At 45.2% G+C, this 288,358-nt stretch overlaps 1 protein-coding gene and 2 pseudogenes across 1 annotated transcript in view; 1 reads left to right on the forward strand and 2 right to left on the reverse strand.

Annotated features, from left to right (window-relative positions):
- Positions 1 to 40,559: 40,559 nt before the first annotated feature.
- On the reverse strand, positions 40,560 to 191,077 carry LOC141175769 (fatty acyl-CoA hydrolase precursor, medium chain-like; annotated as a pseudogene).
- An 18,164-nt stretch (positions 191,078 to 209,241) lies between these two features.
- LOC141175766 (fatty acyl-CoA hydrolase precursor, medium chain-like) lies at positions 209,242 to 279,301 on the reverse strand (annotated as a pseudogene).
- Positions 279,302 to 287,934: 8,633 nt separating this feature from the next.
- The window catches only part of LOC141175699 (microtubule-associated serine/threonine-protein kinase 1-like), an 11,777-nt gene continuing 11,353 nt past the window's right edge, over positions 287,935 to 288,358 (forward strand). The window contains exon 1 of the mRNA XM_073659623.1: positions 287,935 to 287,982. Coding sequence (XP_073515724.1) covers positions 287,935 to 287,982 — 48 coding nt within the window. The remainder of the gene's footprint in view (positions 287,983 to 288,358) is intronic.

A 288,358-nucleotide genomic window follows, 5' to 3' on the forward strand; every position in this document is an offset into this window, starting at 1 on the left:
AAATTATATTCAGTTTGCAACCTGATGGAGGTCAGTATAGATGGACTAATAGAACAAGTCCCACACACAGCTAGAAGCCCAAATATTTTTTCAGAGGTAGATGCAGATAAAAATTATTTTTAATTTGCAACCTGATGGAGGTCAGTATAGATGGACTAATAGAGAAAGTCCCACACACTACTAGAAGGCCAAATATTTTTTCAGAGCTAGATGCAGAAAAAAATTATATTCAGTTTGCAACCTGATGGAGGTCAGTATAGATGGACTAATAGAACAAGTCCCACACACAGCTAGAAGCCCAAATATTTTTTCAGAGGTAGATGCAGATAAAAATTATTTTTAATTTGCAACCTGATGGAGGTCAGTATAGATGGACTAATAGAGAAAGTCCCACACACTGCTAGAAGGCCAAATATTTTTTCAGAGCTAGATGCAGATAAAAATTATTTTTAATTTGCAACCTGATGGAGGTCAGTATAGATGGACTAATAGAGAAAGTCCCACACACTGCTAGAAGGCCAACTATTTTTTCAGAGCTAGATGCAGAAAAAAATTATATTCAGTTTGCAACCTGATGGAGGTCTGTATAGATGGATTAATAGAACAAGTCCCACACACAGCTAGAAGCCCAATATTTTTTCAGAGGTAGATGCAGAAAAAAAATATATTCAGTTTGCAACCTGATGGAGATCTGTATAGATGGATTAATAGAACAAGTCCCACACACAGCTAGAAGCCCAATATTTTTTCAGAGGTAGATGCAGAAAAAAAATATATTCAGTTTGCAACCTGATGGAGGTCAGTATAGATGGACTAATAGAGAAAGTCCCACACACTGCTAGAAGGCCAAATATTTTTTCAGAGCTAGATGCAGATAAAAATTATTTTTAATTTGCAACCTGATGGAGGTCAGTATAGATGGACTAATAGAGAAAGTCCCACACACTGCTAGAAGGCCAAATATTTTTTCAGAGCTAGATGCAGATAAAAATTATTTTTAATTTGCAACCTGATGGAGGTCAGTATAGATGGACTAATAGAGAAAGTCCCACACACTGCTAGAAGGCCAAATATTTTTTCAGAGCTAGATGCAGAAAAAAATTATATTCAGTTTGCAACCTGATGGAGGTCAGTATAGATTGGCTAATAGAACAAGTCCCACACACAGCTAGAAGCCCAAATATTTTTTCAGAGGTAGATGCAGATAAAAATTATTTTTAATTTGCAACCTGATGGAGGTCAGTATAGATGGACTAATAGAGAAAGTCCCACACACTGCTAGAAGGCCAAATATTTTTTCAGAGCTAGATACAGATAAAAATTATTTTTAATTTGCAACCTGATGGAGGTCAGTATAGATGGACTAATAGAGAAAGTCCCACACACTGCTAGAAGGCCAACTATTTTTTCAGAGCTAGATGCAGAAAAAAATTATATTCAGTTTGCAACCTGATGGAGGTCAGTATAGATGGACAAATAGAACAAGTCCCACACACTGCTAGAAGGCCACACATTTTTTCAGAGGTAGATGCAGAAAAAAAATATATTCAGTTTGCAACCTGATGGAGGTCTGTATAGATGGATTAATAGAACAAGTCCCACACACAGCTAGAAGCCCAATATTTTTTCAGAGGTAGATGCAGAAAAAAAATATATTCAGTTTGCAACCTGATGGAGGTCTGTATAGATGGATTAATAGAACAAGTCCCACACACAGCTAGAAGCCCAATATTTTTTCAGAGGTAGATGCAGAAAAAATATATATTCAGTTTGCAACCTGATGGAGGTCAGTATAGATGGACTAATAGAGAAAGTCCCACACACTGCTAGAAGGCCAAATATCTTTTCAGAGCTAGATGCAGAAAAAAATTATATTCAGTTTGCAACCTGATGGAGGTCAGTATAGATGGACTAATAGAACAAGTCCCACACACAGCTAGAAGCCCAAATATTTTTTCAGAGGTAGATGCAGATAGAAATTATTTTTAATTTGCAACCTGATGGAGGTCAGTATAGATGGACTAATAGAGAAAGTCCCACACACTGCTAGAAGGCCAAATATTTTTTCAGATCTAGATGTAGATAAAAATTATTTTTAATTTGCAACCTGATGGAGGTCAGTATAGATGGATTAATAGAACAAGTCCCACACACAGCTAGAAGCCCAATATTTTTTCAGAGGTAGATGCAGAAAAAAAATATATTCAGTTTGCAACCTGATGGAGGTCTGTATAGATGGATTAATAGAACAAGTCCCACACACAGCTAGAAGCCCAATATTTTTTCAGAGGTAGATGCAGAAAAAATATATATTCAGTTTGCAACCTGATGGAGGTCAGTATAGATGGACTAATAGAGAAAGTCCCACACACTGCTAGAAGGCCAAATATCTTTTCAGAGCTAGATGCAGAAAAAAATTATATTCAGTTTGCAACCTGATGGAGGTCAGTATAGATGGACTAATAGAACAAGTCCCACACACAGCTAGAAGCCCAAATATTTTTTCAGAGGTAGATGCAGATAGAAATTATTTTTAATTGGCAACCTGATGGAGGTCAGTATAGATGGACTAATAGAGAAAGTACCACACACTGCTAGAAGGCCAAATATTTTTTCAGAGCTAGATGCAGAAAAAAATTATATTCAGTTTGCAACCTGATGGAGGTCTGTATAGATGGATTAATAGAACAAGTCCCACACACAGCTAGAAGCCCAATATTTTTTCAGAGGTAGATGCAGAAAAAAAATATATTCAGTTTGCAACCTGATGGAGGTCTGTATAGATGGATTAATAGAACAAGTCCCACACACAGCTAGAAGCCCAATATTTTTTCAGAGGTAGATGCAGAAAAAAAATATATTCAGTTTGCAACCTGATGGAAGTCAGTATAGATGGACTAATAGAGAAAGTCCCACACACTGCTAGAAGGCCAAATATTTTTTCAGAGCTAGATGCAGATAAAAATTATTTTTAATTTGCAACCTGATGGAGGTCAGTATAGATGGACTAATAGAGAAAGTCCCACACACTGCTAGAAGGCCAAATATTTTTTCAGAGCTAGATGCAGATAAAAATTATTTTTAATTTGCAACCTGATGGAGGTCAGTATAGATGTACTAATAGAGAAAGTCCCACACACTGCTAGAAGGCCAAATATTTTTTCAGAGCTAGATGCAGAAAAAAATTATATTCAGTTTGCAACCTGATGGAGGTCAGTATAGATGGACTAATAGAACAAGTCCCACACACAGCTAGAAGCCCAAATATTTTTTCAGAGGTAGATGCAGATAAAAATTATTTTTAATTTGCAACCTGATGGAGGTCAGTATAGATGGACTAATAGAGAAAGTCCCACACACTGCTAGAAGGCCAAATATTTTTTCAGAGCTAGATACAGATAAAAATTATTTTTAATTTGCAACCTGATGGAGGTCAGTATAGATGGACTAATAGAGAAAGTCCCACACACTGCTAGAAGGCCAACTATTTTTTCAGAGCTAGATGCAGAAAAAAATTATATTCAGTTTCCAACCTGATGGAGGTCAGTATAGATGGACTAATAGAACAAGTCCCACACACTGCTAGAAGGCCACACATTTTTTCAGAGGTAGATGCAGAAAAAAAATATATTCAGTTTGCAACCTGATGGAGGTCTGTATAGATGGATTAATAGAACAAGTCCCACACACAGCTAGAAGCCCAATATTTTTTCAGAGGTAGATGCAGAAAAAATATATATTCAGTTTGCAACCTGATGGAGGTCAGTATAGATGGACTAATAGAGAAAGTCCCACACACTGCTAGAAGGCCAAATATCTTTTCAGAGCTAGATGCAGAAAAAAATTATATTCAGTTTGCAACCTGATGGAGGTCAGTATAGATGGACTAATAGAACAAGTCCCACACACAGCTAGAAACCCAAATATTTTTTCAGAGGTAGATGCAGATAGAAATTATTTTTAATTTGCAACCTGATGGAGGTCAGTATAGATGGACTAATAGAGAAAGTCCCACACACTGCTAGAAGGCCAAATATTTTTTCAGATCTAGATGTAGATAAAAATTATTTTTAATTTGCAACCTGATGGAGGTCAGTATAGATGGATTAATAGAACAAGTCCCACACACAGCTAGAAGCCCAATATTTTTTCAGAGGTAGATGCAGAAAAAAATTATATTCAATTTGCAACCTGATGGAGGTCAGTATAGATGGACTAATAGAATGATGCTATGCCCAAAAGATTTTACTTCACTAGGTGCAGTAAAAAAATTGGTATTCTATACACAGGTGGTATATCTTGCAACACAGATAGGCTACTCCACTGACTAACACACTCTGCAATAGGCCAAAAAGGATTAGCTTTGCTAGATTCAGCCAAATGCTGTGAAAAAAACTTGCACAGCACTGGCACAGACCTGCCTGGCAAAAACTGATAGGAACTCATGTAACCTAGTCCTGAAAAGGACTCCAATTACAATTAGTCTTTACTCCCACAATCTATCTATTTAAGAGCACAGACCTGCCTGATAAAAGTCGTAGGAAATGCTGTAACCTAGTCCTTAAAAGGACTGCAATCACAACTATTCCCTACTCCCAAGCTATCTGTAGATTTGTGCGAAAATTGGCTTGAAATTAACAAAGTATAGCGCACACAGCAACAGCGGTGCCGTCTAACACGCAGCTGCAGCAGTGAGAAAATGGTGGCGACGGGGAAAATGGCTTGGTCTTATAGGGCAAGGACATGTGACATACACTGCCAATGACACATGCCCTTGCTTGTGTGAAAAACAGCAGTTCGCTCCGTGTGTGCGCTGCTGATAGGCTGACAGATTGCACCTCCCCACTGCAAATGCGGGAAAGAGAAAAAAAAATGGAGATCTTCATTATTCCTGCAGAGATCCATCCCCTGCCCCTCCTCCCGCCCCGCTGTACACTCAAACTGCGTATTAACATTAATTTTCATCATTACTGAGAAAAAATCCAGTTATGATTTTGGTGCACGAACAGTTATCGAACATAACCTCGAACAGCCGAATTTTTCTCAAATCGTTCGTGTTCGCCGAACGGCTCGAACACCGCCCAAAACAGCTCGAATTTGAGATTGGCGAACAGTTCGAGTAGAACAATGCTCAACTCTACTCTCTGGCTGACCAACTACTGAACTCAGCTGCCTGGCTCCACCCCCCATATATATATCCCTAACAGGGCTGCCTCTGGTAGTATGAGGTAGAAGGGTGGAGGTGTCTGTTTGTAGTGAGGGCCTCTTGTGGAGAAGTCCGTCCATGCACCCTTTTGGGTCCTGTGGTACCTGTAGTATAGCAGGATGCCACATAAGGAGCTGCTGCGGAGGCACGGGGAGGGGTAAGTATTGTGCTGGCTGCCGGGACCCTGACCAAGTGGGGGGTAGCGGTTGCTGACACCGCTCTCCTCCGCTCATGGGTCCCATAGCGCGCAGGGTGCCCGACGGTGAGGGCCCCCCCGCCTGCTCAAGGCCCCGGCATTTGCCCGAGTGCTGACGCCGGCTCTGGCTGTGCGATGTGCATCTCTGCTTCTAGGGGGGGGCAGCTGCCCCCCCCTGCCCCACGGTGGGTACGCCCATGCTCATTTGCATATCAATATAAACTCTAATTTCTCAGTAATAGAGGAATAGAGAGCTACATTCACATGTAAATAGCTTGGGGGTAAGATCCTGTTGACAGATTCCTTTTATAAGTGATTGTTTATTGCCCCATTATCCACAATGTAAGAGCAATAAATGATGGCTGCACGGCCACTGCGTCACCTGTTCGCAAAAAATGTAATTACTTACTATTTGTGTTACCTTTTTAAAAGATAAGGACACTTCCAGGGTTATTTTTCCCTTAATCCATAAGTGAGCTCCGTATGCCGAGAGAGTTTATAACTTTTATCTTCGTTTTTATAAGGTGCTTTTGACTCGCCCCCTGGGCCTAGCGTGGACGTGTGTGGGATACCCGGAGCCGGGTCTCTGGGCGTTGTAGAATCTGTGGCGGTGACCCGGTCCCGTGGCTCAGGGTGGTCTGGCCGATGGCGGTATTTTGTGGGGGTTTTAGGTTAATTGTCCGACTACGCCACCCGTAGATTGCGGTCAGCGCGGACTGCCGCTGCAGGGCAGACCGCTGGGGCTGATGGTGTGTGCAGCTGAGGTAGTGTGACTCCCCACGGGAAGAGTGGAGCCCCAGGGCAGTGTAGTTGATGGTGAGGGTGATAGTGCACGGCAGTCCCAGCACTAGTAGTGCTGGTGCGGCGATGAAGCAGGAACGACTCAGAGTCTTTGCAGTGCAGTTCAGGGTCTTTACTGGTGATGTCAAGGCAGACCCTCCCGGGAGTACTGGCTAACATAAGGGGCCTGGTCAGTCTGCGAGTAAACAGGAGTTCCCCTGGCCAGGTGGAGTTGTAGGTCTCCCCGTCTATCTTCACTCTTTCTGGCTACCTTGCTGTAAGCGGGTAGAAGTAGCCCACGTCCCTGAGTATACCGTGTGGTGCTCAACCGTATGGCTGGTGACTTGGAGCCTTCTGTTAGCCTCCGCTCCTGGATGGTGGTGCTGGTCCCTTCCTTGTGACTGAGCCTCCGGGCTTCTATGGCCAGAGGACCTGTAATCCCCTGCCGGCTGTTTTCTGCTGCTGGGTGGATATCAGTCCCCACAGCCTCGGACTCCTGTGTCCGGTTCCTAGATTCTTCTGCCAGGGCGAGCTCTATCTCTGCTTAGCTTCCAGTCCCTGGTCTTCTGCTACTACTCCTACAGAGCTCCTTGCTGACACTTTCCCTGTGTCTGGAACTGTCTCCAGGCTCTGACTCAACTAATCCCGCCCCAGACCCAGTTTATAAGGGCAGATTCCTCCCCTCCCAGGTCTGGGCGGGAAGGTGTTGCATGCTTAAGGGCTCCTGACCAGAGAAACCTCCCACTTGCTCTCAGACGTAATATTTCTATTACTGTGGCAACCAGACCCCTGGGGTGCCACATTCCCCCCTAGTAAATTTTAGTACTCTGGGACTAAACACATTTTCAAGAAAACACAAATACAGGGTATAAACAATAATACAATAACATGTATACAAGAAGCTTTAGTCTTTAGAAGTCACGGCGTGTCCGAAACCGGGTGTCCATGTCACCCAACAAGGTGAAGTCTTGGCACAGAGAAGGGGACCTGTCCAAAGCAAACCCCAAGCGTTGGCCCTGGGCGTGGCTGTAAGGCTGAGACTAGCTACTTTGGGCCACAAGGAGGCCATGCCAGACAGGTTTTCTCTTCTGCGGCCATCTTCGCAAGAGGCACCAAGGTGCAACTATCTACAATGTAGTTCCGGTTACTCAGCGTCCATAACCTGTCAGTCCAAATAAACCTGCAGGGTAACTAGAGAAACATAATCAATACACAGGCAACAAAAACATAAACCTTTTTCAACATTGGTAATTTACAATCAAATTCACATTACATGTTAGATTCTCCAGCGAGCGGGCATTTGTCCTCTAGTGCTCCTGGTGGACCTACGTAACCCACTATCTGGTTCTGCACTACAGGGTGTAGAAGGTGTTGCGGGTAGGTCTGGCAGCTTCCTGCGTACTCTTTGGCTTACTATGGGCACGGCAGGCTCACTACTAGCAGAGGGTTGATTCTCCTGGGCTGCTGGTATGGGTTCTTCTGCCTCCTGGGCCGGCTGCTCTTCTGACACTCCCTGTTCTTCTGTAGGTCCTTGAGGGGCTGGCTGGAGAAAGGTGAGGACGGGTACCACGACTGCGTTGTTGATCTGAGTCCAGGACCGGGGAAAGTCTCCGAGTACGGTACTGATCATTTCTTCCCTTTCCTCTGCGGGTTGAGGGTTTTCATGATCTTCTTCAGGGCTTTGCAGCTGCTCGGGACACTTCTTCAGGTGGTCTCTGGAGACAATGGCTGTGGTCTCTCCTCCATCCTTACTGATGACACAGACTTTTGGGTTCTCATGGCTTGAGGGCAGTATGGTGTACAGGTCCTTCTCCCACTGGTCGTCCAACTTGTGGAGCCGCCTCTTTCTCTTCAAGACTTTCTCTCCAGGTACCAGGGGAACAGCGGGAGCATACTGGTTATAAGCCTTCTCTTGCCTTTCTCTTGCTTGAGACAGACTCCGCTCGACGCTCTCCTGTACTTTCGGATACTGCTGCTGCCGTTCTGTATCCCAGTCTGCCTCTGGCGAGGTGTCCTCAGGTGTCAGGACTCCCATATCCAGGTCAATAGGCAGCTTACCAGGTCTTGCTCTCATTAGGTAAGCCGGGGTACAGTTGGTGGAACCTACAGGGATGTGATTACATAAGTCCACCAGGTAAGGCAGTTTTTCAGGCCACAGACTGCGTTCTTCCAGGGGCAATGTTTTTAGCAAGTCTATCACCACCTGGTTAATTTTCTCACATAGTCCGTTGGTTTGCGGGTGATAGGGCGTTGTTCTTATCTTTCTGCAGCCATACAGATTGCAGAACTCCTGGAAGACTTCCGCTTCGAAGGCTGGTCCTTGGTCCGTCAGCACTTGCTCCGGATACCCGTGTGGACGGCAGAAGTGCTGCTGGAAGGCTCTAGCTGCTGTTTGAGCCGTTAAGTCCTTGACAGGGACCACCAACAGGAACCGGGAGTAGTGATCTACGATTGTAAGGGCGTAGACATACCCAGATTTGCTTGGAGCCAGTTTCACATGGTCCATGGCTACCAGTTCCAGTGGCTGCCTGGGGATGATGGGCTGCAGGGGAGTCTTCTGGCTGGCACAGTCCTTTCTTCTTAGGTTGCACGGGCCACAGTCTCTGCACCACCTCTCGATGGCTCCTCTCATGCCTACCCAGTAGAACCGTTCACGCAACAAGAACTCCAGCTTCTTCCATCCGAAGTGTCCTGCTCCGTTGTGGTATGCCTCCAGAACCATAGCCGCGTCACGTCTTGGGACCACTACCTGCCAGGTCAGCTCATGTGTTCAAGAGTTGACCATTCTCCGGCACAGCTTCTCCCTGTAGAGAAACAACTTACTTTTCTCCTTCCACAGTTGCTTGGTCACCTCCGGAGCGTCTGGGTCAAGACCGGCACCAGCCTGTGTCAGCATTTCCTTCACCAGACGGACTGCGGGATCACTGTCTTGTGTCTCCGCCCAGCTGTAGTGGGGTAAGGGATTGAACGCAGCAGAGCGCCTGTCCTTCACACGGTGGGAATACAGGGTAATCCCATGACGGTGGAACGCAGGGAGTTTGACTTCTTCCAGATCTTCTGGATCTTCCCCTACGTCCGGTAAGTTTGGCATTCTGCACAGGGCATCTGCGTTGGCATTTGAGCGTCCCGCCCGGTATTTGATGGTGAATTCATAGTTGGACAGGCGGGCCATCCATCTCTGCTCCAGGGCACCAAGCCTTGCAGTGTCCAGGTGTGTCAACGGGTTGTTATCCGTGTACACGGTGAACTTGGAAGAGGCAAGGTAATGCTTGAAACGTTCGGTCACTGCCCACACCACCGCCAGGAACTCTAGCTTGAATGAGCTATAATTCTCAGGGTTTCTCTCTGTGGGCCGTAGTTTTCAGCTGGCGTAAGCGATTACCCGTTCCTTCCCCTGCTGGATCTGGGACAGTACGGCTCCTAGCCCGATGTTGCTTGCGTCTGTGTGGAGGATAAAGGGCTGGCTGTAGTCAGGGTACGCAAGGATTTCATCCCCCGTGAGGGCCATCTTCAGCTGGCAGAAGGACTCCTCTTCCAGCTTTTCCCACCTGAAGCGCGGCTTCTGTTTTTTGGCCTTCCTGGATTGACCTAACAGGAGGTCCTGCATAGGGGCGGCCAGTTTGGTGAAACCGGGAATGAATCTTCGGTAGTAGCCTACCAACCCAAGGAACTGCCGCACTTCTTTTATGCTGGAGGGTCTTGGCCAGTCTTTAATCACGGTGATCTTATCGGGGTCGGGAGCCACTCCGTCAGCACTCACCACGTGTCCCAGGTACTGCACCTTTGGTTTCAGCAGGTGACACTTGGATGGTTTCACCTTTAGGCCATAGCTTGCCAGGGCGTCAAACACTTCTGCCAGGTGTTTCAGATGGTCCTCGTAGGTTTTGGAATAAACGATGACATCGTCCAGGTATAACAGGACCGTCTCGAAGTTCCGGTGTCCCAGACAGCATTCCATCAACCGCTGGAAGGTTCTTGGTGCGTTGCAGAGCCCGAACGGCATACAATTGAATTCGCTGAGACCCATCGGGGTGGTGAATGCGGTCTTCTCCCGTTCTGCCTCTGCTACAGGAACCTGCCAGCACCCGCTAGTAAGATCCAAAGTGGAGAAGAAGTTAGCAGATTTTAATGCAGCTAAAGATTCTTCTATTCTAGGTAATGGGTACGCATCTTTGTGTGTGATACGGTTGACCTTTCTGTAGTCTACACGCATTCTCATTGTGTTGTCCTTCTTTTTCACTAGAACTAGTGGAGCTGCCCAGGGGCTACAGCTGTCCCTGATTACCCCAGCCTCCTTCATGTCCGGCAACATCCCCTTTGCATGCTGATAGTGTGCAGGGGGTACAGGTCGGTATCTTTCCTTTATGGGTGGATGGTCTCCTGTGGGGATGTGATGTTCTACCCCCTTTTCTCGCCCGAAGTCTAGCGGGTGTTTACTAAAGACTCTTTCGTACTCCTGAACCACCCGGTAGACTCCCTGTTTTTGGTGTGAGGGAGTGGAGTAAGTACCCAAATGCAGTTGCTGACACCAGTCCTCCATTGGTTTCTTAGAGCTGTTACCTTCCTCTGGTTGAGATGGAGGCAAGGGTTCCACGGCCTTTACAGAATTTTGGTTTATGGTGAACAATTTGGCTAGCGTGGCATACCGGGGCAGGTATACTTCTCTCTCCCCGATATTTATGATGCGGACGGGCACCCTCCCATGACGTACATAGACCACCCCCCGTGCTGTCAAAATGGTGGGCCTACTGTCTGAGTAGACGGGTTCTACCATTGCAGCTTTCGGCGTCCACGCCCCTCTTCTTCCCGCGCGGCGTCCCGAAGATGGCGTCCGATGGTGGGAAAACAACTGCGGATGGTGGGAAACTTTTGAAGATGGCGGGAAACTTTTGAAGATGGTGGGAAACGGCTCCGGATGGCGGGGACCTTCACCACGGCAGGTATGACAGTCTTTTGAAGGCACGCAGTACCCGGTGGTTGCGGGCACGAAATCCTGCCGACTACGCCAAAGCTGACTCGCCCCCTGGGCCTAGCGTGGACGTGTGTGGGATACCCGGAGCCGGGTCTCTGGGGGTTGTAGAATCCGTGGCGGTGACCCGGTCCCGTGGCTCAGGGTGGTCTGGCCGATGGCGGTATTTTGTGGGGGTTTTAGGTTAATTGTCCGACTACGCCACCCGTGGATTGCGGTCAGCGCGGACCGCCGCTGCAGGGCAGACCGCTGGGGCTGATGGTGTGTGCAGCTGAGGTAGTGTGACTCCCCACGGGAAGAGTGGAGCCCCAGGGCAGTGTAGTTGATGGTGAGGGTGATAGTGCACGGCAGTCCCAGCACTAGTAGTGCTGGTGCGACGATGAAGCAGGAACGACTCAGAGTCTTTGCAGTGCAGTTCAGGGTCTTTACTGGTGATGTTAAGGCAGACCCTCCCGGGAGTATTGACTAACATAAGGGGCCTGGTCAGTCTGCGAGCAAACAGGAGTTTCCCTGGCCAGGTGGAGTTGTAGGCCTTCCTGTCTATCTTCACTCTTTCTGGCTACCTTGCTGTAAGCAGGTAGAAGTAGCCCACATCCCTGAGTATACCGTGTGGTGCTCACCCGTATGGCTGGTGACTTGGGGCCTTCTGTTAGCCTCCGCTCCTGGATGGCGGTGCTGGTCCCTTCCTTGTGACTGAGCCTCCGGGCTTCTATGGCCAGAGGACCTGTAATCCCCTGCCGGCTGGTTTCTGCTGCTGGGTGGATATCAGTCCCCACAGCCTCGGACTCCTGTGTCCGGTTCCTAGATTCTTCTGCCAGGGCGAGCTCTATCTCTGCTTAGCTTCCAGCCCCTGGTCTTCTGCTACTACTCCTACAGAGCTCCTTGCTGACACTTTCCCTGTGTCTGGAACTGTCTCCAGGCTCTGACTGTCTAATCCCACCCCAGACCCAGTTTATAAGGGCAGATTCCTCCCCTCCCAGGTCTGGGCAGGAAGGTGTTGCATGCTTAAGGGCTCCTGACCAGAGAAACCTCCCACTTGCTCTCAGATGTAATATTTCTATTACTGTGGCAACCAGACCCCTGGGGTGCCACACTTTCAGAATGAACTCACTGATGAATTCTCAGTTAACTGGGATGTAACATGTAACATGCATGTAAATAATAAAAAACGACCCTATAAGTCTCCATATAATTTGATAACAAATAGGGGTGCACTAAATAAGCAGTATCGACGGCCGTGCTGGCTGAGGACACCCACAGATACCTCCCGTTTTGCTCAGTGCCTCGAAACCTTCACGTTGCCCAGGAGATGACTGTTCCCAATCTCATACAGGAACATCACCAGCAGCGCGTGGATGAGCATTATCTTTAGTAACATCACAGATTGTACAATATCATGAAGCGGACACACGACTCTTGGTCTTTCTCTATAGATATGGGGCTCCCTGTGTATTTCTATGAGTTCCAGCACCCGCCAAGCTTACTACAACGCGTGAGAGCAGACTTTGTGAAGGCCGATCATGGCGACGAGCTGTTTTTTGTGTCTGGAGGAGCCTTCCTGAGAGATGGAGTCTTCTTCTCTGGTGAGTCAATGAAAATAAGTACATTGCATTTCTGCCCTAAATACAGTGTATATGTTACTGTAAAAGTCAGAAGGCCGGTAAAACCTAGGATTTACCGGTCAATCTGGACATTTACCGAGGCTGTCGGTAAAAGCTCAAAATGAAAAGTAAAATTGGACTTTTACCGGTGAAGTCTTGGTAAATCTTAACATTTCTCAACAGCGTTGGTAAAAGTCAGATGTATTCCATATAAACGAACGATTTTGGACTTTTACCTGGGCGAATTGGTAAATCTTTACATTTACCAGCATGTGTTGGTAAAAGTAACTTTGAGTCACAGAATTCTGACTCTTACCAGCAGATGATGGTGGTAAAAGTTAACTAAACGCAATTTCCGACTCTGATGAAGGCCTTAATCGTTAGAAATATTTTTATTCTTCAAAATGCAAATGAACAAATAGAAATAGGAAAATGCAAATAGAAAACATTTATGTAGGAAAATACTTCTCAAAAATGACAAATTACAGGAAAAATACAAGAATAACGCAACTTCAAAACTATGTATTTCTGTAATTGTGACTAGGGATAAGCAGATAGATCCGTCCAGACCCATTATCCGAGCGGATAACGGGCTGTACGGATACGGATAATCCCGATATCTGTCGGATATATCCATGCCTTCCGATAATGCATGTTTCATACATCATCGGAAGGCATGGATGGTGCGAGTGTGCAGGGCACACAGGTATAAAGCTAAATTGCTATTTACCGGAGGTTTCCCAGGTCTCGTCGTCCGCGTTCTCCTTCCGGGTCACATGACTGCATACGTCACCACGCAAGTGACGCATGCATAAGTCATGTGACACAACTCGTGTCACATGACTTATGCACCTGTCACTTTCGTGGTGACGTATGCAGTCATGTGACCCGGAAGAAGGAGGATGCGGCCGGCCGACGAGACCTGGGAAGCCTCTGGTAGCCTCCAGTAAGTAGTGATCTTTAAGTCAAGTCATCTTCTTTTTTTATAATAATCGCAATGATCGACTTAGGGTCCATTTTTGAACAGTCGAAGTCTGGAATTCTGATTCTGATGTTCTGTCCAATGTTAGTGTAGCGCCCCGAGGGTTCGGCCGCTACAGGGGTATTGCACCTCTGCCAGAGGTGTGATATTACACTCCCGGGTAAGGATGGAGTATGGGCCAGGGCTCAGTTAGCTGCATACAGCACACACACCCCATTTCCGGGGGACAGCTCAACGGTACTCCCATTTATTCAGTAATGCAGGCACGATAGACCATGTCCCTGGCTGGAGTGGGGAGGGGGGAGGAAAACCCAGTGATGTAGGAGCAGAAGGGGACGGTTTCTGAGCGTAGGTAGGAGCCCATTGGGTGCTGGTCACCTGAGCTCACACACTAGAGGAGGAGGTATAAAAGGTGGGCACCATCTTAGTTCAGTGTTCAGTCAGAGAGAAGCCTGTGGAGAGGTGACAGGGAGCAGAGGCTCTGTAGGAGCCCTGCTCAGAAGGCAGGCCTAGGGTGAAGGCCGGAGCCTGAGAGGAGAAGGAGAAGTGGGCCTGGAGAAGAGGCCGAGGGAAGGAGGAGAAGAAGGAACAGGAGAGGAGGAGAAGTGACAGAGAAACAGAAGGGCTCAGGAACAAGAAGGCAGAAGGGACCCTAAGGACCACCGTGAAATTGGGTGACGGGTCAGGCAAGAAAAGGGTACCGGATCCCAAATTGGTGGAGGTAAATTATCCCTCAGCCAAGAACCGGAGGTCGTGATCATCACTTGGTGCGACCCCCCCTGCTAAACCTTGCTAGGAAGGCACCATATAGGATAGCGGGAAACGGGGCCCACGTTTACCCGCATAGATCCGCGGCAGCTGGACAAAAGCTTGGTCACTGGTGGGGCACGAGCCGGAGGAAGGATAGAGGGGAGTCCTGTGTCATGCTCCTGAATTGCCTGGGGGTTGGCCGAACCCCTCACCTGGTGGACGCAGCACGGCTCGGGCGGTCATTCCCTGCAGAAGTGACTGGGAATATACGAACTGTGAGTAAAAGACCCTGGACTGCAACACGTTGTCTTTTGCATTTCTTGCTGCGCCAGCACTACTGGTGCTGGGACGCCCTGCACTACAATCCCCACCATCTCCCCTCACTGCCCTGAGGTTACACTCTTCCTGTGGGGAGTTGCACTATCTCAGCTGCACACACACCATCAGCCTCAGTGGACTGCCTTGCAGCGGCGGTCTTCCCTGACCGCAATCCACGGGTGGCGTAGTCGGACATTACTTAAAACAAATAAAAGACTGCAACTGGTCTGACCACCCTGAGCCACGGGACTGGGTCGCCACTACTACTCCCAGCATCGCCCTGAAGCCCGGTTCCGAGTGCCCCACGGCCCAGGGGGTGAGTCATTAGGTTCGGGTAATTTTTGACTGGAACATTTCAACATTTTCTTGGCCTGTGTTTCAAGTCCTTCTCTTGCAGCTTTTCGAACTCTTCTGACCGCACCAATTCTTCTATTGATTATATGCGAAATCAAAACGTCAGGTTGCTGATCATCATAAAGTTCTCCATCTTTCTTAGAAGGCTTTGACTCGACACTTTTTTCTTTTAGGTCTTCATTATTCTTGGATGGCAAAATTGGTGGAGTTTCATATGCTGTTAAGGTGTGCGGACAGTTGGATAAGTCCAAAGCTTCTCCTTCCGTTGTGAACAGCTGATGACAGTTGGATTCATCCGAAGCTTCTGTTGCTGTCGGTGCTGACGTGTGATGAAAGTTAGATTCATCTGACTCTTCGGCTTCTGTTGGTGATGCCGGATCACTAGGTTCCTCTTGCAAACCAACAAACATTTTTTCAAGATCTTCTTCTGAAGAGAGATTTCTGATCCCATCACTAGGAATTTTGGAGGTAGCTAGACCCATCTGCATTGGTACTCCGAACATAGCTTCATAGGGCGAGCATTTTATTCCCTCATGGTATGCTCTATTTTTCATTGCTTGGGCAGCAATCTAAGAAGAGAACCCCAGGAAACTAGGACTTGAGGCAGGAGCTATTTTAGGGAGAGTGAGAGGACTGGTGCTGTGCTGACTAGACTGAGCCCAGACAGGGCTGTTGCGCTGTTTCCTTCCAGCCTTTTCTCGGAATGCGCTGTCTTCCGATTCCCCTGATCAGAGACTACGGTGCTCGGGTGGAAGAGACCGTTCATGGCACCCAGCAACTCCGGCTCAGAGCTTATCTGCATATCTTCTGGTTCTATCACATTGGCGCGGCAACGGTAAATCGTGTGAGCGGTGTTAGCGTCCACCTTGCAAGGGGCCCTTGGAAAGACTTTGGACTCTGCGCTCTACAGGAAGCTAAGTACAGGACAATTTATACACTACTACACCGGCAGCGTGTGTACTTCTTGTAACTTTTTGTGAGAGGGTGCTGCGGAACACTGATACCCTAAGATTCATAGGACGTTCTCTTTTGCATATTTTAGTGTGGGGTTAGTAGTTGTATGTTAGCGGGAAGTGGGCACTTTTTGCATGATCGGAACAATAATCATAGGATAGTCAGGATTGACATCTGTATATATAGAACGTACATACGTTAAGGATAGTCAGGATTGACATCTGTATATATAGAACGTACATACGTTAAGGATAGTCAGGATTGACATCTGTATATATAGAACGTACATACGTTACAGGGTAGCAGATACCTTACAGGATAGCAGATTTTGTTCATTGTTATTACCATATTTTCCCCATTTACTCTTATTACATTTATAAAAACTTTGTCCTCCATTTCCTCGCCGTATCTGCCTAATCAGACACCTTTCCCGCGGTGGCTTACACTTTTTATTACACCCTTCTCAGCTACATTTTAATGTGCACATTTACCAACTGCGCTTGGTTAAAGTCAGATGTTCCATCTTCACACCTGATATTTCTGACTTTTACCACGCTCGACGGTAAATGTTAAGATTTACCAAGACTTCACAGGTAAAAGTCCAATTTTACTTTTCATTTTGAGCTTTTACCGACGGCCTCGGTAAATGTCCAGATTGACCGGTAAATCCTAGGTTTTACCGGCCTTCTGACTTTTACAGTAACATATACACAGGGAAAAGTGCCCAAAGTGCATGATTGTTTCCATAAGCCCCCAATAACCAGATGTTTGTCTGCATACAGTTTATTCTGACGCGCTCCCTGGGCCGTGGGGGTCCTCGGCAGCCGGGCCTATGGATGCCAGTGGGGGATACCACGGTGGCTGGCCCGGTCCGTGACCCAGGGCGGTCAATTAAAAAAGGGGGTTTTCTATTTATAAGGGATTTATAAAGTTAGTGACACCACCTGTGGAATGCGGCTAAAGGGAGCCGCCGCTGCGGAGCAGTCCTCTGGAGCTGATGTTACGGCAGCAGGGATGGTGTGGCTCTCCACAGGAAGAGCTAGCTCCAGGGCAGTGTAGATATTGTTGGTTGTGCTGGGCGTTGTAGTGCAGGGGGAAAGATGGCGCAGCTGAAATAATGGACGGAGGCAGTGCGGTGCAGTCATCCGAGTCTTTACTCACAGTTCTCATGTACGTTCCACTGATACACTGCGCGGGTGCCAGCCTCCCACGTCGCGCTGCGTTCACTAGACCGGGGGTTCAGCTCTTCCTCAGGTAGGTTAGGAGCACCTGACGGAACCCCGCTTTCTTATGTTCCTCTCTAGACCGAATTCACGCTGGGTCTTCTCCCTCCTGCCCTGCGCTTACCCACTCACGGTCCCGCTCGGGTGCTCTGAAGTCCCTCCTGTCAAACTGGAGTTCCCGGACCTGCTTGACCCTCACGGTGATTAGAATGAGGCTTTGGCAACTGAACTATAAAAGCCAGAAGCCTCCGTTTTTTCCAGCCGAGAACTGAAGTGACACGGCTGGTCCAGGGGCCGGTCCCCTTCTTGCGACCTGATCCCTCTGTCTTCTGACAGATTCGGGGCGTACGGGTGCCGTCCTGCACTCGCCGTACCCCCTGGGATCCCTTCAATAGAACGGAGCCTACTCCTCTGCTCCCCACCTGGGCCTCCAGCAATAGGCCCTACTTGTGGAGCAGAGCTCCTGAAGAGACTCTGCTCCCTGACTGACTAACACTCTCTTCTCCTCTGAACTGACCTGCCACCCTAAGATGGCTTCCCTTATTATACCTCCTACAATGGTGCTCCCCTGAACTCCTTCCTCCACCCACACCCACTACTGGTTCCCACTACCTTTGTGTTCCCCCCACTCCAGCCAGGAACAGTGCTCAGCACTGTGCACATGCATCTTGCCCTTCCAGCCGGCCTGGAGCAGTGTAGTGTTGGATACAGGTGTTGGGGTTCCGGGCAGCACTCCCTCCTTACCTGAGAGAAGGAGACACCACACCTATGGGTGAGGTGCAGTACCTCTGTGGCGACTGAACCCTCAGGGGCGCCACAATTCCACTTGATAAGGAATCACAGCAGCTTTACTAGACAGAGACCTCTGCAAAAATGGTATGGCCCTATGGTGGACCAATGCCACAGCGTCCATCAAGTCAACTCCACTATCAGATGTATCCCTGTTGGACCCACTATCATCTTTTCAGGGCCAGTGTGTGAATGAAGCCTTTATAACTTCATGGACCCGGCCTCACTCACTGATGCTGTTTTCTTTCTCAGGACCTTCGACCGAGGAAGAGAAAGTCCTGGCCAGAACAACAATGAAATATTATTATTTATTATTATAGCGCCATTCATTCCATGGCGCTTTACATGTGATACCGGGCAAACTTCGCCCGTAGTGGGTAAGACCATGCACTATACAAGAATGGCCGCACATTCGCTGCGCTGGCATCACCTTATTATCCTGCCCAATAATAATGATGTCACTTTGTGTGCTGCAGAAACCCCAACAGTCCCAGTCTGACAACGTGGCCGGAGTACGGCACAGACGAGCGCTACCTAGAGATAGCAGAAATCGTCTTCAAAGCTGAAAGAGAAAAGATTCAAATTCTGGACCGAGATCCTTCCAAAGAAAATCCACTCCAAGATCATTGATGGTGGCGATCGCACCAAGCTGTAGAATCTAACAAAGAAGTTTCTACACGTGAGAGAAGAAAACACCCAACGTGAGGATCCTGAGGTGCGGTATACCTGGGAATCAGAACCATGCAGTTGTTTTTTTTCCACTTTTGAATATGACGCGCCCAGGGGATGGGGACGACTCAGCGCTCGGGCCTTGCTGTAAGTTTTGGGGGATGCCGCGATGGCCGGCTCCCGAGGCCGTACCCTGGGGTCACTCTTTAAAAGGAAGAAGGAATTGGGGAAAGGTGTCTGGGATAGGGAAAGTTCATGACGCCACCTGTGGTGTCTGGTGAGGATCACCAGCGCTGCTACAGTCCTCTGAGGCCGGTGGTCGGGCAGCTTAGTTGGTTCTGCTCCCCACAGGTGGAGAGGGGCCTCAGGGCAGCGTAGGAGAAGGGATGCAGGACAGAGGGGACCCAGCCGGGTCGGAGGAAGAATAGGCACACACACGACAGTTCACTTCAGTACCTTTACTGGTGGTGTTTCAGGCATGATCCAGGGCACTGTAGGGTGAAGGGTGCATTTCAGGACTCTCCCCAGTGAGCAGGTGTGGGGCCTCCTGCTTCTTGCCTTTTCCTGTTAAGTTTATGAGCTGCCTGGTGCTAGGTCTAACTTGGTCTCTGTCTAGCACTGGCTGACCTGGTGGTAGGACCTTCTGTTGGAGATCACACTCCCTGGTCTCTTGGGCCTCGGTGACTCCTGACCCTGGTATAACAGTCAGCTTTAGGTATTCCTGGGACATGTAGTTTGCCAGGGGTTCCGGTTGTTTTCTGCTGGTCCTAGAGATCCTTGCAGACATGAACCCGGTGTCCGGTATATGGTGTTGGGGTGAGCTGGCTAAGCTCCTCTGCCCCCTATGTCGGGCGCTTACTCCACTTGCCTTCGGCCGCGCTCAGGGCCCTCACTAGGCTTCACACTGGCAGTAGGCCTCGCTACTCTTCACCGCTCTTATGGCGTCGGCACGCCTTGGGCTCACTAACCTGAGCTCCTTGAGTCTGGGCTGGTCTGCCAACCTCTCTGGCTGCAGCAGACTTTAGACTTAGACTGAAGATTCCAGACTTAGACTGTAAATGGACTCCTTACAGACTTCAGACTTACTCCAGACTGAACTGCCTAGCTCCACCTTCCCTTTTTCATATCCCTATCCGGGCTCCCTCTGGTGGTCTGAGGTGGAAGGTGGAGGTGTGTGTATGCTATGAGGGCCTCTTGTGGAGGAATCAGTCCATGCACCCCTCTAGGATCTGTGGCACCAATGCACAGCAGGGGCGCCACAAATACATTTTAATTTCTTCAAACTACAGTATAAAGCTTTTCTTTTGCATATTTAGCCTCTGTCCTCTAGATTGTAATTGTTTGAGTCGACAGATTACTAACCTTCTACAGGAATCCCCTAAAATACTAGTGGACTTCCACAATATCAGCAAACCTTTCTGCTAAAATAGAAAAAGACAAACAGCTCACCACATCTGCAGTCAATTCATCCAGAGCTTGGCAATTTGAGCAGGGCCACTCAACACAGATCCTCCAACACTGACGCGTTTCGGAAATAAGATTCTCTATTCATAGCAGCTTGTGAGATTATTATTTATAGTCCTTCAGCTCAACCTCGAGACTTGTTGGATGAACGCTCTGCAGGAAGATAGATCTTGTGCAAGCCTAGATACAGTTATATGAAAAAGTTTGGGCACCCTTATTAATCTTAAGCTTAATGTTTTATAAAAATTGGTGTTTTTGCAACAGCTATTTCAGTTTGATCTATGTAATAACTGTTGGACACAGTAATGTTTCTGCCTTGAAATGAGGTTTATTGTACTAACAGAAAATGTGCAATCTGCATTCAAACAAAATTTGACAGGTGCATAAGTATGGGCACCTCACCAGAAAAGTGACATTAATATTTAGTAGATCCTCCTCAGTTTAGCAGTCACCTCCTTGCCTTGTTTTCACCACGGTAATGATCGACGACCTCCATATTTGGTGAACACATAGATAATCTGATTCTTATAGGCCCCATTTGGTGATGTCCATGTTGTAGAGTCTGTGATTTTGGAAGAAGGTGTTCACGATGGACAGTTGATTTGTCGTACAAAAGTCAATGAATCTTCCTCCAGCCTTGTTTTGTTCACGAAGTGCAAAGTTTTCAACAATGGTTCTATGTTTGCCGTGGCCCACTTTGACATTTACTTTGGCATTTTCCTATACCCACATGTTAATAGGAGACAAAAATCAAGATACAATTTTTTATATATATTTTCCTTTCATCCATGACACCATCCAGAGAAATCCATGCCCACAGCTGGACAGGAAGCCTAGAGCAAAAGTGCCTCCTGCCTCATGGCTCGGCCTACTGCCCTATGGCTCAGCCTCCTGTCTCATGGCTAGGCCTACTGCCTCATGGCTCATCCTCCTGCCCTATGGCTCATCCTCCTGCCCTATGGCTCAGCCTCCTGTCTCATGGCTCGGCCTACTGTCTCATGGCTCGGCCTACTGTCTCATGGCTCGGCCTACTGCCTCATGGCTCAGCCTCCTGCCTCACGGCTCATCCTCCTGCCCTACGGCTCATCCTCCTGCAATATGGCTCATCCTCTGCCCTACGGCTCATCCTCCTGCCCTATGGCTCAGCCTCTTGTCTCATGGCTCAGCCTCCTGTCTCATGGCTCGGCCTACTGCCTCATGGCTCGGCCTACTGCCTCATGGCTCAGCCTACTGCCCTATGGCTCATCCTCCTGCCCTACGGCTCATCCTCCTGCCCTATGGCTCATCCTCTGCCCTACGGCTCATCCTCCTGCCCTATGGCTCAGCCTCTTGTCTCATGGCTCAGCCTCCTGTCTCATGGCTCAGCCTCATGGCTCGGCCCACTGACTCCTGCATGAAAGTTTCCGCTCACCAGGATGATATCTCCACTACCACATATGTAGAAACACCGAAGCCCATCAGAAAAAAAGGGGTAACTGGTAACTTCATTAAATGCTTACTTTATTGAAAATCCATTAAAAAATTACCATAGCAGAATAGTAATAAATGTTGACGCGTTTCGACTAAACGGCCTTAATCGTAACATGTTTCTATATGTCATCAGATTACTTGAAAAAAACCCAAATACTTCCCCCGTGACATCATGCAATTGATTGATTTAACATATAAATCACATGTGATAATCATTCAAAAGGACCAAAACATAGTATAACTGGACTATGGGCATAAAATCTTAGCCAATATACATGATGTCATTGTGGAAGTAGGAATACCAAATTAGGGTACTCACATTTTTCATTGCATTTCTAGTGTATTTTTTATATGCATTTTCATCCGTTTTTTTTTCATTGCTATAACCTCTTTGGGTCAGTCTGTTCTTAATCGCTATACACTGTTCTGAACAAATCCTTCTAGCCTTAGCCATTTCCCCATGCGGAATAGAACATGTTTTGGATGACATTCACCCTCAGAATAGTATTACCAGTTACCAGAACATGGTTTCCTGTGAATGGTGGGGTGTACATGATGTTTTTCACTATCGGGCACCAAAAATAGATTCAGAAAATAAATTGTATTATAAATGTTGGAATTAGTCAATTTTAAATTACACTCATTATCATTCATGCATCGCATGAACTCTGGCTCAGCCGTTCACTCTCCAAACCAAATCATTAGCATGTCATCGATGAAACGACCATACCAGAGCAGGAGATCCAAGAATGGATTACTTGTTGAAAAAATACAAAACTCTTCCCACTAAGCAACATAAAGGATCACTATTGAAGGGGGAAATTTGGACCCCATCAGGGCACCCAAAACTTGCAAATAATATTTATGGTTAAACATAAATTGTGCTTTTAAAATAAAAATAGTTTGGTTTCTAATGAAAAATCAGTATTTGTTGTTAAATAATGAAATAGCAGTAATAGCCAAATGATGCGGCATGCTAGAATATAAGTAAACCACATCACATGAGAGAATTGACGTGCTATTGGTCCATTCAATTTATCAAAATATCTCAAAACTTCAGAAATATTCTTAAGATAACCCAGGTAGATCTTAACCAGGGGCTGTAAAAAAAGAGTCCACACGAACACTGAGTCTTTCATTCAGGGAACAGATTTCAGAAATGATGGGTCTTAGTTGGGGTGGATAAATACCTTTATGGATTTTTGGTAAACCATGGAAAATGGCCATAACAGGATGTTCCACAGTTGAATGTTCAAATTCCCATTTTGTCAAAACCATGTTTAGGACGTTTGGCTAGATTGGTTGTAAAAATTTTGGAACCTCCCTTTATCAGATGACCGAACAATGATATTCTAATTTATCTGCAAGTCCTCAATGGCATCTGATTCCAATTTATTACGATTCCCTTTGAATATGTGTATATTACTCCCTCAATTCCTTTTCTATTAATGTTTGAAATTGGCCCCTTCTGGATTCGGTAGTAAGTTGGATTGGAAATTTTAAAATTACTCCATTTAGAGTTGTTATTTTCATTGCCCAAATTCTGCCTCTGCGACTCACATAAAGAAGGGCATCGAGGTTAGTACTGTTGCTTTGCAGTTGGGGGTCCCAAATCCCACCAAGGACAGCATCTGCAAGGAGTTTGTATGTTCTCTCTGTGTTCGCGAGGGTTTTCTCCACTTTCCTCCCATACTGATGGGGTATCAATTTTTGGGCACATTCAATTCCTTTCTTTGTGCTCCATTTTTGACTCTGTGTGATAATCATGCCGGGAATCTTCACCTGAAGACAAAGAAAATTCCTATAAGTCCCCTTTGCTTGTAGATATTGAATTTGATATGGAGCCAGACATATCCGAATCTGTAGATGTTAAATCAGAATTAACATGGGACAGTCTCGGTGATTGTTTCCATTGCCATTTTGATTTTTTTAAGAATCAATTTAGGGAAACGGTTAAGGTCTTTTTTCCATGTATAGACTCGGTTATCTCTATAATCAATAACAGCCGTGTTATATTTCTTTTTTTTTTTTCATTTGTGTCCATCTCTAATTGATTCAAATTTTCCTTCATTTTTCGGTGCAAGCTCTTCTGCTCCACTGTATCCGCAAAGGTGGTTAACGATATTTCCGCATCATTAATTTTCTCCTTCATTTCCGCAAGTTTCTCCTCTTAATGGGAGATAATAAAGTTGGTCAATTTCAACGAACATTTGGATAAAATTAAATTTTTCTATAAACGTGTCAGAAAATGGAGTAGTGGGTAATTTTTTTTTTATTCTTAATCCACGAAGGACCATTTTCTTTTCTACATAGTTTTTGAGAGAATGATGAGGCCACCAGATTTTAGTGTCTTGAATTAGTAAGTTTTCTAATTTAAAAATTAAATCTTTAAAACACTGAAAGTTTCCTAAACTCCAGTAAAGCAATCATAGTAAAACACTTCCCTTCTCCATTATACCCTCTACACTGTCCTTCTCCATTATATCCCCCTACACTGTCCTTCTCCATTATACCCCCTACACTGTCCTTCTCCATTATACACCCTACACTGTCCTTCTCCATTATACACCCTACACTGTCCTTCTGCATTATATCCCCCCACACTGTCCTTCTCCATTATATCCCCCCCAGACTGTCCTTCTCCATTATATCCCCCCACACTGTCCTTCTCCATTATACCCTCTACACTGTCCTTCTCCATTATATCCCCCTACACTGTCCTTCTCCATTATATCCCCCCACACTGTCCTTCTCCATTATACCCCCTACACTGTCCTTCTCCATTATATCCCCCCACACTGTCCTTTTCCATTATACCCCCTACACTGTCCTTCTCCATTATATCCCCCCACACTGTCCTTCTCCATTATACCCCCTACACTGTCCTTCTCCATTATATCCCCCCACACTGTCCTTCTCCATTATATCCCCCCACACTGTCCTTCTCCATTATATCCCCCCACACTGTCCTTCTCCATTATATCCCCCCACACTGTCCTTCTCCATTATATCCCCCTACACTGTCCTTCTCCATTATACCCCCTACACTGTCCTTCTCCATTATACACCCTACACTGTCCTTCTCCATTATATCCCCCCACACTGTCCTTCTCCATTATACCCCCTACACTGCCCTTCTCCAGTATATCCCCCCACACTGTCCTTCTCCATTATATCCCCCCACACTGTCCTTCTCCATTATACCCTCTACACTGTCCTTCTCCATTATATCCCCCTACACTGTCCTTCTCCATTATATCCCCCCACACTGTCCTTCTCCATTATACCCCCTACACTGTCCTTCTCCATTATACCCCCACACTGTCCTTCTCCATTATACCCCCTACACTGTCCTTCTCCATTATATCCCCCCACACTGTCCTTCTCCATTATACCCCCTACACTGTCCTTCTCCATTATATCCCCCCACACTGTCCTTCTCCATTATATCCCCCCACACTGTCCTTCTCCATTATACCCTCTACACTGTCCTTCTCCATTTTATCCCCCTACACTGTCCTTCTCCATTATATCCCCCCACACTGTCCTTCTCCATTATACCCCCTATACTGTCCTTCTCCATTATATCCCCCCACACTGTCCTTCTCCATTATACCCCCTACACTGTCCTTCTCCATTATATCCCCCCACACTGTCCTTCTCCATTATACCCCCTACACTGTCCTTCTCCATTATATCCCCCCACACTGTCCTTCTCCATTATATCCCCCCACACTGTCCTTCTCCATTATATCCCCCCACACTGCCCTTCTCCATTATATCCCCCCACACTGTCCTTCTCCATTATATCCCTCTACACTGTCCTTCTCCATTATATCCCCCCACACTGTCCTTCTCCATTATACCCCCTACACTGTCCTTCTCCATTATATCCCCCCACACTGTCCTTCTCCATTATATCCCCCTACACTGTCCTTCTCCATTATATCCCCCCACACTGTTCTTCTCCATAATACCCCCACTGCCGCTCTCCATAATGTCCCTCACACTGTCATTCTCCATAATATCCCCCCAACACTGCCCTTCTGCATAATGTTCCACCTCACTGTCTCTTTCAAAATATCCCCTTCACACTGCCGCTCTTCATTATGTTCCCCCCACATTGTCTCTCTCCATAATGTCCACACACTGCCCTTCTCCATAATATTTCCCCGATGATGCACTTCATCATAATGTCCCCCAACTGCCATTCTATAATAATGACTCTCCACGGTGCCTTTCTCCATAATGTCTCCCAACACTGTCCCTCTCCATAATATCACCCCACACTGCCCCTCTCCATAATATCCCTCACACTGCCCCTCTCCATAATATCCCTCACACTGCCCCTCTCCATAATAACCCTCACACTGCCCCTCTCCATAATATCCCCCACACTGCCCCTCTCCATAATGTCCCTCACACTGCCCCTCTCCATAATATCCCTCACACTGCCCCTCTCCATAATATCCCTCACACTGCCCCTCTCCATAATATCCCTCACACTGCCCCTCTCCATTATATCCCTCACACTGCCCCTCTCCATAATATCCCCCACACTGCCCCTCTCCATAATATCCCCCACACTGCCCCTCTCCATAATATCCCTCACACTGCCCCTCTCCATAATATCCCTCACACTGCCCCTCTCCATAATATCCCCCACACTGCCCCTCTCCATAATATCCCTCACACTGCCCCTCTCCATAATATCCCTCACACTGCCCCTCTCCATAATATCCCTCACACTGCCCCTCTCCATAATATCCCTCACACTGCCCCTCTCCATAATATCCCCCACACTGCCCCTCTCCATAATATCCCCCACACTGCCCCTCTCCATAATATCCCCCACACTGCCCCTCTCCATAATATCCCTCACACTGCCCCTCTCCATAATATCCCTCACACTGCCCCTCTCCATAATATCCCTCACACTGCCCCTCTCCATAATATCTGCCTCACTGTCACGGGTGTGTCAGAAGTGACAGACAGTCGCCCTGCAGTTGGTTGCAGGAGATCTCTACGTTTGGCATTACAGACATCTTCTTAGAAGCTGTCTCTAGGACCTAGCGGCTACCTCCCTCTGGCTAATTAGCACTTTTAGTAACATAAAAAAGGTCAGTCGCAGCCTATAACCGCCAGACAAGAAGAGAGTCTGACACTATATATAAAATAAGACAATTTTATTCGATAGGAAATTTTAAAACAATATATTAAAATTAGGCAAGGGAAAACCTCCAAAAATCCGTGGAATGGAAACACAATGCTGGTCCACTGCATTCATATAATATGACTGATGGTACTTGTAGGATAATGTACCTCAATATAATCAAGGGTAGCACCCAAAACAGATGATAAGTATACTAATCAGAGGAATACTGTACTCCAGTATAGCGCCAGTGCGACAAAGAGCATATTCTCCGTATAAACACAATCAAAGTAACCCAAAATATCAAAGGCCAAAGCAGCTGTAAAGGCTATGGATCAAATCCCTGATACAGTGTGCGCTAATGTCGGCAAGACCTATGGGATGGGAACCCTACTACCTGGTATTAGAGGTGGATCCTGAAGCGCAGGAGACCAGAGGCGTCCTCCCCACACCCGACGGACCAATACCAATACCCGCAATCCATTGTACATACCCCTCCCCACACCCGATGAACGCCGTTTCGCTCTTAGTGCCTATGAGAACGCAGTGGTTGTTCCCATACAGTACAGGCTGGGGATCCTGGGGTTCTACAGGTAAAGATATTCATCATCCGCCACAATTTATATCCTCCTTTATTCATCATTTACCATCAGTACAGGATCAGTAATGTAATGTATGCACACAGTGACTGCACCAGCAGAATAGTGAGTGCAGCTCTGGAGTATAATACAGGATGTAACTCAGGATCAGTAATGTAATGTATGTGCACAGTGACTGCACCAGCAGAATAGTGAGTGCAGCTCTGGAGTATAATACAGGATGTAACTCATGATCAGTAATGTAATGTATGCACACAGTGACTGCACCAGCAGAATAGTGAGTGCAGCTCTGGAGTATAATACAGGATGTAACTCAGGATCAGTAATGTAATGTGTGTACACAGTGACTGCACCAGCAGAATAGTGAGTGCAGCTCTGGGGTATAATACAGGATGTAACTCAGGATCAGTAATGTAATGTATGTGCACAGTGACTGCACCAGCAGAATAGTGAGTGCAGCTCTGGAGTATAATACAGGATGTAACTCAGGATCAGTAATGTAATGTATGTACACAGTGACTGCACCAGCAGAATAGTGAGTGCAGCTCTGGAGTATAATACAGGATGTAACTCAGGATCAGTAATGTAATGTGTGTACACAGTGACTGCACCAGCAGAATAGTGAGTGCAGCTCTGGAGTATAATACAGGATGTAACTCAGGATCAGTAATGTAATGTATATACACAGTGACTGCACCAGCAGAATAGTGAGTGCAGCTCTAGGGTATAATACAGGATGTAACTCAGGATCAGTAATGTAATGTATGTGCACAGTCACTGCACCAGCAGAATAGTGAGTGCAGCTCTGGAGTATAATACAGGATGTAACTCAGGATCAGTAATGTAATGTATGTGCACAGTGACTGCACCAGCAGAATAGTGAGTGCAGCTCTGGAGTATAATACAGGATGTAACTCAGGATCAGTAATGTAATGTATGTACACAGTGACTGCACCAGCAGAATAGTGAGTGCAGCTCTGGAGTATAATACAGGATGTAACTCAGGATCAGTAATGTAATGTGTGTACACAGTGACTGCACCAGCAGAATAGTGAGTGCAGCTCTGGAGTATAATACAGGATGTAACTCAGGATCAGTAATGTAATGTATATACACAGTGACTGCACCAGCAGAATAGTGAGTGCAGCTCTGGGGTATAATATAGGATGTAACTCAGGATCAGTAATGTAATGTATGTGCACAGTCACTGCACCAGCAGAATAGTGAATGCAGCTCTGGAGTATAATACAGGATGTAACTCAGGATCAGTAATGTAATGTATGTACACAGTGACTGCACCAGCAGAATAGTGAGTGCAGCTCTGGAGTATAATACAGGAGGTAACTCAGGATCAGTAATGTAATGTATGTACACAGTGACTGCACCAGCAGAATAGTGAGTGCAGCTCTGGGGTATAATACAGGATGTAACTCAGGATCAGTAATGTAATGTATGTGCACAGTGACTGCACCAGCAGAATAGTGAGTGCAGCTCTGGAGTATAATACAGGATGTAACTCAGGATCAGTAATGTAATGTATGTACACAGTGACTGCACCAGCAGAATAGTGAGTGCAGCTCTGGAGTATAATACAGGATGTAACTCAGGATCAGTAATGAAATGTATGTACACAGTGACTGCACCAGCAGAATAGTGAGTGCAGCTCTGGAGTATAATACAGGATGTAACTCAGGATCAGTAATGTAATGTATGTACACAGTGACTGCACCAGCAGAATAGTGAGTGCAGCTCTGGAGTATAATACAGGATGTAACTCAGAATCAGTAATGAAATGTATGTACACAGTGACTGCACCAGCAGAATAGTGAGTGCAGCTCTGGAGTATAATACAGGATGTAACTCAGAATCAGTAATGAAATGTATGTACACAGTGACTGCACCAGCAGAATAGTGAGTGCAGCTCTGGAGTATAATACAGGATGTAACTCAGAATCAGTAATGTAATGCATGTACACAGTGACTACACCAGCAGAATAGTGAGTGCAGCTCTGGAGGATAATACAGGAGGTAACTCAGGATCAGTAATGTAATGTATGTACACAGTGACTGCACCAGCAGAATAGTGAGTGCAGCTCTGGAGTATAATACAGGATGTAACTCAGGATCAGTAATGTAATGTATGTACACAGTGACTGCACCAGCAGAATAGTGAGTGCAGCTCTGGAGTATAATACAGGATTTAACTCAGGATCAGTAATGTAATGTATGTACACAGTGACTGCACCAGCAGAACAGTGAGTGCAGCTCTGGGGTATAATACAGGAGGTAACTCAGGATCAGTAATGTAATGTATGTACACAGTGACTGCACCAGCAGAATAGTGAGTGCAGCTCTGGAGTATAATACAGGATGTAACTCAGGATCAGTAATGTAATGTATGTACACAGTGACTGCACCAGCAGAATAGTGAGTGCAGCTCTGGAGTATAATAAAGGAGGTAACTCAGGATCAGTAATGTAATGTATGTACACAGTGACTGCACCAGCAGAATAGTGAGTGCAGCTCTGGAGTATAATACAGGATGTAACTCAGGATCAGAAATGTAATGTATGTACACAGTGACTGCACCAGCAGAATAGTGAGTGCAGCTCTGGAGTATAATACAGGAGGTAACTCAGGATCAGTAATGTAATGTATGTACACAGTGACTGCACCAGCAGAATAGTGAGTGCAGCTCTGGAGTATAATACAGGATGTAACTCAGGGTCAGTAATGTAATGTATGTACACAGTGACTGCACCAGCAGAATAGTGAGTGCAGCTCTGGAGTATAATACAGGATGTAACTCAGGATCAGTAATGTAATGTATGTGCACAGTGACTGCACCTGCAGAATAGTGAGTGCAGCTCTGGAGTATAATACAGGATGTAACTCAGGATCAGTAATGTAATGTATGTACACAGTGACTGCACCAGCAGAATAGTGAGTGCAGCTCTGGAGTATAATACAGGATGTAACTCAGGATCAGTAATGTAACGTATGTACACAGTGACTCCACCAGCAGAATAGCGAGTGCAGCTCTGGAGTATAATACAGGATGTAACTCAGGATCAGTAATGTAATTTATGTACACAGTGACTCCACCAGCAGAATAGTGAGTGCAACTCTGGAGTATAATACAGGATGTAACTCAGGATCAGTAATGTAATTTATGTACACAGTGACTGCACCAGCAGAATAGTGAGTGCAGCTCTGGAGTATAATACAGGATGTAACTCAGGATCAGTAATGTAATGTATGTACACAGTGACTGCACCAGCAAAATAGTGAGTGCAGCTCTGGAGTATAATACAGGAGGTAACTCAGGATCAGTAATGTAATGTATGTACATAGTGACTGCACCAGCAGAATAGTGAGTGCAGCTCTGGAGTATAATACAGGATCAGTACAGGATCAGTAATGTAATGTATGTACACAGTGAGTGCACCAGCAGAATAGTGAGTACAGCTCTGGAGTATAATACAAGATGTAACTCAGGATCAGTAATGTAATGTATGTACACAGTGACTGCACCAGCAGAATAGTGAGTGCAGCTCTGGAGTATAATACAGGAGGTAACTCAGGATCAGTAATGTAATGTATGTACACAGTGACTGCACCAGCAGAATAGTGAGTGCAGCTCTGGAGTATAATACAAGATGTAACTCAGGATCAGTAATGTAATGTATGTACACAGTGACTGCACCAGCAGAATAGTGAGTGCAGCTCTGGAGTATAATACAGGAGGTAACTCAGGATCAGTAATGTAATGTATGTACACAGTGACTGCACCAGCAGAACAGTGAGCGCAGCTCTGGAGTATAATACAAGATGTAACTCAGGATCAGTAATGTAATGTATGTACACAGTGACTGCACCAGCAGAACAGTGAGTGCAGCTCTGGAGTATAATACAAGATGTAACTCAGGATCAGTAATGTAATGTATGTACACAGTGACTGCACCAGCAAAATAGTGAGCGCAGCTCTGGAGTATAATACAGGAGGTAACTCAGGATCAGTAATGTAATGTATGTACACAGTGACTGCACCAGCAGAATAGTGAGTGCAGCTCTGGAGTATAATACAGGATGTAACTCAGGATCAGTAATGTAATGTATGTACACAGTGACTGCACCAGCAGAATAGTGAGTGCAGCTCTGGGGTATAATACAGGAGGTAACTCAGGATCAGTAATGTAATGTATGTACACAGTGACTGCACCAGCAGAACAGTGAGCGCAGCTCTGGAGTATAATACAGGATGTAACTCAGGATCAGTAATGTAATGTATGTACACAGTGACTGCACCAGCAGAATAGTGAGTGCAGCTCTGGAGTATAATACAGGATGTAACTCAGGATCAGGTTGTAATGTATGTACACAGCGACTGCACCAGCAGAATAGTGAGTGCAGCTCTGGAGTATAATACAGGATGTAACTCAGGATCAGTAATGTAATGTATGTGCACAGCGACTGCACCAGCAGAATAGTGAGTATAGCTCTGGAGTATAATACAGGAGGTAACTCAGGATCAGTAATGTAATGTATGTACACAGTGACTGCACCAGCAGAATAGTGAGTGCAGCTCTGGAGTATAATACAGGAGGTAACTCAGGATCAGTAATGTAATTTATGTACACAGTGACTGCACCAGCAGAATAGTGAGTGCATCTCTGCAGTATAATACAGGATGTAACTCAGGATCAGTAATGTAATGTATGTACACAGTGACTGCACCAGCAGAATAGTGAGTGCAGCTCTGGAGTATAATACAGGATGTAACTCAGGATCAGTAATGTAATCAGTAAAGCATCTTGTTATACCACTCTGACCTCCAGTCTCTTCTGAGGGGCATTAAAAGCATCTTGTTAAGCTACTGGGACCTCCACGAGTCTTTGAACGGGCACTGCATTTCCTCCTAATTTTTTGAAGCTTGGAAGCAAATACTATGGGAGACCCACTCGCCAATAATGGGACTTATGTTTGTAATATGCTGTACTGTATGGCTCTTGTAAGGGGCATTGCAAGTTCCTCATAATTTTTGGAAAGCCTTCCATTCACTGCTTAGGCCAACAGTGTACAGGAGACCCAGTTGGTATAAATGGAAAAAACGGTTTAGTTAACGCCCTCTGACCTCCATGTCACTTCCAAGGGGCATTGGAGTGCCTCAAAATTTTTGGTAGGCATTGCACTCACTGTATGCCCTATAACTGTGTAGCCGAATCCCTCCTTTTGTTACAGAAACATATCCTACAAGACATGTGTGGTTGACTGGCCTGGTATTGATGTGAATGGTCCCTGTTCCTCCTGCTCTTTCTCCTTTGCCACCACCTCATCCATCATTCATCACCTGAAGCTTTGTTTTAGCGGGAGTCATAGAACTGGGATAGAAGCAGGAAAACATCCAGCAATCCTCGGAGGAGGTAGAATATGCGCCAAAACGCTGACCACATCAGGCCTAGCCGCTACTACATACAGTACAGACCAAAAGTTTGGACACACCTTCTCATTTAAAGATTTTTCTGTATTTTCATGACTATGAAAATTGTACATTCACACTGAAGGCATCAAAACTATGAATTACGACATGTGGAATTATATACTTAACAAAAAAGTGTTTAACAACTGAAAATATGTCTTATATTCTAGGGTCTTCACAGTAGCCACCTTTTGCTTTGCTGCTTTGCACACTCTTGGCATTCTCTTGATGAGCTTCAAGAGGTAGTCACTGGAAATGGTCTTCACTTCACAGGTGTGCCCTGTCAGGCTTAATAAGTGGGGTTTCTTGCCTTACAAATGGGGTTGGGACCATCAGTTGTGTTGTGCAGAAGTCTGGTGAATACACAGCTAATAGTCCTACTGAATAGACTGTTAGAATTTGTATTATGGCAAGTAAAAGGCAGCTAAGTAAAGAAAAACGAGTGGCCATAATTACTTTAAGAAATGAAGGTCAGTCAGTCCGAAAAATTGGGAAACTTTAAAAGTGTCCCCAAGTGCAGTAGCAAAAACCATCAAGCGCTACAAAGAAACTGGCTCACATGAGGACCGCCCCAGGAAAGGAAGACCAAGAGTCACCTCTGCTTCTGAGGATAAGTTTATCCGAGTCACCAGCCTCAGAAATCGCAGGTTAACAGCAGCTCAGATTAGAGACCAGGTCAATGCCACACAGAGTTCTAGCAGCAGACACATCTCTACAGCAACTGTTAAGAGGAGACTTTGTGCAGCAGGCCTTCATGGTAAAATAGCTGCTAGGAAACCACTGCTAAGGACAGGCAACAAGCAGAAGAGACTTGTTTGGGCTAAAGAACACAAGGAATGGACATTAGACCAGTGGAAATCTGTGCTTGGGTCTGATGAGTCCAAATTTGAGATCTTTGGTTCCAACCACCGTGTCTTTGTGAGACTAAGAAAAGGTGAACGGATGGACTCTACATGCCTGGTTTCCACCGTGAAGCATGGAGGAGGAGGTGTGATGGTGTGGGGGTGCTTTGCTGGTGACTCTGTTGGGGATTTATTCAAAATTGAAGGCATACTGAACCAGCATGGCTACCACAGCATCTTGCAGCGGCATGCTATTCCATCCGGTTTGCGTTTAGTTGGACCATCATTTATTTTTCAACAGGACAATGACCCCAAACACATCTCCAGGCTGTGTAAGGGCTATTTGACCAAGAAAGAGAGTGATGGGGTGCTACGCCAGATGACCTGGCCTCCACAGTCACTAGACCTGAACCATAACGAGATGGTTTGGGGTGAGCTGGACCGCAGAGTGAAGGCAAAGGGGGCAACAAGTGCTAAGCATCTCTGGGAACTCCTTCAAGATTGTTGGAAGACCATTTCCGGTGACTACCTCTTGAAGCTCATCAAGAGAATGCCAAGAGTGTGCAAAGCAGTCATCAATGCAAAAGGTGGCTACTTTGAAGAACCTAGAATATAAGACATATTTTCAGTTGTTTCACACTTTTTTGTTAAGTATATAATGCCACATGTGTTAATTCATAGTTTTGATGCCTTCAGTGTGAATGTACAATTTTCATAGTCATGAAAATACAGAAAAATCTTTAAATGAGAAGGTGTGTCTAAACTTTTGGTCTGTACTGTACATGCGCTGGCATTCCAAGAAAACAAAGCAGATGCTAACTTGTATCATCATCATCATCATCATGGTCCTCACCTTGGCACTCTCAACTCCCCTGATGGAGAAGCCAGGGCCCACCAGAGGAGTCTGGTTCTCTGGTGGTCTCATCCAATGCTGCCCTAAAGCAGGCCGAGCTAAGAAAAGTGTGTGGGGGGAAGTTCACAGGAGAAATAGGGGTGGCTGGGGTTCGTTTATGGACACCCGGCTGCCCCCAGGCGGCTGGGGATCGTGTGTGGACACCCGGCCGCCGGGGACTGAGTATGGATTCCAGGCCGCCAACGCAGCCATGACGTGGTGGCCAGATTCCGCCTCCACATGCCTAAAAGGCCCAATTTCAAGTGCAAGCAAGCAAGCAAGCAGTATGGTATTGCAGCCTGGGAGTGGGTGGGTGGCAGGCTGCATACTTGCGCTTGCATTGCAAGGAATGGGAGAGGTACAATTGAACACTGCCCTGGGACAAGGACTTGAATGGGGATAGTTGCAAGTCTGCAATGACAGGTGCAGGGTGGGAGGCATCTTCGCATGTACCATGAACAGGGGTTTGGCATGCACACACTACAGCGGAATAGGCTCTCCTTCCCACTAAATGCACTGGGGAGGGCACAGGTAATGTTTTGGTATACGCGCGTAATCTTATGTATAAGGCACACCGGGACAAACAGGGGCGGCTGGGGACTGAGTATGGATACCTCGCTGCCGAAGCAGCCATGAGGTAGTGGCCAGCTTCGGCCTCCGTCCAAACTAAAAGGCCCCATTTTAAGTGCAAGCTAGCAGTATGGCATTGCAGCCTGGCTTGGCAGGCTGCACACTTATGCTTGCATTAAAAGAAAACAAAGCAGATGCTAACTTCTATCATCATCATCATGCTCCTCACCTTGGCACTCTCAACTCCCCTGATGGAGAAGCCAGGGCCCACCAGAGGAGTCTGGTTCTCTGGTGGTCTCGTCCAATGCTGCCCTAAAGCAGGCCGGGCTAAGAAAAGTCTGTGGGGGGAAGTTGACAGGAGAAATAGGGGCGGCTGGGTACCGGTTATGGACACCCGGCTGCCCCCAGGCGGCTGGGGACCGTGTGTGTACACCCGGCCGTGGGGCGGCTGGGGACCGAGTATGGACACCCGGCCGCCGGGCGGTTGGGGACTGAGTATGGATTCCAGGCCGCCAACGCAGCCATGCCTAATGCCTAAAAGGTCCAATTTCAAGTGCAAGCAAGCAAGCAAGCAGTATGGTATTGCAGCCTGGGGATGGGTGGGTGGCAGGCTGCATACTTGCGCTTGCATTGCAAGGAATGGGGGAGGTACAACTGAACACTGCCCTGGGACAAGAACTTGCACGGGGATAGTTGCAAGTCTGCATCTTCTGATGCGGCAAGGATGACTTCTGATGGGCACACTTTTAGGCAGTGACCTGGGTGTCAGAGATGCTTCCAGGGGTCTTCCCCATGCTGCTCCCATGTCTTTTCAGCACTGTATGCATGTGTCACTAAGCACATGGCCAGATAAGATTGTAAAATGTTAAAATGACATTTCCCGGTGAATGCATTTGTCACGGTTGAAAGCAATACAAAAGTGCAAAAACGCATAAAAAAATGCTACTTGTTAACATAGCCCAAGGTGTGGAGGAGTATTTTTTTGGGGGGGATATTTATTTTACCTTATACACAAGTCTTTACCCTGGAAAGGATGTTCCTTAACATATTTCACAGGAAAGCAGTTTCAGTTTCGTTTTAGAACTTTTTATTGTGAGCCCTTAAAAGTGGCTTAATACCTCTGACCACGTTGTTAACAGCAGTGACCTGGGTGTCAGAAATGCTTCCTAGGGCGATCCCCATGCTGTCCCCATGTCATTTGAGCACTGTCACTATCATTTTGGGCACTTGTTAGGCTTTTAAAAGACTGCCGGGGGTGCCGCGCTAAAAATGCTTGGGTCTCCCATAGAATAACATGGGGCTCGTTGCTCGGGTCGAGCACACGAGAATCACGGCGAGCTCGGCTCGAGCTTCGAGCACCCAAGCATTTTAGTGCTCAATCAACACTAGTTGTAACCTGTTACAAAATGCTTCAGTCCAGGAGTACTGAATTGTACTAGGGGGGAATGTGGCATCCTGCTGTTCACAGGTACCACAGGACCCAAAAGGGTGCATGGATGGACTTCTCCACAAGAGGCCCTCACTACAAACAAACACCTCCACCCTTCCACCTCATACCACCAGAGGGAGACCGGATAGGGATATATATGGAGGGTGGAGCCAGGCAGCCAGTTAGTTGTTCAGAGAGTGTGCTGCCACTGAGAGCAGTGAAGACGCAGCACGTCTGCTGCTGTATTGAGGGCCCCGAGTGTGGCCGGAGGCAAATAGGAGGGGAGAGAGGAGTTGAGGGGGCAGAGGAGCATGATAGGCTCACCCCAAGACACAAACCGGACACCGGGTCCGCGCCTACAGGGTCCTTTATACCCAGTAGGGATCACCGGCATACCAGGAGGACTACAAGTCCCTGGTCGACCTGAAGCTAAACCCTTGACAGGACTAGGGACCATGAAGGCCCCGGCGTCCAGGGATAGTGGTTGCCAGAAAAAGGTCCTACTACCAAGCGACAGGAGAAGGAACAGCACGACACAGAAGCTAGGCCCAGTTGCGGGCTGGCCAGTAGCTTAGAGAGAGGGAGACACGGACCAGAAGGCCTTATACCCGCTCACTGGGGAGAACTCCTGAAGTGCACCCTTCCTACAGAGTACCCTGGACCGTACCTGACATCCGCACCAGTAAAGGTACTGAAGTGAATCCCCTGTCTCTGTCAGTTACTCCTGCTGCGCCATCTCTCCTGCGCTACAAGCTCCAGCATCACCACCATCTGCACTTACACTGCCCCGGGGGCCCGCTCCGCCTGTGGGGAGCAGGAACATCCCAGCTGCCATCCCATCACCCCCAGAGGTCTGCAGCAGCGCCGGTAACCATTATCGGAAACCACAGATGGCGTCACGAGACAAACTGTATACTAAAACCCCTTTTTAAAGAGAGACCCAGAGTACAGGCCCGGGAGCGACTGCTGTGACCTCCTAAACAAGGTAAAAGGCCTGGGTACCGAGTCCCCTATATTCCCCCTGGGTGACACACTTGCACCCTTGGTTAGACGGTTATAAGAAGTTTCGCCCCCAGCAGTTCGCCCCCAGGAATTTGCCCCCAGGTACATTTCGCTCCCGCATATTTTGCCCCTATCATTTCGCTGGCAGGAAGATTCACCCCCGCACATTTCGCCCCCGGACTGGGGCGAACTGGGGGCGATGTGTGCGGGGGTGAAATGTGCGGGGGCAAAACATCCTGGGGGCCAAATGCTGGGGATGAAATGTGCGGGGGCGAAATGTACCCGGGGGCAAATTGCTGGGGGCGAACTGCTGGGGGCGAAACATCCAATTACCTGGTTAGACACCTTGCCGGTTTACACTGAGACATTTTCGCTAGGGAAATGACGCCCCCCCCGGGCCGTGGGGTACTTGGCAGCCGGGCCTCTGTGGATGCCGGTGGGGAATATCAGGGTGGCTGGCCCGGTCCGTGACCCAGGGTGGTCAGTAAAAGGGAAATATTTATAGGGGATTTGGAAAGTTCGTGACGCCACCTGTGGTATGCGGCTAAAGGGAGCCGCCGCTGCGGAGCAGTCCTCTGAGGCAGATGTTAGGGCAGCTTGTGATGGAACGGCTCCCCACAGGTGGAGCGGGCCTCAGGGCATCGTGGGGGGGGGGGGAATGGATGGTGGTGCAGGGGAGATGGGACCCAGCCGGGTCAGAGGAAGAACAGACACATACACCGAGGCTAGTTTCAGTACCTTTACTGCAGATGGTAGTCAGGTACAGCCCGGGTTACTTGTAGGTGGTGTGCACTTCTGGTCTTGCTCCCCAGTGAGCAGGTGTAAAGCCTCCTTTCCGTATCTTCCTGTCTCTCTCCCTGGAGCTTCTGACCTGCCTGGAACAGGGTCTAGCTCCCTTTATGTTTCTCTCACCCGTCTTGCTTGGCAGCGAGGGCTTTCCCACTGGTTACCACGATCCCTGGACGCTGGGGCCTTCGTGGTACCTAGTCCTCTAAATATGCGGTATTCACGGGTGGACTGAGGGATATGAAATCCTCCTCAGTATGCCGGATTCCCTACTGGGCATAGAGGTCCCAATAGGCTCGGGCCCGGTAACCGGCTTGCATCAGGGGACGAACCCTCTGTGGTTCCTCTGTCCCTCATGGCTCTTCTCCTCTCCTTGCCTTCTAGCCCACTCTAGGCTCTCACTGGCCAGACTAGCCCGCAGCTTGGGCCTAGCCTGGCTTTCAGCCACACAGACTTCAGCTTGTCTGATGCTGCAGCATCGTGTCACACTCACTGCTTCCCACTGACTGACTTTCTGAACTCCACCCCCCAGTATATATATACCTGACAGGGCTCCATCTAGTGGACTTGGGTGGAGGTGTCTGCATGTATTGAGGCCACTGGGGAGAATCTCATCTGTGCAACACCCAGGAGTTCTGTGACAGCCTGCAGCCGCAGGGCATCACAGAAACTTTACCACAAGCCTGTATCAGAGACTTTCTACATGGAAGAGCTGCAGTCTCTCGCACAAGCACATACCCAAGACAGCAAGCAGCATACTGTCCACCCAAGACGATTGTCAGAGACAGACAAGCTCTGGAAAGTACAAATGAGCACATCTTCTGTTCCAATGAGAACTCAATCTTTTACCAAAGGGTATACAGTAGCTTTGCTGAGTCCCTTCTCTAAACCCGGAGGCAGAAGGCCACAGCCAAGCCAAGAGGCAGGAGGCCACAGCCAAGCCAAGAGGCAGGAGGCCACAGCCAAGCCAAGAGGCAGGAGGCCACAACCAAGCCAAGAGGCAGGAGGCCACAACCAAGCCAAGAGGCAGGAGGCCACAGCCAAGCCAAGAGGCAGAAGGCCACAGCCAAGACAAGAGGCAGAAGGCCAAGGCAAAATCAATAGGCAGGAGACCACAGCCAAACCAAGAGGCCAAAACCAAAAAGCCAAAACCAAGCCAAGAGGCAGGAGGCCACAACCAAGCCAAGAGGCAGGAGGCCACAACCAAGCCAAGAGGCAGGAGGCCACAACCAAGCCAAGAGGCATGAGGCCACAACCAAGCCAAGAGGCAGGAGGCCACAACCAAACCAAGAGGCAGGAGGCCACAACCAAGCCAAGAGGCAGGAGGCCACAACCAAGCCAAGAGGCAGAAGGCCACAGCCAAGCCAAGAGGCAGAAGGCCACAGCCAAGCCAAGAGGCAGAAGGCCACAGCCAAGCCAAGAGGCAGAAGGCCACAGCCAAGCCAAGAGGCCGAAGGCCACAGCCAAGCCAAGAGGCAGAAGGCCACAGCCAAGCCAAAAGGCAGAAGGCCAAGGCCAAATCAATAGACAGGAGACCACAGCCAAGCCAAGAGGCAGAAGGCCACAGGCAAGCCAAGAGGCAGAAGGCTACAGCCAAGCCAAGAGGCAGAAGGCCACAGCCAAGCCAAAAGGCAGGAGGCCAAGGCCAAATCAATAGACAGGAGACCACAGCCAAACCAAGAGGCCAAAACCAAAAAGCCAAAACCAAGACAAGAGGCAGAAGGCCAAAACCAAGCCAAGATACAGGAGGTCAAAACCAAACCAAGAGACAGGAGGCCAAAAAAAACAGGAGGAAAAAGCCAAGCCAAGAGGCAGGAGTATGAAGCCAGGAGGCCAAAGCCAAGCCAAGAGGCAGGAGTATAAAGCCAGGAGGCCAAACCCAAGCAAAGAGGCTGGAGGCTAAAGCGAAGCCATGATACCAATGGCTAAAGCCAAGCAAAGAGGCTTAGCCATGAGGCTAAGCTATTAGGCAGCTGGAGGAATAGCAAGATTTGTGGACCACTGATGTGTCAACTCAGAGAATTATACTCTAGAGGACACAGGCTAAATTTGCAAAAAAAAGAATACATAAAAAAATTCAAAGTTTGATAAAAAGTAAAATGTATTAAAAAGTGGAGAAAAACAATTGCATGGTTCTGATTCCCGGGTATAGCGTGACTCGGGATCCTCACGTTGTGCGTTTTCTTCTCACACGTGTAGAAACTTTTCTGCAAGATTCTACAGCTCGGTCTTGGAGCGGATTTTCTTTGGAAGGATCTCGGTCCAAAATTTTAAATTTTCCTCCCTCAGTTTTGAAGATGATTTCTGCTTCAAGTTGATCTCTAGGTAGTGCTCGTCAGCGCCGTACTCCGGCCACGTTGTCAGACCGGGACTGTTGGGATTCCTGCAGCACACAATGTGACATCATTATTATTGGGCAGGATAATTAGGTGATGCTAGCGCAGAGAATGTACGGCAATTCTTGTATAGTGCCTGGTCTTACCCAGTACGAGCGAAGGTTGCCCAGTATTTCATTGTGGTTCTGGCCAGGCATTTCTCTTCCTCGGTCGCAGGTCCTGAGAGAGAAAACAACATCAGTGAGTGAGGCCGGGTCCATGAGGGGATAAAGGCTTCATCCACACACTGGCCCCGAAAAGATGATAGTTGGTCCAGCAGGGATACATCTGATAGTGGAGTGAACTTGGTGGACGCTGTGGCTTTGGTCGACCATAGGGCCATATTGGGAAAAAAACAAAAAATTATAGAACCCCATACCATTTTTACACCAGGGGTCTTCAGTCTATTAAAGCTGCTGTGATTCCTTATCTAGTGCAATAAACCGTATGTAGACACCGTGTCTGGTTATTGGGGGATTAAGGAAACAATCATGTGCACTTCAGGGGCTTTTACCCGTGTATAGACTGTATTTAGGGCAGAAATGCAATGTACTAATTTTCATTGACTCACCAGAGTATAAGACTCCATCTCTCAGGAAGGCTCCTCCGGACACAAAAAACAGCTCGTCACCATGATCGGCCTTCACAAAGCCTGGTTTCACGTCATCCAGTAAGCTTGGTGGGTGCTGGAACTCATAGAAATACACAGGGAGCCCCATATCTATGGAGAAATAAGACCAAGAGTCGTGTGTCCGCTTCATGATATTGTACAGTCTGTGATGTTACTAAAGATAATGCTCATCCACCCGCTGCTGCTGATGTTCCTGAGATTGGGGACAGTCATCTCCTGGGCATCTTGAAGGTTTCGAGGCAGTGAGCAAAACGGGAGGTATCTGTGGGTGTTCTCAGCCAGCACGGCCGCCGGTACTGCATGTTTAGTACACCCCTACCTGGTATTAAATTATATGGACTCCTTTGGGGTCAATTTATTTATTTTTATTTACATGAATGTATTTGATGGCTTCAAAATGAATGACCTGCAGCTGAGAATTCATCAGCGAGTTCATTCTGAGAGCAGCTCATAAAAAGGAAGATAAAAGTTCTAAATAGAGATGTAAAGTCTAAGGTTTGTTTCGGACACCTAGTGCCGGCAGCGGCGTACCGCCAGTGACGGCAGGCCACGCCACTACTATGGGGCACATGAGCCGGGGGGCCCGAAGCAGCGGGGGAACGAGGAGGATAGGTGAGTATTGTATTTGCTGGTGGGGGGAGGTTGCGGCGGCGTAGGGCTCACGCAGTAGCCACCGCTGCAGCTACCACGTGTGCCCACTGCTAAAGAGAAATTAATATTCCCTCTTCTCCACTCCCATGGGTATGGAGAAGAATGAATATCCATTCTCTTTAGTAGCGGGCACGGAGGAGTGCTGAGCCGCAGCTCCTGCTGACAGTGCCCGCTACTAAAGAGAATGCATATTCACTCTTCTACACGCCCATATTTTCAGCGTAGAGAGGAGTGAATCTGTGTTACACGCACGCCGTTAGGTTCAGATAGGGCGAGACGGGTTTCATGAATTCTTTTGAATCCTGGGAGAACTGTTACTCAGGGCGACCATAGGCTGCAGCTTCCCTCAGTCACACGCGATAGATTCAATTGCTGACCAGACACATGTGACAAGAGTCTTTTTCAACAGTTTAACAGTGGAATTTAATCTGAAGCCTTGCCAGTGCAATTCAGGGATATTACAGCAACAATCTTCATTACTGTACAGTCTGAGTTTCTGAGTTTCTTGAGCAGCCGGCTCCAGTAACAATACAGTAGTTTCTTCACAAGGCACAGTAATACAGTCTCTTGAGTAGCACAATTCAGCATAGATTAGATCTCTTAGCAGCACACCACAGGCTTTTCCTTCACAAGGACACAATAGTACACAGCATTCTTTATCCTGCATGGAGATGGAGGGGGAGGGTTTGATGAGGGAGATGATCTCAGTGACACAATTCCTTCCAGTCCTTATCTTCCTGCCCGATAATACTCTGCACTGTTCAGGGAGTATCTGACCTGTGTTTAGCTTCTCTCCTGACCTGAATCCTGTTCAGTTGCCTTTTGACAGATCCAGAAAACACACCACCTTTCTCTTCGGCTTCAGCCAGACTACAATAACAAGTTCCCCACAATCCCCTTGGGGCTCTGCTAAAACACTCCCCGTCTCCTGTGACTGTGTTAACCCCCTTAGTTGCAGGATGATTCTGAAGCACAACACTTCCTGTCTCCTATGCTTGTGTTATTTGTAACAGTTGCTGGATTCTTTGGAAGCAACAGCACTACTTCTGCATGTCACACTCTTCCCTCCTTTTTGAATGTCGTCCTCGACATTCATCTTAATTGGTTAATTTGACCATTTCTGAGACAGTGATGAAAGCTTAGTAACTATATATATATATATAAATTTGTCATTGTCAAATTGGTATAACATTTATAAACATTGATAACAATCTATTCTTACGACCTTTTTCTTGTAGGACTCCTGTAAGAAATAAACAATTAACACAATTAAAACAATCAGCATCTCTTCCGCTGGAGTTTTTCATACGTCTTCAACCAGCTCTCTCTCTCACTAGGCCAAAACAAGTCTTTCCACTAGGTAACATTGTCCATACTGTCGGTGGTGAATACCATTCAAGTGGGCTTACCTGGTCCGCAGGCTGAGATACCTGTTTCCAGTCGACAGTCCTTGGCACTTGACTCGGTTCTCCAAGTGTCTCGTACGTCAGCATCACGGGCCTCCTCACTTCTTGAGTCGACATCCTCCTGGTGGGTTGTTCCTCAGATACCACGGATTCTTCAGTTACAGCAGTTTCTTCTGCCACACTCATTTCTCGTACTTCCTCAGATCATCTTCGAACTGCCTCTGTAAGTTCCTGTACTTCTCTTGAATCGTCCGTTTCCACCAGGTCCGGTAATTCTGCTACTTCTAAGTGTCGATCGGTCTTTTCAGTGACCGATGTTCGATCATCAGATCTGAATTGGACTTCATCTGTACTCTTTGGTACAAACTCTAGAGCCTCGGGACTTAGTTCACTCTCTTGAGGATGGTACGTCTCTCTCCTTGCCGGTCCGAGAAATACAACGGTGTGCTCTTCCTCCTCGGAACTTTCAAGGTCACTATCCACCTCCGGAGCTTCAGTCTGTGGTGGTCCCTTAGTTGATCTTGGTCGATGTCTGTCTGCTTCTGGACAGTCTTGTTGTGGTGGGAGATAATCACAGGGTAGTAATAAATTCCGATGGACTATTCTGGTTTTATTGTCCCCTCTTTCCAATTGGATTTCATACACTGGACTGTCATCGGTTTTCCTCTTTACGACCACATACACCTTGTCTTTCCAGTACGAACAAAGCTTTCCTGGACCACCTTTCTCACGTACGTTCTTGACTAGCACCCGGCTTCCCGATGCCAATTCTGCTCCATAACATTTTTGATCATATAATGTCTGGTTAAAACGTTCCACTTGTCTATTACCCTCTGGGTGATAGGGCATTGTGTGGGATCTCTGAATTCTACAGTACTTTCCTAGCTTGGCATAGAGCTTCTCAAATTCTCTTCCTTGGTCGTGGTGTAACCTCGAGGGAACCCAAACCTCAAAGCAAAATCATTGAAGATCTTCTCTGCCCCTGTTTGACCAGCTTTATTGGTGGTGGCATGTGCTTGGGCAAATCGAGTAAAATGATCCATCACCACCAATATGTATTCGTAACCACCCTTGCACGTCTCGAGATGTAGAAAGTCTATTGAGACCATCTGAAACGGATACGTAGTTTGGATGTTGCCCATAGGTGCCCGGGTTGATGTGTTGGGATCTTTATCTTTCAGGCACCCACAGTCCCTGGTTACTTACCTCTCAATATCTCTCTGGATGTACGGCCAGAAGAAACGTTCATGGATCAAGTTGGTTGTCCTTTCCACTCCCAGGTGTCCCATGTTTTCATGAAGTTCTTTGAAGACCAACCTACGGAATACTCTGGGTAGTACCAACTGCCGGTTTTGTCCTCCTTTATGATACAGGATACCGTCTTCACTGAGGTAGAGCTTCGTCTATTCTTTAACTAAAACAGATACTTCTGGTGACTCAATCTCTCTCCCGTTTACTTGGAAACCGATTTTGGTCCATATAAAGTAGTATTCTACCAATTATCTGACCTTCCCGTTGTGCTGTACGAATTTTCTCTTTTGGTAGTTGTTAAATAGACCGGGGGTGATCTTGTTCTCTCGCTTTTATATTGGTTTCCACCGTCAACGGACACCACAATGGTGTGTCTTCCTCTGATAAGCTTGCTCTGCTTGGGTTGTGCTCTCAATTGCTTCCAGACTGACTTCCTCTGAGCATTCTTGCATGAACTCCTCAGGGTCTAGTGGCATTATCAACAATCCGTCAGCATCCGCATTGCATTTTCCTGGCCTGTACTTGATGCTGAAATTGAAGTCAGCTAGTTCAGTGACCCATCTCTGACCCATTGCATTCAGTTTGCCTGTAGTGAGGACATAGGTCAAAGGGTTGTTGTCAGTGTATACCTCAAACTCTTTTCTGTAGTAGAGATAATCTCTAAATCGTTCAGAGATAACCCATTTCAATGCCAGGAACTACAATTTTCCAGAATGTAGATGGTAATTCTTCTCGGCATCTGTTAGCGTTCTAGAACTGTAACCGATGACTCTCAATTTTCCATCTTGATGCCGATACAGGGCAACTCCCAGTCCAATTTGAAAAGCGTCACAATGAATAAATGGTAAATTGAAATCAGGATATCTCAAGCAGGGTGGTTTTACCAGGTAGTCTACTAGTTCTTCAAATACCTCCTTGTAGTCTGCTGTCTAGAAAATGGGCTGTTGGGATGAAACGGCGTTGTTTCTTTTAAGCCCGCTCATACCCGCGTTTTTCTTTTTCTCCGTGGGTGTTGTTGACTCTGTCATCCCCCCCAATAGGAGGTATAGTGGGGAGGCAATCTTGGAGAAGTTCCGAACGCAAGTACGATAGTAGGAGAGGAATCCTAAGGTCTGCCTCAACTCCCCGACAGTAGAGGGCCACTTGTCTTTTAAGGCCAGTACCGGAGCGATTTCTGTTGGGTCCATGGTATATCCTTCTCCGGACACAATTTTCCCTAGAAATTGGACTTGCCTTTTGAACAGTTCACACTTCTTTAGGGTCAACTTAACTCCGTGTTGTTGATACCGCTGTAATACGGTCATCATGTGTTTAACATGCTCCTGGAAGGTTTTGCTGTGTACCACATTGTCATCCAAGTACGGCTGGCAGATATCATCCCTCAATCCTTCCAAACAGGTCTCCATGCTCCTCTGAAATTCTGCAGGAGCTGAACTGAGCCCAAATGGTAGGCAGATCCACTCATATAACCCCCATGGTGTGATTAATGCTGTCAAGGGTCTACTGGACTCTTCAACAAACCCTTGATGGTATGCTTTACCCTGATCGAGGACCGAGAACCAGGTACTTCCTGATAGGCTATCCAGCATATCTTGAATCTTTGGTATCAGGTGTCGATCAGGTACTGACTTTCGGTTTAGTTCCCGGGAATCACAGCAGAGTCTCAATATACTGTCCTTCTTCCTAAAATAAACAATAGGAGAGGAATAAGATGACTTTCACTTTTGGACCCAACCTCTGTTGATGAGATCTTGTAAATACTGTTTCACTTCACGGTGTAATAGTTTCGGCACTGACATGTAACTTCTGGTTACTGGGGTCGTGTCTTTCAAATTGATTTTCAATTGCAACGACTGGATACAGCCTATATCAGAGTCATCTTTGGAGAATGCATGACACTCTTCTCTCAGCACCTGTTTTGCTATCGCTATATCTTCAGCACACAAGTGTTCCAGGGATACTGGGGGATCCCAGGACCCAGAGGTGGGTCATGCAATTTCCTCCCCTGGGCAACTCCTGTTCCTTGGTGGGGAGACTGAATTCACGGTAAACCCCTGGGCGGGTCTCACACTGGCTGGATATACCGTTTTAATGGTTTCAATGTGACCTAACACAGTCTTTGGATCTAGTCTAATTTCGTGTTTCGTAGTATTCATCACTGGTACTGTCACTCGAGCAAACCCACCAGTAGGAATCGTAAGCACAGTCTCACCTTGAACTAGGCCTTCCGGAAGTTCTGAGGAGTCTTTTGGACTTTTCTTCCCGATTCTACCCAGACTCACATTTCACTCCCAACATTTGATTTGCAGGGATGATGGTTGGGCGCCAGGTCCATTGTATTCTGTGCTTTCTTTACTCTATGAATCACATTTTCCGCCACGGCGTTGGGTATGGCAAGTGATGTGGCAATTGCATCCACCACCAGCGCCCCTGACTTGTGTTTCGTGATGACCTCACTAATTACATTATAACCCAGGATAGGATCCTCTGCCACGTTCTGATCACTGGTCACGAGAAAAGGTACCAAAAGCTCAATGATGTTGCTGTTCTTCGTGGCCCTCAGTTGGAAAGTCACTTCCACCCAGCCTATGAAAGGGATTTCGGTCTGGTTGACAGCTTTGCCGTGGAGTTCAACTGGTCCCAAGAGTTCTTTTAGTGACCGAAGGCAGGTATGTGGCAGGTAGCGCCTTCTCCATTCTTCATTTAAAAGGCTCGCTTGGGCTCCTGTGTCCCACAGTGCTTTTACCAGGAGTCCATCTAGCTGGCACTGTATAAAGCACCTTTCACCGATTAGGCTGATGAGGCTATCTTTACTGACCAAGGAATCCTCCTCCCAGGAGTACATCGTTTGACCTCTGCACTAGGCATTAAGTAACTGATGCCCCTGTCTCTCTTGCAGCTGTTGTAGACTGGAACACACTTGGGGATAGTATTGACGCAGCCGTTTTACCTCATGCGCTGTTCTGGGGTTTGGTGAGATTTGGATTTGCTTCTGGGGTCTCCTCCGCATTGTGGTTATCAGTCGCCCCGCACTGGCAACCTCCTGTCTTTTCACCCAAACGAACGTGACCATTGGCATTCCTTGGCATAATGTCCTACTTCACCACATCTTAGACAGTGGACATACACCGTACTCTGATTTGATGAACGGCACGCTTCACAAGCCAAGTATCTTATGCTTTGGAACCCACTCCTAGGTCTAAGGGATAGAGGTTCTGGCCTGGAACGAATCAACTTTTTCACCTCAATCAACAAGGCTCACAGTTCTCATATTACTTCCTCCCAGTCAGCGCTGGCGGTCCTCTCTTTTGTTGGTGATTTAAGGTTCCCTCTCAGAGGTGGAACTGGAAGGTCTCCAAGATGATCTTCGGACTGGCCACCGGGGGTCTCCAACTTCAGCTGACACATTTTGGTGATTTTAAAAGCAGAGCCTTTCTTTCACTTCTGTTCGCTCTCTGACTCCAAACTAGCTGCCTCATTCATTGTTTCAATTAGGACTTCATCTAGAATGCCAGGATCTTCTAGGTACTGTTTCAGCTGCAACTTGATGTCTTTGCTGATTAACCCCATTCCCAATTATCTCAAGAACTTCTTCTGGACTAGTCCAGCATCAAACTTCTCCACTTCTACATCTCTGGATGCAAACAACAGTATCCTTCAGTTCAATTGCTCTGAACAAGAAACTTTGGGGTGATTCATTATTTTTTGGTGAGAGGTTACTGAGTCAGTGGAGCAATTCTGAAGTACTCTCTTCTTTATAGTGCCCTTTTAAAATCATCTTCAGCTGTTGCAAGGTCAATTGACTCTTCATTTCTAGCATACTACGGAGGTTGAGTCCTGAGCTGATCGCTTTCACCACCCCCTCGACGATCTCATCTGGCTGGTAGCCTTTGTGTAAGCCTGCATCGATCTGGTGCAACAAGTTCATATAAGAAAGTTTCTCTTTCTGTTCACACTCTCCAATCTGTCTCAGGATCTTGAATTCCTTGCTTATGGTGATTTGTGGTGTTAGAGAGGACTGTCTTCCTGATTTATCTAACCTGAGCAGGGTAAAGGTTCTGTCTGAGTCTGTCACCCATTCAGAGGTTTTGGTTGATTCCTGCAGGACTGTTAGGGCTTTGAATTGTTCTTTCAATTCCTGTAGTTCTGTCTCCAGACGGAGATTCCCGCTTTTGGTAATTGGTGCTGCCCCTCCATCCTCCAACTTCCACCTGGTTAGAAACTGTGCTAGCTCCTGGAGGAACATGCCCATGACGTCTTCAGCTTCTTTCTCCCCCAGATCATCCATTTTTGCATTAATGGCAGCTAACAGTTGCCTGCGGTTGTGTTCTTTACAAATCTGTTCTTCTGACATCTTTATATGTTCTGCTACTATTCTCAATTCTTCACAGGTTAACTGAAGAAGCAGCTCACTAATTCTGTTCATTTGTATTTCCCCATCCATTGCTGCTAGTGAGTTTTCTTTAGGGCTGGTCCCCTTTAACTGGTGTAGCAGAGTGGAATAGAGGTGCTGTGCTGCTGTGTTTTTCCAGACACTTTTCCTTTTCTCCCTCTACATAGTAATTCCCGCTCAGAATTTCCCGTACGGGCCACCAATGTTACAAGCACGTTGCTAGGTTCAGATAGGGCGAGACGGGTTTCATGAATTCTTTGGTATCCTCGGGGAACCGTTACTCAGGGCGACCATAGGCTGCAGCTTCTCTCAGGCACACGCAATAGATTCAATTGCTGGCCAGACACATCTGACAAGAGTCTTTTTCAACAGGTTAACAGTGGAATTTAATCTGAAGCACGGCCAGTGCAATTCAGGGATATTACAGCAACAATCTTCATTACTGTACAGTCTGAGTTTCTTGAGCAGCCGGCTCCAGTAACAATACAGTAGGTTCTTCAGAAGGCACAGTATTACAGTCTCTTCAGTAGCACAATTCAGCATAGATTAGATCTCTTAGCAACACACTTCTATGCATATACAACCACAGGCTTTTCCTTTACAAGGACACAATAGTACACAGCATTCTTTATCCTGCATGAAGATGGAGGGGGGGATGGTTTGCTGAGGGAGATGATCCCTGTGACACAATTCATTCCAGTCCTTATCTTCCTGCCCGATAATACTCTGAACTGTTAGTTCAGGGAGTTTATCTGACTTGTGTTTAGCTTCTCTCCTGTTTTGAATCCTGTTCAGTTGCCTGGGGCTCTACTAAAACATTCTCCATCTCCTGTGACTGTGTTAACTCCTCTAGTTGCTGGATGCTTCTGAAGTACAACACTTCCTGTCTCCTGTGCTTGTGTTATTTGTAACAGTTGCTGGATGCTTGGCACTACTTCTGCATGTCACATCTGCAAGCAGCTCACCTCAGCGTCTGAGAGCGCGCGCTGCTCAGATGCCGACATGAGCTGCTGGCAGACAAGACGCAGCGCTGGAGCAGAGGTGAGGAAGGAAGGTGAGTATAAGTATTTATTTTTTATGTGTGCAGTGATGGGGCCATGCATATCAGGATTGGGGGATGAGGGGGGCCATGCATACCAGGGTAGTGGGATGAGGAGGGCCATGCATACCTGGATTGGGGATGTGGGGCCATGCCATGCATACCATGATTGCGGTATGAGGAGTCCATACATACCAGGATTGGAGGATGAGGAGTTCATGCATACCAGGATTGGGGGTGAGGGTGTCATACATACCAGGATTGGGGGCTGAGGAGGCCATGCATACCAGGATTGGGGGTGAGGGGGCCATGCATACCAGGATTGGAGGAAGAGGGCCCATACATACCAAGATTGGGGCCTGAGAACGCCATGAAAACCAGGATTGGGGGCTGAGGAGGCCATGCATACCAGGATTGTGGGTGAGGGGTGCCATGCATATCAAGATTTGGGGATGAGAAGGCCATGCATACCAGTATTGTTGATGAAGGGGCCATCCATACCAGGATTGGGTGTGAGGGGTTCCATGCATACCAGGATTGGGGGATGAAGAGGCCATGCATACCAGGATTGAGGGATGAAGAGGCCATGCATACCAGGATTGGGGGATGAGGGGGCCATGGATACAAGGAATGGGGATGAGGGAGCAATGCGTACCAGGATTGGGGGATGAGGGGTGCCATAGGTACCAGGATTGGGGGATGAGGGGTGCCATACATACCAGGATGGGGAAATTTACCAGTAGCTGCTGCATTTCCCACCCTAGGCTTATACTCGAGTCAATACGTTTTCCCAGTTTTCTGTGGTAAAATTAGGGCCTTGGCTAATACTCGGGTCGGCTTATTTAAAATATACGGTATTTTAAAATCAGTGAGTACGTGGTGCCCATAATACTGCAGGACTGTGGGTGCATTATACTATATGGGGGCTGTATTTTACTCTATGGAGTGTGTAATATACTGCATCGAGGACTATGGGGAGTGCATTATATTCTATGGAGGACCATGGGAAGTTCATTATACTATATGGAGGATTATGGGGGCACATTATACTATATAGAAGATTATGGGGGGCGCATTATGCTATATGGAGGATTATGGGGGGAGTATTATACTATATGGAAGGCTATGTGGGGCCATTATAATATTTTGAGGGCTATGTGGGGGCCATTGTACTGTATGAAAGCAATTATACAATGTGAAGGTTTGTGTGGGGTCCATCATACTGTTTGGAGGGCTGTGCGGGGCCATTATACTGTTTGGAGGGCTAGTGTGAGTCATTATCTATAATATAACGGGAGATGCATGTCTCTGTCTGAAGCCTTTATAGACCGCGCAAGCGTGACAGGAGGAGCGTTGCCGCATCGACTTTCTTCGCCGGAGACCGGGGCAGGAGTGAGGTGTCGGAATCTGCATATGCGCATAGCGCTATCCGGCGTCATTTTACTGAAGACACATTTGCAGTGTGTCTTCGGCAAAATGGCGCCGGACAACGCAGTATGGGCACGCACGTATTCCGTCACCGCACTCCTCCCCCAGCCTCCGGCAGAACAGAACACCGCAGCGCTGGAGCACATGGAAGAAAAGTGAGTTTAAATGTTTATTTTTTTGTATGTGTGCAGCGTGAAAGGGATGAGGGGTACCATACATACCAGGATTGGGGGGTGAGGGGGCCACACATACCAGGATTGGGTGGTGACGATGCCATACATACCAGGATTGGGGGACGAGGTGTACCAAGCATACCAAGATTGGGGGATGAGGGGTACCATACATACCAGGATTGGGGGGTGAGGGATGCCATGCATACCAGGATTGGGGAGTGAGGGGTGCCATGCATTCCAGGATTGAGGGAGAGGGGTGCCATGCATACTAGAATTGGGGATGAGGGGTGCCATGCATACCAGGAAGGGGGTGAGGGGTGCCATGCATACCAGAAAAGGAATGAGGGGTACCACACATGCCAGGATAGGAATGCATGGTACCATGCATACCAGGATAAGGGATGGGGTGCCATGCATACTAGGATGAGGGGTACCATGCATACCAGAATAGGGATGAGGGATATCATGCAAACCAGGATAAGGGATGGGGTCCATGCATACCAGGATAGGAATGAGGGAGCCATATACACCAGGATTGGGGATGAGGCATGCCATGCATACCAGGATGAGGGATTAGGTGCCATGCATACCAGGTTTCTGGGATGAGGAGGCCATACATTCCAGAATTGTGATGAGGGGTGCCATGTATACCTGGATGAGGGATGGGGTGCCATGCATACCAGAATAGGGATGAGGGGTACCATGCATACCAGAATAGGAATGTGGGGTACCATGCATACCAGAATAGGGATGAGGGGTACCATGCATACCAGGATAAGGGATGGGGTGCCATGCATACCAGGATAAGGGATGCGGGAGCCATACATACCAGGATTGGGGATGAGGGGTGCAATGTACACCAGATTTGGAATGAGGGGTGCCATGCATGCCAGTATTGGGGATGAGGGGTGCCATGCATACCAGGATTGGGGATGAGGGGTGCCATGCATAGCAGGATTAGGGATGAAGGGTGCCATACATAGCAGGATTGGGGATGAAGGGTGCCATGCTTACCAGGATTGGGGATGAGTGGTGCCATGCATACCAGGATTGGGGATGAGGGGTGCCATGCATACCAGGATTGGGGATGAGGGGTGCCATGCATACCAGGATTGGGGATGAGGGGTTCCATGCATACCAGGATAGGGATGTGGGGGGGCCATGCATACTAGGATTCGGATGAGAGTCCATATGTACCAGAATAGGGATGAGGGGTACCATGTATACCAGGATAGGGACTAGGGGTACCATGCATACCAGGATAGGGATATGGGGTGCTATACATACCAGGATGAGGGATGGGGTGCCATGCATACCAGGATAGGGATGAGGGATAGGGTACCATGCATACCAGGATAGGGATGAGGAGTATCATGCATACCAGGATTGGGTATGAGGGAGCCATGCATACCAGGATTGGGTATGAGGGAGCCATGCATACCAGGATTGGGTGTGAGGGATGCCATGCATACCAGGTTTGGGGGTGAGGGATGCCATGCATACCAGGACTGGGGGAGAGGGGTGCCATGCATACCAGGATAGGATGGTGGGGCAGGATGGGGGCAGCACATACCAGCATGGGAGACCATATACCAATAAAAATGCTTGCCATATGGGAGTAGAACGGGTTCAATAGCTAGTACTGTATATAGGCCCATTATACTGTATGGAGGGCTGTGTGAGAGTCACAGTTGGGGGATCATACTGTGTTAGGGTCGCCATACTTTGCCTTGGGAGTTGAAGTGGGGTACAATTGGGTCATTATACTGTGCATGTGGAGGAATGCACCATGGGGGTATCATACTGTGTTTGAGGGGCACTTTTATTGGCATCATACTTTATGGGACAATGAAAGAGGAATTTAGGACTTCAGCAGGAGGAAAATTGCTATGTAAAGGCTGGAAAGTTGTGAGATCTGCAAGTTTGGTCGGGTACCAGAACCCGAACTACCATGAGTCCGCTCATCCCTAGTTATAAACTCTCTCATCAGAAGGAGCTCACGTATGGATTAAGGGAAAAAACCCTTAGTAGTAGTAATTTAATTTTGCTGTTTTACTGATGACTCCTTTGACTGAAGTTACACATCATAGTCAAACAGGAGGAGGCGGCGCTGAACAGGAATAGAGCTGGAGTGACAGAGGCTTCAGATCTACAAATAGCTTTTCATCCTCACTTGCAGGAACAATGTGTATTGCTGTAATTGCCTTAGAGAGCTAGATGCGCATATAACTAGTCTGGTGGAAGGAATCCTGCTGACAGATTCCCTTTAACAACATTAGCAATCTAGTAAGACTACAAGTCCCAGCATGTCCTAACAGCAAGCAAGCTACAATGTGACCGGCTTGTACCTCGATGACAATTTGCAACTTTTAGAATCGGTATAAGGTACAAGACATCGCCGCACAAATCCTGGAAGAGGTTGCGAATCTCCAATGGATCACTGGCGTTACCAATATACTCGTCCACGATGTGAGGAACGGCTTCTGGGTTCAGTTTCTAAAAAAATGACATTAAATATACAAAAAATAGAAAGAATTTTTCATAGAAAACTACCAAAATTGTATAATAAGAACATAAATGCAACGTGTCCAACTTATCTCACCAGCAGAGGATGATTTTGGAGCATCATCATCGCAGACTCCCGCGTCATTCCGGCTGTTATGTTTGGTAAGTGTAATAGCTAAATACAAAGATATATTGTGTATCATAACAGAGAGATCACTTTCAAAACGCCACCAAACTGATGAACTTTCATGCATGTTCCTGTTTTATTACTCTATTTCATTCACTACAACTTAAGGCAGGAAGCTGCAGCCATGGTCAGCTGAAATGACCGGCATGGACAGCGGTCACCCACCGGCGTACCACCATAATACACAGACTCTGTCTCATACTTTACAACTCTCCTGTAAATCCTGGAAGAGCTGACAAATCTCCAGGGAGCTGCAAAAACCTACAGAAAGGCAACAAATCTTGAAGGTTTCTTGTGCACAACGTCGTGGATCGATGGCAGCCGAACAAGCACCCAGGGATTGTAGAAGCCTATCCTGAAAAGGACATTTTTGGCAACATGCTCCACAATCAACGGCCACCCGGACAATCATTCCCCATAGTGGGCAGGTATACTATCACCCGCATATGCCCAGTGGTCCTTATAGGACCCTCTGGATCAGGAATGAAACCACAATCATCCATGTGTAGCATCGGAGTCTCTGCCCACTGACAGGCAGAGACGCCGTCGCCCTTACCGCCGCGCTCCTGGCCTGGCGTCTTCCGGCCTTCCTGCTGCTGCTGCCAGAGCGCGCAGCTTCCCGAGCACTGTGCTTAGGGCGCAAGCGCGCTTCCTCCCTCTTAAAGGGGCCGTGCGCGCCGTCCTAAGGAGTCCCCGGCCAATGGCCGGAGGACCTCTCATATAAAAGGCACCTCCTCCAAAATGGAGGTGCCCGTGCAAGGTTGTAGCTCTGTGTTCTAAACTCTGCTTCAGCCCTCAGGTCCCGCTGCTTGCCTGACTACCAGTCCAGTCCGCCAGCCTGACTACCAGTCCAGTCCGCCAGCCTGACTACCAGTCCAGTCCGCCAGCCTGTCTACCAGTCCAGTCCACCAGCCTGTCTATCTGTGTCTGCCAGCCAAGTACACTGTCCAGCTCGACGGTCTGCCTACAGTCCTAACCCGCCAGTCTGTCTATGGGCCAGGCTTGCCTGCCTACCCGGAGAACGTACCAGTTACCTGCCGTGCCTACCAGCCAGCCTAGCTGGAGGCTCCTGCCAGTTACCCGTGGTGTCTGCCAGTCCGTCTTCCCGGATCACCCGTCAGCCTGCCTACTGAGCTCATCTGCTGTACCGGTCAGTCCCTGCCTTCTGACCCGTGGGAGTCACCTGCTCTCATACAAGGACTGGTCCAGAGTAGCACCTGGTCCCTCTGCTCGGTCCTTCCCTGGTTCACGGAGTTGATTGAGCCGCCGTGCGACCTTGGTCGGTCCGGGTTGATACCAAGTTACGCCCCTCTGGTCCCTCCTTGCACCGCAGCACAGAGGTTCCACCACCCGGATCCGTAACACCATGACCACCTCCAGCAGGAAGTTGGTTTTGCTACATTTTTTTCCTTGGTCTCCCAGTGTTCTCCATGATCACATCTGTAGCCGCCTCTGTAGGGGGCGCCGTTATTAATGACCTACCACCTACCGATAGAGACAACCAGCTGAACTCCTGATTGTTCATTCCCAGGAGGAGCGGGACCCTGTTACTTTCCTTGTTAGCCAACATCGTCATTGCTGGTTTAGGTAGAAAAATGCCGTCCACACTGGAAGGTAGAAACAGCATGCCCTGCGGAGTTAGAATATTGTGATGGGTCAGTGGGTATGTGCACCCTTATATGCGACAGATAAATACTGGTAATATGAAAGCAGAATAGAATATTTGACACTGGACCGCTGATACTCTCGTACATTGCCTGACACGAATGTCCGACTTCCACCAAAGTAAGAATTTAGGAATAACACCCTTCACGCCTCACAATTTTGCGCTTTCGCTTTTTCCTCCTCGTCTTCCAAGAGTCTTATTTTTTTTATTTTTCCATAGCGGTATGGAGGGCTTGTTTTTTTTGCCGCTTGTTTTTTTGTAGCTTTGAATGGCACCATTCAGTTTATCATATAAAGAAAAATGGGAAAAAAAGTTTAAAACGTGGTAAAAAAAACCCCAAAATTCCGTCATTGTATTTATGGCGCTCACTGTTCGGTAGAAACGACCTGATATCGTGATTCTCCAGGTCAGTAACATTACAGCGATACCAACTGGTTGTGTTTTTTCTATTAAGTTGTGAAAACATTGCCAAATTTTGTAAGTATAAAAAAAAAACATTTGGTTTGTGCTGCCATTTTCTGAGAACAATAAGTTTTTCATTTTATTTTTTTATTTTTAATCAATGGAGCAGAGTAAGGACTTGTGTTTGTTTGTGCATAGTGAGCTGATATTTTGACAAATCAGACATTTGCAGATGTAATGATGACAATGATTATTATATTTTTTTATTTTTTTTCATTTTTAACCAAGAAAAGGGATAAGGAAGGCGATTTGAATTTATGTTTTTTTTTTACTAATATTTTTTTACATTTTTTATTTTGGCAATGCATCAAAATCCCAAGATCATCTACACTGTGTTCCAAATTATTATGCAAATAATATTTTCTCAGATTTTCCCAAATTACCTATATGAATTGCAGTCATTGTAATTTTCCAGTCAAATAACTATTAGAGTACAATTGAAAGGTTTTTGTATAAACTGCCTATGATAACAGAATATTTAAAAAAAAATAAAAAACTCAAACTGCCCTCAAAATGCATGTTCCAAATTATTATGCACAGCAGAGTTTTCAACCTTTTCATTTTAATAAAGAACAAAAAAATGGTCATTTGTGAAATTATAAGCATTAGCTGGTTATTACACACTGAAATCAAACAGTTTTCAACTCAAAACTTTATTCTAGGTGATGTTACATTTTCACATAGGATCCCTTGTTCGAAAGGAGCTTCTGAACTCTCTCGTCCATTGAATTTGTCAGGTTTTGGATGGTTTCTGCTTCAATTGTTTTGCATGAGGACAGAATACCCTCCCAGAGCTGTTGCTTAGATGTGAACTGCCTCCCGCCATCATAGACACTCCTTTTGATGATGCTCCAGAGGTTCTCAATGGGGTTGAGGTCAGGGGAGCATGGGGGTCACACCATAAGTTTGTCCCCTTTTATGCCCATAGCAGCCAGAGATGCAGATGTGTTATGTGCAGCATGAGACGGGGCATTATCATGCATGAAATGATCTTGCTGTGGAATACACGGTTCTTCTTCTTGAACCATGGAAGGAAGTGCTGTTTGAGAAACTCCGCATACATTATGGAGTTCATCTTTACCCCTTCAGGGATCCTAAAAGGGCCGACAATCTCTCTCACCATGATTCCAGCCCAAAACATTACTCCACCTCCTCCTTGTTAGCGCCGTAGCCGTGTTTGCATGGGGTGTCCATCAACCAGCCATCCTCCACTCCGTCCATCTGGACCATCGAGATCATTTCATGCATGATAATGCCCCGTCTCATGCTTCACATAACACATCTGCATCTCTGGCTGCTATGGGCATAAAAGGGGACAAACTTATGGTGTGGCCCCCATGCTCCCCTGACCTCAACCCCATTGAGAACCTCTGGAGCATCATCAAAAGGAGTGTCTATGATGGCGGGAGGCAGTTCACATCTAAGCAACAGCTCTGGGAGGGTATTCTGTCCTCATGCAAAACAATTAAAGCAGAAACCATCCAAAACCTGATAAATTCAATGGACGAGAGAGTTCAGAAGCTCCTTTCGAACAAGGGCTTGTATACTTTTTTTGATCAAAAATAGTTCACTAAGTACCCTATATTTATTATGCAACTTTGCTTTACATTTATATATAATGATGGTAGGGTATGAGATATATTTTTGTCTTTTGTAGGTTTTGCTTCTTTTTGCTAGTGTGAACATGCTCCTATTTCTTGCATGTCTACCATCTTAGACCTCAGTTCACATTGCTTGGTTTTTTGTCTTGTTTGCATTCTGTGCAATTTAAGGGTGTGGCATCCCCTTTGTTGAGCTGATTAGTATATATGTAGCTTACCACGGGCCTAGGTGGTCTGGAGTTGGGACCCGGTCCTATTTGTCTACCCTTTTATATGCATTACTTCAACTTTGATATACAGTAAGGTTTTTAATATAGGCAGTATAGGTACCGTCCCAATTTAGGGTCACCTTGCCGCTGGTGGGACAGCTTGTATACTTTTTTTGATCAAAAATAGTTCACTAAGTACCCTATATTTATTATGCAACTTTGCTTTACATTTATATATAATGATGGTAGGGTATGAGATATATTTTTGTCTTTTGTAGGTTTTGCTTCTTTTTGCTAGTGTGAACATGCTCCTATTTCTTGCATGTCTACCATCTTAGACCTCAGTTCACATTGCTTGGTTTGTTATCATAGGCAGTTTGTACAAAAACCTTTCAATTGTACTCGAATAGTTATTTGACTGGAAAATTACAATGACTGCAATTCATATAGGTAATTTGGGAAAATCTGAGAAAATATTATTTGCATAATAATTTGGAACACAGTGTAGTAGAAATGGGGTCAAAAAGCTCCTAGACAGTCGCATCACTAGGACCGTGAGACGTAAATGCCACTGTCAGAGATTACTCACTACATTTAAGTGGTTAAACAGCAGTGATCGGAGCGAGCTCTGATCTGTGCTGATAGATGAAGGTGCTGGCTGTACAGCACAGCCGGCATCTGTCTTCTCCTGAGCCGCTCTATGCACTCGCACGACCGCCAGGACTTACAATATACATTATACCGAATCTACATGGCCTGGATTACTTCCATAATAATCCTGGCAGAAAAATAGCTGAGGTTCTGAGCACCTCTGACCCTAGCGCTCACCGCTTGTAAGACTTCCCATGCCTCCTCACCGAAGCCCTTACCAGCCTTACAGTTGCACTCGCAGTGTTCTGCCCATCAGCTCCCTGCCCATTGGCGGATCGCTGACCTGCGGAGCTTCCTCACATTCAGTAGGGAAAATAAATAATACAGTATTTGATCCACTGCCGAATTTCCAAATTTTCCCACCTACACAGAATGGAGAGGTCTGTAATTTTTATCGTAGGTACGCTTCACCTGTGAGAGACAGAATCTAAAAAAAAAAATCCAGAAAATCACATTGTATGATTTTTACATACTTATTTCATGCTATAAAATGCAAATTAATTATGTAAAAATCATACAATGTGATTTTTTTTTTTTTTTTTTTTAAAGATTCTGTCTCTCACAGTTGAAGTGACCTACGATAAAAATTACAGAGCTCTCCATTTTTTGAAGTTGGAAAAACTTGCAAAATCTGCAGTGTATCAAATATTTATTTCATGCAATAAACTGCAAATTAATTTTTTGATACAATAGAAAAACAGAACTTAATATCTGGTCCAGAAACCTTTGTTACAATGACAGAGGTCAGACGTTTCCTGTAGATCTTAACCAGGTTTGCACACACTGCAGCAGGGATTTTGGCTCCCTCCTCCATACAGATCTTCTCCAGATCTTTCAGGCTTCGGGGCTGTCACTGGGCAACATTGAGTTTCAGCTCCCTCTAAAGATTTACTATTGGGTTCAGGTCTGGAGACTGGCTAGGCCACTCCAGGACCTTCTTACGGAGCCTCTCCTTAGTTGCCCTGGCTATGTGTTTCAGGTCATTGTAATGCTGAAAGACCCAGCCACAACCCATCTTCAATGCTCTTACTGAGGGAAGTAGGTTGTTGGCCAAAAGCTTGCGAAGCATGACACCATCTACCCCCCCTTCAATACGGTGCAGTCGTCCTGTCCCCTTTGCAGAAAAGCACCCCTAAAGTATGAGGTTTCCCCCACCATGCTTCATGATTGGGATGGTGTTCTTGGGGTTGTACTCATTCTTCTTCTTCCTCCACACACAGAGAGTGGAGTTGATACCAAAATGTTCTATTTTGGTCTCATCTGACCACATGACCTTCTCCCATGCCTCCTCTGGATCATCCAAATGGTCATTGGAGAACTTCAAATGAGCCTAGACATGTGCTGTCGTGAGCAGCGGGGACCTTGCGTGCCCTGCAGGACTTTCATTCATGACAGCGTAGTGTGTTACTAACGGTAATGTTTGAGACTGTGGTCCCAGCTCTCTTCAGGTCATTGACCCGGTCCTCCCGTGTAGTTCTGAGCTGATTTCTTACCTTTCTCAGAATCATCCTTACCCCACGAGGCGAGATCTTGCATTTAGCACCAGACCAAGGAAGATTGACAGTCATCTTGTATTTCTTCCATTTTCTAATAATTATATCAAGAGTTGTTGCCTTCTCACTAATTCTCGCCTAATGTCCTGTAGCCCATCCCAGCCTTGTTCAGGTCTACAATTTTGTCCCTGGTGTCCTTAGACAGCTCTTTGGTCTTGGCCATGGTGGAGAGGTTGGAGTGTGATTGAGTATGTGGACAAGTGTCTTTTATACAGGTAACAAGTTCAAATGGGAGCAATTAGTACAGGTAATGAGTGCAGAGTAGGAGGGATTCTTAAAGAAAAACTAACAGGTCTGTGAGAGCCTGAGTTCTTGCTGGTTGGTTGGTGATCAGTTACTTATTTCATGCAATAAAATGCAATTTAATTATTTAAAAATCATACAATGTGATTTTCTGTTTTTTACGTTTAGATTCTGTCTCTCACAGGTGAAGTCTACATACAATAAAATTACAGACCTCTCCTTTTCTGTGATCAGTCTGGGCTCCATCCTCGATCAGGGTTAGTTACCCTCCAGCACACCCTCATAAACAACCATACAATCCCAAGACTGGTTGTGCTTTGCTGCCATCTCGTGGGGTCTTTCATAACTGCACCTCAGATATATACCATTCCAAGTTGAATCACCTCTTCTGAGTTTAATCTGCGCATCTATACTGACTTTAAAATCACACTGATCCATAATAATTCAGCACTAATTTGCTCTACTGTGCAGCCCTCCCGGATCTGACCAGCTCCTCCGTATGGACTTTTGTTCCCTCCATGATGACATAAACTAAACCCTTCTACCCTGCTGAGCACAACGCACAATTTGCTACCCTTTTAACCTCCCATATATGGTTCCTTGGCCAAGTTGTCAAAAAAATGTGATGTGGTGATCATGGGAAATTTCAACTATCCAGACATTTATTAGGAATCTCTCTCAGGCAAAAGTAACAGGTCCAGATCAAATTCTTATCCTCTCTTGCTGACAACTTTATCTTTCAAAAGGTAGAAGAGAGAACAAGGGGATCTATTACCTTGGCTCTAATCCTCATAAAGATGGAGGAAATGGATTAGGAGGTAAGGGTCACTGGGACCCTAGGAGGCAGCGATCTTGCTATCATAGAATTTTGGATAACTAGAGGAGGAAGACCCGTGAAGAGCCAGACTTCAAGGTTGGATTTTAGAAAGGTAGATTTCAAAAGGACTCAGAAAGAGGATAGGAGGATATGAGGTATCCAACGGCTGCATGTCCTTAAGGACAGAAATATCCAGGAAGGATGGGAAATTATGAAAAATGAGATTATCTAAGAAAAATTGTTAACAATCCCTAAAAGAGGGAAGAATAGGAAGCATTTAAGGAAACCAGGGTGGATGAACACAGAACTTAAACACATGCTAAAAAGGAAGAAAAAATGTTTATCAAATGGAAAGAGGGAGGCATATCTAAAGAAGATTATAATGCTGTCTGCAGAACCTGTAGGGCACGTATCAGGTTAGGTAAAGCTGTTAATGAATTAAGACTTGCAAGAGATGCCAAAAGCAATTTTTGGGGTTTCTCAAAAGTAAATGAAAAGTCAAAGATGCTATAGGATTTTTACAGGATGAAAATGGTAAAATGGTGAAAAATGATGCTGATAACTTTTAAATTTCTATTTTGCTTCTGTGTTCTCTTAGAAAGTAAATGTAACATCAACTGATCTTCACTGTACTATTGAAGGAATAAAATAATCCACACTATCTATAAACAGAGAGATAGTGAGGGAACACTTAGCTAACATAAATGAATTCAAGTTTCCAGGTGCAGAGAAGTCTGAGGAGATAGCAGAGGAAATTATTGAACCACTCTCCATAATCTTTGAAAATTCTTGGAGAACAGGAGAAGTCCCAGAAGACTGGAGAAGAGTAGTGTTGAGCGAGCATGCTCGACACTGCTCGGAACTCGCCCGAGCATCTCACTACTCGGGATGTTCGGCGAGCACTGAGCATTTCCGGGTTACTCGGGCGGGAGCTCAGGTCTCCGCCCTGCACGTTTGGCTCTCTTTACAGAGCCAATGAACATGCAGGGATTGCCAGCCAGTCACTGTAATGCCGCAGCCATGTTGTTTGTGGGCATTACAGTGATTGACTGGCCGCACAGCGTCACCTCGAGTATTTAAAACCGGGCGCCGCCATCTTGTCCACAGTCGCTCCGGATTAGACAGTGTAGGGACAGCGCTGCTGAGCTAGGGAGAGATTTATACTGCAAAATAGATAGTTTGGGGTCTCTAAAGCCTGCCAAATGAAACAAACAGTCCTTCTCAGGACTAATATCCATCCCAGGTATATCAGGCAGGCAGGCTGTATAGGAGACGCAGTGGTTATACCAACAAACGCTGCATTACAGTCCTGTGTGCTCCTGTTGGTCAAATTGCTAGACTTATCCCCCAGTCTCAGGGGCCAGGAAAAATTATTATTTTTTTCCCCTCAGTCAGACTGTACAAATACGTGTCTTATTAACCTTTTGGTACTTCCACCCCCTCCCCCCAAAAAATTGAGTGTGTCTGACTGTTCAGACACCAATATATCTGTTTAAAAGATTCTGGTGTACGCCACATAACTATAACTGTGATTTTGCAGTTCCACGGGTCAAATCTCTGTATTATCCAGCTTTTCGTATTTTTTCCATAAAGAAAAACAGTAATAGTGTCTCCCTGATTGTTCAGACACAAATATATCTGTTTGAAAGATTCTGGTGTAGGCCAGAAAAATATAACTGTGGTTTTGCAGTTCCACGGGTCAAATCTCTGTATTATCCTGTTTTTGGCATTTTTTGCCGTAAAAAAAAAACGTAATAGTGTCTCCCTGACTGGTCAGACACCAATATATCTGTTTAAAAGAGTCTGGTGTAGGCCAGAAAAATATAACTGTGGTTTTGCAGTTCCACGGTTCAAATCTTTTTGCCTGTTTTACGTTAAAAAAAAAAAATAGTGTCTCCCTGTCTGTTCAGTCACAAATATATCTATTTAAAAGATTCTGGTGTAGGCCAGACAAATAGAACTAAGGTTTTCCTCTTCAACGGTTCTAATCTCCTTTTTATTACCCTTTTTCCATTGATAGTGCAAGTGTAAGCTATTTTACTTCATTTACAATGGGCAAGGCGCGTGGCAAGGGACGTGGAACTGGACGTTCTGGTGATGGTGCGTGTAGAGGACCGGGCCGTGGCCAAGGTGAAAATTTGCCACAACCAACAGCCACATCTTCTCGCTCCCACTTCTTGACCGAATTACTAGGGAACCACAGAACAACACCAGTATTTCGAACTGATCAATGTGAACAGGTTATTAATTGGATAACAGATAATACTTCCAGTTACCTGGGCACCACCACCTCCGGTCTGTCTTCCACACGGTCAAGTTTTAGTAGCCATGAGTCTCAACCGCATACTCCTCCTCACCCTGATGCCCCTTCCTCCTACCATGCCGAGTGTCGTCAGACAGCAACTGATCACACACTTGGACACTCTGAAGAGCTGTTCACTGGTCCATTTCCATATTTGGGCCCCTCGCCTGCTCCGCTTGAAGTGGTGGAAGAGGAGATCCCATGTAGCAATGCCCAAATATTTGAACAGTCACGGCCACAGGACGTCGACGCTGGCAATTTGTCACAAGAGGTGGACGATGACGAGACACAACTGCCACCAAGTGAGGAGGAAGATCGTGGTGCACAAGTGGAAGAGGAGGAGGTGGTGGATGATCTAGTAACTGACCCAATGTGGCAGGAGGACACGCAGAGCGAGGCCAGCAGCACACAGAGGGAGGGAGGCAGAGTACCCCAACAGGCAGGAAGAAGCAGTGTGGTGGCCGCACACAGAAGGCGGGCAACAGTTCCCCGTAACAACAACACGAGAGACGTTGCCAGTACAACCGGTAGGTCTTCCAGAGTCTGGAATTTTTTTTAAAGACTCTGATGATAACCCCAAAAAGGCCATTTGTACCACCTGCCATGTCAGCATCAGCAGGGGTGACAAAACTACCAGCCTGACCACCACCAGCATGATCAGGCACATGGCAGCAAAGCACCTGACTTTGTGGGGCGAACCCCAGGGTCCACGACCAGTGTCAGTGGGTGTCACCACTGCTTCTTCCGCTGTTGTGCGTGCAATAGAACCCCCTGTTGTGTGTGCAAGGCAATCCCCTGTCCATACTGCATGCAAAGATGCCCCCTCCTCTCAGTCTTCACTTGTTATGGCAGTTTCTCAAGAAACAGCATCAACGTCCACGTCCCACCGCAGCGTTCAATTGTCCATATCCCAGACCTTTGATCGAAAACGCAAATTCGCAGCCAATGCCCCACAGGCCACAGTCCTAAATTCGCACATTTCACGACTGCTTGCATTGGAAATGCTGCCTTTTAGGCTGGTGGAGACGGAATCCTTCCGCAACCTTATGGCGGTGACCGTCCCTCGGTACTCGGTCCCCAGCCGACACTATTTTGCCTGGTGTGCCATCCCCGCACTACACAAGCACATGTCCCAAAACATCTGCCATGCCCTCAACAACGCAGTTACTGGGAGAGTCCACCAGAGAACGGACACGTGGTGCTTGTGGCCAGGGACGGTGCATCTCCCTGATGGCACACTGGGTAAACATAGTGGAAGCCAGGACCCAGTCGGACCTTGGGACGGAACACATCCTCCCCACACTGAGGATTGCGGGCCCTATGTCAGTCAGAGTTGCCCCCACAGTGTACAGCTCCTGCACCTCATCCTCCTCCTCCTCATGTTCAGCCTCCATCTCAGATATCACCACATCAGTTACAAGCTGGAAGCACTGCAGTACTGCCTCAGCCAAGCGGCAACAGGCTGTGCTGAAACTCATAAGCTTAGGTGATAAACCTCACACTGCTTGTGAGTTGTGGACAGCTGTGAAAGAGCAGGCAGATCTGTGGCTGAGACCGCTGAACCTACATCCAGGCATGGTCGTGTGTGACAATGGCCGTAACCTGGTGGTGGCTCTGAGGCGAGGCGAGATCACACATGTACCATGCCTGGCTCATATGCTTAACCTCGTGGTTCAGCGGTTTCTTAAATCTTACCCCGAGTTGCCAGATCTGCTCATCAAAGTACGCCGCCTGTCAGCTCATTTTCGGAAGTCGGCTACAGCTCCCGCCACCCTTGCTGTGTTGCAGCAGCGTTTGCAGCTTCCGGCACACCGATTGGTGTGTGATGTCCCCACACGTTGTAACTCTACCCTCCACATGTTGGGAAGGATTTGTGAGCAGAAGAGAACAGTTGTGGAGTACCAGCTGCAACAAGGCCGTCAATATTCAGGTCAGACTCCACACATGAGACCTCAGGAGTGGACCTGGATGTCTGACATATGTACCATCCTGACAGACTTTGAGGAGTCCACCAAGATGGTGAGTGGCGATGACACCATCATTAGTGTCAGCATCCCACTTGTCTGTCTTTTGCAACGTTCTCTACAGAGAATTAAAGAGGAGGCATTGCAGCCAGAGTATGAAGAGATGGATCAAGAAGCAGTAGCGGGCGATTACACACAGCCCAGCCTCATCTCATCCCAACGTGCATTTGGGGACAATGAGGGAGAGGAGGAGGAGGAGGAAGAACAGGAGCTGGTATCATGCGCTGTAGACGGTAGTACCTGTACAACTGTCATACCGTCGGTTCAGCGTGGGTGGCCTGAGGACAGGGGGGAGGAGGAGGAGGAGAGCATGGTCAGTGGTCATCTTGGTGATGGCTGACTTTATGTTACGCTGCCTTACCCGTGACCCTCGCGTTGTAAAAATGTTGGGTAACAGTCATTACTGGTTGGAGACACTTTTAGACCCCCGCTACAAGGAGAACTTTCACTCTCTTATTCCTGAGGTGGAGAGGTCTACAAAAATGGGGCAGTACCAGACGGCCCTTGCTGCAGAACTGTTAAAAAAATTCCCATCTGAACACGCTAGTGGCAGAGGTCACAGTTCGTTGACCAACCAAAATGTACAGGTGAGAGAGACGCAACTCCAATCCAGCAGAGGCAGGGGAACACTGTCAACATTCTGGGACATTTTTCTGAGACCCGCCAAGCTTACAGGCCCTGAGGCGCGGGGTACTCTCACAAGGAGTGGAAAGTTTCAAAAGATGGTGAGGGAGTACCTTGCCGACCGTACCAGCGTCCTCCGTGATTCCTCTGTGCCTTTTAATTATTGGGTATCCTAGCTGGACACTTGGAATGAACTCGCTCTGTATGCCTTGGAGGTCCTGGCCTGCCCTGCCACTAGCGTGTTATCGGAGCGTGTTTTTAGTGCCGCTGGGGGAATTATAACTGATAAGCGCACTCGCCTGTCAACTGACAATGCTGACAAGCTGACCCTTATCAAAATGAGCAAGGGCTGGATTGGCCCAGACTTCTAATCACCACCAAATGACAGCAGAGTAACATAAAGTCAAATCCACTGTGTTATTTCGGGAGGTGTAGTCCCATGCACCACTTCACACCCACACATGGGTATAAGCTTCCTCATTTCGTCTGTTTTTTGCTCTTCTCCTTATCCTCAGCCTCCACCACCACTATACCACCAGGGTAACCGTGGTCCGTGTTGCCAGCATTGCAAATTCCTCCCTCCTAATTTTTGGCAGCTTTTGCTTGGAAGGCATAGGCAAAGACAAAGGGAGACCCACTCCCCAATAATGGGAATAATGTTTTTAAGATGCTGTAGTGCATGGCTCTTCCAAGGGGCATTAAAACCGTCTTGTTAAGCTATTGCGACCTCCACCATCCCTCCAAGGGGCATTAAAACCATCTTGTTAAGCTACTGCGACCTCCACCACTTCTCCAAGGGGCATTAAAACAGTCTTGTTAAGCTACTGCGACCTCCACCACATTTTCAAGGGGCATTGATATTGTATTTTTATTCCACTGTGACCTCCACGTCTCTTCCAAGGGGCATTTAAACCGTCTTTTTAAGCTACTGCGACCTCCACCACTCTTCCAAGGGCATTAAAACCGTCTTGTTAAGCTACTGCGACCTCCACCACTCTTCCAAAGGGCATTGCATTTCCTCCTAATTTTAGTCAGCTTTTGCTTTTCAATGCATAGGTGAACACTAAGGTAGACCCACTCACCAATAATGGGTAGAAGGTTTTTAGTATGCTGTAATCCACGTCTGTTTCAAGGGGCATTGCAGTTCCTCATAATTTTTTGGAAAGCCTTCCATTCACTGCTTAGGCCAACAGAACAAGGGAGACCCAGTTGCTATAAATGGAAAAAACGATTTAGTTAAGGCCCTCTGACCTCCATGTCACTTCCAAGGGGCATTGGAGTGCCTCAAAATTTTTGGTAGGCATTGCACTCACTGCATGCCCTTTAACTGTGTAGCCGAACCGCTCCTTTTGGTACAGAAACATATCCTACAAGACATGTGTGGTTGACTGGCCTGATATTGATGTGAATGGTCCCTGTTCCTCCTGCTCTTTCTCCTTTGCCACTGTAGCGCCCCAAGGGTTCGGCCGCTACAGGGGTATTGCACCTCTGCCAGAGGTGTGATATTCCACTCCCGGGTAAGGATGGAGTATGGACCAGGGCGCAGTTAGCTGCATACAGCACACACACCCCATTTCCGGGGGACAGCTCAACGGTGCTCCCATTTATACAGTAATGCAGGCACGACAGACCATGTCCCTGGCTGGAGTGGGGAGGGGGGAGGAAAACCCAGTGATGTAGTAGCAGAAGGGGACGGTTTCTGAGCATAGGTAGGAGCTCATTGGTTGCTGGTCACCTGAGCTCACACACTAGGGGAAGGTATATAAGGTGGGCACCATCTTAGTTCTGGGTTCAGTTCAGTCAGAGAAGAAGCAGAGTGAAGGAGTAGAGAGTTGACAGGGAGCTGTGGCTCAGCCTGAGCCCAGCTCCACGAGGCAGGCCTAGGGTGAAGGCCGGAGCCAGAAGAAAGGAACAGAAACAGAAAGGAACAGAAAGGAACATAAACAGAAAGGAACAGTAAAGGAAAAGAAGTACCCAAAGTGTAGGAGGGCTCAGAAACAAGAAGGCAGAAGGGACCCTAAGGACCAACGTGAAATCGGGTGACGGGTCAGGCAAGAAAAGGGTACCGGATCCCAAATTGGTGGAGGTAAATTATCCCTCAGCCAAGAACCGGAGGTCGTGATCATCACTTGGTGCGACCCCCTGCTAAACCTTGCTAGGAAGGCATCATATAGGATAGCGGGAAACAGGGCCCATGTTTACCCGCATAGATCCGCGGCAGCTGGACAAAAGCTTGGTCAATGGTGGGGCACGAGCCAGAGGAAGGATAGAAGGGAGTCCTGTGCCATACTCCTGAATTGCCTGGGGGTTGACCGAGCCCCTCACCTGGTGGACGCAGCACGGCTCGGGCAGTCATTACCGGCGGAAGTGACTTGGAGTATGTGAACTGTGAGTAAAAGACCCTGGACTGCAACACGTTGTCTTTGCATTTCTTGCCGCGCCAGCACTACCGGTGCTGGGACGCCCTGCACTACAATCCCCACCATCTACGCTCACTGCCCTGGGGCTACACTCCTCCCGTGGGGAGTTACACTACCTCAGCTGCACACACCATCAGCCTCAGTGGACTGCCTGGCAGCGGCGGTTCATAATAGCCGCAATCCACGGGTGGCGTAGTCGGACATTACTTGAAACTTATAAAGGACTGCCACTGGTCTGACCACCCTGAGCCACGGGACCGGGTCACCACTACTACTCCCAGCATTGCCCTGTTGCCCGGTCCCGAGTGCCCCACGGCCCAGGAGGCGAGTCAGCTTTGGCGTAGTCGGCAGGATTGTGACCAACCCGCCACAAACGGGTATTGCGTGCCTGAAAAGAGACTGTTTCACTGTGTTAAAGATGGCGCCCGCCCCAGAAGAACGAGCGCCATAATGTGCACGCCAAAAGACAACAGGAAGCCGCCTCCCATCGTGGGCCAGGTCCCAGAATGGCGCCAAAGAAGGAGCCCACCCCCAACAGCCATGAGTGCGGCTGTAGAGATGTCCATCAAGGTGGGGGGGCTGCCCCTGAAAGTGATTGTCAGCAGATTGCCCCAAGACCACCCCCAATGGGGGCGGAAAGAGAAGAAAACTGCGGGGCAGGGGGTGGTCTGGATCAGTCTCACCAGGCCACACCCGGAGATGGAGAGAGGAGCCAGCCCCAACACCCTGGCGAGGGGCCTGCTGCAGGCCAAACCACCATGCAGCTTCACGGAGCTGCTAGCACACCTCCCCAAGGAAGACCCCGAGTATGTGCGGGCTGCGCTGGAGGAGCTGGACCGGAGGATGGTCCGGGCGCAGCGGGACGTGATTGCCGGGTGGAAGGAAGAGATAGCCCGGCGGGCCGTGATCCAGCAGCAGGAGGTGCCGCCGGCACCCAGCAGCACGCCTGCCTCCGAGGGCGGTGAAAACAGAACTGAGGCCGAAGACGACGCCGCGGAGGAGGCCGCAACAGCTGAGGCAGGTAACGGAGACGCCCTTACCCCGAGTCCTGGGGCCGCCGACCTGCCCCTGCATCCTGTTGCGGAGCCCGAAGTACCTGAAACCGCCACCGTCTCCGCGCCTCCACCGCTACCAACCGGTTCCCATGCCGTCGACACCGCCAGCGAGCCCCGCCCCACGCCGTGCCCTCTGACCCCGGGCGCGATCAGGAGACAACCACCGCAGGCCTGGTCGCAAGGCCTAGTGCCCCCGGGCGCCGCTGCTCCGCCAGCACCCCCTGCCTCTGCTGTGCCACCCCCGGGTGCGACCAGAAAACGACCACCGCAGGCCTGGTCGCAAGGCCGAGTACCTCCGGGCGCCGCTAACCCGCTCGCGCCCCCGGCCTCTACAATACTACCCATGGGCGCAGATCTGTTCGCCCAGCACACCGGTCCGGATGGGCTCCCTTTCATCTGGCCCCCCGGATATGTCAACCCCCGCCTTCAGAGGAGCCTGCCCGCGGAGGCCGGAGCCCCACCTGAACCCCTGATACCTGCTCCGGAGCATCTGGAAGTCTCCCAGCCCTCGATGGAGGACGCTCAGTACGAGTGGGACCCGTCCGGAGAGGACCTGATAAGGTTCACGCAGGAAACGCGGGCGGCCGCAGCCCGCCGACGGGAGTCCTGCCACCAGCAGCTGGTGCTGTTTGAGAGGGAGCAGCGGGAGCGGCGCGTAAAGCAGGAGAAGTTGCAAGCCCGAAGTGCGGAGCAGAAAATGAGGACCCGGTGAGATCCCCGAGCTGCCCGCGGTCCCCGAGTCACAGAGACTGTCGTAAAGTTCCAAATGGAGCACGGCTGGGGTTTCATCAGGGACCTGGACACCATCAGCGACGTGTTTGTGACCCGAAGGGATGTAGAGAGCCACCTGCCAGAAGGTCATCGAGGGCGGGATCTATATCCAGGAGACGTGGTGTCCTACACCCGACACCAAGGCATGAAGGGATGGTACGCCCTCCACGTCCACAGAGTGGTAGAAGAGGAGGAGCAGTACCACTCGGACCCCGAGTACCAAGAGGGCCCGGACGGGCCTGAAGATTACGAGGAGCAAGGCGCATCAGGAGGACACTGTTACCAGTAAACGGTAGAGTGTGACTGTACATAGTTACCCGTCAGGGTACAGAGAACTGTTTTGGGACTGTTTTGAATTTGAGTGTGGTCCCCGTAGGGACTGATATAGAACTGTTAGAAGTTGCCCCTTTCCTAAGTTACCTGGCTGAGGACTGAGAGCAGCCACCCCTCTTCCCTAACTGGCTGAGGACTGAGAGCAGCCATTCCCCTTCCCAAAACTGGCCGAGGACTGAGAGCGGCCATCCTTGTAAATAGTTGCGCTTCCTAAAGTGCCCCCTACTGGTTTTATAAAAAGGCCGCAACGTCTACCTCAAGACAAGTTTACTAGAGTGTTGCACCTTTAAGAAGAATGAACACCGGGTCGCAAGTTGCACCGCGGCCAGGGCACAAGAATATGTCCTACTTGAAAATATTTTATATGAAGAGTTTTATATGCTGCTAGGTGATAATGCAAATGTTTTATATGATGTTTTATATGACAAAAGAGTTCCGGTAGTATTGACAATAGCTAGTGAAAGAAAAACGTTGAAAAAGAGAAAAGTGTTTCCCATAAAGGGAATTGAACAATGTCATCCGTTTTCTAATGTAAAAAAAAAAAAGGTTTGAAAAAGTTTTGCATGTCTTGTAATCAAATGTCTTTACTCTTTTCCAGCCCGAGGACATGCTGTGGTTTACCGGGGGGGAATGTAGCGCCCCGAGGGTTCGGCCGCTACAGGGGTATTGCACCTCTGCCAGAGGTGTGATATTCCACTCCCGGGTAAGGATGGAGTGTGGACCAGGGCTCAGTTAGCTGCATGCATCACATACACCCCATTCCCGGGGGACAGCTCAACGGTGCTCCCATTTATACAGTAATGCAGGCACGACAGACCATGTCCCTGGCTGGAGTGGGGAGGGGGGAGGAAAACCCAGTGATGTAGGAGCAGAAGGGGACGGTTTCTGAGCATAGGTAGGAGCTCATTGGTTTCTGGTCACCTGAGCTCACACACTAGGGGAAGGTATATAAGGTGGGCACCATCTTAGTTCTGGGTTCAGTTCAGTCAGAGAAGAAGCAGAGTGAAGGAGTAGAGAGCTGACAGGGAGCTGTGGCTCAGCCTGAGCCCAGCTCCACGAGGCAGGCCTAGAGTAAAGGCCGGAGCCAGAAGAAAGGACCAGAAACAGAAAGGAACAGAAACAGTAAGGAACAGTAGAGGAAGAGAAGTACCCAAAGTGTAGGAGGGCTCAGAAACAAGAAGGCAGAAGGGACCCTAAGGACCAACGTGAAATCGGGTGACGGGTCAGGCAAGAAAAGGGTACCGGATCCCAAATTGGTGGAGGTAAATTATCCCTCAGCCAAGAACCGGAGGTCGTGATCATCACTTGGTGCGACCCCCTGCTAAACCTTGCTAGGAAGGCACCATATAGGATAGCGGGAAACGGGGCCCACGTTTACCCGTTTAGATCCGCGGCAGCTGGACAAAAGCTTGGTCACTGGTGGGGCACGAGCCAGAGGAAGGATAGAAGGGAGTCCTGTGCCATACTCCTGAATTGCCTGGGGGTTGACCGAGCCCCTCACCTGGTGGACGCAGCACGGCTTGGGCAGTCATTACCGGCGGAAGTGACTTGGAGTATGTGAACTGTGAGTAAAAGACCCTGGACTGCAACACGTTGTCTTTGCATTTCTTGCCGCGCCAGGACTACCGGTGCTGGGACGCCCTGCACTACAATCCCCACCATCTACGCTCACTGCCCTGGGGCTACACTCCTCCCGTGGGGAGTTACACTACCTCAGCTGCACACACCATCAGCCTCAGTGGACTGCCTGGCAGCGGCGGTTCATAATAGCCGCAATACACTGGTGGCGTAGTCGGACATTACTTAAAACTTATAAAGGACTGCCACTGGTCTGACCACCCTGATCCACGGGACCGGGTAGCCACTACTACTCCCAGCATTGCCCTGTTGCCCGGTCCCGAGTGCCCCACGGCCCCGTGGGCGAGTCACCACCACCTCATCCATCATTTATCACCTGAAGCTTTGTTTTAATGGGAGTCATAGAACTGGGATAGTAACAGGAAAACATCCAGCAATCCTCGGAGGAGGTAGGATATGCGTCAAAATGCTGACCACCTCAGGCCTAGCCGCTACTACATTCATGCGCTTGCATTCCAAGAAAACAAAGCAGACGCTAACTTCTATCATCATCATCATCATGCTCCTCACCTTGGCACTCTCAGCTCCCCTTATGGAGAAGCCAGGGTCCACCGGAGGAGTCTGGTTCTCTGGTGGGCTCGTCCAATGCTGCCCTAAAGCTGGCCGGGCTAAGAAAAGTGTGTGGGGGGATGTTCCAAGGAGAAATGGGGGCGGCTGGGGACCGTTTATGGACACCCGGCCGCCCCCAGGCGGCTGGGGACCGTGTGTGGGCACCCGGCCGCGGGGTGGCTGGAGACCGAATATGGACACCCGGCCACCGCCTGGCGGCTGGGGACCGAGCGTGGACACCCGGCCGCCGGGCGGCTGGGGACGGAGTATGGATACCTCGCTGCCGAAGCAGCCATGAGGTAGTGGCCAGCTTCAGCCTCCTCCAAACTAAAAGGCCCCATTTCAAGTGCAAGCTAGCAGTATGGTATTGCAGCCTGGGGGTGGGTGAGTGGCAGACTGCATACTTGCGCTTGCATTGCAAGGAATGGGGGAGGTACAATTGAACACTGCCCTGGGACAAGGACTTGCACAGGGATAGTTGCAAGTCTGCATCTTCTGATGCGGAAAGGATCACTTCTGATGGGCACACTTTTAGGCAGTGACCTGGGTGTCAGAGATGCTTCCAGGGGTCTTCCCCATGCTGTTCCCATATCTTTTCAGCACTGTATGCATGTGTCACACAGCACAGGGCCAGATAAGATTGTAAAATGTTAAAATGACCTTTCCCGGTGAATGCATTTGTCACGGTTGAAAGCAATACAAAAGTGCAAAAACGCATAAAAAAATGCTCCTTGTGAACATAGCCCAAGGAGTGGAGGAGTATTTTTGTTTTTGGTTATTTATTTTACCTTATACACAAGTCTTTACCCTGGAAAGGAAGTTCCTTAACATATTTCACAGGAAAACCGTTTCAGTTTAGTTTTTGAACGTTTTATTGTGAGCCCGTAAAAGTGGCTTAATACCTCTGACCACGTTGTTGACAGCAGTGACCTGGGGGTCAGAAATGCTTCCTGGGGCGATGCCCATGCTGTCCCCATGTCTTGAGCACTGTCACTATCGTTTTGGGCACTTTTTAGGCTTTGTACAGACTGCCGGGGGTGCCGCCGCAAAAATGCTGGGGTCTCCCATAGACCAACATTGGGCTCGTTGTTCGGGTCGAGTACCCGAGTATCACGGCAAGCTCGGCCCGAGCTTCGAGCACCCGAGCATTTTAGTGCTCGCTCAACACTATATGTTAGTTTTGGAGTGTCCTCTGATCATTCATCTGGGAAGAACTACCTGAAATATGTGTCACAGCTGAGGGAATAATTGAAGGAGGCCTAAAGACTGGCTGATCAGGCTTCTGGTCGATCGGGAAGGCGAAACAAGACTCGTTATGACCGCAAAGTCAGGGACTATGTTTTGCAGCCTGGAGATAGGGTCCTAATCCATCAGCTGGGCCTTCCTGGAAAACAAAAGATGGCTGATCGATGGCGTTCAGAATCCCATGTAGTGGTAGACAAGTTGCCTGGTATCCCGGTCTACAGAGTGAAGTTGGAGAAAGGAGGTGGAAGAGTCAAGACTTATCGCCAGCATTTGTTGCCTGTAGGGCAGAATGTCAAGCCACAGCAGCTACAGGACACTGGAGTTCAACCCGCCAATCGATCTCCCCGTAGCAGTATTCGGTATCAGAAATTGACCAGTCCTGTGGTCATTCCTGAAGGTACAGAGAGTGATTCCAGTGATGGATGGGGGCAGTACTACCAATGGATAGATGACCCATTCTCAGTAATCCAAGACTGTACAGACCAGTCCTGTAGAGAAGATCCCCCAGAAGAGTGTGTTCTAGGCTCGAGCCTGTGCCGTCCCCAGTTGGGGGAGAGTTTAGAAGATCCTGAAGAACCTGGAAGAGAAGTGACTGCCATGGGGCCTGATCCTGAAGGTCAAGAGCTAGGGGTTGATGAGGGAGTCCCTGTAGTACACACTCGTCCCAAGCAGGACATTAGACCCCCCATGATGCTAGCGTATGACCAGATGGGTCAGGCTACTGAGGTCCCCAGAGTAGTGCATCCTCACTTCAATTATATATGGCCGTATTTCGCCCCCGGCTCCTATGTGGCCTGTAAATAAGCCTGTAAATAATTTGTGTATGACTGACTGTAGTAATAGTCAGGATGCTTTATCCCAGATTTTTATTGCAGGTGGTGAGTCGTCATTTCGTGCTTTGGGGTCTACAGCAACTCACCAAGGGGAGAATGCAACACCTGTTGTGAGACCCATGTGTGTGTAATTCCAGCAGATACAGTCTCAGCACACATTCACAGCAGCAGACTTTAATGAATCTCTTCCTGCACTAACTTGGACTACAACTCTCAGACATCCTTTCTACATCACATAGGAGGAGGAGCAACAGAGGAAGAGACTGATTGGCTGTGCAAGCTGAAGAAGAAGGAAGGAGGAGTCGAGATCAGTGGACATGAGGGCTGGCAGCCATTGCTGAGGACAGACCAGACCACCACAGGAGCAGAGCCTGGTGTGCAGACTGATAAACCTTGAATCCCCAGACTGGAAGACGGTGTGACTACAGAACAGCTACTTCAAAGAGTGAGCAGCTTGCTGGGGTGTGTGGTTCCACTGTGGACAAATGTATAAACACTTTCTATAAGGGAGCCTTGCTGAGACTTGTGGTTCCACACCCAATTGAAGCTATAATAGGACTGTCTGTGAAGGAGAGTTTGCTTCTTGATTATGTGCACCTACACAGTCTCCAAGAGCTCCAACTACTACAGCAATCGGGCCCCAACTGTGAACTCTGTTTTCTTACGCTGCAGCCAGTTATAGTTAAGCAGTTTTAGCTAGGAGTGTATCTGTGACTATTTAAAGGGTAAGTGTCATCCTTATCTCTTAAGTTAATTGCAAAGACTTAGCTGATTCTATATACATATATGTGTAAATTGTGAATACTGTTTTATTGTTACCCGACATCCCCCTTTACCAATTACCTCCATCCACAATAAACCTGTTTGAGTTATCATCCTCATCTCTTTGTGAGTGTATAAAGGAGTGTGTACAGGGGTTTCCCGAGTCGACCCCTGGCAGAAGAGGAAGACCCTCCTGCATCCCACTACAAGTCCCAGCAAGATTCAGGTGGAGGCACTGCGCTATACTGAGGTGAGAACTACCAAACACCCTGCCCACGGAGGTGGCTTAAAGGGGTGTTACACATGGAACTGTAAATGTGATTTTTTTAATAAAGATATCAATAAAAGAAAATCCCGTTGTTATATCCTGTGAGCGCCAATTCCTTTCCATTGAATTTTCCAATCTAAACCACACTACCCATAGATACCACCTTACCTATTCCTCCTGCTGAGGAATCTGACATTGACCCCACTTTATCTGAAGCAGATCTGGACCTCAACCACACGCGGCTTACTTAATATTCTGATGTTGGAAACAATGTATAAAGTAATGATGAGATGCTATTTGACTCCAGCCAGGGTGGCCGAAGCTGTCCCAACTATTCCCCTTGATGCTTCAGAGGATGCCAGTCTGAGGGTGTCATTTATCACAAATGGTGGCTTTGCCCCAAAGTGCTCAGACACTGGATGAGAGTAAACTTCCTTAATCTTCTCAGTCAAGGGCCACAATCTTAAGAGAAATCCCTAGGAGGCCTTGCTAAATTTTGGCTACAGTAATCGTACCCCCTTTGCTCTACCACTCCTACGCATACAGGCTTCCACAGCCTCCGATTCTCTGTAACAAACTCTCCCCTCTTCTGCTAGCTGAGACTCCTTTACCTCTTGGGCATACTTCCCTCTCACCCCTATGTCCCCTCTCCTTCTACTTCTTTCTTTAGCCATCACCCCCTACTCCTTTCTCTTGTATTGTTTTTACCTATAATCAAAAGTTTATACTTTTGTCATTTTGTAAAGTTGTTTTTGTTTTTTGAAACTTTTGAAACAAATATTTACAGTTTCAAAAAAAAAAAAAAAAAGAAAGAAAGCAACTCCAACAACAAAGGGGAGAAACATTAAAAAAGCAAGAAATGAGATAGAAAACTAAAAGAAATTGATCAATTCATGTAATTTGGATATTAAACATTGTCCATGTAGTTCCCCGGGCGGCGATACTGTTGTAGTGAGACACAACACCTACCAGTTTTTTGGAAATAATGTAAATTTCTTCCTCTGATTTCTTCATCAGACAGTCTTTTATGGAGGTGAGATCACAGCCCGATAACTCCGATATTTTCTGCAGAGAAAAATGTTCTTATATTCAGATATCGCATACAGACATTTTAGGACTAGGTTTTTTTTCTCATTTTATTTTTGGCTTTTTTTGGGGGGGTTTCTCAGTGTGGTGAAAACAGCAAAATGAGGAGCAGAAGTCACAATTACAAAGAGTGTAAAGTTTATTCGGTCGCACTCTCCTCGCCAACCTCTATCAATATGTAACTGCTCAGACACCGGTGTTATTCCTATTGGGATAGATAGGGGGAGTTATAATTACATTTTGGAAGGGGATGAGCTCTTCAGACGTGCCGGCCACAGCGCCGGTCATAGCTACGGAGCCGCTCTGTGCGATGGCGCGGTGGAACAGACCTTTTGCTAAAGGAGACGCCACCTAGAACAGAAGACAATCCAGGTTATTGTGGTCTTTATCCCATGGATTCAACACACTTATTGTTCTCTTTTCTGATTTTTTTCCTCATTTTTTGGACATTGACTTGTATTTTATCAACAACCATCATGGAACAAAAAAATGAGTGAACTGAAGGTGGATGGCTCTACAAGCAAATTCTCATGCATGTGTAAGAATAAAGAGCAGACATAGAAGATTTTTCCCTTTTCCCAGGGAATTGATCATAAGTTGATGATAAGTTCACAATTACTGGACAGAACTTACAAGAGCGGAAACGCTGATGCCACCAGCAGATTCACCGAATACAGTGACAGATGAGGGATCACCCCCAAAATATCCAATATTTTCCTGTATCCATTGGAGGGCGGCAACTTGGTCCAGAAACCCATAATTACCAGGTAATCTGTTGTCTCCAGTACTGAAAAAAAAATCATAGATCTGATGGGAAAATAGAGCCTAAAAGCAATAACTGTCCCTTACAGAATACATCAAATAAATCTACATAAAAAGTTACTTATTCTGAGTTACATCCTGTATTATACTCCAGAGCTGCACTCACTATTCTGCTGGTGCAGTCACTGTGTACATACATTACATTACTGATCCTGAGTTACATCCTGTATTATACTCCAGAGCTGCACTCACTATTCTGCTGGTGCAGTCACTGTGTACATGCATTACATTACTGATCCTGAGTTACCTCCTGTATTATACTCCAGAGCTGCACTCACTATTCTGCTGGTGCAGTCACTGTGTATATTCATTACATTACTGATCCTGAGTTACATCCTGTATTATACTCCAGAGCTGCACTCACTATTCTGCTGGTGCAGTCACTGTGTACACACATTACATTACTGATCCAGAGTTACCTCCTGTATTATACTCCAGAGCTGCACTCACTATTCTGCTGGTGCAGTCACTGTATACATACATTACATTACTGATCCTGAGTTACATTCTGTATTATACTCCAGAGCTGCACTCACTATTCTGCTGGTGCAGTCACTGTGTACATACATTACTGATCCTGAGTTACATCCTGTATTATACCCCAGAGCTGCACTCACTATTCTGCTGGTGCAGTCACGGTGTACATACATTACATTACTGATCCTGAGTTACATCCTGTATTATACTCCAGAGCTGCACTCACTATTCTGCTGGTGCAGTCACTGTGTACATACATTACATTACTGATCCTGAGTTACATCCTGCATTATACCCCAGAGCTGCACTCACTATTCAGCTGGTGCAGTCACTGTGTACATACATTACATTACTGATCCTGAGTTACCTCCTGTATTATACTCCAGAGCTGCACTCACTATTCTGCTGGTGCAGTCACTGTGTACATACATTACATTACTGATCCTGAGTTACATCCTGTGTTATACTCCAGAGCTGCCCTCACTATTCTGCTGGTGCAGTCACTGTGTACATACATTACATTACAGACCCTGAGTTACATCCTGTATTATACTCCAGAGCTGCACTCACTATTCTGCTGGTGCAGTCACTGTGTACATACATTACATTACTGATCCTGAGCTACACCCTGTATTATACTCCAGAGCTGCACTCACTATTCTGCTGGTGCAGTCACTGTGTACATACATTACATTACTGATCCTGAGTTACATCCTGCATTATACTCCAGAGCTGCACTCACTATTCTGCTGGTGCAGTCACTGTGTACATACATTACATTACAGACCCTGAGTTACATCCTGTATTATACTCCAGAGCTGCACTCACTATTCTGCTGGTGCAGTCACTGTGTACATACATTACTGATCCTGAGTTACCTCCTGTATTATACTCGAGAGCTGCACTCACTATTCTGCTGGTGCAGTCACTGTATACATACATTACATTACTAATCCTGAGTTACCTCCTGCATTATACTCCAGAGCTGCACTCACTATTCTGCTTGTGCAGTCACTGTGTATGTGGCGCCCCTGAGGGTTCGGTCACCACAGAGGTACTGCATCTCACCCAGAGATGTGGAATCTCACTTTCAGGTAAGGAAGGAGTACAGCTCAGGACCCTAACACCTGCATTCATTACACCACACTTCAGAGGGCAGGGCGGCGAGATTGCTCCTACGGGAGAGCACAGTCCCTGGTCCCTGGAGTGGGGGGAACCTAGAGAGGGGGAACCATGTAGTGGGTGTGGGTGGAGGAAGTAGTTAAGGGGAGCACATAGAAGGAAGATATAAGTAGAGAAGCCATCTTAGAAAGACAGACTAGTCAGAGGAGGAAAGTGAAAGGAGCAGAGGCTCTGTAGGAGCTCTGCTCCAGAGGCGGGCCTAGACAGTGAGGCCCAAGGCTAAGGAGAAGGAGAGAAGAGAGGAGAGAGAGCAGGAGAAAGGCTCCAGGATTCAAGAAAGGACCCAAGGGGTACGGGCCGTGCAGAAGGCCACCCGTACGCCCGCATCTACCGGGAGGTGGAGGGGTCAGGCTGCATACAGGGAGCCGGGTCCCTCAGCTAGCAGAAGACTGGACGTCTTAACTAGAAACCGGAGGCTGCAGTATTTCATGTCCTGTAGCCAACAGTCCATATCAGTCTCTCCAGGAAGGTAGCTATAGAGGACCCAGGGGACGGAACAGACGTCGCCCGCAAAGGCCCGCAGATACTGGACTGGGACACTTGGTATGAGGATCAGGGAGACAGCCAGAGAGAAGACACAGAAGGGGGTCCTGCTATGTACTCCGGAGTTACCTGGGGGTGGACTGAGCCCCTCACAGAGTAAACGCAGCACGGCACGGGAAGTTACTTTGACGTCTGTAACTTGGACTGCAATAACTGTGAGTAAAGACCCAGAGGACTGCACCACCTAGTCTCTGTGTTTCTTTCTGCGCCATCACTCCCTGCACTACAACGCGCAGCACAACCAACATCAACTACACTGCCCTGGAGCTAGCTCTTCCTGTGGAGAGCCACACCATCCCTGCTGCAATAACATCAGCTTCAGAAGACTGCTCCGCAGCGGCGGCTCCCTTTAGCCGCATTCCACAGGTGGCGTCACGAACTCTATAAAAACTCTATAATCCCCTATACAATACCCCTTTTATTGACTGCCCTGGGTCACAGACCGGGTCACCGCCACTGTGACATTCCTCCAGCATCTACCGGCCCGGCACCGGGTACCCCACGGCCCAGGGGGCGCGTCATATTTGGCGTCACAAACAGGATATGTAACCCACCCGTTATCACTGGGTATTGTGCGCCTAGAGACTGTGTTTAAAGACTGAATGTGGCGCCCATGCCTGAAGAGCGGGCGCCATTATGTGCGTGATCAAAGACAACAATACAGAACCTCCCATCGTGGGCCGGGTCCCAGAATGGCACCAAAAGCGCAACCTGCCCCCTGCAACTGTGGCCATACACATAGATGTGTCCATCAAGGTGGGGAAGACGCCCCAAGGTGTGACCGACAGCAAGCAGCCATGGGACCGCCCCAGAAAGGGGAGAGGGGAAAAGAAAACTGGTAAACAGGGTGTGGTCTCGAGCAGACCAGATAGAACACACCCGGCAAGCAAGATGGAGGGAGGTGAGCCTGAGACCCCGGCCCGAGGCCTGCAGCCAAGCGAGACACCTCTTACCCTGGTGGAGGTGATCTACAAGTTGACCCTGGAGGATGTGGAATTCCTTCATGCAGAAATGCGTGTGCTCAGCTGGCGGGTAGGAGAGGCCGAGAGGACAGCCATCGCCGGCTGGAAGGAGGAGGTGCTGGGGAAGATAGAGGCCAGGCGGCAGCGAGTCCCGTGTTCCACCGACAGCGCCCCAGCCCTGGCGGAGCCAAACCAGGACCAGGAGGCAGAGAGCAGCCAAGGAGCGGCTGCGGGTGCAGGTAGGAAGAGTTTCCCTGTCCCGGGCGCAGACTGCGCTGACCTGCTCCTGGGCCCTCTGGTGGCGCCTCCGTACCTGGGCGCGCACGCTTCCGATTTGCTCCCAGGCCCAGAATCCACTATACCGGGGGCCTGCTCCCTCGACCAGCATCACGATCCCCTGGCGGAATCCCCATACCACCTGGCCAGCTCCGCTGATCCGCTCCTCGATCCCCTGGAGGAATCCTTGCACCACCCGGGCACCTGCTCAGCTAACCTGCTCCTGGGCCCTTTACCAGAGCCGCCTACCCTCGCATCCGAGTGGGGATACGGGACCCCCTCCTTCGACTGGTCCGCCAGGAATAAAGGCCAGCAGAGACCCCCCCCCCTGTTCCCACACCTGCGCCCCCGATTGCTTGCGCAGAAGGAGAGGAATTCCGGTGGGACAACCGGGAGGGGGACCTCATCGGGTTCCCGCAGGAGACTCAGGCCCAGGCCCTCCAGCGAGAAGAGCACTGCAGGAGGGAGTTCCTGCAGATGGAGAAGGAGCGGTATGACCGGCAGGTGCGATGGGAGCGCATGGAGGCCAGAAACATAGCGGCCAAGACACGGGCCCACCATGCAACGTCCACTACACCCAGTCCCCGTCTGGGGGGGATAATAGTGAAGTTTGACTTGGACGCCGGGTGGGGCTTCATCCGGGAGCCGCAGACAGATCGAGACGTCTTCGTCAACCGGCGGGACGTAGAGCCCCACCTCCAACAGGGGCATCCTGGCCGAGACCTCTATCCCGGTGACCGTGTCACCTTCACCCATCATAAGGGAGAGCGCGGGTGGTATGCCCTACAAGTCTACAAGGTGGCAAAGGAGAGAAAGGATGTGCCCCTGCAGTACCAGGCTGAACACCCGGCTGGGTCAGTCGGTAAAAATCAGGAGTTCCCCCGGCGGGAACCCCATTATTGAACATGTGTCTACAGGAAATGTATATAGTTACCCGTGAGGGTAAAGCAGGAACACTGCAAGTTTATAAAGTTAAATTGTGTACATACAAAGTTTTATAGTTATCTGTTTGAAGAGACTATCAGGTTATGGATGGTGAATAACCAAAGAACTTTCCTTTGTATATAATTGCACTTCTTAGAGTGCCCCCTATTGGTTTTATATATACAAAAATGACCTCAGAACAAAAACCCGTTTGGCGTGGCCGAAGACGTGGTCCAACACCTGGATCACCTATGCCCTGCAGCCACGCCCAGGGCCTACGTTGAGGGTTTTCGGACGGGTCCCTCATACTCAAGTTTGCTAGTCTGCACCTTGATAAGGAAAAAGGACACCTGGTTGCAGATCATGCTGTAACCTGTTAACAAATGTTTAATATGAAGAATGTTTATGAGAAAAATGTTTTATATGCGAAAGATGTGTTTATACAAGTGAAAAGAGTTTTATAATGTTTTATATATGTGAAGAAAGTTTTACAATGTTGTGATAAGAAACATAACCAGTAATGTTAAAGAAAAAGAGGCACCCATAAAGGGAAGAAATGTTATGTTGATAATCTTCTATGTGAATGCATTCAAAAATTTTGCAAGTCTTTAAAATATTTTGTCTTTTACTCCGTTCCAGCCCATGAATGTGCTGTGTTTTACCAGGGGGGTGGGTGGCGCCCCTGAGGGTTCGGTTGCCACAGAGGTACTGCTTCTCACTCAGAGATGTGAAATCTCACTTTCAGGTAAGGAAGGAGTACAGCTCAGGACTCTAACACCCGCATTCATTACACCACACTTCAGAGGGCAGGGCGGCGAGATTGCTCCTATGGGAGAGCACAGTCCCTGGTCCCTGGCTGGGGGGAACCTAGAGAGGGGGAACCATGTAGCGGGTGTGGGTGGAGGAAGTAGTTAAGGGGAGCACATAGAAGGAAGATATAAGTAGAGAAGCCATCTTAGAAAGACAGACTAGTCAGAGGAGGAAAGTAAAAGGAGCAAAGGCTCTGTAGGAGCTCTGCTCCAGAGGCGGGCCTAGACAGTGAGGCCCAAGGCTAAGGAGAAGGAGAGAAGAGAGGAGAGAGAGCAGGAGAAAGGCTCCAGGATTCAAGAAAGGACCCAAGGGGTACGGGCCGTGCAGAAGGCCACCCGTACGCCCGCATCTACCGGGAGGTGGAGGGGTCAGGCTGCATACAGGGAGCCGGGTCCCTCAGCTAGCAGAAGACTGTACGTCTTAACTAGAAACCGGAGGCTGCAGTATTTCATGTCCTGTAGCCAACAGTCCAGATCAGTCTCTCCAGGAAGGTAGCTATAGAGGACCCAGGGGACGGAACAGACGTCGCCCGCAAAGGCCCGCAGATACTGGACTGGGACACTTGGTATGAGGTTCAGGGAGACAGCCAGAGAGAGGACACAGAAGGGGGTCCTGCTATGTACTCCGGAGTTACCTGGGGGTGGACTGAGCCCCTCACAGAGTAAACGCAGCACGGCACGGGAAGTTACTTTGACGTCTGTAACTTGGACTGCAATGACTGTGAGTAAAGACCCAGAGGACTGCACCACCTTGTCTCTGTGTTTCTTTCTGCGCCATCACTTCCTGCACTAACACCCAACACAACCTACAACAACATCTACACTGCCCTGGAGCTAGCTCTTCCTGTGGAGAGCCACACCATCCCTGCTGCAGTAACATCAGCTTCAGAAGACTGCTCCGCAGCGGCGGCTCCCTTTAGCCGCATTCCACAGGTGGCGTCACGAACTCTATAAAAACTCTATAATCCCCTATACAATACCCCTTTTATTGACCGCCCTGGGTCACGGACCGGGTCACCGCCAGTGTGACATTCCTCCAGCATCTACCTGCCCGGCACCGGGTACCCCACGGCCCAGAGGGTGCGTCATGTACATACATTACATTACTGATCCTGAGTTACATCCTGTATTATACCCCAGAGCTGCACTCACTATTCTGCTGGTGCAGTCACTGTGTACATACATTACTGATCCTGAGTTACATCCTGTATTATACTCCAGAGCTGCACTCACTATTCTGCTGGTGCAGTCACTGTGTACATACATTACATTACTGATCCTGAGTTACATCCTGTATTATACTCCAGAGCTGCACTCACTATTCTGCTGGTGCAGTCACTGTGTACATACATTACATTACTGATCCTGAGTTACCTCCTGTATTATACTCCAGAGCTGCACTCACTATTCTGCTGGTGCAGTTACTGTGTACATACATTACATTACTGATCCTGAGTTACCTCCTGTATTATACTCCAGAGCTGCACTCACTATTCTGCTGGTGCAGTCACTGTGTACATACATTACATTACTGATCCTGAGTTACCTCCTGTATTATACTCCAGAGCTGCACTCACTGTTCTGCTGGTGCAGTCACTGTGTACATACATTACATTACTGATCCTGAGTTACATCCTGTATTATACCCCAGAGCTGCACTCACTATTCTGCTGGTGCAGTCACTGTGCACATACATTACATTACTGATCCTGTACTGATGGTAAATGATGAATATTATTATTATTATTTATTATTATAGCGCCATTTATTCCATGGCGCTTTACATGTGAAAAAGGGGGTATAATACAAGAACAATTTCAATAATCTTGAACACAATGTGACAGCGACTGGTACAGGCGGAGCGAGGACCCTGCTCGCGAGGGCTCACAATCTACGAGGGATGGGTGAGGATACAGTAGGTGGGGGTAGAGCTGGTCGTGCAGCGGTATGGTGGAGCGGTGGTTACTGCAGGTTGTAGGCTTGTCGGAAGAGGTGGGTCTTCAGGTTCCTTTTGAAGGTTTCCACGGTAGGCGAGAGTCTGATACGTTGGGGTAGAGAGTTCCAGAGTAGGGCGGAAGCACGGGAGAAATCTTGTATACGGTTGTGGGAGGAGGAGATAAGAGGGGAGTAGAGCAGGAGATCTTGTGAGGATCGGAGGTTGCGTGCAGGTATGTAACGGGAGACTAGGTCGGAGATATATGGAGTAGACAGGTTGTGAATGACTTTGTATGTCATGGTTAGGGTTTTGAACTGGAGTCTCTGAGCAATGGGGAGCCAGTGAAGAGATTGACAGAGAGGAGAGGCCGGGGAATAGCGGGGGGACAGGTTGATTAGTCGAGCAACAGAGTTTATGATAGATTGGAGGGGTGCGAGAGTGTTAGAGGGGAGGCCACAGAGCAGGAGGTTGCAGTAGTCAAGGCGGGAGATGATGAGGGCGTGCACTAGTGTTTTTGCAGATTCATGGTTTAGGAATGTGCGGATCCGGGAGATATTTTTAAGTTGGAGTCGGCAGGAAGTGGAAAGGGCTTGGATATGTGGTTTGAAGGAGAGTTCCGAGTCCAGGGTTACCCCGAGGCAGCGAGCTTGAGGGACTGGGGAGAGTGGGCAGCCATTGACTATGATGGATAGGTCAGTTGGGAGGGTTGAATGAGATGGCGGAAAGATGATGAATTCTGTTTTGTCCATGTTAAGTTTTAGAAATCTAGCAGAGAAGAAGGATGAAATAGCAGACAGACATTGTGGGATTTTGGTTAATACGGAGGTGATATCGGGTCCAGAGAGGTAGATCTGTGTGTCATCAGCATAGAGGTGATAATGAAAGCCATGAGACTCTATGAGCTGTCCCAGGCCTAAGTTGTAGATGGAGAAGAGCAGGGGTCCTAGAACTGAACCTTGGGGGACACCGACAGATAGGGGGCGAGATGAAGAGGTGGTGTGTGAGTGGGGGACACTGAATGTCCTGTCTGTTAGGTATGAGGAGATCCAGGATAGGGCCAAGTCTGTGATGCCGAGAGATGAGAGAGTCTGTAGTAAGAGGGAATGGTCCACTGTGTCAAAGGCAGATGACAGGTCTAGGAGGAGGAGGACAGAGTAGTGTCGCTTAGATTTGGCGGTTAGTAGGTCGTTTGTGACTTTAGTCAGTGCAGTTTCAGTAGAATGGTGCGGTCGGAAACCAGATTGTAGGCGGTCAAAGAGGGAGCAGGAGGAGAGATGGGAGGACAGTTCAGAATGGACATGTTGTTCCAGTAGTTTTGAGGCATAGGGGAGAAGTGATATGGGGCTGTAGCTGGTCAGAGAGGATGGGTCAAGGGAGGGCTTTTTGAGGATGGGTGTGATTGAGGCATGTTTGAAACATGAGGGGAAGACACCGGTTGTTAGTGACAGGTTGAAGAGGTGGTCTAGGGCTGGGATGAAGATAGTGGTAAGGTTTGGGATGAGGTGGGACGGGATTGGGTCAAGTTTACAGGTGGTGAGGTGTGATTTGGAGAGTAAGGAGGAAAGTTGATCTTCAGAAATGGTGGAGAATGTAGTTTTGGAGGAGGAGGGTTGAGTAGGTGTGGGGAGGGGCTGTGGGGGCTTTAGGCAAAAGCTTTGTCTGATGGTGTCAATCTTCTGCTTGAAGAATGAGGCAAAGTCTTCGGCTGAAATAAGAGGAGAGGGAGGAGGCACTGGGGGACGGAGGAGAGAATTGAAGGTGTTGAATAGTTGTTTGGGGTTGTGGGACAGGGAGGATATGAGAGATGTGAAGTATGTTTGTTTTGCTGCAGTGGAGGATATAAATTGTGGAGGACTGTGAATATCTTTACCTGAAGAACCCCAGGATCCCCAGCCTGTACTGTATGGGAACAACCACTACATTCTCATAGGCACTAAGTGCGGAGCCATCAAACATGTCAGCGTACCCCAACAGCAGCCCACCACCATGTATAAAAACCATGACCTAGGGGAAAGGGGAACAAAATAACATTTATGGGAAAAAAGTCATTATTCTTCCAGGGCTCCACTGGTAACCTTCAAAGAAAACTGCATATAGTGTTACTAGATGGTGGCCCGATTCTAACGCATCAGGTATTCTAGAATATGTATGCGGCCGACTGGGCGTAATCAGCAAAGCGGTGTTTAAAATTTGAGCCAATATTGCCGATTGATCGCGGCCGCCGACCGCGACCAATCAGTGAACTGTATTAGTGAGGACCGGAGAGCGTGTTTAAATTTGGCGCCAATATCGCTGATTGGTCGTGGCCGGCGGCCGCGACCAATCAGCGAGTCGTATTAGTGATGACCAGGGAGCGGTGCTGCCTGTGCGGCTACTTCCGCTGCGAGCAGCTGAGAGATGAGCGGCTGCTTGCAGCAGAAGTATTCCGACCGACGGTGCCACTCCCCGGTCCTCCCTTCACACTTGCCGTCGGGAGATCAGCGGCCCTAGCCGCTGATCTCCCGACGGTAGCCGCATGCAGGTCAGCGGCGCCACCAGTCCAGGTAGTTCTGCTGCGAGCAGCCAGGAGATGACCGGCTGGCGCCGGTCATCTCCCAGCTGCATCGCCGCTGACCTCCGTGCGGCAGATGAGCCGCTAATGGCCGCCATCTTTTTCTGAAATCCCGCGTCGCTGATTGGCCGCGGCCGGACCAATCAGCGACCCGGGATTTCCTGGACAGAAGGACAGACAGACAGACGGCATAAGATGATTACATATATTAGATAAGGTGCAGGAGATATCGCTCACACACTTAATGTTACAGGTGTCAGAGATATGTAACTAAGAAATAAAAGTAGGAAACTAAAGTAAAAGCACAGAACGAAACTCTAATATTTAATAGCAACAAAGACAGAAAGAACATGTAATTAAAAGCAATTTTACAAAATAATGACACTCCCAACAGGGCGCACGCAGCTGTGAGGACCCTCGGGCATTAGTAGACCTAAACACTGCAGATACTTACAGGTAACTTAGATTTCTTGTCTCTGTCGGCCGGAGTAAACACATTCAGGTACAGGCAATCTTCTGAGGAACGGGGCAGCTGTAAAGTGGATTGGTAATATTTGAACAGGTCAATCATGATGTCTTCTGTCTGTAAGCACCTGAAAAATACAGAATCGATAATAGAAATAAAAATAAACAAACAAATCCTCACTTGCGTCACTGAAATAATCATATATTAGTTAAGCCAGGTAGGCTAGCGTTAAATCCTTGCTCTACAGGTCCTGATTAGATGCACCTGGTTGGCTCCGCATATTACCAGGCTAAGTGTTCACCTTAGTCAGTGTCAGCTGTGGGAAGCTGAGCAGAGTGGATTTGTATTGGAGCAACAGATAGAGTCAAGCTGAAATCTCTCTCTGAGAATAGACTGCACCGGCCGTGTCCACCAAACTTCAAGCCTTTTACTTTGACCGAACTAGGACTAGCTCAGCAGTGTGTGAGTAGCCAGTGGACAAGGCTAGGGAATTTGTTTTTATGGTTTTGTTTTTGGTGCTGTGCAACCTGTAGAAATAATCGTCATATTGCTTTGACACAAGAATCCAGTGCCTGTGTGAACGCTACCAAATGCCTACCTGAGAGCGTGAATCCCTACAGCTGGTGTTAGAATGCTGAGCACAGTTCCAAGTTACATAGTTTGAATAAAGACCTTGGTCCCTCAAGTTCAACCTTTCTCCAACAATTGTACATTTTGTCACTAATTTAACTAAAACCCACAATGTTATGTGTATCGAGGAAATCATCCAGGTAATTAGAGTGTAAAGATTGAATGTTCTGGATAAAAACTGTTACAGCTTTGAAAGCATGGTGGAGCTTGTTAAGCAATTGGTTCAGGCTAATATGCAGCAGGAGCAGGACCAACAAGAAACCAACAAACTCCTGATCCAGCAGTTTCAACAGCAGCATCAACAGCAGCAGCTACAGTTTCAGCAGCAGTTGCAACAGTAGCATCAGCAGTAGTGATCAGCGAGCATGCTCGCTACTGCTCGGTGCTCGCCCGAGCATCTCACTGTTCAAGATGCTTGATGCTCGCCGAGTATTTCTGGGGTTGCTCGGCGGGAGCTCGGGTCCCCTCCCTCCATGTTACTGCAGAGCTACTCACTGAGGAAGCAGACAGGACGTCCGTGAAACGCGTATTAATGTAGTTTATTAGTAAAAAAAAATATTTCCATTAACCCTTTGATCACCGGATCATCTTTACATACGGAGGAGCGCGGATATCTACACACCTTTCTTCTGCCATATCCACCTGTTGATGCTCCCTGCATGTTTTGCGCTCTTTACAGAGCCAATGAACATGCAGGGATTGCCTGCCACTCATTGTAATGCCACAGCCATGTTGGTTGTGGCATTACAGTGATTGGCTGGCTGCAGAGCGTCATCAGGTCTATATCAGACCTGGATCCGCCATGCTCGTCACAGTCACTCTGGAATCAGACAGTGTAGGGAGAGGTGCTGAGCTAGGGAGAGATTTGATCGTGTATTAGGTAGTGTAGGTAGAACAGAAGTATATTACACATATCCATCTCAACAAACAGTCATTCTGAGGACTAATCCATCTGCAGAGATATCAGGCAGGCAGTGTGACTCGCCCCCAGGGCCGTGGGGGACTCGGCAGTCGGGCCTCTGGATGCCGATGGGGGATATCACGGTGGCTGGCCCGGTCCGTGGCCCAGGGCGGTCACCAAAAAGGGGATTATTTATAGGGGATTTGTGTTCGTGGGCAGCTTATGATGGAACGGCTCACCACAGGTAGAGTGGGCCTCAGGGCAGTGTGAGGTGTAATGGATGGTGGTGCAGGGGAGAGGCGGCCAGGATGGGTCAGGGAGAAATGACGGTCTCTCACACGGGGGTTCGCTTTACTGATGTAGTTGCAGGTATGGTCCAGAGTACTCGGTGGGCAGGGTGCACTTCTGGACTCTCCCCAGTGAGCGGGTATAGGGCCTCCTGATCCATTGCTTCCACTTGCTAAGCTTCTGACCTGCCTGGAGCTAGGCCTGGCTTAATTACTGTCTCTCTCTCTTGCACCTGCTGACCTGGTGGTAGGGCCTTCTCTTGGAGATCACTCTCCCTGGACGCTGGGGCCTCCATGACTCCTAGCCCTGGTACGGTAGTCAGCGTTGGTCGACCTGGGACTTGTAGTCCTCCAGGTGTCCTGTGGTCCCTACTGGGTATAAAGCGGCCCGGCAGGCGCAGACCCGGTGTCCGGTGTATATCTCGGGGTGAGCCTGGTACGCTCCTCTGCCCCCTCAACTCCTCTTTCCTTTCCTCTATGCTGTCGGCCACACTCAGGGCCCTCACACGGCAGCAGCAGACGAGCTGCGTCTTCGCTGCTCTCAGCGTCAGCATGCTCTCAGACTCACAGACTAAAACTAACTGAGCTGCCTGGCTCCACCCTCCCTATATATATCCCTTACGGGCTCCCTCTGGTGGTGTGAGGTGGTAAGGTGGAGATGTGTGAATGTGTGAGGGCCTCTTGTGGAGAAGTCCATCCATGCACCCTGCTGGGTTCTATGGCATCTTTGCAGAGCAGGGCGCCACAAATGTATATAGCAGCCTGCAGTGCAAATACCACAAGAGGCTCCATTCCAGTTCTGTCTGCTGCTGCTGTTAGACATTTCTAGACATAGGCCCAGGTCTCAGGAATAATTTTTTTGGGATTTTAATCCTGATTATTTGCTTAAAAAGCAATCCAGAGAACACTATTTTTCTACGCCATTTGCTTGTTGGCACGGCAGAATACAGCCAGGTCCTTTCCATATTACAGAGCTAAAAATCCAGCTATTTAATACTGTGGTTTGTCTGTCACACGGATCACATATAATTGCGCTGAAAATACTGCCATTTCTGGCCTCCATTGAAATTTTGTTTCAGTGTGTCAGTGAAGCTATTGACACCAGTTTGCTGTTAAAAATAGTTACCTACAGGCCAGCTATTTAAAACTGTGGTTTGTCCGTCACACGGATCACATATAAGTTCGCTCCAAATTCAGCCATTTGTAGTGAGCTTGGAAGATATTGTCCTCCCTTTAAAATGGGCAAAGTACGAGGTAAGGGATGGGGATGGTGATGGTGCATGCAGAGGCCGAGGCCGTAGGCAAGTTGTAATTGTGCCACAACAAACACCCACATCTTCTCGCTCGACCTTCCTGTCCCAATTAATAGGGGACCACAGAACACCACTATTGAACAAAGAGCAATGTGAAAAGGTTATTGGTTGGATAGCAGATAATGCTTCCAGTCACTTAGCCATCACCACCACCACCCCGTCTTCCACACGATCAAGTTTCAGTAGCCGTGAGTCTGTACCGCATATTCCTCACCCTGAACTTCCTTCCTCCCACCATGCCGAGTACCCAGAGACAACTGATCCCACACTTGGACACTCCAAAGAGCTGTTCACTTTTCCATTTATAGATTTTGGGCCTCTCGCCCAGTCCACTTGAAGTGGGGCAAGAGGAGATCGCATGTAGCGATGCCCAAATATTTGAGCAGCTACAGTCACACGAAGGCGACGGTGGGAAAGTGTCACAAGAGGTGGACGATGATGAGACACAATTGCCAGAAAGTCAGGAGGAGGACCAGGGTGCGGAAGTGGAAAATGAGGTGGTGGATGATATAGTAACTGACCCAACCTGGCAGGAGGACATGCAGAGCGAAGACAGCAGCACACAGGGGGAGGCAGAGAACCCCAACAGGCAGGAAGAAGAAGTGTGGTGGCCGCAGACAGAAGGCAGGCAACTGTTCCCTGTAATACCAACATGAAGGAAGTTGCCAGTGCCACTATTAGGTCTTCCAGAGTCTGGTTGTTTTTTAAAGACTCTGCCGATAACCCCCAAAAAAGGCCATTTGCACCAGCTGCCAGGTCAGCATCAGCAGGGGTGGCAAAACTACCAGCCTGACCACCATCAGCATGATCAGACACATGGCAGCAAAGCACCCGCCTTTGTGGGCCGAACCCCAGGGTCCAGGAACAGTGTATGTGGGTGGCACCATTGGCTTGCATGCACAATGGCGGAAGAAGCAATCTCCTGTCCATGGTGCATGCGAAGATGCCTCCTGCCCTGCACCTGTCATTGCACACTCTCAAGTAGCAGCATCAGGAAGAACGTCCACGTCCTTGTCCCAGCACAGCGTTCAGTTGTCCATACCCCAGTCCTTGGAACGCAAGCGCAAATATGCAGCCAACGCCCAACAGGCCACACTACTAAATTCCCACATTTCTGGCCTCCATAAAAAATTTTTTTCAGTGTGTCAGTGAAGCTATTGAAACCAGTTTGCTGTTAAAAATAGTTACCTACAGACCAGCTATTTAAAACTGTGGTTTGTCCGTCACACGGATCACATAAGTTCGCTCGACTGCTTGCGCTCGAAACGTTGCCTTTTAGGCTTGTGGAGAAGGAAGCATTCCGCAACCTGATGGCGGCGACCGTCCCTCGGTACTCGGTTTCTCCGGTGTGCCGTCCCCGCATTATACAAGCACGTGTCCCAAAACATTAGCCATGCCATCAACAATGCAGTTATCGGGAAAGTCCACCTAACCACGGACATGTGGACAAGTGCTTGTAGGCAGGGACGGTACATCTCGCTGATGGCACACTGGGTTAACATAGTGGAAGCCGGGACAAAGTTGGACCTTTGGACGAACATGTCCTCCCGACACTAAGGATTGCGGGTCCTAGGTTAATCAGGGTTGACCCCCTCCATCTCCGAAATGACCACATCAGTCACAAGCTGGAAGCACTGCCTCGGCCAAGCGGCAACAGGCTGTGCTGAAGCTAATATGCTTAGGTGACAAACCGCACAATGCTGAAGAGTTGTGGACAGCTCTGAAAGAGCAGGCAGATCTGTGGCTCACATCGCTGAACCTACAGCCAGGCAGGGTAGTGTGTGACAATGGCCGGAACCTGATAGCGGCTCTGAGGCGAGGCAAGCTCACACACGTACCATGCCTGGCCCATGTACTTAACCTCGTGGTTCAACGGTTTCTCGAATCCTACCCGGAGCTGCTTGTTAAAGTACGCCGCCTGTGTGCCCATTTTAGAAAGTCACCTACAGCTTCTGCCACCCTTGCCGTGTTTCAGCAGCGTTTGCAGCTTCCGTCTCACAGACTGGTGTGTGATGTCCCCACGCATTGGAACTCTACACTGCAGATGTTAGGAAGGATTTGTGAGCAGAAGAGGGCAGTTGTTGAGTACCAGCATCAACAAGACCATCGGTATTCAGTTCAGACTTCACACATAAGACCTCAGGAGTGGACATGGATGTCAGACATATGTACTATCCTCCAAAACTTTGAGGACTCCACCAAGATGGTGAGTGGCGATGACACCATAATTAGCATCACCATCCCGCTTTCACTGTCTTCTGAAACGCTCTCTGCTCACAATCAAAGAGGATGCATTGCAGGCGGAGCACGATGAGATGGAGCAAGGAACAATACAGGGTGCTTACACACAGCCCAGCCTCATCTCATCCCAACGTGGATTGGGTGACAATGAGGAAGAGGAAAGTCAGGAGCTAGTTTTGTGCGCTATATACAGTACTACCTGCACAACTATCATACAGTCTGTTCAGCGTGGATGGCATGAGTACAGAGAGGAGGAGGAGGAGAGCATGGTCAGTCGTCCTCTTGGTGAGGACACTGAAATCTTGCCTGTTAGAAGTCTGGCATGGCTGAGTTTATGTTCCGCTGCCATTCCCATGACCCTCGCGTTCTCAAAATTTTGGGTGACAGTCATAACTAGTTGGTGATACTTCTAGACCCATGCTACAAGGAGAACTTTATATCTCTTATTCCTGAGGCAGACAGGTCTACAAAAATGGGGCAGTACCAGAAGGCCCTTGTTGCGGAACTATTAAAAAAATTCCCATCTGAAAATGCTGGCGGCAGAGGTCACAGTTCGTTGGACAACCAAGGACTACAGGCGTAGAGAGACACAACTCCAATCCAGCAGAGGCAGGGGAACACTGTCAAAGTTCTGGGAGAGTTTTTCAGTCCCTCCCATTTCACAGGCCCTGAGGCACGGGGTACTCTCACAAGGAGTGCAAAGTTTGGGAAGATGCTGAGGGAGTACCATGTCGACCGTACCAACGTCCTCCATAATTCCTCTGTGCCTTATAATTATTGGGTATCCAAGCTGGATATGTGGAATGAACTGGCTCTCTATGCCTTGGAGGTCCTGGCCTGCCCTGCCGCCAGTGTTTTATCAGAGCGGGTTTTTAGTGCCGCTGGTGAAATTATAACTGATAAGCGCATCCGCCTGTCTACTGAAAATGCTGACAGGCTGACTCTTGTAAAAATGAACAAGGGCTGGATTGGGCCAGACTTCTCAACACCACCGAATGATAGCAGCGTAACAAACTCAAATCCAGTGTCTTTTTTTGGGAGGTGTATTCCCATCCACCTTTTCACACCCACACATGGGTATACGCTTCCTGATTTTAGCTATTTGCTCTTGTCCGCCTCCTTCTCCTCATCTTCATCCTCCGTTATGCAACACCCACATAATTTTTTTAAACGGTGTTTATGATGCCTGTAAAAATTTTTTTTATACAGTATGTTCATGTATACACCCCATGGGTAAATGTTAGTCAGCCTATACACTTAGTGCATGGGCAAGTATAGGAGACCTGCTCCTTTCTAATGGGAACATTTTTTCATGAGGCGCTCTACGTCTCTTCTAAGGGGCATTGAAGTGCCTCCAAATTTTTGGCAACCCTTGCATTCACTGCATAGGCAAATACAATGGGAAACCCACTTCCTAATAATAGGAACATTGTTTTCAGGATGCTTTCCTCTAAGTCTCTTCAAAGGGGGATTGGGGTGTGTCCAAATTTTGGGCAGCCCTGCCACTCACTGCATAGGCAATAACAGTATAGGAGACCCACTTTTTAGTAATGGGAACAACAAAGCATAGCTGGCTGATGGCTCTCTAAGAATAGTGAGGGCCAACTGCTGGCCCTTTAAGAATAGTAAAGGCCGCCTGATGGCCCTATAAAAATAGGCTTTGTGACTTTCAGAGTCCCTCCTTCATAAATTAAACAGGATGTGTTTGATGATGTATCACACAGCACATGGCCAGATAAGGTTGTAAAATGTTAAAATGACATCTCCCGGTGAATGCATTTGTCACGGTTGAAAGCAATGCAAAAGTGCAAAAAATGCATCAAAAACGCTACGTGTGAACATAGCCCAAGGTGTGGAGGAGTATGTTTGGTTTTGGTTATTTATTTTGCCTTATATACAAGTCATTACCCTGGGAAGGATGTTCTTTAACATATTTCCCAGGAAAATCCATTTTGGTTTTCGTTTTTGCACTTTTTATTGTGAGTCCGTAAAAGTGGCGTAATACCCCTGACAACATTGTTGACAGCAGTGACCTGGGAGTCAGAAATGCTTCCAGGGGTCTTCCCCAAGCTGTTCCCATGTCATTTGAGCACTGTTCCCATTGATTTGGGTAATTTTTAGGCCCTCTGCAGACCGCTGGGGGGGAGCAGCCTGAAAAATGCTTGAGTTTCCCATAGACTTACATTGGGCTCGTTGCTCGGGTCGATCACCCTAGTATTCCAATGTGCTCGACCCGAGCATCGAGCACCCGAGCATTTTAGTGCTCGCCCATCACTAATCAGCAGCATCAACAGCAGCAACTATAGTTTCAGCAGCAGTTGCAACAGCAGCAGCATCAGATATCTCTCTTGGTAGAAACTTCTGGGCCAGTGAGACAGCACCTTCCACCAGCCAAAGTGAGGTGGACTGTATTAGAGACCTTGCAGAAAATGACTCTGGAGGATGACGTCAAGGTTTTTCTGACTGTCTTAAAAAAGTGTCAGACAGGGAGAAACTGCCTCTAGAGCAATGGGAGAGGTTCTTGCTCCATAACTTACTGGGGAACCGTAGAAAGTATACTACGACCTTGCTCTGCAGGATGCCAAGGAGTTCAGCAAAGGCGAAGATTATGGCAAGTTTGGGCAGCACCCTGGAGGAACGCACCCTGTGTAAGGGTGTGACAAGGGCTGTCATATGTCTCTCCCTCTCTAAACAGTGTTTGTACCAAGTGTATGGTTTTATTGTATTTTTGTGACTGTATTAACGTGTGAATCTGCATAGAGTTTCATAAGCACTAATGTACACAGTTAATGTAATATATTGTGATTAATGTATAATATTATTCATTTATATTGTATAGGGAAAGTCTAGGGTTAAATTTAGAGTATAGAAAGAATAGCATACAACTTAGGGATTAAGTTGGAAAGGGGGAAGATTTAGTTGGGGGCACATTAGATATAGGAAGTTCAGTGCATACTGTCAGAAGGTAGTGACTGAAGTTAAAAAGGTGAAAGGTGAAGTTTGCCCACAGCAAAAGGGTATTTTTTATATATACGGAGCCACTTGATAACAGATAGAAACAAGCAAAAAAGTGGTGAAAAAAGTTAAAACATAACCTTTACTAATAAATAGATAAAATATACCAAATATAAAAAGTCACAAGGACCATAAGTGCAAACAGATACTTGCCACCGGTATTAAAACATGCACTACCCTAAACAAATAGGGGTGTTTTTATTGTCCAGGTCATTCAGTGGCATAGGAAAATACTTATGATGTGCCCACATAGACAACTGACAAAGATGGCAAATGTAGGTGGAACAGCTATGAATAGCAAAAAAGAAAATGAGAACCATATGTGACATGCAATGGTTAAGTTTGAGAGTCCACACTTTGATTCAATAATGGAACAGTCTCGCCACTTCAGATGTTGTTCTCATCAGCTCACAGATCCGAGGCATTACATAACCTCAGCCACCAGCTGTATATAGGACACCACTCCTGACGTGTTTCCTCACATTAGTGGATCATCAGGGGAGCTAAGAGGTGGTGTGTCATAGTCTGTCACCGGTCATACCAAGCATACAGTGCAACTTATGGATAGCAACTATCCTCTTTATATTCGGCCACGTTCATTAGCAGCCGTCACGTCACTTCCGGTTGCGGCCCATTCACTTCCGGTCCATGGAACGCATCAACCAGCGGTGACATGCATGCATCACATCCGGTGCGCGCTCACTGCAATGCAAATGAACCGGGTAAGATGCAGGTAGTAAGAGTGATGACAACCACGTGGGGTAAACAGTAATCATGTGATCACATGCTTAAGAATAGGGAGAATGGCACCAGCATATCAATCTCACTAATGATCATCAATGCCAAGATACAGAGACTGCCAACCAGGGAAGCATTCGGTCGGATCTCCGGGACTAAGCTATATGCGGTGAAGTATACCTTAACACCACACAGCACCCGTATGGTTAATGGCAAAGGAAATAGCCACAGAATAAGTTGAGTCAGCAGGCAAGAGGCAATACAATGTACATAAAAGAAGTCGGGTACCACCCAAAACAAGGGGGGGATCGGGACAAATAAAAGGAATTCAAAGGGGACACATCAGAGCAGGCGGACAGAGAGACAGTTACTTTTTCAATCCCCATGAATCGCATAGTGTCCAGATGGTCTGGATGCATAGTGTTCACATGTGTTGCTATGGGGGTATCTCTTTTCAAGACAATTTCAAGACAATATCTCGCTGATGCTCCCCTACCCTTCTCCTGAGCTCTCTTTTGGCTTTCCCCACATATTCTATATCACAGATGCACGTGGTTTTAGTCAGATAGCAATAGTTGGAGATTAGATTGGAAGATAAATAGTTAGCAACGTTCAAGGCCAGAGGGCTGGAAGGAACAAGTAAAGAATGTTCGGGCAGCACGAGGACATTGGACACTGTTTTCTGCGGACATTGGGAAGTGTGAGACTTGCGAAGGAGGCCAGACCAGAGTCATGAGAGCCATGGAGCCGGGTGGAGTATCCCATGGGCCGTAAGAGCCAGTAACTGAAGGGATAGCTCAGGCTGCACATGCAAAGAACATGGAAACGTACTGTGCTGTAACATCAACTGAACATGGACTGCTAAAGTAAAGTTGAACTGTTGGTTATCAAGCGAGTGTCCTCTGATTTATGTGCGGCTGTTCCTGGACTGGATCATGGAGACAGCGGAGGCCTCCAGCCAAAAGTGGGTGTTATGCACTACTTCCAAAGCACATGGGAACTGGGACATTGTTTATTTATGGGTGGGGTGCCAGGGTGTGGGAGAACAATTGCCCCTCAACCATGACTACTGCCCTGAGCACTTTACAGGTGCACCTCTGGTGCTTCTAAAACCAGCCTCCTCGGTCCCAGATGGTCGACCTGTTACATCTGGTGCAAAATTGACTGCAGCCTGAAACCTGCTCTCCAGCAGAGACGGTGGAAAGAGTGGTGGTCTGATTTATTCTCTCAATACCATAAATCTGTGCAAAGCTGTGTTGCCCAAAGCGATGCCCAGAATGCATATGACCTTGTGGACCTTGTGGAAAGATATTTGGCCATGGAGAACACCTTGAGCAGTCAAGGGAGCCTGAGGTCACCTTTCTGGGAGACCAAAAAGAAGGGGCCTAAGACCATGTCTGAGGGGTGCCCAAAGATCCAGGAGGAGTCAGAGCCGGGTTTTCAAGGGGTAAACCTCGTGCCATTGTCTGTTGGAGGTGTCGTGCCCGGGGCATATATTAGCCAATTGTCCATGGCCGGCGCTACTTCTACTTCGTCTACCCTGCCTGCAGTGCTGTTCCAAATCCTGGTGAAAGGCCTCAGTGAGTGTGAACAGCGTCCAAGTGACGGGACTTCTGGACTCAGCGAATTTGGTGACCCTGGCATGCGCCACACTTCCACATGAGCCAGTCTCTAGGAAAGGGGTGGGGGTAAGGTGTAACCACGCCAAGAACTATCTCATGACCCAAGTCGACATATGTGCAGACTGCGGTTCCGTGTCTCTACAAGTAGGAATGGTCAAGGACTTGTTGCTTGTTATCTGTTGAGATTTTTCTTTGTTCTGGTACTTATGGGCTGATGCTGTAGCACCCAGTAGCCCAGTATGCAATGTGACAGAGTCACTGGTATAATATATGAGGGGAGGTACAGTACAGACCAAAAGTTTGGACACACCTTCTCATTTAAAGATTTTTCTGTATTTTCATGACTATGAAAATTGTACATTCACACTGAAGGCATCAAAACTATGAATTAACACATGTGGAATTATATACTTAACAAAAAAGTGTGAAACAACTGAAAATATGTCTTATATTCTAGGTTCTTCAAAGTAGCCACCTTTTGCTTTGATGACTGCTCTGCACACTCTTGGCATTCTCTTGATAAGCTTTAAGAGGTAGTCACCGGAAATGGTCTTCCATTAATCTTGAAGGAGTTCCCAGAGATGCTTAGCACTTGTTGGCCCTTTTGCCTTCACTCTGCGGTCCAGCTCACCCCAAACCATCTCGGTTGGGTTCAGGTCTGGTGACTGTGGAGGCCAGGTCATCTGGTGTAGCACCCCATCACTCTCATTCTTGGTCAAATAGCCCTTACACAGCCTGGAGGTGTGTTTGGGGTCATTGTCCTGTTGAAAAATAAATGATGGTCCAACTAAACGCAAACCGGATGGAATAGCATGCCGCTGCAAGATGCTGTGGTAGCCATGCTGGTTCACTATGCCTTCAATTTTGAATAAATCCCCAACAGTGTCACCAGCAAAGCACCCTCACACCATCACACCTCCTCCTCCATGCGTCACAGTGGGAACCAGGCATGTAGAGTCCATCCGTTCACCTTTTCTGCGTCGCACAAAGACACGGTGGTTGGAACCAAAGATCTCAAATTTGGACTCATCAGAGAAAAGCACAGATTTCCATTGGTCTAATGTCCATTCCTTGTGTTCTTTAGCCCAAACAAGTCTCTTCTGCTTGTTGCCTGTCCTTAGCAGTGGTTTCCTAGCAGCTATTTTACCATGAAGGCCTGCTGCACAAAGTCTCCTCTTAACAGTTGTTGAAGAGATGTGTCTGCTGCTAGAACTCTGTGTGGCATTGACCTGGTCTCTAATCTGAGCTGCTGTTAACCCTCGATTTCTGAGGCTGGTTACTCGGATAAACTTGTCCTCAGAAGCAGAGGTGAATCTTGGTCTTCCTTTCCTGGGGCGGTCCTCATGTGAGCCAGTTTCTTTGTAGCGCTTGATGGTTTTTGCAACTGCACTTGGGGACACTTTCAAAGTTTGCCCAATTTTTCGGACTGACTGACCTTCATTTCTTAAAGTAATGATGGCCACTCATTTTTCTTTACTTAGAATTTGTATTATGGCAAAAAAAAAGCAGCTAACAGTCTATTCAGTAGGACTATCAGCTGTGTATCCACCAGACATCTGCACAACACAACTGATGGTCCCAACCCCATTTATAAGGCAAGAAATTCCACTTATTAAACCTGACAGGGCACACCTGTGAAGTGAAAACCATTTCCGGTGACTACCTCTTGAAGCTCATCAAGAGAATGCCAAGAGTGTGCAAAGCAGTCATCAAAGCAAAAGGTGGCTACTTTGAAGAACCTAGAATATAAGACATATTTTCAGTTGTTTCACACTTTTTTGTTAAGTATATAATTCCACATATGTTAATTCATAGTTTTGATGCCTTCAGTGTGAATGTACAATTTTCATAGTCATGAAAATACAGAAAAATCTTTACATGAGAAGGTGTGTCCAAACTTTTGGTCTGTACTGTATATGTCACGCAAGTTGCTAGACTGTGTGAACTAAAACCATTAAACTTTCTGCAAGCATGTTATATGCTGGGGGTTAACTCTTTTAAAGGGTGTGGTTTTATGGGAATGACATAGAAATGGGAGGGAAGTCATTCCCCTACCTCCCCTCAGGGTTTGGCTGAGCAGGGTTAAATGGTCAGTCAGCTTTGTTTCTCTGGAGTGTGTGGTCTGGAGAGTGAAGTCTCCAGGCTGTGTTTGGGTGAAACCAGAGAGCAAGACCGGAGGACTGGTGTTGCTCAAGACTTCACTGTGTTACCTGCAGCGAACAGAGCCTTGCTTAATATTGGACTCTGTCATACCTTATCTTTTTGTTTCTCCCATTAACCCCAACAGGGTCTGTTCATTTTTATGGAACGCTGCTGGAGTTTAGTCCACTGAATAAACCAGCAGGAAGTTAACCCAAACCGTGTGTACTGTGTCTGCTTCTAGAGAGCCGAACAAGTCGCGTTACCACAGTTGGTGGAGAATGCGGGCAAAGATCCAGGAACACGTGTACCTGTGTAATGACCGGTGGTCCGACAGAGATCCAGTGAGTCACAAACTGAGACAGAGACAGAAATAAACAACACTTTCTTTACTAAAACAGAGATTAGACTAAAATTCAGTATTGGATGAATCAGTCTACCTCTACTAGATACACACAATCAGCAAGAGCTGAAATCAATGTGCCAATCTCAAGGTTTCCAGCTCATGTAAATTATTCTAAAGATCTGGAACAATTTTACCTAAAAACAGTGTCAGACTAGTGAGGGCGGTATATGGGGACCCCCTGAGATGGCACACTGCATACAATCCTACCACTATAAACAATAATAATGCATGAAGCTATATCAATTGCTCTTATTATTAGGATATCCGGATATCTTAAAGTTATGGTGCCATTAACCTCGGATGCAGTCTATCACAGGCCTGTGAATCGCGGTGGCTGCAGCTAGTCCCGGAAAACTTTGGCGCCAAAACAAAAACAGAGTTCACAAAACAGCAAAAATTCCTTGTCTTGTCGGCCGATGGCGAGCCCACACGCCGGGGACTTAAGTCCTGTAGCCTAAGATTAAGGTCTGGGAAGATCTCTTCACAAAGTCTTGTCAATATCCTCTCAGTGGAAATAGCACCAGAAATCGTCTTTCCTCCCGAAGTCTCTCACTGTTATCCAGTACACCATACACGTGTTCAGTCACAGAGATGGATTGCTCAGCCTCTTCATCACCCGACAGTGACTCCCCAAGCGCAAAGTCTATAATCCACTCAGCATGGACTTTCACAAAACTCCACAGAGCCACACAGCTTCACCAGCTCAGCACTTGTCCTTAAACAGGGATAGGGGTCAACAAACTCCACACAGAAGAGAGTAAAGACAGCGTCTTCTTGCAGCTCCTTCTCTCAGACTTCCTGTCTAGACTCACACATCAGACGCTCTCAAAATACACACAGTTTCTAGCCCTGCCCCTCCTCTGAGCCCAGCCATGCAAAAGTCACAGGGTCCTAGAGCTCTCCAGCTGTTATCACATTTTACACTCTCACACCTGCCACAGGGAATGGTGGATGTCCTGGGTGAAGGCCGTCTGCCAGCCAGAGATGTCCGGCAACATGGAGGAGCTTATTAAGCATTTAGTCCAGAGCCAGCAGCAGCAACATCAGCAGCACCTGCAACAATTACAGCAACACCGGGAGCTACAGCAGCAGCTGATCCTTCAGCAGCAGCAAACTCAACAAGAGACGACCAAACTGTTACTACAACAGAATCAGTTGCAGCAAAAGGTGCAGCAGCAGCACCAGCAGGAGCAGCAACATCAGATACAGCTTCTGGCAGACGCCATCCAGGGCAGAGCGACCGCCCACCCCCAGGGCCGACTGATGACTCACAGGTCAGGAAGGCGGTAAGACTGGCCATGCAGAAGATGACCCCCGGGGATGATGTAGAAGCATTTCTGGCAGTCTTTGACAGTGTGGCTGATCATGGGAGAGACTTCCACCAGAACAGTGGGAAGAGGTTCTGGCACCATATTTATCGGGTGAACACCAAAAGGCATATTACGACTTGGCACTTCAGGATACCAAGCTAAAGACAGATCTTAGCATGCCTGGGAGTGAATATGGCAGTGAGAGCCCAAAGAGTCCACCACTGGGCATAAGCCAGCAACAAACCCCCTCAGATATTTGACCTGCTGTATCTCGTACAGAAGTGGTTGCAACCAGAGTCCTCCACTCCGGCCAAGATGGTCGAGCGGGTGGTGATTGATAGATTCATGCACTACCTTCCCAAATCTGTACAGACTTTGGTTGCCCAGGGTGATCCCCAGAGCGCAGATGACTTCATTAGCCTGATAGAGGTACCAGGTGGTTGAGAAATCCCTTGGGAAACCGGATATAATCACTGCTCCGTACTGGGATACCCAAAAGGGGGTGGGTTCACCATGGAAGGGGTTTAGAGCCACCACTGGGGGCGTCCCACTTCCAGTGAAAGTGCCGCAAGGACTGTTAAGGATATAGTCTGTTGGCGGTGTCACAACCCTGAACACGTATCCGCCCGGTGTCATATGTCTCCTGAATCCATGGACTGCTGCCTAGGCAGACGAGATTCCTATTATGCGTATCTAGCCTGCAGTGTAGACTGTCGACCTGGCGAGGAGCCACAGGCGTGTGCCGTGTCCATAAATGGAGTAAAGGTGCTTGGGCTGTTCAGATCAGAGCTACCCTTCCCCACCAGTTGGTCCCTTCCAAAACTGTGGGCGTTCGTTGCATCCATAGGGACGGCAAGGACTACCCCGTGACCACAGTGACAGTGGGAACAGACTGTGCTGCCCAGTCCCACGAGGTCAGGGTGGTTAAGGACCTCATACATCCCGTCATATTGGGCCATGATTTTTGCTTGTTTTGGGATTTGTGGGTGAAGGGAACAGGACTAAATAGCGTGAGCAAAAGCCAGGTCCCTGGAGAAGAACCCCCAACAAAGTCTCAATTGGATGAGTTCCCACTGTGTGTCCTTGCCGGCGATGAAGGCGAGACGGTGACTGAGGAGGCCGACCTCCCTGAGTTATATGTATCCAGAGAGAACATTGGGACTGCTCAAGTTTGGGACCTGACCTTAAAGGGGGCGTTTGACCAGGTTACTGTATGTAATGGGTTGTCCAAGAGCCCGGGACTGACACCAGGTTCCCCCACTTTGCAGTTCAGGGGGAGTTGTTATATTGGGTGGCCAAACTAAGGGGCGGTGAGATAGTGGAACAGCTGCTAGGGGCCATATAGAAGGAGGGTGCTAGATGGCCCATTCACATGTGCTGGGGGGACACCTAGGGGTCAAGAAAACTCAGGAGAGGGTATTAAGAAGGTTTTATTGGCCAGGATGTTACCGAGAAGTTCTGAACAATTGTAGGCCCTGTCACACCTGCCAAATAACCGCTCCCTCCTCCCACTTCCATAGTCCGCTAGTTCCACTACCAGTGAGAGTAGTAGGGTCCTTAGTCAAATCAGACCGAGGCCACCAATACATTCTAGTAATCATGGACTATGCGACCTGGCATCCAGAAGCGATACCGCTAAGGAACTCTTTGAGCAAATGCATAGCCAGGGAACTGGTTCATATATTTGCCAGGACCTGGTTGCCGAAGGAAATCCTAATGGATTGTGAGCAAGGTAATGAAGGAGCTGTGCAAGGTCCTCCAGATTATCCAGCTGCGAACATCTGTTTACCCTCCGCAGACAAACGGCTTAGTAGAGAACTTAATAAGACCTGAAAGCGATGCTCAAGAAAGTCGTAGAGAAGGATGGACATGACTGGGACTACCTGCTGCCATTCCTGCTCTCCTCGGTAAGGGAGGTTCTGCAAGTCTCTACGGGCTTTTCTCCATTTGAGCTTCTGTATGGACGACATCCGTGAGGGCTCCTGGACATCGCTAAGGAAACCTGGGAAGCTGAGGTTACGCCAAACCGAGATGCAGGAAAGAATAGCGAGAGTGACGCTGATCATGAAAGCGCATCTTCTCTAGGAGCAGGAAGCCCAGGCAAGGGTCTATAACAGATCGGCAAGGCTGAGGTAGTTCCAGCCCGGGGACCGTGTTTTGGTGCTAATCCCTACAGTCAAGAGCAAGTTCCTGGCCAAATGGCAAGGTCTGTACGAGGTGGTGGAGAAAGTCAGCGAGGTTAATTATAAAGTCCACCAGCCTAGCCGGCTGTGGCAGGACCGGGAAGCGGTGGGAACTCCTTGCCTGGGAGCCGCTCCCGAAGGCAAGGTGGAGGAGGCCACTGTTGCAGAAACGCTATCGCTGGCCCAGAAGCAACAGTATCGAGAACAGTTGCAGCAGAATCGGGAGCTGTTCTCAGAATTGCCAGGGCATACTCAGGTGGTAGAACATGACGTGCTAACAGAGCCATATGTAAGAGTTAATCTGAAGCCGTACCGGATTCCGGAAGCACGCCGGGAGGTGATCTCGGCCGGGGTGAAGAGAATGTTAGACCTCGGGGTGATAGAGGAGTCAAAGAGTGGGTGGTTGAGCCCAATTGTCCTCGTACCAAAACCCAACGGAGAGTGGAGGGTTTGTAATGACTACCGCCGGCTAAATGAGGTGTCCAAGTGTGACGCGTACCCAATGCCCCGCGTCGATGAACTCATAGAGAGGCTTGGACCGACGAGGTACATCACCACTCTGGACCTGACGAAGGGCTACTGGCAGATCCCCATGTCCCAGACGGCCAAGGAGAAGATAGCTTTCTCGACACATGATGGGTGCTTCCAATACACTCTGATGCCGTTCGGACTACAGGGGGCCCCAGCCACCTTTCAGAGGGCTATGGATCGGATCCTAGCCCCATATAAGATGTATGCCGCAGCATACCTTGGCGACATCGTCGTCGTTAGCCCAGACTGGATGCTCTAAGGAAGGTGGGATTTACCATAAATCCGAGAAAATGTGCTGTTGGAAAAGAGGAGGCCAGATACTTGGGCTATGTCATCGGAAGAGGCGAAATAAAGCCGCAAGTAAATAAAGTGGAGGCAATCCAGACTTGGCCGCAACCGCTATCCAAGAAGCAAGCAAGAGCATTCCTGGGAATGGTGGGATATTACCGGCGGTTTATCTTGAATTTTGCCATGATGACTGCGTCGCTGACGGATCTCCTAAAAGGCACCAGATCAACCATGGTGAAGTGGATGGAGGAAACAGAGACCGCGTTCCAAAAGATGAAGCTAGCACTGTGTAAGCAGCCGGTCCTGGTCGCACCAGACTTTAAGAAAGAGTTTGTTGTCCAAACAGATGCTTCAGAGGTTGGTCTAGGAGCTGTACTCTCTCAAGAGCTAAATGGGGAAGAGCATCCCTTTCACTATCTGAGCCGGAAACTTTCGTCATGCGAGAAGAACTACGCGATAGTAGGTAAGGAGTGTTTAGCCATAAAGTGGGCCGTAGATGCACTAAGATACTACCTACTAGGCCGGAAGTTTAAAGTTGGTGTCAGACCATGCCCCGTTGAGATGGTTGAGGGAAAAGAGGGGTAAAAAAGACAGGGTAACTAGATGGTTCCTAGCTCTTCAGAACTTCAAATTTCATGTAGAGCATAGGCCCGGGAGGTTACACGGGAACGCTGATGCCCAAGTCTAGAATTCCCTGTCTGGTATCGGAAGGTGCCCAAATCCCCAGCTTTTGGCAGGGGGGGGGTATGTGACAGAGTCACTGGTATAATATATGAGGGGAGGTATGTATCACGCAGGTTGCTAGCCTGTGTGAACTAAAACCAATAAACTTTCTGTCAGCATCTTATATGCTGGGGGTTAACTCTTTTTAAGGGTGTGGTTTTATGGGAATGAAGTAGAGATGGGAGAGAACACCGGAGGACTGGTGTTGCTGAAGACTTCACTGTGCTACATGCAGCGGGCAGAGCCTCGCTTAATATTGGACTCTGTCATACCTTATCTTTTTGTTTCTCCCGTTAACCCCGAGAGGGCCTGTTTATTTTTATGGGACACTGCTGGAGTTTATGCCACTGAATAAACCAGCAAGAAGTTAACCCAAACCGTGTGTCCTGTGTCTGCCTCTGGAGAGCCGAACAAGTCGCGCTACCACAGCCACCAGGAGGCAGCTATGGTAACAAGGTCACATAATGTAAACGGTGAATTTCCGTTCACTATATGGGCTAGAGCTGAAGATGAAGAAGCCTCCTCTGAAGCCAATATCCCTGACCTGGAGGAGTCCCAGGACAACTTTGGGACTGCCCAGCTCAGGGACTTAATTGTAGAAGATACTTTTGAAAATGTGTGTTTAATAGTGTTCTCTAAGAGTTGGGAGCCGATAATTGTTTTCCGAAATTGGCCAGACGTAATGATCTGTTGTGTTGTGGGACGAATGTGAATGTTAGAACTCTCCTGTTGTTTTTTTTTCTAGTTTGCTGGTCACATGACCTTTTTTGCCTATTTAATCCGGCTCCGCCCTCCTGGCCTTGCTGGACTTCATTGTATTACTACTCTTGAGCTAGCTTGGTGCTCTGTTACCGTTCTCTGTTAGTTTGCTAGGTCTTCTGACCTCTCTGTTCTATGTTGTGTGTTTGTCTTTTACTGCTACAATTTCTGCTAGGATGTGTCCAACTTTATCCCAGTCCCTAGATCTTGTAGGGATCCCTCCCTTGCATCTATAGGTCTTCATACAGACTAGCTGAGGACTTTAGTGGGTCTGATCGCAGGATCAGGTTCCCCGTTACATCGTAGGGATCCAGTTTAGTTCTATTGTAGGGACAGATCTCCTGTCTTTCCTTAGTGCTTGTAGCAGATCATAACAGTAAGTCCAGCCCAAAAAAAAATTTCTCTAAGGAAAGACCTCCAGTTTCCATCATGGTCTCGGTTCAAGATTTGGCTCAACGCTTGCAGGGACTCTCTCTGGAGGTGGCCGAGCTCCAACAACACGTGAGTAGCTGTTCTGGAGCACATTTTGTGGAGCCAAAGGTACGTCTGCCTGATCTATTTTTTGGTGAACAACAAGATTTTTTTTCTTTTAAAAATGCTTGTTTATTGTATTTTCGTTTAAGACCCAGATCCTCTGGTGATGAATCACAGCGCATAGGGTTCATTATGTCACTTTTGCGCAAAGATCCTCAGGGATGGGCCTTTTCTCTCCAACCTAGTGATCCGTGCTTTAGATCAGTGGATAGTTTTTTTTCTGCTTTGGGTTTGTTGTACGATGATCCTGATCGTGTCTCATCTTCTGAGTCTGAATTGAGACATCTGAGGCAGGGATCAGGTAATGTGGAAAAATATTGTTCTCACTTCCGTCGGTGGTCTGCCCAGGTGGGGTGGAACGATTCAGCTTTGAAAAGTTTGTTTCTTGCAGGGCTAGGTGAAAGGGTTAAGGATTTGCTGATTGCTTATCCCACACCTGGAAACTTGCAGGAGGCAATGCAATTAGCTATACGGGTGGACAGGAGACTGCGTGCAAGGGTTAATGAGAGTAAATCCTCTGCCATGTCAGCTCCGAGTCTTGAGAGGGTCTGTGCTGACAAAGGAGAGCCGATGGAGATTGGGGCGATGGCACCCCGCTCTCAGGAAAAAGACCGCAGGCTTTCAGGAGGTTTGTGCTTCTATTGCGGAAATTCTGGTCATTTCATTAAGAACTGTGTGCTTCGTATGAACAAAGAAAAAAAAAATGGTCAGTCATGCACGTATAGCCTGTTTAAATATTAAGGGAGTATTCCTATCTGCTACTACCGCTGCTCAGGAAGAATTAATTGATTTTCGGGTATTTGTGGATTGTGGTTCTACTCTGAATGTGATTGATGGGGGATTCTTGGAAAAACTTAAATTAAAACCTAAACCTTTGTCATCCCCTATTGCTGTGGTTTCTGCTGTGGTTTCTGCTGTGGTTTCTGTTGATGGCTCTCCCTTGAAGAGTGTTACTCACAAGGTCTGTGAATTTCCCCTCACTAATGGCAATGGTATTCATCAAGAGAATTTGGATTTGGTAGTATTAAATAATTTGCCTTCTCCAGTAATTTTGGGGTTGCCCTGGTTAAAATTGCACAATCCTGTACTGGATTGGTCTACCAATGAAATTAAGTCCTGGAGCCCTAAATGTTATGACAAGTGTTGTAACGGACGTATTGCTGCGGTGGAAAAAGGGGAATTACCTGTACCTATTCAGGATTTTTGGAGAGTTTTTTCTGAGGAGGAGTCACCCCATAGAGACTATGATTGTACCATTGAATTTGTCCCTGGAGCGACTCTTCCTAAAAGTCGTTTCTTTAATCTTACTATTCCTGAGAGAAAGGCTTTGGAGGAATACATACAGACAAGCTTGGCCGCCGGTCACATTAGGCCTTCCAAGTCTCCTGTGGCTGTTGGATTTTTTTTTGTAAAAAAAAAAGATGGCGGTTTATGTCCTTGTCTGGACTTTCGTAAGATTAATAAAATTACTGTACGCAATCCTTACCCACTGCCATTGATTCCTGATTTGTTTAACCAGTTAGTGGGGGCCAAGTGGTTCTCTAAAATTGATCTCCGGGGGCATACAATTTGTTGCGCATGAAGGAGGGTGATGAATGGAAGACTGCTTTTAACACTCCTGTGGGTCATTTTGAGAATCTGGTTATGCCTTTTGGTCTTACTAATGCTCCTGCATTTTTTCAGAATCTGATTAATGACATCCTTAGACCTTTGATCGGCAAAAATGTGGTTGTGTATTTGGATGACATTCTGATTTATTCGCCTGATCTGGAGTCTCATTGGCGGAGCGTACGTGAGGTATTACAGTTATTAATTGACAATTCGCTTTTTGCTAAGCTAGAGAAATGTGAGTTCGCTGTACAGAGAATTAGCTTTTTGGGCTACATTATCTCCAGTGAAGGTTTTGAGATGGATCCGGTTAAGGTTCAGGCTGTGCAGGAATGGCCTAGGCCTATTGGTTTGAAATCGATATAGAGGTTTTTGGGTTTCGCCAATTATTACAGAAAATTCATAAAAAAATTTTCTATTATTGTCAAACCGCTGACCGATCTCACTAGGAAAGGTGCTAATGCGGTTCAGTGGACTTCTGAGGCCATTGAAGCTTTTGTGTTTCTAAAGGAGAGGTTCACCTCTGCTCCCATCCTTATGCAGCCTGATGTGACTAAGCCGTTTTTGGTTGAGGTTGATGCTTCTTCTGTGGGGGTTGGTGCGATGTTGTCTCAGGAAAACAAGGATGGAGTACATCCCTGTGCCTTTTTTTCAAAAAAATTTTCTGAGACTGAACTTAATTACGATATTGGTAATCGGGAATTGCTGGCTATTAAACTCGCATTTGAACACTGGCGTCATCTCTTGGAAGGTGCTGAATTTCCCATTCAGGTTTTCACTGATCATAAGAATCTGATCTATCTTGATGCTGCCAAGCGCTTGAATGCCCGTCAGGCTAGGTGGGCACTTTTTTTCTCTCGGTTTAATTTTTCCGTTACTTACATCCCGGGTACCAAGAATGTTAAAGCGGATGCTTTGTCTCGCAGCTTTTCTCCCATGGTTGGTGCTGAGGAGGAGGAGGAGAGCATTTTACAAGAAGGTGTTGTGATTGCTGCTTTGGACTCAGTTTTGGAGGATGAGATTCTTAAAGCTCAGGAGAATGCCCCATCTAACACTACCCATGGGAGGTTGTTTGTGCCTAGGACTTTTAGGAGAGATTTGTTTGTTGAGTGTCATGAGTCTCGGTTGGCAGGTCATCCAGGAATTTCTGAGACCAAGAGACTTGTGGGTCGCAGTTTTTGGTGGCCTGGATGGCAGAAGGAAGTCATTAAGTGGGTACGTCAATGTACTGTGTGTGCTAGATCTAAGTCTTTGCATGCTCCTGCTGCGGGGTTGCTTTGCCCTCTGGAGGTTCCTAGTGCACCTTGGACACATCTGGCTATGGACTTTATTACTGACCTTCCACCCTCTGAAGGTTTCACGGTCATCTGGGTGGTCATGGACCGTTTAGCAAGATGTGTCACTTGGTTCCCTTCATCAAACTGCCTTGCGCTAAGACACTCGCTAAGGCCTTTGTCAAGGAGATTGTCAGACTACATGGTGTTCCTACTGACATTGTTTCAGATAGGGGACCTCAGTTCATGGCTCGTTTTTGGCGTGCCTTTTGTGACAGGTTGGGAGTTCATTTGTCGTTTTCATCCGGATATCATCCTGAGTCTAATGGCCAGACAGAAAGAAAGAACCAGGATGTTGAGCAGTTCTTGCGTTGCTTTGTGGCAGACAATCAAGAGGGGTGGTCTGAGTTTCTGCTACTTGCTGAATTTGCTCTTAACAACCATACATCCTCTTCTGCTGGGTGTTCGCCTTTTTTTTGTTGTTCTGGGAGACATCCGTCTTTTGGGTCATTCTCCAAATTGGTATCGGCTGTGCCTGAGGAGGAGAGTTTTTCCGGTGATTTAGAGAGAGTTTGGACGGATGTGCGTGATAATCTTCAGGAGGCTAACAAAATATCTAAGCGGTACTTTGATAGGAAACGGCAAGAGGTTTCGTTTGCTATTGGTGACATGGTTTGGTTGTCCTCTAAGAATCTGCGATTGAGGATTCATTCTAAAAAATTGGGTCCCAAGTTTGTAGGGCCCTTTAAGGTGCTTCAGCTGTTAGGTTGGAGGTTCCTACCTCCTGGAAGATTAATCCGGTGTTTCATGTTTCTCTGTTGAAAAGAGCTGATGTGTCGGTTGGTGACGCCTCTGCCACTGTTCCTCCGGTGGTGGAGGATGGGGAATATGAAATTTCCCGCATCCTAAATTCTAGACGGTATAGAGGGAGTTTGCAGTATCTCGTCGCTTGGAAGGGTTTTGGACCCGAGGATAACTCATGGGTGAGGGCGGATGATGTTTCTGCTTCCAGACTTGTCAGAGCGTTTCACAGGAGGTTTCCTGATGAGCCCGGGCCTAGGGGACCCGGAGGATCCTCTTAGAAGAGGGGGCACTGTTAGAACTCTCCTGTTAGGTTTTTTCTATCTTGCTGGTCACATGACCTTTTTTTGCCTATTTAATCCGGCTCCGCCCTCCTGGCCTTGCTGGACTTCATTGTATTACTACACTTGAGCTAGCTTGGTGCTCTGTTACCGTTCTCTGTTAGTTTTGCTAGGTCTTCTGATCTCTATGTTCTATGTTGTGTGTTTGTCTTTTACTGCTACAATTTCTGCTAGGAGGTGTCCAACTTTATCCCAGTCCCTAGTTCTTGTAGGGATCCCTCCCTTGCATCTATAGGTCTTCGTACAGACTAGCTGAGGACTTTAGCGGGTCTGATCGCAGGATCAGGTTCCCCGTTACATCGTAGGGATCCAGTTTAGTTCTATTGTAGGGACAGATCTCCTGTCTTTCCTTAGTGCTTGTAGCAGATCATAACAGTGAAGGGACAGGTAAAAGAGCACCTCCTCAAGTCCCAAGAGGAAAAAAATGCAGGTGGTATAATCGGTTGGCTTGAGTGAGACAATTTAAGCCAGGGGATCGGGTACTTGTTAGTGCCCACAGTGGAGAGCAAATTCCTCATCCAGGGTCAGGGCCCTATACGATTCCTAAGGCACCACAGATAATTGGGATAAAACGTAACTTTTATTCCAAACTTAAAGACATTACAAAAATGAGGCAAATAATGCAATGTTTCGGCCCTAACAGGCCATTTTTCAAGCCAGAAATATAACAAAAATCACAGCCATGGCGCCTGGACAAGACTAGGGATTTCGTGTTAATGGTTTTGTTTCTGATTGTGCAACCTAAGGAAATAAATGTCACCTTATTTTGACTCAAGAATCCAGTGTCTGTGTGAACGCTACCTAATAGCTACCTGAGAGCGTGAATCCCTACAAAATATATAATATACATATATATGTACTGTAGTAGATCGACTCATAGAATCATAGAATCATAGAATAGAATGGTAGAGTTGGAAGGGACCTCCTGGGTCATCTGGTCCAACCCCCTGCTCAAAGCAGGATTCACTAAATCATCTCAGACAGATGTCTGTCCAGCCTCTGTTTGAAGACGTCCATTGAAGGGGAACTCACCACCTCTCGTGGCAGCCTGTTCCACTCATTAATCACCCTAACTGTCAAAAAGTTTTTTCTAATATCTAATCTGTGTCTCCTTCCATTTAGTTTCATCCCGTTGCTTCTAGTCTTTCCCTGTGCAAATGAGAATAAAGATGATCCTTCTACAATGTGACAGCCCTTGACATATTTGTAGACAGCTATTAAGTCTCCTCTCAGTCTTCTTTTTTGCAAGCTAAACATTCCCAAATCCTGCAACCGTTCCTCATAGGACATGGTTTGCAGACCAGTCACCATTCTGGTCGCTCTTCTCTGAACTTGTTCCAGTTTGTCTATGTCTTTTTTAAAATGTGGTGCCCAAAACTGTACACAGTATTCCAGATGAGGTCTGACCAAAGAGGAGTAAAGACCGATAATGACTTCACGTGATCTAGACTGTATGCTTCTGTTAATACATCCCAGAATTGTATTTGCCTTTTTTGCTGCTGCATCACACTGTTGACTCATGTTCAGTCTATGATCTATTAGTATACCTAAGTCTTTTTCACATGTACTGTTGCTTAGCTCTATTCCTCCCATTCTGTATATGCTTTTTTCATTTTTATTGCCCATATGTAGTACTTTGCATTTTTCCCTGTTAAAAACCATTCTGTTGGTTGCTGCCCACTGCTCCAGTTTATTTAGGTCTTTTTGAATCCTCTCTCTCTCTTCTCTAGTATTAGCTATCCCTCCTAGCTTTGTGTCATCAGCAAATTTAATCAGTTTACCCTCAATTCCTTCATCTAAATCATTGATGAAGATGTTGAACAATACAGGTCCCAGGACAGAGCCCTGTGGTATCCCACTTGAGACATTCATCCAGCTGGATGTGAAGCCATTTACAACCACCCTTTGAGTCCGATCACTAAGCCAGTTATGAATCCACCTAACAGTTGCCTGGTCCATTGCATACTTGGTCATTTTTTCAATAAGGATGGTGTGAGATACTTTGTCAAATGCTTTGCTGAAGTCAAGATATACTATATCTACAGCATTTCCCTGATCCACCCAGTCAGTGATTCTGTCATAGAAGGAAATTAAGTTAGTCTGACATGACTTGTTAGTTACAAACCCATGCTGACTCTGGTTAATCACTTCATTCTTATCCAGGTACTTACATACATGATGTTTAATAATTTGTTCAAAGATCTTTCCTGGTATAGAAGTCAGACTCACCGGCCTATAGTTCCCTGGGTCCACCTTCTTCCCCTTTTTGAAGATAGGAACAACATTTGCTCTTCTCCAGTCTTCTGGGACTTCTCCTGTTCTCCAAGAATTTTCAAAGATTATGGAGAGTGGTTCTAAAATTTCTTCTACGATCTCCTTCAGTACTCTGGGGTGTAATTCATCTGGACCTGGAGACTTGAACTCATTTATGTTAGCTAAATATTCCCTCACAATCTTTCTGTTTACAGATAACTTGGATTCTTCTATTCCTTTAAAAGGACAGTGAAAATCAGTTGATGTTACATTTTCTTTCTGAGAGAAAACAGATGCAAAATAGGAATTAAAAAGTTCGGCCTTCTCAACATCCTCTCTTACCATTTCTCCATTTTCATCCTGTAAAAATCCTATAGCATCTTTGACTTTTCTTTTACTTTTGACATACCCCCAAAATCCTTTTTTATTGCTTTTGACATCTCTTGCAAGCCTGAATTCATTTTCAGCTTTAGCTAACCTGATACGTGCCCTACAGGATCTGCAGACTGCATTATAATCTTCTTTAGATATGCCTCCCTCTTTCCATTTAATAAACATTTCTTTCTTTCTTTTTAGCATGTGTTTAAGTTCTGTGTTCATCCATCCTGGTTTCCTTAAATGCTTCCCATTCTTCCTACTTTTCGGGATTGTTAACGATTGTGCTTTGAGAATCTCATTTTTAAAAATTTCCCATCCTTCCTGGACATTTTTGTCCTTAAGGACATCCAGCCATTGGATCCCTCCTATTCTCTTTCTGAGTCTCTTAAAATCTGCCTTTCTAAAATCTAACCTTGAAGCTTGAGTCTTCACATGTCTTCCTCCTCTAGTTATCCAAAATTCTATAATAGCATGATCGCTGCCTCCTAGGGTCCCAGCCACCTTTACCTCCTCAACCATTTCCTCCCTGTTTATAAGGATTAGATCCAAAGTAGCAGATCCCCTTGTTTTCTCCCCTACCTTTTGGAAGATAAAGTTGTCAGCAAGAGAGGATAAGAATTTGCTTGACCTGTTAGTTTTACTTGAGAGAGATTCCCAACAAATGTCTGGATAGTTGAAATCTCCCATGACCACTACGTCATATTTTTTGGAGAACTTGGTCATTTGATACATAAAGAGTTCATCCATATCTTCAGCTTGCCCAGGTGGCCTGTAGTAAATGCCTACAATGGTGTCCTTTCCGTTGTTCTCTCCTTGTATTCTTACCCAAACAGTTTCCACAGAACTCCCAGTCTCTGAAGCTTCAATCTCTGTGCAGATATACGCTTTTCTAACATACAATGCGACACCTCCTCCTCGTTTATCAATTCTGTTTCTTGCAAATAAGTTGTATCCTTTTAGCCTTTTATTCCAATCATGTGTATCGTCCCACCAAGTTTCAGTGATTCCAATGACATCATATTTCTTTTCCTGCATTAGTAGTTCCAATTCTCCTTGTTTGTTGCCCATGCTTTGTGCATTTGTATAAAAACATTTTAGTTTGTGATTGGTTTCTCTTCCTCCCATATTTTTATTTAGATTTTTTTGTCTTTGTTCTTTCTTTCCACTTCCAGTAGCAGAGATCTCAATAGTATTTGCCAGCTGTATGGCTTTTTCTGGCCTTTTGCTTCCCTTCCCACATTGTTCTAGTTTAAAGCTCTCCTGATGAGTGTAGCAAGGCGACTTCCAAATACATGTTTTCCAGTCTTCGTAAGGTGCACCCCATCTCTAGCAAGTAGTCCATCGTATAGGTAATTCATTCCGTGATCCAGAAATCCAAATCCTTGTTGACGGCACCATCGACGTAGCCAGTTGTTCACCTGTAGAATCTTATTCCACCTCATTGTTCCATGGTCATCCACTGGGAGGATGGATGAGAAGACCACCTGCGCTCCCAATTCTTTCTGTTATGTTCTGCTACCAGAGCTAAGGAAAGATAGGAGATCTGTCCCTACGATAGAACTCAGCTTAATCCCTACGATGTAACAGGGGACCTGATCCTGCGATCAGACCTGCTAAAGTCCTAAGCTAGTCTGTACGGAGACCTATAGATGTGGGGAAGGAATCCCTACAAGTACTAAGGACTGGGAGGAATATGGGACACCTCCTAACAGAAATAGTAGCAGACAGATGAACAAACAAAATATATAGAACATAGAGGTCAGTAGACCAAGCAAACTAACAGAGCAAGACACAGAGCACAGGCTAGCTAGAAAGTAGATATACAATGAAGTCCAGCAAAGCCAGAAGGGCGGAGCAGGCTTAAATAGGCCAACAAGGTCATGTGACCAGCAAAGGAAAAAAAAACTAAGAGCAAGGTTCTAACAGTACCCCCCCTTCTAAGAGGATCCTCCGGATCCCCTAGGACCAGGCTTATCAGGAAATCTCCTGTGAAACGCTCTGATAAGTCTGGACGCGGAAACATCATCCGACCTCACCCAAGAGTTATCCTCGGGTCCGAAACCTTTCCAGGCCACAAGATACTGCAAACTACCTCTATACAGTCTAGAGTTAAGGATGCGAGAAATTTCATATTCCCCGTCCTCCACCACAGGAGGAACAGAGGCAGAGGCGTCACAATCCGATACAACAGCTTTTTTCAACAGAGAGACATGAAATACCGGATTAATTCTCCAGGAGGTAGGAACCTCCAACCTAACAGCAGATTGGTTGACAACCTGAAGCACCTTAAAGGGCCCTACAAACTTGGGACCCAATTTCTTAGAAGGAATCCTCAACCGCAGATTCCTAGAGGACAACCAAACCATGTCACCAACAGCGAACAAAACCTCCTGTAGTTTCCTATCAAAGTAGTCCTTAGATTTTCTGTTGGCCTCCTGAAGATTACCACGCACATCCGTCCAAACTCTCTCCAAATCACCGGAAAAATTCTCCTCCTCAGGCACGGCAGATCCCAACTTGGAGAACGACCCAAACGACGGATGTCTCCCAGAACAACAAAAAAAAGGCGAACAACCAGCAGAAGAAGATGTATGATTGTTCAGAGCAAATTCAGCAAGTGGCAGAAACTCAGACCACCCCTCTTGATTGTCTGCCACAAAACAACGCAAGAACTGCTCAACATCCTGGTTTTTCCTTTCTGTCTGGCCATTAGGTTCAGGATGATATCCGGACGAGAGCGATAAATGAACTCCCAACCTGTCACAAAAGGCACGCCAAAAACGAGCCACGAACTGAGGACCCCTATCAGAAACAATGTCAGTAGGAACGCCATGAAGTCTGACAATTTCCTTGACAAAGGCCTTAGCGAGAGTTTTAGCGCAGGGCAGTTTGACAAAGGGAACCAAGTGACACATCTTGCTAAAACGGTCCACGACCACCCAGATGACAGTAAAACCCTCAGAGGGGGGAAGGTCAGTTATAAAGTCCATAGCCAAATGTGTCCAAGGAGCACTGGGAACCTCCAAAGGACAAAGCAACCCCGCAGCAGGAGTATGTGAGGACTTAGATCTAGCACATATAGTACATTGACGCACCCACTTAATGACTTCCTTCTGCCATCCAGGCCACCAAAAACTGTGACCCACCAGTCTCTTGGTCTCAGAGATTCCGGGATGACCTGCCAACCGAGATTCGTGACACTCAACAAACAAATCTCTCCTAAAGGTCCCAGGCACAAACAACCTCCCATGAGGAGTGTTAGAAGGGGCATTCTCCTGTGCTTTAAGAATCTCATTTTCCAAAACGGAGTCCAAAGCAGCTATCACAACACCTTCTTGTAAAATGTTCTCCTCTTTCTCAGCACCGACTATGGGAGAAAAACTGCGAGACAAGGCATCCGCCTTAACATTCTTAGTACCAGGGATGTAAGTAACGGAGAAATTAAACCGCGAGAAAAACAGTGCCCACCTAGCCTGACGGGCATTCAGGCGCTTGGCAGCATCAAGATATATCAGATTTTTATGATCCGTAAGAACCTGAACGGGAAATTCCGCACCTTCCAAGAAGTGGCGCCAGTGTTCAAATGCGAGTTTAATAGCCAATAATTCCCGATTACCAATATCGTAATTCAGTTCAGTCTCCGAAAATTTTTTTGTAAAAAAGGCACAGGGATGTAATCCATCCCCGTTATCCTGAGACAATACTGCGCCAACCCCCACAGAGGAAGCATCAACCTCAACCAAAAACGGCCTAGTAACATCAGGCTGCATAAGGATGGGAGCAGAGGTGAACCTCTCCTTGAGATACACAAAAGCTTCAATGGCCTCAGAAGACCACTGAACCGCATCAGCACCTTTCCTGGTGAGATCAGTCAGAGGTTTGACAATACTAGAAAATTTTTTTATGAATTTTCTGTAGTAATTGGCGAAACCCAAAAACCTCTGTATCGATTTCAAACCAATAGGCCTAGGCCATTCCTGCACAGCCTGAACCTTAACCGGATCCATCTCAAAACCTTTGCTGGAGATAATGTAGCCCAAAAAACTAATTCTCTGTACAGCGAACTCACATTTCTCCAGCTTAGCAAAAAGCGAATTGTCCATTAATAACTGTAATACCTCACGCACGCTCCGCCAATGAGACTCCAGATCCGGCGAATAAATCAAAATGTCATCCAAATACACAACCACATTTTTGCCGATCAAAGGTCTAAGGATGTCATTAATCAGATTCTGAAAAAATGCAGGAGCATTAGTAAGACCAAAAGGCATAACCAGATTCTCAAAATGACCCACAGGAGTGTTAAAAGCAGTCTTCCATTCGTCACCCTCCTTCATGCGCAACAGATTGTATGCCCCCTTAAGGTCAATTTTAGAGAACCACTTGGCCCCCATTAACTGGTTAAACAGATCAGGAATCAATGGCAGTGGGTAAGGATTGCGTACAGTAATTTTGTTAATCTCACGAAAATCCAGACAAGGACGTAAACCGCCGTCCTTTTTTTTTACAAAAAAAAATCCAACCGCCACAGGAGACTTAGAGGGCCTAATGTGACCGGCGGCCAAACTTGTCTGTATGTATTCCTCCAAAGCCTTCCTCTCAGGAATAGTAAGGTTAAATAAACGACTTTTAGGAAGAGTCGCTCCAGGGACAAATTCAATAGAACAATCATAGTCTCTATGGGGAGGCAAAACCTGCGATTCCTTCTCAGAAAAAACTCTCCAAAAATCCTGAATAGGAACAGGCAATTCTCCCCTATCCAAAGCTGCAATACGCCCGTTACAACACTTGTCATAACATTTATGGCTCCAGGATTTAATTTCACTGGTAGACCAATCCAGTACAGGATTGTGAAATTTTAACCAGGGCAATCCCAATATTACTGGAGAAGGCAAATTATTCAACACTACCAAATCCAATTTCTCATGGTGAACACCATTAATAGTGAGAGGAAATTCACAGACCTTGAGAGTAATATTCTTCAAAGGGGAACCATCCACAGAAACCACAGCAATGGGGGATGATAAAGGTTCAGGTTTTAAATTGAGTCTTTCCACGAATCCCCCATCAATTACATTCAGAGTAGACCCGCAATCAACAAACACCCGAAATTCCATTAATTTTTTCTGAGCAATCGTGGAAGCAGCTAAAAATACACCCTTGGAATTTAAACAGGCAATACGGGCGTGACTGACCATTTTTTTTTCTTTCTTCATACGAAGCTCACAACCTTTAATCAAATGACCAGATTTTCCGCAATAGAAACACAAGCCTTCAGAAAATCGACGGTCTTTTTCTTGAGAGCGAGGTGCCACCGATCCAATCTCAATCGGTTCACCACTGTTAGTACACACATTCTCATAACCAGAAACTGACATAGCAGAGGATTTGCTCTCATTAACCCTTGCACTCAGTCTTCTATCCACCCGTATAGCTAATTGCATAGCCTGTTGCAAATCTTCAGGTGTAGGATAAGCAATTAGCAGGTCTTTAACCCTTTCACTGAGCCCAGCAAGAAATAGACTTTTCAGAGCAGAATCGTTCCACCCTGTTTGAGTAGACCAACGACGGAAATGAGTACAATATTTTTCCACATTACCTGATCCCTGTTTTAAACGTCTCAACTCAGTCTCAGCTGATGCGACACGGTCAGGATCATCATATAATAGTCCCAAAGCAGAAAAAAAACTATCCACTGATCTGAAGCATGTATCACTAGGTTGCAAAGAAAAGGCCCACTCCTGAGGCTCTTTGCGCAAAAGTGACATTATGAACCCTACGCGCTGGGATTCATCCCCAGAGGACTTAGGTCTCAAACGAAAATACAATAAGCAAGCATTTTTAAATGAAAAAAATTCTCGGTGTTCACCAAAAAATAAATCCGGCAAACATACCTTAGGCTCCAAGAAATGTGCTCCAGGACAGTTACTCACGTGCTGACGGAGCTCGGCCACCTCCAGAGAGAGTCCCTGCAGGCGATGAACCAAATCCTGAACCGACACCATGATGGAACAGAAAAATCTTACCTTAGAGAATTTGCTGGCTGAACTTACTGTTATGTTCTGCTACCAGAGCTAAGGAAAGAGAGGAGATCTGTCCCTACAATAGAACTCAGCTTAATCCCTACGATGTAACAGGGGACCTGATCCTGCGATCAGACCTGCTAAAGTCCTAAGCTAGTCTGTACGGAGACCTATAGATGTGGGGAGGGAATCCCTACAAGTACTAAGGACTGGGAGGAATATGGGACACCTCCTAACAGAAATAGTAGCAGACAGACGAACAAACAAAATATATAGAACATAGAGGTCAGTAGACCAAGCAAACTAACAGAGCAAGACACAGAGCACAGGCTAGCTAGAAAGTAGATATACAATGAAGTCCAGCAAAGCCAGAAGGGCGGAGCAGGCTTAAATAGGCCAACAAGGTCATGTGACCAGCAAAGGAAAAAAAACCTAAGAGCAAGGTTCTAACACTTTCACTTTCTTGCCTAAGTCTTCAAAGTCACTGCAGATGGTTTCCAGGTCCTTTCTTGCGGTGTCATTTGTCCCCACATGTATTAGCAGGAATGGGTAGTGATCTGTAGGTCTGAAGAGTCTTGATATCCTGTCAGACACATCTTTAATTTTTGCTCCAGGAAGACAGCACATTTCTCTTGAGGTTATGTCTGGTCTGCAGATAGCGGCCTCTGTTCCTCTTAACAGGGAATCCCCCATGACCACCACTCTTCGTTTTTTCTTCACAACATTCTTATTTTTCCATCCAGGAGGATTCTGAGGGCTTACAAGGTTATTCATTGCTGGCAAAGTCTTATCTTGCTGTATTTCTTCATGGTTCTCCTGCGTGAGAGCCTGGTACTGGTTCCTGAGCAGTATGGGTGCTGACTGCCTCTCGATCCTCCTGCTTCTGTGGGTCACATGCTTCCATTCCTCTGTTTCCTCAGGTGCAGGTCGAATTTCTTCTCTTTCTGAATCATGAAGAGATAATTCTGCTCTGTCTAAGAACTCTTCACCTTCCTTAATGATTTTCAAGGTAGTTAACCTCTCTTCTAGATTTCGCAACTTTTCCTCCAACAGGGACACAAGCTTGCATTTCTGGCATGTGAAGTTTGGCTTTTCCACTGGCAAGTCTGTGAACATGTAGCAGGATATGCAGCTCACCAAATGGCTCCTGGACTCTTCCATGTTCTTACTGTTAATGTTCTGAAAACAGTGAAAAATGCTTCAAAATGCGCGCGCCGTTAGGGAATATGCAAATTATCTCCTCAGGACTCCTCCCCTGGTTTACCGATGTCCTCTTTTCAGCTCCAACAGCCAAAATCTAGTGTTCTTTGAGCTCGCGGAGACCCTTCACTTACCCCAAAATGCAGTGGGAATATGCAAATTATCTCCTCAGGACTCCTCCCCTGGTTACTCACTTGGCTTCTTAAAGAGGCAGCCACAGGAACTACTTCTGTTAAAAGTACGGCTGATTTATTGCAGTCCTCATAAATCACATCACCAAAAAACATAAATACAGCCTTAGTCCGGCAGAAGGTAAAACATAAAATCACAAGTCCATACAATAGTGCTGTTCAGCCCACCTGGCTTAGAGTTCAGGGTCCTTTAGAAAAGGAATTCACACCAGGAGACCTGCAATCTCCGTATTTCTGCCACAAACAGCTCAGAGATCTCACCTCCAGCCCACCACACACCCAAATGCTCTGCAAGGCTGTGTTTCTTCTATAACCCCTGTTCCTCCCTTTTTACAGGTGCTTTAATCACCCTAGGTCCAAGATGGTGGTTTAACCTAGTCGTGTGCTGGAAACTTTTCACTATGCACAATCACTGCAGCTATCAATATCAGAGCTACACATCTCTCTCTCCAGTAACCTGCTAGTGACTCTGTCACTGTACACACAATGCATCACTACAGCCTCATCACAAGTACATGATACTCACATGGGAGCAGGCTCGGTGGCATCTCTTTCAGATTTCCAGGGCTCCGGAGGTTCTGGGTTACCAAATCTTCGTGATCCCACAGGAGGTATTGCAAAAGGAACTCCAAAAAATGCATCTATGGCCCTAGATGTCTCCTTCACTGGCACCGTGATGCCCCGCAGGTCTCCATACTTAGTGGTTACTAATGGTCTTTCAGCTTTCACATCTAGAATCAAAGATATTATTGGGGACAATTAATGATACTATTAATTCTTTATATTCTCATTAATGCCTTCTCCTGCTATTTCATACACCTTGTAATACTGATATATATTATTTACTAATCCTTACTGTATAATTATTATTAATTATAATTACCACACCCCCCTCCACACCGGACATTAACTGCTATAATACTAACTCCTTTGGTAGAGCGAATAACTACTATAATACTGCCCCCTATGTTCAAGAATATAACTACTATAATACTGCCCCCTATGTACAAGAATATAACTACTATAATACTGCCCCCTATGTACAAGAATATAACTACTATAATACTGCCCCTATGTACAAGAATATAACTACTATAATACTGCCTCCTATGTACAAGAATATAACTACTATAATACTGCCCCCTATGTACAAGAATATAACTACTATAATACTGCCCCCTATGTACAAGAATATAACTACTATAATACTGCCCCCTATGTACAAGAATATAACTACTATAATACTGCTCCCTATGTACAAGAATATAACTCCTATAATACTGCCCCCTATGTACAAGAATATAACTACTATAATACTGCCCCTATGTACAAGAATATATCTACTATAATACTGCTCCCTATGTACAAGAATATAACTACTATAATACTGCTCCTATGTACAAGAATATAACTACTATAATACTGCTCCTATGTACAAGAATATAACTACTATAATACTGCCCCCTATGTACAAGAATATAACTACTATAATACTGCTCCCTATGTACAAGAATATAACTGCTATAATACTGCCCCCTATGTACAAGAATATAACTACTATAATACTGCCCCTATGTACAAGAATATAACTACTATAATACTGCCCCTATGTACAAGAATATAACTACTATAATACTGCCCCCTATGTACAAGAATATAACTACTATAATACTGCCCCATATGTACAAGAATATAACTACTATAATACTGCCCCCTATGTACAAGAATATAACTACTATAATACTGCTCCCTATGTACAAGAATATAACTCCTATAATACTGCCCCCTATGTACAAGAATATAACTACTATAATACTGCCCCTATGTACAAGAATATATCTACTATAATACTGCTCCCTATGTACAAGAATATAACTACTATAATACTGCTCCTATGTACAAGAATATAACTACTATAATACTGCTCCTATGTACAAGAATATAACTACTATAATACTGCCCCCTATGTACAAGAATATAACTACTATAATACTGCTCCCTATGTACAAGAATATAACTGCTATAATAATGCCCCCTATGTACAAGAATATAACTACTATAATACTGCCCCTATGTACAAGAATATAACTACTATAATACTGCCCCTATGTACAAGAATATAACTACTATAATACTGCCCCCTATGTACAAGAATATAACTACTATAATACTGCCCCCTATGTACAAGAATATAACTACTATAATACTGCCCCCTATGTACAAGAATATAACTACTATAATACTGCTCCCTATGTACAAGAATATAACTCCTATAATACTGCCCCCTATGTACAAGAATATAACTACTATAATACTGCCCCTATGTACAAGAATATATCTACTATAATACTGCTCCCTATGTACAAGAATATAACTACTATAATACTGCTCCTATGTACAAGAATATAACTACTATAATACTGCTCCTATGTACAAGAATATAACTACTATAATACTGCCCCCTATGTACAAGAATATAACTACTATAATACTGCCCCCTATGTACAAGAATATAACTACTATAATACTGCCCCCTATGTACAAGAATATAACTACTAAAATACTGCCCCTATGTACAAGAATATAACTACTAAAATACTGCCCCTATGTACAAGTATATAACTACTATAATACTGCTCCTATGTACAAGAATATAACTACTATAATACTGCCCCTATGTACAAGAATATAACTACTATAATACTGCCCCTATGTACAAGAATATATCTACTATAATACTGCTCCCTATGTACAAGAATATAACTACTATAATACTGCTCCTATGTACAAGAATATAACTACTATAATACTGCCCCCTATGTACAAGAATATAACTACTATAATACTGCCCCCTATGTACAAGAATATAACTACTATAATACTGCTCCTATGTACAAGAATATAACTACTATAATACTGCCCCCTATGTACAAGAATATAACTACTATAATACTGCCCCCTATGTACAAGAATATAACTACTATAATACTGTTCCTATGTACAAGAATATAACTACTATAATAATGCTCCTATGTACAAGAATATAACTACTATAATACTGCTCCCTATGTACAAGAATATAACTACTAGAATACTGCTCCTATGTACAAGAATATAACTACTATAATACTGCCCCCTATGTACAAGAATATAACTACTATAATACTGCCCCTATGTACAAGAATATAACTACCATAATACTGCTCCTATGTACAAAAATATAACTACTATAATACTGCTCCTATGTACAAGAATATAACTACTATAATACTGCTCCCTATGTACAAGAATATAACTACTATAATACTGCCCCCTATGTACAAGAATATAACTACTATAATACTGCCCCTATGTACAAGAATATAACTACTATAATACTGCCCCCTATGTACAAGAATATAACTACTATAATACTTCTCCTATGTACAAGAATATAACTACTATAATACTGCTCCCTATGTACAAGAATATAACTACTATAGTACTGCCGCTATGTACAAGAATATAACTACTATAATACTACCCCTATGTACAAGAATATAACTACTATAATACTGCCCCCTACGTACAAGAATATAACTACTATAATATTGCCCCTATGTACAAGAATATAACTACCATAATACTGCTCCTATGTACAAAAATATAACTACTATAATGCTGCTCCTATTTAAAAGAATATAACTACTATAATACTGTCCCCTATGTACAAGAATATAACTACTATAATACTGCCCCCAATGTGCAAGAATAAAACTACTATAATACTGCTCCTATGTACAAGAATATAACTACTATAATACTGCTCCCTATGTACAAGAATATAACTACTATAATACTGCCCCTATGTACAGGAATATAACTACTATAAAAAAAACCCATATGTACAACAATATAACTACTATAATACTGCTCCTATGTACAAGAATATAACTACTATAATACTGTTCTTATGTACAAGAATATAACTACTATAATACTGCTCCATATGTACAAGAATATAACTACTATAATACTGCTCCTATGTACAAGAATATAACTACTATAATACTGCCCCCTATGTACAAGAATATAACTACTATAATACTGCCCCCTATGTACAAGAATATAACTACTATAATACTGCCCCCTATGTACAAGAATATAACTACTATAATACTGCCCCTATGTACAAGAATATAACTACTAAAATACTGCCCCTATGTACAAGTATATAACTACTATAATACTGCTCCTATGTACAAGAATATAACTACTATAATACTGCCCCTATGTACAAGAATATAACTACTATAATACTGCCCCTATGTACAAGAATATATCTACTATAATACTGCTCCCTATGTACAAGAATATAACTACTATAATACTGCCCCCTATGTACAAGAATATAACTACTATAATACTGCCCCCGATGTACAAGAATATAACTACTATAATACTGCTCCTATGTACAAGAATATAACTACTATAATACTGCCCCCTATGTACAAGAATATAACTACTATAATACTGCCCCCTATGTACAAGAAAATAACTACTATAATACTGCTCCTATGTACAAGAATATAACTACTATAATACTGCTCCCTATGTACAAGAATATAACTACTAGAATACTGCTCCTATGTACAAGAATATAACTACTATAATACTGCCCCTATGTACAAGAATATAACTACTATAATACTGCCCCTATGTACAAGAATATATCTACTATAATACTGCTCCCTATGTACAAGAATATAACTACTATAATACTGCCCCCTATGTACAAGAATATAACTACTATAATACTGCCCCCTATGTACAAGAATATAACTACTATAATACTGCTCCTATGTACAAGAATATAACTACTATAATACTGCCCCCTATGTACAAGAATATAACTACTATAATACTGCCCCCTATGTACAAGAATATAACTACTATAATACTGCTCCTATGTACAAGAATATAACTACTATAATACTGCTCCTATGTACAAGAATATAACTACTATAATACTGCTCCCTATGTACAAGAATATAACTACTAGAATACTGCTCCTATGTACAAGAATATAACTACTATAATACTGCCCCCTATGTACAAGAATATAACTACTAAAATACTGCCCCTATGTACAAGAATATAACTACCATAATACTGCTCCTATGTACAAAAATATAGCTACTATAATACTGCTCCTATGTACAAGAATATAACTACTATAATACTGCTCCCTATGTACAAGAATATAACTACTATAATACTGCCCCCTATGTACAAGAATATAACTACTATAATACTGCCCCTATGTACAAGAATATAACTACTATAATACTGCCCCCTATGTACAAGAATATAACTACTATAATACTTCTCCTATGTACAAGAATAAAACTACTATAATACTGCTCCCTATGTACAAGAATATAACTACTATAATACTGCCGCTATGTACAAGAATATAACTACTATAATACTACCCCTATGTACAAGAATATAACTACTATAATACTGCCCCCTACGTACAAGAATATAACTACTATAATATTGCCCCTATGTACAAGAATATAACTACCATAATACTGCTCCTATGTACAAAAATATAACTACTATAATGCTGCTCCTATGTACAAGAATATAACTACTATAATACTGTCCCCTATGTACAAGAATATAACTACTATAATACTGCCCCCAATGTGCAAGAATAAAACTACTATAATACTGCTCCTATGTACAAGAATATAACTACTATAATACTGCTCCCTATGTATAAGAATATAACTACTATAATACTGCCCCTATGTACAAGAATATAACTACTATAATACTGCCCCCTATGTACAAGAATATAACTACTATAATACTGCTCCTATGTATAAGAATATAACTACTATAATACTGCCCCTATGTACAAGAATATAACTACTATAATACTGCACCCTATGTACAAGAATATATCTACTATAATACTGCTCCTATGTACAAGAATATAACTACTATAATACTGCCCCTATGTACAAGAGTATAACTACTATAATACTGCCCCTATGTACAAGAATATAACTACTATAATACTGCCCCCTATGTACAAGAATATATCTACTATAATACTGCCCCTATGTACAAGAATATATCTACTATAATACTGCCCCTATGTACAAGAATATATCTACTATAATACTGCTCCTATGTACAAGAATATAACTACTATAATACTGTTCTTATGTACAAGAATATAACTACTATAATACTGCCCCCTATGTACAAGAATATAACTACTATAATACTGCTCCCTATGTACAAGAATATAACTACTATAATACTGCTCCTATGTACAAGAATATAACTACTATAATACTTTCCCCTATGTACAAGAATATAACTACTATAATACTGCCCCCAATGTGCAAGAATAAAACTACTATAATACTGCCCCTATGTACAAGAATATAACTACTATAATACTGCCCCCAATGTGCAAGAATATAACTACTATAATACTGCTCCTATGTACAAGAATATAACTACTATAATACTGCCCACTATGTACAAGAATATAACTACTATAATACTGCGACCAATGTACAAGAATATAACTACTATAATACTGCTCCTATGTACAAGAATATAACTACTATAATACTGCTCCTATGTACAAGAATATAACTACTATAATACTGCTCCTATGTACAAGAATATACAGTGGGTACGGAAAGTATTCAGACCCCTTTAAATTTTTCACTCTTTGTTTGATTGCAGCCATTTGGTAAATTCTGAAAAGTTCTTTTTTTTTCTCGTTAAAGTCCACTCTGCCCCATCTTGACTGAAAAAAAAAAGAAATGTAGAAATTTTTGTAAATTTATTAAAAAAGAAAAACTGAAATATCACATGGTCATAAGTATTCAGACCCTTTGCTCAGACACTCATATTTAAGTCACATGCTGTCCATTTCCTTGTGATCCTCCTTGAGATGGTTCTGTTCCTTCATTGGAGTCCAGCTGTGTTTAATTAAACTGATAGGACTTGATTTGGAAAGGCGCACACCTGTCTATATAAGACCTCACAGCTCACAGTGCATGTCAGACCAAATGAGAATCATGAGCTCAAAGGAACTGCCCAAGGAGCTCAGAGACAGAATTGTGGCAAGGCACAGATCTGGCCAAGGTTACAAAAGAATTTCTTCATTACTCAAGGTTCCTAAGAGCACAGTGCAAACCATAATCCTTAAATGGAAGAAGTTTGGTACCACCAGAAGTCTTCCTAGACCTGGCCATCCAGCCAAACTGAGCAAATGTGGGAGAAGAGCCTTATTGAGAGAGGTAAAGAAGAACCCCAAGATCACTGTGGCTGAGCTCCAGAGATGCAGTAGGGAGATGGGAGAAAGTTCCACAAAGTCAACTATCACTGCAGTCCTCCACCAGTCGGACCATTATGGCAGAGATGAAAGCCTCTCCTCAGTGTAAGACATATGAAAGCCTGCATAGAGTTTGCTCAAAAACACATGAAGGACTCCCAGACTATGAGAAATAAGATTCTCTGGTCTGATGAGACGAAGATAGAACTTTTTGGTGATAATTCTAAGCGGTATGTGTGGAGAAAACCAGGCACTGCTCATCACTAGTGTTGAGCCACCCCCGTAGTGTTCGGGTTCGGTTCGGTTCGTCGAACACCGGGATGTTCGAGGAACTGTTCGTGGAACTGTTCGTCGAACACCTTAGAACACCGTCGAACACCGTTAAAACCAATGGCAGGCAAACAAAAACACATAGAAACACATAGAAAACACCTGCAAAGGTGTCCAAAAGCTGACAAACTGCTCAGAAGACACTCTCTTTAAAAAAGCCGGCCGGCAAATTCAGCAGCGGCATACACCGGTACCCGACAATTTAGACAAGAAGGAATAGAGCATCACACATAGATTAGATAGATAGAAACATGTCAGTCACACATATAAGAAGCACAGTGACAGTGTTGGTTACTGCACTTGTCATTTAGTGTAAAGGATTTATTAAAAAAAATAATAGTGTTTTCATGCACCGTCTCTTTAAAAAAGCCGGCCGGCAATTCAGCATCTGTACCCGACAATTTAGAACAGAAAGAATAGAGCTTCACACATAGATTAGATAGATAGAAACATGTCAGTCACATATATAATAAGTACAGTGATAGTGTTGCTTACTGTACTTGTCATTTAGTGTAAAGGATTTATTTAAAAAAATAATAGTGTTTTCATGCACTGTCTCTTTAAAAAAGCCGGCCGGCAATTCAGCAGCGGTACCCGACAATTTAGAACAGAAAGATAGAGCATCACACATAGATTAGATAGATAGAAACATGTCAGTCACATATATATGAAGTACAGTGATAGTGTTGGTTACTGTACTTGTCATTTAGTATTAAAATAAAGGATTTATTATTAAAAAAATTGGCGTGGGGTTCCCCTTAATTTTAGGCTCTAGCGGAGGCTAAGCAGACGGCTGGGGCAGATGTTTGAAGCCTGGGAAAGGGGTAATACCCACGGAGCTTCCCAGGCTACTAATATCAGCCCCCAGCTGAATACATAGCCTTTACTAGCTATTAAAATGGGGGACCCCCCAAAAAAATGACGTGGGGTCCCCCCTAATTTAATAGCTAGCAAAGGCTAGGCAGACAGCTGGGGGCTGATATTAATAGCCCAGGAAGGGAGCCATGAATATTGGCCCCCTCCCAGGCTAGAAACACCAGCCGTCAGCCGCCCCAGAAATGGCGCATTCATAGGATGCGCCAATTCTGGCACTTAGCCTCGCTCTTCCACGCTGCCCTGGTGCGGTGGCAGGGGGTAATAGGGTTGGGGTTGATGTCAGCTTATAATGCCAGCTGACATCAAGCCCAGGTTAGTAATGGAGAGGCGTCTATAAGACACCCCCATTACTAACCCCATAGTCAAAGTTAAAAAAAACACAAACACCCAGGAGGTGAGCTGAGTTCATTGGACATGAGCTCACCTCATGCACATCACTGACAGCGTGGGAGAATTCTCCTGCACTCAGCACTTCAGCGTGAGAATTTTCCCACGCTGTCAGTGACGTGCATGAGGTGAGCCGAGTTCATTGGACATGACCTCGGCTCATCTGGATGCCGTCACAGCGAGACAGTGAGAAGCGCAAGCATGCCTGCGCTTCTCAGTGTCTGCGGGATGACAGACTGGATGGCAGCGTTCTGCTGCGGTCCAGCCTGTCATCTCGATGTAGCAGAGCTGAAGCTGTCGTGGGAACCATGGAAAGGTAAGGATGAGGTTGGTTTATTATTTTTCTTTTATTGCAGGAGATCGTTGGCTTCAGCTGGAATGGGTGTGATGGTAAGTATGGTTTAATTTAGAACAATAAAGAATTGTGTCTTTATTTCAATTAAAGGACTTTATTCTGGGTGTTGTGTTTTTTTTAATTACTTTACTAGAAATTCATGGTGGTCATGTCTAATATTGGCGTGACCCCATGAATTTCGGGCTTAGGGCCAGCTGATAATGCCAAGCTGGCCCTAACCCCTTTATTACCCAGTGAGCCACCGCACCAGGGCCCTGGATGAGTTGGGTACAGCGCCAGAAGATGGCGCTTCTATGAACGCGCCATTTTCCGGGGTGGCTGCGGACTGCAATTTGTAGCGGGGGGGGGGCCCAGAAAGCTTGGGCCTCCCTGCGCTGCAGATTCCAGCCCCCAGCTGCCTAGTTGTACCTGGCTGGACACAAAAATAGGGCGAAGCCCCACGTACTTTTTTTTTAATTATTTCATGAAATTCATGAGCTGCCTATTTGTACCTGGCCGGACACAACAATATAGGGAAGCCCTTTTTTTCTTAATTATTTCATGAAATAATTTAAAGAAAATTGACGTGGGGCTTCGCCCTGTTTTTGTGTCCAGCCAGGTACAACTAGGCAGCTGGGGGCTGGAATCCGCAGCGCAGGGAGGCCCAAGCTTTCTGGGCCACCCCCGCTGCAAATTGCAGTCCGCAGCCACCCCGGAAAATGGCGCGTTCATAGAAGCGCCATCTTCTGGCGCTGTACCCAACTCATCCAGGGCCCTGATGCGGTGGCTCACTGGGTAATAAAGGGGTTAGGGCCAGCTTGGCATTATCAGCTGGCCCTAAGCCCGAAATTCATGGGGTCACGCCAATATTAGACATGACCACCATGAATTTCTAGTAAAGTATTTAAAAAAATCACAAACACCCAGAAAAAAGTCCTTTAATTGAAATAAACACACAATTCTTTATTGTTCTAAATTAAACCATAGTTACCATCACGCCCATTCCAGCTGAAGCCAACGATCTCCTGAAATAAAAGAAAAATAATAAAGCAACATCATCCTTACCTTTCCATGGTTCCCATGACAGCTTCAGCTCTGCTACATCGAGATGACAGGCTGGACCGCAGCAGAACGCTGCCATCCAGCCTCTCATCCCGCAGACACTGAGAAGCGCAGGCATGCTTGCGCTCCACAGTGTCTCTCTGTGAGGGCATCCAGATGAGCCGAGTTAATGTCCAATGAACTCGGCTCACCTCATGCACGTCACTGACAGCGTGGGAAAATTCTCCTGCACTCAGCGCTTCAGCGTGGGAGAATTCTCACACTGAAGCGCTGAGTGCAGGAGAATTCTCCCACGCTGTCAGTGACGTGCAGGAGGTGAGCTGAGTTCATTGGACATGAGCTCGCTGTTATGCACACGCCCGGGCTAAGCGGCGTGTGCGTGTGATTGGTAGTGATTCCACTGGACCGTGCCGGAGAGTGAATGCCTGGAGGGGCGTGACTAAGTATTCACCCGATCCGACCAGGGTCGCACGACGGCATACGACGCCAGTGCACCAAGGAGGAACCGAGCAGAGGGACCAGGTGCTACTCCAGGACAGACCCCGGACACGGCTGTTGACCCACACAGGGGAATACAGGAACAGGCTGGTAGGCTGGCACACAGACTGGTGGGTATAGGCAGGCACGACTGGTATGCAGGCAGGCGGGTATGCAGGCAGGGGGGTAAAGGCAAGCACAGCTAGAGTGCAGACAGGGAGGCACTAGCAGGTAGGAACACAGGCGGGATAGGACCCAGTACACACCGGGACTCAGGAACAATACAGGCAGAGGGTTACAGGCAAGCACAGCTAGAGTGCAGACAAGGCTGAGCAGGGAGGACAGGGCTCTGTTCACACGGAACAGACAGGAAGGGAAAGACAGAGCCAGATACTCACATAGTACTTGCAGAGACAACAAGCAGGAGTTAGGTACGAGTTCAGACTCTGCAGAAAAAGGAAGGGAACGGACATAGAGGCAAAACAGGTAAAGGACAGGAGAGAGTTCAGACTGGAACTGAGTGTACGGAGGAGACCGACACTGCAGAGGGATACAGGAGCGGGTCTGGGAATACGGCCCCCAGAGAGGCGGAACGAACAGGCAAGGAGCGTGTTCAGACAGGACAGACCAGACGCAGGAGCGGGTCTAGGAAATCGGCCACTAGAAGGCGGAACGAACAGGCAAGGAGCGTGTTCAGACAGGACAGACCAGACACAGGAGCGGGTCTAGGAAATCGGCCACTAGAAGGCGAGAGGAACAGGCTAGGAGCGAGTTCAGACAGGACAGACCAGACACAGGAGCGGGTCTAGGAAATCGGCCACTGGAAGGCGAGAGGAACAGGCTAGGAGCGAGTTCAGACAGGACAGACAAGAGAACACAGAAAGGACTCAGTTCAGACACGGGAGCTGATACCGCAAAGCAGGAGACATACAGGACTCAGTTCAGACACGGGAGCTGATACCGCAAAGCAGGAGACATACCGGACTCAGTTCAGACACGAGAGCTGATACCGCAAAGCAGGAGACATACAGGACACAGTTCAGACACGGGAGCTGATACCGCAAAGCAAGAGACATACAGGACTCAGTTCAGACACGGGAACTGATACAAAAAGCAGGAGACAAGAGACGGGACCTGGCACCTTCAGAGTGCAAGCACACACTGAAGGAAACACTATGCTCAGGCAGGGATAGAAGGGAGCTGCTGAGCTATATACCAAGTGACAGACAGCAATAGGCTGAGGACGCACAAGGGGTGTGACCCACAGCAGGTACAAAAGGCAGGAAGTGATCGGGCGCCGCCCTTAAGCAGCAGAAACAGACACAAACAGACAGCATGGAGGGAAGCCAGAGAGACATTCTGGACAGGAGATCAAGTGCGCCCTCTTGCACAGTGGGAGATGGACCACCATGCAAGGACGCCGCCAGGTATGTTACACTCACCTTATGCACGTCACTGACAGCGTGGGAAAATTCTCCTGCACTCAGCGCTTCAGCGTGGGAGAATTCTCACGCTGAAGCGCTGAGTGCAGGAGAATTCTCCCACGCTGTCAGTGACGTGCAGGAGGTGAGCTGAGTTCATTGGACATGAGCTCACCTTATGCACGTCACTGACAGCGTGGGAGAATTCTCCTGCACTCACCGCTTCAGCGTGAGAATTTTCCCACGCTGTCAGTGACGTGCATGAGGTGAGCCGAGTTCATTGGACATGAACTCGGCTCATCTGGATGTCGTCACAGAGAGACGCTGAGCAGCGCAAGCAAGCCTGCGCTTCTCAGTGTCTGCGGGATGAGAGGCTGGATGGCAGCGTTCTGCTGCGGTCCAGCCTGTCATCTCGATGTAGCAGAGCTGAAGCTGTCGTGGGAACCATGGAAAGGTAAGGATGAGGTTGCTTTATTATTTTTCTTTTATTGCAGGAGATCGTTGGCTTCAGCTGGAATGGGCGTGACGGTAAGTATGGTTTAATTTAGAACAATAAAGGATTGTGTCTTTATTTCAATTAAAGGACTTTATTCTGGGTGTTTGTGTTTTTTTTAACTTTGACTATGGGGTTAGTAATGGGGGTGTCTTATAGACGCCTCTCCATTACTAACCTGGGCTTGATGTCAGCTGGCATTATAAGCTGACATCAACCCCAACCCTATTACCCCCTGCCACCGCACCAGGGCAGCGTGGAAGAGCGAGGCTAAGTGCCAGAATTGGCGCATCCTATGAATGCGCCATTTCTGGGGCGGCTGACGGCTGGTGTTTCTAGCCTGGGAGGGGGCCAATATTCATGGCTCCCTTCCTGGGCTATTAATATCAGCCCCCAGCTGTCTGCCTAGCCTTTGCTAGCTATTAAATTAGGGGGGACCCCACGTCATTTTTTTGGGGGGGTCCCCCATTTTAATAGCTAGTAAAGGCTATGTATTCAGCTGGGGGCTGATATTAGTAGCCTGGGAAGCTCCGTGGGTATTACCCCCTTCCCAGGCTTCAAACATCTGCCCCAGCCGTCTGCTTAACCTCCGCTAGAGCCTAAAATTAAGGGGAACCCCACGCCAATTTTTTTAATAATAAATCCTTTATTTTAATACTAAATGACAAGTACAGTAACCAACACTATCACTGTACTTCATATATATGTGACTGACATGTTTCTATCTATCTAATCTATGTGTGAAGCTCTATTCTGTCTGTTATAAATTGTCGGGTACCGCTGCTGAATTGCCGGCCGGCTTTTTTAAAGAGACGGTGCATGAAAACACTATTATTTTTTTTGATAAATCCTTTACGCTAAATGACAAGTACAGTAAGCAGCACTTTCACTGTACTTCGTATATATGTGGCTGACATGTTTATATCTATCTAATCTATGTGTGAAGCTCTATTCTTTCGGTTCTAAATTGTCGGGTACCGGTGTATGCCGCTGCTGAATTGCCGGCTTTTCATGTTTCACTGTTGGCACTGTTCCCATCGATTTGGGCAATCACTGTAATGCCACAACCACCATGGCTGTGGCATTACAGTGAGTGGCAGACAATCCCTGCATGATTGGTGCTCTAAATAGCGCCAGACATGCAGGACACGCTTTTGGTGCACGAACAGTTATCGAACATAACCTCGAACAGCCGAATTTTTTGCAAATCGTTCGGGTTCGTCGAACAACTCGAACACCGCCCAAAACAGCTCGAATTTGAGATTGGCGAACAGTTCTAGTCGAACACCGCTCATCTCTACTCATCACCTGCCCAATACAATCCCAAGAGTGAAACATGGTGGTGGCAGCATCATGCTATGGGGGTGTTTTTCAGCTGCAGGGACATGATGACTTGTTGCAATTGAAGGAAACATGAATGCAGCCAAGTACAGAGATATCCTGGATGAAAACCTCTTCCAGAGTGCTCTGGACCTCAGACTTGGCCGAAGGTTCACCTTCCAACAAGACAATGACCCTAAGCACACAGCTAAAATAACAAAGGAGCGGCTTCAGAACAACTCTGTGACCATTCTTGACTGGCCCAGTCAGAGCCCTGACCTAAATCCAATAAGGCATCTCTGGAGAGACCCGGAAAATGTCTGTCCACCAACGTTCACCATCCAACCTGACGGAACTGGAGACGATCTGCAAGGAAGAATGGCAGAGGATCCTCAAATCCAGGGGTGAAAAACTTGTTGCATCATTCCCAAGAAGACTCATGGCTGTACTAGCTCAAAAGGGGGCTTCTACTCAATACTGAGCAAAGGGTCTGAATACTTAGGACCATGTGATATTTCAGTTTTTCTTTTTTAATAAATTTGCAAAAATTTCTACATTTCTGTTTTATATTCAGTCAAGATGGGGTGCTCAGTGTACTTTAATGAGAAAAAAATGAACTTTTCAGAATTTATCAAACGACGGAAATGAAACAAAGAGTGAAACATTTAAAGGGGTCTGAATACTTTCCGTACCCACTGTAACTACTATAATACTGCCCCTATGTACAAGAACATAACTACTATAATACTGCCCCCTATGTACAAGAATATAACTACTATAATACTGCCCCCTATGTACAAGAATATAACTACTATAATGATCTTTTTATTTAAAACTGACAACCAAATATTACAGAATAATTACATTAAAATCACAAAATAATAAATATTAAAGAAAATAAATACTGTGTTGTTACATCACTTACACAATAATATTAGATAACATTGATAAATCCCGCCACATGAATGTTCCTCCAGTTCACATTACCTGAGTTAATCTTTATGTCCTTCTTATACACTGACTTGAGACTTTCCAGGATCTTATACCTGACACTATCACAGGACAGGACCTCCTTATTGATGAGCAGGCAGCACCGTGCACACCACAGATGATAGATGGTCACCACATTTATTACATATAGTGAGCTTCGGTTATACGCCCTGAGCTCAGGCTGGAAGTCTCCGTACAGCAGCTGACCATACGACTGTCCCACCAGGTGCAGTAACTTTAGGGACAAGGACACACACTCCCATACCTGCATACTAAAAGGATACTCTAGCAGCAGATGCTCCATAGTCTCCTGTATATGGGGGCACTCTTCTCTAGGACAGGATCTGTCTGATACATTCCTGCACTTTAGGTTGTCTCTGACGTACATCTTACCATGGAGCCCCAGCCACGCCACGTCTCTCATATGAGGGGGAACTCTGGGATCTAGTACATTTTTTGCAGCCTGTTTTACATCTAGACTTGGGGCGCCCCTCAATTGAACATGGACACTAAAGTGAGATGACAGCACGTTCTTATACAACTGCTTCCTACTGAGCTGCCTGACGTCCTCATACAGGATCCTCCATCTAATAACCTTACTTATTACATGGACACCATACCAAGAAACATTATTCTTTAGTCGTCCTGAGATTCTCTTGATGGGGTCCCCTACCGACCACACGGACACAAACTGCTGGATCTGGCTCTTAAACAAACAAGACCATGGCGTCTTCTCTGAATTCTTACAAAATGAAAAATTCTTCATAAGAAACATGAGATTAAAGAAGAGCTCAGGACAGGGCATGGAGAGACCACCCTCCTTATGGGGGAGATAGACAATGTTTCTCCTGACCACATTCACTCTGTTACCCCACAAGAAGTGAAAGAAGACATTGGTAAGTCTGGGGAGTAACACATCGGGCACCGGGAACACCACACTGATATAGAGGAAGAGCGGGAGCAAGAAGGTCTTCAGCAGGCGGACCTTCTCCAGATACGTCAGCTTCCAGTGTCTCCAGCTCTGCACCTTCTGCTCACACACCACCAGCTTCTCCTCCCAGTTCACCTTCCCATCATCTACAGCTCCAAACACTACTCCCAAAATCTTTATCTGACCCTGAACTGTTCTGAAGGGCACAGAGAAGACATCACTGTCACCCCCCAACCACAACGCCTCGCTCTTCTCCATGTTCACAGAGGAGTTAGACACATTGGAGAAGGCTGTGATCTCCTGCTGTAGAGCCGCACAGTCATCTCTAGACGACACCACCACCGACACGTCATCCGCATAGGCGCAGAACTTTACATCCTCCACTGTACTCTGCAGGCGACACCTCAGCCCTGTGAAACCTCTATGATCCTGCACTTTTCTGAGGAAAGGATCCAGACTGAAAACATACAACAATGGGCTGAGAGGACTGCCCTGCCTCACCCCTGACATGATCCTGAAGGGCTCAGCCAAGTGACCATTAATCAGCGGCAGGCTTACAGCCTCCTTATACACAACCTGCAGCCACTTCACAAACCGCACCGGGAGGCCATAGTGTAACAACACCTGGTACAGGTAGTCATGATGGACTCTATGAAAGGCTTTACACTGGTCTAAGCCCACAATATACGCCCCCACATTGTGCTGCTTAATGTATGTCACAGCTTCTCTCACCAGCAGCAATGAGTCCTCTATCGTCCGACCCTTCACACCACACGTCTGGTTGGCGATGATCAGCTCACCCGCCACCTCGCTCAGCCGATAATACAAGATCTTGGCCAGGATTTTATAGTCAGTGTTTAGCAAAGACAGTGGACGCCAGTTTTTTACATCTTTTAGATTTCCCTTCTTTGCTAAGAGAACCAGAACAGATCTATACTGGGACTGTAGGAGCTTCCCTGCAGAGAGGCAATCATTATAAACCTGCACCAGGTCCGGAGCCAACAAGTCCCTGAACTCTTTGTAAAACTCGCTGGTCAGGCCGTCCAGTCCTGGGCTCTTGCTGGCCTTTAAGGAGTCAATGCTCCTCTTCACCTCATCCTCAGTTATGGGATCGGCCATACTATCTGCCTGCACCAGGTCTAACGTTGGTAGGGACACCCCCTTCAGATAGGCTTTAATGTCATCCTTATCAATATGAGCCCCTTTATACAGATCTCTATAATAATCACCAATGATCCTGTGGACTTTCTCCGGCTCTGACTGCTCCACCCCATTCTCATCTAACAAGCCAATGATCAGCTTCTTACTGACCCTGTTCTTACAGGCAATAAAGGGATCTGGATTATGGACGCCCCAACTATCAAACTGTCCCTCCGCCTTGAGAGACTTGAGGCGATCGTACTGCAGCTCCCTCATCCGCTGCTTTATATGGCTGATGCTCCGTCCATCCACCTTCTCTCCACCATTCATCCTGCTGTATAGCCGGCTGAGGTGCAGTCTCAGGGCTGTGTATCTCATATAATCCATATTACTACGTCTCCTGGCTGCTCGTATAATAAACTGCTTGATGTCACTCTTCATGATCTCCCACCACTCGGCTGTGTCATCACACATACACTGGGTGGTCCTACGCTCATTATAGAATGTGGTGAAGGCCTCTCTGAACCGAGGATCTTGGACTACAGAGCTGTTCACCTTCCAGAATCCCTTTCCACAGACCACAGCTTGGGCCAAATCCAGCGTCACACTCACCATACAATGGTCCGAATACTCCAGGGGGCTGATCCTGTACTGAGAGCATCTCACCTCCCTCTTTATATACACCCGGTCTATCCTACTGGCATTACCACCCTTATGGTAAGTGTACGTCTTACTGGTATGATGAGACCCATAGGGGTCTACTAGGTGGGCCTGCTGGACTATATTATTAAGGAACGTCTCATCATATCTTAGTTGCTTATGACTAGTGTTGAGCCACCCCCGTAGTGTTCGAGTTCGGTTCGGTTCGTCGAACACCCGTGTGTTCGCCGAACTGTTCGTCGAACTGTTCGTCGAACACCTTCGAACACCGTTAAAACCAATGGCAGGCAAACAAAAACACATAGAAACACATAGAAAACACCTTCAAAGGTGTCCAAAAGCTGACAAACTGCTCAGAAGACATAACTAACACATGGAAAAGTGACAAGTACATATAGTCATGCGAAAAGAAAAGAGGTGGAGGAGTAAAAGGAGGGGGAGACACAGATATAGGCATGTCATGCCCTTCTAAAATCCAAAAAGTGAGAAGCCGACACGGCCAGTCCGCTCCTGCCTGTGCCACCTCCGTGTCGCCGGGTTTGTGCCAGAGCCGCGGTGAACCCTGACGGCCAGCCCCCCTCTCCCAATACTGGTGCCTGTCCGCTGGTGGGTCGAGCGAGCCCCCCTGTGGTGGAGGCAGCTCTAAGCTTTTTAATTTAAATTGTCTCTCTAATTTGAATGAATACACTTTAAATCCATTTACAAGGATCTATTGGAGGGCAAGTCTCATGCTAGCAGCCGCGGTAATTCCAGCTCCAGTAGCGTCCACTAAAGCTGCTGCAGTTAAAAAGCTTTTATAAGGATCGAGCTCGGCTGTCCACCGCAAGGCATCCTACTGCCAGTCCCAGCCCCTATGCCTTGGGGTGCCTCCTGATGCTCTTCACTAAGTATCCCATGGTCCCGAAGCATTTCCTTTGAAAAAATTAAGTGTCTAAACTACAGGTGGTGCAGCTTGCTTAACAGCCGGGATAATCCGCTGACTAGCAGACACTGCTACTAGGCACAAAGTATTTCCTGGGCTAGATGCAGTTAAAAATTTGTAAGTAGATACTCTCGTTGGATGCTGAGAAAGCATTCCATAGAGTCTCCTGGCACGCCATATATGATTCTCTTAAAAAGCTTGGGGTAGGGGTCTAGGGGACCCTTTTATAGCCAAAATCACGGCCCTGTATCGCAATACGTCACCTAGGCTGAAGATAAATGGAACTGTAGCACCCTGAGGGCTCGGTTGCTACAGACGTATTGCACCTCACCCAGAGGTGTGATATCTCACTCTCAGGTCAGGATGGAGTGTGGATCAGGACCCGACACCTGCATGCATTACACCACATTGCCGTGGGGCAGGGCGACCAATATGCCCCTGAGATGGGCACGACAGTCCCTGTCCCTGGCTGGAGTGGGGGGAGGGAACACTGAGGAAGGGGAACCCTGTAGTGCAGGAGCAGGGAGGAAGCAGTTCCTGGGTGCATTGAGAAGGGAGTATAAAAGGTGGGCACCATCTTAGTTCAGTGCAGAGAAGTCTGAGCAGAAGTGGCAGGGAGCAGGGGCTCTGCATGAGCTCTGCTCCGGAGGCGGGCCTAGTAACAGAGGCCCAGGCCTGGAAGAGGGAGAAGGAAGGAAGAGGAGCGGAGAAGGCTCCAGGAACGAGGAATGAAGGGATCCCAGGGGTGCGGACGGGCGAGTCGCCACCGCACGCCCGAATCCACCTGCGTGGAGGGGTCAGGCCAAAGGGGGAGACCGGTCCCCGAACTAGTGGAGGCAGGAAACGACCCTCAGCTAGAAACCGGAGGCTCTGACATTTTATGTGGCGCAGCCCCTCGCTACACCCGCTAGGAAGGCACCACATAGGGTCAGGGAAACTGGCGCCAAGTTTACCAAGAGGAGGCCCGAGGCAGCCGGACAGAAGTGTTGGTAAGAAAGGCCAGACAAAGGACACACAAAGGGGGTCCTGTGAAGTGCTCCAAAGTTATCTGGGAGTTGTCTGAGCCCCTCACCTGGTGAGCACAGTACGACGTGGGCAGCCGTTACCTGCAGACGTGGTCTGGATAATAAGAACTGTGAGTAAAGGCCCTGAACTGCATCACTGACTCCGTGTCGTTACTGCTGCTGCCCTGCACCATCACCCCCATCCTCCGCATACACTGCCCTGAGGCTATACTCCTCCCGTGGGGACTTATGCTACGCTCTGCTGCACCCACAACACCAGCCTCAGCGGTCTGCCCTGTAGCGGTGGTTCACTCTGACCGCAATCCACGGGTGGCGTAGTCGGACATTTAAACATCAAAACCACATAAATAGTTCCGCCACTGGTTTGACCGCCCTGAGCCACGGAACCGGGTCGCCGCCACGAAGACGACAACCACCAGCATCCACCAAAAAGGGTCCGGCTCCGGGTGTCCCAAGCCCCAGGGGGTGCGTCAGAACATTTTCATCACCTTTCACAATCACCAATGGGACAAGGCAGTGATGTCCTCTGTCCCCTCTCTTATACATCCTAGTGACGGAGCACCTGCTCTCATCAATTCGCCATAACCCCAATATTAGGTGGATTGAGGTGGGAGGCACCGAGTACAAGTGCTCTCTATTTGCTGATGATGTCCTAGTATATATCACTCAATCACATATATCCATCCATGCTGTTATGGCTGAAATAGATCACTTTGTTACATGGTCAAATTTTAAAATCAATGCAGCGAAGTCTGAGGCCCTCGATGTGTCCCTCCCCAAATCCATATAGGATTCCATCCAGTCCAACTTTCCCTTTGCCTGGCCCTCACAGGGTATCAAATACTTAGGAATTCCTATTCATAGAGACCTCTCCCATCTATGTTATCTTAATTTTGGGCCCTTTATTGAACAACTCCATACAGACCACGGTTGGCAAGTTAGAACTGTAAGATTCACTACGTGAACCACTGGTGTTTTGTGGAAAAGCACATGTACACTGTGTTCCAAATTATTATGCAAAAAGTGTTTAGGAGTGATAAGGGAAGAATTTGTTTGTTTGTCAGTTAAACTCATTGATGGTGATGTGTGTCAGGGCTCTTTATATCACTGTAAGCAATTGCAGACACCTGTGCTAATTAGTTTGGCAGGTGTGTCCAATGAAAGGCAAGACTACTTAAGAAGGCTCTCTCACATTATTAAGCAGCCTACATTTTCTGCCAAAATGGGAAAGAAAAAGGATGTGTCGGCTGCTGAGAAGCAACAAATTGTGGAGTGTTTAGGTCAAGGCATGACTACAATCAACATTGTGCGATGATCAGGATGAAGTGTCTTGGCAATCAAGAAGTATGTAGCTGATTCACAGTACACACGTGTGCGTGCTGATAAGGGCAAATTGAGGACTCTTTCCTACAGGCAATTACGTCAGGTTGAAAGAGCAGCGGCAAAAAAGCCTTGTCATAGCAGCAGACAAGTTTTTGAAGCTGCTTGTGCCTCCAACGTCCCCCGAACAACAAGATGCAGGGTCCTTCAGAGGTTTGCAGCTGTGCATGCACCATCCTGTCGACCTCCTCTATCCACTTCACACAAGCAGAAACGGCTCCAGTGGGCCAAACATTACATGAAGACTGATTTCAAAACTGTTTTGTTCACGGATGAGTGCCGTGCAGCGCTCGATGGTCCAGATGGATGGAGTGGAGGATGGCTGGTTGATGGACACCCCACGCAAACACGGCTACAGCGCCAACAAGGAGGAGGTGGAGTAATGTTTTGGGCTGGAATCATGGGGAGAGAGATTGTCGGCCCCTTTAGGATCCCTGAAGGCGCTAAAGATGAACTCCATAATGTATGTGGATTTTCTCAAACAGCACTTCCTGCCATGGTTCAAGAAGAAGAACCGTGTATTTCACAGCAAGATCATTTTTCTGCATGATAATGCACCATCTCATGCTGCACATAAAACATCTGCATCTCTGGCTGATATGGGCATAAAAGGGGACAAACTTATGGTGTGACCCCCATGCTCCCCTGACCTCTACCCCATTCAGAACCTTTGGAGCATCATTAAAAGGAGTGTCTATGATGGCGGGAGGCAGTTCACATCTAAGCAACAGCTCTGGGAGGGTATTCTGTCCTCATGCAAAACAATTGAAGCAGAAACCATCCAAAACCTGACAAATTCAATGGACGAGAGAGTTCAGAAGCTCCTTTTGAACAAGGGGTCCTATGTGAAAATGTAACATCACCTAGAATAAAGTTTTGAGTTGAAAACTGTTTGATTTCAGTTTCTAACAACCTGCTAATGCTTATAATTTCAAAAATGACCATTTTTTTGGTCTTTATTAAAATGAAAAGGTTGATCGAAAAGTTTGGGGGATCTAAGAGTGTGGCAACCCAGTAGTCATGATTACTTCGAATTCTGACAATATGAGGGTCATGTTGCAGGTAGTGCAGCAAGAAGGCACTTATGTGCCTTGCGCATCTCGGAGCCCCAAAATTATTTTCCGGGCTAGATGCAGCTAAAAATTATTTTTAATTTTAAATCTGGTGGAGCTTATTATAGATGGCCTAATAGGATCAGTGCTGCACACTGCTACAAAGCCCAAATTATTTTCCAGTCAAGATACAGATAAACATGATTAGTAATTTGAAAGCTTAAAACGGTTGGTAGGATGATTTTAACCAATCATCAAGCTTTTACTCTCCCCAGGATGACACAGGGGTAGAAAAGTCGTTTCGGATCCATGATTTGTTCATCTTTATGAACGCGAGTCTGTCTACATTATCAGTGGAGAGCCGCGTGCGCTTATCTGTCAGCACACCACCAGCAGCGCTGAACACACGTTCAGACAGAACGCTGGCTGCGGGGCATGACAAGATCTCCAAGGCGTAAGTGGTTAGCTCCGGCCATTTATCCAGATTGGAAGCCCAAAAAGAGCAAGGGTCCAGTGACACAGTCATGGCTTCAATGTTTACTTGGAGATACTCCTGGACCATCGTCTCTAGGCGTTGACTATGTGTCAGACTTCTTGTCTCCTGTGGCCTTGCAAAGGATGGGCTAAAAAAGTGGTGAAATGATTCCGCAAAATTGATGTTACCAGCAGATACTGTGGTTCTGTTACGGTTTGAGTGCTGAACACTTGACGGTCCCACGGTTGGCAAGTTGGAACTGTGAGATTCACTACGTGCACCACTGGTATTTTGTGGAAAAGCACATGTAAGATTCTGCAACAGTCTCTGCTGATACTCCTGCATGCGTGCATCCCTTTCTATGGCAGGAATAATTTCTGCAAATTTACTTTTGTACCGGGGATCTAACAGTGTGGCAACCCAGTAGTCAGGATTATTTCTAATTCTCACAATTCGAGGGTCATGTTGCAGGTAGTGCAGCAAGAAGGCACTCATGTGTGTTGCGCATCCAGGAGCACCAAGTCCCTGTTGTGTTGGTGGCGAGGTAACAATCATGCTTCCTTCCTCTGTCCTCTCCCCCCAACCTCGCACAACAGAAATGTGATCAAGGTCTCCCTCATCTGATGAGTCTTCCATCAGTTCGTCCTCCACTTCTTCCTGGGCTCCTGCACCTTCCTCACTAGTTTGGCTGCTACCATGCGCCCTGGTAAAACCATCTCCCCCACCCTCACATGCCTGCCGCCTTGGTGCTGCCGACCTTCTGGACCTTGCAGATGTTAGCCCTTCCGCATACAACTCCTCCTCCTCTACTTCCTCCACCTCCTCTTGTGCCACCACCTGACTCCGAATTCTGTTTAACATGTGCTCCAGCATGTAAATCACCGGAATAGTCATGCTGATAATGGCATCGTCAGCACTAAACATCTTCGTCGCCATTTCAAAACTGTGCAGAAGGGTGCATAGGTCCCTGATCTGAGACCACTCCTCCAGCGTGATTTGCCCCACCTCTGAATCTCGTTGGCCCAGGCTATACGTCAGAACGTATTGCACCAGGGCTTGTCGGTGCTGCCACAGTCGCTGCAACATGTGCAGAGTTGAATTCCACCGGGTAGGCACATCGCATTTTAGCCGGTGAAGTGGCAGGCCCAACGACTTCTGTAGAGATGTAAGTCGCTGAGCTGCGGGATGCGAACGGCGGAAGTGAGCACACAGCGACCGTGCCCTCTGCAGAAGGCCATCTAGTCTGGGATAGTGGGCTAAAAATTGCTGGACAACCAGGTTCAACACGTGAGCCATACAAGGCACGTGTGTGACATTGCCCCGGCGAAGGGCCGCACCCAGGTTTGCAGCATTGTCGCACACGGCCTTCCCTGGTTTCAGGTCCAGTGGAGACAACCATTCATGAAATTGGTTCTCCAGAGCTGACCACAACTCCTCAGCTGTGTGACTCACATTTCCCAGACATTTCAATGTAAAAACCGCCTGATGACGTTGAGCCCTACTGCCAGCATAGTAAGGAGGTGTGCAGGATCCCTTCTGCGCAGTTAGAAAGCTTGTGGCATGACCAGACAGGCTTTGGGTGCAGGTGGAAGACCGAGAGGAGGTTGAGGAGGCAGAAGCAGTGGAGGAACTTTGACATAAAGAGGATTGACGCACAACTCGTGGGGACGGCAAGACTTGGACAGCAGCCCCTTGTCCTGCTGTCACCATAGTTACCCAGTGCCCAGTCAGCGACATGTAACGCCCCTGTCCATGCCTACTCGTCCAAGTGTCTGTGGTGAAATGCACACTGTCACACACAGAGTTTCTCAAAGAAGCGGTGATGTTATGTGCGACATGCTGGTGGAGCGCAGGCACACCTTTCTTTGAGAAGTAGTGCCGACTGGGCATCTGGTACTCGGGCACTGCGACGGACATAAGGTCTCGAAAATCCTCTGTGTCCACCAGGCGGAAAGGCAGCATTTCTGTAGCCAAGAGCTTGCAGATGGTGAAATTCAACCTCTTAGCTTTCTCATGGCTAGGAGGAAATGGTCTTTTACTTGTCCACATCTGAGGGACCGAGGGCTGGCTATTGTGCTTAGACGGGGTTGATAAGGGTGTCCCCGGCAAACTGCCGGTCTGTGAGGAAGATGCAGGCGGACATGTTAGGTTGCCTTGATCCAAAGGTGGTGCTATCGATGTCGGACAGCGCTCAACACCAGCTGGTGTTACCACCTCCAAAGAAAATGATGACCTGCCAATCACGCTGGCTGTTGCGGGTAAAGAGGTGGCAGGTCTGCGCCCCAAAACAGGTGTGACTGCTGTCCCCCCAGTCACAGAGGATGAAGAGGCCGCGGATGCACAAGATATGGCAGACGGTGGTTGGCCCGGCCGGCTAGGCCGCATTGTAGCACACTGAGCTTCCCACTGCAACTTATGCTTCATGTCCATGTGCCGGTTCATGCATGAAGTACTCAAACTATGTATTTTTTGGCCTCTACTTAGCTTTTGCTGACAAATGTTACAGATAACACGAGTTGGGTCATCTTTATCGATCTGAAAAAATGCCCAGGCTATGCAAGGCTTAGCACCCATGCGACCTGAAGAGCCACCACGACTTGTGGTGAGAGGCAGAGTTGTGTTTGAGGATGCAGTTGTTGACGTGCTTCCAGTACTACGTCTCTGTCCAGGAAGGCGCAACCTGACCTCGTCGTCACTAGCATCTTCCTCCACCTCCTCTGCTGACCTCATCTCTTGGCTGACTGTGGGTTGACAGTAAGTGGGATCTACGACCTCATCATCATCACCCTGTGCGTTATCACACCCGTCGTCCTCAGAGCCAACCTGTTCCTGCCCTGACAAAAAACTAACGTTGTCGCTCCAATCAGGTATTTGAGTCTTATCATCATCTTCCTCATTGTCTCCACCAACAGGAGTTACAGTTTGGGAATGAGGGTCTACATTATGGTCAGAACCTTCTGCGTCTGGTCCTGGATCCGACTCATAAAGATTTTGGGCATCAGTGCAGATCATTTCCTCGTCTGGATTCACAGAAGCGCTGGAGTCGACCTCTGATTCCCAGGCTATAGTATGAGTAAACAGCTCTGCAGACTCAACCATCTGTTCTACCTCATACTCAGACGGGCAGCTGGAGATTTGGGAGCTGTGAGGAAGCAAGTGCGATTTGGGTGACACCTTTGAGGACTGGAGTATTTGTGATGTTGAAGTTGATGTGGAGGAGAGCCCACTTAAAGGAGCACTTGATATCCGTTGAAGCACCTGCTGTTTTTGTGCCTCATCTGGAATTTGTAGCGATTGGCGTGGCCGTAAGAAAGGGATCTTATCACATTGTCCGCTAAAAGAAGTAGACATTTTAGTTTGGCTGGAAGATGGTCTTTCTTCTGCAGATGTTACTGTTGCTTTAACACCTACCCCACGGACACAACCTTTTTTCCCCTTCCCAACACGCCTATTCCCCTTTCCACCAGCAGCAGGCCTTTTTCCACTCATTTTGGTGGTTAACTAATTCACAACTCTGGAGTTGTTTGCACAAAAAAACAATGGATGGTAACCGAGCAGAGCTGAGTGGCCAAACTGTGGTATTAGGCCAAAACTATTGGCTGGGTTAGATGCAGAAAAAAATTATTTTGAATTTGCAACCTGATGGAGGTCAGTATAGATGGACTAATAGAACAAGTCCCACACACAGCTAGAAGCCCAAATATTTTTTCAGAGGTACTGTAGATGCAGATAAAAATTAGTTTTAATTTGCAACCTGATGGAGGTCAGTATAGATGGACTAATAGAGAAAGTCCGACACACTACTAGAAGGCCAAATATTTTTTCAGAGCTAGATGCAGAAAAAAATATATTCAGTTTGCAACCTGATGGAGGTCAGTATAGATGGACTAATAGAGAAAGTCCGACACACTACTAGAAGGCCAAATATTTTTTCAGAGCTAGATGCAGAAAAAAATTATATTCAGTTTGCAACCTGATGGAGGTCAGTATAGATGGATTAATAGAACAAGACCCACACACAGCTAGAAGCCCAATATTTTTTCAGAGGTAGATGCAGGAAAAAAATATATTCAGTTTGCAACCTGATGGAGGTCAGTATAGATGGACTAATACAACAAGTGCCACACACAGGTAGAAGCCCAATATTTTTTCAGAGGTACTGTAGATGCAGATAAAAATTAGTTTTAATTTGCAACCTGATGGAGGTCAGTATAGATGGACTAATAGAATGATGCTATGCCCAAAAGATTTTACTTCACTAGGTGCAGTAAAAAAATTGGTATTCTATACACAGGTGGTATATCTAGCAGCACAGATAGGCTACTCCACTGACTAACACACTCTGCAATAGGCCAAAAAGGATTAGCTTTGCTAGATTCAGCCAAATGCTGTGAAAAAAACTTGCACAGCACTGGCACAGACCTGCCTGGCAAAAACTGATAGGAACTGATGTAACCTAGTCCTGAAAAGGACTCCAATTACAATTAGTCTTTACTCCCACAACCTATCTATTTAAGAGCACAGACCTCCCTTATAAAAGTCGTAGGAAATGCTGTAACCTAGTCCTTAAAAGGACTGCAATCACAACTATTCCCTACTCCCAAGCTATCTGTATATTTGTGCGAAAATTGGCTTGAAATTAACAAGGTATAGCGCACACAGCAACAGCGGTGCCGTCTAACACGCAGCTGCAGCAGTGAGAAAATGGTGGCGACGGGGAAAATGGCTTGGTCTTATAGGGCAAGGACATGTGACATACACTGCCAATGACACATGCCCTTGCTTGTGTGAAAAAAAGCACTTCGCTCCGTGTGTGCGCTGCTGATAGGCTGACAGATTGCACCTCCCCACTGTAAATGCGGGAAAGAGAAAAAAAAATGGAGATCTTCATTGTTCCTGCAGAGATCCATCCCCTGCCCCTCCCCCCACCCCGCTGTACACTCAAACTGCGTATTAACATTAATTTTCATCATTACTGAGAAAAAATCCAGTTATGATTTTGGTGCACGAACAGTTATCGAACATAACCTCGAACAGCCGAATTTTTCTCAAATTGTTCGTGTTCGCCGAACGGCTCGAACACCGCCCAAAACAGCTCGAATTTGAGATTGGCGAACAGTTCGAGTAGAACAACGCTCATCTCTACTTATGACTACTGGATCTGTCCACATTACAGGACACATTATTAAAGTCCCCACACAATATAAATACTTTAGATGTAAAGCAATATGGTTTCATGTGGTCAAATAGTTCCCTCCGCTCTTTCCTGGTCTGCGGAGCATAAATGTTTATCGCTCTATAATGGATGGAGTCCAATGTAAAGTCCAGCATCAGACAGCGACCCGGACAAATCTCCAGGACTCTGTCCACCTGGACATTCATGGTATTAAAGAGGACCCCCACACCGTCATTTCTCTCCAGACCGAAGGACCAGTATGACGGCCCAAGTCTCCAGTCTCTCTTGGCTGCATACACATGAGCATTGTTCTTCAGATACGTCTCCTGCAAGAAGAAGACGTCAGATCTCTCGTCAGACAAACGCTGGTAAATCGCCTGCCGCCGGCTCACAGTCCTCACACTGTTCACATTAATGGAGCTTATTCTCAGCTGCATCCTGATCACTTGGACTTTTTAGTCTTCTTCCTCCTTCCACTGCTGTCACCTGTAGTGCCCCATCTCTTTGTGGACACGGGAGGGTCAGGATCCACCTCATCAGAGACGTTTTCTAGGACGCATGAAGGACTTTGCTCCATTTGTGCCTCTTCTTCTTGGTCGTCTTTTCCCAGCACATTGTAACGTCCAGGACTTATCGCCAGCACTGGAGGCTCAGAGGTTTTCTGTACTGTTGTGACTTTTCTGGTGGGATCCACAGATGCATTTTTTCTTTTTACGGTCACAAAGCCTTCCTCATCCACACTGGACAGTGCAGGCGGACTAACTGCTTCCACAGATGTACTGGGCTGATGTTTGGATGGTTTGGTGACAGGCTTTCTGGACACCTTAGGCCTCTCTTTAACAACTGGCGTTTTAGGCCCTACTTTAGTGGCTGATCGAAGCTTAGGTCTTATTATATTGGCTGATGACGCTTTAGGTCTTTCTTTAGTGGCTGGTGGGCCTTTAGATGGTTCTTCAGTGGCTGGTGGTCCTAGTAGTGCAGCATCCGTTAATACATGAGACTCTGGAGCAGGTTCACTGATAATGTCACTTCTGTCCTCATCCATACCGGCTTCTGGGACAACATCAGAACCTCTGGTGACATCTTCCTGTACAACTTCTGAGGAGGTCTGGCCATTATATTTATTATGTTCTGCGTGCCGGCAGTCCCGGAACGTATGCCCTGGTTCTGAGCACAGATTACAGATGACGGGTCCTGTGCATTTGTCCTTTGTATGACCTGACTGTCCACATAATGAGCATGTGATACGAGAGCAGTTTATGGCGAGATGCCGGCCCCCACATCTATGGCACAGACGTGGCTGACCAGGGTAGTAGCAGATCCCCCTCTCTGAGCCCAGGTAGAAGGAGTGCGGCAGATGTCTGGTTACACCGCTCTCTTGCATAAGCTGGATTCTTACCGTATATCCTCCATTCCATATCTGCTCCTCATCATAGTTCTTGTCGGGATGACTTCTCACTATGCACTGCCGGTTCAGCCAGTGCTGCAGATCCGCCACCGCCACCACCTCAGACTGGAACAGGACAGTGGCCGTTATCTCCTGCGGCTTAGACAGCTGGATACAATGGAGGTGATCCCAGATCTCATTTTCTCTGGTGTCATTATAGATGTTCCAGAACAGATCCAGATCACACTGGAGCTTAAAGCTGATGTCATAGATCCTGCTGGATGGGATATGGATCAGAGCGTAGACCTCAGACGCATTGAACTTCATGAAGTCTTTCAGGAGAACTTTCCCAATGTAAATTCTAGATGGGATGTTCTCCTCTGGTCCTGTATATTTTATCCTTACTGCGTTTCTCCTCTGAGGCGGGGGGTTCACTGGTCTGGTGACGTTAGAAAACAGTCTCCTGAACAGATGGTCAGCAGATGGGTCAGTGCCGGAGCTTTCACCAGTCGCAGATGGGTCAGTGCCGGAGCTTTCACCAGCCGCAGGTGGATCAGTGCTGGAGATCTCCCTAGCTCCATGATTACTGACACCTGACTGTGCTGCAACAACACCCAGATCTACTACTGATTGTTGCACAGTATTGTCTCCAGTCACTGACATGGAGGGTTGAGAGTCCATTACCACTGCAGTGTGGTCTCCATCCGCTGACACACATGACATAGAGTCCATCACCACTGATTGCTGCACAGTATTATCTCCAGTCACTGACATGGATGGTTCAGAGTCCATTACCCCTGCAGTGTGGTCTCCACCGCTGCTGGAGGATTAGTGCTGGACCTCTCCCTAGCTCCATGATTACTGACACCTGACTGTGCTGCAACAACACCCAGATCTACTACTGATTGCTGCACAGTATTGTCTCCATTCACTGACATGGAGGGTTCAGAGTCCATTATAATATTTGTATTATCTGTTGCAGACAGACATTCACTAGCACCAGTGAGCGGGGTCTCACTCACAGCGCTGAGGGGGGTCTCACTCACAGTATCAGTACAGGGTGCACTTTCTTTCTCACTCTCAGCAGCTGAGCTCACTTCATTGCTGCATAGAGAGGTCACTGCAGTTAACCCCTCGTTTGCTGGCACACTTTCCTCTGCAGCACTTTCTGGTGTCTCGGACCCCTCACATTGTGCCCCTGATATCAGCGCTGCACTTCTCACTGGGCTTCCTTGCTCCACAATGCTGTACACAGTTTTATATTTAATGTCCTTATTCCCTATGAAGCGTTTTCTGCTCACAGTCTGGGCTCTGGATTCTTTTTTTTTCTCTTTAGCCCAAGTCTCCTTTCTGGGCACAGAGTTTAAACCTTTCTCCAGTTTTTCTTTCCTGATCAGCAGCTCTCGGCTGCAATCATCCAGACACTCGCACTTCATCAGTTTTACCTTAGGATCAGTCTCTTTCTTAATTTCTTCTTTTAGTTTGCTGATTTGCAATTCCAGCTTAAATATACTTTGCCTTGTAACTTTAGCATTTAATCCTCCAACATAACAAGCAGGTTTAGAAGACTCACCAGCCACCATCTCCAGCTTTCCATTACCATCAGGTGCAGGCTGCAGGCCAGACTCCAGACCAGGGGCTTTCCCTGGATCATCAGCCCAGCTCCCCTCCCCTCCACCTGGGTCAGAAGCCTCCGCCCTGCTGAGAGCTCTCAAGCACACGTCTATCCTCTCCTATGGACAAGAACATAACTACTATAATACTGCCCCCTATGTACAAGAATATAACTACTATAATGCTGTCCCCTATGTACAAGAACATAACTACTATAATACTACTCCTATGTACAAGAATATAACTACTATAATACTGCTCCTATGTACAAGAATATAACTACTATAATACTGCCCCCTATGTACAAGAATATAACTACTACAGTGGTGGCCAAAAGTATTGGCACCCCTGCAATTCTGTCAGATAATACTCAGTTTCTTCCTGATAATGATTGCAATCACAAATTCTTTGGTATTATTATCTTCATTTAAATTGTCTTCAGTGAAAAAACACAAAAAGAATTGTCCTAAAGCCAAATTGGATATAATTCCACACCAAACCTAAAAAAGGGGGTGGACAAAAGTATTGGCACTGTTTGAAAAATCATGTGATGCTTCTCTAATTGGTGTAATTAACAGCACCTATAACTTACCTGTGGCACCTAACAGGTGTTGGCAATAACTAAATCACACTTGCAGCCAGTTAACATGGATTAAAGTTGACTCAACCTCTGTCCTGTGTCCTTGTGTGTACCACATTGAGCATGGAGAAAAGAAAGAAGACCAAAGAACTGTCTGAGGACTTGAGAAACCAAATTGTGAGGAAGCATGAGCAATCTCAAGGCTACAATTCCATCTCCAAAGACCTGAATGTTCCTGTGTCTTCCGTGCGCAGTGTCATCAAGAAGTTTAAAGCCCATGGCACTGTGGCTAACCTCCCTAGATGTGGACGGAAAAGAAAAATTGACGAGAGATTTCAACGCAAGATTGTGCGGATGGTGGATAAAGAAACTCGACTAACATCCAAACAAGTTCAAGCTGCCCTGCAGTCCGAGGGTACAACAGTGTCAACCCGTACTATCCGTTGACGTCTGAATGAAAAGGGACTGTATGGTAGGATACCCAGGAAGACCCCACTTCTTACCCCGAGACATAAAAAAGCCAGGCTGGAGTTTGCCAAAACTTACCTGAGAAAGCCTAAAACGTTTTGGAAGAATGTTCTCTGGTCAGATGAGACAAAAGTAGAGCTTTTTGGGAAAAAAGCATCAACATAGAGTGTACAGGAAAAAAAAGAGGCATTCAAAGAAAAGAACACGGTCCCTACAGTCAAACATGGCGGAGGTTCCCTGATGTTTTGGGGTTGCTTTGCTGCCTCTGGCACTGGACTGCTTGACCGTGTGCATGGCATTATGAAGTCTGAAGACTACCAACAAATTTTGCAGCATAATGTAGGGCCCAGTGTGCGAAAGCTGGGTCTCCCTCAGAGGTCATGGGTCTTCCAGCAGGACAATGACCCAAAACACACTTCCAAAAGCACTATAAAATGGTTTGAGAAAAAGCACTGGAGACTTCTAAGGTGGCCAGCAATGAGTCCAGACCTGAATCCCATAGAACACCTGTGGAGAGATCTCAAAATGGCAGTTTGGAGAAGGCACCCTTCAAATATCAGGGACCTGGAGCAGTTTGCCAAAGAAGAATGGTCTACAATTCCAGCAGAGCATTGTAAGAAACTCATTGATGGTTACCGGAAGCGGTTGTTCGCAGTTATTTTGGCTAAAGGTTGTGCAACCAAGTATTAGGCTGAGGGTGCCAATACTTTTGTCTGGCCCATTTTTGGAGTTTTGTGTGAAATGATCAATGATTTGATTTTTGCTTCATTCTCTTTTGTGTTTTTTTCCTTGCAAGCAAATTAAATGAAGAGAATAAGACCAAAGAATTTGTGATTGCAATCATTTTCAGGAAGAAACTGAGTATTATCTGACAGAATTGCAGGGGTGCCAATACTTTTGGCCACCACTGTATAATACTGCTCCCTATGTACAAGAATATAGCTGCTATAATACTGCTCCTATGTACAAGAAGATAACTACTATAATACTGCCCCTATGTACAAGAACATAACTACTATAATACTGCCCCCCATGTACAAGAATATAACTACTATAATACTGCTCCTATGTACAAGAATATAACTACTATAATACAGCCCCCTATGTACAAGAATATAACTACTATAATACTGCCCCCTATGTACAAGAATATAACTACTATAATGCTGCCCCTATGTACAAGAATATAACTACTATAATACTTTCCCCTATGTACAAGAATATAACTACTATAATACTGCTCCCTATGTACAAGAATATAGCTACTATAATACTGCTCCTATGTACAAGAACATAACTACTATAATACTGCCCCTATGTACAAGAACATAACTACTATAATACTGCCCCCTATGTACAAGAATCTAACTACTATAATACTGCTCCTATGTACAAGAATATAACTACTATAATACTGCTCCTATGTACAAGAATATAACTACTATAATACAGCCCCCTATGTACAAAAATATAACTACTATAAGATAAGCTTTAATGTCATCCTTATCAATATGAGCCCCTTTATACAGATCTCTATAATAATCACCAATGATCCTGTGGACTTTCTCCGGCTCTGACTGCTCCACCCCATTCTCATCTAACAAGCCAGTGATCAGCTTTTTACTAACTCTGTTCTTACAGGCAATAAAGGGATCTGGATTATGGACGCCCCAACTATCAAACTGTCCCTCCGCCTTGAGAGACTTGAGGCGATCGTACTGCAGCTCCCTCATCCGCTGCTTTATATGGCTGATGCTCCGTCCGTCCACCTCCTCACCACCATTCATCCTGCTGTATAGCCGGCTGAGGTGCAGTCTCAGGGCTGTGTATCTCATATAATCCATATTACTACGTCTCCTGGCTGCTCGTATAATAAACTGCTTGATGTCACTCTTCATGATCTCCCACCACTCAGCTGTGTCATCACACATACACTGGGTGGTCCTACGTTCATTATAGAATGTGGTGAAGGCCTCTCTGAACCGAGGATCTTGGACCACAGAGCTGTTCACCTTCCAGTACCCCTTTCCACAGACCACAGCTTGGGCCAGATCCAGCGTCACACTCACCATACAATGGTCCGAATACTCCAGGGGGCTGATCCTGTACTGAGAGCATCTCACCTCCCTCTTTATATACACCCGGTCTATCCTACTGGCATTACCACCCTTATGGTAAGTGTACGTCTTACTGGTATGATGAGACCCATAGGGGTCTACTAGGTGGGCCTGCTGGACTATATTATTAAGGAACGTCTCATCATATCTTAGTTGCTTATGACTACTGGATCTGTCCACATTACAGGACACATTATTAAAGTCCCCACACAATATAAATACTTTAGATGTAAAGCAATATGGTTTCATGTGGTCAAATAGTTCCCTCCGCTCTTTCCTGGTCTGCGGAGCATAAATGTTTATCGCTCTATAATGGATGGAGTCCAATGTAAAGTCCAGCATCAGACAGCGACCCGGACAGATCTCCAGGACTCTGTCCATCTGGACATTCATTGTATTAAAGAGGACCCCCACACCGTCATTTCTCTCCAGACCGAAGGACCAGTATGACGGCCCAAGTCTCCAGTCTCTCTTGGCTGCATACACATGAGCATTGTTCTTCAGATACGTCTCCTGCAAGAAGAAGACGTCAGATCTCTCGTCAGACAAACGCTGGTAAATCGCCTGCCGCCGGCTCACAGTCCTCACACTGTTCACATTAATGGAGTTTATTCTCAGCCGCATCCTGATCACTTAGACTTTTTGGTCTTCTTCCTCCTTCCACTGCTGTCACCTGTAGTGCCCCATCTCTTTGTGGACACGGGAGGGTCAGGATCCCCCTCATCAGAGATGTTTTCGAGGACGCATGAAGGACTTTGCTCCATTTGTGACTCTTCATCTTGGTCTTCTCCCAGCACATTGTAACGTCCAGGACTTATCGCCAGCACTGGAGGCTCAGAGGTTTTCTGTACTATTGTGACTTTTCTGGTGGGATCCACAGATGCATTTTTTCTTTTTACGGTCACAAATCCTTCCTCATCCACACTGGACAGTGCAGGCGGACTAACTGCTTCCACAGATGTACTGGGCTGATGTTTGGATGGTTTGGTGGCAGGCTTTCTAGACACCTTAGGCCTCTCTTTAACAACTGGCATTTTAGGCCCTACTTTAGTGGCTGATCGAAGCTTAGGTCTTATTATATTGGCTGATGGCGGTTTAGGTCTTTCTTTAGTGGCTGGTGGGCCTTTAGGTGGTTCTTCAGTGGCTGGTGGTCCTAGTAGTGCAGCATCTGTTAGTACCTCAGACTCTGGAACAGGTTCACTGATACTGTGACTTCTATCCTCATCCATACCAGCTTCTGGGACATCAGAACCTCTGGTGACATCTTCCTGAATAACTTCTGAGGAGGTCTGGCCATTATATTTATTGTGTTCTGCATGCCGGCAATCCCGGAACGTATGCCCTGGTTCTGAGCACAGATTACAGATGACGGGTCCTGTGCATTTGTCCTTTGTATGACCTGACTGTCCACATAATGAGCATGTGATACGAGAGCAGTTTATGGCGAGATGCCGGCCCCCACATCTATGGCACAGACGTGGCTGACCAGGGTAGTAGCAGATCCCCCTCTCTGAGCCCAGGTAGAAGGAGTGCGGCAGATGTCTGGTCACACCGCTCTCTTGTATCAGCTGGATTTTCAGTGTATATCCTCCATTCCATATCTGCTCCTCATCATAGATCTTGTCAGGATGACTTCTCACTATGCACTGCCGGTTCAGCCAGTGCTGCAGATCCGCCACCGCCACCACCTCAGACTGGAACAGGACAGTGGCCGTTATCTCCTGCGGCTTAGACAGCTGGATACAATGGAGGTGATCCCAGATCTCATCTTCTCTGGTGTCATTATAGATGTTCCAGAACAAATCCAGATCGCACTGGAGCTTAAAGCTGATGTCATAGATCCTGCTGGATGGGATATGGATCAGAGCGTAGACCTCAGACGCATTGAACTTCATGAAGTCTTTTAGGAGAACTTTCCCAATGTAAATTCTGGATGGGATGTTCTCCTCTGGTCCTGTGTATTTTATCCTGACTGCGTTTCTCCTCTGAGGCGGGGGGTTCACTGGTCTGGTGACATTAGAGAACAGTCTCCTGAACTGATGGTCAGCAGATGGGTCAGTGCCGGAGCTTTCACCAGCCGCAGATGGGTCAGTGCCGTAGCTTTCACCAGCCGCAGATGGGTCAGTGCCGGAGCTTTCACCAGCCGCAGGTGGATCAGTGCTGGAGATCTCCACCGCTGCTGGAGGATTAGTGCTGGAGATCTCCACCGCTGCTGGAGGATTAGTGCTGGAGCTCTCCCTAGCTCCATGATTACTGACACCTGACTGTGCTGCAACAACACCCAGATCTACTACTGATTGTTGCACAGTATTGTCTCCATTCACTGACATGGAGGGTTGAGAGTCCATTACCACTGCAGTGTGGTCTCCATCCGCTGACATACATGACATAGAGTCCATCACCACTGATTGCTGCACAGTATTGTCTCCATTCACTGACATGGATGGTTCAGAGTCCATTATAATATTTGTATTATCTGTTGCAGACAGACATTCACTAGCACCAGTGAGCGGGGTCTCACTCACAGCGCTGAGGGGGGTCTCACTCACAGTATCAGTACAGGGTGCACTTTCTTTCTCACTCTCAGCAGCTGAGCTCACTTCATTGCTGCATAGAGAGGTCACTGCAGTTAACCCCTCGTTTGCTGGCACACTTTCCTCTGCAGCACTTTCTGGTGTCTCGGACCCCTCACATTGTGCCCCTGATATCAGCGCTGCACTTCTCACTGGGCTTCCTTGCTCCACAATGCTGTACACAGTTTTATATTTAATGTCCTTATTCCCTATGAAGCGTTTTCTGCTCACAGTCTGGGCTCTGGATTCTTTTTTTTTCTCTTTAGCCCAAGTCTCCTTTCTGGGCACAGAGATTAAACCTTTCTCCAGTTTTTCTTTCCTGATCAGCAGCTCTCGGCTGCAATCATCCAGACACTCGCACTTCATCAGTTTTGCCTTAGGATCAGTCTCTTTCTTAATTTCTTCTTTTAGTTTGCTGATATGCAATTCCAGCTTAAATATACTTTGCCTTGTAACTTTAGCATTTAATCCTCCAACATAACAAGCAGGTTTAGAAGACTCACCAGCCACCATCTCCAGCTTTCCATTACCATCAGGTGCAGGCTGCAGGCCAGACTCCAGACCAGGGGCTTTCCCTGGATCATCAGCCCAGCTCCCCTCCCCTCCACCTGGGTCAGAAGCCATGCCTCCGCCCTGCTGAGAGCTCTCAAGCACACGTCTATCCTCTCCTATGGACAAGAATATAACTACTATAATACTGCCCCTATGTACAAGAATATAACTACTATAATACTGCCCCTATGTACAAGAATATAACTACTATAATACTGCTCCTATGTACAAGAATATAACTACTATAATACTGCCCCCCATGTACAAGAATATAACTACTATAATACTGCCCCCCATGTACAAGAATATAACTACTATAATACTGCCCCTATGTACAAGAATATAACTACTATAATACTGCTCCTATGTACAAGAATATAACTACTATAATACTGCCCCCTATGTACAAGAATATAACTACTATAATACTGCCCCTATGTACAAGAATATAACTACTATAATACTGCCCCCCATGTACAAGAATATAACTACTATAATACTGCCCCCCATGTACAAGAATATAACTACTATAATACTGCCCCCTATGTACACGAATATAACTACTATAATACTGCTCCTGTGTGCAATAATATAAGTACTATAATACTGCTCCTAAGTACAAGAATATAACTACTATAAAACTGCTCCTGTGTACAAGAATATAACTACTATAATACTGCCTCTATGTACAAGAATATAACTACTATAATACTGCCCCTATGTAGAAGAATACAACTACTGTAATACTGCCCCCTATGTACAAGAATATAACTACTATAATACTGCCCCCTATGTACAAGAATATAACTACTATAATTCTGCCCCTATGTACAAGAATATAACTACTATAATACTGCTCCTATGTGCAAGAATATAACTACTATAATACTGCCTCTATGTACAAGAATATAACTACTATAATACTGCCCCTATGTAGAAGAATATAACTACTGTAATACTGCCCCCTATGTACAAGAATATAACTACTATAATACTGCCCCCTATGTACAAGAATATAACTACTATAATTCTGCCCCTATGTACAAGAATATAACTACTATAATACTGCTTCCTATGTACAAGAATATAACTACTATAATACTGCCCCTATGTACAAGAATATAACTACTATAATACTGCTCCTATGTGCAAGAATATAACTACTATAATACTACCCCCTAAGTACAAGAATATAACTACTAAAATACTGCTCCTGTGTACGAGAATATAACTACTATAATACTGCCTCTATGTACGAGAATATAACTACTATAATATTTTCCCCTATGTAAAAGAGTATAACTACTATAATACTGCTCCCTATGTACAAGAATATAGCTACTATAATACTGCCCCCTATGTACAAGAATATAACTACTATAATACAGCTCCTATGTACAAGAATATAACTACTATAATACTGCTCCTATGTGCAAGAATATAACTACTATAATACTGCTCCTATGTACAAGAATATAACTACTATAATACTGCCCCCTATATACAAGAATATAACTACTATAATACTGCTCCTATGTACAAGAATATAACTACTATAATACTGCCCCTATGTACAAGAATATAACTACTATAATACTGCTCCTGTGTATAAGAATATAACTAATATAATACTGCCTCTATGTACAAGAATATAACTACTATAATACTGCCCCTATGTAGAAGAATATAACTACTATAATACTGCCCCCTATGTGCAAGTATATAACTACTATAATACTGCCCCCTATGTACAAGAATATAACTACTATAATACTGCTCCTGTGTACAAGAATATAACTACAATAATTCTGCCCCTATGTACAAGAATATAACTACTATAATACTGCTCCTCTGTACAAGAATATAACTACTATAATACTGCCCACTATGTACAAAAATATAACTACTATAATACTGCTCCTATGTACAAGAATATAACTACTATAATACTGCCTCTATGTACAAGAATATAACTACTACAATACTGCCCCTATGTAGAAGAATATAACTAAAATAATTCTGCCCCTATGTACAAGAATATAACTACTATAATACTGCCCCTTATGTACAAGAATATAACTACTATAATACTGCTCCTGTGTGCAATAATATAAGTACTATAATACTGCTCCTAAGTACAAGAATATAACTACTATAAAACTGCTCCTGTGTACAAGAATATAACTACTATAATACTGCCTCTATGTACAAGAATATAACTACTATAATACTACCCCTATGTAGAAGAATATAACTACTGTAATACTGCCCCCTATGTACAAGAATATAACTACTATAATACTGCCCCCTATGTACAAGAATATAACTACTATAATTCTGCCCCTATGTACAAGAATATAACCACTATAATACTGCTCCTATGTACAAGAATATAACTACTATAATACTGCTTCCTATGTACAAGAATATAACTACTATAATACTGCCCCTATGTACAAGAATATAACTACTATAATACTGCTCCTATGTGCAAGAACATAACTACTATAATACTACCCCCTATGTACAAGAATATAACTACTAATATACTGCCCCCTATGTACAAGAATATAACTACTATAATACTGCCCCTATGTACAATAATATAAGTACTAAAATACTGCTCCTGTGTACGAGAATATAACTACTATAATACTGCCTCTATGTACGAGAATATAACTACTATAATATTTTCCCCTATGTACACGAGTATAACTACTATAATACTGCTCCCTATGTACAAGAATATAGCTACTATAATACTGCCCCCTATGTACAAGAATATAACAACTATAATACAGCTCCTATGTACAAGAATATAACTACTAAAATACTGCTCCTAAGTACAAGAATATAACTACTATAATAATGCTCCTATGTCCAAGAATATAACTACTATAATACTGCCGCTATGTACAAGAACATAACTACTATAATACTGCCCCCTATATACAAGAATATAACTACTATAATACTGCTCCTATGTACAAGAATATAACTACTATAATACTTTCCCCTATGTACAAGAATATAACTACTATAATACTTTCCCCTATGTACAAGAATATAACTACTATAATACTGCCCCCTATGTACAAGAATATAACTACTATAATACTGCCCCTATGTACAAGAATATAACTACTATAATACTGCTCCTGTGTTCAAGAATATAACTACTATAATACTGCCTCTATGTACAAGAATATAACTACTATAATACTGCCCCTATGTAGAAGAATATAACTACTATAATACTGCCCCCTATGGACAAGAATATAACTACTATAATACTGCCCCCTATGTACAAGAATATAACTACTATAATACTGCTCCTATGTACAAGAATATAACTTCTATAATACAGCCCCCTATATACAAGAATATAACTACTATAATACTGCTCCTATGTACAAGAATATAACTACTATAATACTGCCCCTATGTACAAGAATTTAACTACTATAATACTGCTCCTATGTACAAGAATATAACTACTATAATACTGCCCCTATGTACAATAATATAACTACTATAATACTGCCCCCTATGTACAAGAATATAACTACTATAATACTGCCCCTATGGACAAGAATATAACTACTATAATACTGCTCCTGTGTACAAGAATATAACTACTATAATACTGCTCCCTATGTGCAAGAAAATTGCTACTATAATACTGCCCCCTATGAACAAGAATATAAGTACTATAATACTGCTCCTATGTACAAGAATATAACTGCTATAATACAGCCCCCTATGTAGAAGAATATAACTACTATAATACTTTCCCCTATGTACAAGAGTATAACTACTATAATACTGCTCCCTATGTACAAGAATATTGCTACTATAATACTGCCCCCTATGAACAAGAATATAAGTACTATAATACTGCTCCTATGTACAAGAATATAACTGCTATAATACAGCCCCCTATGTAGAAGAATATAACTACTATAATACTCTCCCCTATGTACTAGAATATAACTACTATAATACTGCCCCCTATGTACAAAAATATAACTACTATAATACAACCCCTATGTACAAGAATATAACTAGTATAATACAGCTCCCTATGTACTAGAATATATCTACTATAATACTGCTTCTATGTCCAAGAATATAACTACTATAATACTGCCCCTATGTAGAAGAATATAACTACTATAATACTGCCCCTATGTACAAGAATATATCTACTATAATACTGCCCCCTATGTACAAGAATATAACTACTATAATACTGCCCCCTATGTACAAGAATATAACTACCATAATACTGCCCCTATGTACAAGAATATAACTACTATAATACTGCTCCTGTGTACAAGACTATAATATTATAATGCTGCCCCCTATGTACAAGAATATAACTACTATAATACTGCCCCTATATACAAGAATATAACTACTATAATACTGCTCCTATGTACAAGAATATAACTACTATAATACTGCACCCTATGTACAAGAATATAACTACTATAATACTGCCCCTATGTACAAGAATATAACTACTATAATACTGCTCCTGTGTACAAGAATATAACTAATATAATACTGCCTCTATGTACAAGAATATAACTAATATAATACTGCCCCTATGTAGAAGAATATAACTACTATAATACTGCCCCCTATGTGCAAGTATATAACTACTATAATACTGCCCCCTATGTACAAGAATATAACTACTATAATACTGCTCCTGTGTACAAGAATATAAAAACTATAATTCTGCCCCTATGTACAAGAATATAACTACTATAATACTGCTCCTCTGTACAAGAATATAACTACTATAATACTGCCCCCTATGTACAAAAATATAGCTACTATAATACTGCTCCTATGTACAAGAATATAACTACTATAATACTGCCTCTATGTACAAGAATATAACTACTATAATACTGCCCCTATGTAGAAGAATATAACTAAAATAATACTGCCCCTATGTACAAGAATATAACTACTATAATACTGCCCCTTATGTACAAGAATATAACTACTATAATACTGCTCCTGTGTGCAATAATATAAGTACTATAATACTGCTCCTAAGTACAAGAATATAACTACTATAAAACTGCTCCTGTGTACAAGAATATAACTACTATAATACTGCCTCTATGTACAAGAATATAACTACTATAATACTGCCCCTATGTAGAAGAATGTAACTACTGTAATACTGCCCCCTATGTACAAGAATATAACTACTATAATACTGCCCCCTATGTACAAGAATATAACTACTATAATTCTGCCCCTATGTACAAGAATATAACTACTATAATACTGCTCCTATGTACAAGAATATAACTACTATAATACTGCTACCTATGTACAAGAATATAACTACTATAATACTGCCCCTATGTACAAGAATATAACTACTATAATACTGCTCCTATGTGCAAGAATATAACTACTATAATACTACCCCCTATGTACAAGAATATAACTACTATAATACTGCCCCCTATGTACAAGAATATAACTACTATAATACTGCCCCTATGTACAAGAATATAAGTACTAAAATACTGCTCCTGTGTACGAGAATATAACTACTATAATACTGCCTCTATGTACGAGAATATAACTACTATAATATTTTCCCCTATGTACAAGAGTATAACTACTATAATACTGCTCCCTATGTACAAGAATATAGCTACTATAATACTGCCCCCTATGTACAAGAATATAACTACTATAATACAGCTCCTATGTACAAGAATATAACTACTAAAATACTGCTCCTAAGTACAAGAATATAACTACTATAATAATGCTCCTATGTCCAAGAGTATAACTACTATAATACTGCCCCTATGTACAAGAATGTAACTACTATAATACTGCCCCTATGTACAAGAATATAACTACTATAATACTACTCCTGTGTACAAGACTATAACTACTATAATACTGCTCGTATGTACAAGAATATAACTACTATAATGCTGCCCCTATGTACAAGAATATAACTACTATAATACTGCTCCTATGTACAAAAATATAACTACTATAATACTTTCCCCTTTGTACAAGAATATAACTACTATAATACTGCTCCTATGTGCAAGAAGATAACTACTATAATACTGCCCCTATGTACAAGAACATAACTACTATAATACTGCCCCCTATATACAAGAATATAACTACTATAATACTGCTCCTATGTACAAGAATATAACTACTATAATACTTTCCTCTATGTACAAGAATATAACTACTATAATACTTTCCCCTATGTACAAGAATATAACTACTATAATACTGCCCCCTATGTACAAGAATATAACTACTATAATACTGCCCCTATGTACAAGAATATAACTACTATAATACTGCTCCTGAGTTCAAGAATATAACTACTATAATACTGCCTCTATGTACAAGAATATAACTACTATAATACTGCCCCCTATGGAAAAGAATATAACTACTATAATACTGCCCCCTATGTACAAAAATATAACTACTATAATACTGCTCCTATGTACAAGAATATAACTACTATAATACTGCCTCTATGTACAAGAATATAACTACTATAATACTGCCCCTATGTAGAAGAATATAACTAAAATAATACTGCCCCTATGTACAAGAATATAACTACTATAATACTGCCCCTTATGTACAAGAATATAACTACTATAATACTGCTCCTGTGTGCAATAATATAAGTACTATAATACTGCTCCTAAGTACAAGAATATAACTACTATAAAACTGCTCCTGTGTACAAGAATATAACTACTATAATACTGCCTCTATGTACAAGAATATAACTACTATAATACTGCCCCTATGTAGAAGAATATAACTACTGTAATACTGCCCCCTATGTACAAGAATATAACTACTATAATACTGCCCCCTATGTACAAGAATATAACTACTATAATTCTGCCCCTATGTACAAGAATATAACTACTATAATACTGCTCCTATGTACAAGAATATAACTACTATAATACTGCTTCCTATGTACAAGAATATAACTACTATAATACTGCCCCTATGTACAAGAATATAACTACTATAATACTGCTCCTATGTGCAAGAATATAACTACTATAATACTATCCCCTATGTACAAGAATATAACTACTATAATACTGCCCCCTATGTACAAGAATATAACTACTATAATACTGCCCCTATGTACAAGAATATAAGTACTAAAATACTGCTCCTGTGTACGAGAATATAACTACTATAATACTGCCTCTATGTACGAGAATATAACTACTATAATATTTTCCCCTATGTACAAGAGTATAACTACTATAATACTGCTCCCTATGTACAAGAATATAGCTACTATAATACTGCCCCCTATGTACAAGAATATAACTACTATAATACAGCTCCTATGTACAAGAATATAACTACTAATATACTGCTCCTAAGTACAAGAATATAACTACTATAATAATGCTCCTATGTCCAAGAATATAACTACTATAATACTGCCCCTATGTACAAGAATGTAACTACTATAATACTGCCCCTATGTACAAGAATATAACTACTATAATACTACTCCTGTGTACAAGACTATAACTACTATAATACTGCTCGTATGTACAAGAATATAACTACTATAATGCTGCCCCTATGTACAAGAATATAACTACTATAATACTGCTCCTATGTACAAAAATATAACCACTATAATACTTTCCCCTTTGTACAAGAATATAACTACTATAATACTGCTCCTATGTACAAGAAGATAACTACTATAATACTGCCCCTATGTACAAGAACATAACTACTATAATACTGCCCCCTATATACAAGAATATAACTACTATAATACAGCTCCTATGTACAAGAATATAACTACTAATATACTGCTCCTAAGTACAAGAATATAACTACTATAATAATGCTCCTATGTCCAAGAATATAACTACTATAATACTGCCCCTATGTACAAGAATATAACTACTATAATACTGCCCCCTATGTACAAGAATATAACTACTATAATACTGCCCCTATGGACAAGAATATAACTACTATAATACTGCTCCTGTGTACAAGAATATAACTACTATAATACTGCTCTCTATGTGCAAGAATATTGCTACTATAATACTGCCCCCTATGAACAAGAATATAAGTACTATAATACTGCTCCTATGTACAAGAATATAACTGCTATAATACAGCCCCCTATGTAGAAGAATATAACTACTATAATACTTTCCCCTATGTACAAGAGTATAACTACTATAATGCTGCTCCCTATGTACAAGAATATTGCTACTATAATACTGCCCCCTATGAACAAGAATATAAGTACTATAATACTGCTCCTATGTACAAGAATATAACTGCTATAATACAGCCCCCTATGTAGAAGAATATAACTACTATAATACTTTCCCCTATGTACTAGAATATAACTACTATAATACTGCCCCCTATGTACAAAAATATAACTACTATAACACAACCCCTATGTACAAGAATATAACTAGTATAATACAGCTCCCTATGTACTAGAATATATCTACTATAATACTGCTTCTATGTACAAGAATATAACTACTATAATACTGCTCCTATGTCCAAGAATATAACTACTATAATACTGCCCCTATGTAGAAGAATATAACTACTATAATACTGCCCCTATGTACAAGCATATAACTACTATAATACTACTCCTGTGTACAAGACTATAACTACTATAATACTGCCCCTATGTACAAGAATATAACTTCTATAATACTGCCCCCTATGTACAAGAATATAACTACTATAATACTGCCCCCTATGTACAAGAATATAACTACCATAATACTGCCCCTATGTACAAGAATATAACTACTATAATACTGCTCCTGTGTACAAGACTATAACTACTATAATACTGCCCCCTATGTACAAGAATATAACTACTATAATACTGCCCCCTATATACAAGAATATAACTACTATAATACTGCCCCCTATGTACAAGAATATAACTACTATAATACTGCTCCTATGTACAAGAATATAACTTCTATAATACAGCCCCCTATATACAAGAATATAACTACTATAATACTGCTCCTATGTACAAGAATATAACTACTATAATACTGCCCCTATGTACAAGAATTTAACTACTATAATACTGCTCCTATGTACAAGAATATAACTACTATAATACTGCCCCTATGTACAATAATATAACTACTATAATACTGCCCCCTATGTACAAGAATATAACTACTATAATACTGCCCCTATGGACAAGAATATAACTACTATAATACTGCTCCTGTGTACAAGAATATAACTACTATAATACTGCTCTCTATGTGCAAGAATATTGCTACTATAATACTGCCCCCTATGAACAAGAATATAAGTACTATAATACTGCTCCTATGTACAAGAATATAACTGCTATAATACAGCCCCCTATGTAGAAGAATATAACTACTATAATACTTTCCCCTATGTACAAGAGTATAACTACTATAATGCTGCTCCCTATGTACAAGAATATTGCTACTATAATACTGCCCCCTATGAACAAGAATATAAGTACTATAATACTGCTCCTATGTACAAGAATATAACTGCTATAATACAGCCCCCTATGTAGAAGAATATAACTACTATAATACTTTCCCCTATGTACTAGAATATAACTACTATAATACTGCCCCCTATGTACAAAAATATAACTACTATAACACAACCCCTATGTACAAGAATATAACTAGTATAATACAGCTCCCTATGTACTAGAATATATCTACTATAATACTGCTTCTATGTACAAGAATATAACTACTATAATACTGCTCCTATGTCCAAGAATATAACTACTATAATACTGCCCCTATGTAGAAGAATATAACTACTATAATACTGCCCCTATGTACAAGCATATAACTACTATAATACTACTCCTGTGTACAAGACTATAACTACTATAATACTGCCCCTATGTACAAGAATATAACTTCTATAATACTGCCCCCTATGTACAAGAATATAACTACTATAATACTGCCCCCTATGTACAAGAATATAACTACCATAATACTGCCCCTATGTACAAGAATATAACTACTATAATACTGCTCCTGTGTACAAGACTATAACTACTATAATACTGCCCCCTATGTACAAGAATATAACTACTATAATACTGCCCCCTATATACAAGAATATAACTACTATAATACTGCTCCTATGTACAAGAATATAACTACTATAATACTGCCCCCTATGTACAAGAATATAACTACTATAATACTGCCCCTATGTACAAGAATATAACTAATATAATACTGCTCCTGTGTACAAGAATATAACAAATATAATACTGCCTCTATGTGCAAGAATATAACTACTATAATACTGCCCCTATGTAGAAGAATATAACTACTATAATACTGCCCCCTATGTGCAAGAATATAACTACTATAATACTGCCCCCTATGTACAAGAATATAACTACTATAATACTGCTCCTGTGTACAAGAATATAACTGCTATAATTCTGCCCTTATGTACAAGAATATAACTACTATAATACTGCTCCTCTGTACAAGAATATAACTACTATAATACTGCCCCCTATATACAAAAATATAACTACTATAATACTGCTCCTATGTACAAGAATATAACTACTATAATACTGCCTCTATGTACAAGAATATAACTACTATAATACTGCCCCTATGTAGACGAATATAACTAAAATAATACTGCCCCTATGTACAAGAATATAACTACTATAATACTGCCCCTTATGTACAAGAATATAACTACTATAATACTGCTCCTGTGTGCAATAATATAAGTACTATAATACTGCTCCTAAGTACCAGAATATAACTACTATAAAACTGCTCCTGTGTACAAGAATATAACTACCATAATACTGCCTCTATGTACAAGAATATAACTACTATAATACTGCCCCTATGTAGAAGAATATAACTACTGTAATACTGCCCCCTATGTACAAGAATATAACTACTATAATACTGCCCCCTATGTACAAGAATATAACTACTATAATTCTGCCCCTATGTACAAGAATATAAGTACTATAATACTGCTCCTATGTACAAGAATATAACTACTATAATACTGCTTCCTATGTACAAGAATATAACTACTATAATACTGCCCCTATGTACAAGAATATAACTGCTATAATACTGCTCCCATGTGCAAGAATATAACTACTATAATACTAAAACTTATGTACAAAAATATAACTACTATAATACTGCTCCTATGTACAAGAATATAACTACTATAATCCTGTTTCTATGTGCAAGGATATAACTACTATAATACTAGCCCCTATTTACAAAATTATAACTACTATAATACTGCTCCTATGTACAAGAATATAACTACTATAATACTGCCCCTATTTCCAAGAATATAACTACTATAATACTGCTCCTATATACAAGAATATAACTACTATAATACTGCTCCTATATACAAGAATATAACTACTATAATACTGCTCCTATGTACAAGAATGTAACTACTATTATACTGCTCCTATGTACAAGAATATAACTACTATAATACTGCCCCCTATGTAGAAGAATATAACTACTGTAATACTGCCCCTATGTACAAGAATATAACTACTATAATACTGCTCCTGTGTACAAGAATATAACTACTATAATACTGCCTCTATGTACAAGAATATACCTATTATAATACTGCCCCTATATAGAAGAATATAACTACTATAATACTGTCCCCTATGTACAAGAATATAACTACTATAATACTGCCCCTTATGTACAAGAAGATAACTGCTATAATACTGCTCCTGTGTACAAGAATATAAGTACTATAATACTGCTCCTATGTACAAGAATATAACTACTATAATACTGCTCCTGTGTACAAGAATATAACTACTATAACACTGCCCCCTATGTACAAAAATATAACTACTATAATACTGCTCCTATGTACAAGAATATAACTACTATAATACTGCCTCTATGTGCAAGAATATAACTACTATAATACTGCCTCTATGTAGACGAATATAACTAAAATAATACTGCCCCTATGTACAAGAATATAACGACTATAATACTGCCCCTTATGTACAAGAATATAACTACTATAATACTGCTCCTGTGTGCAATAATATAAGTACTATAATACTGCTCCTAAGTACCAGAATATAACTACTATAAAACTGCTCCTGTGTACAAGAAAATAACTACTATAATACTGCCTCTATGTACAAGAATATAACTACTATAATACTGCCCCTATGTAGAAGAATATAACTACTGGAATACTGTCCCCTATGTACAAGAATATAACTACTATAATACTGCCCCCTATGTACAAGAATATAACTACTATAATTCTGCCCCTATGTACAAGAATATAACTACTATAATACTGCTCCTATGTACAAGAATATAACTACTATAATACTGCTTCCTATGTACAAGAATATAACTACTATAATACTGCCCCTATGTACAAGAATATAACTGCTATAATACTGCTCCTATGTGCAAGAATATAACTACTATAATACTACCACCTATGTACAAAAATATAACTACTATAATACTGCTCCTATGTACAAGAATATAACTACTATAATCCTGTTACTATGTGGAAGGATATAACTACTATAATACTACCCCCTATTTACAAAAATATAACTACTATAATACTGCTCCTATGTACAAGAATATAACTACTATAATACTGCCCCTATTTACAAGAATATAACTACTATAATACTGCTCCTATATACAAGAATATAACTACTATAATACTGCTCCTATATAAAAGAATATAACTACTATAATACTGCTCCTATGTACAAGAATGTAACTACTATTATACTGCTCCTATGTACAAGAATATAACTACTATAATACTGCCCTCTATGTAGAAGAATATAACTACTATAATACTGCCCCTATGTACAAGAATATAACTACTATAATACTGCTCCTGTGTACAAGAATATAACTACTATAATACTGCCTCTATGTACAAGAATATACCTATTATAATTCTGCCCCTATGTACAAGAATATAACTACTATAATACTGCTCCTATGTACAAGAATATAACTACTATAATACTGCCCCCTATGTACAAGAATATAACTGCTATAATTCTGATTCTATGTACAAGAATATAACTACTATAATACTGCTCCTATGTACAATAATATAACTACTATAATACTGCTTTCTATGTAAAATAATATAACTACTATAATACTGCTCCAATGTGCAAGAATATAACTACTATAATACTACCCCTATGTACAAAAATATAACTACTATAATACTGCCCCTATTTACAAGACTATAACTACTATAATACTGCTCCTATATACAAGAATATAACTACTATAATACTGCTCCTATGTACAAGAATATAACTACTATAATACTGCTCCTATGTACAAGAATATAACTACTATAATACTGCCCCTATGTACAAGAATATAACTACTATAATACTGCCCCTATGTACATGAATATAACTACTATAATACTGCTCCTATGTACAAGAATATAACTACTATAATACTGCCCCTATGTACAAGAATATAACTACTATAATACTGCTCCTATGTACAAGAATATAACTACTATAATACTGCTCCTGTGTACAAGAATATAACTACTAAAATACTGCCTCTATGTACAAGAATATAACTACTTTAATACTGCCCCTATGTAGAAGAATATAACTACTATAATACTGCCCCCTATGTGCAAGAATATAACTACTATAATTCTGCCCTTATGTACAAGAATATAACTACTATAGTACTGCTCCTATGTACAAGAATATAACTACTATAATACTGCCCCCTATGTACAAGAATATAACTACTATAATTCTGCCCCTATGTACAAGAATATAACTACTATAATACTGCTCCTATGTACAATAATATAACTACTATAATACTGCTTCCTATGTAAAAGAATATAACTACTATAATACTGCTCCAATGTGCAAGAATATAACTACTATAATACTGCCCCTATGTACAAGAATATAACTACTATAATACTGCTCCTATGTATAAGAATATAACTACTATAATACTGCTCCTGTGTACAAGAATATAACTACTAAAATACTGCCTCTATATACAAGAATATAACTACTTTAATACTGCCCCTATGTAGAAGAATATAACTACTATAATACTGCCCCCTATGTGCAAGAATATAACTACTATAATACTGCCCCTATGTACAAGAATATAACTACTATAATACTGCTCCTATGTACAAGAATATAACTACTAGAATACTGCCCCTATGTACAAGAATATAACTACTATAATACTGCTCCTTTGTACAAGAATATAATCACTATAATACTGCTCCAGTGTACAAGAATATAACTACTAAAATACTGCCTCTATGTACAAGAATATAACTACTTTAATACTGCCCCTATGTAGAAGAATATAACTACTATAATACTGCCCCCTATGTACAAGAATATAACTACTATAATTCTTCCCCTATGTACAAGAATATAACTACTATAATACTGCTCCTATGTACAAGAATATATCTACTATAATACTGCCCCCCTATGTACATGAATATAACTACTATAATACTGCTCCTATGTACAAGAATATAACTACTATAATACTGCCCCTATGTATAAGAATATAACTACTATAATGCTGCTCCTATCTACAAGAATATAACTACTATAATACTGCTCCTAAATACAAGAATATAACTACTATAATACTGCTCCCTATGTACAAGAATATAACTACTATAATACTGCTTCATATGTACAAGAATATAACTACTATAATACTGCCAATATTTACAAGAATATAACTACTATAACACTGTCCCCTATGTACAAGAATATAACTACTATAATACTGCTCCTATGTAAAAGAATATAACTACTATAATACTACCCTCTATGTACAAAAATATAACTACTATAATACTGCTCCTATATATAAGAATATAACTACTATAATACTGCCCCTATGTACAAGAATATAACTACTATAGTACTGCTCCTATATACAAGAATATATCTACTATAATACTGCTCCTATGTACAAGAATATAACTACTATAATGCTGCCCCCTATGTACAAGAATATAACTACTATAATACTGACTCTATGTACAAGAATATAACTACTATAATACTGCTCCTGTGTACAAGAATATAAGTACTATAATACTGCTCCTATGTACAAGAATATAACTACTATAATCCTGCTCCTATGTGCAAGAATATAACTACTATAATACTACTCCCTATGTACAAAAATATAACTACTATAATACTGCTCCTATGTACAAGAATATAACTACTATAATACTGCCCCTATTTACAAGAATATAACTACTATAATACTGCTCCTATATACAAGAATATAACTACTTTAATACTGCCCCTATGTAGAAGAATATAACTACTATAATACTGCCCCCTATGTGCAAGAATATAACTACTATAATACTGCCCCTATGTACAAGAATATAACTACTATAATACTGCTCCTATGTACAAGAATATAACTACTAGAATACTGCCCCTATGTACAAGAATATAACTACTATAATACTGCTCCTATGTACAAGAATATAACCACTATAATACTGCTCCTGTGTACAAGAATATAACTACTAAAATACTGCCTCTATGTACAAGAATATAACTACTTTAATACTGCCCCTATGTAGAAGAATATAACTACTATAATACTGCCCCCTATGTACAAGAATATAACTACTATAGTACTGCTCCTATGTACAAGAATATAACTACTATAATACTGCCCCCTATGTACAAGAATATAACTACTATAATTCTGCCCCTATGTACAAGAATATAACTACTATAATACTGCTCCTATGTACAATAATATAACTATTATAATACTGCTTCCTATGTAAAAGAATATAACTACTATAATACTGCTCCAATGTGCAAGAATATAACTACTATAATACTGCCCCTATGTACAAGAATATAACTACTATAATACTGCTCCTATGTAAAAGAATATAACTACTATAATACTGCTCCTGTGTACAAGAATATAACTACTAAAATACTGCCTCTATATACAAGAATATAACTACTTTAATACTGCCCCTATGTAGAAGAATATAACTACTATAATACTGCCTCTATGTGCAAGAATATAACTACTATAATACTGCCCCTATGTACAAGAATATAACTACTATAATACTGCCCCCTATGTACAAGAATATAACTGCTATAATTCTGATTCTATGTACAAGAATATAACTACTATAATACTGCTCCTATGTACAATAATATAACTACTATAATACTGCTTTCTATGTAAAATAATATAACTACTATAATACTGCTCCAATGTGCAAGAATATAACTACTATAATACTACCCCTATGTACAAAAATATAACTACTATAATACTGCCCCTATTTACAAGACTATAACTACTATAATACTGCTCCTATATACAAGAATATAACTACTATAATACTGCTCCTATGTACAAGAATATAACTACTATAATACTGCTCCTATGTACAAGAATATAACTACTATAATACTGCCCCTATGTACAAGAATATAACTACTATAATACTGCCCCTATGTACATGAATATAACTACTATAATACTGCTCCTATGTACAAGAATATAACTACTATAATACTGCCCCTATGTACAAGAATATAACTACTATAATACTGCTCCTATGTACAAGAATATAACTACTATAATACTGCTCCTGTGTACAAGAATATAACTACTAAAATACTGCCTCTATGTACAAGAATATAACTACTTTAATACTGCCCCTATGTAGAAGAATATAACTACTATAATACTGCCCCCTATGTGCAAGAATATAACTACTATAATTCTGCCCTTATGTACAAGAATATAACTACTATAGCACTGCTCCTATGTACAAGAATATAACTACTATAATACTGCCCCCTATGTACAAGAATATAACTACTATAATTCTGCCCCTATGTACAAGAATATAACTACTATAATACTGCTCCTATGTACAATAATATAACTACTATAATACTGCTTCCTATGTAAAAGAATATAACTACTATAATACTGCTCCAATGTGCAAGAATATAACTACTATAATACTGCCCCTATGTACAAGAATATAACTACTATAATACTGCTCCTATGTATAAGAATATAACTACTATAATACTGCTCCTGTGTACAAGAATATAACTACTAAAATACTGCCTCTATATACAAGAATATAACTACTTTAATACTGCCCCTATGTAGAAGAATATAACTACTATAATACTGCCCCCTATGTGCAAGAATATAACTACTATAATACTGCCCCTATGTACAAGAATATAACTACTATAATACTGCTCCTATGTACAAGAATATAACTACTAGAATACTGCCCCTATGTACAAGAATATAACTACTATAATACTGCTCCTTTGTACAAGAATATAATCACTATAATACTGCTCCAGTGTACAAGAATATAACTACTAAAATACTGCCTCTATGTACAAGAATATAACTACTTTAATACTGCCCCTATGTAGAAGAATATAACTACTATAATACTGCCCCCTATGTACAAGAATATAACTACTATAATTCTTCCCCTATGTACAAGAATATAACTACTATAATACTGCTCCTATGTACAAGAATATATCTACTATAATACTGCCCCCCTATGTACATGAATATAACTACTATAATACTGCTCCTATGTACAAGAATATAACTACTATAATACTGCCCCTATGTATAAGAATATAACTACTATAATGCTGCTCCTATCTACAAGAATATAACTACTATAATACTGCTCCTAAATACAAGAATATAACTACTATAATACTGCTCCCTATGTACAAGAATATAACTACTATAATACTGCTTCATATGTACAAGAATATAACTACTATAATACTGCCAATATTTACAAGAATATAACTACTATAACACTGTCCCCTATGTACAAGAATATAACTACTATAATACTGCTCCTATGTAAAAGAATATAACTACTATAATACTACCCTCTATGTACAAAAATATAACTACTATAATACTGCTCCTATATATAAGAATATAACTACTATAATACTGCCCCTATGTACAAGAATATAACTACTATAGTACTGCTCCTATATACAAGAATATATCTACTATAATACTGCTCCTATGTACAAGAATATAACTACTATAATGCTGCCCCCTATGTACAAGAATATAACTACTATAATACTGACTCTATGTACAAGAATATAACTACTATAATACTGCTCCTGTGTACAAGAATATAAGTACTATAATACTGCTCCTATGTACAAGAATATAACTACTATAATCCTGCTCCTATGTGCAAGAATATAACTACTATAATACTACTCCCTATGTACAAAAATATAACTACTATAATACTGCTCCTATGTACAAGAATATAACTACTATAATACTGCCCCTATTTACAAGAATATAACTACTATAATACTGCTCCTATATACAAGAATATAACTACTTTAATACTGCCCCTATGTAGAAGAATATAACTACTATAATACTGCCCCCTATGTGCAAGAATATAACTACTATAATACTGCCCCTATGTACAAGAATATAACTACTATAATACTGCTCCTATGTACAAGAATATAACTACTAGAATACTGCCCCTATGTACAAGAATATAACTACTATAATACTGCTCCTATGTACAAGAATATAACCACTATAATACTGCTCCTGTGTACAAGAATATAACTACTAAAATACTGCCTCTATGTACAAGAATATAACTACTTTAATACTGCCCCTATGTAGAAGAATATAACTACTATAATACTGCCCCCTATGTACAAGAATATAACTACTATAGTACTGCTCCTATGTACAAGAATATAACTACTATAATACTGCCCCCTATGTACAAGAATATAACTACTATAATTCTGCCCCTATGTACAAGAATATAACTACTATAATACTGCTCCTATGTACAATAATATAACTATTATAATACTGCTTCCTATGTAAAAGAATATAACTACTATAATACTGCTCCAATGTGCAAGAATATAACTACTATAATACTGCCCCTATGTACAAGAATATAACTACTATAATACTGCTCCTATGTAAAAGAATATAACTACTATAATACTGCTCCTGTGTACAAGAATATAACTACTAAAATACTGCCTCTATATACAAGAATATAACTACTTTAATACTGCCCCTATGTAGAAGAATATAACTACTATAATACTGCCTCTATGTGCAAGAATATAACTACTATAATACTGCCCCTATGTACAAGAATATAACTACTATAATACTGCTCCTATGTACAAGAATATAACTACTAGAATACTGCCCCTATGTACAAGAATATAACTACTATAATACTGCTCCTATGTACAAGAATATAACCACTATAATACTGCTCCTGTGTACAAGAATATAACTACTAAAATACTGCCTCTATGTACAAGAATATAACTACTTTAATACTGCCCCTATGTAGAAGAATATATCTACTATAATACTGCCCCCTATGTACAAGAATATAACTACTATAATTCTTCCCCTATGTACAAGAATATAACTACTATAATACTGCTCCTATGTACAAGAATATATCTACTATAATACTGCCCCCCTATGTACATGAATATAACTACTATAATACTGCTCCTATGTACAAGAATATAACTACTATAATACTGCCCCTATGTATAAGAATATAACTACTATAATGCTGCTCCTATCTACAAGAATATAACTACTATAATACTGCTCCTAAATACAAGAATATAACTACTATAATACTGCTCCCTATGTACAAGAATATAACTACTATAATACTGCTTCCTATGTACAAGAATATAACTACTATAATACTGCCACTATTTACAAGAATATAACTACTATAACACTGTCCCCTATGTACAAGGATATAACTACTATAATACTGCTCCTATGTAAAAGAATATAACTACTATAATACTACCCTCTATGTACAAAAATATAACTACTATAATACTGCTCCTATGTACAAGAATATAACTACTATAATACTGCCCCTATGTACAAGATTATAACTACTATAGTACTGCTCCTATATACAAGAATATATCTACTATAATACTGCTCCTATATATAAGAATATAAGTACTAGAATACTGCCCCATATGTACAAGAATATAACTACTATAATACTGCCCCTATGTAGAAGAATATTACTACTATAATACTGCTCCTATGTACAAGAATATAACTACTATAATGCTGCCCCCTATGTACAAGAATATAACTACTATAATACTGACTCTATGTACAAGAATATAACTACTATAATACTCCTCCTGTGTACAAGAATATAAGTACTATAATACTGCTCCTATGTACAAGAATATAACTACTATAATCCTGCTCCTATGTGCAAGAATATAACTACTATAATACTACTCCCTATGTACAAAAATATAACTACTATAATACTGCTCCTATGTACAAGAATATAACTACTATAATACTGCCCCTATTTACAAGAATATAACTACTATAATACTGCTCCTATATACAAGAATATAACTACTATAATACTGCTCCTATATACAAGAATATAACTACTGTAATACTGCTCCTATGTACAAGAATATAACTACTATAATACTGCTCCTATGGACAAGAATATAACTACTATAATATTGCCCCCTATGTACAAGAATATAACTACTATAATACTGCCCCTATGTACAAGAATATAACTACTATAATACTGCTCCTATGTACAAGAATATAACTACTATAATACTGCCTCTATGTACAAGAATATAACTACTATAATACTGCTCCTATGTACAAGAATATAACTACTATAATACTGCCCCTATGTACAACAATATAACTACTATAATACTGCTCCTGTGTACAAGAATATAACTACTAAAATACTGCCTCTATGTACAAGAATATAACTACTTTAATACTGCTCCTATGTACAAGAATATAACTACTATAATACTGCCCCCTATGTACAAGATTATAACTACTATAATTCTTCCCCTATGTACAAGAATAGAACTACTATAATACTGCTCCTATGTACAAGAATATATCTACTATAATACTGCCCCCCTATGTACAAGAATATAACTACTATAATACTGCCCCTATGTACAAGAATATAACTACTATAATACTGCTCCTATGTACAAGAATATAACTAATATAATGCTGCTCCTATGTACAAGAATATAACTACTATAATACTGCTCCCATATACAAGAATATAACTACTATAATACTGCTCCCTATGTACAAGGATATAACTAATATAATACTGCTTCCTATATACAAGAATATAACTACTGTAATACTGCTCCTATGTACAAGAATATAACTACTATAATACTGCCCCCTATGTACAAGAATACAACTACTATAATACTGCCCCTATGTACAAGAATATAACTACTATAATACTGCCCCTATGTACAAGAATATAACTACTATAATACTGCTCCTGTGTACAAGAATATAACTACTAAAATACTGCCTCTATGTACAAGAATATATCTACTTTAATACTGCCCCTATGTAGAAGAATATAACTACTATAATTCTGCCCCCTATGTACAAGAATATAACTACTATAATACTGCCCCTATGTGCAAGAATATAACTACTATAATACTGCTCCTATGTACAAGAATATAACTACTATAATACTGCCCCTATGTACAAGAATATAACTACTATAATACTGCTCCTGTGTACAAGAATATAACTACTAAAATACTGCCTCTATGTACAAGAATATAACTACTTTAATACTGCCCCTATGTAGAAGAATATAACTACTATAATACTGCCCCCTATGTACAAGAATACAACTACTATAATTCTTCCCCTATGTACAAGAATATAACTACTATAATACTGCTCCTATGTACAAGAATATATCTACTATAATACTGCCCCCCTATGTACAAGAATATAACTACTATAATACTGCTCCCATGTACAAGAGTATAACTACTTTAATACTGCCCCTATGTACAAGAATATAACTAATATAATGCTGCTCCTATGTACAAGAATATAACTACTATAATACTGCTCCCATATACAAGAATATAACTACTATAATACTGCTCCCTATGTACAAGAATATAACTACTATAATACTGCTTCCTATGTACAAGAATATAACTACTATAATACTGCCACTATTTACAAGAATATAACTACAATAATACTGTCCCCTATGTACAAGAATTTAACTACTATAATACTGCTCCTATGTACAAGAATATAACTACTATAATACTACCCCCTATGTACAAAAATATAACTACTATAATACTGCTCCTATGTACAAGAATATAACTACTATAATACTGCCCCTATGTGCGAGAATATAACTACTATAGTACTGCTCCTATATTCAAGAATATAACTACTATAACACTGCTCCTATATATAAGAATATAACTACTAGAATACTGCCCCATATGTACAAGAATATAACTACTATAATACTGCCCCTATGTACAAGAATATTACTACTATAATACTGCTCCTATGTACAAGAATATAACTACAATAATGCTGCCCCCTATGTACAAGAATATAACTACTATAATACTGCCCCCTATGTACAAGAATATAACTACTATAATACTGCCCCCTATGTACAAGAATATAACTACTATAATACTGCTCCTATATACAAGAATATAACTACTATAATACTGCTCCTATATATAAGAATATAACTACTAGAATACTGCCCCATATGTACAAGAAAATAACTACTATAATACTTCCCCTATGTACAAGAATATAAATACTATAATACTGCCCCTATGTACAAGAATATAACTACTATAATATTGCCTCCTATGTACAAGAATATAACTACTAAAATAATGCTCCTATGTACAAGAATATAACTACTATAATGCTGCCCCCTATGTACAAGAATATAACTACTATAATACTGCCCCCTATGTACAAGAATATAACTACTATAATACTGCCCCTATGTGCAAGAATATAACTACTATAATACTGCCCCTATGTACAAGAATATAACTACTATAATACTGCTCCCTATGTAAAAGAATATAACTACTATAATACTGCCCCCTATGTACAAGAATATAACTACTATAATACTGCTCCTATGTACAAGTATATAACTACTATAATACTGCTCCTATGTACAAGAATATAACTACTATAATACTGCCCCCTATGTACAAGAAAATAACTACTATAATACTGCCCCTATGTACAAGAATATAACTACTATTATACTGCTCCTATGTACAAGAATATAACTACCATAATACTTCCCCTATGTACAAGAATATAAATACTATAATACTGCCCCTATGTACAAGAATATAACTACTATAATACTGCCCCCTATGTTCAAGAATATAACTTCTATAATACTGCCCCCTATGTACAAGAATATAACTACTATAGTACTGCTCCTATGTACAAGAATATAACTACTATAATGCTGCCCCCTATGTACAAGAATATAACTACTATAATACTGCCCCCTATGTGCAAGAATATAACTACTATAATACTGCCCCTATGTGCAAGAATATAACTACTATAATACTGCCCCTATGTACAAGAATATAACTACTATAATACTGCTCCCTATGTACAAGAATATAACTACTATAATACTGCCCCCTATGTACAAGAATGTAACTACTATAATACTGCTCCTATGTACAAGAATATAACTACTATAATACTGCCCCTATGTACAAGAATATAACTACTATAATACTGCTCCTGTGTACAAGAATATAACTACTATAATACTGCCCCTATGTACAAGAATATAACTACTATAATACTGCCCCCTATGTACAAGAATATAACTACTACAATACTGCTCCTATGTACAAGAATATAACTACTATAATGCTGCTCCTATGTACAAGAATATAACTACTATAATACTGCTCCTATGTACAAGAATATAACTACTATAATGCTGCCCCCTATGTGCAAGAATATAACTACTATAATACTGCCCCCTATGTGCAAGAATATAACTACTATAATACTGCCCCTATGTGCAAGAATATAACTACTATAATACTGCCCCTATGTACAAGAATATAACTACTATAATACTGCTCCCTATGTACAAGAATATAACTACTATAATACTGCCCCCTATGTACAAGAATATAACTACTATAATACTGCCCCTATGTGCAAGAATATAACTACTATAATTCTGCCCCCTATGTACAAGAATATAACTACTATAATACTGCCCCTATGTGCAAGAATATAACTACTATAATACTGCTCCTATGTACAAGAATATAACTACTATAATACTGCCCCTATGTACAAGAATATAACTACTATAATACTGCTCCTGTGTACAAGAATATAACTACTAAAATACTGCCTCTATGTACAAGAATATAACTACTTTAATACTGCCCCTATGTAGAAGAATATAACTACTATAATACTGCCCCCTATGTACAAGAATACAACTACTATAATTCTTCCCCTATGTACAAGAATATAACTACTATAATACTGCTCCTATGTACAAGAATATATCTACTATAATATGCCCCCCTATGTACAAGAATATAACTACTATAATACTGCTCCCATGTACAAGAGTATAACTACTTTAATACTGCCCCTATGTACAAGAATATAACTAATATAATGCTGCTCCTATGTACAAGAATATAACTACTATAATACTGCTCCCATATACAAGAATATAACTACTATAATACTGCTCCCTATGTACAAGAATATAACTACTATAATACTGCTTCCTATGTACAAGAATATAACTACTATAATACTGCCACTATTTACAAGAATATAACTACAATAATACTGTCCCCTATGTACAAGAATTTAACTACTATAATACTGCTCCTATGTACAAGAATATAACTACTATAATACTACCCCCTATGTACAAAAATATAACTACTATAATACTGCTCCTATGTACAAGAATATAACTACTATAATACTGCCCCTATGTGCGAGAATATAACTACTATAGTACTGCTCCTATATACAAGAATATAACTACTATAACACTGCTCCTATATATAAGAATATAACTACTAGAATACTGCCCCATATGTACAAGAATATAACTACTATAAGACTGCCCCTATGTACAAGAATATTACTACTATAATACTGCTCCTATGTACAAAAATATAACTACAATAATGCTGCCCCCTATGTACAAGAATATAACTACTATAATACTGCCCCCTATGTACAAGAATATAACTACTATAATACTGCCCCCTATGTACAAGAATATAACTACTATAATACTGCTCCTATATACAAGAATATAACTACTATAATACTGCTCCTATATATAAGAATATAACTACTAGAATAGTGCCCCATATGTACAAGAATATAACTACTATAATACTTCCCCTATGTACAAGAATATAAATACTATAATACTGCCCCTATGTACAAGAATATAACTACTATAATATTGCCTCCTATGTACAAGAATATAACTACTAAAATAATGCTCCTATGTACAAGAATATAACTACTATAATGCTGCCCCCTATGTACAAGAATATAACTACTATAATACTGCCCCCTATGTACAAGAATATAACTACTATAATACTGCCCCTATGTGCAAGAATATAACTACTATAATACTGCCCCTATGTACAAGAATATAACTACTATAATACTGCTCCCTATGTAGAAGAATATAACTACTATAATACTGCCCCCTATGTACAAGAATATAACTACTATAATACTGCTCCTATGTACAAGTATATAACTACTATAATACTGCTCCTATGTACAAGAATATAACTACTATAATACTGCCCCCTATGTACAAGAAAATAACTACTATAATACTGCCCCTATGTACAAGAATATAACTACTATAATACTGCTCCTATGTACAAGAATATAACTACTATAATGCTGCCCCCTATGTACAAGAATATAACTACTATAATACTGCCCCCTATGTGCAAGAGTATAACTACTATAATACTGCCCCTATGTGCAAGAATATAACTACTATAATACTGCCCCTATGTACAAGAATATAACTACTATAATACTGCTCCCTATGTACAAGAATATAACTACTATAATACTGCCCCCTATGTACAAGAATATAACTACTATAATACTGCTCCTATGTACAAGAATATAACTACTATAATACTGCCCCTATGTACAAGAATATAACTACTATAATACTGCTCCTGTGTACAAGAATATAACTACTATAATACTGCCCCTATGTACAAGAATATAACTACTATAATACTGCCCCCTATGTACAAGAATATAACTACTACAATACTGCTCCTATGTACAAGAATATAACTACTATAATGCTGCTCCTATGTACAAGAATATAACTACTATAATACTGCTCCTATGTACAAGAATATAACTACTATAATGCTGCCCCCTATGTGCAAGAATATAACTACTATAATACTGCCCCCTATGTGCAAGAATATAACTACTATAATACTGCCCCTATGTGCAAGAATATAACTACTATAATACTGCCCCTATGTACAAGAATATAACTACTATAATACTGCTCCCTATGTACAAGAATATAACTACTATAATACTGCCCCCTATGTACAAGAATATAACTACTATAATACTGCCCCTATGTGCAAGAATATAACTACTATAATACTGCCCCTATGTACAAGAATATAACTACTATAATACTGCTCCCTATGTACAAGAATATAACTACTATAATACTGCCCCCTATGTGCAAGAATATAACTACTATAATACTGCCCCTATGTGCAAGAATATAACTACTATAATACTGCCCCTATGTACAAGAATATAACTACTATAATACTGCTCCCTATGTACAAGAATATAACTACTATAATACTGCCCCCTATGTACAAGAATATAACTACTATAATACTGCTCCTATGTACAAGAATATAACTACTATAATGCTGCCCCCTATGTACAAGAATATAACTACTATAATACTGCCCCCTATGTGCAAGAATATAACTACTATAATACTGCCCCTATGTACAAGAATATAACTACTATAATACTGCCCCCTATGTACAAGAATATAACTACTATAATACTGCTCCTATGTACAAGAATATAACTACTATAATGCTGCCCCCTATGTACAAGAATATAACTACTATAATACTGCCCCCTATGTGCAAGAATATAACTACTATAATACTGCCCCTATGTGCAAGTATATAACTACTATAATACTGCCCCTATGTACAAGAATATAACTACTATAATACTGCTCCCTATGTTCAAGAATATAACTACTATAATACTGCCCCCTATGTACAAGAATATAACTACTATAATACTGCTCCTATGTACAAGAATATAACTACTATAATACTGCCCCTATGTACAAGAATATAACTACTATAATACTGCTCCTGTGTACAAGAATATAACTACTATAATACTGCTCCTATGTACAAGAATATAACTACTATAATACTGCCCCCTATGTACAAGAATATAACTACTACAATACTGCCCCTATGTACAAGAATATAACTACTATAATACTGCTCCTATGTACAAGAATATAACTACCATAATACTTCCCCTATGTACAAGAATATAAATACTATAATACTGCCCCTATGTGCAAGAATATAACTACTATAATACTGCCCCCTATGTTCAAGAATATAACTTCTATAATACCGCCCCCTATGTACAAGAATATAACTACTATAATACTTCCCCCTATGTAGAAGAATATAACTACTATAATACTGCCCCCTATGTTCAAGAATATAACTTCTATAATACTTCTCCCTATGTACAAGAATATAACTACTATAATACTGCCCCCTATGTTCAAGAATATAACTACTATAATACTGCCCCCTATGTTCAAGAATATAACTACTATAATACTGCCCCTATGTACATGAATATAACTACTATAATACTGCTCCCTATGTACAAGAACATAACTACTATAATACTGCTCCTATATACAAGAATATAACTACTATAATACTGATCCCTATGTACAAGAATATAACTACTATAATACTGCCCCCTATGCTCAAGAATATAACTTCTATAATACTGCCCCCTATGTACAAGAATATAACTACTATAATACTTCCCCCTATGTACAAGAATATAACTACTATAATACTGCCCCCTATGTTCAAGAATATAACTTCTATAATACTTCTCCCTATGTACAAGACTATAACTACTATAATACTGCCCCCTATGTACAAGAATATAACTACTATAATGCTGCCCCCTATGTACAAGAATATAACTACTATAATACTGCCCCCTATGTTCAAGAATATAACTACTATAATACTGCCCCCCATGTTCAAGAATATAACTACTATAATACTGCTCCTATGTACATGAATATAACTACTATAATACTGCCCCCTATGTACAAGAATATAACTACTATAATACTGCTCCTGTGTACAAGAATATAACTTCTATAATACTACCCCCTATGTACAAGAATATAACTACTATAATACTGCTCCTATGTACATGAATATAACTACTATAATACTGCCCCCTATGTACAAGAATATAACTACTATAATACTGCTCCTGTGTACAAGAATATAACTACTATAATACTGCCCCCCATGTTCAAGAATATAACTACTATAATACTGCTCCTATGTACATGAATATAACTACTATAATACTGCCCCCTATGTACAAGAATATAACTACTATAATACTGCTCCTGTGTACAAGAATATAACTACTATAATACTGCCCCCTATGTACAAGAATATAACTTCTATAATACTGCCCCCTATGTACAAGAATATAACTACTATAATACTGCCCCCTATGTACAAGAATATAACTACTATAATACTGCTCCTATGTACAAGAATATAACTACTATAATACTGCCCCTATGTACAAGAATATACCTACTATAATACTGCCCCCTATGTACAAGAATATAACTACTATAATACTGCCCCTATGTACAAGAATATAACTACTATAATACTGCCCCCTATGTACAAGAATATAACTACTATAATACTGCTCCTGTGTACAAGAATATAACTACTATAATACTGCCCCCTATGTACAAGAATATAACTACTATAATACTGCTCCTATGTACAAGAATATAACTACTATAATACTGCCCCCTATGTACAAGAATATAACTACTACAATACTGCCCCTATGTACAAGAATATAACTACTATAATACTGCTCCTATGTACAAGAATATAACTACCATAATACTTCCCCTATGTACAAGAATATAAATACTATAATACTGCCCCTATGTGCAAGAATATAACTACTATAATACTGCCCCCTATGTTCAAGAATATAACTTCTATAATACCGCCCCCTATGTACAAGAATATAACTACTATAATACTTCCCCCTATGTAGAAGAATATAACTACTATAATACTGCCCCCTATGTTCAAGAATATAACTTCTATAATACTTCTCCCTATGTACAAGAATATAACTACTATAATACTGCCCCCTATGTTCAAGAATATAACTACTATAATACTGCCCCCTATGTTCAAGAATATAACTACTATAATACTGCCCCTATGTACATGAATATAACTACTATAATACTGCTCCCTATGTACAAGAACATAACTACTATAATACTGCTCCTATATACAAGAATATAACTACTATAATACTGATCCCTATGTACAAGAATATAACTACTATAATACTGCCCCCTATGCTCAAGAATATAACTTCTATAATACTGCCCCCTATGTACAAGAATATAACTACTATAATACTTCCCCCTATGTACAAGAATATAACTACTATAATACTGCCCCCTATGTTCAAGAATATAACTTCTATAATACTTCTCCCTATGTACAAGACTATAACTACTATAATACTGCCCCCTATGTACAAGAATATAACTACTATAATGCTGCCCCCTATGTACAAGAATATAACTACTATAATACTGCCCCCTATGTTCAAGAATATAACTACTATAATACTGCCCCCCATGTTCAAGAATATAACTACTATAATACTGCTCCTATGTACATGAATATAACTACTATAATACTGCCCCCTATGTACAAGAATATAACTACTATAATACTGCTCCCGTGTACAAGAATATAACTTCTATAATACTACCCCCTATGTACAAGAATATAACTACTATAATACTGCTCCTATGTACATGAATATAACTACTATAATACTGCCCCCTATGTACAAGAATATAACTACTATAATACTGCTCCTGTGTACAAGAATATAACTACTATAATACTGCCCCCCATGTTCAAGAATATAACTACTATAATACTGCTCCTATGTACATGAATATAACTACTATAATACTGCCCCCTATGTACAAGAATATAACTACTATAATACTGCTCCTGTGTACAAGAATATAACTACTATAATACTGCCCCCTATGTACAAGAATATAACTTCTATAATACTGCCCCCTATGTACAAGAATATAACTACTATAATACTGCCCCCTATGTACAAGAATATAACTACTATAATACTGCTCCTATGTACAAGAATATAACTACTATAATACTGCCCCTATGTACAAGAATATACCTACTATAATACTGCCCCCTATGTACAAGAATATAACTACTATAATACTGCCCCTATGTACAAGAATATACCTACTATAATACTGCCCCCTATGTACAAGAATATAACTACTATAATACTGCTCCTGTGTACAAGAATATAACTACTATAATACTGCCCCCTATGTTCAAGAATATAACTACTATAATACTGCCCCCCATGTTCAAGAATATAACTACTATAATACTGCTCCTATGCACATGAATATAACTACTATAATACTGCCCCCTATGTACAAGAATATAACTACTATAATACTGCTCCTGTGTACAAGAATATAACTACTATAATACTGCCCCCTATGTACAAGAATATAACTTCTATAATACTGCCCCCTATGTACAAGAATATAACTACTATAATACTGCCCCTATGTACAAGAATATAACTACTATAATACTGCCCCTATGTACAAGAATATAACTACTATAATACTGCCCCCTATGTACATGAACGTGTTTTACAGAGGAGGACATTGTTGCTGTCGTAGTTACAGAAGATTTGTTCTATCTGATACATGATGATTGTTTCCTGTAAATAATATTTGATTGACGACAACATAAATAATAGACTCTATGATGAGAAGACATTCTGGATTTGTGTGTGTATACGCACTGATATCTGCGCGCTCTATACTCCCCCTTCATTCCTATGTTCTCGCTGCTGCTCCCCGGTTCTCACCTGTTCCGATTGCTGTTAGAGTCAATGGGATCAGAAGCAGAAGAGGCGGCAGAGTCTCCATGTCCCGTCTGCTGCAGTCACAAGTGGACGCGGCTTCTCTCGCAGAGTCTTTCGTTGCAGTGACCTCAGATTAGAACTTTCTCGTTACTATTTAACAAATCACGATATAATTGTCGTTCTGCCAGTGTTGGCATTATTAGTCAGGAAACACCCATGTCTAAAATCCAACCCGTTGGCACCTGCCCATATATACTGTAGGACTAAAGTGCCAGCTCTTTAACCCCTGAGCAGATAAACAACATTTGTTCTGGGAGTAAAAGTAACTATTGGTAACTCTACTAAGTTTTCTAGTATAACTTATTAAAGGGCAAATGCAGCCACTACTGATAATATCACCATTAATGTAGAAATCATTCCCAGGGTACATGAAGGTAACATTGTAGAAATAGATTTACTTCCGTATTTTGTATCGCCCCTTGTCTCGCCGCAGGGTGGAGCACAGATTTATTCCTTTGCTTATTGTGGAAAGAGAGTTTTATATTGTCCTGATTTTCTTTTTCTACTCTTTTAAGTATCGTTTGCCAGTAAAACAACAAGAAACCAGAGAGGCGAATCCTACCTCAATTCATGGTTGGGGATAAACCTGCGCCAGAGATTTTACTATTCCACACAGCGAAGGATTGAGCAGACAGATAACATTATTTACGCTTTGAATGAGTTTCATGTCCTGTATAACAACCCACTGGGACATTATAATTCTGAACATACCGTAGATAGTGTAATTGCAGTACTGAAGGTTTCTTTGCAATTTAGTTACACCACTGGGTGGCAGCACAGTCACAGATCTATTGGTCCAATCAAGTTCAAGGCAAAGAATTGGTTAAAGTGACGCTGTCGTTAATTGGTTACTAATTTAATATACTTTAAATAATTCCTCAGTGTATACAATAATTTTGCAAAATATATTCGATTCTTTCTACAGCTATGGGCTACCTTTTCCTTTCACTGGATTCACGGTGTGACAAAGTCACTGGTAAAGTGCTGGAGGGGAGATATGTTTACCTGAGGCTATCGGCGTAAGTGAATTAAACCGTTAAGTTTCCTCCAGCATGTTATGTACAAGGAGGGGTTAAGTCTCCATTTCCAAAGGGCGTGTTTTTATGAGAACAACCATAGAGCGGGTGGGAGGTTGTTCTCCATATCTCCTCTCCAGGGTGTGGTCTGGGGAGGTTTAAATACTTGGCCAGCTGAGGCATTCAGTAGGTCTGGAGTGAGGAACTCCAGATCTGTTTATGTGGAGCTATCCTGAACCACACGGAGTATCTGCACTCTGAGCAGGCAGATACCTGCCTCCACTAAGACTGTGCTTTTGTGTTGCCATTTTGCTTTGTTTTTCCTGTTTGCCCAGCAGGCTGTGTTTTCTTTTGTGGACTCAGTGTTGGTTTATGCTGCACTTTTTAATAAACCAACCAGAAGTTTTAAAGAGACAGCGTACCTGTGTCTACCTCCGTATGCAGCTGAGCGAGCGATCTACCAAAGGTGGTGGAGAATGCGGGCAGATCCCCAGGAGTCACGTGTAACGGCTGAGGACAAACCGCATGTCCTGGGTAAAGGTGGCCATAAGCCAGGAAACGAAGACCGACAGTATGAAGGACCTGATCAAGCATGTTGTGCTAGCTCAGTAGGAGACAAGCAAGCTACTATTGCAGCAGATCCACCAACAGCAGCAGCACCACCAACAGGACCAGCTCAGACAACAGCAGCAGCAGATGACTGTTTGACTGTTTGAGCGGGTGGCAGAGCGGGAGAAGCTACCACCGGAACAGTGGTTGGAGGTGCTGGCCCCCTATCTGACTGGTGAGCCCCAAAGGCTTATTACGACTTGGCCTTGCAGGATGCACAGGAGTATACTAAACTTAAAACTAAGACACTGGCATGTGCTGGAGTGACTATGTCAGTCAGATCCCAAAGGGTCCACCACTGGGCATATTGCGGTGATAAACACCCTCGTTCCCAAATGTTCGACCTTCTCCATCTTGTGCAGAAATGGTTGCAGCCAGAGTTCTCCACCCCAGCCCAGATGGTAGAACGGGTCGTGATGGACAGATTTATTCACTCCCTCCCTAGGCCCGTGCAGACCTGGGTTGTCCAAGGAGACTCCCGGAATGTGGATGACCTGGTCGGCCTCGTAGAAAGATACCAGGTGGTCGAGAGGTCCCTATTAAAGCTGGGTGGTGCTGCATCCCTAAACTGGGGAACTCAGAGGGAGCCTGAGTCCCAAAAGAGTGGTTTTAGAACCACTGGCGGGAGTCCAAGGTCCCAAGGGGTCCCTGAGGGTCTGGGAAAGACTTGATCTGCTGGAGGTGCCGCGGGCCTGGACACGTAGCCGCCCATTGTCCTATGACCTCTGAGCAGATGGATTGCAGTGTTGGGAGGCACTGTTCATACTACGCATACCCTGCCTGCAGTGTGGACTATCAGCCCGGTGAGGGGCCACAGTCATGTCCAGTGACCATAAATGGGGTACTTGTGTCGGGACTTGGACTCAAGGGGAGTTTGGTGACTCTGGTAGGGGCCACACTTCCCCATCAGTTGATCCCTGGGAAACACATGGGCATCCGCTGTATCCACAGAGACGCAAAGGACTACCCCATCGCCCAAGTAACTATAAAAACGGGCCATGGTACTGAGTCCCATGAGGTCGGGGTAGTCAGTGACTTGTTACACCCGGTTATAATCGAGCAGGACTTCCGGCTGTTCTGGGACTTGTGGGGAAAGGTGGGGGTACCCACTTGCTCAGACCAGAGCTGGTTTGTCCACGAAGAATCCCCATTACAGCCAGAGGCGGATGAGAGGCGGAAATAAAGCCGCAAGTAAATAAGGTGGAGGCTATCCAAAACTGCCCACAACCGATCTCCAAGAAGCAAGTTTGTGCGTTTCTGGGAATTGTGGGGTATTATCGGTGATTTATCCCAAATTTCGCCGTGATAGCTGCCCCTCTGACTGATCTTCTTAAGGGCACAAAGACATTGATGGCCAAGTGGTACCTTGAAGCGGAGATAGCATTCCCGGAGTTGAAGCTCGCCCTATGTAAGTAGCCAGTCTTAGTAGCATCTGACTTCATTAAGGAGTTTGTGGTTCAGATTGACACCTCCGAGGTTGGTTTGGGAGCAGCGTTGTCCCAGGAAATAGATGGGGACGAACATCCAGTCCTATTCCTGAGTAGGAAACTCTCCTCCTGTGAAAAGAACTATGTCATCGTAGAGAATGAGTGCCTGGCCATCAAATGGGCCATTGAAACCCTAAGATACTACCTGTTAGGCCAAAAGTTCAGCCTAGTGTCAGACCATGCACCCCTGAGATGGATGAGGGAAAGGAAGGGGAACAATGCCCGGGTAACTAGGTGGTTCCTAGAGCTCCAAAATTTAAATTTTTATGTAGAGCACAGGCCTGGGAAACTACATGGAAATGCAGATGCTCTGTCCAGACTTCCCTGTTTAGCAAGTGAAGGTGCCAAAACCCCCAGCTTTTGGCAGGGGAGGGGTATATGTTTCCCTGAGGCTATTGGCGTCAGTGAATTAAAACTGTTAAGTTTCCTCCAGCATGTTATGTGCAAGGAGGGGTTAAGTCTCCATTTCCAAAAGGCTGTTTTTATGAGAACAACCATAGAGCGGGTGGGAAGTTGTTCTCCATATCTCCTCTCCAGGGTGTGGTCTGGGGAGGTTTAAATACTTGGGTAGCTGAGGCATTCAGAGTTCAGTAGGTCTGGAGTGAGGAACTCCAGATCTGTTTATGTGGAGCTATCCTGAACCACACGGAGTATCTGCACTCTGAGCAGGCAGATCCCTGCTGCCACAAAGACTGTGGTTTTGTGTTGCCATTTTGCTTTGTTTTTCCTGTTTGCCCAGCAAGCTGTGTTTTCTTTTGTGGACTCAGTGTTGGTTTATGCTGCACTTTTTAATAAGCCAACCAGAAGTTTTAAAGAAACCGCTACACTGTTCAGGACTGCTGTATAATATCTTCTTTACTGTTGTTTTCTAGTAAGTGTTTATTGCATCCCAGAGCTGGATTCACATCTATTTTGATCTGTATTGCTATATAATATCCTTCATGTTGCTGCTTTCTGGTCAGTGTTTTTCCACGCCAGATCCGGATTCACAGCTACATTGCTTAGTCAGTTTCTGTAAAGCAGCAGCTTTAACCCCTTTCTGACTAATGTAGTAACAATACATCATGGGGACCTGGGCCAATTGGACCAGTGACGTACTATGACGTGACGTAACGGTGCTATGTGCAGGGAGCGGTCCCACACCACTCCCTCACATTAACTCCCGAAATGCTGCGATCGAAGTCGATCGCAGCATTCCAGTGGCAAGGTGAGGTAAGCACCCATACTTACCTCCTCTCTGGCGTCCCACGCTGTCTGAGCCAGGTCCCGGTGGTTGCCATGGTGACCCGGATGTCGTCATGACAACATTCGGGTCACCAGACTGCAAGAAGCTACTTTGATCATGCGCATTGTGCGATCAAAGTAATTTCTCCCTCTGCAGCGCTGACAGCCTGTATAGCACAGGGATGCTGCTGCATCTCTATGCTATACAGGCGATCAGACTGCAAAAAGTGAAAGTCCTATAGTGGGACAAAGTGTAAAAGTAATAAAAGTGTCAGAGTGAAAAAAATAAAATAAAATTGGAAAAATATTAAAAAATAATCCAAAAAAATAAAAATATATTGTACCCATAAATAAATATTCTGGAAAAAAATAAAAGTACACATATGTGGTATCGTCACATCCGGAACGACTTGACCTATAAAGCTGTCCCACTAGTTAACCCCTTTAGTGGACACGGTTTAAAAAAAAAAAAAAAAAAAACAGAGCAAAAAACAATGCTTTATCATCATACTGCCAAACAAAAAATGGAATAAAACGCGATCAAAAAGACGAATGTAAACGTCATCTTGTCCCACAAAAAACAAGCTGCCATACAGCTCCATCAGCCGAAAAATAAAAAAAGTTAAAGCTCTCAGAATAAAGCGATACAAAAACAATTATTTTTTCTATAAAATAGTTTTTATTGTGTAAAAGCGCCAAAACATACAAAAACGATATAAATGTGGTACCGCTGTAAATGTACTGACCCGAAGAATAAAGCTGCCTTATCAATTTTACCACATGTGAAACGGTATAAAAAAAAAAAAATCCTGAATTGTTGGTATTTGTTTATTCTGCCTCCCAAAAATCGGAATAAAAAGCGATAAAAAAATGTCACATGCCCGAAAATGGTACCAATAAAAACGTCAACTTGTCCCGCAAAAAACAAGCCATCACATGACTCTGTTGGCCAAATATGGAAAAATTATAGCTCTCAAAATGTGGTGATGCAAAAAACTAGTCTTTGCGAAAAAAGCGTCTTAGTGTGTGACAGCTGTCAATCATGAAAACCCGATATGATTCTAGTATCGCGGTAATCGCACTGACCTGAAGAATAAAGTCGTCTAATTACTTATACCGTACGAGGAACGGAGTAAAAAATAAACTCTAGGGTTAGGGTAGGGTTAGGGATGAGCTAGGGTTAGGGCTGAGCTAGGTTTAGGGCTGAGCTAGGTTTAGGGCTGAGCTAGGGTTAGGGATGAGCTAGGTTGAGGGCTGAGCTAGGGTTAGGGCTGAGCTAGGGTTAGGGCTGAGCTAGGGTTAGGGCTGAGCATGGTTTAGGGTAGGTGTATCAGAGTAATTGGTACTCAAAATTATGCACAAAATTGATGCAAAAAAAATCTTTATTTCATTATTTCATGAAGCAATCCAAAGTGAATGTGACGTTTCGGCCTTTTACACCCAGGCCTTTATCAAACATTATGACACAAAAAAAAATAAAAATTAATTTGATTCTATATCAACTATATAACATGCAGTCTATCATAATGTCATTGTAATCCTTGCAAAATTATTTATCAAAATATAATCATAATTATTTATTATAACAATTTGTCATATCAATGCTGCTCCATTCAATTTACGATACATTCCACATAAATAACAAATATATAGTTAACATGACTTTATTGGATGATATCTCTTTAAATCCCTTGGACACAAGGGATAAAGTCACCATCTGTGATTCAGACATAAGATGAATGCCCAGCTGGAAAGTAAAGACAAGCAAAGAAAAGAAAAGACAAGGGGAGGGGGAAGTAGGAGAGGAGGTGGGGAGGGGGGAGTAGGAGAGGAGGTGGGGAGGGGGGAGTAGGAGTGGAGGTGGAAAGAGGAGAGTAGGAGAGCAGGTGGGGGAGGGTGAGTAGGAGAGGAGGTGGGGAGGGGGAGTAGGAGAGGAGTTGGGGGAGGGGGAGTAGGAGAGGAGGTGAGGGGGGAGAGTAGGAGAGTAGTTGGGGGAGGGGGAGTAGGAGAGGAGGTGAGGGGGGAGAGTAGGAGAGGAAGTGAGGGGGGAGAGTAGTAGAGGAGGTGAGGGGGGAGAGTAGTAGAGGAGGTGAGGAGGGAGAGTAGGAGAGGAGGTGAGGGGGAGAGTAGGAGTGGAGGTGAGGGTCGGAGTAGGAGAGGAGGTGAGGGGGGAGAGTAGTAGAGGAGGTGAGGGGGGAGAGTAGTAGAGGAGGTGAGGGGGGAGAGTATTAGAGGAGGTGAGGGGGGAGAGTATTAGAGGAGGTGAGGGGGGAGAGTAGTAGAGGAGGTGAGGGGGGAGAGTAGGAGAGGAGGTGAGGGGGAGAGTAGGAGAGGAGGTGAGGGGGGAGAGAGTAGGAGAGGAGGTGAGGGGGGGAGAGAGTAGGAGAGGACATGGGGGGAGAAGGAGAGGAAGTGGGGGAGGGGGGGAGAAGGAGAGGAAGTGGGGGAGGGGGGAGTCGGAGAGGAAGTGGGGGAGGGGAGTAGGAGAGGAGGTGAGGGAGGGGAAGTAGGTGAGGAGGTGGGTGAAGGGGAGTAGGAGAGGGGGAGTAGGAGAGGAGGTGGGGGAGGGGGAGTAGGAGAGGAGGTGGGGAGGGAGAGTAGGAGAGGAGATGGGGAGGGGGAGAAGGAGAGGAGGTGGGTGAGGGGGAGAAGGAGAGGAGGTGGGGAGGGGGAGAAGGAGAGGAGGTGGGAAGGGGGAGTAGGAGAGGAGGTGGGTGGTTGAGGCACAACAGAAATCAGAAAAGTGTTAGGTAAGGGAAAGGGGAAGTAGGAGAAGTGTGGATATATAGAAATATTTAAAATTCATAAACTTTATTAATTTATTAAAATCCTTTAAGTACAAAATTTCTCATGCATCTATAGATGCATATAAGGTAACCATCTATTGGAGTATAAAGATGGTACCCACTAATAAATCTGGCTAGATGTAGTGTAGGACAAATTTGGGACACCTCAGTCCAGTCCCTCTAATATAGGACCGAGGTTATGTGTACATGATATCCCCATATATTGGAATAGCCTCGATGTTAATATCAGGTGGAGAAGTTATACAGATCTAATTAAAGATTGGAAAAATGAGTTGCTATCATGGCGAAATATTATCCCACTGTTATGTATAAATCTACCTTGGGGCACGACTGTTCACCACCTGATTAACATATATACATGAGCTGACATTTGTCTAGCGGTTAGTGATATTATGGCAGTGATAGATATCAACTATCATCACTAACTCTCTGCCCAATCCCGCAGTTGTCCATAATGAATTGCACAGTGTGTGTATTTATACTTATTATAGCTGAGCCGGCACCATGTGAAATCATTAGCAGGAGGAAATCCTCACTGCCAAGCGATCATATATCTTATAGCACTGAGGAGCAGCCCGCTGAGCCGAACGACTCCTCACATGTCAGGTCCTAATGATCGCACTAATGTTCAGCGTGCCTGGCTGATCAGCTGATCGCTGGGGTGAGGAGCAGTCTGGTGTCCCCTGTCTCACTCCCCGCACATGTGCTCAGCGTGGCTGGCTGATCAGCTGATCGCTGGGGTGAGGAGCAGTCTGGTGTCCCCTGTCTCACTCCCCGCACATGTGCTCAGCGTGCCTGGCTGATCAGCTGATCGCTGGGGTGAGGAGCAGTCTGGTGTCCCCTGTCTCACTCCCCGCACATGTGTTCAGCGTGCCTGGCTGATCAGCTGATCGCTGGGGTGAGGAGCAGTCTGGTGTCCCCTGTCTCACTCCCCGCACATGTGCTCAGCGTGCCTGGCTGAACAGCTGATCGCTGGGGTGAGGAGCAGTCTGGTGTCCCCTGTCTCACTCCCCGCACATGTGCTCAGCGTGCCTGGCTGATCAGCTGATCGCTGGGGTGAGGAGCAGTCTGGTGTCCCCTGTCTCACTCCCCGCACATGTGCTCAGCGTGCCTGGCTGATCAGCTGATCGCTGGGGTGAGGAGCAGTCTGGTGTCCCCTGTCTCACTCCCCGCACATGTGCTCAGCGTGCCTGGCTGATCAGCTGATCGCTGGGGTGAGGAGCAGTCTGGTGTCCCCTGTCTCACTCCCCGCACATGTGCTCAGCGTGCCTGGCTGATCAGCTGATCGCTGGGGTGAGGAGCAGTCTGGTGTCCCCTGTCTCACTCCCCGCACATGTGTTCAGCGTGCCTGGCTGATCAGCTGATCGCTGGGGTGAGGAGCAGTCTGGTGTCCCCTGTCTCACTCCCCGCACATGTGCTCAGCGTGCCTGGCTGAACAGCTGATCGCTGGGGTGAGGAGCAGTCTGGTGTCCCCTGTCTCACTCCCCGCACATGTGCTCAGCGTGCCTGGCTGATCAGCTGATCGCTGGGGTGAGGAGCAGTCTGGTGTCCCCTGTCTCACTCCCCGCACATGTGCTCAGCGTGCCTGGCTGATCAGCTGATCGCTGGGGTGAGGAGCAGTCTGGTGTCCCCTGTCTCACTCCCCGCACATGTGCTCAGCGTGCCTGGCTGATCAGCTGATCGCTGGGGTGAGGAGCAGTCCGCTATCTCCTTGCTCTCTCACCGCACACGTGCTTAGCGTGCCGGCTCGAACAGCTGATCACTGCAGTTAGGGCACTTAGACTCTCTTCTGTCCGCTGCAGCTTTGAATACTAACGCGGCTCTCCCTATTTCAGAGTACGGCAATAATGTGCATATTCCTAAGGCTTAATCTTATTCCCCCCTACACTCTCATAAAACTCAGATATAATCCCTGACGCGCGTTTCGCCTGTATACCAGCTTTTTCAAAGGGTGAGGTCGGCCTCCAACTCTGGATCTTTATCCCCTCTAACTAGATTGACAGGAGGATCGACCAATCAGATTGTATTATTCAAAAAAGAGAGATTTCTTTTCTCTGAATTGCAAGTAACTCTTATATGTATGAATCATACTACTTAGACTATATTAAAGCAAACAAGTTATCCATTTGCATAACCCACATCATTGATTGTGAATATAACACGAGAAGGAAAACAGAGGTGACTCAAGAAATTCATTTCCCATATACCTATCCTCATATTTTACAACTGATTAATCTTTCAGTGTTCAGATATATTTAAATTAGCTCCTGTAAATAAGTTTCCAGAGAGATAAAAGGGAGAGAGAATTGATATGAAGGGAGGAAGGAAGGAAACAAGAAAAGGAGAGGAAAAAAGGAGAGGAAAAATGGCGATAGAAATTATTCCTCACTCAAACCTCATTACGAAATGTTTTTATTTTTATTTTCATTTTTAGCCACAGATAAACCCTATTATCATATATTCCCTATCATATTAATGCGTATAAAGGCCATGATATATACGTCTCATATGCCCACAAGAAAGGGAATAGCAATTTCGACTACAAAAACCATCCGAAATTGAAGCTCTCATTTAATCCATGTGGATTCACAGAATTACATCTAAAAATCCACTCGCTCTCTCTCTTCAGAAGCATGGAATCCAGATCTCCTCCTCTATTATCCAATATTATTTGACAGATTGCCCAACCCTTCAAATCCTTCCATTGTGATTGATGGTTAATCTTAAAATGTCTAGCAATCGGTGTTGGGGTAAATAATTTCCCCTGTTCCTGACTCCTTTTCTCATCCCTATCATAGTTAACAATACTTTGGATGTGTTCCCTTATACGAGTTCTCAGATCCCTTATTGTTTTCCCAACATATTTAAGCCCACATGTGCATTCAAGGCAATAAACTACCCCACTAGTGGCACAATTAATATGTTGGTAGATTGTGCATTTTTCCCCAAAGGCGTCCATAAACGATTTTCTAGGAACTAAAACCCGACATGCCTTGTACATTTTGCATGGGAAAAAAACGGGATCTCTTGTTCTTATAGACACATTGTCCCTCTTAAAATGACTAGATACTAGAAAGCTTGAGACTGGGGTATTTTTTCTATATCCAGAGGAAGCTCGTGGTGTTACACAGTTCCTAAGATCCACATCTGATGATGATCTGATGATAATAGGGTTTATCTGTGGCTAAAAATGAAAATAAAAATAAAAACATTTCGTAATGAGGTTTGAGTGAGGAATAATTTCTATCGCCTTTTTTCCTTCCTTTTTTCCTCTCCTTTTTTCCTCTCCTTTTCTTGTTTCCTTCCTTCCTCCCTTCATATCAATTCTCTCTCCCTTTTATCTCTCTGGAAACTTATTTAGAGGAGTTAATTTAAATATATCTGAACACTGAAAGATTAATCAGTTGTAAAATATGAGGATAGGTATATGGGAAATGAATTTCTTGAGTCACCTCTGTTTTCCTTCTCGTGTTATATTCACAATCAATGATGTGGGTTATGCAAATGGATAACTTGTTTGCTTTAATATAGTCTAAGTAGTATGATTCATACATATAAGAGTTACTTGCAATTCAGAGAAAAGAAATCTCTCTTTTTTGATTAATACAATATGATTGGTCGATCCTCCTGTCAATCTAGTTAGAGGGTATAAAGATCCGGAGTTGGAGGCCGACCTCACCCTTAGAAAAAGCAGGTACACCGGCGAAACGCGCGTCAGGGATTATATCTGAGTTTTATGAGAGTGTAGGGGGGAATGAGATTAAGCCCTAGGAATATGCACATTATTGCGGTACTCTGAAATAGGGAGAGCCGCGTTAGTATTCAAAGCTGCAGCGGACAGAAGAGAGTCTAAGTGCCCTAACTGCAGTGATCAGCTGTTCGAGCCGGCACGCTAAGCACATGTGCGGTGAGAGAGCAAGGAGATAGCGGACTGCTCCTCACCCCAGCGATCAGCTGTTCAGCCAGGCACGCTGAGCACATGTGCGGGGAGTGAGACAGGGGACACCAGACTGCTCCTCACCCCAGCGATCAGCTGTTCAGCCAGGCACGCTGAGCACATGTGCGGGGAGTGAGACAGGGGACACCAGACTGCTCCTCACCCCAGCGATCAGCTGATCAGCCAGGCACGCTGAGCACATGTGCGGGGAGTGAGACAGGGGACACCAGACTGCTCCTCACCCCAGCGATCAGCTGATCAGCCAGGCACGCTGAGCACATGTGCGGGGAGTGAGACAGGGGACACCAGACTGCTCCTCACCCCAGCGATCAGCTGATCAGCCAGGCACGCTGAGCACATGTGCGGGGAGTGAGACAGGGGACACCAGACTGCTCCTCACCCCAGCGATCAGCTGATCAGCCAGGCACGCTGAACACATGTGCGGGGAGTGAGACAGGGGACACCAGACTGCTCCTCACCCCAGCGATCAGCTGATCAGCCAGGCACGCTGAACATTAGTGCGATCATTAGGACCTGACATGTGAGGAGTCGTTCGGCTCAGCGGGCTGCTCCTCAGTGCTATAAGATATATGATCGCTTGGCAGTGAGGATTTCCTCCTGCTAATGATTTCACATGGTGCCGGCTCAGCTATAATAAGTATAAATACACACACTGTGCAATTCATTATGGACAACTGCGGGATTGGGCAGAGAGTTAGTGATGATAGTTGATATCTATCACTGCCATAATATCACTAACCGCTAGACAAATGTCAGCTCATGTATATATGTTAATCAGGTGGTGAACAGTCGTGCCCCAAAGTAGATTTATACATAACAGTGGGATAATATTTCGCCATGATAGCAACTAATTTTTCCAATCTTTAATTAGATCTGTATAACTTCTCCACCTGATATTAACATCGAGGCTATTCCAATATATGGGGATATCATGTACACATAACCTCGGTCCTATATTAGAGGGACTGGACTGAGGTGTCCCAAATTTGTCCTACACTACATCTAGCCAGATTTATTAGTGGGTACCATCTTTATACTCCAATAGATGGTTACCTTATATGCATCTATAGATGCATGAGAAATTTTGTACTTAAAGGATTTTAATAAATTAATAAAGTTTATGAATTTTAAATATTTCTATATATCCACACTTCTCCTACTTCCCCTTTCCCTTACATAACATGATTATTTTGGTGGTGCACACCTGTGGATATAGATCTGATGAGAATAGACCATCTCTTAGAAATCAGAAAAGGACAGAAGAAAATGGATTAAAGTTAAATGAGTCCATGAGGTAATGAAAACTTACCGGATTGCATGTGCTGTGTGAGTATGAAATGCAGGAGATGCCGGCAATGGTAGGCGCTGGCATAAGACTGGACAGACTTTCCTTATATACTACCTGCCACCAATGACTGTGGCCAGCGTCATGTCACGTGTGCTGCTCCTATATCCGGCGTCCCTCTTTGGCATGGTGACGCTGTGTGCACGCAGAGCATTCTGGACGGGCAAGTGACTGCTAGATTCCGGCTAGTCATGCTCAGTACAGGCCCTGAAGCCACGGTCAGCCTTTGGCATGGTAACTTGTATAGACTATGACTGCACTGCGGGGAAGTTAAAGCTGTATGAAGCCATTAAGGGATAAATGATAGAAAGGAAATGCTATATGTATAATGTATATATCCCCATAAATCTAGATGCTCTCAGGATCTATATGGGAACAATATGGAATGTTCAAAATATCCAAAAGGGAAAAAGAGGCAGGTCTCAAATAAAAGGGGGGAAGAAAGGAAATATTAAAGACATACCACTGTGTGAAGAGCCCACCACCACTCCTAGCGGTTCTGTAAGACAAAGAGAACAGAGATCTATGCACAAATCCATATACTAATAAGCATATATATATGAAGACGTATCATTACATATAACTGGACACATGATAATCCCTGTTCATACCTTTGGGATGCAAAGTCTGTAAACGATGAATCCATTAGGATTCACGTTGTTTCGATAGTTGTATGCGATCCCCTCCACATCTTATAGGTAAAACCTGTTCTAACACCTGGAAGCGCAATTGTGCCACTGTATGGTTGGCGTCAAAAAAATGATGGGGTAAAGGTAAGGCGGTTTGTTTTTTACAGCGTATGTTCGATTTGTGCCGATCACGGACATGTTGGGTTGTTTCACCCACATATATCAGACCACAAGGACATTTAATACCATAAATCACATAAGTGGATTCACATGTAAAAAAATTTTTAATCAAAATGCCCTCTCCAGTACGCGGGGGAAACACCTTGCCCCCTTTGATAATGGGGTTGCATTGTAAACAAGGATAAGTTCCATTTCTCCTTGTGGTTAAGAACAATTCTTTAGGTTTTATTGCACTTGAGCCAATATCCGCCCTCACCAATTTATCCTTAAGATTTTTCGGTCTTTTGAAACAAGGCAGAAAAGGATTCTGGAATTCCTCAACCTTAGGGTGACCTCGAGCCAAAATGTGCCAGTTCTTCCGAATTAAATGATGAATTCTATAGGCAAAGGGGTAGGAACGTATGAACAAATGGCAAACGTTTGCTCAATATTGGACGAGTAGATCCCAATCGCATATCACTAGTACCCCTTAATATATGTTTGGGGTAACCCCTATTGATAAATTTAATTTCCATTTCTTCTAAACGTTGTTTTGCCAAAGGTGAATCAGATACTATCCTTGTAAGCCGTTTAAATTGTGATTTGGGGATAGCCTTCTTAACTGCAGGGGGGTGACAGCTCTCAAAATGAAGTAAACTGTTACGATCAGTGGCCTTAGTAAAAAGGTCCAACGACAAAGTAATGCCATTCTTCCTAATCCTGGTATCCAGAAAACTGATAGTTGTGTCACTGTAAGCAATACTAAATTGTAATTAAGGCCAAAGAGAAACTCCGGCACTCTAGTGTGAATGCAAAGATTATTTATTTGAATAAACCCCACATAGGAGAAGTCGGCCAACATTTCGACCTTTATGGTGTTTGTCAGGGCCTTTGCTAGATATAGGCAAAAAACAGAACACAGAAAATAAATCATACAAAAATGTGGACCACATGTATCAAAGTATAAAGCAATTATCATTATAGAGGTGTAAATTGAAAATCTATACACATCTAATGTGGGATAAGAAACTGACAAATCGGCATGTAACATTGGGTAGTCAATATGTCTCAGGAAAAAAATAGAAGAATGGCAGCATAGCTCTGTCACTAATACCAAACAGTGAAAATAGAAAGTCTCATAAAGATCTAAGATGATAATTCAATATGGAACATAGTATAGTGAATCCCCTTAGTAGTTTAGGATATGCAATAGTTTAGGAAAAACGAATAGGAATATACCAGATCATGTACATACCTGTAGGTGCGGGGGTGTTTATAGAGAAAATGGTAGCAGTAGGTAACGCCGTGTGTTGTGCCATTCGGTGCTGCCCTCTTTATATACCCCATATCATTAGTGTACCTGTTGTGGAAGATCAGGCGGCGTGTGCGCTGGCTGCGTGTGGCTATTTCCAGTCATGCACAGTGCGATGTGACATACTCCCGGTGCGCATGCTGGAACGCAAGATGCATCGTGGAGCGCAGTGGAACGCATAGGGCTTCCGGTAATGCGCACCATGAGCAGCCGGGGCATAAGCATAGGAAACCACTGCGCACCACGATGCATCTTGCGTTCCAGCACGTGCACCGGAAGTATGAACTTTGCATTCACATTAGAGTGCCAGAGTTTCTCTTTGAACTGAAAAATATTGTGATATCGATACTTTGATTGGTCGCATCTGATAAGAAGTCCTCGATAGAAAAATATACGGAAATAAGTATTCTTTTACATTGGCGAGCCTCAGCCAGTCCTGATTTTTCGTGTTTTCAAGTGAATTTCCTTCTTGAACAAAGGGGTGAGAGAAGAGAGACGAGACGAGCTGAACAGTTGTTGTTCACGTGTCAGGAAATCCACTAACTTTGTCACAAGAATCAGAAAGAACCTACAGATTGAGGACTGATATATTCTCCAGATGGATTGACAGGCACAAGAGGTACTACAAGGATCAGATCAGGCGAGTTGAGGATAATACGTGCTGATCATCAGAAGCTAAGAAATCTGAAGGTAAGTAAAATATGGATAGAATTTCTTCTTTTGCTAAACAAAGTAAGATTAAATTCAAATTTACTGATGAAACTGACTTAGATGTTTTGTGGCTTAGTTTATATAGCAAATGTGAATTGGAGAATTTACAGTCTAAAGGGCAGCGCAAATTTACTTACCTAAATTATACCCTTGGTACCAGCTACTGATACCACCTGGACAAGTAGTGGCTCTTGTTCCAAATTTGCCGCAAGCCCAATTGACCACCTACCAGCGCCACTGCTTTTTACTAATTCACTGAGAATTTACAGTTAAATTCTAAGTTGGTATCTTTTCATAGAGACAAAGAAAAATTGAGAAATATTCTACAGTTGGTTGATGTATTTCATAGTTTTGTATTAGAGAAGTCTAAGCAGGACAATTGTGTAGAAGTAGTGTCAAATGGTGATACTGATTCTGACTGTAATGTGGAAATTGAGCAAGAAGTGAGACACATGTCTGTAACTGAAGGTGACCTTGCGTCTGACGAAGAGACGGACATACAAAAAACTGACATGGGAGGAGACATGATTGACATACGAGAAACTGACATATTAGGTGATGTGGGCGGAGACATGAGTGACGTAGGAGGAGCTGATGTACAAGGACCATTAAAAATAGCAGAGAACTTAGCAGCTACCCAAACCCAACTTCAAATTAAAGTGAGTAAAAATTTGCTAAAATTATACAAAATCATGCCAAAATATGATGTCAAAATCCATGTCTGTAGAAATTCAGAGATATTTGAGTGCTTTGCTGATAAGTTTGATTTATCCAAAGAGGAGAGGAATCAATTATTTAAAATGTGGATTCCTGTGACAATTGCCAGATGTTTAATTTTAATGCCCTGTGAAAATGACTCTCCTAATGAATGGAAAAATGATTCGGACAGATTAAAATATTGGATTTATTGTGCCACAAAGGATTTCCCCGACATAGATGATCTGCAAAAATTAAGGATTTGTAGGAAAGAATGTACATATACATTCATGTCCGTATTTGAACGGTTGTACAAAGCTCTCATCAAAAATGGAAAAATATAACAAATGATGACAACTTTTGTACAAAAATTCAAATTCTTAAATCCAGTATCTCGAGTGATCATAAAAGTATTCTTTATTTGAATGTGTGCAGTTGCTTGATTTTGTTAGAAAACATGAAAATCTTGAAAAGAAAATAAATCAAGCTAAATTTCTAAAACCAGAAAAGAAAAAATATCAAAAGCTAATGAGTCATCCTTGAAATGAAAACTATGAAATATGCAGATTTCATATATGTTATAAGCCATATCAGATGATTCAAAAGTCAATTTCTTCTCAGAAAGAGTTAAAAATTCAAAGCTGTGACTTCTCCCTAAAAAGGAAAATGGCCGAAATTGACAGGCAGAGACAGGTGAGACGACCAGCTGACAGTGAAATCATGGAATGTAGACTGAAGAACAGGCAATTATCTGAGCTTTTGAAGGATAGAAAAAGATCTTTTCTAAACAGAGCTTTTCTGGAGATTTTTGACAGAGACATAAGATTTGGTTTAGGGGGTGGCTAAGAAAAAATTGTAATTATATGTTGTATCAAAGTGTTATACAATGTATCATTAGTTATTTATTATTTTATATAGTAAAATTGTGAAGGGATATAGTTTATACATACAGTACAGACCAAAAGTTTGGACACACCTTCTCATTTAAAGATTTTTCTGTATTTTCATAACTATGAAAATTGTACATTCACACTGAAGGCATCAAAACTATGAATTACCACATGTGGAATTATATACTTAACAAACAAGTGTGAAACAACTGAAAATATGTCTTATATTCTAGGTTCTTCAAAGTAGCCACCTTTTGCTTTGATGACTGCTTTGCACACTCTTGGCATTCTCTTGATGAGCTTCAAGAGGTAGTCACCAGAAATGGTCTTCCAACAATCTTGAAGGAGTTCCCAGAGATGCTTAGCACTTGTTGGCCCTTTTGCCTTCACTCTGCGGTCCAGCTCACCCCAAACCATCTCGATTGAGTTCAGGTCTGGTGACTGTGGAGGCCAGGTCATCTGGCGTAGCCCCCCATCACTCTCTATCTTGGTCAAATAGCCCTTACACAGCCTGGAGGTGTGTTTGGGATCATTGTCCTGTTGAAAAATAAATGATGGTCCAACTAAACGCAAACCAGATGGAATAGCATGCCGCTGCAAGATGCTGTGGTAGCCATGCTGGTTCAGTATGCCTTCAATTTTGAATAAATCCCCAACAGTGTCACCAGCAAAGCACCCCCACACCATCACACGTCCTCCTCCTCCATGCTTCACGGTGGGAACCAGGCATGTATAGTCAATCCCTTCACCTTTTCTGCGTCGCGGTGGTTGGAACCAAAGATCTCAAATTTGGTGTCATCAGACCAAAGCACAGATTTCCACTGGTCTAATGTCCATTCCTTGTGTTCTTTAGCCCAAACAAGTCACTTCTGCTTGTTGCCTGTCCTTAGCAGTGGTTTCCTAGCAGCTATTTTACCATGAAGGCCTGCTGCACAAAATCTCCTCTTAACAGTTGTTGAAGAGATGTGTCTGCTGCTAGAACTCTGTGTGGCATTGACCTAGTCTCTAATCTGAGCTGCTGGAGGCTGGTGACTCGGATAAACTTATTCTCAGAAGCAGAGGTGACTCTTGGTCTTCCTTTCCTGGGGCGGTCCTCATGTGAGCCAGTTTCTTTGTAGTGCTTGATTGTTTTTGCAACTGCACTTGGGGACACTTTCAAAGTTTTCCCAATTTTTCACACTGACTGACCTTCATTTCCTAAAGTAATGATGGCAACTCATTTTTCTTTATCTAACTGCTTTTTTCTTGCCATAATACAAATTCTAACAGTCTATTCAGTAGGACTATCAGCTGTGTATCCACCAGAGTTGTGCACAACACAACTGATGGTCCCAACCCCATTTATAAGGCAAGAAATCCCACTTATTAAACCTAGGGATAGCAAGATTTGTGGACCACTGATGTGACGACTCAGAGAATTATACTCTAGAGGACACAGGCTAAATTTGCAAAAAAAATAAATACATAAAAAAATTTAAAGTTTGATAAAAAGTAAAATTTATTAAAAAGTGGAAAAAAACAAGTGCATGGTTCTGATTCCCGGGTATAGCGTGCCTCGAGATCCTCATGTTGTGCGTTTTCTTCTCTCACGTGTAGAAACTTTTCTGCAAGATTCTACAGCTCGGTCTTGGAGCGGATTTTCTTTGGAAGGAGCTCTGTCCAAAATTTGAATTTTTCCTCCTTCAGTTTTGAAGACGATTTCTGTTTCAAGTTGATCTCTAGGTAGTGCTCGTCAGCGCCGTACTCCGGCCACGTTGTCAGACCGGGACTGTTGGGATTCCTGCAGCACACAACATGACATTATTATTGGGCAGGATAAATAGGTGATGCCAGCACAGCGATCGTGCGGCCATTCTTGTATAGTGCATGGTCTTACCCAGTACGAGCGAAGGTTGCCCAGTATTTCATTGTGATTCTGGCCAGACGTTTCTCTTCCTCGGTCGCAGATCCTGAGAGAGAAAACAACATCAGTGAGTGAGGCCGGGTCCATGAGGGGATAAAGGCTTCATCCACACACTGGCCCCGAAAAGATGATAGTGGGTCCAGCAGGGATACATCTGATAGTGGAGTGAACTTGGTGGATGCTGTGGCTTTGGTCGACCATAGGGCCATACTGGGAAAAAGACAAAAAATGATAGAACACCATACCATTTTTACAGGGGTCCTCTGTCTAGTAAAACTGCTGTGATTCCTTATCTAGTGGAATAAACCGTATGCAGACACCTGTCTGGTTATTGGGGGATTACGGAAACAATCATGTGCACTTCGGGGGCTTTTACCCGTGTATAGACTCTATTTAGGGCAGAAATGCAATGTACTTATTTTCATTGACTCACCAGAGAAGAAGACTCCATCTCTCAGGAAGGCTCCTCCGGACACAAAAAACAGCTCGTCACCATGATCGGCCTTCACAAAGCCTCGTCTCACGTCATCTAGTAAGCTTGGCGGGTGCTGGAACTCATACAAATACACAGGGAGCCCCATATCTATGGAGAAATAAGACCAAGAGTCGTGTGTCCGCTTCATGATATTGTACAGTCTGTGATGTTACTAAAGATAATGCTCATCCACCCGCTGCTGCTGATGTTCCTGAGACTGGGGACAGTCATCTATTCGCCATCTTCAAGGTTGCGAGGCAGTGAGCAAACGGGAGGTATCTGTGGGTGTCCTCAGCCAGCACGGCCGCTGGTACTGCATGTTTAGTACACCCCTACCTGGTATTAAATTATATGGACTCCTTTGGGGTCAATTTATTTATTTTTATTTACATGAATGTATTTGATGGCTTCAAAATGAATGACCTGCAGCTGAGAATTCATCAGCGAGTTCATTCTGAGAGCAGCTCATAAAAAGGAAGATAAAAGTTCTAAATAGAGATGTAAAGTCTAAGGTTTGTTTCAGACACCTAGTGCCGGCAGCGGCGTACCGCCAGTGACGGCAGGCCACGCCACTACTATGGGGCACATGAGCTGGGGGGGCCCGAAGCAGCGGGGGAATGAGGAGGATAGGTGAGTATTGTATTTACCGGTGGGGGGAGGGGGGAGGTTGCAGCGGCGGCGGGGCACACGCAGTAGCCTCTGCTGCAGCTACCACGTGTGCCCACTGCTAAAGAGAAATTAATATTCCCTCTTCTCCACTGAGGGGACCATGCATACCAGGAGTGGAGGGTAAGGGGGACCATGTATACCAGAATAGGAATGAGGGGTACCATGCATACCAGGATAGGAATGCGGGGTACCATGCATAGCAGGATGAGGGATGGGATGCCATGCATACCAGGATGAGGGGTACCATGCATACCAGAGTAGGGATGAGGGGTACCATGCATACCAGTATAGGGATGAGGGGTACCATGCATACCAGGATAAGGGATGGGGTGCCATGCATACCAGGATGAGGGATTGGGTGCCATGCATACCAGGTTTCTGGGATGAGGAGGCCATACACACCAGAATTGGGATGAGGGATGCCATGTATACTAGGATGAGGAATGAGATGCCATGCATACCAGAATGAGGGGTACCATACATACCAGAATAGGGATGAGGGGTACCATGCATACCAGGATAGGAATGCAGGGTTGCATGCATACCAGGATGAGGGATGGGGTGACATGGATACCAGGATTGGGGGATGAGGAGGCCATACATACCAGGATTGGGGGATAAGGGGTGCCATACATACCAGGATGAGGGATGAAGGGTGCCATACATACCAGGATGAGAGATGAAGGGTGCCATACATACCAGAATAGGGAGGAGGGGTGCCATGCATACCAGGATGAGGGGTAGCATACATACCAGGATAGGGATGAGGGGTACCATACATACCAGGATGACGGATGGGGTGCCATGCATACCAGGATTGGGGGATGAGTGGCGCCATGCATACCAGGATGAGGAATTGAGTACCATACATACCAGGATTGGGGGATGAGTGGTGCCATGTATACCAGATTTGGAATGAGGGGTGCCATGCATATCAGGATGAGAGATGGATTGCCATGCATACCAGTATTGGGAAGAGGGGTGCAATGTATACCAGATTTGGAATGAGGGGTGCCATGCATACCAGGATTGGGGATGAGGGGTGCCATGCATACCAGGATTGGGGATGAGGGGTGCCATGCATAACAGGATTGTGGATCAGGGGTGCCATGCATAGCAGGATTAGGGGTGAGGGGTGCCATACATACCAGGATAGGGATGAGGGGTACCATGCATACCAGCATGAGGGGTAGCATACATACCAGGATAGGGATGAGGGGTACCATACATACCAGGATGACGGATGGGGTGCCATGCATACCAGGATTGGGGGATGAGTGGCGCCATGCATACCAGGATGAGGAATTGAGTACCATACATACCAGGATTGGGGGATGAGTGGTGCCATGTATACCAGATTTGGAATGAGGGGTGCCATGCATACCAAGATGAGAGATGGGTTGCCATGCATACCAGTATTGGGATGAGGGGTGCAATGTATACCAGATTTGGAATGAGGGGTGCCATGCATACCAGGATTGGAGATGAGGGGTGCCAATCATAGCCGGATTGGGGGTGAGGGGTGCTATGCATACCAGGATTGGGGATGAGGGGTGCCATGCATACCAGGATTGGGGATGAGGGGTGCCATGCATACCAGGATTGGGGATGAGGGGTGCCATGCATACCAGGATTGAGGATGAGGGGTGCCATGCATACCAGGATTGAGGATGAGGGGTGCTATGCATACCAGGATTGGGGATGAAGGGTGCTATGCATACCAGGATTGGGGATGAGGGTGCCATGTGTCAGGCAAAATGTATTTTTAAAAATGTTGGAAGGACAGCCAGAGATGTCTTCAATCTCCGCCCCCTGTCCATTTAGAAGGGTCCTACATAGAACTCACTCTTGCTTTCCCCAAACCAGGAATTTTTATTACCGCCATAAAACCTCAGCCAAAGAACAAGCATTCTGGTCTAAACTGGAATTCCCTCCAATCCTATTGTGTAATTGTACAAACTTTTAATGTCGAGTTTAATAATGCTCATGACAGTCACAAACACAGGGACCACATTTTTGGGATGTTCACCTTTTTCCAATTATAAAGGTATATCTTGCATAACTGAGAAACCACCGGAAACCCAGGGAATGGGTTCTGAGCTTCGGAACATCATAGAAATATAATATTTGATATCCATCTTCATGAATATTGGTGACGGCAAACATGATGTCTCCATATGGGATGTGGGACCCCCCCATACCAAGATATGAAATATGAAGGATTTTTATGTCTTGTGCAGCTGGGTGGGTTCACAAAACCGAGCCCCCGTGTGAGGTAAACGACATGGGTGTCTCCTAGTGTTTTGGCCCCTTGCCAAAAAAACAGAACGGCCATTTTAGCTCATTTTTACCCAGGGACGTCAGACGCATGCACTCCTCACTGCGTGGAGGAATCACACCTAATTTCCGGGGAGCCGTCCCCCCATAGAATCTGAGACCATCACCTCGTGGCGCAAGTTTTACTATTATTTACCCCTTTTATTTTAATAACTGTTTTATGCATATATGTAAATTGTCTCTTTTATAATATCTTGTATATCTTTTGTAAACACTGCCCACTGCCTTTCCAGAGGATTGCTGTGGACATTGTGGGACCACTGACCATACCCAGCAGCTCTGGAAAACGTTTCATCCTTACTGTGGCAGACTATGCTACCCGGTATCCGGAGGCAGTAGCCCTGTCCTCAATTAGGGCGGATAAGGTGGCGGACGCCCTCTTGGCCATCTTTTCGTGAGCAGGCTTCCCCAGGGAGATGCCTACCAACCAGGGGACCCAGTTCATGTCTCGCTTAATGGAGGCCCTATGTAAGAAAATGCAGGTGCAGCATCTGGTATCGAGCGCGTATCATCCCCAAACCAATGGTTTGTGTGACCGATTCAACGGTACCCTCAAACAGATGCTAAAAATGCTGGTTGAGACCCAGGGACGCGACTGGGAGCTTTACCTCCCACACCTGCTATTTGCTTACAGAGAGGTTCCACAGGCCTCGACGGGGTTCTCCCCCCTTTGAGCTCCTGTATGTCAGGCGTCAAGCTTCAGGCGGCCTGGGAAGGCCCATAAATCATTCACCAACAGCTCAACCCGGTGATCACTCTTGACTACGCGCAGGGTAGGCGGAAGGCTTTTCACATTAATATAATGAAGGCTCATCAAGAACGTGGAGAATGCGTCCTACCGGTCTGCAGCCGGCCTGAGGATGGGGAGGACGACCCCCTCTTGGACATGCTGGCCCAAGCGAAGGCCAGCGGGACGCTAGAGGATGTAGAGATAAGCGCCTTGCTATCCGCAGACCAGAGGTCTCAGATGCGAGCAGTACTGAAACCCTTCCAAGCAGTGTTTACCAACCTGCCTGGCAGGACTGAAGTGGTAGTCCCTGAAATGGACACCAGGAATGATGCCCCACTCCGGCGGACAGCCTATCGAATTTCAGACAAGGTGCAGCATGTCATGCGCCAGGAGGTCGAGGAGATGCTGAAGTTGGGGGTGATTCAGCGGTCCAAGAGCGCGTGAGTCTCACCTGTAGTCCTGGTGCCAAAGAAGGACCGAACCACCCGGTTCTGTGTGGACTACAGGGGGCTCAACGCTATCACAGCCTCTGATGCACAACCAATGCCACGCATTGAGGAGCTCCTGGAGCGGTTAGCCAGCGCGAGCTATCTCTCCATTATGGATCTGAGTCGGGGATATTGGCAGACTCCCTTGAGCCCAGGAGAAGTCAGCCTTTATCACCCCCTTCGGAGTGTATGAATCCACGGTCATGCTTTTTGGCATGAAAAATGCCCCTGCCACTTTCCAGCGAATGGTCAACCACCTGCTCCAGGGACTGGAGAGGTATGCAGTGGCTTACCTGGATGACATTGCCATCTTCAGTCTCACCTGGGAGGATCACCTCGAGCATCTGCAGCAGGTGTTCAGGCGCATTCGCCAGGCGGGCTTGACCATCAAGCCAGGAAAGTGCCAGATGGGCATGAACAAGGTCCACTACCTGGGACACCGGGTAGGTGGGGGTACTCTGAAGCCAGAGTCTGGGAAGGTGGACGCTATTGTGTCCTGGCCCACCCCCAGGACCAAGAAGCAGGTGCAGTCTTTCTTGGGCACCGCAGGGTACTATAGATGCTTTGTACGAGACTATAGTAGCCTTGCGAAGCCCTTGACCGACCTCACCAAGAGGAGCCTACCCCATCCAGTCAAATGGACAGATGAATGCGAGGTGGCCTTTCGGGCTTTGAAGACTGCCCTGAGCAGCTCTCCTGTGCTAAAGGCGGTCAACAGCACACAGACATTCTTCGTACAGACCGACGCCAGTGAGTTTGGCCTCGGTGCTGTACTCAGCCAGGTCGACTCGGGGAAGCAAGAACACCCCGTGTTGTACCTAAGCCAGAAACTGCTGCCGAGGGAAGTGGCCTATTCCACCATATAGAAGGAGTGCCTGGCCATTGTATGGGCCCTCAACCGTTTAAAGCCTTACTTGTACGGGCACCCCTTCACTGTCGTGACTGACCACAACCCCCTGAGTTGGCTGCACACCATGTCCGGTGCCAACGGAAGGCTGTTACGCTGGAGCCTCACCCTTCAGCAGTACGACTTTACCGTTCAACACCGCAAAGGCAGCGAGCATGGCAATGCCGATGGGTTGTCCCGGCGAGGGGAGCCTGCAGAGATACGCCTGGAGGAGTACCAGAAGGTCCTACCTCCATAGCACAGTCTAAAAAGGGGGAGGTGTCAGGCAAAATGTATTTTTGGCCTAGCTTAAAAATGTTCGAAGGACAGCCAGAGATTTCTTCAATCTCCGCCCCCTGTCCATTTAGAAGGGTCCTACATAGAACTCACTCTTGCTTCCCCCAAACCATGAATTTTTATTACCGCCATAAAACCTCAGCCAAAGAACAAGCATTCTGGTCTAAACTGGAATTCCCTCCAATCCTATTGTGTAATTGTACAAACTTTTAATGTCGAGTTTAATAATGCACATGACTGTCACAAACACAGGGACCACATTTTTGGGATGCTCACCTTTTTCCAATTATAAAGGTATATCTTGCATAAATGCGAAACCACCGGAAACCCAGGGAATGGGTTCTGAGCTTCGGAACGTCATAGAAATATCATATTTGATATCCATCTTCATGAATATTTGTGACGGCAAACATGATGTCTCCATCTGGGATGTGGGACCCCCCCATACCAAGATATGAAATTTTGAAGGATTTTTATGTCTTGTGCAGCTGGGTGGGTTCAGAAAACTGAGCCCCCGTGTGAGGTAAACAACATGGGTGTCTCCTAGTGTTTTGGCCCCTTACTAAAAACCAGAATGGCCTTTTTTGCTCATTCTTACCCAGGGACGTCAGACGCATGCACCCCTCGCTGCGTGGAGGAATCACATCTAACTTCCGGGGAGCCGCCCCCCCCCCACAGAATCTGAGACCATCACCTCGTGGCGCAGGTTCTGCTATTATTTACCCTTTTTATTTTAATAACTGTTTTATGCATATATGTAAATTGTCTCTTTTATAATATCTTGTATATCTTTTGTAAACACTGCCCACTTTCGGGAGTAAATCTAGTGGAAGGGTTGCATAGTAAAATATCAATATTTGCAGATGATACTAAACTTTGTAAAATAGTTAATACAGATGAGGATAGGGCACAGCTACAGGAGGATTTAGATAAATTGGGGAGTTGGGCCAAAAAATGGCAAATGGGGTTCAATGCCGATAAATGTAAGGTCATGCACATGGGAAAGAAAAACAGCAGTCACCCATACATATTAAATGGGAAACCGTTGGGGAAATCTGACATGGAGAAGGACCTGGGAGTCTTGGTTAATAGCAAATTAAATTGGAGTGCCCAGTGTCAGGCAGCAGCTGCGAAGGCAAATAGAGTCATGGCATGCATCAGAAGAGGAATAGGGGCATATGATGAGAACATTGTTCTTCTTCTGTATAAAGCGCTGGTAAGGCCGCACTTAGAATATTGTGCACAGTTCTGGGCTCCGGTGCTCAGGAAAGATATATTGGAGCTAGAGAGGGTACAAAGGAAGGCGACTAAGGTAATAAAGGGAATGGAAGGACTAGAATACCCAGAGAGGTTGTCAAAATTAGGCCTATTTACGTTGGAAAAGAGAAGGCTTAGGGGAGACCTCATAAACATGTATAAATACATCAGGGGGCAGTACAGAGATCTCTCCCATGACCTGTTTATACCAAGGATGGTGACAAAGACGAGGGGGCACACTATGCTTCTGAAGGAAAGGAGGTTCCTGCACCAGCATAGAAGGGGATTCTTTACGGTCAGAGCCGTGAGACTCTGGAACTCTCTGGGAGAGGAAGTGGTGATGTCCAACTCACTTAATGAGTTCAAGAGAGGCCTGGACGCCTTTCTTGAGAACAATAAAATTACATTTTATGCTTAGTGATAGTTAATTAATCCAGCGATTTAATCTGCCTGCAGATTGGTGTCGGGAAGTGAATTTTTCCTCAATGATGTAAATTGGCCTATACCGCATGTTTTTTTTTTTGCCTTCCCCTGGATCAACGCTGCGGAATAGCTGCAGTGCACAAGAAATAGGCTGAACTGGATGGACGCTTGTCTTTTTTCGGCCTTATAAACTATGTAACTATGTAAATCATTATTATTTACCAGCTTCGTTCTTCTTGTGCTATGTCGAGCAAACACGTCCCTCACCTGCTAATTCACGGATCGGTGGTGGCAGTATACCAGTATTTATGTGATATTATGGTTTGAGGATGGCTGGACGGAGGTATATATACGTTCCTGGAAGGAACTTGTGGTATATATACGTCCTGTCACATCACGTGCCACAATAGTCAACATAAATTAGAGCAGCTGCGCCCTGTTGCTTATCCTCGGTCAATACCGTGTTTGACCAGCAGGATAAGCGGGCACCAGTGGGCTGCAAGGTCTGACCAAGTGTTTTTCGTGACACCATGCATACCAGGATTGGGGATGAGGTGCCATGCATACCAGGATAGGGATGAGGGGTACCATGTATACCAGGATAGGGATGAGGGGTACCATGTATACCAGGATAGGGATGAGGGGTACCATGTATACCAGGATAGGGATGGGGTTCCATGCATACCAGGATTGGGGGATGAGTGGTGTCATGCATACCAGGAAGAGGGATTGGGTACCATACATACCAGGAATGGGGGATGAGGGGTGCCATGTATACCAGATTTGGAATGAGGGGTGCCATGCATACCAGGATGAGATATGGGGTGCCATGCATTCCAGGATTGTGATGAGGGGTGCAATGTATACCAGATTTGGAATGAGGGGTGCCATGCATACCAGGATTGGGGATGAGGGGTGCCATGCATACCAGGATTGGGGATGAGGGGTGCCATGCATACCAGGATTGGGGATGAGGGGTGCCATGCATACCAGGATTGGGGATGAGGGGTGCCATGCATACCAGGATTGGGGATGAGGGGTGCCATGCATACCAGGATTGGGGATGAGGGGTGCCATGCATACCAGGATTGGGGATGAGGGGTGCCATGCATACAAGGATTGGGGGTGAAGGGTGCCATGCATACCAGGATGGGGATGAGGAGTGCCATGCATACCAGGATAGGATGGTGGGGACAGGATGGGGGCAGCAGAAATACCAGGAGGGGGACAGCACATACCAGCATGGGAGACCATATACCAATAAAAATGCTTGCCACCCAGGCGCAGAACGGGTTCAATAGCTAGTACTGTATATAGGCCCATTATACTGTATGGAGGGCTGTGTGGGAGTCACAGTTGGGGGATCATACTGTGTTTGGGTCGCCATACTTTGCCTTGGGAGTTGAAGTGGGGTACAATAGGGTCATTATACTGTGCATGTGGAGGCTAATGTGGAGGAATGCACCATGGGGGTATCATACTGTGTTTGGGGGGCACTTTTATTGGCATCATACTTTATGGGGGCAATGAAACAGGAATCTAGGACTTCAGCAGGAGGAAAATTGCTATGTAAAGGCTGGAAAGTTGTGAGATCTGCAAGTTTGGTCGGGTACCAGAACCCGAACTACCATGAGTGCGCTCATCCCTAGTTATAAACTCTCTCATCAGAAGGAGCTCACATATGGATTAAGGGAAAAAACCCTTAGTAGTAGTAATTTAATTTTGCTGCTTTACTGATGACTCCTTTGGCTGAAGTTACACAGCATAATCAAACAGGAGGTGGCGGCGCTGAACAGGAATAGAGCTGGAGTGACAGAGGCTTCAGATCTACAAATAGCTTTTCATCCTCACTTGGAGGAACAATGTGTATTGCTGTAATTGCCTTAGAGAGTTAGATGCGCATGTAGTGTCGGCGTCCCTGCCTCCTGCTAGGCAGGGACGCCGTTCCCCTCACCTCTCCGCTCCGTGCCCCGCGTCTTCCTCCCTCTCTGCTGGCAGCGCGTGCTGCTTCCCGGCCCCTGTGCTTAAGGCGCGCGCGCGCTCCCCCTCTCTTAAAGGGGCCGCGCGCGCCGTCCTAAGGAGTCCCCGGCCAATGGCCGGAGGACCTCACCATATATAAGGCACCTCCTCCAAAATGGAGGTGCCCGAGCAATGTTGTTGCAAAGCCTTTCAACTCTGCTTCAGCCCTCAGGTCCCGTTACCAGTCACCTGCCAGTCACCTGCCAGATTCCTGCTTGATACCTGCCTGATACCTGCCTGATATCTGCTTACCTTCTTGCTATCCTGTGGTCCGACAGTCTGCCTACCAGCACCTGCCAGTCTGTCTATGGATCAGTCCGCCTGCGGACCAGGAAGTACCTGCCAGATACCTGCCTGCCTGTCCAGAGACTCTTACTCGCTCACCTGGGAGTGCTCACCTGTTACCTGCCTGCTAGCCTACCTGGAGGCTCTGCCGTCACTTGCCGTGACCACCTGCCTATCCAGAGACTCTTACTCGCTCACCTGGGAGCGTTCACCTGCTACCTACCTGCTAGCCTACCTGGAGGCTTAGCAGTCACTTGCTGTGACCACCTGCCTGTCCAGAGACTCTTGCCCGCTCACCTGGGAGCGTTCACCTGCTACCTACCTGCTAGCCTACCTGGAGGCTCTGCCGTCACTTGCCGTGACCACCTGCCTGTCCAGAGACTCTTACTCGCTCACCTGGGAGCGTTCACCTGCTACCTGTCTGCTAGCCTACCTGGAGGCTCTGCTGTCACTTGCTGTGACCACCTGCCTGTCCAGAGACTCTTGCCCGCTCACCTGGGAGCGCTCACCTGCTACCTGCCTGCTAACCTATCTAGAGACTCTTTCCCTGCTGTCACATGACGTGACCATCCGCCTGTCAAGAGACTGTCCCCGTCACTTGCCGTGACTTCCTGTCCTTCTACCCAGAGACTGTCCCTGTCACTTGCCGTGACTACCTGCCCGCCTTCCCTGGGAGCCACCCGCTTCCTTACAAGGACTGCCCCTTTGTATAGTTGCTCAGAGGTTCCACCTCCCAGACCCGTTACAGCGCATATAACTAGTCTGGTGGAAGGAATCCTGCTGACAGATTCCCTTTAACAACATTAGCAATCTATTAAAACTACAAGTCCCAGCATGTCCTAACAGCAAACAAGCTACGATGTGACCGGCTTGTACCTCGATGACATTTTGCAACTTTTAGAGTCGGTATAAGGAACATGAGATCGCCGCACAAATCCTGGAAGAGGTTGCGAATCTCCAATGGATCACTGGCGTTACCAATATACTCGTCCACGATGTGAGGAACGGCTTCTGGGTTCAGTCTCTAAAAAATTGACAGTAAATATACAAAAAAGAGAAAGAATTTTTCATAGAAAACTACCAAAATTGTATAATAAGATCATAAATGCAACGTGTCCAACTTATCTCACCAGCAGAGGAAGATTTTGGAGCATCATCATCGCAGACTCCCGCGTCATTCCGGCTGTTATGTCTGGTAAGTGTAATAGCTAAATACAAAGATATATTGTGTATCATAACAGAGAGATCACTTTCAAAACGCCACCAAACTGATGAACTTTCATGAATGTTCCTGTTTTATTACTCCGCACAGTATTTCATTCACTGGAGCAGAGGTTTGTGCTCCGGAGCTTTCACTCCTACTGTTACTTAAGGCAGGAAGCTGCAGCCATTGTCAGCCGAAATGACCGGCATGGAAAGCGGTCACCCACCGGCGTACCACCATAATACACAGACTGTCTCATACTTCACAACTCTCCTGTAAATCCTAACAAATTGTGCACAGTGTCGTGAATTGAAGGCACCCGAACAAGCATCCAGGGATTGTAGAAGCTTATCCTGTAAAGGACATTTTTGGCGACATGCTCCACAATCAACAGCCACCCGGACAGGCACTCCCCATAGAGGGCAGGTATATTCTCACCCGCATATGCCCAGTGGTCCTTATAGGACCCTCTGGATCAGGAATGGAACCACAATCATCCATGACCACCTTCAGCAGGAAGTTGGTTTTGCTAGATTTTTTTCCTTAGTCTCCCAGTGTTCTGCATGATCTCATCTGTAGCCGCCTCTGTAAGGGGCGCCGTTATTAATGACCTACCACCTACCGATAGAGACATCCAGCCGAACTCCTGATTGTTCGTTCCCAGCAGGAGCGGGACCCTGTTACTTTCCTTGTTAGCCAACATCGTCATTGCTGGTTTCGGTAGAAAAACGCCGTCCACACTGGCAGGAAGAAACAGCATGCCCTGCGGAGTTAGAATATTGTGATGGGTCAGTGGGTATGTGCACCCTTATATGCGACAGATAAATACTGGTAATATGAAATACTGGTTCATTATGACTGTTTTTAAACTGTTTCCCTCTGAGGAAGAACAAGTGGCATTGAAGACACTGGAAGAACTGGCTGTTGAGCATGAGATCCCCGAAAGTGGTAAGATTTCTCCCTCTATTCGACAGGGCTCCAAGAGATGCCCCCACTCTCTCTTCTTGTACTAATGTAGATGTATTTGTACAAATTGTAGCCAGTGAGTTTCATAAAATTCCTAGACACATCTATAGGGACAATCTTACAAGAGAGGAGAGAGATAGGTTAAGGGTCTTGAAAAATCTTCCCGACGTTGTGTTGAAACCGGCAGACAAGGGGGGAAATGTGGTCATTTGGCCAAAGGTAATGTATGAAAGAGAGGCTTTTCGCCAGTTAAATAATAAAATACAGTGCTGGCCAAAAGTATAGGCACCCCTGCAATTCTGTCAGATAATACTCAGTTTCTTCCTGAAAATGATTGCAATCACAAATTCTTTGGTATTATTATCTTCATTTAATTTGTCTTCAATGAAAAAAAACACAAAAAGAATTGTCCTAAAGCCAAATTGGATATAATTCCACACCAAACCTAAAAAAGGGGATGGACAAAAGTATTGGCACCCTTTGAAAAATCATGTGATGCTTCTGTAATTGGTGTAATTAACAGCACCTGTAACTTACCTGTGGCACCTAACAGGTGTTGGCAATAACTAAATCACACTTGCAGCCAGTTAACATGGATTAAAGTTGACTCAACCTCTGTCCTGTGTCCTTGTGTGTACCACATTGAGCATGGAGAAAAGAAAGAAGATCAAAGAACTGTCTGAGGACTTGAGAAACCAAATTGTGAGGAAGCATGAGCAATCTCAAGGCTACAAGTCCATCTCCAAAGACCTGAATGTTCCTGTGTCTTCCGTGCGCAGTGTCATCAAGAAGTTTAAAGCCCATGGCACTGTGGCTAACCTCCCTAGATGTGGACGGAAAAGAAAAATTGACGAGAGACTTCAACGCAAGATTGTGCGGATGGTGGATAAAGAACCTCGACTAACATCCAAACAAGTTCAAGCTGCCCTGCAGTCCGAGGGTACAACAGTGTCAACCCGTACTATCCGTCGGCGTCTGAATGAAAAGGGACTGTATGGTAGGATACCCAGGAAGACCCCACTTCTTACCCCGAGACATAAAAAAGCCAGGCTGGAGTTTGCCAAAACTTACCTGAGAAAGCCTAAAACGTTTTGGAAGAATGTTCTCTGGGCAGATGAGACAAAAGTAGAGCTTTTTGGGAAAAAGCATCAACATAGAGTGTACAGGAAAAAAAAGAGGCATTCAAAGAAAAGAACATGGTCCCTACAGTCAAACATGGCGGAGGTTCCCTGATGTTTTGGGGTTGCTTTGCTGCCTCTGGCACTGGACTGCTTGACCGTGTGCATGGCATTATGAAGTCTGAAGACTACCAACAAATTTTGCAGCATAATGTAGGGCCCAGTGTGAGAAAGCTGGGTCTTCCTCGGAGGTCATGGGTCTTCCAGCAGGACAATGACCCAAAACACACTTCCAAAAGCACTATAAAATGGTTTTAGAGAAAGCACTGGAGACTTCTAAGGTGGCCAGCAATGAGTCCAGACCTGAATCCCATAGAACACCTGTGAAGAGATCTCAAAATGGCAGTTTGGAGAAGGCACCCTTCAAATATCAGGGACCTGGAGCAGTTTGCCAAACAAGAATGGTCTACAATTCCAGCAGAGCATTGTAAGAAACTCATTGATGGTTACCGGAAGCGGTTGTTCGCAGTTATTTTGGCTAAAGGTTGTGCAACCAAGTATTAGGCTGAGGGTGCCAATACTTTTGTCCGGCCCTTTTTTGGAGTTTTGTGTGAAATGATCAATGATTTGATTTTTGCTTCATTCTCTTTTGTGTTTTTTCCTTGCAAGTAAATTAAATGAAGAGAATAATACCAAAGAATTTGTGATTGCAATCATTTTCAGGAAGAAACTGAGTATTATCTGACAGAATTGCAGGGGTGCCAATACTTTTGGCCAGCACTGTATATTACAAAAAAACTCACATTTAACCCCTTGTCCGCCTATAGGGAAGAATTATGTATGCTATTACATCGTGCTACAAGTAATGGAGTCATTGACACTGAATTGGCTACTGCTCTGGTAGTAGTGGAACCAACCATTCTTACTATGTATCTACTCCCAAAGCTACATAAGAACCTAAGTAAACCTCCTGGCCGTCCTATTATATCGGGGAGGGGGAGTTTGTTGCAGCCCGTCAGTAGATGGATTGATTCGAAGCTCCAGCCCCTAGTTGAATGTCTACCATCTTATCTGAGGGACACAGGTGACTTGTTGAGGAGGGTCGATGGACTCTATTTGGAACCGCATATGATGTTGGTTACAGCGGACGTTGAGTCCCTGTATACCAACATCAAGCATACTGATTGACTTGGGGCCACTAAGTATTTCCTTGGAAGTTCCAATTTATCCATCGAAATGCAGTTGTTGTTTTTGGAATTGTTGGAGTTTACACTGACACATAATTTCTTCTTGTTTAAGGGTTCTTTTTTCCTGCAGCTCCAGGGAACAGCTATAGGGGCGGCCTTTGCACCGTCCTACGCCAATCTGTTCCTGGGGCTGTGGGAAAGGGACCTTTCTCTGCCTGATTGGCAGTCATCGATGTGCCGCGTCCTTTCATGGACTCGGTACATCGACGACATTTTGATAATCTGGCAGGGGACACGACCTCAGTTAGAGGCATTTATGAACAATTTAAACTATAACGGCATTAATGATCATATTACATACCAGTGTGACTCCAACAAGGCCGAATTCCTTGACATTACCATATCCAGGGACAATGACAATGCTATTCAAACATATATTTTTCGGAAACCCCCCTCAACAAACACATTATTACATGCTACCTCTTCCCATCCTAGACATATGGTCCGATCAATGCCAGTGGGGCAATTTTTGCGCCTCCGGCGACTCTGTTCCGCTGATCACGAATTTGAAACACAGGCTCATGACCTCAAGGAGTGTTTTTATGAACGGGGCTATAGTTGTAGGATGCTTAAGAGGGCATTTCATAGAGCTAAGTACACGTCAAGATACAACCTTCTATATGATAAAAAGGAGAGTACCAATAATGAAATTGTGAGATTCATTACCCAATTCCACACACAAGTTCCGTCGATGAGGAGAGCATTGACAAAGGCATGGCCGGTTCTTAAGGCCGACCCTATTATTTCAAGATACATTCCGTCGGGCTAAAAATTTGCGCGATCATTATGTGCGTAGTCACTACAAGGTGACACCGAAGTCCACATTTCTTGAGGCAGCGACGGTTCGGCATGGATGCAGTCCATGTGGGCGCTGTGTAGCCTGCCCCAACATTGACCGCTGCAATAATTTCTCTAATGAAGATGGTTCTGTCACATATAACATCAAGCAACATATATCTTGCTATACGTTTAATGTCATCTATTATGCGACAATTAAAAGTCAGAGTTCAGGAGCATGTGTTGGGGATCGTGGCCTCAGTGGACGCATCCACGTTGAAAACCATACCATCAGAGTAACCCACGTCTACTTAGGGTTTGTGGTATTGATAGCATTGAAATGGGGATACGTGGGGGTCCGATCTCTCAACGGTTAGCTCAATTAGAGTCTCGGTTGATATGGACCTTAAATACCTTACATCCCACCGGACTCAACGAAAATATTAGTTTCGCCTCATTTTTGTAGTCTGTCGTCCTCTGTGTAACCAGCTATCTAATTTATGGGTACTTTTTAGTTTTGTTTATTTAATTTTTGTTTTAATTCATAGGTTTTAATTTATCTATTATCTGATACCTACCTGCTATCGATAAATGGGGTGATACATGTCTGCCCAATGATATAAGAGGAAGGCTTCACGATCTACATTATATTATGAACATCCCAGCAGAAAAATGAACATAAGAATATGGGTTCTTTCGGTTATCGCCGTTTCATGTGTAAGCAGCGCCATTAAATCTACTCGTCCTGATAATATTATATATAGTGGAAGAAATATTTGTCACCTATCTGCTACACCGGTGGTATCTCTTTACCTATGTATGAACCAGGTTATCATTGTTATTTTAGTGTTATTAATGTAAAAATTGATTCGAATATATGATAAATCTACTGTAGTAATAATAATATCGATGTTACTACAGAGATGTAGCCTGGGGATATGTATGGCATATTGGTCACACAATGCTGTATACGGTATTGTATTGTTCATCACACTGTTTTGTATGAAAATCTATTTCATGATAATTGGCTGAATCTAACTCTTTCTAAGTTATCTCTTAAAAGACATAAAATTTATATATCATGGTTTGATCATGTCAGATAGAGAGTTCCCTATTATTTTCTTTATATGTGATGTATAATGAATCAATATCTCTATATATGATGTCTGCACGCAGTGGGGTTATGGTCCTAGTATGCACACCGGCTCTCGGCGCCCATAGCGTCTTATCGACGTGGACGCCACTGCTGTAGTGTATCCTGGTAACGATGACACCCTCTCCGTCAAATATGGGCACATTGAGCTGGCCATGTGGGACTTTCGCCCTAAGTTGATGACGTGTCTGATGTAATTTCCGCCCCACTTGACGACTCGATCTATATCACTTCCGCTTTGTTTGGTGACACGCTTGGGGTTATCCCCGTCCCACTCAGTCACGTGGATTTGTATGCCCGACGGCAGTGGGTAGCGTCGCTGTGCATCTGGGCCCCTATATATAGCAGGTGGGTGACAGGTATCATTACCCCTTGAGAAAGGCAAAAGCGCCGAAACGCGTGGTGGTCTGGTATATAACGCTCTGGGAGGTATGTAATAGGTCCACTTGATGGATGTTGATATGAGTTGTACTCAGATTTGTTTTTTCGGTACCTACCCCCAATACTTATGTAGAGCATAAAAACTGAAATACTTATGCCACCACTCCTGATGGCTGTTGAGATTGTTTTTATGATATGTATCCTAATTTTTGTATTCTGTCCTGTTTATATGATTTATGTGCAATAAATAGTGTTGAGCGAGCATGCTCGACACTGCTCGCTACTCGCCCGAGCATCTCACTACTCGGGATGTTCGGCGAGCACCGAGCATTTCCGGGTTACTCGGGCGGGAGCTCGGGTCTCCGCCCTGCACGTTTGGCGCTCTTTACAGAGCCAATGAACATGCAGGGATTGCCAGCCAGTCACTGTAATGCCGCAGCCATGTTGTTTGTGGGCATTACAGTGATTGGCTGGCCGCACAGCGTCACCTCGAGTATTTAAAACCGGGCGCCGCCATCTTGGACACAGTCGCCCGGGATCAGACAGTGTAGGGTCAGTGCTGCTGAGTTAGGAAGAGATATATAGTGCGAAATAGGTAGTGTAGGGTCTCTAAAGGCTGCCAAATCAAACAAACAGTCCTTCTCCGGACTAATATCCATCCCAGATATCAGGCAGGCAGGCAGGCTGTATAGGAGACGCAGTGGTTATACCAGCAAACGCTGCATTGCAGTCCTGTGTGCTCCTGCTGGCCAAATTGCTAGACTTATCCCCCGGTCTCAGGGGCCAGGAAAAATCCTTTTTTTTTTCATCTAAATCCTGTATTTTTTTTTTCCTCAGTCATACTGTACAAATACGCGTCTTATTAACCTTTTGGTATTCCCCCTCCCCCCCCCAAAAAAAATTGAGTGTGTCTGTGACTGTTCAGACACCAATATATCTGTTTAAAAGAGTCTGGTGTAGGCCAGATAACTAGAACTGTGGTTTTGCAGTTCCATGGTTAAAATCTCAGTATTATGCAGCTTTTGGCCTTTTTTCCGTAAAAAAAACCAGTAATAGTGTCTCGATGACTGTTCAGACACAAATGTATCTGTTTAAAAGATTCTGGTGTAGGCCACATAACTAGAACTGTGGTTTTGCAGTTCCACGGTTCAAATCTCTGTATTATCCTGCTTTTGGCCTTTTTTCCATGTTTGTGCCCCTCGCCTGCACTGCTTGAAGTGGTGGAAGAGGAGATCCCATGTAGCGATGCCCAAATATTTGAACAGCCACGGCCAGAGGAAGTCGACGCTGGTGTGGCACCCCAGGGGTCTGGTTACCACAGTAATAGAAATATTACATCTGAAAGCAAGTGGGAGGTTCCCTGGTCAGGAGCCCTTGAACATGCAACACCTCCTGTCCCAGACCAGATAGGGGAGGAACCTGTCCTATATAAACTGGATCTGGGGCGGGGTTAGAGCAGTTAGAGAGTCAGAGAGAAAGAGCGAGACAGGGAAAGCAACAGCTAGGAGCTCTGTAGGAGCAGGAGCTGAAGACCAGGGACTTGAGCTAAGCAGAGTTCATCCAGGCAGAAGACACCGAGAACCGGACACAGGGGTACGAGGCTGTGGGGACTTATATTCACCCAACAGCAGAAACCCGCCGGCAGGGGATTTCAGGTCTTCTGGCCATAGAAGCCCGGAGGCTCAGTCACGAGGAAGGGACCAGCACCGCCATTGAGGAGCGGAGGCTATCAGAAGGCCCCAAGTCACCAGCCATACGGGTGAGCACCACACGTTATACTCAAGGACGTGGGCTACTTTCACTCACTTACAGCAAGGTAGCCAGGAAGAGTGCAGATAGACGGGGAGGCCTACAACTCCACCTGGCCAGGGGAATTCCTGTTTGTTCACAGACTGACCAGGCCCCTTGTGCTAGCCAGTACTCCTGAGAGGGTCTGCCTTATTGTCACCAGTAAAGACCCTGAACTGCACTGCAAAGACTCTGAGTCGTTCCTGCTGCGCCCGTGCACCATCACTCCCATCATCTACATTCCCTGCCCTGAGGCTATACTCTTCCCGTGGGGAGTTATCCCATCCTTTGCTGCACACACCACACCAGCCTCAGCGGTCTGCCTCGCAGCGGCGGTACACCCTGACCGCAATCCACGGGTGGCGTAGTCGGACATTAAACCATAAAACCCCTATAAAAGACCGCCACCGTTTGACCACCCTGAGCCACGGGACCGGGTCACCGCCACGGAGACTACAACCCCCAGAGACCCGGCTCCGGGTAATCCACACACGCGCGAACACCGGCCCAGGGGAGCGTCACTGGCAATTTGTCCCAAGAGGTGGACGATGACGAGACACAATTGCCACAAAATGAGGAGGAGGATCGTGGTGCGCAAGTGGAAGAGGAGGAGGTGGTGGATGATCTAGTAACTGACCTAACATGGCCAGCAGCACACAGGGGGAGGGAGGCAGAGTACCCCAACAGGCAGGAAGAAGCAGTGTGGTGGCCGCACACAGAAGGCGGGCAACAGTTCCCCGTAACACAAACATGAGGGACGTTGCCAGTACAACCGGTAGGTCTTCCAGAGTCTGGAATTTTTTTAAGACTCTGCTGATAACCCCAAAAAGGCCATTTGTACCACCTGCCATGCCAGCATCAGCAGGGGTGACAAAACTACCAGCCTGACCACCACCAGCATGATCAGGCACATGTCAGCAAAGCACTCGACTCTGTGGGGTGAACCCCAGGGTCCGCGACCAGTGTCGGCGGGTGTCACCACTGCTTCGTCAGCTGTTGTGCGTGTAAGAGAACCCCCTGTTGTGGTGCAAGGCAATCCCCTGTCCATACTGCATGCAAAGATGCCCCCTCCTCTCAGTCTTCACTTGTTATGGCAGTTTCTCAAGAAACAGCATCAACGTCCACGTCCATGTTCCACCGCAGCGTTCAATTGTTCATATCCCAGACCTTTGAACTAAAGCGCAAATTCGCAGCCAACGCCCCACATTCGCACATTTCACGACTGCTTGCGTTGGAAATGCTGCCTTTTAGGCTGGTGGAGATGGTGGCCATCCCTCGGTACTCTGTCCCCAGCCGACACTATTTTGCCCAGTGTGCCATCCCCGCACTATACAAGCACGTGTGCCAAAACATCTGCCGTGCCCTCAACAACACAGTTACTGGGAGAGTCCACCTGACAACGGACAGGTGGACAAGTGCTTGTGGCCAGGTACGGTACATCTCCCTGACGGCACACTGGGTAAACATAGCGGAAGCCGGGACCCAGTCGGACCTTGGGACGGAACACATCCTCCCCACACCGAGGATTGCGGGCCCTAGGTCAGTCAGAGTTGCCCCCACAGTGTACAGTTCCTGCGCATAATCCTCCTCCTCATGTTCAGCCTCCATCTCAGATATCACCACATCAGTTACAAGCTGGAAGCACTGCAGTACTGCCTCAGCCAAGCGGCAACAGGCTGTGCTGAAACTCATAAGCTTAGGTGATGAACCTAACACTGCTAGTGAGTTGTGGACAGCTGTGAAAGAGCAGGCAGATCTGTGGCTGAGACCGCTGAACCTACATCCAGGCATGGTCGTGTGTGACAATGGCCGTAACCTGGTGGCGGCTCTGAGGCGAGGCGAGATCACACACGTACCATGCCTTGCTCATGTGCTTAACCTCGTGGTTCAGCGGTTTCTTAAATCTTACCCCGAGTTGCCAGATCTGCTCGTCAAAGTACGACACCTGTCAGCTCATTTTCGGAAGTTGGCTACAGCTCCCGCCGCCCTTGCTGTGTTGCAGCAGCGTTTGCAGCTTCCGGCACACCGACTGGTGTGTGATGTCCCCACACGTTGGAACTCTACCCTCCACATTTTGCAAAGGATTTGTGAGCAGAAGAGAGCAGTTGTGGAGTACCAGCTGCAACAAGGCCGTCGATATTCAGGTCAAACTCCACACATAAGACCTCATGAGTGGACCTGGATGTCTGACATATGTACCATCCTGACAAACTTTGAGGAGTCCACCAAGATGGTGAGTGGCGATGACGCCATCATTAGCATCAGCATCCCAACTTGTCTGTCTTTTGCAACGCTCTCTGTAGAGAATTAAAGAGGAGGCATTGCAGCCAGAGTATGATGAGATGGATCAAGCAGCCATAACGGGCGATTACACACAGCCCAGCCTCATCTCATCCCAACGTGCATTGGGGGACATGAGGGTGAGGAGGAGGAGGAGGAAGAACAGGAACTGGTATCATGCGCTGTAGACTGTAGTATCTGTACAACTGTCATACCGCGGGTTCAGCGTGGGTGGCCTGAGGACAGGGGGAGGGGGAGGAGGAGAGCATGGTCAGTCGTCATCTTGGTGAAGACATGGAAGTCTTGCCTGTTACCAGTCTTGCATGCATGGCTGACTTTATGTTATGCTGCCTTAACAGTGACCCTCGCGTTGTCAAAATGTTGGGTGACAGTCATTACAGGTTGGTGACACTTTTAGACCCCCGCTACAAGGAGAACTTTCACTTCTTTACTCCTGAGGTGGAGAGGTCTACAAAAATGTGGCAGTACCAGAAGGCCCTTGCTGCAGAACTGTTAAAAAAATTCCCATCTGAACACGCTAGTGGCAGAGGTCACAGTTCGTTGACCAATCAAGGCGTACAGGCGAGAGAGACGCAACTCCAATCCAGCAGAGGCAGGGGAACACTGTCAACATTCTGGGACAGTTTTTTGAGACCCGCCCAGCTTACAGGCCCTGAGGCGCGGGGTACACTCACAAGGAGTGGAAAGTTTCAAAAGATGGTGAGGGAATACCTTGCCAACCGTACCAGCGTCCTCCGTGATTCCTCTGTGCCTTTTAATTATTAGGTATCCAAGCTGGACACTTGGACTGAACTCGCTCTGGATGCCTTGGAGGTCCTGGCCTGCCCTGCCGCTAGCGTGTTATCGGAGCGTGTTTTTAGTGCCGCTGGGGGAATTATAACTGATAAGCGCACTCGCCTGTCAACTGACAATGCTGACGAGCTGACCTTTATCAAAATGAACAAGGGCTGGATTGGGCCAGACTTCTCATCACCACCAAATGACAGCAGAGTAACATAAAGTCAAATCCACTGTGTTATTTCGGGAGGTGTATTCCCATGCATGGGTATACTCTTCCTCATTTCGGCTGTATTTTGCTCTTCTCCTTATCCTCAGCCTCCACCACCACTATACCACCAGGGTGACCGTGGTCCGTGTTGCCAGCATTGCAAGTTCCTTCATTCTAATTTTTGGCAGCTTTTGCTTGGAAGGCATAGGCAAAGACTATGGGAGACCCACTCCCCAATAATGGGAATAATGTTTTTAATATGCTATACTGCATGGCTCTTGTAAGGGGCATGAAAACCATCTTGTTAAGCTACTCTGAACTCCATGTCTCTTCCAAGGGGCATTAAAACCATCTTGTTAAACCACTCTGAACTCCACAGCTCTTCCAAGGGGCATTAAAACCATCTTGTTAAGCTACTGTGACCTCCACCACTCTTCCAAGGGGCATTAAAACCGTCTTGTTAAACCACTTGTTAATTACCTCTAACCTCCACGACTCTTATAACGGGCATTGCATTTCCTCCTAATTTTAGTCAGCTTTTGCTTTTCAATGCATAGGCGGACACTAAGGGAGACCCACTCCCCAATAATGGGTAGAAGGTTTTTAGTACGCTGTAATCCACGTCTGTTTCAAGGGGCATTGCAGTTCCTCATAATTTTTGGAAAGCGTTCCATTCACTGCTTAGGCCAACAGTGTACAGGAGACCCAGTTGCTATAAATGGAAAAAACTGTTTAGTTAAGGCCCTCTGACCTCCATGTCACTTCCAAGGGGCATAGGAGTGCCTCGAAATTTTTAGTAGGCATTGCACTCACTGTATGCCCTATAACTGGGTAGCCGAACCGCTCCTTTTGGTACAGAAACATATCCTACAAGACATGTGTGGTTGACTGGCCTGGTATTGATGTGAATGGTCCCTGTTCCTCCTGCTCTTTCTCCTTTGCCACCACCTCATCCATCATTCATCACCTGAAGCTTTGCTTTAAAGGGAGTCATAGAACTGGGATAGTAGCAGGAAAACATCGAGCAATCCTCGGAGGAGGTAGGATATGCGGCAAAACGCTGACCACCTCAGGCCCAGCCGCTACTACATACATGCGCTTGCACTCCAAGGAACAGAAAGTTAAGGTGATGGATGGCCTCATTATCATGAATAATTTGCTCATTGTGTAGGAGGCCAACCACTGCTGCTGTCTACCTTCTGAACTTTGTGTTGAAGCCTGATTGACCGAGGACCCGCAATCCTCTATGTCTGGAGGACGTGTTGCATCCCAGTGTCCAACTGTGTCCCGGCTTCCACAATATTAACCCAGTGTGACGGCATCAGTCAGATTGACCATCCCTGGCCACATTCACTTGTCCACGCGTTTGTGGTTAGGCTGTCCTTCAAATAGGGGCGGCTGGGGACCGTTTATGGACACCTGACCACCCCCAGGCGGCTGGGGACCGTGCGTGGGCACCTGGCCGCGGGGCGGCTGGGGACCGAGTATGGACACCCGGCCACCCCCTGGCGGCTGGGGACCAAGGGTGGACATCCGGCCGCCGGGCGGCTGGGGACTGAGTATACCAGGCCGCCGCCGCAGCCATGATGTGGTGGCCAGATTCCGCCTCCACATGCCTAAAAGGCCCAATTTCAAGTGCAAGCAAGCAAGCAGTATGGTATTGCAGCCTGGGGGTGGCTGGGTGGCAGGCTGCATACTTGCGCTTGCATTGCAAGGAATGGGGGAGGTACAATTGAACTCTGCCCTGGGACAAGGACTTGCACGGGGATAGTTGCAAGTCTGCATCTTCTGATGCGGCAAGGATCACTTCTGATGGGCACACTTTTAGGCAGTGACCTGGGTGTCAGATGCTTCCAGGGGTCTTCCCCATGCTGTTCCCATGTCTTTTCAGCCTGTATGCATGTGTCACACAGCACATGGCCAGATAAGGTTGTAAAATGTTAAAATGACATTTCCCGGTGAATGCATTTGTCACGGTTGAAAGCAATACAAAAGCGCAAAAAAGCATAAAAAATGCTACTTGTGAACATAGCCCAAGGTGTGGAGGAGTATTTTTGTTTTTGGTTATTTATTTTACCTTATACACAAGTCTTTACCCTTGAAAGGAACTTCCTTAACATATTTCACAGGAAAAAACGTTTCAGTTTCGTTTTTGAACGTTTTATTGTGAGCCCGTAAAAGTGGCTTAATACCTCTGACCACGTTGTTGACAGCAGTGACCTGGGGTTCAGAAATGCTTCCTGGGGCGATGCCCATGCTGTCCCCATGTCTTTTGAACACTGTCACTATCGTTTTGGGCACTTTTTAGGCTTTCTACAGACTGCCGGGGGTGCCGCCGCAAAAATGCTCGGGTCTCCCAGAGACTAACATTGGGCTCGTTGCTCGAGTCGAGCACCCGAGTATCATGGTGAGCTCGGCCCGAGCTTCGAGCACCCGAGCATTTTAGTGCTCGCTCAACACTAATCCTCAGAAGCAGAGGTGACTCTTGGTCTTCCTTTCCTGGGGCGGTCCTCATGTGAGCCAGTTTCTTTGTAGTGCTTGATGGTTTTTGCAGCTGCACTTGGGGGCACTTTCAAAGTTTTCCCAATTTTTCGCACTGACTGACCTTTATTTGTTAAAGTAATGATGGCCACTCGTTTTTCTTTACTTAGCTGCTTTTTTCTTGCCATAACACAAATTCTAACAGTCTATTCAGTAGGACTATCAGCTGTGTATCCACCTGACTTCTGCACAACACAACTGATGGTCCCATCCCCATTTATAAGGTAAGAAATCCCACTTATTAAAACTGACAGGGCACACCTGTGAAGTGAAAACCATCTCCGGTGACTACCTCTTGAAGCTCATCAAGAGAATGCCAAGAGTGTGCAAAGCAGTCATCAAAGCAAAAGGTGGCTACTTTGAAGAACCTAGAATATAAGACATATTTTCACTTGTTTCACACCTTTTTGTTAAGTATATAATTCCACATGTGTTAATTCATAGTTTTGATGCCTTCAGTGTGAATGTACAATTTTCATAGTCATGAAAATACAGAAAAATCTTTAAATGAGAAGGTGTGTCCAAACTTTTGGTCTGTACTGTATATGTGTGTGTAAATTGTGAATACTGTTTTATTGTTACCTGACATCCCCCTTACCATGTTTACCAATTACCTCCCTCCACAATAAACCTGTTTGAGTTTTCAACCCTATCTCTTTGTGAGTGTATAATGGAGTGTGTACAGGGGTTTCCCGAGTCGACCCCTGGCAGAAGAGGAAGACCCTTCTGCATCCCACTATAACTCCCAGCAAGATTCGGGTGGAGGCACTGCGCTATACTGATGTGAGAACTACCAAACACGCTGGCCACGAAGGTGGCTCAAAGGGGTGTTACACATGGAACTGTAAATGTGATTTTTTTAATAAAGATATCAATAAAAGAAAATCCCGTTGTTATATCCTGTGAGCGCCAATTCCTTTCCATTGAATTTTCCAATCTAAACCACACTACCCATAGATACCACCTTACCTATTCCTCCTGCTGAGGAATCTGACATTGACACCACTTTATCTGAAGCAGATTGGACTCAGATCTGGACCTCAACCACATACAGCTTACTTAATAATCTGATGCTGGAAACAATATATAAAGTAATGATGAGATGCTATTTGACTCCAGCCAGGGTGGCCGAAGCTGTCCCAACTATTCCCCTCGATGCTTCAGAGGATGCCAGTCTGAGAGTGACATTTATCACATATCATGGCTTTGCCCCAAAGTGCTCAGACACTGGATGAGAGTAAACTTTCTTATTCTCTCAGTCACGGGCCACAATCTTAAGAAAAATCCCTTGGAGGCCTTGCTAAATTTTGGCTACAGTAATCGTACCCCCTTTGCTCTACCACTCCTACGCATACAGGCTTCTACAGCCTCCGATTCTCTGTAACAAACTCTCCCCTCTTCTGCTAGCTGAGACTCCTTTACCTCTTGGGCATACTTCCCTCTCACCCCTATGTCCCCTCTCCTTCTACTTCTTTCTTTAGCTATCACCCACAACACCTTTCTCTTGTATTGTTTTTTTCCTATAATAAAAGTTTATACTTTTGTCGTTTTGAAAAGTTGTTTTTTTTGTTTGTTTCAAAACTTTCAAAGAAAAGAAACTCGAACAACAAAGGGGAGAAAACATTAAAAAAGCAGGAAATGAGATAGAAAACTAAAAGAAATTGATCAATTCATGTAATTTGGATATTAAACATTGTCCATGTAGTTCCCCGGGCGGCGATACTGTTGTAGTGAGACACGACACCTACCATTTTTTTGGAAATTGTGTAAATTTCTTCCTCTGATTTCTTCATCAGACAGTCTTTTATGGAGGTGAGATCACAGCCCGAGAACTCCAATATTTTCTGCAGAGAAAAATGTTCTTATATTCAGATATCACATATAGACATTTTAGGACTAGGTTTTTTTTCTCATTTTATTTTTGTCTTTTTTTTTGTTTCACAGTGTGGTGAAAACAGCAAAATGAGGAGCAGAGGCCACAACTACAAAGAGTGTAAAGTTTATTCGGTTGCACTCTCCTTGCCAACTTCTATTAATATGTAACTGCTCAGACACCGGTGTTATTCCTATTGGGATAGATAGGGGGAGTTATAATTACATTTTGGAAGGGGATGAGCTCTTCAGACGTGCTGACCACCAGGCTGGCCATAGCTACGGTTCCGCTCTCTGCGATGGCGCGGTGGAACAGACCTTTTCCTAAAGGAGACGCCACCTAGAACAGGAGACAATCCAGGTTATTGTGGTCTTTATCCCATGGATTCAACACACTTATTGTTCTCTTTTCTGATTTTTTTCCTCATTTTTTGGACATTGACTTGTATTTTATCAACAACCATCATGGAACAAAAAAATGAGTGAACTGAAAGTGGATGGCTCTACAAGCAAATTCTCATGCATGTGTAAGAATAAAGAGCAGACATAGAAGATTTTCCCAGGGAATTGATGATAAGTTGATGATAAGTTCACAATTACTGGATAGAACTTACAAGAGCGGAAACGCTGATGGCACCAGCAGATTCACCGAATATAGTGACAGATGAGGGATCACCCCCAAAATCTGCAATATTTTCCTGTATCCATTGAAGGGCGGCAACTTGGTCCAGAAACCCATAATTACCAGGTAATCTGTCGTCTCCAGTACTGAAAAAAAAATCATAGATCTGATGGGAAAATAGAGCCTAAAAGCAATAACTGTCCCTTACAGAATACATCAAATAAATCTTCATAAAAAGTTACTTATTCTGAGTTACATCCTGTATTATACTCCAGAGCTGCACTCACTATTCTGCTGGTGCAGTCACTGTATACATACATTACATTACTGATCCTGAGTTACATCCTGTATTATACTCCAGAGCTGCACTCACTATTCTGCTGTGTGCATACATTACATTACTGATCCTGTACTGATGGTAAATGATGAATAAAGGAGGATATAAATTGTGGAGGACTGTGAATATCTTTACCTGAAGAACCCCAGGATCCCCAGCCTGTACTGTATGGGAACAACCACTACATTCTCATAGGCACTAAGTGCGGAGCCATCAAACATGTCAGCGTACCCGATCAGAAGCCCACCACCATGTATAAACACCATGACCTAGGGGAAAGGGGAACAGAATAAAATTTATGGGAAAAGTCATTATTCTTCCAGGGCTCCGCTGGTAACCTTCAAAGAAAACTGCATATAGTGTTATATGGTGCAGCAGATATCGCTCACACACTAAATGTTACAGGTGTCAGAGATACTGGGCACACGCAGCTGTGAGGACCCTCGGGCATTAGTAGACGTAAACACTGCAGATACTTACAGGTAACTTAGATTCCTTGTCTCTGTCGGTCGGAGTAAACACATTCAGGTACAGGCAATCTTCCGAGGAACGGGGCAGCTGTAAAGAGGTTTGGTAATATTTGATCATGTCACTCACGGTGTCTTCTGCCTGTAAGCACCTGAAATATACAGAATCGATAATAGAAATAAAAATAAACAAACAAACAAATCCTCACTTGTGTCACTGAAATAATCATATATTAGTTAAGCCAGGTAGGTTAGCGTTAAATCCTTGCTCTACAGGTCCTGATTAGATGCACCTGGTTGGTTCCGCATATAACCAGGCTAGGTGTTCACCTTAGTCAGTGTCAGCTGTGGGAAGCTGAACACAGTGGATTTGTATTGGAGCAACAGAGAGAGTCAAGCTTAAATCTCTCTCTGAGAATAGTCTGCATCGGCCGTGTCCACCAAACTGCAAGTATCATTGGTTGCTATGGACAATAGCATTTTACTTTGACCGAACTAGGACTAGCTCAGCAGTGTGTGAGTAGCCAGGGTCTAATTTGTTTAGTTAGCGCCTGGACAAGGCTAGGGAGTTTGTGTTTATGGTTTTTGTTTTTGGTGCTGTGCAACCTGTAGAAATAATCGTCACATTGCTTTGACACAAGAATCCAGTGCCTGTGTGAACGCTACCAAATGCCTACCTGAGAGCGTGAATCCCTACAGCTAGTGTTAGAATGCTGAGCACAGTTCCAAGTTACATAGTTACATAGTTTGAATAAAGACCTCAGTCCATCAAGTTCAACCTTTCTCCAACAATTGTACATTTTGTCACTAATTTAACTAAAACCCACAATGTTATGTGTATTGAGGAAATCATCCAGGTAATTACAGTTTAAAGATTGAATGTCCTGGGTAAAAACTGTTACAGCATTGGTAGCATGGAGGAGCTTGTTAAGCCATTGGTCCAGGCTAATATGCAGCAGGAGCAGGACCAACAAGAAACCAACAAACTCCTGATCCGGCAGTTTCAACAGCAGCAGCTACAGTTTCAGCAGCAGTTGCAACAGTAGCATCAGCTGTAGTGATGAGCGAGGATGCTAGCTACTGCTCGGTGCTCGCCCGAGCATCTCACTGCTCAAGATGCTCGGCACTCACCGAGTATTTCTGGGGTTGCTCGGCAGGAGCTCTGGTCCCCTCCCTGCATGTTTGGTGCTCTTTGCAGAGCCAATGAACAAGCAGGGATTGCCTGCCACTCACTGTAATGCCGCAGCCATGTTGGTTGTGGCAGTATAGTGATTGGCTGGCCGCACAGCGTCATCAGGTCTATATTAGACCTGGCTCCGCCATGCTCGTAACAGTCACTCCGGAATCAGACAGTGTAGGGAGAGGTGCTGCTGAGCTAGGGAGAGATTTGCTTGTTTATTAGGTAGTGTAGGTAGAACAGAAGTATATTACACATATTCATCTCAACAAACAGTCCTTCTGAGGACTAATCCATCTGCAGAGATATCAGGCAGGCAGTGTATATAGGCAGGCAGGGTATATAGCAGACTGCAGTGCACATAGCACAAGAGGGTCCATTCCAGTTCTGTCTGCTGCTGCTGCTGTTAGACATTTCTAGACATAGGCCCAGGTCTCAGGGACTAGGAATAATTTTTTGGTGGGATTTTATTCCTCATTATTTGTTTAAAAAGCAATTCAGAGAACACTGTTTTTCTGTGCCATTTGCTTGTTGGCACTGCAGAATACAGCCAGGTCCTTTCCATATTACAGCGCTAAAAATCCAGCTATTTAAAACTGTGGTTTGTCCGTCACATGGATCACATATAATTGCGCTGAAAATACTGCCATTTCTGGGCTCCATTGAAATTTTTTTTCCGTGTGTCAGTGAAGCTATTGACACCAGTTAAAAATATTTACCTACAGGCTAGCTATTTAAAAATGTGGTTTGTCCGTCACACGGATCACATATAAGTTCGCTCCAAATTCAGCCATTTTTGCTGAGCGTGGAAGATATTGTTGTAATGCACACGCCCGGGCTGAGCGGCGTGTGCGTGTGATTCCACTGGACCGTGCCGGAGAGTGATTGCCTAGAGGGGCGTAACTAGGTATTCACCCGATCCGACCAGGGTCGCACGACGGCATACGACGCCAGTGCACCAAGGAGGAACCGAGCAGAGGGACCAGGTGCTACTCCAGGACAGACCCCGGACACGGCTGTTGACCCACACAGGGGAACACAGGAACAGACTGATTAGGCTGGCGCACTGACTGGTGGGTATAGGCAGGCACGACTGGTATGCAGGCAGGCGGGTATGCAGGCAGGGGGGTACAGGCAAGCACAGCTAGAGTGCAGACAGGGAGGCACTAGCAGGTAGGAACACAGGCGGGATAGGACCCAGTACACACTGGGACTCAGGAACAGAACCACAGATGTGGCGGACAAACACAGCAGAGTGAGGCCGCCCAGAGAGGTGAGCGAGAACAGGGCAGGACAAGACCGCCTGGAGCGGTGAGCAAGAGTAGAGCAGGACAAGGCCGCCAGGAGCGGTGAGCAAAGGGTCAGAGCTGAGCGAGACTGCCGGAGCAGTGAGCAAGAGTAAAGCAGGACGAGACCGCCTGGAGCGGTGAGCAAGAGAGGAGCAAGACTGCCGGAGCAGTGAGCAAAAGGATAAGAGCGGAGCGAGACTGCCGGAGCAGTGAGCAAAAGGGTCAGAGCGGAGCAAGGCTGCCGGAGCAGCGAGCAAAGGAGTCAGAGCAGGCTAGAACCGCCGGAGCGGTAAGCAAAGGAGTCAGAGCAGGCTAGAACCGCCGGAGCGGTGAGCAAAGGAGTCAGAGCAGGCTAGAACCGCCGGAGCGGTGAGCAAAGGAGTCAGAGCAGGCTAGAACCGCCGGAGCGGTGAGCAAAGGAGTCAGAGCAGGCTAGAACCGCCGGAGCGGTGAGCAAAGGAGTCAGAGCAGGCTAGAACCGCCGGAGCGGTGAGCAAAGGAGTCAGAGCAGGCTAGAACCGCCGGAGCGGTGAGCAAAGGAGTCAGAGCAGGCTAGAACCGCCGGAGCGGTGAGCAAAGGAGTCAGAGCAGGCTAGGCTGAGCAGGGGGGACAGGGCTCTGTTCACACGGAACAGACAGGAAGGGAAAGTCAGAGCCAGATACCCACAGGGTACTTGCAGTGAAGTAGCGAGTGGACCACAAACTCACAAACGGGAGTACAGAGACAACAAGCAGGAGTTAGGTACGAGTTCAGACTCTGCAGAAAAAGGAAGGGAACGGACATAGAGGCAAAACAGGTAAAGGATAGGAGAGAGTTCAGACTGGAACTGAGTGTACGGAGGAGACCGACACTGCAGCGGAATACAGGAGCGGGTCTGGGAATACGGCCCCCAGAGAGGCAGGACGAACAGGCAAGGAGCGTGTTCAGACAGGACAGACAAGATACAGGAGCGGGTCTAGGTAATCGGCCCCTAGAAGGCGGGAGGAACAGGCTAGGAGCGTGTTCAGACAGGTCAGACAAGATACAGGAGCGGGTCTAGGTAATCGGCCCCTAGAAGGCAGGAGGAACAGGCTAGGAGCGTGTTCAGACAGGCCTGGAAATACAGCCTCCAGGATAGGCAGACAAGAGAACACAGAACGGGACCTGGCACCTTCAGAGTGCAAGCACACACTGAATGAAACACTATGCTCAGGCAGGGATTGATTGGAGCAGCTGAACTATATACCAGGTGACAGACAGCAATAGGCTGAGGACGCACAAGGGGTGTGACCCACAGCAGGTACAAAAAGCAGGAAGTGATCGGGCGCCGCCCTTAAGCAGCAGAAACAGACAGCATGGAGGGAAGCCAGAGAGACATTCTGGACAGGAGATCAAGTGCGCGCTCTTGCACAGTGGGAGATGGACCACTATGCAAGGACGCCGCCAGGTATGTTACAATTGTCCTCCATTTAAAATGGGCAAGGCACGTGGCAAGTGACTGGGAACTGGATGTGATGGTGATGGTGCATGCAGAGGCCAAGGCTGTGGGCAAGCTGAAATTGTGCCACAAAAAATACCCACATCTTCTCACTCAACCTTCCTGTCCCAATTAGTAGGGGACCGCAGAACACCACTTTTAAACACAGAGCAGTGTGAAAAGGTTATTGGTTGGATAGCAGATAATGCTTCCAGTCACTTAGCCACCACCACCCAGTCTTCCACACGGTCAAGTCTCAGTAGCCGTGAGTCTGGACCGCATATTCCTCACCCTGAACGTTCTTCCTCCCACCATGCCAAGTGCCCAGAGCAACTGATCCCACACTTGGACACTCCAAAGAGCTGTTTACTTTTCCATTTATAGATTCGGGCCTCTTGCCAGATCTACTTGAAGTGGGGCAAGAGGAGATCGCATGTAGTGATGCCCAAATATTTGAGCAGCCACGGTCACACGAAGGCGAAGGTGGGAAAGTGTCACAAGAGGTGGATGATGATGAGACACAATTGCCAGAAAGTCAGGAGGAGGATCAGGGTGCGGAAGTGGAAGACAAGGTGGTGGATTATATAGTAACTGACCCTACCTGGTAGGAGGACATGCAGAGCAAGGACAGCAGCACACAGGGGGAGGGAAGCAGAACACCCAACAGGCAGGAAGAAGCGTTCCCCGTAACACCAGCATGAAGGAAGTTTCCAGTACAACTATTAGATCTTCCCGAGTCTGGTTGTTTTTTAAAGACTCTGATGATAACCCCAAAAAGGCCATTTGCACCATCTGCCAAGCCAGCATCAGCATGGGTGGCAAAACTACCAGCCTGACCACCACGATCAGGCACATGGCAGCAAAGAACTCAAATTTGTGGGCCGAACCCCAGGGTCCAGGAACAGTGGCACCACAGCTTCTTCCGCTGTGGTGCATGCAAGCCAATCCCCTGTCCATGGTGCATGCAAAGATGCCTCCTGCCCTGCACCTGGTGTTGGAGGCATCTTCAGCGTCCATCTCCGAAATGACCACATCAGTCACAAGCTGGAAGCACTGCAGCACTGCCTCGGCCAAGCGGCAACAGGCTGTGCTGAAGCTAATATGCCTAGGTGACAAACCGCACAATGCTGAAGAGTTGTGGACAGCTCTGAAAGAGCAGGCAGATCTGTGGCTCACACCGCTGAACCTACAGCCAGGCATGGTCATGTGTGACAATGGCTGGAACCTGGTGGCGGCTCTGAGGCGAGGTGAGCTCACACATGTACCATGCCTGGCCCATGTGCTTAACCTCGTGGTTCAGCAGTTTCTCAAATCCTACTCGAAGCTGCCGGATCAGCTTGTTAAAGTCCGCCACCTGTGTGCCCATTTTAGAAAGTCACCTACAGCTTCCGCCGCCCTTGCCGTGTTTCAGCGGAGTTTGCAGTTTCCGGCTCATAGACTGGTGTGTGATGTCCCCACGCATTGGAACTCTACACTGCAGATGTTGGGAAGGATTTGTGAGCAGAAGCGGGCAGTTGTTGAGTACTAGCATCAACAAGGCCGTCGGTATTCAGTTCAGACTCCACACGCAAGACCTCAGGAGTGGACATGGATGTCAGACATATGTACCATCCTCCAAAACTTTGAGGACTCCACCACGATGGTGAGCGGCGATGACGCCATAATTAGTGCCACCATTCCGCTTTCTCTGTCTTCTGAAACGCTCTCTGCTCACAATCAAAGAGGATGCATTGCAGGCGGAGCATGATGAGATGGAGCAAGGAGCTATACAGGGTGATTACACACAGCCCAGCCTCATCTCATCCCAATGTGGATTGGGTCACAATGAGGAAGAGGAGGAGAAAGAACAGGAGCTAGTTTTATGCGCTATAGACGGTAATACCTGCACTACTGTCATACCGTCTGTTCAGAGTGGATGGCATGAGGACAGAGAGGAGGAGGAGGAGAGCATGGTTAGTCGTCCTCTTGGTGAGGACCTGGAAGTCTTGCCTGTTAGCCGACTGGCACGCAAGGCTGAGTTTATGTTCCTCTGCCTTTCCTATGACCCTCGCGTTCGCAAAATTTTGGGTGACAGTCATTACTGGTTGGTGACACGTCTAGACCCACGCTACAAGGAGAACTTTATATCTCTTATTCCTGAGGCGGACAGGTCTACAAAAATGAGGCTGTACCAGAAGGTCCTTGTTGCGGAACTATTAAAAAAATTCCCATCTGAAAACGCTGGCAGCAGAGGTCACAGTTCGTTGGACAACCAAGGAGTACAGGTGAAAGAGACACAACTTCAATCCAGCAGAGGCAGGGGAACACTGGCAAAGTTCTGGGAGAGTTTTCTCAGACCCTCCCATCGCACAGGCCCTGATGCGTGGGGTACTCTCACAAGGAGTGCAAAATTTGGGAAGATGAGTACCTTGCCGACCGTACCAACGTCCTCCGTGATTCCTCTGTGCCTTATAATTATTGGGTATCCAAGCTGGATATGTGGAATGAACTGGCTCTCTATGCCTTGGAGGTCCTGGCCTGCCCTGCCTCCAGCGTTTTATCAGAGCGGGTTTTTAGTGCCGCTGGTGGAATTATAACTGATAAGCGTGACTCGCCCCCTGGGCCGTGGGGCATGCAGAACCGGGCAATAGGGAGACGCTGGGAGTAGTAGTGGCGGCCCGGTCCTGCGGGTCAGGGTGGTCAGACCAATGGTAGTCTGCTGTTGTACTTTAGATAATGTCCGACTACGCCACCCGTGGATTGCGGTTATTAGGAACCGCCGCTGCAAGGCAGTCCACTGGGGCTGATGATGTGTGCAGCTGGGATGGTGTGACTCCCCACGGGAAGAGTGCGGCCCCAGGGCAGTGTAGTGGATGGTGGGAGTGATGGTGGTGAGATTCCCAGTACCGGTAGTGCCGGAGGAGCGAAAAAGCACACAGACAACGTACTGCAGTCCAGGGTCTTTACTCACGGTTAATATCCAAGTCACTTCTGCAGAGAATGACTGCCCGAGCCGTGCTGCGTCCACCAGGTGTGGGCTCGGTCAACTCCCAGACAGTTCAGGAGCATGGCACAGGACCCCCTTTAATCCTTTCTCTGGCCTGCCTCACCAGTGACCCACTTTTGTCCAGCTGCCGCGGACTTGTGCGGGTAAACGTGGGCCCCGCTCCCCGCTGTCCTATATGGTGCCTTCCTAGCAGGTTTGATGAGGTGTCGCACCAATAGATGATCACGACGACCGGTCTTTGGCTGAGGGTTGTTTCTCCTCCACCAACTTGGGATCCGGTACCCTTAATCTGCCTGACCCTGCACCCTGGATTCTCGTGGGTTCTTAGGGTCCCTTCCACCTTCTTGTTCCTGAGCCCTTCTGTTCCTCTCTCTCTTCTCCTTCTTTCCTGTTCTGTCTTCTCCTCCTTCCCTTGGCCTCTTCTCCAGGCCCACTTCTCCTTCTCCTCTCAGGCTCCGGCCTCTTCTCTAGGCCTGCCTCTGGAGCAGCACTCAGCCTGAGCTGCTGCTCCCTGTCAGCTCTCCTCTCCTCACAGACTGAACACTGTTCTAAGATGGTGCCCACCTTTTATACCTCCCTCTGACCATGAGCCCAGGTGACCAGCAACCAATGAGCTCCTGTCTACGCTCAGGAACCAACCCCTATCTGCCCCTACAGCACTGGGTGTTCCACCCCCCTCCCCACTCCAGGCAGGGACATAGTCGGTCGTGCCTGCACTTCTGTCTAGTGGGAGCACCGTTGAGCTGTCCCTCGGAAATGGGGTGTGTGTGCTGTATGCAGCTAACTGAGCCCTGGTCCATACTCCATCCTTACCCGGGAGTGGAATATCACACCTCTGGTCTGAGGTGCAATACCCCTGTAGCGGCCGAGCCCTCGGGGCGCTACATTCCCCCCTGGTAAAGCACAGCACGTCCTTGGGCTGAAAAAGAGCAAAAACAGTTATTTACAGGACATGCAAAACTTTTTCAATAACTTTTTACATTAGAAACAGACAATACGGTTCAACTCCCTTTATGGGACACACTTTTCTTTTCACTAGACATTATAGAAAACTTTTTCATTACTATTTAGCAGCATATAAAATCTAAAACATTTTTAACTAAAGCACATTCTTGGGTTCTTGATTCATGGCCGCGGTGCAACTTGCGACCAGGTGTTCTTTCTTTTTAAAGGTGCAACAGTCCATTTTAACTTTGAGGTAGACGTTGCGGTTCTTTTTATAAAACCAGTAGGGGGCGCTTTAAGAAGCGCAACTATATACAAAGGATTGGCCGTTCCCAGTCCTCGGCCGGTTGAAAAGGGGGAATGGCTGCTCACAGTCCTCAGCCTGTTAAAGGGAAGAGGGGTGGCTGCTCTCAGTCCTCAGCCAGGTTACTTAGGGGATAGGGCAACAGTCACACAGTCCTATATCAGTCCCAACGGGGACCACACTCAATTTGAAACAGTTCCACACAGTTCTCTGTACCCTGACGGGTAACTATGTACAATTCCACTTTACCGTTCACTGGTAACAGTGTCCTCCTGATGCTCCTTCTTCCTCATTATCTTCAGGCCCGTCCGGGCCCTCCTGGTACTCAGAGTCCGAGTAGTGCTGCTCCTCCTCTTCTACCACTCTGTGAACGTGCAGGGCGTACCATCCCTTCACGCCTTGGTGTCGGGTGTAGGACACCACGTCTCCTGGATATAGATCCCGCCCTCGTTGACCTTCTGGCAGGTGGCTCTCTATATCCCTCCTAGTCACGAACACGTCGCTGATGGTCTCAGGGTCTCGGATGAAACTGCAGCCATGTTCCATGTGAAATTTCACGACAGTCCCGGTGACTTGGGGACCGCGGGCAGCTCTGGGATCTCGTCAGGCCTTCATCTTCTGCTCCGCACTTTGGGCCTGCAGCTTCTCCTGTTTCATGCGCCGCTCCCGCTGCTCCCTCTCGAACACCTCCAGCTGTTGGCGGCAGTACTCCCGTCGACGGGCGGTGTACGGGGGCGCTAGGCCTTGCGACCGGGCCTGCGATTGTGGTCTGCTGATCACGCCCGGGGTCAGAGGGCACGGCGTGGGGAGGGGCTTGCTGGCGGTGTCGATGGCCTGGGAACCGGTTGGTAGCGGTGGAGGCACGGTGTCGACGGCGGGTTCAGGTACGTTGGGCTCTGCAACAGGGTGCAGGGGCAGGTCGGCGGCCCCAGGGTTCGGGGTAGGGGCGTCTCCGTTACCTGCCTCTGCTGTCGCGGCCTCCTCCGCGGCGGCGTCCTCGGCCTCCGCTCTGCTTTCACTGCCCTCGGTGGCTGGTGTGCTGCTGGATGTCGACGGCGCCCCCTGCTGCAGGATCACGGCCCGCCGGGCCATTTCTTCTTTCCACCCGGCAATCACGTCCCGCTGCGCCCGGACCATCCTCTGGTCCAGCTCCTCCAGCGCAGCCCGCACATACTCGGGGTCTTCCTTGAGGAGGTGTGCTAGCAGCTCCGTGAAGCTGCATGGGGATTCGGCCTGCAGCAGGCCACGCGCCAGAGCGCTGGAGCTGGTTCCTGTCTCTATCTTCGGGTGCGGCCTGGCCAGACTGATCCAGACCGCGCCCTGCCCCACAGTTTTCTTCTCTTTCCGCCCCCAGAGGGGGTGGTCCTGGGGCATTCTGCTGACAATCACTCTCAGGGGCAGCCCCCCCATGTTGACGGACATCTCCACAGCCGCTCTCATGGCTGTTGGGGGTGGGCTCCTTCTTTGGCGCCATTCTGGGACCTGGCCCACGATGGGAGGTGGCTTCCTGTTGTCTTTTGGCGCGCACATTATGGCACTCGTTCTTCTGGGGCGGGCGCCATCTTTGGTACAATAAAAGTCTCTTTTCAGGCGCGCAATACCAGCTTGTGGCGGGTGGGTAACGATCCTGCCGACTACGCCAAAGCTGACTCGTCCCCTGGGCCGTGGGGCATGCAGAACCGGGCAATAGGGAGACGCTGGGAGTAGTAGTGGCGGCCCGGTCCCGCGGCTCAGGGTGGTCAGACCAATGGTAGTCTGCTGTTGTACTTTAGATAATGTCCGACTACGCCACCCGTGCATTGCGGTTATTAGGAACCGCCGCTGCAAGGCAGTCCGCTGGGGCTGATGATGTGTGCAGCTGGGATGGTGTGACTCCCCACGGGAAGAGTGCGGCCCCAGGGCAGTGTAGTGGATGGTGGGAGTGATGGTGGTGAGATTCCCAGTACCGGTAGTGCCGGAGGAGCGAAAAAGCACACAGACAACGTACTGCAGTCCAGGGTCTTTACTCACGGTTAATATCCAAGTCACTTCTGCAGAGAATGACTGCCTGAGCCGTGCTGCGTCCACCAGGTGAGGGCTCGGTCAACTCCCAGGCAGTTCAGGAGCATGGCACAGGACCCCCTTTAATCCTTTCTCTGGCCTGCCTCACCAGTGACCCACTTTTGTCCAGCTGCCGCGGACTTGTGCGGGTAAACATGGGCCCCGTTCCCCGCTGTCCTATATGGTGCCTTCCTAGCAGGTTTGATGAGGTGTCGCACCAATAGATGATCACGACGACCGGTCTTTGGCTGAGGGTTGTTTCTCCTCCACCAACTTGGGATCCGGTACCCTTAATCTGCCTGACCCTGCACCCTGGATTCTCGTGGGTTCTTAGGGTCCCTTCCACCTTCTTGTTCCTGAGCCCTTCTGTTCCTCTCTCTCTTCTCCTTCTTTCCTGTTCTGTCTTCTCCTCCTTCCCTTGGCCTCTTCTCCAGGCCCACTTCTCCTTCTCCTCTCAGGCTCTGGCCTCTTCTCTAGGCCTGCCTCTGGAGCAGCACTCAGCCTGAGCTGCTGCTCCCTGTCAGCTCTCCTCTCCTCACAGACTGAACACTGTTCTAAGATGGTGCCCACCTTTTATACCTCCCTCTGACCATGAGCCCAGGTGACCAGCAACCAATGAGCTCCTGTCTACGCTCAGGAACCAACCCCTATCTGCCCCTACAGCACTGGGTGTTCCACCCCCCTCCCCACTCCAGGCAGGGACATAGTCGGTCGTGCCTGCACTTCTGTCTAGTGGGAGCACTGTTGAGCTGTCCCTCGGAAATGGGGTGTGTGTGCTGTATGCAGCTAACTGAGCCCTGGTCCATACTCCATCCTTACCCGGGAGTGGAATATCACACCTCTGGTCTGAGGTGCAATACCCCTGTAGCGGCCGAGCCCTCGGGGCGCTACAAGCGCATCCGCCTGTCAACTGAAAATGCTGAAAGGCTGACTCTTATAAAAATGAACAAGGGCTGGATTGGGCCAGACTTCTCAACACCACCGAATGATAGCAGCCTAACATAAACTCAAATCCAGTGTCTTTTTTTGGGAGGTGTATTCCCATGCAGCTTTTCACACCCACACATGGGTATACGCTTCCTGATTTTGGCTATTTGCTCTTGTCCTCCTCCTTCTCCTCATCCTCCAGCACCATATCACCAGGGTGACCGTGATCCGTGATGCAACACCCACATAATTTTTTTGAGGGTGTTTATGATGCCCGTAAAAAAAATGTTATACAGTATGTTCATGTATACCCCCCAGGGGTAAATGTTTGTCAGCCCATACACTTAGTGCATGGGCATTACAAGTATAGGAGACCCGCTCCTTTCTAAAGGGAACATTTTTTTTATGAGGCCCTCCTCAACGTCTCTTCCAAGGGACATTAAGTGCATCCCCTACCACGCCTATCTCTCCACGCCGAGAAGGTGGGTGTGTACTTTTTTTGGGAGAACATACATTCAGAAAATACCTCTCTTGCATCTGTTGCCCACTGACTAGTGTCGATGCCCTACGACACAAATCCAGCCATACCACATAAATTGGAAACAGCAAAATAGTATTTTTTATATATGCATATATACGTTCTCCCCAAAAAAGTACACACCCACCTTCTCTGCCGCCTTCAAAGAGCTAACAAAAATCTATAAACAACAGATTGCGTCATGGTGGGAGGTGCAGACCTGAGACAATTATATCATGGCAGGTAATGTCTCTAGAAACCTCCGCATCACATTGCTGCCCTCTTTCAGGTATAATAATCCAGGTTTGCTAAGTCTATGGGAAAAAGAAGCAACAGAGAGTTCCCTTAGATTTATGAGACTTTTATTAGAAGAAGAAAAAGCAACACTGGCTACCCTGAATGAGTCTCTTAAAACGCAATTAGAGACAACTAAAAAATTTTCTCTAGAACCTGAGTTTATATCAAAAGAGACCTTGCTTCAGAATACATTGGAAAGGTTCCAATATCATCTGAAGGAAAGCAAGTATAAATTCTTTGTAAGGGACCTGCAGGAGTTTAAGGATAATAAGGCCTATACTTTTCCAACGAATAGGGGCTTTAGACATCCGGACACAGACCTGTCATCGACGGACACAGACTTCTCGGAGTTAGAGGCAAGACCTAAATGTCAACGAGGCAGACAGAGAGGTAGGAGTGGTAGGGGACAGAATAATTTCAGGAGATCCCCCCCCCCTAGAACACATTTTTTAGAAGAGGGATATCCCCTGTGCAGCCGGCTCAATCTGACCAACCCCCTAGTTCCGCAATAAACCCCCAAATTATCAACTTGTCCTCTAGGGACCTTACAGCCCCGGAGATCGCAGTGTTGAGAAGGGGTGTGACCTTCGTACCAACCGCCGACTATGACTCTTTTGACACTATCAAGGACATCAATTTGTTTGTCCGTAAATTAAAGTGGCGTAAGCATTTTATTAGGAATGACAATCAAACTTGTGCCGAATTTGGAGTATGGGATGACTTGCTAACGGACATTAGGACTCTATTCAATCTTAGTGATCCCAACCCTAATCTTGAAGGGAAGGATTCCTTTACAGACCTCAAATTAAAAACTACCAAAATGCCCCCCCTCAGTATGACCTCGGCCCCATTGATGTCTTCCTTAGCATGGTCACTAAGGATTTAAAAGACATGGGGAGACAACCAGTGTGGGACACATACAATCCTACATGCCAGGAACTGCAAGCCCTGATGGCCTTTGAAAAAGATAACTCCATAATCATAAAGCCGGCAGACAAAAGCGGCAATGTGGTGATTATGAACATGGGTGACTACCATGTAATGTGTACTAAATTGCTTAAAGAAAAAGACTGTTATGTACCTTGGACACCAATCCAACCAAGGAATTTTCCCTGGAATTACATAAACTAGCCAGGAAGGCCCTGAATGATGGTGTTCTCAGTAAACAAGAGTTAGAATTCATTTGTCCAAGCCATCCAGTCATAGCAATGTTTTATAGTCTGTCTAAAGTACATAAAGGACTAAAACCATTGAAAGGGCGACCTATTGTATCAGAGGTTAATAATCTTACTCATAACCTGGGCGTGTATCTGGACAGGGTGCTCAGGCCGTTTGTGACGGGTCTGAATTTGTTTGTTGGTGATACAACTGATCTTCTTAGAAGATTGGAGAACATGGTTGTGGACCCCGATGTGATGTTAGCTAGTATTGATGTGGAATCAATATACTCTACAGTACCGCATGAGAGGGGCCTTGAGGCAGTCCAGTTTTTTCTGAGTGGGAGGGGCAGACAATACAATGGACACAACAGGTTTATCCTGGAGGCCCATCATTTTTGTTTGTCAAGAAACGTCTTTCTCTTTGATAGGAAGTACTTCCACCAGCTCAGGGGTACGGCGATGGGGAGTCCATGTGCCCCGTCGTACACTAATCTGTACCTGGACTGGTGGGAGGAAACCGTTGTCTTTGGGGACACACCTGTGGAGGAGAGTGACTGTGTACTACTGTGGATCCGCTATATCGACGACGTCCTAGTGATGTGGAAAGGGGACAAGAGACAATTTGAAGACTTTGTTGGGAGACTTAATCTTAACAATTTGAATCTCCACTTTACTTTTGAGATGGACATCTTAATCCAAAAGGGGGATGGTGGACTGATAGGGACCAAAACTTTTAGGAAGGCAACTGCGACAAATTCACTTCTGAGGTGGGAGAGCAACCACCCGCTCCCCCCTCAAGAAGGGAATTCCCAAAGGACAGTTCACGCGTGTCCGTAGGAATTGTTCAGACAACACTTCTTTTGAGGAACAGGCTGTTGACCTACGTAGACGGTTCTATGAGAAGGGATATCCAGGGAAGGTGGTGTCTAGAGCATACAGGGAGACGGTGGCTAGGGACTGCACTTCTTTATTGAATCCACCTCCTAAACCAAGAGAGGATGACAGCATGTGTAGGCTCATCACTACCTTCTCCAACAGAGCACATGTGGTTCATAAGATACTGCAAAAGCACTGGCCAATCCTCCAGATGGTTGAGGACATAGGCACAATAGTCAGCTCTGTGCCCCAAACCACTTACAAAAGAGGCAGATCTCTGAAGGATAGGCTTGTTCATAGCCACTACACTAGCCACCACGAAGACAGATGGCTACAAAGTTCCACAAAAAGTAGCTTTAGATGTAGTGGATGTGTGTCCTGCAAGTCAATGATCCAGAGCAAGAATTTCACAAGTAATGTCATGGGTGAGATTTTGTAGTAAAACACTTCATCAACTGCAGGTCCAAAGGGATAATATACAAGGCCACGTGCATCTGTGATATTGACTATGTTGGGAAAACCAAAAAAGAGCTCAGGAGAAGGGTAGGGGAGCATCAGCGAGATATTGTCTTGAAAAGAGATACCCCCATAGCAAGACATGTGAACACTATGCATCCAGACCATCTGGACGCTATGCGATTCATGGGGATTGACAAAGTAACTGTCCCACCTAAGGTAGGCGACTGGGACAAGTTGATCCTGCAGAGAGAAACTAAATGGATCTATAAGTTATAGACAGTAACCCCTGTATGGTCTGAACGAACAGCTGTCTTTTAGGTCTTTTCTATAGATGTAGGGACAACTTAGGGTGAGGAGTGTGGGGATAGCCGCTGCGGAGTGGGGGTGCCATCTGCGCAGGTTCCTAGGGGGCCAACCTCCAATTGTCAGGTAGGGAGCTGTGTGGCTAGAACCTTACTAGGGCCTGTCACACGCCTTCCTTCCTCTTTCCTATCACCACCTGCGGTCCCTGCAACAGCCTATCCCTGTTTCTCTGTCCGCCTGCTCTGATGTGTTCTCTTTGAATTCCTTTTATTTGTCCCAACCTCCCCCTTGTTTTGGGTGGTACATGACTTCTTTTATGTACATTGTATTGCCTCTTGCCTGCTGACTCAACTTATTCTGTGGCTATTTCCTTTGCCATTAACAATACGGGTGCTGTGTGGTGTTATTAAGGTATACTTCACCGCATATAGCTTAGTCCCGGAGCTCCGACCGAATGCTTCCCTGGTTGGCAGTCTCTGTATCTTGGCATTGATGACCATTAGTGAGATTGATATGCTGGTGCCATTCTCCCTAATCTTAAGCATGTGATCACATGGTTACTGTTTACTCCATGTGGTTGTCATCACTCTTACTACCTGCATCTTACCCGGTTCGTTTGGATTTCAGTGAGTGCGCACCGGATGTGACGCATGCGTGTCATTGCTGGTTGATGCGTTCCATGGAACGGAAGTGAATGTGCCGCAACCGGAAGTGACGTGACGGCTGCTAATGAGCTTGGCCGGATATAATGAGGACAGTTGCTATCCATAAGTTGCGCTGTATGTTTGGTATGACCGGTGTCAGACTATGACACACCACCTCTTAGCTCCCCTGATGATCAACTAATGTGAGGAAATGAGTCGGGAGTGGTGTCCTATATACAGCTGGTGGCTGAGGTTATGTAATGCCTCGGATCTGTGAGCTGATGAGAACAACACCTTGAACCGACATCTGAAGTGGTGAGACTGTTCCATTATTGAATCAAAGTGTGGACTCTCAAACTTAACCATGGCATGTCACATATGGTTCTCATTTTGTTTTTTGCTATTCATAGCTGTTCTACCTACATTTGCCATCTCTTTGTCAGTTGTCTATGTGGGCACATCATAGGTATTTTCCTATGCCACTGAATGACCTGGACAATAAAAACACCCCTATTTGTTTAGGGTAGTGCATGTTTTAATACCGGTGGCAAGTATCTGTTTGCACTTACGGTCGTTGTGACTTTTTATATTTGGTATATTTTATCTATTTATTAGTAAAGGTTATATTTTAACTTTTTTCAACACTTTTTTTCCTTGTTTGTGTGTGTGTGTGTGTGTGTGTGTGTGTGTGTGTGAAGTTTGCCCAGCAACCAACTGATGGGGCAGACAGAGAAAGGGGACAGTTGATGATTGGTACAGCCCAAAGTGGGAGGGGTTAGGGCTAGCAAAAGGCAATGACTTCCTGGTTTTAGTCAGATAACGATAGTTGGAGATTAGATTGGAGTATAAAGTGTTAGCAACATTCAAGGCCAGAGGGCTGGAAGGAACAAGTACAGACTGTTCGGGCAGCATGAGGACGATGGACACTGTTTTCTGTGGACATCCCTGCAAGGTTTGGGGCCTATGGCCAGAACTAGACATTTTGAAGTGTGAGACGTGTGAAGGAGGCCAGATCGGAGTCATGAGAGCTGTGGAGCTGGGTGGAGTATCCCAGGGGCCGTAAGAGCCATTAACTGAAGGGATAGCTCAGGCTGCACATGCAAAGAACATGGAAACGTACTGTACAGTACCATCAACTGAACATGGACTGCTAAAGTAAAGTTGAACTGTTGGTTATGAAGAGAGTGTCCTCTGATTTATGTGCGGCTGTTCCTGGACTGGATCATGGAGACAGCGGTGGCCTCCAGTCAAAAAAGTGGGTGTTATGCACTACATCCACAGCACATGGAAACTGGGACCATGTTTATTTGTGGGTGGGGTGCCAGGGTGTGGGAGAACAATTGCCCCTCAACTATGACTACTGCCCTGAGCACTTTACAGGTGCACCTCTGGTGCTTCTAAAACAAGCCTCCCCGGTCCCAGATGTTCAACCTGTTACATGTAACGGGTCTGGGAGGCGGAACCTCTGAGCTACTATACAAGGGGGCGGTCCTTGTAAGGGAGCGGGTGGCGACCAGGCAGGCAGTCACAGCAGGTGACCGGGACAGTCTCTGGAAGAACGGGCAGGAGATCACGGCAAGTGACTGGGGCAGTCTCTGGATGAACGGGCAGATGGTCACGGCAAGTGACCGGGGCAGTCTCTGGATGAACGGGCAGATGGTCACGGCAAGTGACCGGGGCAGTCTCTGGGTAAAGGGTTGGTATGACCTGTGGCGGCTGATGGTAGACGTGAGCTCCCAGGTGAGCAGGCGAGAGTCTCTGGATAAACGGGTGGTCACAGCATGTGACGGCGGAGCCTCCAGGAAGACCAACAGACAGGCGGCAGATGAGCGCTCCCAGGTGAGCGGGCTGAAGTCTCTGGACAGGCGGGTGGTCACAGCACGTGACGGCAGAGCCTCCAGGTAGGCTAGCAGACAGGCAGCAGATGAGCGCTCCCAGGTGAGCGGGCAGGAGTCACTGGACAGGCAGGTGGTCACAGCACGTGACGGCGGAGCCTCCAGGTAGGCTAGCAGGCAGGTAGCAGATGTGCGCTCCCAGGTGAGCGGGCAAGCTGGTCCATAGACAGACTGACAGGAGTTGGAAGGCAGACCGTCGGACCTCAGGCAAGCAGGCAGGTAGCTGATGTGCGCTCCCAGGTGAGCGGGCAAGCTGGTCCTTAGACAGACTGACAGGAGTTGTAAGACAGACCGTCGGACCTCAGGCTAGCAGGCAGGTAGCAGAATATCAGGCAGGAATAAGACAGCAAGCTGGCAGGAATCTGGCAGGTATCTGGCAGGTAACTGGCAACGGGACCTGAGGGCTGAAGCAGAGTAGTGAACAGTGCAACAACATTGCTCGGGCACCTCCATTTTGGAGGAGGTGCCTTATATATGGTGAAGTCCTCCGGCCATTGGCCGGGGACTCCTTAGGACGGCGCGCGCGGCCCCTTTAAGAGGGAGAGAGAGCGCGCGCGCCCTAAGCACAGTGGCCGGGAAGGAGCGCGCGCTGCCAGCAGAGCGGGAGGAGGACGCCGGGCACGGAGCAGAGAGGTGAGGGGAACAGCGTCCCTGCCTAGCAGAGGGCAGGGACGCCGGCGCTACATTACATCTGGTGCAAAATTGGCTGCAGCCTGAAACCTGCTCTCCAGCAGAGATGGTGGAAAGAGTGGTGGTCTGATTTATTCTCTCACTACCATAAATCTGTGCAAAGCTGTGTTGCCCAAGGAGATGCCTAGAATGCATATGACCTTGTGAGCATCGTGGAAAGATATTTGGCCATGGAGAACACCTTGAGCAGTCAAGGGAGCCTGAGCTCAGCTTTCTGGGAGACCCAAAAGAAGGGGCCCAAGAACATGTCTGAGGGGTGCCCAAAGACCTAGGAGGAGTCAGAGCCGGGTTCTCAAGGGGTAAACCTCGTGCCATTGTCTGTTGGAGGTGTCGTGCTCGGGGCATATATTAGCCAATTGTCCATGGCTGGCGCTACTTCTATTTCATCTACCCCGCCTGCAGTGCAGTTCCAAATCCTGGTGAAAGGCCTCAGTGAGTGTGAACAGCGTCCAAGTGATGGGACTTCTGGACTCAATGAGTTTGGTGACCCTGGCATGTGCCACACTTCCACATGTGCTAGTCTCTAGGAAGGGGGTGGGGGTAAGGTGTATCCACGCCAAGAAGTATCACATGACTCAAGTCGACATATGTTCAGACTGCGGTTTCGTGTCTCTACAAGTGGGAATGGTCAAGGACTTGTTGCTTGTTATCTGTTGAGATTTTCCTTTGTTCTAGTACTTATGGGCTGATGCTGTAGCACCCAGTAGCCCAGTATGCCATGTGACAGTCACTGGTATAATACAGTACAGACCAAAAGTTTGGACACACCTTTACCTTTTCATTTAAAGATTTTTCTGTATTTTCATGACTATGAAAATTGTACATTCACACTGAAGGCATCAAAACTATGAATTACCACATGTGGAATTATATACTTAACAAAAAAGTGTGAAACAACTGAAAATATGTCTTATATTCTAGGTTCTTCAAAGTAGCCGCCTTTTGCTTTGATGACTGCTTTGCACACTCTTGGCATTCTCTTGATGAGCTTCAAGAGGTAGTCACCGGAAATGGTCTTCCAACAATCTTGAAGGAGTTCCCAGAGATGCATAGCACTTGTTGGACCTTTTGCCTTCACTCTGCGGTCCAGCTCACCCCAAACCATCTCGATTGGGTTCAGGTCTGGTGACTGTGGAGGCCAGGTCATCTGGCGTAGCACCCCATCACTCTCCTTCTTGGACAAATAGCCCTTACACAGCCTGGAGGTGTGTTTGGGGTCATTGTCCTGTTGAAAAATAAATGATGGTCCAACTAAACGCAAACCGGATGGAATAGCATGCTGCTGCAAGATGCTGTGGTAGCCATGCTGGTTCAGTATGCCTTCAATTTTGAATAAATCCCCAACAGTGTCACCAGCAAAGCACCCCCACACCATCACACCTCCTCCTCCATGCTTCACGGTGGGAACCAGGCATGTAGAGTCCATCCGTTCACCTTTTCTGCGTCGCACAAAGACACGGTGGTTGGAACCAAAGATCTCAAATTTGGACTCATCAAACCACAGCACAGATTTCCACTGGTCTAATGTCCATTCCTTGTGTTCTTTAGGCCAAACAAGTCTCTTCTGCTGGTTGCCTGTCCTTAGCAGTGCTTTCCTAGCAGCTATTTTACCATGAAGGCCTGCTGCACAAAGTCTCCTCTTAACAGTTGTTGTAGAGATGTGTCTGCTGCTAGAACTCTGTGTGGCATTGACCTGGTCTCTAATCTGACCTGCTGTTAACCTGCGATTTCTGAGGCTGGTGACTCAGAAAAACTTATCCTCAGAAGCAGAGGTGACTCTTGGTCTTCCTTTCCTGGGGCGGTCCTCATGTGAGCCAGTTTCTTTGTAGATTTTGCAACTGCACTTGGGGACACTTTCAAAGTTTCCCCATTTTTCGGACTGACAGACCTTCATTTCTTAAAGTAATGATGGCCACTCGTTTTTCTTTACTTACCTGCTTTTTTCTTGCCATAATACAAATTCTAACAGTCTATTCAGTAGGATTATCAGCTGTGTATCCACCAGACTTCTGCACAACACAACTGATGGTCCCAACCCCATTTATAAGGCAAGAAATCCCACTTATTAAACCTGACAGGGCACACCTGTGAAGTGAAAACCATTTCCGGTGACTACCTCTTAAAGCTCATCAAGAGAATGCCAAGAGTGTTCAAAGCAGTCGTCAAAGCAAAAGGTGGCTACTTTGAAGAACCTAGAATATAAGACATATTTTCAGTTGTTTCACGCTTTTTTGTTAAGTATATAATTCCACATGTGTTAATTCATAGTTTTGATGCCTTCAGTGTGAATGTACAATTTTCATAGTCATGAAAATACAGAAAAATCTTTAAATAAAAAGGTGTGTCCAAACTTTTGGTCTGTACTGTATATGAGGGGAGGTATGTGTCACGCAGGTTGCTAGCCTGTATGAACTAAAACCAACAAACTTTCTGCGTGTGTGTGGTTTTATGGGAATGACATAGAGATGGGAGGGAAGTCATTCCCCTACCTCCCCTCAGGGTGTGGCTGAGCAGGGTTTAATGGTCAGTCAGCGTGTGGTCTGGAGAGTGAAGTCTCCAGGCTGTGTTTTGGTGAAACCAGAGAGCAACATCGGAGGACTGGTGTTGCTCAAGACTTCACTGTGCTACCTGCAGCGGGCAGAGCCTCGCTTAATATTGGACTCTGTCATACCTTATCTTTTTGTTTCTACCGTTAACCCCGAGAAGGTCTATTTATTTTTATGTGACACTGCTGAAGTTTAGTCCACTGAATAAACCAGCAGGAAGTTAGCCCAAACCGTGTGTCCTGTGTCTGCTTCTGGAGAGCCGAACAAGTTGAGTTACCACAGTTGGTGGAGAATACGGGCAAAGATCCAGGAACACGTGTACCTGCCACAGAGAATGGTGGATGTCCTGGGTGAAGACCGTCAGCCAGCCAGGAGATGTCCGGAAACATGGAGGAGCTAATTAAGCATTTAGTCCAGAGCCAGCAGCAGCAACATCAGCAGCACCTGCAACAATTACAGCAACACCGGCAGCTACAGCAGCAGCTGATCCTTCAGCAGCAGCAAGCTCAACAAGAGACGACCAAACTGTTACTACAACAGATCCAGTTGCAGCAAAAGGCGCAGCAGCAGCACCAGCAGGAGCAGCAACATCAGATACAGCTTCTGGAGGACGCCATCCAGGGCAGAGCGACCGTCCCACCCCAAAGGCCGACTGATGACTCACACATCTGGAAGGCGGTAAGACTGGCCATGCAGAAGATGACCCCCGGGAATGATGTAGAAGCCTTTCTGGCAGTCTTTGATAGGGTGGCTGATCGGAAGAGACTTCCACCAGAACAGTGGGAAGAGGTTCTGGTGCCATATTTGTCGGGTGAAACCCAAAAGACATATTACAACTTGGCACTGCAGGATGCCAAGCTAAAGACAGAGATCTTAGCACACCTGGGAGTGAATATGGCAGTGAGAGCCCAACGAGTCCACCACTGGGCATACGCCAGCAACAAACCCCCTCACTCGCAGATGATTGACCTGCTGTATCTCGTTCAGAAGTGGTTGCAACCAGAGTCCTTCACTCTGGCCCAGATGGTCGAGCGGGTGGTGATTGATAGATTCATGCACTCTCTTCCCAAATCGGTACAGACTTTGGTTGCCCAGGGCGATCCTCAGAACGCAGATGACTTCATTAGCCTGATAGAGAGGTACCAGGTGGTTGAGAAATCCCTTGGGAAACCGGATATAATCACTGCTCCATACTGGGATACCCAAAAGGGGGTGGGTTCACCATGGAAGGGGTTTAGAGCCACCACTGGGGGCGTCCCACTTCCAGTGAAAGTGCCACAAGGACTGTTAAGGATATAGTCTGTTGGCGGAGTCACAACCCTGGACACGTATACGCCCGGTGTCATATGTCCCCTGAACCCATGGACTGCAGCCTAGGCAGATGAGGTTCCTATTATGCGTATCCAGCCTGCAGTGTAGACTGTTGACCCAGCGAGGATCCGCAGATGTGTGTCGTGTCCATAAATGGAGAAAAGGTGCTTGGGCTGTTAGACTCTGGGAGTCTGGTAATCAGAGCTACCTTCCCACCAGTAGGTCCCTTCCAAAACTGTGGGCGTTCGTTGCATCCATGGGGACGCCAAGGACTACCCCGTGGCCACAGTGACAGTGGGAACAGACTGTGGTGCCCAGTCCAAAGAGGTCGGGATGGTTAAGGACCTCATGCATCCCGTCATACTGGGCCGTGATTTTTCTTTGTTTTGGGACTTGTGGGTGAAGGGAACCGGACTAAATAGCGTGAGCAAAAGCCAGGTCCCTGGAGAAGAACCCCCAACGAAGTCTCAAGTGGATGAGTTCCCACTATGCGTCCTTGCCGGCGATGAAGGCGAGACAGTGACCGAGGAGGCCGACCTCCCTGAGTTATATGTATTCAGAGAGAAGTTTAGGACTGCTCAAGTTTGGGACCTGACCTTAAAGGGGGCATTTGACCAGGTTACTGTATGTAATAGGGATGCCCAAGAGCTGGGGGTTGACACCAGGTTCCCCCACTTTGCAGTTCAGGGGGAGTTGTTATATTGGGTGGCCAAACTAAGGAGCGGTGAGATAGTGGAACAGCTGCTAGTCCTGGGGTCATATAGAAGGAGTGTGCTAGATGGCCCATTCACATCTTCTGGGGTGACACCTAGGGGTCGACAAAACTCAGGAGAGGATATTAAGAAGGTTTTATTGGCCAGGACACAAACCATGTGTCCTGTGTCTGCCTCTGGAAAGTCGAGCAAGTCGCGTTACCACAGCCACAAGGAGGCAGCTATGGTAACAAAGTCACATAATGTAAACAGTGAATTTCCGTTCACTCTATGGGCTAGAGCGGAAGATGAAGAAGCCTCCCCTGAAGCCAATATCCCTGACCCGGAGGAGTCCCAGGACAACTTTGGGACTGCCCGGACTGCTCAGGGACTTAAAGGTAGAAGATACTTTTGAAAATGTGTGTTAAATGGTGTTCCCTAAGAGTTGGGAGCAAATAATTGTTTTCTGAAATTGGCCAGACGTAATGATCTGTTGTGTTGTGGGACGAATGTGAAGGGACAGGTAAAAGAGCACCTCCTCAAGTCCCAAGAGGAAAAAAATGCAGGTGGTATAATCGGTTGGCTTGAGTGAGACAATTTAAGCCAGGGGATCAGGTACTTGTTGGCGCCCACAGTGGAGAGCAAATTCCTCACCCAGGGTCAGGGCCCTATAGGGTTCCTAAGGCACCACAAATAATTGGGATAAAACGTAACTTTTATTCCAAACTTAAGACAAAAATGAGGCAGGCAATGCAATGTTTCGGCCCTAACAGGCCATTCTTCAAGCCAGAAATATAACAAAAATCACAGCCATGGCGCCTGGACAAGACTAGGGATTTCGTGTTAATGGTTTTGTTTCTGATTGTGCAACCTAAGGAAATAAATGTCACCTTATTTTGACTCAAGAATCCAGTGTCTGTGTGAACGCTACCTAATAGCTACCTGAGAGCGTGAATCCCTACAAAATCTATAATATACATATATATGTACTGTAGTAGATCGACTCACTTGGCTTCTTAAAGAGGCAGCCACAGGAACTACTTCTGTTAAAAGTACGGCTGATTTATTGCAGTCCTCATAAATCACATCACCAAAAAACATAAATACAGCCTTAGTCCGGCAGAAGGTAAAACATAAAATCACAAGTCCATACAATAGTGCTGTTCAGCCCACCTGGCTTAGAGTTCAGGGTCCTTTAGAAAATGAATTCACACCAGGAGACCTGCAATCTCCGTATTTCTGCCACAAACAGCTCAGAGATCTCACCTCCAGCCCACCACACACCCAAATGCTCTGCAAGGCTGTGTTTCTTCTATAACCCCTGTTCCTCCCTTTTTACAGGTGCTTTAATCACCGTAGGTCCAAGATGGTGGTTTAACCTAGTCGTGTGCTGGAAACTTTTCACTATGCACAATCACTGCAGCTATCAATATCTGAGCTACACATCTCTCTCTCCAGTAACCTGCTAGTGACTCTGTCATATATTCCCCTCCTCTGCCCAAAGTCGTTGGTTTTGGCACCTTCAGTCACCAAACAGGGGAGTCTAAACTGGCATCTACGTTACTATGCAGCTTCCCAGGCCTGTGTTCACATGAAAGATGAAATTTTTCCTTCTTTTTCCCCAATGGTACTCTTCTTTAAACTGGCATCCTGGTTCCACTGAAGAAGTTCTCGACACTGTTGTTTCAGGGATGGTGACAGTGTTTCTGCCACAGGGATGCTATTAATGTCACCTTCTGGTCTGTCCAGCCCACATGGAGTTTCAACTTGATTTTTCTGTTGACCTACCTTGACGGATAGCGGCATGAGAGGATTTTGGAATAGAGAGGTGGTTGCGGTTAACTGTCAGGTGGGACAGGATTTGCAATATTTTTGGATTTCGCAATGGCATCTAGGCCAATAGTACCTCTGCATGACCCTTTGTTGAGTTTTGTCCACTCCCAGATGACCACCCAAAACATGTGAATGGGATCTGTCTAACACCCTTTGTCTATAGGGTGCTGGTACCAATAATTGCTCCACTATCTCCTCCCTCATCTTAGTAACGCGATACAATAAGTCTCCCCTCAACATAAAATAGGGAAACCTGGTGTCAGCCCCTCACTCCTGTGCTATGCTGTTTATGACGGCTACCTTATTGAACGGTTCTTTTAGTGAAAGGTCTCTATGTTGGGTGAGCCCCAATTTTTGTCAGGTTACCCCTATCTCAGGAATGTCTGCCTCAGGGAATACTACTTTCTCCTCATTCCCCATTATACAGAAGGGAAATCCATCAGACTTTTGAGTTGGTGAGACTTTTTTAGGGTCAACCCGTTTCTTACCCGAGTAATCCATGTCTCTGCCCCTCCCCCACAAGTCCCAAAACAACCCAAAGTCCCGGCCTATGATGATTGGGTGCAACAAATCCGGAACTACACCGACCTCATGGGACACAGTTCCCCGGGCAGTCTCAATGACCACTCTGGCCACCGGATAGTCTTTAGCATCCACGTGAATGCCAACGGAGGCCAACCTTCTTACCAGGGATCAACTGGAGAGACAGTGTGTTCCTCACGAGGGTCAGTAAACTTCCTGAGTCCAGTAGTCCAGTCATTTGCAGGCCATTCACTGTTACAGGACAAGCTTGAGGCCCCTTGCTGGGTGGACAGTCCACACTGCAAGTTGGATATGCGTAGAAGGAACATTGGCGTTCCATGCTACAGTCCATTTGCTTGGTGGTTAGGGGACAATGGGCTGCTATATGACCTGGACCGTGACATCTCCAGCAAATTACATCCCCTGATGAGGGTCTTGGCATGACCTCTGTAGCCCCCTTAGATTTTCGATGCGCCTACCCCTTTTTTATCCTCCGCCCCTCAGTATGGAATGGGTTGTCTCCCCACGGACCCTTCAACACCCTGATACCTTTCGATCAGTCCAACTAAGTCATTGGGGTTCCGCGGATCTCCCTGGGCAACCCAGGTCTGCATCGGGCTCGGAAGAGAGTGTACAAAGCGGTCCATTACAACTCGCCCCACCATCTGTGCTGGGGTTGCGGACTCTGGTTGCAATCACTTTTGGACGAGGTGCAGCAGATCAAACATTTGGGAGCAAGGGGGTTTGTCACGGTGATATGCCAAGCGATGGACCCGTTGTGCTCTGACAGACATTGTCACGCCCAAGCGCGCCAAAATATCTGTTTTCAATTTTTCCTATTCTTTGGCATCCTGTAAAGCCAAATCATAGTAGTCCTTGTGTGGCTCCCCCATTAAGTATGGAGCCAGAACTTCCGCCCACTGCTCTGGCGGGAGTTTGTCTCTATCGGCTACCCTTTCAAAAACGGTTAAAAAGGCCTCTATGTCATCACCCGGAGTCATTTTCTGCAAGGCTCTCCTCACTGCCTTCCAGATAGAGAAATCATCAGCTGACATTGGAGTCAAAGCAACTGCAGTGCCATGAATCACCTCTGTGAGTAAATCAATCTGCTGCTGCTGTTGTCGACTCTGCTGCTGGTATTGCTGCTGCTGCTGTTGGAACTGCTGCTGCTGCTGTTAGAGCTGCCGCTGCTGCTGTTGGAGCTGCTGCTGGTGTTGTTGCTGCTGCTGCTGTTGCATAAGCAACTTACTTGTCTCCTGTTGCTGCTCCCGATGCTGCTGAAGCTGTTGCTGGTGCTGCTGGTGTTAGCTTTGGACCAGGTGCTTAATCAGCTCCTTCATTTTGTCTGAACGCTGTTCAATGCTCGTAGCCGCCTTCACCCAGGACATGTAGTCTGTCTACAGCCGTCACACTTGCTTCCTGGGGATCTTGCCTGCACTTCTAACACCAACTGTAGTAGATCGACTCACTCGGCTTCTTAAAGAGGCAGTCACAGGAACTATTTCTGTTTAAAGTACGGCTGATTTATTGCAGTCCTCATAAATCACATCACCAGATAACGTAAATACAGCCTTTGTCCGGCAGAACATAAAACATAAAATCACAAGTCTATACAATAGTGCTGTAGGTCCAAGATGGTGGTTTAACCTAGTCGTGTGCTGGAAACTTTTCACTATACACAATCACTGCAGCTATCAATATCAGAGCTACACATCTCTCTCTCCAGTAACCTGCTAGTGACTCTGTCACAGTACACACAATGCATCACTACAGCCTCATCACAAGTACATGATACTCACATGGGAGCAGGCTCGGAGGCATCTCTTTCAGATTTCCAGGGCTCCGGAGGTTCTGGGTTACCAAATCTCCGTGATCCCACAGGAGGTTTTGCAAAAGGAACTCCAAAAAATGCATCTATGGCCCTAGATGTCTCCTTCACTGCCACCGTGATGCCCCGCAGGTCTCCATACTTAGTGGTTACTAATGGTCTTTCAGCTTTCACATCTAGAATCAAAGATATTATTGGGGACAATTAATGATACTATTAATGTTTTATATTCTCATTAATGGCTCCTCCTGCTGTTTCATACACCTTGTAATACTGATATATATTATTTACTAATCCTTAATGTATAATTATTATTAATTATAATTACCACACCCCCCTCCACACCGGACATTAACTGCTATAATACTAACTCCTGTGGATGAGCGAATAACTACTATCATACTGCCCCCTATGTACAAGAATATAACTACTATAATACTGCCCCCTATGTACAAGAATATAGCTACTATAATACTGCCCCCTATGTACAAGAATATAACTACTATAATACTGCTCCCTATGTACAAGAATATAACTACTATAATACTGCCCCCTATGTACAAGAATATAACTACTATAATACTGCTCCTATGTACAAGAATATAGCTACTATAATACTGCCCCCTATGTACAAGAATATAACTCCTATAATACTGCCCCCTATGTACAAGAATATAACTACTATAATACTGCCCCCTATGTACAAGAATATAACTACTATAATACTGCCCCCTATGTACAAGAATATAACTACTATAATACTGCCCCCTATGTACAAGAATATAACTACTATAATACTGCTCCTATGTACAAGAATATAGCTACTATAATACTGCCCCCTATGTACAAGAATATAACTACTATAATACTGCCCCTATGTACAAGAATATAACTACTATAATACTGCCCCTATGTACAAGAATATAACTACTATAATACTGCCCCTATGTACAAGAATATAACTACTATAATACTGCCCCTATGTACAAGAATATAACTACTATAATACTGCCCCCTATGTACAAGAATATAACTACTATAATACTGCCCCTATGTACAAGAACATGTTTTACAGAGGAGGACATGTTGCTGTCGTAGTTACAGAAGATTTGTTCTATATGATACGTGACTCAGCTTTCCCATCCTGACTTCCATGCAGACTTCTCTATACCTCTCTGCTCCTATTTACTAATGGTATGTTCTTCAAGTTACACTACCCACCCCCCACTTTCATTTATGACCTTGTTTACTTAGCCTTTGACTATCCAGCATGTGGTTCAGCCTTAATCAGCTGATCAAGATGAGCACAGACCACTCCCCTCTGGTTCACAGCTGAATGCATTCTGTTACAAATATATTGTGGGCCAGGAGTCTGTTAGACTAGAGATGAGCGTTGTTCTACTCGAACTGTTCGCCAATCTCAAATTCGAGCTGTTTTGGGCGGTGTTCGAGCCGGTCGGCGAACACGAACAATTTGAGAAAAATTCGGCTGTTCGAGGTTATGTTCGATAACTGTTCGTGCACCAAAATCATAACTGGATTTTTTCTCAGTAATGATGAAAATTAATGTTAATCCGCAGTTTGAGTGTACAGCGGGGTGGGGGGAGGGGCAGGGGATGGATCTCTGCAGGAACAATGAAGATCTCCATTTTTTTTTCTCTTTCCCGCATTTGCAGTGGGGAGGTGCAATCTGTCAGCCTATCAGCAGCGCACACACGGAGCGAAGTGCTTTTTTTCACACAAGCAAGGGCATGTGTCATTGGCTGTGTATGTCACATGTCCTTGCCCTATAAGACCAAGCCATTTTCCCCGTCGCCACCATTTTCTCACTGCTGCAGCTGCGTGTTAGACGGCACCGCTGTTGCTGTGTGCGCTATACCTTGTTAATTTCAAGCCAATTTTCGCACAAATCTACAGATAGCTTGGGAGTAGGGAATAGTTGTGATTGCAGTCCTTTTAAGGACTAGGTTACAGCATTTCCTACGACTTTTATCAGGCAGGTCTGTGCTCTTAAATAGATAGATTGTGGGAGTAAAGACTAATTGTAATTGCAGTCCTTTTCAGGACTAGGTTACATCAGTTCCTATCAGTTTTTGCCAGGCAGGTCTGTGCCAGTGCTGTGCAAGTTTTTTTCACAGCATTTGGCTGAATCTAGCAAAGCTAATCCTTTTTGGCCTATTGCAGAGTGTGTTAGTCAGTGGAGTAGCCTATCTGTGCTGCAAGATATACCACCTGTGTATAGAATACCAATTTTTTTACTGCACCTAGTGAAGTAAAATCTTTTGGGCATAGCATCATTCTATTAGTCCATCTATACTGACCTCCATCAGGTTGCAAACTGAATATAATTTTTTTCTGCATCTAGCTCTGAAAAAATATTTGGGCTTCTAGCAGTGTGTGGGACTTGGTCTATTAGTCCATCTATACTGACCTCCATCAGGTTGCAAATTAAAAATAATTTTTTTCTTCATTTATCTCTGAAAAAATATTTGGGCTTCTAGCAGCGTGTGGGACTTGTTCTATTAGTCCATCTATACTGACCTCCATCAGGTTGCAAATTAAAAATAATTTTCTTCTGCATCTAGCCCAGCCAATAGTTTTGGCCTAATACCACAGTTTGGCCACTCAGCTCTGCTCGGTTACCATCCATTGTTTTTTTGTGCAAACAACTCCAGAGTTGTGAATTAGTTAACCACCAAAATGAGTGGAAAAAGGCCTGCTGCTGGTGGAAAGGGGAATAGGCGTGTTGGGAAGGGGAAAAAAGGTTGTGTCCGTGGGGTAGGTGCAGAAGAAAGACCATCTTCCAGCCAAACTAAAATGTCTACTTCTTTTAGCGCACAATGTGATAAGATCCCTTTCTTACGGCCACGCCAATCGCTACAAATTCCAGATGAGGCACAAAAACAGCAGGTGCTTCAACGGATATCAAGTGCTCCTTTAAGTGGGCTCTCCTCCACATCAACTTCAACATCACAAATACTCCAGTCCTCAAAGGTGTCACCCAAATCGCACTTGCTTCCTCACAGCTCCCAAATCTCCAGCTGCCCGTCTGAGTATGAGGTAGAACAGATGGTTGAGTCTGCAGAGCTGTTTACTCATACTATAGCCTGGGAATCAGAGGTCGACTCCAGCGCTTCTGTGAATCCAGACGAGGAAATGATCTGCACTGATGCCCAGAATCTTTATGAGTCGGATCCAGGACCAGACGCAGAAGGTTCTGACCATAATGTAGACCCTCATTCCCAAACTGTAACTCCTGTTGGTGGAGACAATGAGGAAGACGATGATAAGACTCAAATACCTGATTGGAGCGACAACTTTAGTTTTTTGTCAGGGCAGGAACAGGTTGGCTCTGAGGACGACGGGTGTGATAACACACAGGGTGATGATGATGAGGTCGGAGATCCCACTTACTGTCAACCCACAGTCAGCCAAGAGATGAGGTCAGCAGAGGAGGTGGAGGAAGATGCTAGTGACGACGAGGTCAGGTTGCGCCTTCCTGGACAGAGACGTAGTACTGGAAGCACGTCAACAACTGCATCCTCAAACACAACTCTGCCTCTCACCACAAGTCGTGGTGGCTCTTCAGGTCGCATGGGTGCTAAGCCTTGCATAGCCTGGGCATTTTTTCAGATCGATAAAGATGACCCAACTCGTGTTATCTGTAACATTTGTCAGCAAAAGCTAAGTAGAGGCCAAAAAATACATAGTTTGAGTACTTCATGCATGAACCGGCACATGGACATGAAGCATAAGTTGCAGTGGGAAGCTCAGTGTGCTACAATGCGGCCTAGCCGGCCGGGCCAATCACCGTCTGCCATATCTTGTGCATCCGCGGCCTCTTCATCCTCTGTGACTGGGGGGACAGCAGTCACACCTGTTTTGGGGCGCAGACCTGCCACCTCTTTACCCGCAACAGCCAGCGTGATTGGCAGGTCATCATTTTCTTTGGAGGTGGTAACACCAGCTGGTGTTGAGCGCTGTCCGACATCGATAGCACCACCTTTGGATCAAGGCAACCTAACATGTCCGCCTGCATCTTCCTCACAGACCGGCAGTTTGCCGGGGACACCCTTATCAACCCCGTCTAAGCACAATAGCCAGCCCTCGGTCCCTCAGATGTGGACAAGTAAAAGACCATTTCCTCCTAGCCATGAGAAAGCTAAGAGGTTGAATTTCACCATCTGCAAGCTCTTGGCTACAGAAATGCTGCCTTTCCGCCTGGTGGACACAGAGGATTTTCGAGACCTTATGTCCGTCGCAGTGCCCCAGTACCAGATGCCCAGTCGGCACTACTTCTCAAAGAAAGGTGTGCCTGCGCTCCACCAGCATGTCGCACACAACATCACCGCTTCTTTGAGAAACTCTGTGTGTGACAGGGTGCATTTCACCACAGACACTTGGACGAGTAGGCATGGACAGGGGCGTTACATGTCGCTGACTGGGCACTGGGTAACTATGGTGACAGCAGGACAAGGGGCTGCTGTCCAAGTCTTGCCGTCCCCACGAGTTGTGCGTCAATCCTCTTTATGTTAAAGTTCCTCCACTGCTTCTGCCTCCTCAACCTCCTCTCGGTCTTCCACCTGCACCCAAAGCCTGTCTGGTCATGCCACAAGCTTTCTAACTGCGCAGAAGGGATCCTGCACACCTCCTTACTATGCTGGCAGTAGGGCTCAACGTCATCAGGCGGTTTTTACATTGAAATGTCTGGGAAATGTGAGTCACACAGCTGAGGAGTTGTGGTCAGCTCTGGAGAACCAATTTCATGAATGGTTGTCTCCACTGGACCTGAAACCAGGGAAGGCCGTGTGCGACAATGCTGCAAACCTGGGTGCGGCCCTTCGCCGGGGCAATGTCACACACGTGCCTTGTATGGCTCACGCGTTGAACCTGGTTGTCCAGCAATTTTTAGCCCACTATCCCAGACTAGATGGCCTTCTGCAGAGGGCACGGTCGCTGTGTGCTCACTTCCGCCGTTCGCATCCCGCAGCTCAGCGACTTATATCTCTACAGAAGTCGTTGGGCCTGCCACTTCACCGGCTAAAATGCGATGTGCCTACCCGGTGGAATTCAACTCTGCACATGTTGCAGCGACTGTGGCAGCACCGACAAGCCCTGGTGCAATACGTTCTGACGTATAGCCTGGGCCAACGAGATTCAGAGGTGGGGCAAATCACGCTGGAGGAGTGGTCTCAGATCAGGAACCTATGCACCCTTCTGCACAGTTTTGAAATGGCGACGAAGATGTTTAGTGCTGACGATGCCATTATCAGCATGACTATTCCGGTGATTTACATGCTGGAGCACATGTTAAACAGAATTCGGAGTCAGGTGGTGGCACAAGAGGAGGTGGAGGAAGTAGAGGAGGAGGAGTTGTATGCGGAAGGGCTAACATCTGCAAGGTCCAGACGGTCGGCAGCACCAAGGCGGCAGGCATGTGAGGGTGGGGGAGATGGTTTTACCAGGGCGCATGGTAGCAGCCAAACTAGTGAGGAAGGTGCAGGAGCCCAGGAAGAAGTGGAGGACGAACTGATGGAAGACTCATCAGATGAGGGAGACCTTGATCACATTTCTGTTGTGCGAGGTTGGGGGGAGAGGACAGAGGAAGGAAGCATGATTGTTACCTCGCCACCAACACAACAGGGAGTTGGTGCTCCTGGATGCGCAACACACATGAGTGCCTTCTTGCTGCACTACCTGCAACATGACCCTCGAATTGTGAGAATTAGAAATAATCCTGACTACTGGGTTGCCACACTGTTAGATCCCCGGTACAAAAGTAAATTTGCAGAAATTATTCCTGCCATAGAAAGGGATGCACGCATGCAGGAGTATCAGCAGAGACTGTTGCAGAATCTTACATGTGCTTTTCCACAAAATACCAGTGGTGCACGTAGTGAATCTCACAGTTCCAACTTGCCAACCGTGGGACCGTCAAGTGTTCAGCACTCAAACCGTAACAGAACCACAGTATCTGCTGGTAACATCAATTTTGCGGAATCATTTCACCACTTTTTTAGCCCATCCTTTGCAAGGCCACAGGAGACAAGAAGTCTGACACATAGTCAACGCCTAGAGACGATGGTACAGGAGTATCTCCAAGTAAACATTGAAGCCACGACTGTGTCACTGGACCCTTGCTCTTTTTGGGCTTCCAATCTGGATAAATGGCCGGAGCTAGCCACTTACGCCTTGGAGATCTTGTCATGCCCCGCAGCCAGCGTTCTGTCTGAACGTGTGTTCAGCGCTGCTGGTGGTGTGCTGACAGATAAGCGCACGCGGCTCTCCACTGATAATGTAGACAGACTCACGTTCATAAAGATGAACAAATCATGGATCCGAAACGACTTTTCTACCCCTGTGTCATCCTGGGGAGAGTAAAAGCTTGATGATTGGTTAAAATCACCCTACCAACCGTTTTAAGCTTTCAAATTACTAATCATGTTTATCTGTATCTTGACTGGAAAATAATTTGGGCTTTGTAGCAGTGTGCAGCACTGATCCTATTAGGCCATCTATAATAAGCTTCACCAGATTTAAAATTAAAAATAATTTTTAGCTGCATCTAGCCCGGAAAATAATTTTGGGGCTCCGAGATGCGCAAGACACATAAGTGCCTTCTTGCTGCACTACCTGCAGCATGACCCTCATATTGTCAGAATTCGAAGTAATCATGACTACTGGGTTGCCACACTCTTAGATCCCCCAAACTTTTCGATCAACCTTTTCATTTTAATAAAGACCAAAAAAATGGTCATTTTTGAAATTATAAGCATTAGCAGGTTGTTAGAAACTGAAATCAAACAGTTTTCAACTCAAAACTTTATTCTAGGTGATGTTACATTTTCACATAGGACCCCTTGTTCGAAAGGAGCTTCTGAACTCTCTCGTCCATTGAATTTGTCAGGTTTTGGATGGTTTCTGCTTCAATTGTTTTGCATGAGGACAGAATACCCTCCCAGAGCTGTTGCTTAGATGTGAACTGCCTCCCGCCATCATAGACACTCCTTTTAATGATGCTCCAAAGGTTCTGAATGGGGTACAGGTCAGGGGAGCATGGGGGTCACACCATAAGTTTGTCCCCTTTTATGCCCATATCAGCCAGAGATGCAGATGTTTTATGTGCAGCATGAGATGGTGCATTATCATGCAGAAAAATGATCTTGCTGTGAAATACACGGTTCTTCTTCTTGAACCATGGCAGGAAGTGCTGTTTGAGAAAATCCACATACATTATGGAGTTCATCTTTAGCGCCTTCAGGGATCCTAAAGGGGCCGACAATCTCTCTCCCCATGATTCCAGCCCAAAACATTACTCCACCTCCTCCTTGTTGGCGCTGTAGCCGTGTTTGCGTGGGGTGTCCATCAACCAGCCATCCTCCACTCCATTCATCTGGACCATCGAGCGCTGCACGGCACTCATCCGTGAACAAAACAGTTTTGAAATCAGTCTTCATGTAATGTTTGGCCCACTGGAGCCGTTTCTGCTTGTGTGAAGTGGATAGAGGAGGTCGACAGGATGGCATATGCACAGCTGCAAACCTCTGAAGGACCCTGCATCTTGTTGTTCGGGGGACGTTGGAGGCACAAGCAGCTTCAAAAACTTGTCTGCTGCTATGACAAGGCTTTTTTGCCGCTGCTGTTTCAACCTGACGTAATTGCCTGTAGGAAAGAGTCCTCAATTTGCCCTTATCAGCACGCACACGTGTGTACTGTGAATCAGCTACATACTTCTTGATTGCCAAGACACTTCATCCTGATCATCGCACAATGTTGATTGTAGTCATGCCTTGACCTAAACACTCCACAATTTGTTGCTTCTCAGCAGCCGACACATCCTTTTTCTTTCCCATTTTGGCAGAAAATGTAGGCTGCTTAATAATGTGAGAGAGCCTTCTTAAGTAGTCTTGCCTTTCATTGGACACACCTGCCAAACTAATTAGCACAGGTGTCTGCAATTGCTTACAGTGATATAAAGAGCCCTGACACACATCACCATCAATGAGTTTAACTGACAAACAAACAAATTCTTCCCTTATCACTCCTAAACACTTTTTGCATAATAATTTGGAACGCAGTGTACATGTGCTTTTCTACAAAACACCAGTGGTTCACGTAGTGAATCTTACAGTTCTAACTTGCCAACCGTGGTCTGTATGGAGTTGTTCAATAAAGGGCCCAAAATTAAGATAACATAGATGGGAGAGGTCTCTATGAATAGGAATTCCTAAGTATTTGATACCCTGTGAGGGCCAGGCAAAGGGAAAGTTGGACTGGATGGAATCCTATATGGATTTAGGGAGGGAGACATCGAGGGCCTCAGACTTCGCTGCATTGATTTTAAAATTTTACCATGTAACAAAGTGATCTATTTCAGCCATAACAGCATGGATGGATATATGTGATTGAGTGATATATACTAGGACATCATCAGCAAATAGAGAGCACTTGTACTCGGTGCCTCCCACCTCAATCCACCTAATATTGGGGTTATGGCGAATTGATGAGAGCAGGTGCTCCGTCACTAGGATGTATAAGAGAGGGGACAGAGGACATCCCTGCCTTGTCCCATTGGTGATTGTGAAAGGTGATGAAAATGTTCTGACGCACCCCCTGGGCCTTGGGACACCCGGAGCCGGACACTTTTTGGTGGATGCTGGTGGTTGTAGTCTTCGTGGCGGCGATCCGGTTCCGTGGCTCAGGGCGGTCAAACCAGTGGCGGAACTATTTATGTGGTTTTGATGTTTAAATGTCCGACTACGCCACCCGTGGATTGCGGTCAGAGTGAACCGCCGCTACAGGGCAGACCACTGAGGCTGGTGTTGTGGGTGCAGCAGAGCGTAGCATAACTCCCCACGGGAGGAGTATAGCCTCAGGGCAGTGTATGCGGAGGATGGGGGTGATGGTGCAGGGCAGCAGCAGTAACGACACGGAGTCAGTGATGCAGTTCAGGGCCTTTACTCACAGTTCTTATTATCCAGACCACGTCTGCAGGTAACGGCTGCCCACGTCGTACTGTGCTCACCAGGTGAGGGGCTCAGACAACTCCCAGATAACTTTGGAGCGCTTCACAGGACCCCCTTTGTGTGTCCTTTGTCTGGCCTTTCTTACCAACACTTCTGTCCGGCTGCCTCGGGCCTCCTCTTGGTAAACTTGGCGCCAGTTTCCCTGACCCTATGTGGTGCCTTCCTAGCGGGTGGAGCAAGGGGTTGCGCCACATAAAATGTCAGAGCCTCCGGTTTCTAGCTGAGGGTCGTTTCCTGCCTCCACTAGTTCGGGGACCGGTCTCCCCCTTTGGCCTGACCCCTCCACGCAGGTGGATTCGGGCGTGCGGTGGCAACTCGCCCGTCCGCACCCCTGGGATCCCTTCATTCCTCGTTCCTGGAGCCTTCTCCGCTCCTCTTCCTTCCTTCTCCCTCTTGCAGGCCTGGGCCTCTGTTACTAGGCCCGCCTCCGGATCAGAGCTCATGCAGAGCCCCTGCTCCCTGCCACTTCTGCTCAGACTTCTCTGCACTGAACTAAGATGGTGCCCACCTTTTATACTCCCTTCTCAATGCACCCAGGAACTGCTTCCTCCCTGCTCCTGCACTGCAGGGTTCCCCTTCCTCAGTGTTCCCTCCCCCCACTCCAGCCAGGGACAGGGACTGTCGTGCCCATCTCAGGGGCATATTGGTCGCCCTGCCCCACGGCAATGTGGTGTAATGCATGCAGGTGTCGGGTCCTGATCCACACTCCATCCTTATCTGAGAGTGAGATATCACACCTCTGGGTGAGGTGCAATACGTCTGTAGCAACCGAGCCCTCGGTGCTACAGTTCCATTTATCTTCAGCCTAGGTGACGTATTGTGATACAGGGCCGTGATTTTGGCTATAAAAGGGTCCCCTAGACCCCTACCCCAAGCTTTTTAAGAGAATCATATATGGCGTGCCAGGAGACTCTATGGAATGCTTTCTCAGCATCCAACGAGAGTATCTACTTACAAATTTTTAACTGCATCTAGCCCAGGAAATACTTTGTGCCTAGTAGCAGTGTCTGCTAGTCAGCGGATTATCCCGGCTGTTAAGCAAGCTACACCACCTGTAGTTTGGACACTTAATTTTTTCAAAGGAAATGCTTCGGGACCACGGGATACTTAGTGAAGAGCATCAGGAGGCACCCCAAGGCATAGGGGCTGGGACTGGCACTAGGATGCCTTGCGGTGGACAGCCGAGCTCGATCCTTATAAAAGCTTTTTAACTGCAGCAGCTTTAGTGGACGCTACTGGAGCTGGAATTACGCGGCTGCTGGCATGAGACTTGCCCTCCAATAGATCCTTGTAAATGGATTTAAAGTGTATTCATTCAAATTAGAGGGACAATTTAAATTAAAAAGCTTAGAGCTGCCTCCACCACAGGGGGGCTCTCTCGACCCACCAGCGGACAGGCACCAGTATTGGGAGAGGGGGGCTGGCCGTCAGGGTTCACCGCGGCTCTGGCACAAACCCGGCGACACGGAGGTGGCACGGGCAGGAGCGGACTGGCCGTCTCGGCTTCTCACTTTTTGGATTTTAGAAGGGCATGACATGCCTATATCTGTGTCTCCCCCTCCTTTTACTCCTCAACCTCTTTTCTTTTCGCATGACTATATGTACTTGTCACTTTTCCATGTGTTAGTTGTGTCTTCTGAGCAGTTTGTCAGCTTTTGGACACCTTTGAAGGTGTTTTCTATGTGTTTCTATGTGTTTTTGTTTGCCTGCCATTGGTTTTAACGGTGTTCGAAGGTGTTCGACGAACAGTTCGACGAACAGTTCGGCGAACACACGGGTGTTCGACGAACCGAACCGAACTCGAACACTACGGGGGTGGCTCAACACTATGTTAGACTTTAGTCTGTGTCCATCACCTTAAGTGTCCATTGCTTAAGTGTGAGAAATATGAATTAATCCTGAATAGAACCTGAAGTGAACTGAAGGTAACTGGATACTAAACCACAGTAAGCAATGTTTGTGTTTGTTTTCACTCTCACCCCCTTAATCCTTCACCTTTTCCAACCACCCCTAATCCCTACACCTAGTAATGAACTCTTCATCTCTCCCTCCATTCTCCCCACCCATCTCACTTCCTTCTCAGAGCTATTCCTCAACATACAATCCTTTGTCTCCAAACACAGACAGCCACCTCATGCCCTCTCCAACTCCCACCTACTAATGCTTTCTCTGCTCCTCCTCACTGTCGGCGACATCTCTCCACATCCCGGCCCTCCTCACCACATCCCTACAATCACTTCCACCTCCTACCCACGATCTAACCCAAACTCTCGTAACCCTTCTAACCTTCTACCCATCCGCCCAGCCCCCGCTTCCCCAGTCCCTCTAACAGGAGCTCTATGGAACGCTCGCTCCGTCTGCAACAAACTTACCTACATTCACGACCTCTTCATCACTAACAAGCTTTCCTTCCTCGACATCACTGAAACCTGGCTCACCCCCTCTGACACGGCCTCTCCTGCTGCACTTTCATACGGCAGATTCCACCTCTCCCATACCCCCCACCCCAACGGCAAGCACGGTGGAGGAATAGGTTTCCTCCTCTCAGACAACTGCTCCTTCTCGCATATCCCACTGCCGTCCTCAATTACTCTCCCCTCTTTTGAAGTGCACTGTGTGCGCATCTACCTCCCCCTCCAACCTCCAACTGGCTGTCATTTACCCCCCCCCGGACCAGCCACCACCTTCTTTGACCACTTCACCACTTGGCTACTTCATTTCCTTTCCACTGACATCCTGACTATCATCATGGGTGACTTTAACATCCCCATTGACACTTCCCTCTCAGCTGCCTCTAAGCTTCTATCCCTCACTTCCTCCTTCGGTACTACTCAGTGGTCTTCCACACCCACCCACAAAGACGGCCACACACTGGACCTCATCTTCACCCCCCTCTGTTCTCTATCTAACCTCTCTAACTCACCTCTCCCTCTCTCTGACCACAACCTACTTACATTCTCTACCCTCTCCTCTCCAGAGCAACAATCCCCACTCCACAAACTTGCATACCCTCGCAGAAATCTCAAACACCTTGACCTACACTCACTCTCTGAATCCCTTCTCCCTTTTACAGACATTAGTTCCTTACATGATGCAGATATTGCTGACACTTTATACAACACCACAACAGCTGCAGCTCTCGATTCGGTCGCCCCCCTCACACATTCCAAAGCTCGCACAATCAACAGACAACCCTGGCACACCAGTCTAACTAAAGAACTGCAATGTAAAAAATCGCTGCACTGCTGAATAATGGTGCTCAAGTAGGGGCCGAACCCTTTCGTATATCAAAATAATCTTTGCACTCAGATATGTATGAAGTGAGAATTTTTAATGCAGTCCATTCATATTTACAAACAAAAAAACGATTCGGTCATACAGCGGTGGACGCAAGTGGTGGACACCGCGTTGACACCAGACTCACCCCACCTATCAGTTAAGGTAGCTCTATTATGGACTATGGTATCACACTTGCTGCCTGTGCAGGTTAATTCAGTTGTATTACAAACACTCTGTTAACTGATGAAGGTCTGTATGACCGAAACGTTTTTTTGTTTGTAAATATGAATGGACTGCATTAAAAATTCTCACTTCATACATATCTGAGTGCCAAGATTATTTTGATATAACTAAAGTACTGCGACGGGCCTCCAGGGTTGCTGAAAAGGTCCCACTCCAATGAGCACTTCATCGCATTCAAACAGTCCCTCACTACCTTCAAGTCCACACTCACTGCAGCAAAAGAAACATACTTCGCATCTCTCATATCCTCCCTGTCTCACAACCCTAAACAACTATTCAACACCTTCAATTTTCTCCTCTGTCCCCCAGTGCCTCCTCCCTCTCCTCTTATTTCAGCCGAAGACTTTGCCTCATTCTTCAAGCAGAAGATTGACACCATCAGACAAAGCTTTTGCCCCCACAGCCTCTCCCCACACCTACTCAACCCTCCTCCTCCAAAACCACCTTCTCCACCATTACGGAAGATCAACTTTTCTCTTTACTCTCCAAATCACACCTCACCACCTGTAAATTTGACCCAATCCCGTCCCACCTCATCCCAAACCTTACCACTATCTTCATCCCAGCCCTAGACCACCTCTTCAACCTGTCACTAACAACTGGTGTCTTCCCCTCATGCTTCAAACATGCCTCAATCACACCCATCCTCAAAAAGCCCTCCCTTGACCCATCCTCTCTGACTAGCTATCGCCCCATATCACTTCTCCCCTATGCCTCAAAACTACTGGAACAACACGTCCATTCTGAACTGTCCTCCCACCTCTCCTCCTGCTCCCTCTTCGACTGCCTACAACTGGTTTCCAACTGCACCATTCTACTCAAACTGCACTGAATAAAGTCACCACTGACCTACTAACCACCAAATCTAAGCGACACTACTCTGTCCTCCTCCTCCTAGACCTGTCATCTGCCTTTGACACAGTGGACCATTCCAAAAAACTCTCTCATCTCTCGGCATCACAGACTTGGCCCTATCCTGGATCTCCTCATACCTAACAGACAGGACATTCAGTGTCTCCCACTCACACACCACCTCCTCATCTCGCCCCCTATCTGTCGGTGTCCCCCAAGGTTAAGTTCTAGGACCCCTGCTCTTCTCCATCTACACCTTCGGCCTGGGACAGCTCATAGAGTCTCATGGCTTTCATTATTACCTCTATGCTGATGACACACAGATCTACCTCTCTGGACCCGATATCACCTCCTTACTAACCAAAATCCCACAATGTCTGTCCGCTATTTCATCCTTCTTCTCTGCTAGATTTCTAAAACTTGTAAATAGAAAATTAGCGTGCACACTGTCAAATAGTATTGAGGTGCAGATGCAATGGACTGGAAATGTCCTCAAATCACGTAAAAATTAATTCATCGCACACTCATACGTAAAAATTAATTCATCGCACACTCATGAGTGTGCGATGAATTAATTTTTATGAGATTTCTAAAACTTAACATGGACAAAACAGAATTCATCATCTTTCTGCCACCTCATTCACCCCCCCGAACTGACCTATCTATCAACGTCAATGGCTGTCCACTCTCCCCAGTCTCTCAAGCTCGCTGCTTTGTGGTAACCCTGGACTCTGAACTCTCCTTCAAGCCACATATCCAAGCCCTTTCCACTTCCTGTCAACTCCAACTCAAAAATATCTCCCGGATCCGCACATTCCTCAACCACGAATCTGCAAATACACCAGTGCACGCCCTCATCATCTCCCTCCTTGACTACTGCAACCTCCTGCTCTGTGCAACACTCTTGCACCCCTCCAATCCATCCTAAACTCTGCTGCCCAACTAATTCACCTGTCCCCCCGCTATTTCCCGGCCTCTCCTCTCTGTCAATCTCTTCACTGGCTCCCCATTGCTCAGAGACTCCAGTTCAAAACCCTAACCATGGCATACAAAGCCATCTACAACCTGTCTCCTCCATACATCTCTGACCTAGTCTCCCGCTACATACCCACACGCAACCTCCGTTCCTCACAAGATCTCCTTCTCTACTCCCCTCTTATCTCGTCCTCCCACAATCGCATACAAGATTTCTCCCGTGCTTCCCCCCTACTCTGGAACTCTCTACCCCAACACACCAGACTCTCGCCGACCATGGAAGCCTTCAAAAGGAGCCTGAAGACCCACCTCTTCCGTCAAGCCTACAACCTGCAGTAACCCTCGCTCCACCATACCGCTGCACGACCAGCCCTACCCGCACCTACTGTATCCTCACCCATCCCTTGTAGATTGTGAGCCCTCGCGGGCAGGGACCTCTCTCCTCCTGTACCAGTCGCTGTCATATTGTGTTCAAGATTATTGTAATTGTTCTTGTATGTATACCCCTTCACATGTAAAGTGCCATGGAATAAATGGCGCTATAATAATAAATAATAATAATAATGAAAACTGAAAATAATATTTGATTGACGACAACATAAATAATAGACTCTATGATGAGAAGACATTCTGGATTTGTGTGTGTATACGCACTGATATCTGCGCTCTCTATACTCCCCCTTCATTCCTATGTTCTCGCTGCTGCTCCCCGGTTCTCACCTGTTCCGATTGCTGTTAGAGTCAATGGGATCAGAAGCAGAAGAGGCGGCAGAGTCTCCATGTCCCGTCTGCTGCAGTCACAAGTGGACGCGGCTTCTCTCGCAGAGTCTTTCGTTGCAGTGACCTCAGATTAGAACTTTTTCGTTACTGTTTAACAAATCACGATATAATTGTCGTTTTGCTATTGTTAGCATTATAGTCAGGAAATACCCATGTCTACAATCCAACCTGTTGGCACCTGTCCATATATACTGTAGGTCTAAAGTACCAGCTCTTTAACCCCTGAGCAGATAAACAACATTTGTTCTGGGAGTAAAGGTAACTATACTAGTTTTTCTAGTATAACTTATTAAAGGGCAAATGCAGCCACTACTGATAATATCACCATTAATGTAGAAATCATTCCCAGGGTACATGAAGGTAACATTGTAGACAGATAACATTATTTACGCTATGAATGAGTTTCATGTCCTGTATAACAACCCACTGGGACATTATAATTCTGAACATATCGTAGATAGTGTAATTGCAGTACTGAAGGCTTCTGTGCACTTTAGTTACACCACTAGGTGGCAGCACAGTCACAGATCTATTGGTCCAATCAAGTTCAAGGCAAAGAATTTTTTAAAGTGACGCTGTCGTTAATTGGTTACTAATTTAATATACTTTAAATAATTCATCAGTGTATACAATAATTTTGCAAAATATATTCGATTCTTTCTACAGCTATGGGCTACCTTTTCCTTTCTCTGGATTCACGATGTGACAAAGTCACTGGTAAAGTGCTGGAGGGGAGATATGTTTCCCCGAGGCTATTGGCGTCAGTGAATTAAAACCGTTAAGTTTCCTCCAGCATGTTATGTGCAAGGAGGGGTTAAGTCTCCATTTCCAAAGGGCGTGTTTTTATGAGAACAACCATAGAGCGGGTGGGAAGTTGTTCTCCATATCTCCTCTCCAGGGTGTGGTCTGGGGAGGTTTAAATACTTGGGTAGCTGAGGCATTCAGAGTTCAGTAGGTCTGGAGTGAGGAACTCCAGATCTGTTTATGTGGAGCTATCCTGAACCACACGGAGTATCTGCACTCTGAGCAGGCAGATCCCTGCTGCCACAAAGACTGTGCTTTTGTGTTGCCATTTTGCTTTGTTTTTCCTGTTTGCCCAGCAGTCTGTGTTTACTTTTGTGGACTCTGTGTTGGTTTATGCTGCACTTTTTAATAAACCGACCAGAAGTTTTAAAGAGACAGCGTACCTGTGTCTACCTCCATGTGCAGCTGAGCGAGTGATCTACCGCAACAGCTACACTGTTCAGTACTGCTGTATAATATCTTCTTTACTGTTGTTTTCTAGTAAGTGTTTATTGCATCCCAGAGCTGGATTCACATCTATATTGATCTGTATTGCTATGTAATATCCTTCATGTTGCTGCTTTCTGGTCATTGTTTTTCCACGCCAGATCCGGATTCACAGCTACATTGCTTAGTCAGTTTCTGTAAAGCAGCAGCTTTAACCCCTTTCTGACTTATGTAGTAACAATACATCATGGTGACCTGGGCCAATTGGACCAGTGATGTACTATTACTTCAAACTGTGATCGTGCCCGCACACAAACTGTGCTACTGTGAGCGGTCCCGCCCCACTCCCTGCACATTAACCCCCAAAATGCTGCAATCGACTTCAACAGCGATCAAAGTAATTTCTCCCTCTGCAGCGCTGACAGCCTGTATAGCACAGGGATGCTGCTGCATCTCTATGCTATACAGGCGATCAGACTGCAAAAAGTGAAAGTCCTATAGTGGGACAAAGTGTAAAAGTAATAAAAGTGTCAGAGTGAAAAAAAATAAAATAAAATCAGAAAAATATTTAAAAAAATCCCAAAAAATAAAAATATATTGTACCCATAAATAAATATTCTGGAAAAAAATAAAAGTACACATGTGGTATCGCCACATCCGGAACGACTTGACCTATAAAACTGTCCCACTAGTTAACCCCTTTAGTGAACATGGTTTAAAAAAAAAAAACGAAGCAAAAAACAATGCTTTATCATCATTCCGCCGAACAAAAAATGGAATAAAACGCGATCAAAAAGACGAATGTAAATAAAAATGTTATTGCTGAAAACGTCATCTTGTCCCGCAAAAAAAAAGCTGCCATACAGCTCCATCAGCCAAAAAATAAAAAAAGATATAGCTCTCACAATAAAGCGGTGCAAAAACAATTATTTTTTCTATAAAATAGTTTTTATTGTGTAAAAGCGCCAAAACATAGAAAAACGATATAAATGTGGTACCGCTGTAAACGTACTGACCCAAAGAATAAAGCTGCCTTATCAATTTTACCACACGCGAAACGGCATAAAAAAAATACAGGAATTGTTGGTTTTTGTTTATTCTGCCTCCCAAAAATCGGAATAGAAAGCGATCAAAAAAATGTCACGTGCCCGAAAATGGTACCAATAAAAATGTCAAAATGTCCCACAAAAAAAAAGCCATCACATGACTCTGCTGGACAAATATGGAAAAATTATAGCTCTCAAAATGTGGTGATGCAAAAAACTAGTCTTTCCAAAAAAAAGCATCTTTTAGTGTGTGACAGCTGTCAATCATAAAAATCCGATATAAATCTGGTATCGCGGTAATCGCACCGACCTGAAGAATAAAGTCGTCTAATTACTAGTGATGAGCGAGCATGCTCGACACTGCTCGGTACTCGCCCGAGCATCTCACTACTCGGGATGTTCGGCAAGCACCGAGCATTTCCGGGTTACTCGGGCAAGAGCTCGGGTCTCCGCCCTGCATGTTTGGCACTCTTTACAGAGCCAATTAAACACGCGGGGATTGCCAGACAAGTCACTGTAAGTCATGTTGGTTGTGGGCATTACAGTGATTGGCTTGCCGCACAGCGTCACCTCGAGTATTTAAAACCGGGCGCCACCACCTTGGACACAGTCGCTCCGGATCACACAGTGTAGGGAGAGTGCTGCTGAGCTAGGGAGAGATTTATACTACGAAATAGGTAGTATAGGGTCTCTAAAGCCTGCAAAATCAAACAAACAGTCCTTCTGAGGACTAATATCCATCCCAGATATCAGGCAGGAAGGCAGGCAGGCTGTATAGGAGATGCAGTGGTTATACCAACAAACACTGCATTATAGTTCTGTGTGCTGCCGCTGCTCAAATTGCTAGACTTAGCCCCAGGTCTCAGGGGCCAGGAAAAATCCTTTTTTTTTCATCTAAATCCTTTTTTTTTCTCAGTCAGACAGTACAAATACCCGTCTTATTAACCTTTCAGTATTTTTCCACCCCTCCCAAAACAAATTGAGTGTGTCAGTGAGTGTTCAGACACAAATATATCTGTTTAAAAGAGTCTGGTTTCGGCCAGAGAAATAGAACTGTGGTTTTGCAGTTCCACGGTTCAAATCTCTGTATTATCCACTTTTTTGCTTTTTTTCCATAAAAAAAAAACACTTTCAGTGTCTCGCTGACTGTTCAGACACAAATATATCTATTTAAAATAGTCTGGTGTAGGCCAGGAAATTAGAACTGTGATTTTCCTCTTCCACGGTTCAAATCAGGGTGATATCCACCTTTTTGCTTTTTTACATAAAAAAAAACAGTTTGAGTATCTCGCTGACTGTTCAGACACAAATATATCTGTGTAAAAGATTCTGGTGTAGGCCAGAGAAATAGAACTGTGGTTTTCCTCTTCCACGGTTCAAATCTGGGTGTAATCCACTTTTTTTCCTTTTTTACATAAAAAAAACAGTTTCAGTGTCTCGCTGACTGTTCAGACTCAAATATATCTGTTTAACAGATTATGGTGTAGCCCAGAGATATAGAACTGTGGTTTTCCTCTTCCACGGTTCAAATCAGGGTGTTATCCACCTTTTTGCGTTTTTTACATAAAAAAAAACAGTTTGAGTGTCTCGCTGACTGTTCAGACACAAATATATCTGTTTAAAAGAGTCTGGTATAGGCCAGAGAACTAGAACTGTGGTTTCCTCTTTCACGGTTCAAATCTCCTTTTTATTACCCTTTTTCCATTGATAGTGCGAGTGTAAGCTATTTTACTTAATTTACAATGGACCAAGCAATGTGAACTGAGGTCTAAGATGGTACACATGCAAGAAATAGGAGCATGTTCACACTAGCAAAAAGATGCAAAACCTACAAAAGACAAAAAATATCTCATACCCTGCATATGAAATATAGGGTACTTAGTGAACTATTTCACTAAGTTCACTAAGTACCCTATATTTCATATGCAACTTTGCTTTACATTTATATATAATGATGGTAGGGTATGAGATATTTTTTGTCTTTTGTAGGTTTTGCATCTTTTTGCTAGTGTGAACATGCTCCTATTTCTTGCATGTGTACCATCTTAGATCTCAGTTCACATTGCTTGTTTTTTTGTCTTGTTTGCTTTCTGTGCAAATTAGGGGTGTGGCATCCCCCTTGTTGAGCTGGTTAGTATATATGTAGCTTACCACGGGCTTGGGTGGTCTGATATTGGGACCCGGTACTATTTGTCTACCCTTTTATATGCATTACTTCAACTTTGATATACAGTAAGGTTTTTAATATAGACAGTGTAGGACCATCCCAATTTAGGGTCACCTTGTCGCTGGTGGGACAGCTTGTATACTTTTTTTGATCAAAAATAGTTCACTAAGTACCCTATATTTATTATGCAACTTTGCTTTACATTTATATAGAATGATGGTAGGGAAAGAGATATATTTTTTGTCTTTTGTATCTTTTTGCTAGTGTGAACATGCTCCTATTTCTTGCACGTGTACCATCTTAGACCTCAGTTCACATTGTCTGGTTTAATGAAAACATAACGATTAATCAGTATTACAAATTTTCTTTTACATCCAAGTACCTGATATATGATGTTGTCTCTGGAGTCTCTTTCTTTTCTTCTTGTCCAGACTTTTTTCATCCACAGCCTGTCTCTGTAGACTTATTTATTTATTTATTTTACTCACTTATATAGCGCCATTAATTCCACAGCACTTTACAGACATTATGGGCACTGTCCCTAATCTAAATTCCCTATCAGTATGTCTTTGGAATGTGGGAGGAAACTGGAGAACCTGGAGGAAACCCACACAAACACAAGGAGAACATACAAACTCCTTGCAGATGTTGCCCTTGGTGGGATTTGAACCCAGGACCACAGTGTTGCAAGGCTGCAGTGCTAATCACTGAGCCACTGTGCTGCTCCACCATCTTCCGTGGTCTTCTACAGCACATCCCCACACGAGGCACTTAAAGATAGCAGTGTCATTTATAATGCTCCTGAGTAAAAATATCTGCCTTACGCTGAGCCCCTGAATAAATAATTGTCCCTCACTATCTTTCAAGCACAAAATATTTCTCCAAAATGCCTCCTTACAAATCTCCCCAATTCCCCATACTGTGTCTGCAGCCATCCCATCACCCTCGCTCCCTATACTGTGTCCGCACCCATCCCCCTCCATTCACCATACTGTGTCTGCATCCATGCCCCCCTCAAATTTCTCACACTTCCCCCTCCCCATATTGTGTTCCATTCCTTCCTCTTTCCCAAAACTGTGCCCTTAAATTCTATTACATCTGCCCCCACCCCAAACTGTGTCCTTAAAGGGGATATCCAGGTCTTTAGGGAAAAACACAAAATGTACCTAAGCACTAACAGGCAGGTAATTGCAACTTACCTGCCTGTTGTACACAGCGCCATTCTTCACCAGGCAGGCAAGTTGCAATTACCTGCTTGTTAGTGCTTAGGTACATTTTTTGTTTTTCCCTGTTCTGGATATCCTCTTTAAATTCTACTTTATCTACTCCACACCCAAACTGTGTCCTTAAATCTTACATCTTCCCCCCCAACTGTGCCCTTAAATGGGTGTGGGGGCAGATGTAATAGGATTTAAGGATACAGTATAGGGCCAAAACTGTGTCCTTAAATCCTATTTCAGTGCCCCCACCCCCTGTGTCCTAAAATCCTATGTATTCTTTCGTCCCCCTCCCTCAAACAAATCTTCTGTTTCTTCAGCTCCCGTCTGGAGCACTTACCACAGTTTGCGCCTCTGCAGCGCTGATGAGTGACATCAGCAGCGTGATCACATAACTTCATCACGCTGCTGACGTCGCTCTGACCCAGCGGTAAGAGCTTCAATTGTACTCACTTGTAAAAGGCCCAAGTACAGTTGATCACTGGGAGCCGGCACGACTTCTCTGAGTCGGCTTTCAGCTTGATAGCCGGCTCAGAGAACTGCCCACTCCCAGTACGGAGGGGTGGCAGAATGCAACCGCTGGGAAGACACCTCTGACTCCTGCATAAGGTGGCTTGAGTGCGCCCCCCTGCTGGCTGTGCCCGGGGCACATGCCCCACGTGCCCCCCCATTAGATACGCCTCTGATGGTGAGAGTGAATGGAACTGTGCAATTTAGGATTGTGAAAAGAGCGTGAGTGCTGTACATAGCAGAGGACAGAGGGGCTGATATGGATGGGGTACAAAGAGTGTGATTGTGTAATGACTTTGAGGGGCCTATATGACAGAAAATACCCAAAAGTGACACTCTTCTAAAAACTGCACCCCTCAAAGACTCAAACCACATTCAAGAAGTTTATTAACCATTCAAGTGCTTGTCAAGAATTAATCCAACGTGGAAGGAAAAAATTTATATTTTATTTTTTTCACAAAAATGTAGCTTTAACCTCAATTTTGCATTTTTACAAAGGTAAAATGAGAAACTAAACAATACAATTTGTTGTGCAATTTATCCTGAGTATGCTGATACCACATGTGTGGAGGAAAACTACTGCTTTGGCGCATGGCAGGGCTCGGAAGGGAAGGAGCGCCATTATATTTTTGGAGCACAAAATTGGCTGGAATAGATAGCGGACGCCATGTCGCATTTGCAGAGCCCATGATGTGCCTAAACAGTGGAAACCACCCACAAGTGGCCACATTTTGGAAGCTACACCCCTCATATAAGTGATTAGATGCCTTTATTCTATGGGTCGGTGCGAATACAGTGATGGTAGATTTATATAAATTTTTTTATATATTTGGCAGGTATCACACACCAAAAAAGTTTTTACATCGCCATATTTTTAGAGCTATAATTTTTCTATATTTCTGCTGACAGAATCACGTTAGGCTACGTTCAGTATTTGGTCAATATTTTCCATCAGGGCTTCAAACTGGCAAAATTTTCAGGCCCCCTGGAGACTGCCCAGGCTCCACCCCAGCTCCGCCTCCACCCCTCAAACTCCAAAATTCCTCCATGTCATTGTAAAAGACTCAATACCAGTTATCGCTTAACGGGATCCTGTCACATCCTAGCTACCCTCTACACTGCCCCCATAGCATTGTTAGTGATGCATGTGATACGGATCTACCATTTGCACCAACTTGATGGTCAGGGAGTGAGAAAAGGTGGTTCACTCAGTCACTGACGTGGCCCCACACTCACTCACACCCCTGACAGGCTGAGAGGCTCTTTCATTACACTGCGAGGTTCTGCGGGGACCCTCTGTGGCCATTTCTTCACATTGGTGGCAAGTGGTGTGGGATCAAGATAATAGTGTGTGTGAGTGTGGAACGCATACTCACAGACACAAAGGACTGCCAGTAGTAGGTTTTGCTGCTAGGGTCTTAAGATCAGCTCAGCACTAGACAGTCAGAATTAAAATACTGTAAAGTGTGTGGGTGCATCAGGTTGCAGTTCGGTGTCAGTGACTGTAGCGTGCTAGGGTGGCCAATGGCACCAGGAGCAAAACCAATGAGATGTCCAATGCTCCAGATGGTAGGAAGGAGGTGGAAGATGATGTAGCTCCAGAAGGAGGGGAGTCCCGCCCAGGCACCCCAGGGAGAGAGTAGTTAGCGGTTGGTCCCTCAGAGGGCCACCCACCACCCAGATGGGCGCACAGAGTAACACCGAGTGGTGCTGCCCCCTAGTGCCCTCTAAAGGGGGAGGTGTGAAGATATTCAAGGTAATCCCATGTCAATTACTGTGCACTGCTGGCAAGTGGGTTTTACAGAGCTCTACATATGCAATTCCGACACCACTGCAGCCAAAGCAGAGGGGAGGGGCTGAGAAGCAGGGAGTGAGATCCCTCACAGCAGCTGTGAGTGGCACAGGACGACCCAGCCCCCGACCATGTGCTTCCTTAGGGTGAGAAACATAATTCAACAGCGAATTATGGTAAAACGATATATCCCAGTGACAAACCAACCAGATTTTCAGAAATCTAAAAGAATGGAGAATCTCAAAATTCCTTTCTTCACAGCCCAGCAAGCAAGGATAAGGAGATATGCGGAACAGCCTTTCAGAAGCCTCTAGGGCCACTGTGTTTGGTCTCCACGCATAGCAGGGGCTGGGTCCGTTGACACCAGAACCGGTTCCCTAGGACCATCCAGTAAGGAGTTATAGCTAATTTTAGTTTTTGGAGTCTCTTAGCTAAAAGGGAACAGGGGTGGAGACTTGGTCTCGACCAGGGGGCAGTAGGGGGAGTGACCCAGAGAGTTTGAAGGTCTCTGTAGCTAGAGTCTATAGTCTTTGTTCCTGGGGAGGTCGTGACATCAAGATGTGCTGGACAAGTCCATCAACCAAGTGAGGGCCCACAGCCTCCCCATGTGGCAGTCCACCCCCCCCCCGAAAGCCAGGCCTTTCCATATAAACTGGTAATTGACTCTTAAGCTCTGCTTATACTTACTGTACAATGCTTTTTATCTGTAACTCTGACCACTGTGTATGTATAACCCTTATGTACATAGTATATTGTTTAGTGTGCCCTTACGGTGATTAAACATATAATTCATCCTTGGGCTGTTCTTTTATCTCGATCCATGAACCTTACACCTGTTGTTCGGTCCAACGGACACGCTACCGGGCTGGTAAGTCTGTTATTTCAAATGGGAAATGGTGGCAGCTCTACCAGGCCGACAAGGCTCTGCTTCACTGGAGTAGTGAAAGAGCCTCTCAGCCTGTCAGGGGTGTGAGTGAGTGTGGGGCACGTCAGTGACTGCGTGGACCACCTTTTCTCACTCCCTGGTGCCTCTCTGTACCGTGTAGACAGGGAGTGACTATGTAGTACTGTACCAATCTGACATTACGCATCATTGAGGGGGGTGCGGAAAGTCACGTTGGTGCAATGGGTAGATCACGTGCTCCGTCTGGTGTAGTGTGACGTCAGGCGGGTGACGGGGTGTGGATCCATCACAAGAAGCGGCAACAGCGAGATTCTGCAGGGTCCCTCTGCTGCCGTTTCTT

The sequence above is a fragment of the Phyllobates terribilis genome, unplaced genomic scaffold (genome assembly GCF_046119375.1).
Source record: "Phyllobates terribilis strain yellow unplaced genomic scaffold, ASM4611937v1 Scaffold_14__1_contigs__length_39327217, whole genome shotgun sequence".
NCBI lineage: Eukaryota > Metazoa > Chordata > Amphibia > Anura > Dendrobatidae > Phyllobates > Phyllobates terribilis.